The sequence below is a fragment of the Myotis daubentonii genome, chromosome 7 (assembly GCF_963259705.1).
Source record: "Myotis daubentonii chromosome 7, mMyoDau2.1, whole genome shotgun sequence".
Taxonomy (NCBI): domain Eukaryota; kingdom Metazoa; phylum Chordata; class Mammalia; order Chiroptera; family Vespertilionidae; genus Myotis; species Myotis daubentonii.
Window position 1 is genome coordinate 94830561 of NC_081846.1, and position 287583 is coordinate 95118143.

The following is a 287583-nucleotide window of genomic DNA, read 5'->3' on the forward strand; positions in this document are numbered from 1 at the left end:
GAATTACCCACTTCTTAAGAATCAACATATATTAGTGATAATTTGCATGTACTCTCATAGGTAAAGGCATTCCCATGTCAAAGGGCTACAGCTGCAGCAGTTACTCAAATACTTCTAGAAGGGCCACAGTAACTGGGAAGTCCACATTACCTATACATTTTATGAGAGTTTTGTGAAATTTGGCCAGTACTGCAGCATTACCATTGCAATTATCATCTCTAGCCCTCTGGTATTGTGGACAAACTGATGAGGTAATAAGAATCAAATTGTCAAAATTTGTTGATTCTTTTTTTGTGTGTGTGTACTGACTTTAGAGCGAGAGCAAGGGAGTGGGGGAGAAACATCAATGTAAGAGAGAAATGTCGGTCGGCTGCCTCCCATACCCATATCGACTGGGGATTGGACTCACAGCATGGGTATGTGCCCCAACCAGGAATCACACTGGCGACCTTCTGTGCACAGGATGACCCTATGAGCCATATGAGCCAGAGTGCTGGGAGCCGGACTTATTGATTCTTATTTTTTATTATTTTAAACAACAGAAATTAATTTTCTCACAGTTCTGGAGGCTGGAAGTTCAAGAACAAGGTGTTAGCAGAGTGGGTTTCTCTGAGATCTCTACCCATGACTCGCTGACTGCTGCCTTCCCCTGCCTCCTCACCACGGCCTGTGTGTGTGCACTCCTGGTATCTTTTCCTCTTCTTACAAAACAAAACAAAACAAACACTTTTATTGATTTCAGACAGGAAGAGAGAGAGAGAGAGAGAGAGAGAGAGAGAGAGAGAGAGAGAGAGAGAGAAACATCAATGATGAGAGAGAATCATTAATCAGCTGCCTCCTGCACACCCCCTATTGGGAATTGAGCCCAAAACCCGGGTATGTTCCCTGACCAGGAACTGAACTGTGACCTCCTGGTTCATAGGTCAATGCTCTATGCTGAGCCACACCAGCCGGGCTTTTTCTCTTTCCTTTCTCCCTCCCTCCCTCCCTCCCTCCTTCCTTCCTTCCTTCCCTCCCTCCCGCCTTCCCTCCTTTCCTTCCTTCCTTCTTTCCTTCCTTCCTTCCTTCCTTCCTTCCTTCCTTCCTTCCTTCCTTGTAGAAGAATTATCTTTATTGTTGAAAGTATTACAGATTGTCCCACCTCTCCGCCCCCACTGACCCCCTTATTGAATCTGCCTTTGTTTAAAGCCCTTCCCTTGATATTACTTAATCAAAGACCCACTCCCTTTGGTAAACATTGATTGTCCCCTATAAAAAGTCATTACTAGAAGACCTTTTTAAAAAATATATATATATATATTATTGATTTTTTACAGAGAAGAAGGGAGAGGGATAGAGAGTTAGAAACATTGATGAGAGAGATGGATCAGCTGCCTCCTGCACGCCCCCTACTGGGGATGTGCCCGCAACCAAGGTACATGGCCTTGACCGGAATCGAACCTGGGACCCTTCAGCCCGCAGGCTGACGCTCTATCCACTGAGCAAAACCAGTTTGGCACTAGAAGACCTTTGAGTTCAGATCAGGAATGTATTAACCTGTCTTATTAAGCAGACCGTTTGGCTTATTGTAAAGAATTTATAGAAACTCTTGAAATTAAGACAAGCTTGCAGAGTAATCTTTTCACAGTATGCTCCTGGGACACAAAGACATTGAACATCATAACCGATAACCTGGAGATGTGGTCTGTTGAAAAAGACACCTCTTCAAGGACTCCCTCCAGCCTTGCTGCAGGGACCACACAGGGTAGTTAACTAAGCCTTGCACCACAAAGTTAAAAGGTATTAACTCAGGGATTTATGATTCTCATTTAAATAGCTCCTGCACTTGCAACCCATTTACCTGATTAGACATAACAGCCTATAGGAAAATTCAAATAAAACTATCCCTTTGCCTGAGACAACGACTCAGACAAAAAGGAGATAGAACTAGAAGCACACTGACTTCCCCACCATCGGGGGCCAGCCAGTAGTCAGCTTCTGCGACGCATAATCCTTATGTGTATTTCATTATTGTCGTAATGTTTTTATTCCTGGGCAAATTAATGACCTCAAATCTCCTGTGACAAGCTGGTCACCTCTCCTATGTTTGTGTGTTCTAGTTATTTCATGCCTTGGCTATATAGTACTTACTGATTTTTTCTGTTTCAAACCTTGTAAATGGGAAACCTTGACATTCAAATAATATGATAAAACTAGAGGCCCGGTGCACAAATTTGTGGTGTCCCTCTGGGTGGCCTGCAGGGATCGGGCCAAAACCCGAAGTCCAATGCCGCCTGCAACTCCTACCTGCCTCTCCTGCTCATCCCAGCCCCACTATGCCTGCCTTGGGCTTGCTAGCCCTGTGTCTGGTGCCCTCCCAAGGGGAGTGGCCTGTGGGATTAGGCTGAAACTGGCTCTCTGACATCCCCTGAGGGGTCCCGGATTGCAAGAGGGTGCAGAACAGGCTGAGGGACACCACTGGTGCACGGTCTGGCCGGGGAGGGACCACGGGAGGGCTCCAGGGTGTGTCTGGCCCATCTTGCTAAGCCCTGATCGGCTGGACCCCAGCAGCAAGATAACCTACTGGTCGGAGCTTCTGCCCTCTGGTGGTCAGTGCATGTCATAGCGAGCGGTTGAGCAGCCTTAGCATATCATTAGCATACTAGAGGCCCGGTGCACAAAATTCATGCACGGGGTCAGGGGAATCCCTCAGCCCAGCCTGCACCCTCTCCAATCTGGGATCCCTCTTGCAATCCAGAACCACTGGCTCCTAACTGCTCACTTACCTGCCTTCTTGATGGCCCAAACTGCTCTGCCCTGGTGGCCTATCCCTCTAACTTATCTCCCCTCCTGGCCTGATCACTCTAACTGCCTAACTGCTCCCCTCTGCTGGCCTGATCCCCCTAACTGCCCTCCCCTCCTGGCCTGATCCCCCTAACTGCCTCTCTGCTCTCCCTTCCTCTCCGTGCCCTTTAGACCCCCGGCGCAGGCGTTCTGAGACCTCTCCGCCACGGCTCTGCCCCCGTTCTGATTGGTCGTTATGTAACGGCGTCCTGGACAATTTGCATATTCCTCTATAATTAGTATAGATTACACTTTGGTTGTTCGGTTGTTCTGCCATTTGGTCTATTTGCATATTACCCTTTTGTTATATAGGATGCTTTCAAACCTAAGCCTTCACAGGGAACCTGTCTGAGTGCTTGATTGCCATCTTATGTGTGCCTCTACCGCTGGTAAAACCAATAATTCCATAGTTATTCCTAATAGCAATTTCTTAATCATCCCCAACTTTACTGTTTCACAAAACTTCCTTTTTAAAGCTCCTATGGCAGGATACAGCACTATTCAGCATGCTCCTGACTCTATGCAATAAAAATTAACATTCCAATAATTTTACACACTATTAAGGGGGAAATAATTAGTTATTAAGAAAGAATTGTTGAGAAATCAGTTGACAGTCTTGTAGGAGCTTTTTGTAGGTAACTGTGTTTCTTTTGATGCTTTTAAGACTCTCCCTTTGTCTTTAACTTTACTTGTGGTGTGGGCTACTCTGGGTTCATCTTGTTTGAGATTCTCTGTTCTGTATGGACTTTTGTGTATTTTTTTCCCCACCATATTAGGAACACTTTCAGTCATTATTTTTGTTCTTTTTTCCTTCTGGTACTTATATGATGCAGATGTTATACTTGACTAGAGGCCCAGTACATTAAATTCGTGCATGGGTGGGGTCCCTAGGCCTGACCAGCAATCAGGGCTGATATGTGGGGCAACCAGCAGGGCGGCTGGGGGGCCCCTGCTGGCACCTGCTTTGGCTGACCTGACACCGCCCACTCGCTGGCCCCACCCCCTGCCACCACCACCACCTCCCTCTGCAGGGTGACCAGCAGGGCAAATGGAGGGACCTCCCACTGGCACCGGCCTGGGGCTTGTGGGCAGCTCCTGTGTTGAGTGTCTGCCCCCTGGTGGTCAGTTCGTGTCATAGCAACTGGTTGTTCCACCAGTCGTTCTGCTGTTCAGTCAATTTGCATATTAGGTTTTTATTATATAGGATGTTGTCTCAGAGGCCAGAGATCCCCTAAACTATTCTCATAGTTTATTTTTAAAAAAAATATTTTTATTGATTTCAGAGAGAAAGCGGGAGAGAGAGAGAGGGAGATAGAAACATCAATGCTCAGAGAGAACCATTGATCGGACGCCTTCTGCACACTCCCCACTGGGGGTTAAGCCCGCAACCCAAGCACATGCCCTTGACTGGAATCAAACCTGGGACCCTTCAGCCTGCAGGCCGAGGCTCTATCCACTGAGCCAAATCAGCTAGGGCTATTCTTATAGTTTAAGATTTCTTTTTTTTTTATTGCTCTGCTTTGGTGTTTTCTGCTACATTGTCTTCTACATCATTGATTTAATCCTTTGTTTTATTCAGCCTTCCTCTCTGAAATCAATAAAAACATTGATTTCTTCTAGAGCAGCGGTTCTCAACCTGTGGGTCGCGGCCCCTTTGGCGGTCGAACGACCCTTTCACAGGGGTCGCCTAAGACCATCCTGCATATCAGATATTTACATTACGATTCATAACAGTAGCAACATTACAGTTATGAAGTAGCAACGAAAATAATGTTATGGTTGGGTCACAACATGAGGAACTGTATTTAAAGGGCCAGAAGGTTGAGAACCACTGTTCTAGAGTATTCTTCATTTCAGACTAGTGTATTTTATTTGACTGGTCCTTTTCCGTTTTTGTTTTTTTTTTTAAATATATTTCTTTATTGATTTCAGAGAGGAAGGAAGAGGGAGAGAGAGATAGACACATCAATGATAAGAGAGAATCATCGATTGGCTGCCTCCTGCACGTCCCCTACTGGGGATCGAGCCCGCAACTCAGGCATGTGCCCATGGCCGGAATCGAACCTGGGACTCTTCAGTCCGTAGGCCGACGCTCTATCCACTGAGCCAAACTGGCTAGGGCCCTTTTCTGTTCTGTTTTTATTTTATTTTATTTTTTTCAATTCTTGCTATCTTTCTATTGAAGTACTCACTAAGCTCACTGAACATTTTAATAATCATTTTGAACTCTGTATCTGGTCGATTGCTTGCTCCTATTTAGATTGTTATTTTTAGGGAGGGGGGTTTTCTCATGTTCTTTCATTTGGGGCATTAAATCTTTGTCTCCCCATTTGGTTGCCTCTCAGTATTTATTTCTGTTTATCAGGTAGATCTGCTATGTCTCCCAGTCTTGGTATGGTGGCTTTATATAGTACATGTTCAGTGGGCTCAATGGTGTAGCTTCCCTGTTCATCCAAGCTAGGTGCTCCAGGAATGTTTCTTCCGTGGATTATGCTCTCTCTCCTGTTATAGTTCAGTCTTGAATTCTGTTGGCCCAGCAATGGCTGGGGTTGACCCATAGGTTGACTAAGCACTGACTTTGGCCACAGTGTATAAGCTGCTGTGTGTGGGCTGACCCCAGCTACTGGAATTCACTCCAGCAGGGTCTGGTGCCTGCTGTTCTCTTTTTGGGCATGCTGCTTGTGGAGCTAATTGGGTCATGCTATGATGTGGTTTGAAGCCAGACAATGGGTGTGTTCATGCTGGAGCATGTTGAAAGGGACTCCAATGCATCTCAATCTGACACTGCCAGTGATTGGCCCTTGGCTACCTATTAGATGCTACAAGGCAATCCACATTTTTTGGCTTCCTTTACTGAACCTGTGTACTGAGGCTGGCTTTCACCAGTACTGAGCTTGGGAAAGGCCAGCAAGAAGCCCAAGGCACCTCAAGAGCCACCTCCACCTGCCTGCTGCTTCTTAGGCTCGGCCATGGAAAGATCCTCTGGTGGTAGGAGAGTTGCATGAGACAGTTTCTGAGTCACAAGGTAAGTGTAAGTGTTGTTTACCGGGTTGGTACAGATTTAAACTCTGCACCAGTGCTGGGTCTGAGGCCACTCAATGAAAGCCTCAGGCTACACCAAGGCCAGCCACTACCAGCCATGGGTCTGTAGATTCTTTTTCATTGGGGTGGGGTCTCAGGGAGTCATCAGGAGCCAGTTGAGTTCATCAGTTGCCGGAAGCCAATTCCAGCATGTCATAATTTCAAGAGTTTCATCAAAAGGTTGAATTAAAAAAAAAAAAAGGTTGATGAACTTGGGGACTCAACAGGGTTGAGTCACACATGTAGTCACCTGTTGGAATGGCTAAAGGCATTTCCCCAAACCTGAATAGGATACATTAAATTGATTCTTGGCTGCCAGACAGCTAAAGGGCATCTTAATCTACATGTTATTGCCTCCTACTGGCCAAACACCTGAACAGCCATAGGCTAATTCCCCCATTCTGACAATGGACTCTGCATGAAACCCTGACCTTTGAAGTGTGTATCTCCACCTCGCCTCAGGACAAATTGTGTTAGTAAAAAGCATGGTGTCCTGAGACGAGGAGACCTGAGACCTTAGAACAGGGGTCCTCAAACTTTTTAAACAGGGGGCCAGTTCACTGTCCCTCAGACCATTGGAGGGCCGGACTATAGTTTAAAAAAAACTATGAACAAATTCCTATGCACACTGCACATATCCTATTTTGAAGTAAAAAAACAAAATGGGAACAAATACAATATTTGTATTTGCATGTGGCCTGCGGGCCATAGTTTGAGGACCCCTGCCTTGGAACTTAGATCTTAGTTTCCTTCAAACTAGGCTCCTCTGACCTCCAAATGCCTTTCAAAATTATGCTTCATCTCTGGATTCTTATTTAATCTATGCACAGCCTTCTCCAGATTGCTGAATCCTTCTAGATGCTGGGACAAGAACCCCGGCAATCAGGCTAAAGCATATTAAAGTTTGGCCATTTGGATAAAGGCCATGTAGTGCCCACAGGGAGGCAATTTTATTTTTAATGTTGGCAATTCGAGAATGAGTTATTAACAGTGAAATTTTTTGCATTTCTTATGATTCTAGGGGCCTCATATACAGTAAATAAATATATAGTGACATATTTATGCATTTCAGTTCTCTATTATGTTTTGAAACTTTATTTGCTATATTTCCATATCACTTCATATTATTTTTTAAAACAATTTCTTAGTGATTTCTTCCTCAGTACTTCAACTGTCCTTTCATTCTTATTTTTCTCATTCCTGGATGCCATGTTCTTTGGAAGCTTGTTTAGTCCAAGTGAATGGCCTTTCAGGCTTCCTCCCCGAGAATAGGAGCTCACTTTCTGAATAATAAGAACTGTGTGTCACAGGGGGCATCAGGAGTTCAGAGCGGCTCAGGCGGGGCGAGGCCAATAGAAGGCTGGGAACCACGCTGTAGGGGTGACATCAGCCAGGAGCACAGGGACGGTGGCTCGCCCTGAAGCCCCTTCACTCAGTCTGCCCTTGTCTTTGAAACCTCCTGAGTCTGCCCGATCTCCTCGAGACCCTGCCACGGTCTGCAAGCTACAGCCAGCTAATTCCTCCACAGGGCAAGAGCTTGACAGGGTGGGACCACAGAAGTCAGGAAATATGTCTAGTGTATCTCCCCAAGTTAATGCCCTATAACGGGTATGCTTGACTCAGGAAAGATGGTGCCTGTGGGTGGTGTGGGAGAGGGACTCGGCACAGGAACCTTGACAGCTGTTTCTTCAACTCTTTCCCTGAAGCCAAATAACCCAATCTCTCCCTGTATGACTCCACTGTGCTCTGAGGTGCCATTTTCTACTGGAATTGAGAGTGAGTGGCACAAAGAAAATTTTGTGTGTTGTCTCTTTCAGAGGGTGCCAGGGTTTTTAGCAGTCTTCCATCCATGTCACCCTGGCAGACTGAATCCTCACTGATGTTCATAGCCAGATGTTACGTGGGTGCCTCTTCCTGGCACTGGTGCTCTGGGCTGGAAAGCCAAGCATGGTATTGAGACCCTTTCTTTTTAGGGGTATCGCTCCAGCTGAGATAGTTGAGATGGATTCTCAACGGAAGCACATGGGTTCAGGGCCATCTCCTTTCACATTTCTGCCTTTCCTACCAGTCTTGGTGTGACTTCTGTGCATCCTTAGTTATAAGATCTGTTAAACTAGTCTTCAGATGGTTGACCTGGTTGATTGTTGTATAATCCTCACCCAAGGATATTTTTCTTGGCTTTTAGAGAGAATGGAAGGGAGGGGGAGAGACAGAGAGAAACATCCATGTGAGAGAGACACATCGATTGGCTGCCTCTCACATGTGCCCGACCAGAGCCAGGATGCACCCGAGGCGCGTGCCCTTGACTGGAATGGAACCCAGGATCTTTCATTCCACAAGCCAACGCTTTATCCACTGGAGCCAACCTGGCTAGGGTGATTGTTGTATAATTTCGTTGTGATTTTTATTTAGTCCTGAAAGGAGGTAAATACAACATAATTTTAAAAGTTGGTGATTTTGTAAATTGTATTATTAGAATTGAAGTGCCATGTGATGGATGTGTTTCCTCTGAGCCAGATTATCACCCACTAAATGGTACTTATGCCCACAAATCTTCAGTAGGTGCTATAGAGGATACAGGAAAAGAATAAGACCTACTCAAAAAAAAAAAAAAGAAAAAGAATAAGACCAACTCTTATTCACTAATATTATTTTAATTTAATATAGAATATCAAACTGCTATCTGACAATTAGGGGAAAAATCTGTCTTTATTGGCGGTTGGTCTTAACCCCTCAATTACTGATCCAGGAATACAGTTGTACCACAGACATGCTTTTTGTGGTGCATAAGGGAGGCAACCAATTGATTTCTCTCTCTCTCTGTCTCTCTCTCTCTCTCTCTCCCTTCATTGCTCTCAAAAAAATCAATAGAAAAACTTTATTTTTTTATTTTTTTAAAAAATATATTTTATTGAGTTTTTACAGAGAGGAAAGGAGAGAGATAGAGAGCTAGAAACATCGATGAGAGAGAAACATCGACCAGCTGCCTCCTGCACACTCCCCACTGGGGATGTGCCCGCAACCAAGGTACATGCCCTTGACCGGAATTGAACCTGGGACCTTTCAGTCCGCAGGCCGACGCTCTAGCCACTGAGCCAAACCGGTTTCGGCAAAAAAATCAATAGAAAAACTTTAAATAATAAAAAAGAACTCTTATGATATGAGAGGACATAAAATGGAATTATATTAAATGCTCAATCCACAAAAGAGATGGCAGCCCTGGCCTGGGTGGCTCAGTTGGTTGGAGGATCACCCTATACAAAAAGGTATCAGATTTGATTCCTGGTTAAGGTACACATCTAGGTTGCATGTTTAATCCCTGGTCAGAGGCGCACGGGAGGCAACCAAGTAATGTTTCTTTCTTGCATAAATGTTACTCTCTCTCTCTCTTCCCCCCTTCTTCTCTTTCTAAAATCAATAAATATATCCTTGGATGAGGATTTAAAAAAAAGAGATGGCAGAAAAGAGGGAATGATTATAAAAAAACAAAACAGAGAGCAAACATAGTGAACAAGGAATCATACAAACATGAAAGAATAAACAAGGATAAACTGTGGTAGATCCATACAATAAAATATTCAGAAATAAAGATAAATGAGTATTCACACTGCAAAAGAAACGAAGAAAACTTAAATGAATATGCTAAATGAAACAGGCCAATCTGAAGGCTACATACTGTTTAATTTCAACTATGTGACATTTTGGAAAATGCAAAACTATACAGATTTCTTAGTCCTTTCTGGCTGCTCGAAAGAATAGCAGAATCTGGGTAGTTCATAGACAAAATAAACTTATTTGTCAGAGTTCTGGAGGCTGGAAAGTCTAAGATCAAGTCCCTGACAGATTTGGTGTCTGCTGAGGGCCCACTTCCTGCTTTATAGTCAGTCGGCTATCTTCTCCCTATGTCCTCGTATGGTAGAAGGGCTAGGGAACTCTCTGGAGTTTTTAAAATACGGACACTTAATCCCACTCACAAGGGCTTTACTCTCATGGCCTAAGGTGCCTCCCAAAGATCCTGCCTCCAAATATCACCACTTTGGGGATTAGGTTTCACATATGAATTTTGGGGAGGGACACAAACATTCAGTCTCTACAGATGGCGAAAAGGCCAGTGGTTGCCAGGGATTTGGGGGGAGGCAAATTGGTGAAGCACAGAGTTTTTAAGAGTGGTGAAACTATTCTGTATAAATCTGTATGGTGGATGCATGTTTTTATACATTTGTGAAAATCCATAAAACTGCAATGCTAAGAGTATACATTGATGTAAACTACAAAGTTAAATTAATAGTGAAAACATTATTTCTATAATATTGAATTTTGAGGGTCCTTTATATATTTTATTTTATTATTATTATTTTTAAAATATATTTTATTGATCTTTTACAGAGAGGAAGGGAGAGGGATAGAGAGCCAGAAACATCGATGAGAGAGAAACATCGATCAGCTGCCTCCTGCACACTTCCTACTGGGGATGTGCCCACAACCAAGGTACATGCCCTTGACTGGAATTGAACCTGGGACCCTTGAATCTGCAGGCTGACGCTCTATCCACTGAGCCAAACCAGTTAGGGCTATTTATTATTTTTTAAATAAATTTTTATTGTTCATATTATTACAGTTGTTCCTCTTTTTCCCCCCATAGCTCCCCTCCACCTGGTTCCCACCCACCCCACCCCATGCCCTTACCCCTCCCCACACTGTCCTCGTCCATAGGTGTATCATTTTTGTCCAGTCTCTTCCCACACCCCCACACCCTCTTCCCCCTGAAAATTGTCAGTCCACTCCCTTTCTATGCCCCTGATTCTATTCTATTCACCAGTTTATTCAGTTCATCAGATTTTTTTATTCAATTTTTAGATTCACTTGTTGATAGATATGTATTTGTTGTCACTTTGTTGTTCATAATTTTTATCTTTACCTTTTTCTTCTTCTTCTTCCTCTTCCTAAAGAATACCTTTCAGCATTTCATATAATGCTGGTTTGGTGGTGATGAACTCCTTTAGCTTTTTCTTATCTGTGAAGCTCTTTCTCTGACCTTCAATTCTAAATGATAGCTTTGCTGGGTAGAGTAATCTTGGTTGTAGGTTCTTGGCATTCATCACTTTGAATATTTCTTGCCACTCCCTTCTGGCCTGCAAAGTTTCTGTTGAGAAATCAGCTGACAGTCGTATGGGTATTCCCTTGTAGGTAACTGAGTTTCTTTCTCTTGCTGCTTTTAAGATTCTCTCTTTGTCTTTTGCTCTTGGCATTTTAATGATGATGTGTCTTGGTGTGGTCCTCTTTGGATTCCTTTTGTTTGGGGTTCTCTGCACTTCCTGAACTTGTAAGTCTATTTCTTTCACCAGGTAGGGGAAGTTTTCTGTCATTGTTTCTTCAAATAGGTTTTCAATATCTTGCTGTCTCTCTTCTTCTGGCACCTCCATAATTTGGATGTTGGTACGCTTGAAGTTGTCCCAGAGGCTCCTTACACTATCTTCATATTTTTGGATTCTTTTTTCCTTTTGCTTCGATGGTTTGGTGTTTTTCACTTCTTCGTATTTCAAATCTTTGACTTGATTCCTGGGATCCTCTAGTCTGCTGTTGGATCTCTGTATATTATTCTTTATTTCAGCCAGTGTATGCTTAATTTCTAATTGGTCCTTTTTTATGTCCTTGAGGTTCTCACTAAATTTCTCGGAGGTTTCTAGAAGATTCTTCAGTAACCTTATAACCGTAGTTTTGAACTCTATATCCATTACTTTGCTTTCCTCCATTTCTTTAATTTGTGACCTGTTTGTTTGTCTCCACATTTTGGCTACCTCCCTATGTTGATAGAGTGGCTTTGTGTGCTAGGTGACCTACACTGAGTGGCCATATTATTATGACCGGCCTGATTATTATGATCGCCCCATCAGTACTTCGTTGGGCCACCTTTTGCCTTCAATATTGCAGTGATTCTTTTTGGCATTGACTCCACGAGATGTTGAAAGGTGATGCAAGGAATCTGACACCATGCCTGATGAATAGCACTGTCCAGTTCTGTGAGATTTGATGGTTGTGGAACCAGCTGCCTGATGGCTCTTTTAACTTTGTCCCACAAATGATCAATTGGATTGAGATCTGGTGATTGTGGGGGCCACCTAAGCAAAGTCTCCCTCATGTTCTTGAAACCACTCCTGCACAATAAGAGCACCTTGGCATGGCACATTATGTTGTTGGAAGAAGCCATCTTCATTGGGATACGCCATCAACATGATAGGATGAACTTGATCAGCAACAATACTTAGGTATGTTGTGCTATTCAGACGTTTATAATGGTCTGGCCCTCTAGCAACTTCAGCGCGAAATTATAGCTAATTTGCCTACAAACGTCAGGTGGTCATAATAATCTGGCCACTGTATAGGGCCCAGAGACTCAGCCTCCCTAATTACCTGAGGTGGACTCTCTTGGTGCACTCCTTTGTGGGCTGGGTGCACAGTCTTGTTGTAGTTAAGCCTTGATTGCTGTTGGTATCACTGGGAGGAATTGACCTCCAGGCCAATTGGCTGTGAGGATCAGTTGTGTCTACACTGGAAGAACTGCTGTGCTGGAAACACCCTTAGGGGGCAGGACTTGCTTCAGTGGGGCTTTGTCGCTCACTGAGTCTGCCCCCTGAGTGTGTCTCTTATGGATGTGAAGAGTTGTAATCTGGTATGGTCTCACTCTGATCACTGGGTATTCTGGCTCTTGTATCTCCAAGAAGTTGCAAAGTCAGCCATTGCCTGAGGCCACCCAGCAGGAGCTACAGAGAGATATACAGATTCCTCCTCTTTGAGGTTTGGAGGTGCCCAGATGAGGTGCAGCTGTGAAGCAATGCAGGCTGCTGATGAGCCTTAGGCCTTCTTTTGGAAGCTCTGGGGTTCTCTGACCCAGTTGCAGTTTGACAGGTTTTTAGGTGGAGAAAGGCCAGGCCATTCATATGCAAAAGCCTCTGAGTGCAGCTTGGGTGGGGTTGTAAATTGGGTGGGGTGTGGTCTCAGGGAATCACCAGGGTGGAGCAAACAGCAATGGTTGCCCTTTGGCCCTGCCCTGGATAGGTCCCTGGGTCTCTGTGTCCTGAGGCCCCGTACAGGAACAATGACCGCTGCAAGCACCTCTGTGAGAAAGCCGCGCTCATGTTCCGGGGCCGGATGCCAGACCATCCAGTTTCTCTCCATATGGATCTGAGTCCCCAGATTCTCGCCCGGAACTGAAGTTCAGAGCAATCGGGAGATTGTATCTCCCTCCTGATTGAAAAAGACCACAGTGGACCCAGTTGCCAGCCCCGTTCTCATGCCTCTGTACCTCCACACTTCCACACCTCTGCACCTCCTACTGGACTCAATGTGCTTTTCTCTTTCCTTCTAGTTGTAGAATTTCCACTCAGCCAGCCTTCCCGTGGTTCTGGATGATATTCATTTTATCTTTTAGTTGTAGTTTTAATGTAGTTGTGCACGGCAGCAAGTTCAGGTGTTTACCTATGGTGCCATCTTGGTTGTCTCTCTCAGATTTGTCCTTTATTTATTTATTTTTTCTTTTTTCTTAAATCTTTATTGTTCAGATTATTACATTTGTTCCTCTTTTTTCCTGCTATAACTCCCCTCCTCCCAGTTCCCGCCCCACCCTCTGCCCTCACTCCCCACCCACTGTCCTCATCCATAGGTGCAAGATTTTTGTCCAGTCTCTTCCCGAATCTCCCACACCCTTTTCCCCCCCAAGAATAGTCAGTCCATTCCCTTTCTATGTCCCTGATTCTATTATAATCACCAGTTCATTCTGTTCATCAGATTATTTATTCACTTGATTCTTAGATTCACTTGTTGATAGATGCATATTTGTTGTTCATAATTTGTATCTTTAGCTTTTTCTTCCTCTTCCTCTTCTTAAAAGATACCTTTCAGCATTTCATATAATCCTGGTTGGTGGTGATGAACTCCTTTAGCTTTTCCTTATCTGTGAAGCTCTTTATCTGACCTTCAATTCTGAATGATAGCTTTGCTGGATAAAGTAATCTTGGTTGTAGGTTCTTGGTATTCATCACTTTGAATATTTCTTGCCATTCCCTTCTGGCCTGCAAAGTTTCTGTTGAGAAATCAGCTGACAATCGTATGGGTATTCCCTTGTAGGTAACTCTGTTTCTTTCTCTTGCTGCTTTTAAGATTCTCTCTTTGTCTTTTGCTCTTGGCATTTTAATTATGATGTGTCTTGGTGTGGTCCTCTTTGGATTCCTTTTGTTTGGGGTTCTCCGCGCTTCTTGGACCTGTAAGTCCATTTCTTTCACCAGGTGGGGGAAGTTTTCTGTCATTATTTCTTCAAATAGGTTTTCAATATCTTGCTCTCTCTCATCTTCTGGAACCCCTATAATTCTGATGTTGGTACGCTTGAAGCTGTCCCAGAGGCTCCTTACACTATCCTCGCATTTTTGGATTCTTTTTTCATTTTGCTTTTCCAGTTGGGTGTTTTTTGCTTCCTCGCATTTCAAATCATTGACTTGATTCTTGCGCTCCTCTGGTCTGCTGTCGGGCGTCTGTATAATATTCGTTATTTCAGTCCGTGTATGCTTAATTTCTAGTTGGTTCCCCAATATAAGATCGAGGGTCTTATTAGTTTTCGTGTAGATCTCATTAAGTTTATCGGCAGCTTCTAAACAGTTCTTGAGAGACCTTAAAAGTGTGGTTCTGAACTCTATATCTTCCTTTGACAATTTTGTCCTGTTTCTTTGTCTCCGCATTTTGTTATGCTTCCTTGGTGCTCCCCCTAGTGGTCTTTGTTCGCAGTCTTATAGTTAAATCTTGATTGTTGTAGCTAATTCCAGGGAGGGTTTGACCTCCAGGCCAAGTGGCTATGAGAATCAGCTGTGTCAGCAGTGAGAGAACTTCTGTCCTCTAGGGAGGTGCTAATCTAGCCTTTGCCTGAGGCTATCCGGCAAATGCCTCTGTGCAGGGCTTGGGCGGGGCGGGTCGCACAGGATCAACAGGGTGGGCCAGAGAGAGCAGTTATGGCGGCTCTCAGTCCTGTCCCCAGGGGCTCTGCCTCTCTGAGTCCCAGCACCCGCTGCAAAGCTGGGAGAGAAAGCTGCACTCGCTCTGACTGAAGCCAGACAGTCCCGCTTCTCCTGTTTGAGTCTGGGTCCCTAAAGACTCGCCCGGATCTGGTGCTCAGAGTCTGCGACTCCCTCCCGATTGAAAACAACAACCGCGCCCTCCGCCGTCAGCCCGCTCCGTGCACTCCGCACCTCAGAATTTGACTTCAGCACTGCGCCTCCTCTGAGTGTCCGTGTGCGTTTCTCTTTCCTCCTAGTTGTAGGACTTCCACTCAGCCAGCGTTCCTGTGGTTCTGGGTGATGTCCCTTCCGTTTTTTGGTTTCACTTTTGAAGTAGTTGTTCAAAGCAGCAAACTCCGGCGTTAACCTATGCCGCCATCTTGGTTCTCCCTCTTTCTTCTTAAAAGAAATATTTCTCAGATTTGTCCTTTATATACTTTAGATATGTGGTTTGGAAATTATTCCACTTGAAAATAATTTCCAATACTCCATCATATTTATGTAATTCGAATGTGCCACAATGATGCAAGATGGTAAAAATATCAGAAACTCTGGACTGGGTGTTGGGGTGGGTGGGCATATGGAACCATATGAATTATTTGTTCAATTCTGTAAAATTAAAACTGTACTAAAAATAAAGCATATTACTTATTTTTAAAGTCTGGGTCTCCTTCATCCTCATTTTACAATGAGCACAAGGAGTTAGGTTATCTTTTTATATATTTTCCATGTTTAAAATTTATGATTTCTCTATTTTAAATGTACTGTACTGCTCACTTTTACCGTACACTAAAAATTGGAATGCTGCAGAGATTAGTATGTTCTCTGAGCAAAATGACACAAATTCATGAAGTATTCCATTTCAAAAATATATCTATACTTTACTTTTTAGAGCAGTTTTAGATTCATAGTAAAATGAGCAAAAGTGCAGAGTTCTTCTACATCCTGCTTTGCATGGCTTCCCCCACTAACAACCTGCAACAGAGTGGTAGATTTGTTACAACTGATGAACCTACATTGACACATCATCACCCAAAGTCCATAGTTTACATTAGGGTTCACTTCTGGACCCTATGGTTCTATAGGTTCAACAAATGTATAATGTATGCAGTACTAGAATATCATAGAATAGTTTCACTACCCTAAAATTCCTCTGTGCTCCCCTTACTTGTCTCTTTTCCCCCTGACCAATCAGAGATCTTTGTGGTGCTGAAACAGTTCTGCATCTGGATTTTGGTGGTGGCTACACAAATCTATACATGTGATAAAATGACAGAACTATACACACACATTATACTAATTTCAATTTTCAGATTTTGATGTACAATTTAGATATAATCATTAGGGGAAACCACTGAAGGTACTCTCTGGCCTTTGTTTACAACTTCTTGTAATTTGATTATCCTATCTTATATAATAAAAGGCTACTATGCAAATCGACCGAATGGCGGAATGATGTGCACTGACCACCACAGGGCAGATGCTCAATGCAGGAGTTGCCCCCTGGTGGTCAGTGCACTCCCACAGTGGGAGCGCCGCTCAGCCAGAAGCCCTGAGCCGGGCTCATGGTGAGCACAGTGGCAGTGGCAGGAACCTCTCTTGCCTCTGTGGCAGCACCAAGGATGTCTGTCAGACATCCCCCGAGGGCTCCTGGACTGTGAGAGGGCGCAGCTTGGGCTGAGGAGCCTCCTCCCCTGAGTGCACAAATTTTGTGCACTGGGCCTCTAGTTTCAAAATAAAAAGTTTAAAAAAATAAATGTCTTCATGCAAAGAAAATAGCACTGAATTGTCTGAGGTTTAGAAAAAAGGAAACCCAACTTTCTTCAGAGCTCCCACTTACTAGTAGTTGTATCTAATAACTAAGCAAACATTGGTGATGTCAACTAACAGTCTCTGCCACCTATTCAATGCAATCAGGAGTTCCCATTGTGGGGTTTAGTGAAGTGGGAGACTTTAAGCAGCTCAAATGCTGCAGCTAGTGTTGCTGCTCTGATGATACAGCAGAAACTGGGGCAACTCAGCAGAACATGTGCTCTACTGATACAAAGGGGAGGCTGGCTTATTTAGAGAGAAGTTACTGGCCCCAGGTCCTGATTGGTCTATTTCTATGCAAAGGACTCCAAAGGCACACAGATTGATCCAAATAGCACTGCCTTGATTGGCCAGCTCCACGTATTCTGATTGGTCGTTGTGGAGCTGTTCTGATTGGTCAGTAAAGGTGCAAATGAGGCCAAAGCTCTACAGCTCCAATTGGAGGAGGCGGCGCCACTCAGCCCCATTGGTCAAAATAGTATCCCAGGAACTCCTTTATAAGGATCAGCTCAGTGCAGGAGGTGGCCGCCCAGCCTGGGGGCTTTCCCTGAAATGCAGTCCCTCATAAACAGTGGCTGCTAGGCTCTGGTTATGGTTTTGGGCCCGGTCAACCACAACCAGGTACATTCTTTCTTGGGGTCAACAGTGGTGTTCCTGAATCATAGAGAAGACAAACTCAAATAAAAAAAATAAGTAAAAAAATCAGCTCTGTAATGTGAATTAAAAAACTGTTGTTTTTTGTTTTGTTTTTTATTGGAAGCATCACCTCAAGTAATTTAAAGAGCGGCAAAAACACCCAGCAGAAAGCTACTAACAATAAGTTTCACTCAAGAATTTTACAACACTCATTTTCATTCCTTAAAATCATTTTTACCTCCTTTGTCCTAGCAAGGCACAGAAAAACCAATAGCCAGCCCTTAGGTTCTGAAACAGTCCAGACACACACCTGTCAGGTGAAGCAAGTGCTTCTGCTCATCCGGCATTCTCAGGGGAAGGGTTGTCTCACCTTTTGGTACTTTTCTTTGTTAATCGCACAGGGGGATTTTGAGAGAGTGGGAGGGTGGGGAGGAGGGGGGAGAGACAGATGTTGGTGTGAGAGATGGAGGACCAGGCCCCCTTGCCCCCCAACCATGAACCTGCAACCCAGGCTGGTGTCCAGACCAGGAACCCAACCTGGGACCCTGCGTGTGCGGGCGAAGCTCTAACCACTGAGCCGCCGGCCAGGCACCTTTTAAGTACTTTAAACCTAATTTTGGTTTTTAGTTCACTTTGACTTAATAGTTAAAAATATATCTTCTAAAGACATAGTCATTATTGGGTGGGTAAAATAATCTGCCCAGTTTCACATATTCGAAAACAACTTTACATAGTGATTTATACTATCAAATAAATAAATAATTCAACGGACAAAGTAATCCCTGTGGATGAAGTTGCTACTGCCAGTATACAATTAAATTTTATAAAATTCTCCATAAAACTTAAGAAGTCTTCCTTTCCCTGAAACGGGAGCTACCAAAATCTGTGGTTTCAAATAATGTCGAAGATAGTCTGAAATATTATCATTGTTTCCTTTATTGTGATTTTAAAAAATTTGTTTTTAATCCTCACTAGAGGATATGTCTTTAGAGAAACCCTGCGCGACTGCTTCCCGCAGGGCTGGGATGGAACCCTCCCTAGGTCTGTGCCAAGGCCGGGCATTCGGCCAAAGCGCTGCAGGCGACCACCACCCCGAACCCAGGGCGGGCAGAGGTGCTTCTCACAGACTGTCTCTCTCACACAGACGGTCGCTCTCTCATACAGACGGTCTCCCTCTCTACACAGACGGTCTATCTCTCACACACACACGGTCTCTCTCTCACACACACACACGATCTCTCTCTCTCTCTCTCACAGACGGTCTCTCTCTCACACAGACGGTCTCTCTCTCACACAGACCGTCTCTCTCTCACACAGACCGTCTCTCTCTCACACAGACCGTCTCTCTCTCACACAGACCGACTCTCTCTCACACAGACGGTCTCTCTCTCACACAGACCGTCTCTCTCTCACACAGACGGTCTCTCTCACACAGACCGTCTCTCTCTCACAGACGGTCTCCCTCTCACACAGACGGTCTCTCTCTCACACAGACGGTCTCTCTCTCACACAGACGGTCTCTCTCACACAGACCGTCTCTCTCACACACAGACGGTCTCTCTCACACAGACCGTCTCTCTCTCACACAGACGGTCTCTCTCTCACACAGACCGTCTCTCTCTCACACAGACGGTCTCTCTCACACAGACCGTCTCTCTCTCACAGACGGTCTCCCTCTCACACAGACGGTCTCTCTCTCACACAGACCGTCTCTCTCTCACACAGACGGTCTCTCTCTCACACAGACCGTCTCTCTCTCACACAGACGGTCTCTCTCACACAGACCGTCTCTCTCTCACAGACGGTCTCCCTCTCACACAGACGGTCTCCCTCTCACACAGACGGTCTCTCTCTCACACAGACGGTCTCTCTCTCACACAGACCGTCTCTCTCTCACACAGACGGTCTCTCTCACACAGACCGTCTCTCTCTCACAGACGGTCTCCCTCTCACACAGACGGTCTCTCTCTCACACAGACGGTCTCTCTCTCACACAGACGGTCTCTCTCTCACACAGACCGTCTCTCTCACACACAGACGATCTCTCTCTCACACAGACCGTCTCTCTCTCACACAGACCGACTCTCTCTCACACAGACGGTCTCTCACACAGACGGTCTCTCACACAGACGGTCTCTCTCTCACACAGACCGTCTCTCTCTCACACAGACGGTCTCTCTCACACAGACCGTCTCTCTCTCACAGACGGTCTCCCTCTCACACAGACGGTCTCTCTCTCACACAGACGGTCTCTCTCTCACACAGACCGTCTCTCTCACACACAGACGATCTCTCTCTCACACAGACCGTCTCTCTCTCACACAGACCGTCTCTCTCTCACACAGACCGACTCTCTCTCACACAGACGGTCTCTCTCTCACACAGACCGTCTCTCTCTCACACAGACGGTCTCTCTCACACAGACCGTCTCTCTCTCACAGACGGTCTCCCTCTCACACAGACGGTCTCTCTCTCACACAGACGGTCTCTCTCTCACACAGACGGTCTCTCTCACACAGACCGTCTCTCTCTCACACAGACGGTCTCTCTCTCACACAGACCATCTCTCTCTCACACAGACGGTCTCTCTCTCACACAGACGGTCTCTCTCTCACACAGGCGGTCTCTCTCTCACACAGACCGTCTCTCTCTCACACAGACCGTCTCCCTCTCACACAGACGGTCTCCCTCTCACACAGACCGTCTCTCTCTCACACAGACCGTCTCTCTCTCACACAGACGGTCTCTCTCTCACACAGACCGTCTCTCTCTCACACAGACCGTCTCTCTCTCACACAGACGGTCTCTCTCTCACACAGACCGTCTCTCTCTCACACAGACGGTCTCCCTCTCACACAGACGGTCTCTCACACAGACGGTCTCTCTCTCACACAGACCGTCTCCCTCTCACACAGACGGTCTCTCACACAGACCGTCTCCCTCTCACACAGACCGTCTCTCTCTCACACAGACCGTCTCTCTCTCACACAGACCGTCTCTCTCTCACACAGACCGTCTCTCACACACAGACCGTCTCTCTCTCACACAGACGGTCTCTCTCTCACACAGACGGTCTCTCTCTCACACAGACCGTCTCTCTCTCACACAGACGGTCTCTCTCTCACACAGACGGTCTCTCTCTCACACAGACCGTCTCCCTCTCACACAGACGGTCTCTCTCTCACACAGACCGTCTCCCTCTCACACAGACGGTCTCTCACACAGACCGTCTCTCTCTCACACAGACGGTCTCTCTCTCACACAGACCGTCTCTCTCTCACACAGACCGTCTCTCTCTCACACAGACCGTCTCTCACACACAGACCGTCTCCCTCTCACACAGACGGTCTCTCACACAGACGGTCTCTCTCTCACACAGACGGTCTCTCTCTCACACAGACCGTCTCTCTCTCTCACACAGACCGTCTCTCTCTCACACAGACGGTCTCTCTCTCACACAGACCGTCTCTCTCTCACACAGACGGTCTCTCTCTCACACAGACCGTCTCTCTCTCTCACACAGACCGTCTCTCTCTCACACAGACCGACTCTCTCTCACACAGACGGTCTCTCTCTCACACAGACCGTCTCCCTCTCACACAGACGGTCTCTCTCACACAGACCGTCTCTCTCTCACAGACGGTCTCCCTCTCACACAGACGGTCTCTCTCACACAGACCGTCTCTCTCTCACACAGACGGTCTCTCTCTCACACAGACGGTCTCTCTCACACAGACCGTCTCTCTCTCACACAGACGGTCTCTCTCTCACACAGACGGTCTCTCTCTCACACAGACGGTCTCTCTCTCACACAGACGGTCTCCCTCTCACACAGACCGTCTCTCTCTCACACAGACGGTCTCTCTCTCACACAGACCGTCTCTCTCTCACACAGACGGTCTCTCTCTCACACAGACCGTCTCTCTCTCACACAGACGGTCTCTCTCTACACAGAAGGTCTGCGGAGGGGATCGGCACCGCCCCGGAGTCCATGAGGAAAGAGCGCTGAACTCATTTCTATGGGCCTCACCGGCCGAGTCTCGGGTCTCCGCGCCCACCCCTTCCCTTCGCGGAGCCCGGAGGAAGGCGGGGCCGCCTCGGGACAAGATGGCGGCCACGGGACGCTCTGGGCCTCCCCGCCACGTCTCGGTAGCCGGAAGTCCTGTGCGTCTCGCCAATCGGAAGCGGAAGTAAAGGGCAGTCGGCTGTCGGGCTCGGGCTCAGCGAGGCCGGCCGGTGAGCGGAACCGCGGGAAGGCGCGTGTCGGCCGCTCACTGGCGCCGGCGCCGTCCCCGCCCCCAGCCCCGCCCCGGCGCCGTCCCCTGCCGCCGCGGACGGAGCGCGGTCCCCGCCTGGCCGGAAGGGCACGCGAGCTGTGTGGTGTCGCGGCTGCGCGGCAGTGACAGGTACCCGGGCTGGCGCGGGCGGTCTCGCGGACGGGAGGCGTGTGGGGCGAGGGGTCCCCTCTGCCCTGTCAGCCGAGCTTCCGCCTCTCCCTCTCCCCCGACTCAGTTTCCCCTCGGTGTCCCAGCGCTCACCCTTTGCGGGTGCCCCACCGTCGCGGGCTTCTGTGCCGTCCGTCCTGCGCGCGCGGCCGCGGCCCCGAGACCCACGTGCCCGGCAGAAGCGCCCCGCGCCCGCCCGGCCGAGCGGAGGGCGCCTGGTCGGCCGCCGCTGCTGGCGGGTGATGCGCGTCGGCGGCTGTCGCGGCTGGAGACTGGGTGGTCGGTTCCGCTGCTAGTGCGTGAGCCGCGGGGACACCAGGCCTGTGCTAGGGCCGCAGGTGGAGGATGTGACCTGTTCTTGGTCCTGGGCCAGACTCTAGATTGCTTTGCATTTCGTGCCAGATTGGAGAACTAGCATATTTTGTGCTACACTATTTTGGCAACATCCGTCATGCACTTGCTGGCTAGTTTTAGTGCGGGGTTTGAAGGCATTTTAAAAAGCGATTTAGCAACATTACAAAATTTGGGATGATTGTAACCTTTCTTTTTAGCTTGCTTTTGATAAACTTAGCTGAAACTCATTTTTTATTAAAGGAAATGAACATTGCGTTGTGCAGTAGCATGTCACCTTTACAATGCACATTTAACATCAGGGGAATAAATGGAACGAGAAAATTCTATTAGGCTTTTTTTCTGCAGCTACCTGTGATCATTTTCATATCAGATGGATAGATTTATATGGTTCACAATAAATGGTTTGTAGTAGGTACACACGTATATTAAGTTTAATTATTTGAGAAGTCAAGTCATTTTTAGGGAAAGGTACGCCCTAATATTTTTCTTATTAGGATATATGTTGAAACACAGATGGCCATCTCTACACTTGCAGGGTGTGAGTTGTTTAAGAGTTTATTAGCTATTATTTCCGTTTAACAATGGAAGAAGAAAAAGTTGGCAATGACTTATAATTTTATGCCTTTTTTGTTTTCCAAAAAGTGAAAAGCATTCTCATATTATAAATCTTAATGTTTCCAATATCTTACTGTATATCCAGAGATAGTGTCTTTAATTTAAACTGAGAAAAACAGGCCACAGAGTAGATTTTACAGATGATACATTTGGACCTAGAAGTTTAAAAAAATATATTTTCTTTATTGATTTCAGAGAGGAAGGGAGAGGGGGAGAGAGAGAGAAACATCAATGATGAGAGAGAATCATTGTTCGGCTGCCCCCTGCATGCCCCCTACTGGGGATCAAGCCCACAACCCAGGCATGTGCCCTTGACCAGAATTGAACCTGGGACCCTTCAGTCCACAGGCCAAGGCTCTATCCACTGAGCCAAATCAGGTAGGGCGGACCTAGAACTTTTTCTTTTAATCCTCACCTGATATTTCTATTGATGAGAGAGAATCGGGGGGAGAGAGAGAATCAGTTGTCCCCTGAACACACCCCAAATGGGGATGGAACCTGTAACCTCTGGTGTACAGAACAGCGCTCCAGCCGACTGAGCACCGGCCAGGGCTGGGCCTAGGACTTTCTAAAGAGTGTTTTTTATTTACCCATCATGCCACATTGCAGCTGCTGACAGCTGTTGTTTCTCAGACTATTCATCTTTATAAACAACATTTAAAGACCAGTAAGGTCAGAGTGATAAGGGATCTTGTAAAATGAAGGCATCCTCAAACAAAAGTCCACTTCAGTGAGGTTCTTACCTTTGCTTCTCTAGACCAGCGGTCGCCAACCGGTGATCCGCGGACCACTGGCCCACAAGGTCCGAAAGGTTGGTGACTGCTGCTAGACAGCCATTTCCTCTGGTATTCTGTGGAACCAAGGAAGTGGGGCCAAAGTTGGAAGGCTCTTTAATGAGTACCTTTCCTCCCTTTCTCATCTATAAGGGTGTATATGTTGCCCAAGAACTTCTGCTGCTCTTTTTTATTAAAAAAAATTTTTTTGTCTTTGCTCTTGGTGCCACTCTTCTTTCTTTCCAGTTTCTTTCATTTAACCGTTAATAATGAAGCCTGCATTTATTTATTTTGTTTTGATAGTTCCCCGTGTTCTGAGCAGTCAGCTGGGCATATGACAGTGATAGGCAATGCTGCCAGCTGTCGAGGGGCCCAGCCTCAGGACGGGTCTGTTAGGCTGGTTGGATGGTTTACTTTGGTCCCAACTTCAGACCCACGCCCTTGGTTTCAGTTAAAACTGCTCCTCTCTCAGCCTCCTGTGTCCCACGGCCTCTTTCCCTAGAAAATCCTTGTGCTTGCCCTTGGTCTCACAAGAAAGCACCTTGCTCAGTCTGGCTTTGCACAGTTTGAATTCTTACCCCTTGTAAAACAGAGAACCAGGAGAGATAGCATGGTAGAGAACTTGTAAAAGCTGGCAGATGTGGGTTCAAAGCATTGCTGTAGATTACTCAGCCTCTCTGAGCTTCCATTTTCTTATTTTTAAGCAGGAATGGTAGTGCGGATGCAGCATATTCATGGCGTATCTACTGTTTGCCAGGCGCTGTTGCTGTGGTGAACAGGGTAGACATGGCTGCTCCCACCCTCAAGGAACTGCAGTGTTTGCAAAGCACCTGCCCTGCTCCACCCTGAGTGATCGCTCATTAAAGGCTAATGCTTCCTCAGTTCCTGTAACGGCCACTGTGCAGTGTTGTCCAGTTTCTCATCTGGAATCACCTGCCTTTGGGGGATGACACATCTGGACCCCTTCCGGAAAAGCCATACATACGGGCATCATGTGCTATTGTTCAGTAGTTCAGATGCTCTTGCCAGTTTATAAATTTAGTGACTTTGGGGAGGATTTATTTTTATTTTTTCCCTAGCCACAGAGTTTAGGTTTTCAAGGCATATTTTTGAGGCCATGTAATAATGGTGATATATTATTCTGTAATTAAAAGGTAGTTTTTCGTTTTTTTCCATGATGATGTATTTTATTAGAACAGTCTGGCATAGTATTTGGCACTTTATGCAGTGATGTTCATATTGCCTTTTCATTTTCACAGGGACCTGGTGTGGCAGATACTGTTACTCCTGTTTTAGAGACTGGGAGACTAAGGGCCAAAGAAGTTATTAGGTAACATGCTTGTGGTTAAACTGCTAGTAAGTAGCAAACTCAGGAATTGATCTAAAATGTTTTCTCTTTTCCATGATGTTGTTTTTTTCTATCAGGCAGGCTTGTGGGGGAGGGTGTCTATTAATACCCTGAGTTGGGGTGGCCTGAAATTGTGAAAGTTGGTGTCCTCCTTTGCACTTCTGTGGGAACTGTTGGTAGCTTCTGCCAGATTCAGAAAGGGCCCTACGTTATCCTCTCTGCAACCTCCCTCCAGCAGCTCCCTCCCCCACTGCTAGTAGGTTTCATTGTCAAAAGTCTAGTTTGGTTAGCTCTAGTCTGAAAATACTGATTGCTTAAAAATACTGATTTATAAATGGGATGTTCGTATTTTTTGTTTCCAAAGAAGCTGGCAGAGCCTGAACTTAAAACCCACGTAAAAGCAACTTTTCTATTTGGTAGAATTTATTTTGCTTTTGACCTTTACCCTTTAGCCCCTTTAGCGATATTGTGTGTTATATGAACAGAATGATGTCATAAGTGATAATGCTTTTTCTAAAAGAAAGATACTAAATGGTGGCCTGCAATATGGACTGTCTTCCCCAACAATAGACTTTATTGTTGTTTTGTTTCTTGTTAATCCTCACCCGAGGATACTTTCCCATTGATCTTTTAGAGAGAGGAAAAGACAGAGAGAGAAACATTGATGTGAGAGAAACACATCATTGGTTGCCTCCTGCTTGTAGCCTGGGCCAGGCGGGGAGGAGCCTGCAACCAAGATACGTGCCCTCGACCAGAATCGAACCTGCGGACCCACACTTTGGTCCACAGGCCGATGTTCTAGCTCTTTCCACTGAGCCAAGCAGGTCAGGATACAGGTGGAACTTGGATGTTGACTTAGAGAGAGCTCAGACGGAAGTCTGATTAGGAATGAAAAATCAGATCAAAGAAGTCTGAAGCTGGAGACCTTTCTCTGAGGCTCTGGGTGTGCTGGAGGAGGCTGCTGCTGAGAGTCCAAGTGGCCTGCATTTTATGGCTGAGCCAATTTACCAGTGACCTCAGCTTCCTTATTTTGTGTTTGAGTTCTTACATTTCCTTGTTTCAGAACCTACCTTTGAGTTTACTTTGAGACCCATCACATTAGCTTCCTAGGGCTCCCATACCAAAATACCACAACCAGGTAGCTTAGAACAACAACAATTTATTGTCTTACAGTTTTGGAGGCTAGAAGTTATAATTGTGGAAGAAAAGGGGCCATATACTACACCTGACAAGCTCAGGGAAGGTCTGCATGGCAGCTTTACAAACTCAAGTGACCTAAAATAACCACAAAGGATAGTCTGAAATTAAAACTCTTTTAGCTGAAAGCAGTTTATGGTGGGTAGTCATGTTGTGTCCATTACTCAGCAAATATCTGTTGAACTATGTACATCAAGCATGTCAGACTTGCGGCTGACAGGCCACACACCTCACGAGTTTGACATGCTTGATGTAGATAGTAGGGCCATTATATTTAGGAAGCATTTCTATTTCTGTAATATTCATGTTATTTTATGTCTCTAAGTATTAAGATTGAGGTTTAAACAGTTCCTTGTAGCAAAACATTTTTTTTCTCTTTTAGGGGTTTGCTGTAAAATGGGACTTCTGATTGTATTCACTGGACTGTGGCTGTTTTCCTTAGTAAAGGCAGATTCAAAAGCCATTACAACCTCTCTTACGACAAAATGGTTTTCTGCTCCATTGCTGTTAGAAGCCAGGTAAGAAGACATTTTTCCCTTTCACATGTTTGAGCAAAGTACAGACTCTACTAGTGAATTCTCATGAGCTTTTTAGGAAGTGAGTGAGAAAGCCTCTTTCCCTGTGCACTGTGCTGTTAGAACACAGAATCTGTCCTTTACAGGGGTGGGCAAACTTTTTGACTCGAGGGCCACAATGCGTTCTTAAACTGGACTGGAGGGCCGGAACAAAAGCATGGATGGAGTGTTTGTGTGAACTAATATAAATTCAAAGTAAACATCATTACATAAAAGGGTACGGTCTTTTTTTTTTTTTAGTTTTATTCATTTCAAACGGGCCAGATCCGGCCCGCGGGCTGTAGTTTGCCCACGGCTACTTAGAGACTTCTTTAGACAAATATGTTGAGTTGGTTAGATTATTATGCTATCTTCCAGGAAGAGTGTATGTGGTAATAAGGGAAGAGAGAATCATACTTAAAGGAAATTTTCTATTTATTTATTTAAAAGGAAGAGAAGAGAGCTTGGCAAGATTGGGAAAATAATACATGCTCCTCTAAGAACTTGGAGAAGACAGAATAAGACAGTGCAGGGGGAAGCTGAGGAAATGGCCACGCTTTATCTGTTCTAAGATATGCTTGTTCGACATTTGAACATTGCCCCCAAAATCATCAGTGGCAGGGAGAGGGGACAGAATCTACACACATACAGGCTCTCTACATCTGGCCTTAGGGACAAAAGCTATTCCCAGGTATATATTAAGATTGGGCCTGATGCTTTGTAGTTATCCGTGAAGTGGTATGTATTTAACTGAAGTCAAACACTGGATATGTTTTCAACAGCTATAGTTACTAACAAATATTATGTAAATGAAGTGCTGTTGAAAATGAAAACATAATCATTTATTGAATGCTAGATAGTATAATGGTCAAGAATACAGCATGATGGAGATATAAATCAAGGGTATTGGAACTTACATTCCAGATTTTCCATTTACTAACTCTGTGCCTTTAAGCAATTCAGTAACCTTTCTGAATTGTAGGGTTGCTGTTAGGATTTGGAGATGTGGATAAATATGCTGAGCATAGTGTCTGTCACACAGTAGAACCACTTAAATACTCATTTCCCTTTCCTTTCTAGCTCTGTATCAAAGAGAGTCCTACTCTGATCTCCTACAATAACTTTAGAAATCGAAGAAAACAAGTTTATTGCCAGACTTAGGCTGATTGGTAGACATTTGGTTTTTTCTAGTTTTTTGTTTTCTTTTGCCAAAGATTAAAATCATCTTATTAATGGCATTCCGAAAACTATTAAAATAGGAGAGAATGGTATAATGTGCCCTTCCTCTACTTTTTTTTTCCTGTTTATTTTTTAATTTTTATTTTTGCTTAAAATATTACAAAGAGTAGTACATTTGTCTCGTTCCCTCCCCGCCCCCCCCCCATCGACCTTCCCCCAGCCTCCCCTACCACCCAATGTCTTGTGTCCATTGGTTATGCTTATATGCATGCATACAAGTCCTTTGGTTGATCTCTTACCACGCCCTCCCCTCCACCCCCCAATCCTCCTCAGCCTTCCTACTGTAGTTTAACAGTCTGTTTAATGCTGCTCTGCCTCTGTATCTATTTTTGTTCATCAGTTTATAATGGTCTTTATTATCCATATATGAGTGAGATCATGTGGTATTTTTCTTTCACTGACTGGCTTATTTCACTTAGCATAATGCTCTCCAGTTCCATCCATGCTGTTGCAAATGGTAAGAATTCCTTCTTTTTTACAGCAGCATAGTATTCCATTGTGTAGATGTACCACAATTTTCTAATCCATTCATCTGCTGATGGGCACTTAGGCTGTTTCCAGATCTTAGCTATGGTAAGTTGTGCTGCTATGAACATAGGGATGCATATATCCTTCTGATTGGTGTTTCTGGTTTCTTGGGATATATTCCTAGCAGTGGGATCAATGGGTCAAATGGGAGTTCCATTTTTAATTTTTTGAGGAAACTCCATACTGTTTTCCACAGTGGCTGCACCAGTCTGCATTCCCATCAGCAGTGCACGAGTGTTCCTTTTTCTCTGCATCCTCTCTAGCACTTGTCATTTTTTTGATTTGTTGATGATAGCCATTCTGACAGGTGTGAGGTGGTACCTCGTTGTTTTGATTTGCATCTCTCGGATGATTAGTGACTTTGAGCATGTTTTCATGTATCTCTTGGCCTTCTTTATGTCCTCTTTTGAAAAGTGTCTATTTAGGTCCTTTGCCCATTTTTTGATTGGATTGTTTATCTTCCTTTTGTTAAGTTGTATGAGTTCCCTATAAATGTTGGAGATTAAACCCTTATTGGTGATAACATTGGCAAATATGTTCTCCCATGCAGTGGGCTTTCTTGTTGTTTTGTTTTGCTGTGCAGACGCTTTTTATTTTGATGTAGTCCCATTTGTTTATTTTCTCTTTAGTTTCCAATGCCCTCGAGATGTATCGGTGCTTCGGCATATGTCGGAGATTTTGTTGCCTTTGGATTCCTCTAGTATTTTTATGGTTTCCTGTCTTACATTTAAGTCCTTTATCCATTTTGAGTTTATTTTTGTGTATGGTGTAAGTTGGTGGTCTAGCTTCATTTTTTTGCATGTATCTGTCCTATTTTCCCAGCACCATTTATTGAAGAGACTGTCTTGGCTCCATTGTATGTTCTTGCCTCCTTTGTCCAATTGAGTATATTGGTTCGGGTCGATTTCTGGGCTCTCTATTCTATACCATTGATCTATATGTCTGTGCTTGTGCCAGTACCAGGCTGTTTTGAGAACAGTGGCTTTGTAATACAGCTTGATATCTGGTATTGAGATCCCACCTACTTAGTTCTTTCTTAGGATCCCTGGAGCTATTTGGGGTCTTTTTTTATTCCAGACGAATTTTTGGAGAGTTTGTTCTAGGCCTGTGAAATATGCTGTTGGTATTTTAATGGGAAGTGCGTTGAATTTATAGATTGCTTTGGGTAGTATGGACATTTGAATGATGTTGATTCTACCAATCCAAGAACATGGTATGTCCTTCCATCTGTTTATGTCTTCCTCTATCTCTTTTTTCAACGTCCTGTAGTTTTCTGAGTAGAGGTCTTTTACCTCTTTAGTTAAGTTTATTCCTAGGGATCTTAATTTTTTTGGTGTGATGGTAAATGGGATTGCTTTTTTAGTCTCTCTTTCTGTAAGTTCAGTTTGGTGTATAGAAATGCCATAGATTTCTTGGCATTAATTTTGTATCCTGCTATATTGCCAAATTCATTTATTAATAGTTTTTTGATGGAGTCTTTAGGGTTTTTCATGTACAATATCATGTCATCTGAGAATAAGGACAGTTTTGCTCCTTCGTTTCCAATTTGGATGCCTTTTATTTCTTCTTCTTGTCTAATCGCAATGGCTAATACTTCCAGTACTATGTCGAACAGAAGTGGTGAGAGTGGGCATCCCTGTCTTGTTCCTGTTCTTAGGGGAAATGGTTTTAGTTTTTGCCCATTGCGGATGAATGATGTTGGCTGTGGGTTTGTCATATATGGCTTTTATTATGTTGAGGTACGATCCTTCTATTCCCACTTTGCTGAGAGTTTTTATCAAAAATGGGTGTTGGATTTTGTCATGCTTTTTCTGCATCAATTGATATGACTGTGGTTTTTATCTCTCAATTTGTTTATGTGATGTATTACGTTTATTGATTTGCGGATACTGTACCATCCTTGCATCCCTGGGATAAATCCTACTTGGTCATGGTGTATGATCTTTCTGATGTACTGCTGGATCCGATTTGCTAGGATTTTGTTGAGGATTTTGGCATCTATGTTTATGAGGGATATTGGCCTGTAATTCTCTTTCATTGTGTTGTCTTTATCTGGTTTTGGTATTAGGGTGATGCTGGCTTCATGGAATGAACTTGGAAGTGTGCCTTCCTCTTGAATTTTTTGGAATAGTCTGAGGAGGATAGGTTTTAGTTCTTCCTTGAATGTTTGGTAAAACTCCCCTGTGAAGCTGTCTGGCCCCAGGCTTTTGTTTGCTGGAAGCTTTTTGATGACTGCTTCAATTTCTTCCATAGTTATTGGCCTATTGAGATTTTTAGATTCTTCCTGATTGAGTTTTGGAAGGTTGTATTTTTCTAGGAATTTGTCCATTTCCTCCAGGTTGTCTAGATTGTTGGAGCAGAGTTGTTCATAGTATTTTTTTTAACAATCCTTTGTATTTCTGTGGGGTCTGTTGTTATTTCTCCTCTTTCATTTCTGATTTTGTTGATTTGGGTCCTCTCTCTTTGCTTCTTGGTGAACCTGGCTAGAGGTTCATCAATCTTGTTTATCCTTTCAAAGAACCAGCTCTTGGTTTTGTTGTTCTTTTGTATTGTTTTTTTGGTCTCTATGTCATTTATCTCCGCTCTGATCTTTATTATTTCCTTCCTTCTGCTTACACTGGGCTTTTCTTGTTGCTCTCTTTCTAACTCTTTGAGTTGTAGGGTTAGGTCATTTATTATCATTGTTTCTTGTTTTTTGCATTTGGCTTGTAGAGCTATGAACTTCCCTCTCAAAACTGCTTTCGCTGTGTCCCATAGGTTTTGGATTGTTGTGTTTTTATTGTCGCTTGTTGCCATGATGTTTTTTATTTCTTCTTTGATCTCTCTGGTAACCCAGTCATTGTCTAATAGCATGCTATTTAGTCTCCATGTGTTTGATTTTTTTGGATGGTTTTTATTGTAGTTGATTTCCATTTTTATGCCATTGTGATCTGAGGAGATGCTTGATATGATTTCTATCTTCTTGAATTTGAAGATACTTTGCCTGTGACCCAATATATGGTCTATCTTTGAAAATGACCTTTGTGCACTTGAGAAGAATGTATATTCTGTGACTTTGGGGTGAAATGTTCTGAAGATGTCAATTAATTCCACCTGATCTAGTCAGTCATTTAGGATTGATGTTTCTTTGCTGATTTTTGTTTAGAGGATTTGTCCAATGGTGATAGTGGGGTATTAAAGTCACCTACTATGATTGTATTGCTGTGAATCTCTCCCGTGATCTCCTCCAGAAGTTTGTTTATGTATTTGGGTGCTCCTATCTTGGGTGCGTATATGTTTACCAGAGTTATTTCTTCTTGTTGGATTGTTCCCTTTAGTATTATGTAGTGGCCTTCCTTACCTCTTTTTATGTCCTTCACTTTGAGATCTTATTTGTCAGATATAAGTATTGCTACCCCAGCTTTTTTTTTCATTTCCATTCACCTGAAAAATCTTTTTCCATCCCTTTACCATTAGTCTGTGTGCGTCTTTTTTTCTTTCTTTCTTTTTTTTTTTTAATTAAATCTTTATTGTTCAGATTATTACATTTGTTCCTCTTTTTTCCCCCCCATAACTCCCCTCCTCCCAGTTCCCGCCCCACCCTCCGCCCTCACTCCCCACCCACTGTCCTCATCCATAGGTGCACGATTTTTGTCCAGTCTCTTCCCACATCTCCCACACCCCTTTCCCCCCCAAGAATAGTCAGTCCATTCCCTTTCTATGTCCCTGATTCTATTATAATCAACAGTTCATTCTGTTCATCAGATTATTTATTCACTTGATTCTTAGATTCACTTGTTGATAGATGCATATTTGTTGTTCATAATTTGTATCTTTATCTTTTTCTTCCTCTTCCTCTTCTTAAAGGATACCTTTCAGCATTTCATATAATCCTGGTTTGGTGGTGATGAACTCCTTTAGCTTTTCCTTATCTGTGAAGCTCTTTATCTGACCTTCAATTCTGAATGATAGCTTTGCTGGATAAAGTAATCTTGGTTGTAGGTTCTTGGTATTCATCACTTTGAATATTTCTTGCCACTCCCTTCTGGCCTGCAAAGTTTCTGTTGAGAAATCAGCTGACAATCGTATGGGTATTCCCTTGTAGGTAACTGAGTTTCTTTCTCTTGCTGTTTTTAAGATTCTCTATCTTTTGCTCTTGGCATTTTAATTATGATGTGTCTTGGTGTGGTCCTCTTTGGATTCCTTTTGTTTGGGGTTCTCCGCGCTTCTTGGACCTGTAAGTCCATTTCTTTCACCAGGTGGGGGAAGTTTTCTGTCATTATTTCTTCAAATAGGTTTTCAATATCTTGCTCTCTCTCATCTTCTGGCACCCCTATAATTCTGATGTTGGTACGCTTGAAGCTGTCCCAGAGGCTCCTTACACTATCCTCGCATTTTTGGATTCTTTTTAAATTTTTCTTTTCCGGTTGGATGTTTTTTGCTTCCTCGCATTTCAAATCATTGACTTGATTCTTGTGCTCCTCTGGTCTGCTGTCGGGCGTCTGTATAATATTCGTTATTTCAGTCCGTGTATGCTTAATTTCTAGTTGGTTCCCCAATATAAGATCGAGGGTCTTATTAGTTTTCGTGTAGATCTCATTAAGTTTATCGGCAGCTTCTAAACAGTTCTTGAGAGACCTTAAAAGTGTGGTTCTGAACTCTATATCTTCCATTGACAATTTTGTCCTGTTTCTTTGTCTCCGCATTTTGTTATGCTTCCTTGGTGCACCCCCTAGTGGTCTTTGTTCGCAGTCTTATAGTTAAATCTTGATTGTTGTAGCTAATTCCAGGGAGGGTTTGACCTCCAGGCCAAGTGGCTATGAGAATCAGCTGTGTCAGCAGTGAGAGAACTTCTGTCCTCTAGGGAGGTGCTAATCTAGCCTTTGCCTGAGGCTATCCGGCAAATGCCTCTGTGCAGGGCTTGGGCGGGGCGGGTCGCACAGGATCAACAGGGTGGGCCGGAGAGAGCAGTTATGGCGGCTCTCAGTCCTGTCCCCAGGGGCTCTGCCTCTCTGAGTCCCAGCACCCGCTGCAAAGCTGGGAGAGAAAGCTGCACTCGCTCTGACCGAAGCCAGACAGTCCCGCTTCTCCCGTTTGAGTCTGGGTCCCTAAAGACTTGCCGGTATCTGGAGCTCAGAGTCTGCGACTCCCTCCCGATTGAAAACGCCAACCGCGCCCTCCGCCGCCAGCCCGCTCCGCGCACTCCGCACACTCCGCACCTCAGAATTTGACTTCAGCACTGCGCCTCCTCTGAGTGTCCGTGTGCGTTTCTCTTTCCTCCTAGTTGTAGGACTTCCACTCAGCCAGCGTTCCTGTGGTTCTGGGTGATGTCCGTTCCGTGTTTTAGTTTCACTTTTGAAGTAGTTGTTCAAAGCAGCAAACTCCGGAGTTAACCTATGCCGCCATCTTGGTTCTCCGTCTTTTTTTCTGAGGTGGGTTTCCTGTAGACAGCAGATATATGGGTCTTCTTATCCACTCAGTTACCCTATGTCAGTGGTTGGCAAACTCATTAGTCAACAGAGTCAAATATCAACAGTACAACAATTGAAATTTCTTTTGAGAGCCAAATTTTTTAAACTTTAACTATATAGGTAGGTACATTGTTATTAACTTAATTAGGGTGCTCCTAAGCTGGCCTTTGCTAAAAACATCCTCAGCCTGAGCTGGTTCCTTGATTGTACTGCCCGCTTTGATTCCCAGGTTCCACAAAAACAACTTTCCCCTGCAGTCTCTGTGAGTGACCCCAATTGGGCGATCCTATGTATTGTGTTTAATAATCAAGCAAAGATTTAAGGAGAAAAAAAAGAAAAGCCAGAGTAAGAGCGCGAGCTTGCAACCCTCCACCGTCCAGCTCTGTGCGCAATTCTCCCAAAGTCTCTTCCACATGTCCTCTCTCCCCTGGCACTAAGCAGCCGGCACACTGGCAAAATCCGAAGCTGCCTTTTTGCACCCAGTCCAGCTATGGGCTGATTTTAGAGTTCCCTTTTGCCAGCAGCCCTGCGGGACCCCTTCCACACTCACGGATTACGCTGGACCCAACGGCCGCGTACTTTGTGGGGCGCAGACTTCCCCCACACGCGTTGCTCTCTCCAACCTGAATTACAAACCACACCTTTATCTAGGCAAAATCTGGCCTTTCCGTGAGGAGGAGCAGGGTTCGTCTGAGTCCACGTATTCGTGCTGCTTGAGATCCGGTGTTTTTGGGTTTGTAGCTGGTCCCTGGGTGCCGTGGTTGCAGGGTCTCTGGATGTGTACGCTTCCGATATCAGCCATTCACGATGGCGCTGTCTCTGTGGATGAGCCGGTTGCTCCGGGAGGGATTTCAGCAGCAGTGGAGGCTGCCCGGTTAGGGGAGCCAGATCCAGCAGTCTCCAGTAGTCCCCTGGAGTATAGCTATCGCTCACCCACAAATTTACACTCTCGGTACGTCCACATACTGTCCTTTCGCTCTCTCACTCTCACACTGTCTTTAAGTCTGCCTTCCCGTCAGCAGCCATCCTCCAGCCCCTCCCTTCCTCTGCTTATCATCAGGTTTTTACAATTATCAACTCAAGTCCAATAACCATCACTAGCACCATTCTCCTCCCTTCCCCTGATGCAATTTTATTTTTATTTTTTTATGTTTCTGTTGATTTTTAGAGAGAAAGGAAGAGAGACAGAGAGATAGAAACATTGATGAGACAGAAACATCATCGATCGGCTGCCTCCTGCACACCCCCTGCTGGGGATTGAGCCCACAACCCGGGCATGTGCTCTGACCAGGAATCGAACCAAGACCTCTTGGTTGCTAGGTCGACACTCAACCACTGAGCCCCGCTATAATGTTTTAAAGCAAATCCCAAATAGCATATAATTTCATCTGTAAAACTATAGATTTTTTTCTTTTTACTCAGTGGAATAGATATAAGAAGCTAACAAACGATTTAAAACAAAAAGCATACAAACTTAAGTGTACCGTAAACAAATGTCAGCATGCCTTTGAATAGTATCTTGTGTTCTTATTTTTCTTGAGTTATTTCAGTGGATCTAGTAATTTTTCTTAAGACAAATTTAGATGCAATGGGATGAAAAAGAATATATGGTTTAAGAAGTTTTCCTGTAATTACCTGAAAAGCATATATTTACTTACAGTAACCCTTTATAGGGGGGCCTTAGCCTCACTGAATCCTTGTTCTCATCATACAGTTGATCAGTGTATTCCCTCCCCCTTCTGCTCACTCATTTGTGAGTGAAGCTTTAATTTAGGAATTTGGTGTTTGTCTGCATATCATAATCTATCTGTCTTAGTGTCTGCCTTCTTCACTGTAAGCCACTGTCAGGTTGGTATGAAGTCTTTGTCAGTTATTAGAAAGCCTAGAAAAATGCCACACTTAGGGAGGCACCAAATACTTCCATACATAATGATCATGCTATTTTCAGAAACCTGTTTTTAGAGCAACTGTGCATTACCAGGAAATGTTTCCTATTTCCCCCATATACCTGTATTGAACTGTGAAGTAGGGTGAGAGTTGTACACCTGAGTGTGACAAGTAATGGGAAAGTCTTCCTTTGGCTAGGTAAGCTGAGATCCACTGTCGCTCACTTACAGACAGTGAAAGATCACCCCTGGAGGAGAAGAGAACCAGTTTATGTGAATCTTTCACTTAATACATGCATTTTCTTTTAGGGACAACTGACTGTTGAATGAATGAAAATTTAATGTAGTCATTGTTTTAGATCAATAGTGTTAAGTAAAAAAAAAAAGAAAAGAAAATTAAAATGGCATTGAGTTCTAAGACCTGATTTCATTAGGTCAGTGTTATCTTTAAACTAAAGTTTGGTGATTTTGAGAATGTGGATTTGTGGCTATTAAAAGACTAGAGGCCTGATGCACAAAAATTTGTGCCCTTGGGGGGGGGCAGTCCCTCAGCTTGGCCTGTGCCCTCTCGCAGTCTGGGACCCCTCAGGAGATGTCCACCTGCTGGCTTAGGCCCACTCCCCGGGGGGGATCAGGCCTAAGCTGGCAGTCAGACATCCCTCTGGCAGCCCGGGAGCCCTCGAGGGATGGCCACTTCCCAGCAGGGAGCAGGCCTAAGTTGCAGTTGGACATCCTTAGTGCTGCTAAGGAGGTGGAAGAGGCTCCCGCCACCACCGCTGTGCTGGCAGCCATCAGCCTGGCTTGTGGCTGAGCAGAGCTTCCCCTGTAGGAGCGCACTGACCACCAGGGGGCAGCTCCTGCATTGAGCGTCTGTCCCCTGGTGGTCCGTGTGTGTCATAGTGACCAGTCATTCCCAGTCATTCTGCTGTTAGGGTCAATTTGCATATTACCCTTTTATTATATAGGATAGAGGCCTGGTGCACGGGTGGGTGCCGGCTGGTTTGCCCTGAAGGGTGTCCCAGATCAGGGTGGGGGTCCTGCTGGTGTGCCTGGCTAGCCTGAGTGAGGGGCTGAGGGCCGTTTTCAGGCTGCCCACAGCCCCTTCAGGGTGGGGGAGTCCTGCTGGGATGCCTGGCCAGCCTGAGTGAGGGGCTGATGGCTGTTTTCAGGCTGGCCATGCCCCCCGGCAACCCAAGCTCCCAGCCTCTCCTTTTTTTCCTGGGATTTATTTATCTTCTATAATTGAAACTTTGTAGCCTTGGTAGGAGCTGAGGGCCGGCCCCGGGCAGGCGGGCAGGAGGGAAGCTTGGCTTTATCACCGGGGGCAACCGAAGCCTCCTGCTCTTTCCAGCTCTGTTGCCGCCATCTTATTTGGGTTAATTTGCATATTTGCTCCTGATTGGCTGGTGGGTGTGGCTTGTGGGCATGGCTTGAATGTAGCGGATGGACGGTTAATTCGTATGTTTCTCTTTTATTATATAGGACTAGAGGCCCGCTGCATAAAAATTTGTGCATTCGGGGCAGAGAGGGGTTCCCTCAGCCTGGCCTGTGCCCTCTCAAAGTCTGGGACCCCTCGGGAGATAATGACCTGCTGGCTCTGGCCTGCTCCCGGGTGGCAGAAGGCAGGCCCAATCCCTGGGTGCAGCCCCTGGTCGGGCTCAGAGCAGGGCCCATTGGGGAGTTGGGGTGCTGCCCCCTGTCATGCACAGAGCAGGGCGGATCGGGAGGTTGTGATGCCACCCTCAGTCACACTCAGGGTAGGGCCGATTGGGGGGGTTGGGGCACCGCCCCCTGTCACACTCAAGGCAGGGTCGATAGGGAGGTTGCGGCACCACCCCCTGTCACGCACAGAGCAGGGTCTATCAGGGGGTTGGGGCGCTGCCCCCTGTCACTCGCAGAGCAGGGCCCATCAGGGGGGTTGGGGCTCCGTACCCTGTCACACACAGAGCAGAGCCGATCAGGGGGTTGAGGAGCTCCCCTGTCACTCACAGAGTAGGGCCGATAGGAAAGTTGGGGCACCGCCCCCTGTCACACACAGAACAGGGTGGATCAGGGGGTTGGGGCGCCGCCACTGTCGTACTCAGGGCACGGCCGATGGGGAGGTTATGGCTCTACCCCGTCACACACAGAGCAGGGCCCTTGGGGGAGGGGGGGTTGGGGTGCCGCACCCTGTCACACACAGAGCCGCAGGGCGATCAGGGGGTTGGGGCGCCTTCCCCGGTCACGAACAGAGCAGGGCGAATAGGGAGGTTGTGGTCCCGCCCCCTGTCACACACAGAGCCGCAGGGTGATCAGGGGGTTTGGGCGCTGCCCCCTGTCACGCTGATCCCGGCACCGGGAGGCCTCGCGGCTCTGCTGATCCCGGTGCTGGGAGGCATATTACCCTTTTACTATATAGGATAGAAGCCTGGTGCACGTGTGGGGGCCGGCTGGTTTGCCCTGAAGGGTCTCCTGGATCAGGGTGGGGGTCCTGCTTGAGTGCCTGGCCAGTCTGGATGAGGGGATGATGGCTGTTTGCAGCTGGTCACACCCCCTTCAGGTTGGGAGTCCCCACTGGGGTGCCTGGCCAGTCTGGGTGAGGGGCTGAGGGCTGTTTTCAGGCTGGCGGGTGACTGAAGCTCCCAACTGCTCCTTTTTTCCTTTTTTTTTTATTCTGGGCCAGCTTTAGCTCTGAGGCTCGGCTCCAGCTCTTAGGCCTCGGCTGTTGAAAGCAGGTATCTGGTTTGTTTGGGTTCTATAATCGATACACCGTTTCAACTCCAGCTCTGAGATCCCAGCTGTCTGAAAGCAGGTTTCTGGGGTTTTGTTTAGCTTCTATATTTGTAACAATGTTTCAAACTGCAAGCTCAGAGGCCGGCAAGGCAGGCGGGGAACATTGGAGTCCTCCGTCACTGAAACAAGCAAGCCTCATGTTCGCTTCAAGCTGCCTGGCTTCTGGCTGCCATCTTTGCTGGCAGTTGATTTGCATATTGCCTTGATTAGCCAATGGGAAGGGTAGCGGAGGTACGGCTAATTACCATGTTTCTCTTTTATTGGATAGGATTATAAAATGCTGCCTTTAGTTCTAGAAAAATTTCTGAGGTTTTTGTTTTTCTTGGGAGATCCTTAGATAAAACATATTTTTTTTGTTCTTTGTAAGGTCTTCGAGAAAATAAGTGAGCAGAACTAGTGCTAGAAAAATAAATTTATTTCTTTAAAATTTTTTAAAATTGATTTTAGAGAGAGGAAGTGAGAGAGAGAAAGAGAGAAACATCAGTTGGTTGCCTCTGGCTCTTTCCCAGATCTGGGGTCAAACCCGCCTCATGAGTGTGTGCCATGATTGGGAATAGAAGGCTTTGGTGCACAAGAAGATGTGCCAGTCAAGCCACCCGGCCAGGATGAATTACCAGCTTCTAACTCTGTTTCTACCGCTGATAGCATGTTCACAATTAGCCTTCTTTATTGTTTCTCTGTTGTTTCTTTTTATTCTAGTTTTTTTCTAAGGAATATCCATTAAACTATTAAATTATTAATAGCTAGTTAGCTAGTAAGATTTGCTTATCATTAAATATATATATATATTATGCATGTTTACATAATCCTATATAATCAAAGGATAATATGCAAATCGACGAACGGCAAAATGACCAGTCACTATGACGTGCACTGACCACCAGGGGACAGACGCTCAATGCAGGACCTGCCCCCAGCCGGCCAATCTCTTGGTCCCTCCCCCAATCCAGTAGGCTCAGATCCCCCAATGGCGAACAAGGAACTGGGGGTGGGTGGCGGCAGGGAGTGGGGCCGGCTGCTGGTAGCCAGGGAATATGGCTCTGCTTGCGGCCAGGCCTAGGGACCGTACCCATGCACGAATTTCGTGCTCCGAGCTTCTAGTCTGTATTATAAATTAAAAGATAAACTGAACATTTGGAAACTCATAAAAACTTAATTTCCTTTCTTTAGTATTAGAGCTTATATTCAAAGATTTTTATTTTAAAGTTATTTTATTTTATTTTTCTTGCAGTGAGTTTTTAGCAGAAGACAGTCAAGAGAAGTTTTGGAATTTTGTAGAAGCCAGTGAAAATATTGGATCATCAGATCATCACGGTAAATTGAAGCTAATGCTGCTTTGACTTCGTTGTCTGGGAAAATATTGGAAAAACGCTCTTTCAGAGCACGTGTGGCATGGCAGTTAATAGGACCCACTTTCAACTTAATGACGAGTTATGATGGCAGCCAGCAGAGCCAACACAGACTAATAATTACTTTTGAAGTTTATAACTTTGGTTTTAAGCACTATCCTTGACTTTCACCTTCTTGTTTTTGTGTTGTTTTATTAAAAATGTGTGACTATTTTGTGGAAGTCAAAATCATTTAGTATTAAGTTAATACCCATCAGATTTGACTCACTTTGTTTGTTATGAACCAATTACATAACCAATCTATTATCTGTTAAGTCTAACTTGTTTATTTATTTGTTTGTTTATTTATTGGTTAATCCTCAGGATACTTTTTCCATTAATTGTTAGAGAGAGTGGAAGGGAGAGAGGGAGGGGGACACAGAGAAAAATGTCAGTGTGAGAGGGACACATCAATTGGTTGCCTCCCACATGTACCCCAGCTTGGGCTTGGGATCCAATCTGCAACCCAGATATAAGCCCTTGACTGGGAATTGAACCCGAGACCCTTCAGTGCGTGGGCCGATGCTCTAACCTCTGCACAACACTGGCCAGGGCAAGTTTGTTATTACTAAGTTAGTGCCACCAAAAATGTTTTCTATTATGTCTGCCAACATCCACAGCTTGAGTGTCAAGGTATCAAGTAATTGCAGTGTAAATTTTCTCATTTGTTTACAGATTATGATGTGCTTTTATATACATTTTCTAATTCAATATAAGTTATATAGAGTATAAACATTAATAGTTAAAGACATATGAGTAGCTAAAACCTTGGTATTACATTGACAGGCACATACGCCTTTTTTGAAGAGAAAATATGTAAAAATTTTGTGACTGCTGCCGCTGCTAACAGTAAACTAAATTGATTTTAACTTCGATTTTTATTCAAACAATATGTATTAAAAAAGTTATGTCTGATTGTTCTGTGGTATAAATGCAGAACAATTTTGAACAAGCATCTGTAAGTTTTAGTTATGTAATTCAGAGTCAACTAGAATTGAGTTATCAGAAAAATCATTTTACATTTAGTTTATAATTTCATGAAACAAATTATAAAGTGGGCTTTATAATGAATTTGATCTCTGACATATAAATGACATGTCTTCAATATAAATGGTAGTGTTCTTGGTTAGAATTATGTGAGTATGAATTCTTGGAAGTGATCATAAAAGTATGTTAAACATTTTATTTGAATTATTATCTGTAGTCTGCCACCCAAAGATATTCATCATTAACATTCTGACACAACTTTGAGATAGTCCTTTGTGATCTGTTTTTCTACTTAGATGCTAATGCAGAATGACCTTTTATATTTTGATTTTTAAAATGTTAATATTTTCTAAAGAAAAGCTATGAGAAAGGTTATACTTACACAGAAAAATCTTGTTGCCTCCCTCTTTTTGTTTCTCTTCCATTTTTAAAAAATATATATTTTATTGATTTTTTTACAGAGAGGACGGGAGAGGGATAGGGAGTTAGAAATATTGATGAGAGAGAAACATCGATCAGCTGCCTCCTGCACACCCCCTACTGGGGATGTGCCCGCAGCCAAGGTACGTGCCCGTGATCGGAATCGAACCTGGGACCCTTCAGTCCGCAGGCTGACACTCTATCCACTAAGCCAAACCAGTTAGGGCTCTCTTCCATTTTTTATAACCATTTAATTTAATTTGTTTAGCCTTTAATTTTTTTTTGCAACAAATACATATGTATTCTTATTTCTCATTCTTTCTTAGAAAAATGATAGCTTATGGTATATATTGTTTTATATGTTGCGCTTTTCATTTAGCAACATATCCTTGGGATTTTTTCATATTGGTTCATGTACTTTTTTCTTCCTAGATAATTTGTTCCAATTGTTTGTTTAAATGCTTTATCTCAAACTGTAGTTTTAGCAGTATCCTTTAATACCTTGTACTTCCTCATCACCTGGCTCAGGAGTGTTGGGTTATTTGAGTAGATTACATATAGTAGGCACTAGGGATACAAAGACAAATAAGTTATAGTTTCTGCCTGTGGGGACTCAGACTATATGGGGAGGGGTAGATAGTGAATAATTTAGTAAATAATGTGAATGAAAGTGGTAAGCAAAGAAATATGAGAGTAAAGAAAAGATGTATGTGATCCAGTGAAGCATGGGTGGTATTGGGGGTGTCTTCTTGGAGTAGGTAACTAGCAATCCCATGGGGAAGGAAGACTGAACAAAAGGTAGGAGGGAGGAAAAGTCCACTTGCGTTGTGTACTCCAGGGAATTCGACGCATCTGACAATAGTTCAAGACAGTATATTGGTAAAATGCTGCTTTCATATGTCTTTGTATCCCATACCTCTATACCTTACAAACTATCTTACTTGGATATCTCTAGTCATATGATTATTTTCGTTCATATTTTTCCTTGGCAGGCACTGATTACTCCTATTATCATGCAATATTGGGAGCTGCATTTCCATTTCTGTCACCTCTGCAGCAGAATTTGCTGAAATTTTCTCTGTCTCTCCATTCCTACTCTGCTACAATTCAAGCCTTCCAACAGGTGAGTTCAGTGCTTACACATAACAGTATTTGTTAAGGGTTGCATAGCATGATAATCGGATATATTGTAGTTGCATTGCAAAGCTGTAACTTTTCTGCCTAAAATTTTCTAGGATTTGTTTGTAAATAAGCAAAGTTGTTAAATCTTCAAACCACATATTATAAGAAATATAATTGCACTTATTTTCATTTAAGAATGAAAAAAAGAATATGTACACAAAAAAGAGACTACGAGACTTCATTTGTACAACAGAGCCTGGGAGGTAGTCTTTGTTTTGTTAATCATCACATAAGGATATTTTTTTTTTATTGCTTTTTCAGAGAGTGGAAGGAAGGGAAAGGGGGAAGAGAAAGAGAGAGAGAAACATTGATGTGAAAGAGACACATCGACTGGTTGCCTCCTGCATGAACCTTGATCGACCAGGGTTGGGGAGCGAACCCAGAACCCAGGTGCATGCCCTTTGACTGGGAATTGAACCTGAGACCCTTCTGTGTGTGGGCTGATGCTCTAACCACTTAGAACACTCGCCAGGGCAGGAGGTAGGGTCTTGCTAATCCAGTGGACCTTGACTTTGATCACAGCCTATAGATCTCAAAGCAGTTCACAGGAAATACGGAAATAGGAAATGTGAGGCAGTATCACAGGGTGGTGCAGCCAGGAAAATGGAGCATGCGGGAGACTTTAGGGTAACATGATTTGATATCTTCAACAAATAATTTAAATGGAAAGGGAAAGTGGGAAGGAGACACTTCAAAAGAGACTAAACATGTGTCAACTTAATGCAATTTGCAGATCTTGTTCGATTTTTCTAAAAATATATTTTTATTATTGACTAGTGGCCTGGTGCAGGGATTTGTGCACATTGAAAGGAAATTAATTAGAAGAAATATTTTAATATCACTATTTGCTCTTTCTCTATAATAGAAGTGTCAGATGAAAGAAAATTAGTAAAATGTATATAAAAATAACATATAAATTGATTAGTAAATAAACAACATGACAACAAAGATATATAAAAACAAAAACATGATATAAAAACAACAAAAACATGTTATAAAAACATTGATAAAAACAATGACTGATGAATTGATTAAATTCATTCTAATATCTCCTTGTATACCACATTAAGAGTAAAAACACTTTCAGGGTGCTTGACTTATGTCAACAAAAACAATCAAATTCATGATCGACAATGACAGATTGAAACATGCATGTGATTGGTGCCAGCGAGAGTTTTATATGTATCGCACATATGCGAGTCAACATTTATTTTTAAATTGCCAGTGTGCGTCATATGTACTGGCCCTGGTCAGTCATTCGGACGAACGGATGGACGGTCTGTCGGTCGGTTACTTAGCCATTTATATATATAGATAGTATTACAGATATCTCCCATTTCTCCTCTTTTACTCCGCTCCTCTGAGCCCAGGTCTTCACTACCCTACTGCCTGTGTCCATGTGCTATGCCTATAAGTATATAAGTTCTTGGTTTATTTCTTCTCAAACCCCACCCCCACATTGAGGTATATCAGATTCATTTTTGTTCATTAGATCCCACAAATAAGTGAAATCATGTGATATTTATCTTTCTCAGATTGGCTTATTTCACATAGCATAATAGTCTTCAGATTCATCCATGCTGTCACAAATGGTAAAAGACCCTACTTTCTTACAGTTGCATGTGCTCCATGGTGTAAATGTTTGACAGCTTTTTTATCCACTCATCTACTGGTGGGCACTTGGGCTGTTTCCAAATCTTAGCTATTGTAAGCACTGCTATGAACATAGGGGTGCATATACTCTTTCTGATTGGTGATTCAGGTTTTTAGGATATATTCCTAGAAGTGGAATAACTGGATAAAACAGGAGTTCCATTTTTAAATTTTTAAGGAAATCCATACTGTTTTTCATAATAGTTGTACTAATCTGCATTCCCACCAGCAGTGAACTAGTATTCTCTTTTCTCTACATCCTTGCCAGCACTTCTTGTTTGTTGAGTTTTTTATGTTAGCCATTCTGACAGGTGTGAGGTGATACCTCATTGTGGTTTTATTCATTTTTTAATATTTTAAAATAGTTCTTTATTTTTAAAACTATTACATATGTCCCCTTCCCCCCCCATTGCGCCCCTCCAGCCTGCCCCCGCCCACCGCCCCAGGCCTTCACTACCCTATTGTCTGTGTCCATGGGTTATTCATATATTCATACAAAGTCTTTGACTGATCACCTCCCACCCACCCTCCCCCACCTTCCCTCTGAGATTCTGCACTCTGTTCCATGCTTCCATGTATCTGGATCTATTTGGTTCATCAGTTTATTTTGTTCATTAAATTCCACCTATGAGTGAGATTATGTGATGTTTGTCTTTCTTGCTTAGGATAATACTCTCCAGGTCCCTCCATGCTGTCACAAAGCGTAAGGGATACTTCTTTTTTTACTGCTGCATAGTAAAGACAGTTTCTTCAATAAATGGTGTTGGGAGACTTGGATAGATACATGCAAAAAAGTGAAACTAGACCACCAACTTACACCATACACAAGAGTAAACTCAAAATGTGTAAAAAGACTTAAATGTAAGTTGTGAAACCATAAAAATCCTAGAAGAAACCACAGGCAGCAAAATCTCAGAGTGATATGTTTACAGATACATCGCCTAGGGCAAAGGAAACTTAAGAAAATATATAAAGCTATGTAAAGATGAAATCATGAGTTCATACTGATATTTTCAATTTAAATTAAGGATTACTTTGTTACATGTATGTTTCTTTTCTTCCACATTGAGAATCTTAGTTCTGAAAGATATAAGGGATGATAGAATTAGACTGTCTCAATATTCCTTGTTTGTCTATGTTACATACACAGTAGCATTAACAATAAGAGTCATAGTATTGCCACAATTACATTTACTGAATACAATAAAATAATTTTCTTTTGGCTTAGTGATCCCTATTCTCCATCCCCCCATTCTACAAAATGAGTATATTCTACCTAGAACATAGATGTTTCATTTCATATACTATCTCCCTTTAATCCTCATTTAGTTGTGCTTATGTAAATAATAATATCTTTAATGTTCACCACCAGTCCTTTTGCCAACTGTCTCTAGTCAGTTGGCTTTCCGGATGCTGCTTGTTGGAAGGGCTCACAGAAATGGTATTTGAGTTTTTGCATGTTTATATAACAGTCTGTATATAAAATAGTTGGTTTATATTTTTCTTTCTTGACTATCTTAAGTGTATTTATTTACTTTTAGTGTATGTCTTTCTTGTAGAAAAATGATAGTATAATTTTTTTCCCTTAAGAGTCTCTTGGTTTTTTGTCTAGAAGCCCAATGGATTTCTTTCTTTAAAGTCATAGTTTACTAGAATATAATATAACAGTGATTGTTCTGGGCCAGTTTTTTTAGGTATATAGTATGTTCTTTTAATGTAGAGTTTCTAATCATTTTTTATTTCCAGAAAGTTTCCTTAAAAACTTAAATTTGTTCTGTACCGTGTTTTGAAATTGGTTATTATCTATATGTTGAATTTTCTTTACCGGCACATGCCCAGGTTGCAGGCTCAATCCCCAGTGTGGTGCATGCAGAAGGCAGCCCGATTAATGATTCTCTCATCATTGGTGTTTCTGGCTCTTTTCCTTTCTCCCTTCCTCTCTGAAATCAATAAAAATATATATTTTTTAAAATTGTAGCTCTTCAGCTGCATATCAGGCAGTGCTAGTGTAGAAGATGTCTGTCACCCTAGAACTTTCCCTTGTGTAACGCTCATCTGTAAGTGCAGAGTGATAGGTTCCCTCTGGGCGGGAGCTGGCGGCAGTGGTATCCCCACCCTAATGCACCACTCCCTGTGTCCAACCCATGCCCTGCCTGGGAACTGCAAGGACCCCTCACAAACTGCGGCCTGGTAAAAAGAAACTCGACTGAGCTACAGTTATCAGGTTCCCCTTGGCCCATTCTGGACCCGCCCTCCTCTGCAGCCTTGCCCTGGGACCAGCCAGGGGCCTCCGTCCTCCTCTCAGAGGTGTGGTTGCGTGGCCCCAGTCTCTCTCTTCATCCAGCGGCTCCAAGGCAAAATTCATGTTGGAGGGAAATATAAACTGTACGAAAATTGGGTCTGGCTCCTTCGGGGACATTTATCTGGTTATCGACATCACCAATGGTGAGGAAGTGGCATCCCTGTGCTGCAGGAGAGCAAACTCTATAAGATTCTTCAAGGTGTGGTTGGCATGCCCTACATAAGGAGGTACGGTCAGTAAAAAGACTTCAGTGTGCTAGTCATGGATTGTGCTGGGCCCAGCCTGGAAGACATGGATCGTATGGGCCCAGCCTGGACACCTTCCCAGTGTCTGTTCAAGGAGGTCCGTAATGAAAACTGTACTGATGTTAGTTGACCTGATGATCAGTAGAATTGAATATGTGCACATAAAGAATGTTATATACAGAGACATTATATCAGATAACTTCCTAATGGGTATTGGGCATCACTGTAATAAGTTATTCCTTATTCATTTTGGTTTGGCCATAAGTACAGAGTCAACAGGATGAGGCAACACATACCATGGATCGTGTTGGCAACACGATTTTCATACCATGGATAAAAATCTTACTAGCACTGCTGATACGCTAGCATCAATGCACATCTTTGTATTGAACAGAGGTGCTCAGATGACATGGAATCAATAGTATCTGTTTTGATGTATTTTAATGGAATCAGTCTGCCATGGCAAGGACTAAAGGCTGCAACAAAGATATTAAAAAAACATGTGAAAAGATTAGTGAAAAGAAGTTTAATGTAAGGGGTTTCCTGCAGAATTTGCCATGCTTAAACTATTGTCGGGGCTGTGTTTGAGGATGCTCTGCATCACGTGTATCTGAGGCAGCCACTTTCAGGACCCTGAGCCACCAATAGGACTGCACGTTTGGACAATGTTAAAGCAGAAAGCAGCACACGAGGCAGCTTCAGGTGGGCAGGATCAGCAGGCCCACCCCCCACAGGTTTCTGAGCATGAATCGATGAACAGAAGCAGCTGTGTTGTGATTGGAGAAGTATTTGTTTCTCCCCAAATGTAGAAGTTTTAGTTCTTATGTACACTAGCCAGTGGTTATGAGGAACCATTTACTTGGTGTAAAGAACTTAATTTCAGTATAAACTGAGTCAGGGCAGCACTGGTAATGCTCTGTCCTGGGTTGTAGACACTCTAATTGTGAATCTTAACACAAAGTGAAGCGTTTTTTTCAAGTGGAAAAGTTACCTAAATGGTTGCTTCACACAAATTGGTGAAGAAGTTGTGCTTATGCCATTTTTTTTGTTGTTAAAATCTTTCACTATACTTTAAGTATACTTTGAACTAAACTGCTTTGAGATCTCATTTCAGAAGAACAGCATGAACAACCTTCAGCCATACCTGTTTTGGTTGTAAATGTGCACAATTGTGCGTTCTTAGAGTTTATCCATGCTGGGGGATTTGCAAGTTGTTCACCTAAAACAGTCTTAAAGTGTTGGCTTCTTGTTGCAAGCCAGCTGATTTGGTAGCAGCCAAAGATTCTGTGTTTGAGCATATGAAAGACTGTCTGCTTACCTGTGCTAGACACAATAGCATTCAAAGCAAGGACTCAACAGTTTAGTGAACACTAGATTATCCTTAGGATTCTGCATTAACTCTATAATGTTATTGGTATCTATATATATAAAAAGGCAGCTACCTAACAGCTGGTCGCTATGACGTCCACTGTGGCCAGCAAACTGGCCCAATCAGGGGGTGGGGCCGACGGCCAACCTTGAGGCCCCTCCCCACTGCTGGCCTGCCTCTGATCCCACTCTCCCACACCGATCAAGAGTGGGACCTCCTGGCCAAACATCCCCAACTTTCTCCCCGCACCCACCTGCCAGCCACGCTCCAGATCAGCCTGCCCCACCACAATAGGTCCACAGCCCCTTCCCCTAGCCAGCCCCACCCCTGACCGCCCCCCCATCCCAATAGGGGGCAGAGCCAGCTGGCCAACCACCCATGGCCCTTCCCCCAGGCTGCTGGCCCTCTATTGGAACCCCCCACCTACCCCGTTTGGGGGTGGGGCCTTCTGGCCCACTGCCCACAGCCCCTCCGCATGGCTGGCCCTGCCCCCAATCGGCCCCCCAACCCCAGTTGGGGTTGGGGCCCAACAGCCAATAGCCCGCAGCCGCTTTCCCCAGCCGGCCGGCCCTGATCCGGGGCCCTGATCAGGCCCCAGTCCGGGTGGGCGGGCTGGCCGGCCAACCTCCTACCATCTCCTCCTGACAGGCCCAGCCCCGATCCACCCCGATTGGGGCCAGGCCAGCTGGACCCCATCCATGCACGAATTTGTGCACTGGGCCTCTGGTTAATAATAAAAAAAGCAGTCCTGGCCTGGTAGCTCAGTTGGTTAGAGTGATGTCCCTATACGCCAAGGTTTTGGTTCCATCCTGGGTCAGGGCACATACGCGAATTAACCAGTGAATGCATAAATAAGTGGAACAACAAATCAATATTTCTTTCTCTCTCTTTTTGTCTTTCTCATTTTCTCTCACTCTCTCTGAAATCAATAAATTAAAAGCATGTTTGTCACAGAAATTTAGTTAACATCTTAAAACTGAAAACGTATGTATGTTGTTTAGATAAACACTGTAAGCCCTTATATAGTCTGGAATTTTATTTTTATTTTGAAATGGAGCTTATTGATTTACAAGTTCATTAAAAACTAAAAAATGTTTCTGTAAAAATAAAAGAAAGGTGTATTTCTGTTATCTCTCCACCCCTTTTCTTACAGTAGCTTTGTATGGGATTTGACATTGAGGCTTTTCTACTCATTTTGATGTGAAATTGGTTTTACTTAACTTTTAGAAATGACATGGCTCCCCTTTCTGTTGATTTTATGTAAGTTTTAAAAAATAATGGTGGTTTAAAAAAAATAGTGGCTTGCTTTTTGAAGTTTTCTGACTTTGTTCCTCACCTGCGCTTTTACTTGGACTTTCTCTCTCATTGCCTCTATCTCTCTGTCCAACTGAAGTTTTATTTCACCCTCAGCAGTTTTTCCTTAGAATGGGGCCCTAGAAGGGAGTCCTACTTGTGAGTTTGAGAGTTCTGAGTGGCTTACCTGCCTTAACCTCTTTAAACTTTACCATGAGCCCCTTGGGCACCCTGATACTAGATTGAACAAAACCTGTTGACCTACCACTTTCCAGTGAAATCTCTTGGCCATTGTGGGTTTTCTTGTTCTCAGGGTCATCTGAATATCTTGTTTACCTCTGTGTCCTTTTCCATGGCCTCCTGATAAGTTGGATCTTGTTTGGGTTTTGTATCATGGGGATTTCTTTTCCATCTAGTTTTTTCATAAACGTGTCCATTGGTTTTTGCTTTTTGTTATTTAGTTGCTTTGTTTTTTGGGGGAACTTGGGAAAATTGAAAAATTATGCTGTCAGTTGCCATTTGTGCACAATTTTATTACTTTTTAAAAAATATATTTTTTTATTGATTTCAGAGAGGAAGGGAGAGGGGAGAGAGAAATAGAAACAGCAATGATGAGACAGAGTCATTGATCGGCTGCCTCCTGCATATCCCCTACTGGAGATCGACCTGGGCATGTGCCTGTGACTAGAATCGAACCCGGGATCCTTCAATCCACAGACTGATAATCTATCCACTGAGCCAAACCAGCTAGGGCCAGAATTTTATTACTTTTTAATGATAATGGTAGTATGTTATTTTAAAAAACTCTTATTGTGACATACTAAAACAGTACAAATGAAATGAAATGTTATTTAGAATTTATGTTGTAATGATTCAGTGATGTGTCCTAGAAAGGTAAATGCAATAGATTGGCCATGAGTTGATAATTATTGAATACTAGTGGCCTGGTGCACGAATTCATGCACATCAAAAGGAAATTATTTAGAAGAAATACTTTAATATTGCGATTTGCCCTTTCTATATAATAGAAGTGTCAACCAAATTCATGATCGACAATGATAGATCGAAACACAGGTGTGTGATTGGCGCCAGCAAGAGCTTTATATGTATCGCACACGGGCAAGTCAGCTTACCTTTTAAATATGTAGATTAAACATGCTTAATTAGACTTGCTTTCTGATTTCGCTAAACTTTTCCACCCCAGTGTAGCACCCCAACTTCTCTTTCAGGTAATTGTCAGCAACACAGCAGTAAATATCAACACGGAGCAGATTATTATTGTAGATCACGCAGGGAGAACAAAGGGTGAAATATTTAACTGCAGCAGTGTTTCACTATATTCTGCACAGTGAGAAAACCTGAAGTCATTTTCAAGGTCCACCATTTCTTCTTTTCAGTTGGTCAAGTTTCTAAGCTTTCTAAATCTCTGTTTTCCAGCGAATGAAAAGAAAATATGATTCCACTGAATCTCCTATCTACCTACTCCAGGAATTCTGTGAGGGCCAAATGAAATGAGGCATGGGAAAAAGCTTCACAGACATTTGGTTACCGTGTAAAATGTTTCCACCTGGCTATAAAGCAAGTCAGGTTCCTGGGCTGAAGAAACTGCAAGGGGGCTAGTTGCTAGGGAGAGTAAGCCGGACGTTGCTATGTGACGTCATTGCCCGGTGCCCACAGCTACCGTTTCTGGGCTGGGCTGTGGGCCGCATTTTGCGCCATGGGGTCTTGGCAGCGTCAGCTGTGATTTTGTGGGGCGTCACTCCAGGGTGGTGGTGGGGCCTGTGTCCCACTTGGGGGAAGCCGACTGTTGCTTTGTGGGCACCAGGTGTGCAGTGCCATTTCTCTGTAAATGGCCAGTGTGTGTCACGGCAGCTCCTGTGTTGAGTGTCTGCACCCTGGTGGTCAGTATACATCATAGCGATCGATTGGACGGTTGGACACTTAGCATATTAGCTTTTTCTATATAGAGATGGGTCACAAATACATGGGGGCTTATTATACTATTTGTTCTTGTGTTTCTAAGTTTTATAGTAATTTGCAGAAAAAGAATAATGAAAAAAAAGAATAATGAAAAAGTTTTAATATCAGTTTTTTATAGCAAGCTTTACAATTCCTCCCTTCTTTTCTTAATTCTTTTATCTATAGAAGAAGGTGTCTTAATATGTTACATTAGTGGGATCAGTGCGTACGCCAGTGCTTGTCATTTTATCCTTTCCTTTTCTCTTATTATCATACTCACTCTTCTCAGTGTGCCTCTCAGGAAAGTTGCAGATTGACTGGTCTCATTCTGCACTGGCATTAATGCATTTCACTCTAAGCATAATCACCTAGTGTTCAGCCTTTCTCTTGATTATCTTACTTTTTATCTTTCATTTTATCTTTCTACATCTACAATTTTTTTAAGCTCTGTTTTTCTGGATCTGGGTTATTCCTCTTATTTTGGTGAGGGGCTTCATGTTAATTTGCATATTATACTTAATTAAGACTGCATCCTTATATTTTGGCACTTAAAGTAGACATTTGTAAGCTTAGTTTTCTACAAACTACATACTGCCTTCCCTGGATACCTTTTTATATCTTCTGAGATAGATTTTTAAAGTTCTGTTTTGGGGGTAATAATAACAGCTTTCTCATGGGGCGATATTGGGAGGAACTAGAGGAAATTATACAAAGAAAGCAGCTACGGCCTTGGCGTGCGTGTTGGCCCCATGGACTGTGGACCAGCTTGGCTGCATGCTCTCCCCGAGCAGTTCACTGCATGGTAGAGCGTGGTGCGCCCCCAGCCCTGCTGCTGCCTCCACCTCCACCTCAGGACCGGCTGTAGATTAGGCTACAGTCTTTAAGGAGTAGACATATTCTTCAATTCTGTGGTGTCCTTGGTCACACATTTATGGAGTTTCTGAAGAATAATGGAGATTATTGCCAGGCACAGCACGACCTCTGTGCAGACGAGTGGACTGTAGAAATTCATTACTGCTCCACCAAGAAGCCCCCATGTGAGTGGTTAACCTGGACACAGAAGTGTTGAAAGCTGCAGAGCATTTTGTAAGAGTTCTAACCTGGATGGGGTCACCCTTAGTGCACTTCCTTGCTATCGCCTCAGTATGACTGGGTTGAAGAATTGCTGCTTCATTTCCCATTACTCCCGACGTCACTCGCAGCACTGAGAGTGTCCAGTGGAGTACACTGAAGTAGACTCAGTTTCTTTGCATCATTTCTGCATTCAATTTTTAAATTCTTTCATCACCCTATTGAGTGTTTTTTAACTAAATTATCATAGCTCGCATGAATCGCCTGCTCCTGTGGAAGTCACATACAAGAACATGAGATTTCTTATTACACAGTCCAACCAATGCGACCTTAAGCAAACTCATAGAGGAACTTAGAAGTATGGTGTTACCACAGTCGTGAGCATGTGTGGAGCAACTTCTGGCACTCCTGTTGGGGAAAGAAGACTCCGTGTTCTTGATTGGCCTTCAATGATGGTGCACCACCATCCAACCAGATTGTTGATGACTGGTTAAATCTTGTAACAAAAAAGTTTCATTAAGAGCTGAGCGTTACACCTGTCAGACTGGCTATCATCAACAAATCAACAAACGACAAGTGCTGGAGAGGATGTGGAGAAAAAGGAACACTTGTGCACTGCTGGTGGGAATGCAGACTGGTCCAGCCACTATGGAAGACAGTATGGAGTTTCCTTAAAAAACTGAAAATGGAACTCCCATTTGACCCTGTGATCCCACTTCTAGGAATATATCCCAAGAAACCAGAAACACCAATCAGAAAGGATGTATGCACCCCTATGTTCATAGCAGCACAATTCACCATAGCTAAGATCTGGAAACAGCCTAAGTGCCCATCAGTAGATGAATGGATTAGAAAACAGTGGTACATCTACACGATGGAATACTATGCTGCTATAAAAAGGAAGGAACTCTTACCATTTGCAACGTCATGGATGGAACTGGAGAGCATTATGCTAAGTGAAATAAGCCAGTCAATAAAGGAAAAATACCACATGATCTCACTCATTCGTGGACAATAGAGACCATTATAAACTTTTGAACAATAATAGATACAGAGGCAGAGCTGCCTCAAACAGATTGTCGAGCTGCAGCAGGAAGGCCGGGGAGGGTTGGGGGGCAGGAGGTAGTGGGGTAAGAGATCAACTAAAGGACTTGTATGCATGCATATAAGCATAACCAATGGACATAAGACACTGGGTGATAGGGGAGGCTAGGGGACTGTCTAGGGCGGGGGGATAAAATGGATACATATGTAATACCCTTTGTAATACTTTAAGCAATAAAAAAAAAAAAAAAAAAAGAGCTGAGTGTTGTCCGTCGGCCTGGGGACTGAGAGGTCCCAGGTTCGATTCCGGTCAAGGGCATGTACCTGGGTTGCGGGCATATCCCCAGTAGGAGATGTGCAGGAGGCAGCTGATTGATGATTCTCTCTCATCGATGTTTTTAACTCTCTATCTCTCTCCCTTCCTCTCTGTAAAAAATCAATAAAATATATTAAAAATAAAAAAAAAAAGAGCTGAGTGTTGTATTGCTGCTCATTGTGTTGCAGGCCTTGGAGGAGCTCCGGTGTTTGCTGCCTTAGCATTAGTCGAAGGTGGAGTGAGATAGGAAGAGGCAGTGCAGTTCCTAAGACAAAGCGGTGTGGAGCTTGTAGCCGCAAACAACTTCTGTATTTGGAGAAGTTCCATCCTAAAATGCGGCTGTGCTTCAAAGACTCCGATGGTCATAGAAACCACTGTTGCATTCAGTAAAATGGGGCCTGATGCCATTGTCTTGGAAGTGGAACTTGAGATGGGACCTAATTTGTCTTACATCTGAGCCGACATGTTGACATGGTGCATAAGTCTAATGAGGCTTTCATAGGAGTGTTGAAAAGCAGTTTTACCAGGCCATAAGCTTAACAGAATTGCAATGTCTGTGTTTGGGTTCTGATCAACCTATTTTGACACTTAGCAAAAGATTCTTACTGTTCAGCATTTAAAATGTGCTTATCATTTGCACCAATTTACTTTTCCTGAAATTATGCAGTATTGAGTTATGTCTTTAAATCTATTCCCATGCCAGAATCTTATCGATATACTAGAGGCCCAGTGCACGAATTTGTGCACAGGTGGTGTCCCTCCGCCTGGCTTGTTGGCTGGCAGGGGGAGGGGCCAAAGGAGGTTCTGATCAGTGCCATCAAGGCTGGCTGGCTGGGGGAAGGGGCCATGGGAGGTTGGCCTGCCACCCCATCAGAGGAGATGGGGCCTTCTCGCCGGGGGGAGGGACTTTGGGAGATTGGCTGTGGGAGCGCATTGACCATCAGAGGGCAGCTCCTGCATTGAGCTTCTGCCCCCTGGTGGTCAGTGCGCCTCATAACGACCAGTCGACTGGTTGTTCGATCATTCAGTTGCTTAGGCTTTTATATATATAGTTTGATAAAATGGTGGTGTGTATTGATGTTAGTTCAACCATATATTTATACTGTTTGGGAATGTGTGGTTATTTCTGCGGGAAAAATAATTTGTCAGTGTTTATCAGCTTGTAAAATTTAGTGCGAGAGCTTAAACATCTAAATGAATGAGAAGCATTTATCATCATTGTTTTTGCTTAAAGTTAACTTTAGAACATGTTAAGACTGAATTGCGTTTCACTTAGTACCTAGTACCATTTGAAGTAAAGTGTGTGTGTGTTTTAACGAATGATTAAAGGAAGTTGTCATTTTAGTAAACTCCTTATAGACACAGTTTGTTAGGGTCATGAAAACTATTTGCAGTAGGTCCTTGGGTTGCGTCTGATCCGTTCCTACCATGCGACGTAATGTGATTTTCGCCGTAAGTCGGAACCTACCTACATAAGCACCTACGTCACTCACATGGAGCACATACACAGCAGTAATGAAGTGAAACAGAAAAAAAATTTAAAAGATAGCAATTCCTGACCTTTACTTGTGGTAAATAAATAATAAAAAACAAAAAGCACATATGTACATACGTCGAAATGACGGAACTTTTTTTTTTTTTTTATAAATAAATGGGAGATGGCAGTGTAACCATAAAACAACATATGTCAAGTCCAACGTCACCCGAGGACTACCTGTATCCATTATAAACTGCTTTTTAGAGATTTAGATAATTTTGAACCATTATGTACTATTCTGTACTGAGAAGAAACAGTATATATAGTAGGGGAAGTCTTTGATTTTAATTTCAATTCTACCAAATAATAACTGGTTCTGAGCTTCAGTTTTCTCATTTATAAATTAACTAGAAGCCCGGTGCACAAAAATTTGTGCACTGGCGGGGGAGGGGGGTGTCCCTCAGCCCGGCCTGTGCCCTCTCACAGTCTGGGACCCCTTGGGAGATAACGACCTGCTGGCTTAGGCCCACTCCCGGGTGGCAGAGGGCAGGCCCAATCCCTAGGTGCCGGCCCCGCAGCCCCTGTTCAGGCTCAGAGCAGGGCCGATTGGGGAGTTGGGGTGCCTTCCCCTGTCATGCACAGAGCAGGGCGGATCAGGAGGTTGTGATGCCACCCTCAGTCACGCTCAGGGTAGGGCTGATTGGGGGGTTGGGGCACCGCCCCCTGTCACACTAAAGGCAGGGTCGATGGGGAGGTTGCAGCACCACCCCCTGTCGCGCACAGAGCAGGGTGGATCAGGGGGTTATGGTGCCACCCCTGTCACATACAGAGCCGGCCGATCAGGGGGTTGGGGCGCTGCCCCCTGTCACACACAGAGCAGGGCCCATCAGTGGGGTTGGGGCTCCGTACCCTGTCACACACAGAGCAGGGCCTATCAGGGGGTTGGGGAGCTCTCCCCTGTCACACACAGGGGGTTGGGGCGCCTTCCCCTGTCACGAACAGAGCAGGGCAGATAGGGAGGTTGTGGCCCCGCCCCCTGTCACACACAGAGCCACAGGGCGATCAGGAGTCACGCTGATCCCTGTGCCGGGAGGCCTCGCGGCTCCGCTGATCCCGGTGTTGGGAGGCATATTACCCTTTTACTATATAGGATAGAGGCCTGGTGCACGGGTGGGGGCCGACTGGTTTGCCCTGAAGGGTGTCCTGGATCAGGGTGGGGGTCCCCACTGGGGTGCCTGGCCAGTCTGGGTGAGGGGCTGAGGGCTTGTTTTCAGGCTGGCGGGTGACTGAAGCTCCCAACTGCTTCTTTTTTTCTTTTTTTCTTTTTTTTAATTCTGGGCCAGCTTTAGCTTTGAGGCTTGGCTCCAGCTCTTAGGCCTCCACTGCTGAATGCAGGCTTCTGGCCTTTGTTTACCTTCTGTATTTGAAACAATGTTGTGATCCTGCTGGCTGAATCCTGGCGGACCAAAGTAGGTTTCTGGGGTTTTGTTTAGCTTCTATATTTGTAACATAGTTGCTTAGAGTTGCAGCTCAGAGGCCGGCAGCGGAAGGCGGGGAACGTTGGAGTCCTCTGTCACAGAAGCAAGCAAGCCTTATGTTAGTTTCAAGTTGCCTGGTTGCCGGCCGCCATCTTGGTTGGAAGTTAATTTGCATATCGCCCTGATTAGCCAATGGGAAGGGTAGCGGTTGTACGCTAGTTACCATGTTTCTCTTATTAGATAGGATTATATAACTTTATAGGTTTTTAATTAATTTAAACGTAAGTATTTGGCACAAGAGGGCTTGATAAATGTTAAGTTTCTTTCAGTAATCTGAAATATGCATACATAGCTCATGCTAATCTAAAAGGTCCTTGTCTGTTTCTTTTTTTAAATTACAGTTACATCCAAGTAAAAGACTCAGATTTGAGTGAAAAAAAAAAGAAAGCAGCTACATGTAAAGCTCTTCCCGTCACATAACGGGTCTTCAATGGATGATAATTTTTGCTTTTGCTGATGTTTTGTTATTTTATTATCTATTTAGATTGTGCATGTCTTTAGCTTGTCTTTGGTTAGAAGTTATTTTTAAAAAGACTTGTCTTAAAATGCCAGATAGCGGCAGATGAGCCCCCACCGGAAGGGTGCCGTTCATTTTTCTCAGTGCACGGACGGAAGGCCTGTGATGTCGATGCCCTGGAGACTCTTCTGCTGACCGCACCTGGAAGGTAGCGTGTGTTTCTCTCTGTAAATGCCATGCGTTCATTGTGCTCCTTTTTCGCAAACATCAAGATGACTTCTAGTTTTTCATGAGCTTTGTAGTCTCGAGTATGGAATCTGGAACCAGGCTGATTAGATTTGGCTTCCCGCTCTGTGGCTTAAAATGTTTTGTGAACGCAGGCAGATTACTTAAGCTTTAATTCTCATCTCATTTTAAAATGGAGATAATAAGAGTACTTGCCGTAACTGGTTTGGCTCAGTGGATAGAGCGTCGGCCTGCGGACTGAAAGGTCCCAGGTTCGACTCCGGTCAAGGGCATGTACCTTGGTTGCGGGCACATCCCCAGTGGGAGGTGTGCAGGAGGCAGCTGATTGATGTTTCTCTCTCATTGTGTTTCTAACTCTCTATCCCTCTCCCTTCCTCTCTGTAAAAAATCAGTAAATATATTTAAAAAGCAAAAAGAGTACTTAATATTACTGTTATTATTTAGTAGTGACTGTATCTGAGAAATTACATGTGCTTTGTCATCAGCTCAGTGAGGAATGCTCTGTGCACTAGAGCCAGAGCCTGAAATAACTATAGTCATGATAATGAACTCTCAGGGTCGGATTAGTTTCAGACAAAGAAAACTATTTAATTTGAATATTAAATTGGTATTCAATGGGCTAGCTTCTGCTTAAAGGTTGATTTCCTGTGGTGGACAAACGTAATAATACCTCTTGCTATTGGGCTAGGGCGGTGGTCGGCAAACTCATTAGTCAACAGAGCCAAATATCAACAGTACAACGATTGAAATTTCTTTTGAGAGCCAAATTTTTTAAACTTAAACTATATAGGTAGGTACATTGTTATTAACTTAATTAGGGTACTCCTAAGGCTTAGGAAGAGCCACACTCAAGGGACCAAAGAGCCACATATGGCTCGCGAGCCACAGTTTGCTGACCTCGGGGCTAGGGCAGTAGTTGTGCACCCCTCCACTGGCCTGATGAACTGGATAGCAATGCCCATTTTTTGTGGTGTTGCTCTGCTGGATCAGAAGTGCTGGGGGTGTTGTCAGTGGGGGTAGTTCTTTCCTGAGGTTATCTGCCCAGCACTTGCTCTCTGCCCAGCAGATGACATGAGTGCTTCTCACTCAGGTAACAACTAAAGCCCAGCGGGCCAAGGTGGCTATGTGGTAAAGTGGTGCTCCTTTGGGGAAAACAAAACAGATTAACTTTTTTTTAATTTGTTATAACAATACTGCATACTTTGTAAGGAAAAGAGTGACAGTGTATCCTCTTTTGAGAGGTGGTAACTATTTTTAATGGTTTGGCTTGTATCCTTTTAGACTTTTTTCTGTGGTTATGCATTTGTACAGGAGGTAGGTTTGTTTTTACTGGAGTCATCTTTCTTTAGTACACGTAAGTGTATCTCATTAAGAGAAATTGGTAGGTCATAAAGTCTATGCAGTAATATCTATTGGTGTCCTGATGTTATTTTTAAACAAGTGTTTTTGGAGGGTAAGTTTTAAAATTTAAGGAAAACATAAGTTAGGAAGATCATAGTGAAGATGATAGAGGAAGGAGATGCTCTAATTGGCAAGTTATATGCTTGAAGCTTTCCTCTGCTTTTTTGCCTTATTTGTACTTACGTTTTCAGATAAAAGGATAACTATATTCTATTTATGGTAGAGTCATTTATTTATTTATTATTTTAAAAATATATTTTACTGATTTTTTTTTTTTTTTTTATAGAGAGGAAGGGAGAGGGATAGAGAGTTAGAAACATCGATGAGAGAGAAACATCGATCAGCTGCCTCCTGCACACCCCCTACTGGGGATGTGCCCGCAACCAAGGTACATGCCCTTGACCGGAATCGAACCTGGGACCCTTGAGTCCGCAGGCCGATGCTCTCTCCACTGAGCCAAACCGGTCAGGTCTAGAGTCATTTATTAAAGTTTTAGTACTATGAGATCTAGATATATATATCTTCTGGCTTTCCCCCCTTTTCTAGGAATTGGTAACAATTACTAATCAAAGTCTGCATTTTATAGCTAATATTTTATGTAATGTACTATTATTATTTTTAATGATGATGAAGTAAGACTCGTGTCTGACAGTATTCTTCCTGAAAACTATTTAACATTTTGATACTTTTATATTAAGATGCTCACAATCTTTACTTAAATTATTGTTGCAGCTATATTTTCTTTCAAAACTTTTTAAAGTTTATAATTTTAATCTTTTGCTATTTATTTTCAGACCCAAGCCCTTATTGTTCAAAGGTGATCACAGATACCCCTCATCCAGTCCTGAGAGTCCAGTGGTGATTTTCTACTCTGAGATTGGTGATGAGGCGTTTTATAATTTCCACCGCCAACTTGTATCAAAAAGCAATGCAGGAAAAATCAATTACATATTCAGACATTATGTATCTGTAAGTATTGACTTACTTTACAACTCTTTTAAATATTAATTTGCCCCGCATGATTTTATCACATAAGCTAATAATTTTTCCGTTTATAAAATTTTACTTTTTTGAAAAATTAAGTCCTTTCATAAAATGCTTTTTGCACATAAGAGATTTGCTTACTTTTCTAAAGTTTAAAACAGTTATGCTTAAAAATAGCGTAATAAATTTCATATTCTATTTCAAAATGAACCACATAAATTATATTTAATTTGGCCCAGATTTAATATGCTCGCATAGTATGGAACTAATTTTTTAATTAATTTCCTTTCTAAACTCCTTTTTTAAAAAATCTTTTCATAAGATGGAAAAGGAAGGATTTCTGGAGGTAAAAACCAGGCAGAATCGATTGAAAATGAAGGTTTCGAATCCTTGTATAGCATTTAGCTTTAAATTATTTATGCGTACAGATTGGTAGCCTTAAAGTTTCTATGTTCTAATAAACTCAATAAATATTGGATGCTAAGTCCATGCAAGTAAAATAAAAATTTTAAGTGAAAATTTGTATGAGCAGAAACATTCAAATTAATATTTAATTTTTGACAACTGCCCTCCTTCCCTCTGCCCCCATACTCTGTTGCTGGTCTTAAAGATTAAAATGTCTAAAGGCCCATCCTTATTCAGGGTGGTGGTAAGCCTGTGACACTGGGTCAGCCCAAACCCTGACTGAAGACATTTGAATTCCATCAATGTAAACGTGCCTCCATGTACACACGGCCCCAACACTGCACTGCTGGGCGGAAGTCTCCCTCACTGTTCCCAGCCCTGCTGCCCAGGTTGTGAAACTCCTCCCCTTTCTCCATTTCTTCACATGGCTTGGGTCCTTTTCCTTGCCTTTTCGACTGTTCCCTTCCCTGGTTTGGCTTCCTCCTTGGAGTCCCCATTTTCATACCTGTGGCAGGATATGATCCTGAAGGAGGCTAGGATTTCCTTTGCAGTTTCAGTGTATTCTGAGTGCATAACCCGAGGTGTTAGCTACACGGCATGGACACAGTCACGTTCTGTACATTGTGACATGTGAAGAGCTCAGTGGTGATGGTGGAATTCTTGCTCTACTTGCAGCGCCCCAGGAGAGAGCCTGTGTATCTCTCCGGCTACGGCGTGGAGCTGGCCATTAAGAGCACCGAGTACAAGGCCAAGGATGATACCCAGGTGAAAGGTGAATTTGTAAATTAGACCAATGTGTTTTCTTTTTTAAAAATAGTGAGTTAAAGGAGAACCTTTTTTCCTAATGATAAAGAATAGATTTAGGAATATGATGAACCTGAGTCTTCTGTCCCATGTGAGTTGGGTGATATTAAGCAAATTCCTATCTCCTAATTTTTTCCTGTGTATAGATAATGATATATGCTTCTTAAAGTATTTGTGTGGAGAAAATAAGATGTATAAGTAAGAAATTAACACAGTTCTTTGCACAAAAATATTCAATAAGTACTAGCTATTGTTATTGATGATACGCAGTTCACAAATAGCCATTAATTTGTGGCCCAATGTGAAATCTTAAATTCTCCTATAATTAACAAACGTTTTAATGGTTTATATTATTTTCGGTACTTGGAACAGTTTACTATGGATACTTCTTGTCATACTCTAGAGTTTTTAATTTATTATTTCAACCACAAGTTTTATTTTTATTTTTTCAAATATGTTTCTATTTATTTCAGAGAGGAAGGGAGAAGGAGAGTTGGAAACATCAATGATGAGAGAATCATTGCTTGGCTGCCTCTTGTATGCCCCCTACTGGGGATTGAGCCCACAACCTGGGCGTTTGTCCTGACCAGGATTCGAACTGTGACCTCCTGGTTTATAGGTCAATGCTCAGCCATACTGGCTGGACTCAACCACAAGTTTTATGTACAGTCTTCTTTATTTCTTTTGTTTTAACCTTTAAACTTTTTTTTTAAATGTTTAGTTATTAAGTTGATTGTGGTTCTCTATTTCTTTTGAGCTCATTTTAAAGATAAAAAGGATTGGCTTGGTACATGGAAGATAGCCTAGTAACTCATCATTCTGTTCTCAATAATCTATTTAGGGTTAAGTTGCTGGTTGCATATTCTTTAGAATTTTGATATTGAAAATTCCATTGTTTGTAATTTTAAAGGTATTAATTTAGAAAATTTTAATATGTAATTTTCCAAATTTTAAGGAAAAAAATATATTCGTACTTTATCCAGGAGCATAGGCCATATTAAAAACACATTAATTTTCTCTGTTTGTTTGTTACCATTGCAAAATTAGGTATGAACATTTTAAATGGTATCATAATATTGGGTGTTCTGATTTTTTTTTATATTACTCAGACGTATGAGGTTATAGTATTTTTATTTCTAATCTGAGTGATTAGACATGACTTTGCTGTGCCTTTACAGGAACTGAAGTAAACACCACAGTGATTGGTGAAAATGATCCTATTGATGAAGTTCAAGGATTTCTCTTTGGAAAATTAAGGTATGTATATTCTTTTGGGAAATGGTCTTACTCTATTTAAACCTCCAGGCTTCCTCACACTTTACACCATCTTCCATATTGCTGTCTGAGTTACAGATCTCCCAACAGTATTTTATATGTGTCATCTCATAGGAAGAGATGACCATAATTATAGGACAGTTTATGATCTCTAGTCCTTCTGAGCACATATGACTTACATTGAGTTCCTTTTCTGGGCTTTGTAATCGATGGCATAAAATTGCGTGTCATTTTTTTATTCACATAGTAGGAGAAATATAATTGTTTCAGTCAATATTTTCCCAAGAAATTAAAATGTATTTTAAGTTAGCGAGGTAATAGCTATTTACTCATGCTAAATGTAGTCTACAAAAAATGCAAAAGAGGTGTAGCAGGATGTGTAGTAGATTTTATACATGTTCAGTCAAAATACATTAGTATTTGCTCTATGTGAAAGAGAATAGAATATGGTTTTCTTTTGAAGAAAATTTCATAGCCATCCTATGAAGTATCAAAGGATTTTATAGCTGAAAACAGTCTTCTTAGCTCTTTTTTTATTCATTTTACTAGAGGCCCGGTGCCCAAAAATTTGTGCACTTGGTGGGGGGAGGGAGGGTTCCTCAGCCCAGCCTGTGCCCTCTCGCAGTCTGGGACCCCTCGGGAGATAACGACCTGCTGGCTTAGGCCTGCTCCCGGGTGGCAGAGGGCAGGCCCAGTCCCTAGGTGCAGCCCCTGGTCGGGCTCAGAGCAGGGCCAATTGGGGAGTTGGGGCACCTTCCCCTGTCATGCACAGAGCAGGGCAGATTGGGAGGTTGTGATGCCACCCTCAGTTACACTCAGGGTAGGGCCGATTGGGGGGGTTGGGGCACCGCCCCCTGTCACACTCAAGGCAGGGTCGATGGGGAGGTTGTGGCGCCACCCCCTTTCACACACAGAGCAGGGCCAATCAGGGGGTTGGAGCGCTGCCCCCTGTCACTCACAGAGCAGGGCCCATCAGGGGGGTTGGGGCTCCATACCCTGTCAAGCACAGAGCAGGGTCAATCAGGGGTTTGGGGAGCTCCCCCCTGTCATGCACAGAGCAGGGCCGATCAGGGGATTGAGGAGCTCCCCCCTGTCACTCACAGAGTAGGGCCGATAGGGGAGTTGGGGCACTGCCCCCTGTCACACTCAGGGCAGGGCAGATCAGGGGGTTGGGGCGCCTCCCTCTATCACCTACAGAGCAGGGCCGATCAGGGGGTTGGGGCGCCGCCACTCTCACACTCAGGGCAGGGCCGATGGGGAGGTTATGGCTCTACCCCGTCACACACAGAGCAGGGCCCGTGGCGGTGGGGGATGTTGGAGTGCCGCACACTGTCACACACAGAGCAGGGCCGATCAGGGGGTTGAGGCGCCACACCCTCTCACACACAGAGCCACAGGGCGATCAGGGGGTTGGGGAGCTCCCCCCATCAGGCACAGAGCAGGGCTGATCAGGGGGTTGGGCGCCTTCCCCTGTCACAAACAGAGCAGGGCAGATAGGGAGGTTGTGGCCCTGCCCCCTGTCACACACAGAGCCACAGGGTGATCAGGGAATTTGGGCACTGTCCCCTATCACGCTGATCCCGGTGCCGGGAGGCCTCTTGGCTCCGCTGATCCCGGTGCTGGGAGGCATATAACCCTTTTACTATATAGGATAGAGTCCTGGTGCATGGGTGGGGCTGGCTGGTTTGCCCTGAAGGGTGTCCTGGATCAGGGTGGGGGTCCCCACTGGGGTGCCTGGCCAGCCTGGGTGAGGGGATGATGGCTGTTTGCAGCTGGTCACACACCCTTCAGGGTGGGGGTCCCCACTGGGGTGCCTGGCCAGTCTGGGTGAGGGGCTGGCGGCTGTTTTCAGGCTGGCGGGTGACTGAAGCTCCCAACTGCTCCTTTTTTTCTTTTTTTTTTAAATTCTGGGCCAGCTTTAGCTCTGGCTCCAGCTGTGAGGCCTCTGCTGCTGAAAGCAGGTATCTGGTTTGTTTGGGTTCTATAATCGAAACAATGTATAACTCCAGCTCTGAGATCTTGGCTGGCTGAAAGCAGGTTTCTGGGGTTTTGTTTAGCTTCTATATTTGTTACAATGTTTTTTAAACTGCAAGCTCAGAGGCCGGCAAGGCAGGCGGGAAATGTTGGAGTCCTCCATCACTGAAGCAAGCAAGCCTCATGTTCGCTTCCAGCTGCCTGGCTGCCGGCCGCCATCTTGGCTGGCAGTTAATTTGCATATTGCCCTGATTAGCCAATGGGAAGTGTAGCGGTTGTACGCTAATTACCATGTTTCTCTTTTATTAGATAGGATTATTTTTTTTTTGCTGATAAATTGTTAAAAAAATAATTCTTCGTCGTTGAAAGTCTTACATATGTCCCCCTTTCACCTGCGTCAACTCCCTCCAGCTCGCCCCACCCCCTGCCCCAGGCCCTCACCACCTCACTGTCTGCAGCCATGGATTATGCATATGTGCATACAAGGTCTTTGGTGGATTACCCCTCACCAACCTACCCTCCCCCGCCTTCCCTCCAAGATTCCACACTGTGTTCCATGCTTCCACGTCCCTGGATCCACTCTGTTCATCAGTTTATTTTGTTACTTAGATTCCACATATAAGTGAGATCGTGTGATACTTGTCTTTCTCAGACTGACTTATTTTACTTAGCATGATACTCTCTAGGGTTGCTCCGTGCTGTCTCGAAGGGTAAGAGATTCTTCTTTTTTACCATAGTACTCCATGGTGTAAATGTACCACAGCTTTTTTATCCACTCATATACTGATGGGCACTTGGGCTGTTTCCAGATCTTAGCTATTATAAATTGTGCTGCTATGAGCATAGAAATGTATACGTTCTTTCTGATTGTTATTTTGGGTTTCTTAGGTTATTTTCCTTCAAGTGGGATCACTGGGTCAAATGGCAGTTCTATTTTTAATATTTTGAGGAAACTTCGTACTATTTTCCATAATGGCTGCACCAGTCTGCATTCCTACTGGCAGTGTACTAGGGTTCCCTTTTCTCCACATCCTCACCAGCTCTTGTCATTTGTTGATTTGTTGATGGTAGCCATTCTGACAGGTGTGAGGTGATACCTCAATGTCATTTTGATTTGCATCTCTCAGATGATCAGTGACTTTGAACTTTTTTTTTTAAAATATATTTTATTGATTTTTTACAGAGAGGAAGGGAGAAGGATAGAGAGCCAGAAACATCAGTGAGAGAGAAACATTGATCAGCTGCCTCCTGCACGCCCCCCACTGGGGATGTGCCCGCAACCAAGGTACATGCCCTTGATCAGAATCTAACCCGGGACCCCTGAGTCCGCAGGCCGACGCTCTATCCACTGAGCCAAACTGGTTCTGGCTGAACATTTTTTTATCTGTCTCTTGGCCATCTGTATGTCCTTTTTGAAGAAATGTCAATTTACGTCCTTTGCCCATTTTTAAATTGGATTGTCTGTCTTCCTTTTGTTAAGTTATATGAGTTGCTTATATAGTTTGGATATTAACCCTTTATCAGATGTATCATTGCCAAATATGTTCTCCCATGCAGTGGGCTCCGTTTTCGATTTGTTGATGATTTCTTTTGCTGTAAAGAAGCTTTTTATGTCGCATTTGTTTATTTTCTACTTAGTTTTCTTTGTCCTAGGAGATGTATCCATAAACATATTGCTATGAGAGCTGTCTGAGATTTTGATGTCTAAGGTTTTTTCTAGGATTTTTATGGTTTCCCAACTTGCATTTAGGTCTTTTATCCATTTTGAGTTTATTCTTGTGTATGGTGTAAGTTGGTGGTCTAGTTTCATTTTATTGCATATATCTATCCAATTTTCCCAGCATCATTTATTGAAGAGACTGCCTCGACTCCATCATATGTTCTTGCCTCCTTTGTCCAATATTAATTGAGCATAATTGCCTGGATTGATTTCTGGGGTCTCTGCTATGCTCCATTGATCTATATGCATGTTCTTATGCCAGTACCATGCTGTTTTGATTACAGTGGCTCTGTAGTATATCTTGTAAGCTGATATTGAAAATCCCTCCTACTTTGTTCTTCTTTCTCAAGATTGCTGCAGGTATTCAGGTTCTTTTTTGTTTCCTATAAATTACTGGAGCATTTGTTTCAGATCTGTGAAATATGCTGTTGGTATTTTATCTTTTTTAATTTAAAAAAATATATATTTTATTTATTTTAGAAAGGAAGGTAGAAAGAAAGAGAGACAGAAACATCAATGATGAGAGAGAATCATTGATTGGCTGCCTCCTATACACCCCACACTGGGGTTGGAGCCCGCAACCTGGGCATGTGTCCTCACTGGGAATCGAACTGTAACTTCTTGGTTCTTAGGTTGATGCTCAATCACTGAGCCACACCAGCCGGATGCTGTTGGTATTTTAATAGGGATTGCATTAAATCTGTAGATTGCCTTGGGTAGTATGGACATTTTAATGATGCTGATCCTACCAGTCCATGAACACAATATATTCTTTCACTTGTTCATATCTTCTTCTGTCTCTTTTTTCAACGTCCTGTAGTTTTCTAAATAAAAGTCTTACCTCCTTGGTTAAGTTTATTCCAAAGTATCTTAATTATTTTTGTTGCAATGGTAAATGGGTTTTTTGTTTCGTTTATTTTTCTGAGAATTCATTACTGGCCTCATCGATTTTTGGGTGTTGATTTTGTAGCCTGCTACATTGCCAAATTCATTTATTAAGTCTAGTAGTTTTTTGTTGGAGTCTTTAAGGCTTGCTATGTATAATATCATGTCATCTGCCAATAATGAGAGTTTTATTTCCTCCTTTCCAATTTGGATGCCTTTTATTTCTTCTTGTCCGATTGCTGCGGCTAGGACTTCCAATGCTATCTATAATAGTAAAAGCATAATATGCAAATCGACTGAAAAGCGGAACGACCGTCTGGACAACCTTCCGAACTAAGCCGGGGCTGTGAGGGCCAAGGCAGCCAGGGCTGCGAGGGCCGAGCCAGCTTGGGCTGCTCTTGCACAAATTTCATGCATCGGGCCTCTAATGTTGAATAAGAGTGGTGAAAACCGACATCCTTGTCTTGTTCCTGTTCTTAGGGGAAATGTTTTAGTTTTTGCCCATTGAGTGATGTTGGCTATAGGTTTGTCATATATGGCCTTTATCATTTTGAGATATGCTCCCTCTATTCCCATTTTGCTGAGAGTTTTAATAAAAAATGGGTGCTGGATTTTGTCGAATGCTTTTTCTGTGTCTGTTGATATGATCGTGTTGTTTTATTATTATTTTTTTAAAATTTATTTTATTGATTTTTTACAGAGAGGAGGGAGAAGGATAGAGAGTTAGAAATATCAATGAGAGAGAAACATCGATCAGCTACCTCCTGCACACCCCCTACTGGGGATGTGCCTGCAACCAAGGTATATGCCCTTGGCCAGAATCAAACCTGGGACCCTTCAGTACGCAGGCCGACACTCTATCCACTGAGCCAAAACGGTTAGGGCTGATCGTGTTACTTTTGTCTTTTAATTTGTTTATGTGATGTATCACGTTTATTATTTGCTAATATTGTACTAGCCTTCCATCCCTGGAATAAATCCCACTTGGTCATGGGTGTAATCTTTTTAATATATTGCTGGATGTGATTTGCTAATATTCTGTTGAGGATTTTAGCATCTATGTTCATCAGGGATACTGGCCTGTAAATCTGTCTGTTTTCCTTCCTTCCTTCCTTCCTTCCCTCCCTCCCTCCCTCCCTCCCTCCTTCCCTTATTGATTTCAGAGAGGGAAGGAAAGGGAGACAGAGATAGAAACATCAATGATGAGGGAGAATCATTGACCAGCTGTTTGCTGCATGCTCCCTACTGGGGATCGAGCCAGCAACCCAGGCATGTACCCTTGACCGGAATCCAATCTAGGACCCTTCAGTCTGCAGGCCAACGCTCCATTGACTCAGCCAAACCCGCTAGGGTGCTCAATTGTTTTTTTTTTTGTTTTTTTTTAATTAAATCTTTATTGTTCAGGTTATTACAGTTGTTCCTCTTTTTCCCCCCCATAGCTCCCCTCCACCCAGTTCCCACCCCACCCTCCTCCCTTCCCCCCCCCCCCACTGTCCTCATCCATAGGTGTACGATTTTTGTCCAGTCTCTTCCCGCACCCCCCACACCACTTTCCTCCCCGAGAATAGTCAGTCCACGCCCTTTCTATGTCCCTGATTCTATTATATTCACCAGTTTATTCTGTTCATCAGATTATTTATTCACTTGATTTTTAGATTTACTTGTTGTTAGATGTGTATTTGTTGTTCATAATTTGTATCTTGACCTTTTTCTTCTTCTTCCTCTTCTTAGGGATACCTTTCAGCATTTCATATAATACTGTTTTGGTGGTGATGAACTCCTTTAGCTTTTCCTTATCTGTGAAGCTCTTTATCTGACCTTCAATTCTGAATGGTAGCTTTGCTGGATAGACTAATCTTGGTTGTAGGTTCTTGGTTATTCATTATTTTGAATATTTCTTGCCACTCCCTTCTGGCCTGCAAAGTTTCTTTTGAGAAATCAGCTGACAGTCGTATGGGTACTCCCTTGTAGGTAACTGACTGTTTTTCTCTTGCTGCTTTTAAGATTCTCTCTCTGTCTTTTGCCCTTGAATTTTAATTATGATGTGTCTTGGTGTGGTCCTCTTTGGATTCCTTTTGTTTGGGGTTCTCTGCTCTTCCTGGACTTGTAAGTCTTATTTCTTTCACCAGGTAGGGGAAGTATTCTGTCATTGTTTCTTCAAATAGGTTTTCAATATCTTGCTGTCTCTCTTCTTCTGGCACCCCTATAATTCGGATGTTGGTACGCTTGAAGTTGTCCCAGAGGCTCCTTACACTATCTTCATATTTTTGGATTCTTTTTTCTTTTTGCTTTTCCTGTTGGGTGTTTTTTGCTTCTTTGTATTTCAAATCTCTGACTTGATTCTTGCAATCCTCTAGTCTGCTGTTGGAACTCTGTATAATATCCTTTATTTTAGTCAGTGTATGCTTAATTTCTGATTGGTCCTTTTTCATATCCTCGAGTGTCTCACTAGATTTCTTGAGGGCCTCACTAAATTTATCGGCAGTTTCTAGAAAATTCTTGAAAAACCTTATAACAGTGCTTTTGAACTCTATATCCAGTAGTTTGCTTTCCTCCATTTCTGTCATTTGTGAGCTGTTTCTTTGTCTCCGCATTTTTTATGCTTCCCTGTGTTGGTAGAGTGGCTTTGTGTGCTAGGTGTCCTATAGGGTCCAGTGACTCAGCCTCCCCAATTACCTGAGGTGGACACACTTTTGCACCCCTTTGTGGGCTTTGTGCATAGTCTTGTTGTAGTTAAGCCTTGATTGTTGTAGGTATCACTGGGAGGAATTGATCTCCAGGCCAATTGGCTGTGAGAATGAGCTGTGTCTGCAGTGGGAGAACTTCTGTGCTGGAGACACCCCTCCGGGGCAAGACTTGCTTCAGTGGGGCTTTGGTGCTCACTGAGTGTGTCCCTTATGCATCTGAGGAGTTGTAATCTGGATGCTCCCACTCTGAGCATTGCATGCACTGGCTCTTGGATCTCTACGGAGGTGCTAATTTACCTTCTGCCTGAGGCTACCCAGCAGGAGCCCAGCTGTGAAGCAGTGCAAGCTGCTGTGGGGCCTTGGACCTTCTTTTGGAAGTTCTGGGTCTCTCTGATCCAGCTGCAGTGTGTCAGGTAATTTTCAGATTGCAAAGGGCCAGGCCTTTCATATGCAAAACCCTCTGGGCACAGCTTGGGTGGGGCGGGGTCTCAGGGGATCAACAGGGCAGAGCTCTGTCTGCTCCTTAGTCCTGCCCTAAGAGGCCCCGCTTCTTAGCGTTCCGGTAATCGCTGCAAGCACCTTTGAGAGAAAACCTCCCTCGAGTTCTGACCGATGCCAGAGAATCCAGTGTCTCCCCGTGTGAGTCTGGGTCTCCAGAGCCTCTCCCGGAACTGGAGTTCAGAGCAGTCGGGAGCTTGAGACCCCCTCCCGATTGAAAAAGACAGTCGCGTCCTCAGCTGCCAGACCTTTCCACGTGCGCCTCCGTACCTCTGCACTTTACTTCCACACCTCCTTCGAGTCTCAGTGTGCTTTTGTCTTTCCTTCTAGTTGTAGAATTTCCACTCAGCCAGCCTTCCTGTGGTTCTGGATGATGTCCGTTTTGTCTTTTTCAAATCTCTTTCTTTATAGTGTCTTTATCTGATTTTGGAATTAGGCTAATACTGGCCTCATAAAAAGAGTTTGGAAGTGTCCTTCCTCTTCAATTTTCTGAAATAGTTTGAGGAGTATAGGTGTTAGTTCTTTGAATGTTTGGTAAAACTCCCCTATGAAGCCACCTGGAGCCAGGCTTTTGTTTGCTGGCAGTTTTTTTTTATTTTTTTATTACTGCTTCTATTTCATCTGTCGTTACTGGCCTATTCAGGTTTTCTGATTCTTTTTGATTCAGTTTTGGGAGGTTGTATTTTTCTAGGAATTTGTCCATTTCATACACATTGTTCATGTTGGTGTCATACAGTTGTTCGTAGTATTTTCTGTGGTGTCAATGGTTACTTCTCAATTTTTGTTTCTGATTTTATTTGATTCCTCTCTGTTTTTTCCTGATAAGTCTTGCTAACAGTTCATCAATATTGTTTATCCTTTCAAAGAACCAGCTCTTGGTTTCATTCAACAGCTTTTTGTGTTGTCTTTTTAGTCTCTGTGTCATTTGTTTCTGCTTTAACACGTTAAGCGCCAATCCTGGTTTGTCTTCCTTTCCGCTTAGCCCGCTATCCGATTTCACTGATATGCTGGCAGCACCAGTGACTGACCGGTCCAGACAGAAAGTATAGTATCAGTCACCGGTGACTGACATGGCACTTAATGCACTGAGTCATACCAGGCACACTATGTTTGTTTTTGAATAGCATTATGATTTCATGTATTTACAGCACAATGTATTTTTTTGAGTATTGAATACATTTTTTCTTTTTGGACATTCAGAATAGTTATTTAGCTATCTACAACAATTAGACCATTTTTTGATATTTTTATCATGAAAAAGTTTATAATGACTGATTAGAAGTGGATTCTTTGGAAGGTAAAAGGTGTGAGTAAATATTTAACTTTATGCATGTTGTATTTAAAAAATGTTTATGCTCTACATCTGAAACTGGTGTAGAATAATATTGAATGTAAACTGGTTGAAAAAAGTTAAAAATTACAAACAAGAAATTTTGAGTTTCTAGCATTTAAAAGAGCAGAAGGACTCTATCAGCCATTTGTCTGTCTGTCTAAATGATATATCTCTGCTTCTATCTTTTGTTGTACTAGCTTTAAAAGAATGTACTATCATTCAAGAGAAAACTAAACAGAACCCAATAATCTTTGTTAGCTTGCATTGTATTCATGTGACCAAAGGATTTATGAGCATTTGTGGAAAGAAACTCATTTGGGGATTAGTAGCAATATAGATTCAGTTTTATTTTGAGAAATTATAGACTCACAAAAGTATGGGAAATAGTATAACATACCCATGTATTGTACTTACCGCCTAAAATTGATTGTTGCTATCATACTTGCTTTTCTGTACCAAAGAATTATTTATCAAGTCCCCCACCTCCAACATACATGTGCTTTCACTTAAGCAAAGAGAAACAAGGTGAAAATCAATGAAATAAAAGTGGAGCCTGCCGGGGTCCAACCCCAGCAGATCCAGGGGTCCCCAAAGGTGTGGACGGAGTCGGCGAAGAAGGAATGACACGGAGACAGCGTTCAGTTGATCAGCAGCCTAGCCAGGATCTCTAGCCAGGATCTCCAGCCAAGTTCTGTTCAGGATCTCCAGCGAAGTTCTGTTTAGGATCTCCAGCGAAGTTCTGGTTAGGATCTCCAGCCAGGTTCTGTGTCCATGTTCTCTTGCTAGGTTCTCCAGCCAGGTTCTCCAGCCAGGTTCTGTAGCCAGGTTCTGTCTCTAGGTTCTTCAGCCAGGTTCTCTCGCTAGGTTTTGTCTCTAGGTTCTGTGGCCAGTTTCTGTCCAGGATCTTTTGCCATGTTCTCTCGCTAGGTTCTGTCTCTAGGTTCTGTGGCCAGTTTCTGTCCAGGATCTTTTGCCATGTTCTGTCTCTAGGTTCTGTCTCTAGGTTCTGTCTCCAGTATCTGTCCAGGATCTTTTGCCATGTTCTCTCCAGCGAAGTTCTTCTGTCTCTAGGTTCTGTGTAGGTTCTGTGTCTAGGTTCTGTGCCCTGTTGTCTTGTTACATCTGTATTCCGATCCTATCAATCTCTATTCCAAAGGTTAGGGCGTTTCTTATCTCCATTCCAGGGAGTAAAGATTATGTAGCTTAAGCATGATTGTTCGTACTTAAAGTGATTAATTACCCGCCTGGCACTTAGTTAAGGGGTTTTATTCCCTCCCTAACTTCAGGGGAAAATCCCTACCTGGGGAAACAACCTTTCTCAAAGAGGTGACCTTGGTTAAAACACATAGTGCCAAGAAGGTGAGCAAACATATTAAGAATAGTATGCCATATATGCCAGGTCCCTTGAAACAGCAAGGATGGACCGGCTCCCGGCAAATTCCCCCTTTTTTATTTTTTAGAAGCAGGCATTAAAAAGAAAAACCCCAAATGCTCTCTTGTATCCATTTTAAGAGTAGGATTGGCGCTTTCCGCTATTACCTGAGTCCTGATCTATCACCCAAGGGAGAGCTTGCCAATCCTGCACTTTCCCGGGGTGGAAAGGCTGCAGTGGGGTTAAGGATAAGGCTCCTTGGGCCTACCTCCTCCCATGCCTTTACATTTACCTTTCCTTCCTCAGAAAAGCATGGACATACTTCTTGTATAAAACGTTCTGTCTGACTGGGAGTAACCTTAATTCCTCTGCTAGCAAGCATATGTGTTAAAAGATCAATACAGAGTCTTATTTCTTTAGACTCAGTATGGCACATCTTCTTAATCTAAAGACCAATACAGAGTCTTCTTTCTTTGGACTCAGTATGGCACATCTTCTCAATCTAAGAATCAATACAGAGTCTTCTTTCTTTGGACTCAGTATGGCACATCTTCTCAATCTAAGTTCTGTACTATCCGCCTTCTTACCCTACTTATCCTCTATAGGGGGGTCTGTAGTACCCTGGTGGAGTCCTATCCGTCCCAAGTGTGGGGGTTCTCAATGGGGGGGGGCTTACCCAGGGGAATCCTGTTCCAGGGGTTCCCAAAGGTGTGGACGGAGTCGGCGAAGACTATCCACCCTCTTCCTAAGGTGGAGTCCTATCCATCCCGAGAGTGGGGCTTACCTAGGGGTCCCTGTTTGGGCGCCAGATGCTGGGGTCCAACCCCAGCAAGTCCAGGGTTTCCCAAAGGTGTGGATGGAGTCGGCGAAGAAGGAATGACACAGAGGCAGCATTCAGTTGATCAGCATGATTGGGTTCTCTTGCCTGGTTCTATTGCCAGGTTCTGTAGGTTCTCCATCCACTGCCAACCTTTGAGTGTGCTTTGAGAAAGAGAAGACACATGACAAGGACTGATTTTATGTTTCTTTCAGAGACCTGCACCCTGACCTGAAGGGACAGTTGAAAGAACTTAGAAAGCATCTTGTGGAGAGCACCAATGAAATGGCACCTTTAAAAGTTTGGCAATTGCAAGGTAATAAAAACATACACAATCACTGGCCTACTTTTTTTTTTTTTAAATATATTTTATTGATTTTTTACCGAGAGGAAGGGAGTGAGATAGAGAGTTAGAAACATTGATGGGAGAGAAACATCGATCAGCCGCCTCCTGCACATCTCCTACTGGGGATGTGACTGCAGCCCAGGTACATGCCCTTGACCGGAATCGAACCTGCGACCTTTCAGTCCGCAGGCCAACGCTCTATCCACTGAGCCAAACCGGTTTCGGCAGGCCTACTTTTTGACTCTATTTTGTGATACTACAAAAAGGCAGAATTTGAATGCAATTGTATTGATTCATATGATTGTAAAGGTACCACTTATTTTAAAGATAGTCATTAATTATGATTAATCAGACAAGACAGTCCTTTTGTAGACAGATAACGTTATTCAGAAGTAATGTATGTAAATGAGTGCCAGATCTTTCGTTGTGTGACCAGATGCATAGTTTGTAGTATCCTATATAATAAAGAATTATATGGAAATTGACCCTCACTCCATCATGCCATTACAAGATGGCTGCACCCATAGCGGAGGCAAGGTTCCTGTAACACAAGATGGCTGCGCCCACAGCGGAGGCAGGAACCTGAGGCTGCGTAGTGCCGGGCCAGGGTGGGGGACCTGAAGCTGCACCCCCAACCTGGTAGGGCTTGACAGGGTACTTAAGACCACGCCCCCCACCTGGCAGTTATTGATAGGGTACCTCAGGCCTCACCCCCCCCTGCTCTGCAGGGTTTGATGAGGGACCTGTGGCTGTGCCCCCTGCCTGGTCGGGCTTGATGGAGGTGGGTCTGGCCGGGTCTGGATCTCGCCCAATGGGGTTGGGGCCAACTGGGTCTGGGTCTCGCGTGATTTTTAGGTGCACGCAGGTGGGCGGGGACTTGACTCTGGGTCCCGTGGCGTGTCCCAGACTCCGACAGGAGGAAGATTTTCATATACATTTTACTAATTTTCTTTCATCTCTGACACTTCTATTATAGAGAAAGGCAAATAGCAATATTAAAATATTTCCTCTAATTAATTACCTTTTAATGTCCACAAATTTTGTGAACCAGGCCACTAGTCTATACTAATAAAAGAGTAATATGCTAATTAGACCATATTGACCAGACATTTCCCAGATGTCCAACTTCCTTCCAAACAAAGCCATGGTGCCAAGGACTGAGGCAGAGGCAGTTAGGGGCGATCAGGCTGGTAGGGGAGCAAGCAATTAGGGGCCCGATCAGGCCGGCACAGGGAAGCAAACAGTTAGGGGGCGATCAGGCCGGCAGGGCATGGCAGTTGCAGGTGATCAGGCTGGCACAGGGAGGGCAGTTGGGAATGATCAGGCCAGCAGGGGAGGGCAGTTGGGGGCAATCAGACCGGCAGGGGAGTGGTTAATGGGCTATGAGGCTGGCAAGCAGAGGGGGTTAGGGGCGATCAGGCAGGGAGGCAGGTGAATGGTTAGGAGCCAGCTATCCTTGATTGCGAGAGGGATGTCTGACTGCCAGTTTAGGCCCACAGAGATCAGGCCTAAACTGGCAGTCAGATATCCCCTAAGGGGTTTCAGATTGGAGAGGGTGCAGGCCGGGTTGAAGGACCCCCCTCACCCCCCCGTGCATGAATTTTGTGCACCAGACCTATAGTCTATAATAATAAAAGTATAATATGCTAATTATTCAGGACAAAGCTGGGGTTGTGAGGGAAGCCCTGGTCCCGGTTGCCTGCTGGTGGCCAGAGGGAAGCCTGGGTTCTGGATGCCAGAGGGAAGCCATTGCCAGCAGCCGGGGGAAGGAAGTTCTACTCTTGCATGAATTTCGTGCATCAGGCCTCTAGTAGAAACATATCTGCCTTGGTCTCTGTGTATACATTTATTAAATAGTATATCTATCAAATGTCAGAGGTATGTCAGTATGGGAGAGTGTATGTATACTTTTCTGGTCCAAAAAACTATTCATTAATTTTTCTCCAACATAATTTACTGAAGTCTTATGTTATATCTAGGGGCCCGGTGCACGAAATTCGTGCACTGGGTGTGTGTGTGTGGGTGGGGGAGTGTCCCTTAGCCCAGCCTGCCCCCTCTCACATACTGGGAGCCCTCAGGCATTGACCCCCATCACCCTCCAATCACAGGATCGGCCCCTTGCCCAGGCCTGACGCCTCTGATAGAGGTGTCAGGCCTGGGCAGGGGACCCTCATTTTCCCCCATCACTGGTTCTGCCCCCAGCCCAGGCCTGATGCCTCTGGCCCAGGCGTCAGGCCTGGGCAGGGGACCCCCAGACCCCTCCGATTGCTGGCTCTGCCCCTTGCCCAGGCCTGATGCCTCGGCCAGAGGCGTAGACCCCCATCACCCTCCGATCGCCTGATCGGCCCCTTGCCCAGGCCTGACGCCTCCGCCAGAGGTGTCAGGCTTGGACAGGGGACCCCCATCTCCCCCCGATCACTGGCTCTGACCCCCGCCCAGGCCTGAGGCCTCTGGCCCAGGAATCATACCTGGGCAGGGGACCCCCATCTCCCTCTGATCGCTTGCTCCACCCCCCGCCCAAGCCTGATGCCTCTGACCCAGGCTTCAGGCCTGGGCAAGGGGACCATCATATCCCCCCAATCCCCGGCTCCGCCCCCCAGCCCCCCGCCCAGGCCTGATGCCTCGGCCAGAGGAGTTGACCCTCATCACCCTCCAATCAGCAATCACTGGATCGGCCCCTTGACCAGGCCTGAGGCCTCCGGCAGAGGTGTGAGGCCTGGGCAGGGGACCCCCAGCTCCCCGCGGTTGCAGGCTCCGCCCCTGCTCCCCGCGATCTCCCGCTCTGCCCCTGCCCAGCCCTAACACCTCTGGCCGAGGCATTAGGCCTGGGCAGGGGACCCCCAGCTCCCCGTGGTTGCAGGCTCCGCCCCTGCCCAGGCCTAACGCCTCTGGCCTAGGCGTCCGGCCCGGGCAGCGGGGACCCGCAGTGGCAGCGGGGGGCGCCGCGATTGTGCGGGCTCCGCCCCTGCCCCTGCAGGACGCCTCTGGCTGAGGCGTCCGGCTCGGGCAGCGGGGACCCGCAGCTGCAGCGGCCCCGTGATCGTGGGCTCCGCTTTAGGCCCAGGCAAGGGACCCCTAGCTCCCGGGACTGCCAGCTTCGACCGTGCCCAGCTCCCATCACTGGCTCCACCCCTACTTCCTGCTATCACTGGCCAGGGCGGCAAAGGCGCCTGATTCTCCGATCATGGTTGGGGGGCAGGGCAAAGGCGGCCCTAGGGCCGCCTTTGCCCTGCCCCCCACCTCTTAGCTCTCCCCCCTGGGTTTCCGATCACTGTCAGTGGCAGGGGGCTTGTTCCTGCTTTCCCTTTTGCCTCCCTGCATTGTGCCTACATATGCAAATTAGCCGCCATCTTTGTTGGCAGTTAACTGCCATCTTAGTTGGCAGTTAATTTGCATATAACCCTGATTAGCCAATGAAAAGGGTAGCGCCGTACGCCAATTACCATTTTTCTCTTTTATTAGTGTAGATTTGAGATTTGTTGTAAATTCAGAAGAAGGAAATGTGTTTGGGATGGATTTATCTTCTGCTTAGTGAATTAGTATATGCCCTATTGTTTCATGCAGATAGATAAAGAAACATTTATAATAGAGTAGAGGCCCGGTGCACAAAAATTTGTGCACGGGGGGGGGGGGTCCCTCAGCCAGCCCGGCCTGTGCCCTCTCGCAGTCTGGGACCCCTTGGGAGATAACGATCTGCTGGCTTAGGCCTGCTCCAGGGTGGCAGAGGGCAGGCCCAATCCCTAGGTGCAGCCCCTGGTCGGGCTCAGAGCAGGGCCGATTGGGGAGTTGGGGCGCCGCCCGCTGTCATGCACAGAGCAGGGCGGATCGGGAGGTTGTGATGCCACCCTCAGTCACGCTTAGGGTAGGGCTGATTGGGGGATTGGGGCACCGTCCCCTGTCACGCACAGAGCAGGGCACATCATGGGTTTAGGGAGCTCCTCCCTGTCACTCAGAGAGCAGGGCCCATCAGGGGGATTTGGGCTCTGTACCTTGTCATGCACAGAGCAGGGCCAATCGGGGTTGGGGCGCTGCCCCCTGTCACTCACAGAGCAGGGCCCATCAGGGGGTTGGGGCGCCGCCCTCTATCACCCACAGAGCAGGGCTGATCAGGGGGTTGGGGCGCCGCCACTCTCACACTCAGGGCAGGGCCAATGGGGAGGTTATGGCTCTACCCCGTCACACACACAGTAGGGCCCGTGGGGGTGGGGAGGTTGGGGCGCTGCACCCTGTCACACACAGAGAAGGGCCAATCAGGGGGTTGGGGCGCCGCACCCTGTCACACACAGATCAGGGCCGATCAGGGGGTTGGGGCACCGCACGCTGTCACACACAGAGCCACAGGGCGATCGGGGTTGGCGAGCTCCCCACCCTATCAGGCACAGAGCAGGGCTGATCAGGGGGTTGGCGCGCCTTCCCCTGTCACGAACAGAGCAGGGCGGATAGGGAGGTTGTGGCCCCGCCCCCTGTCACACACAGAGCCGCAGGGCGATCAGGGGGTTTGGGTGCTGCCCCCTGTCACGCTGATCCTGGTGCCGGGAGGCCTCGCGGCTCCGCAGATCCCGGTGCTGGGAGGCATATTACCCTTTCACTATATATGGTAGAGGCCTGGTGCACGGGTGGGTGCCGGCTGGTTTGCCCTGAAGCGTGTCCTGGATCAGGGTGGGGGTCCCCACTGGGGTGCCTGGCCAGCCTGGGTGTTGGGATGATGGCTGTTTGCATCTGGTCACACATCCTTCAGGGTGGGGGTTCCCACTGGGGTGCCTGGCCAACCTGGGTGAGGGGATGATGACTGTTTGCAGCTGGTCACACACCCTTCAGGGTGGGGGTCCCCACTGGGGTGCCTGGCCAGTCTGGGTGAGGGGCTGAGGGCTGTTTTCAGGCTGGGGGTGACTGAAGCTCCCAACCGCTCCTTTTTTTCTTTTTCATTCTGGGTCAGCTTTAGCTTTGAGGCTTGGCTCCAGCTCTTAGGCCTCCGCTGCTGAATGTAGGTTTCTGGCCTTTTCTTACAATGTTGCAATCCTGCTGGCTGAAGCCCAGCGGACTAAAGCAGATTTCTGGCGTTTTGTTTAGCTTCTATATTTGTTACATAGTTGCTTAGAGTTGCAGCTCAGAGGCCTGCAGCGTCAGGCGGGAAAGGTTGGAGTCCTCCATCACTGAAGCAAGCAAGCCTCTTGTTAGTTTCAAGCTGCCTGGCTGTCGGCCGCCATCTTGGCTGGCAGTTAATTTGCATATCGCCCTGATTAGCCAATGGGAAGGGTAGCGGTTGTACACCAATTACCATGTTTCTCTTTTATTAGATAGGATACCGTAGGGATCTAGGAAGTCAATAAAATCTGAAGTTAAATGGCAGGCACTCTCATGGATGTTTGTATTCCAAGGCATTCTTAATTACCAAGAAAATAGTGGGAAATAAATGTGTTTTCTTTCCTATTTTTCATTGCATTAGATTAATACACTTTATATTATATTTTACATTGTTGCAGATCTAAGTTTCCAGACTGCTGCCCGAATCTTGGCTGCTCCTGTTGAATTAGCTTTGGTTGTTATGAAGGATCTTAGTCAAAATTTTCCTACGAAAGCCAGGTAATATAGGGGATTCAGGCTTTGAGGCATTCATCTCCTGAACATATACCTAATTATCTTCACATTTATATGTAATTTGAAGCAATTAAAATACGTAAATGCTTAGAAAATGAAAGTTCTCTTGCTAGCAACACCATTCAGCTAGTGGTGCTCTCTTTCTGAGCAGAGGCAAGACTGCATTGTTTGGTTGAAGAAACCCATATTGGTTGTATTCCTGGCACTGCACTTCCTGGCTGTATGAACTTTGTAAATAAAACTTTCTTCAGCAGTGAAATAGCTGCCTTTCAGGATTGGATGAATTAACAATCTAACCTAAGCAAACATAACCAATCAAGGGTCTCACACGGATGATAGTATTTTTCTTTCTGAAGAGTTTCATATATACCATCTTATTTAATCTTGATGAAGAAAATGAGTTATAGAGGCTGACTGTTCCTAGTGACAGAGTAAGATTCTGAATGCAGCTTTTCCAGTGTCGGGTCCAAGCCCCTTTGCCAGGGGCTGGACCTCCTGGGACCCTGGGTATTTGATGAAGAAGCCATGAGAAATCATGGGTAGATAAGGGAGTCTTCATTGTAGAAGACAGTGGCTATGTGCCACAGCTAACAAAGCCACTAGATAAAACTGTTCTTTAAGCAAAGATCCGCATAGCAGGTAGCCACACGCCAGCTAGATAACAATACATCGTTCCACATAGCAGCAGCAGCCTCACATAGTAGCCACATCTGAACTCACAGCCCCAGTAGCTTCAGTAACATACTTTAATACTACTTAGATAAAAGAGGCTTTCTGCCAAAGAGTGACATCAGTCAGTTGGGTTATAGAAGGTCATGCTTATGCAGTCTAGATTGCTGTATCCTTGCACCTGGGTATAGCATCTTAGCCTTAAACATTCTTTTTAAGATTCCCACCCTCAGAGTGGCCTTGGGCATCTGGCATACTGTGGCATGGTTCCCACATCCGGTATTGCTTTCAATTGTATAGTAGCCCTCCACATCTCATAAATGCATGGCAAAATTGTTTTAAAAGCCAAATTGTTATAAACTAATGACTTAAGTGTCAGTTTTTCTTAAGTCACTGAATGAGGTATTTGAATTCTGATATGAGATGTTTTATTAGTCTTGAAAATATTTCTTAGGACTTATAAATCATATAGTATGTTCTCCTTTAGTCAAGCATACTATTGAAGATGTACATGTAGGATTCCATCTTCACCCACAAGTGCTTAAATAGGATGAGTAGTCTGTCGCCTTAATTTATTTAACATTATCCTTAGCCTGTTAACTATAGAGATCATATACAGGAATGGAGTTACATATAGTTAACTAAGATCTTGGAAATAATTGTACTTGCATTAAAATGCTGTCATTACTGCTACTTTTCCATGATATTGTATCTTTTAATAATGAAAAAAATATGTACACATCTGAGAGGAGAAATATGTTTATCAATTGTAAAGGTTTAAGATTTTTTCCATTAGGTTTTTGTATTTTATCAAGCAATTTGTTGTTTCATATGTAAATATAGGGAAGTTGAAGGCATTTATATAAATATTAAACCAAGTACTGTTAATGTTTTATTTCCTTAGAGCAATAACAAAAACTGCTGTGAGTTCAGAACTTAGAACTGAAGTGGAAGAGAATCAGAAGGTAATAACCAATGGAAAATAGTGGCCTTTCTGTTTTTTATTATAGTTATAAAGTTGAGGAAATCTGAGTTAAATCCGTGACATTAATAGTTTTAATCTTGTTTGATCAAAGATAGTGGCGTTTTAATACATTTCTGTAATCTTTTATATTTTTAGTTTTTAATCAAAGTTGAATATAATTTAAAGCACCAAATGATTCCACCTGTTTATTAACGAAAATAGGACCCCCTCAACATGTCTCACTCCCTGTGGGTCCCTTTTCCCAGAAACATCTGCTTCCAACTCTTAGCTGATTATTTTGATATCTGTCTCCAGACTTGTAACAAGCTTAAATTGGTACTTTATTTTTGAGTTTCAGACCTTATTTATTGACCTCTTATTACAAGGATGAGGTGTAACTTTCTTTCACTATCCCCTCCCACCCTTGTCTACCATGACTCCATATTGGCACTTTCCCCATCTCTTCACTTTCCCTGTATTTTTCTGTCATGATTTTATCCATTTTTGATCTCCACTATGGACAGGTTGTTTTTCATGTCTAGTGCATAGCACTTGTCCTGGGGACCTTCCTTTAACCTCTTTTGTTGGATGTGCTGTTCCTTGAATTCCAGGTCTTTGTTTTTGGTTATTCTCTTATTTTAGTGCAGCAAATCATTCTTCATGAGAAAAGTTGCATGCAAGGTAAATTTCAGACTCTGAGAAATCAATTTTCTATTTTTGTTTTTTATTGATAGTTTGGCTGGGTATAGAATTTTAGATTGGAAATCATTTAGAAGTTTGAAGGCATTACTGCTTTTAATTTTGATTTCCATTGTGGCTATTGAAAAGTCTGAAGTCTTTGAGATCTGGCTTTTCTTTCTAGAATCATCTAGGATCTTTTCTTTGACCCTAAAAATCTGATATTTCACAATGACATGTCATTTAGAAAAATCTGTACTGTTGGGTGATTGATAGGCCTTTTAATTCTGAAAATTATTTTCTCTAGTTTGGGGAAAGTTTTTGAATTATTTATTTGCATCTCCTCCATTGGCTTGATTTTCTGTTTTCCTAGAACTACATATTTTAAGATTTTGCACGTCCTTGGCCTAATTTAAAACAACCACCGCCTTTTCTATTTTTCAATTATTTTGTCTTTTAAACTTTCTGGGAAGGATTTTCCACTCCTTGGTTAAGGTTTATTTGTCGTGGTCTCTTGTCTTTAATGTTAGAGGCTTTCCAGGATGGCTGGCATCTGTGATAAGGAAGAATGAGGCAGTCAGAAGCTGATGGGAAGCCCTAAGGGTGAGGCTTTTTGAGTGTCTAGGGAACCCCAGTGACAGTGTCTTTCAACCTCTCCCCTTGAGCTGTTGAGTCTCAAGAAAAGGATGTTCTATAGTCTTCTGCCTGGAGGGTGAAGTTGGCTGCCCACGTGGAAGAGGCCCAGTAGAGAAGAACAGTCAGGAACTTCCACTCAGTACTGTTTTCAGTGAGGGCTCTCCACCCTCAATTGTGCTTCATTTCCCGTAGTTCCAGATTCTCTGTCTTATTCTTTCCAAGGATGAGCCTCCAGTTTTTTGGAGTGAATCATGACAACGCTCACCTGCTGTGTTAAATTAGGGGAGCCTGGGGCTATCTTCAAAAGGCTTTCAATCAGAACTCATTTTTAGCCTAATAATTGCCCCTCACACATGTATTCTTTGTGCGCTCACTTCCTGGTGTAACTGTTGCCTCTTCCACTGTTAGCCTAGCATTCAGCTTTCTCAGGATGACTAGACACTACTGCTCACACCTCTCTCTAGCTTCCCAAATTAGTTTCTTTTCTGTTCTCTTTTTTGTTGTGGATTTATAACTTTAAGAGAGTCCCTTTTTTAAAAACTGACATTTCCAGAATGTTTCAAAAAAGGGAAAAAATGCTTGTGTTCAATCTACTACCTATACACCAGATTTTTCTAAATCTTTATGTAGATTAGTTACTTGAATAGACCTGAGGAATAAGTAAACCAAATATATCAAATATTTGCTAATTTGAAGAAACTTGACAGTTTTTATTTACTTAATTTTTAATTTCCAGGATAACAGCATCAAATATTACCTTAATTTTAGGTTTCCCCCAGGAAAATAAAGGTTATACATCCTGAATTTTTCATTTTTTTGAGTAAAATATTTTATTAAAGTATAAAAAGCAAAAATATAAAACACATACAAAAACATGCATGGAATGTTAGTGTGATGGATTTTCAGTCAGCAAAGCCAACTGTGTTATCAGCATCCAGATCTGCAAATAGATGTGAGCTGTGTCTTCTTATAGTCAGAGGGCGCTGTGCTTGCTGCCTGGGAGGGAGTGGACGTGCGTTTTTCTCTCCTGCGTAAGAAAATTTAATTTTCATCGATACAACATCTTTCACTGATACAACCCTTAATCTTACTTGCCATTTAATCCTGGAAGAGTATAGAAGCAAAGCCTTGGCTTCCTCATTGTTTTGTTTGTGTTTTTCCCATGCAGCGCTAGATCTTAAAGATTATTTCTCTTAGTCAACTGGCTACAGGAGAAGGCAGGAGCTCCAAGTCCCTGTCCTTCCCCAGCAGTGGGAGCATCTGGGTGGCCACAGCCGCAGGGAGCAGCAGCTGAAGGCGCCCCCTTTCCCCAGGGACGCCAGAGAGCTAGGTTGCATGTAGGTGCAGTCCTTAGCACAGAAATTCAGAGTTTCTTTGTGTGCCTTAGTTTGGAAGTTGAAGGGAGGTATGAGGTTTTGAAACCCTTCTAGATTAATTCCCTGGACTCTATCAAGAAGGCCCAGCTGTTATTGACTGCTGTCACCATCTTGGTTGGCATCACCAACAGGGAAAAGTAACAGAAGTCCTCTTTTATGAAAAGTGGCCCTCAGCACTTGGCTAATTTGACCCCTCCCCCCCCCCTCCATTATAGGCAATAGTGGGAAGGAGCGGGGGAGGGGGTGGGAGGAGAGGAGTAGGCCTCATAAGCCAGCAGTTTGACCAGATAGGGTAGTAAACGCCAGATGGACGTCCGTAAACGGAAATCTTCCCCCAGCCTTGGGGTCTCCTGTGGGACTTTAGAGGATGGCAGCATTAGTACACATAATAAAGCTAGAAACGTGGACGTTTCTGTTGAACATTCTCTTCTTGCTCAATAATTTTTTTTAAATATTTCAGTATTTCAAAGGAACTTTAGGGTTACAGCCCGGAGACTCGGCACTGTTCATCAATGGACTTCATATAGATTTAGATACGCAGGATATATTCAGGTATGGATAATATTTCCCATGCTCTGAAAGTCTTGATCATGTGCAGTTCCTTGCTGTGCATTCACATTGTTCTCCATGGTGGTGGCATGTTAGCAAGCCTGATGGCTCACCAGGCCCAGGGAGAGCACTCGGGAGGGTCTGTGTTCTGACTGGGAGGGTACGATGACATTTTGCCTTTTTTCCTTAATCATAATGTCCATTTAAGGCCTTGGACACGTAAGGCCCAGGTGTCTTTTGAGAATGCCCTTTTAGAAGCTAAGTGTTCCTATTAACTAGGAAAGCAGAAAAGAGCGGCTTTTGCTCTGGGAATAGAGTGAAGGAGGTTATTCAATGTGCTGCTCCTGGTGTCCAGAACACCTCCCTTTCTGTTCTGAAAAATGGGATTTAGGACTAAATTGTTGTAAATTGCCCTCATGAATTTTTGGAGCAGGTTGGTGGACAGTCAGGTGGACTTCCCATTTTATCCTTTGAATTAAAATTGACAGGCGAAACCATGGCTTCTAGCAGCAGAAACAAAAGCTGTTGCTAATGCTTCAGAAGAAGCACTTTCCCCAGTGTGGTGTTTCAACACTGACTGAGCTGTATGTTCACATGCTACTCTACAGAGCTAGTGAAAGTTAATAAGGCACTACAAGATTGCCCATATTTGTCTTTTTAATTAAAAATATATGTCTTTAATTTTCATAGTATTACAGACTGGGTACTTGCTCATAGTAAATTTTAAGTAATTCATCTATATCAGAGAACTAAAGAGTAAAGTCTTCATCCTGTCCTCTTATTTCCTCTCCCCTAGCAAACCTCTCCAGCTGTGGTCATATGTTGTGTGCCTGTGTAAATTGCTACTGATAGTAAAACATGTTAAACACATGTAATCTAGTATTTCTTTTTTTGGTGTTTTTTTAATAAACTCTTTGTTTTGAGATAATAGATTCATGTGCAGTTGTAAGAAATAACACAGAGAGATTACTGTAGCATTTTTTAAGGTGTGCAATGTAAATTCCAGATTTAGGATTATTTTGCTCTGAAATTGTATGTTTATATTAGATCATTCCTATATGCAATGTATATGTTGATAAGTATAAGTAAGCATGAACCAAGAAGTAAGTCCTACTTGCTTTTTTCTACATACTTGACCAGAGGAAACAAAGGGAAGATCACCCTTTTTTGATTTCTCAACTAATTCGATAGGGAATTGAGTTTGAACTGATACATTTTTTTATGGCAAGGGTATTTTTAAAAGCTTTTTCTTCTAAATACCTATTTTTTTTCAGTTTGTTTGATGTATTGAGGAATGAAGCTCTGGTCATGGAGGGTCTACATAGACTGGGAATCGAAGGTCTTTCTCTGCACAATGTTTTAAAACTGAACACCCAGCCCTCCGAGGCTGACTATGCCGTGGACATCAGGAGCCCTGCGATTGCGGTAGGTGTTCTATCAGAGGCCCAGGGACACCTGGCAGGTATTTTGTTACATTTTTTTTTTTTATGGAGGTAAGTTACTTCTGCCGGCTCTTTTGTTGGCGTCAAACAAAGATTTACCACAGCCGCTTATGTGGGATTCTGTGCATGTAACATCAGCACGTAAATGCTCCAGAAAGTTGAGTTATACTTAATATGGTTCAGACAGTTATTTTCCCACTTTTGTATCACCGTGTGATTCAGCGGAGCATGTCTTAGGAAAGAGTGTTTAGTTTGTATTTGCTCTGTTGCATATTTGTCCTTTTTATATGTGAAGGATTCATGTAGATTAATATCTGCTGTAGGATGCCTCTGGGCCTTTGTCTTCACATCCGTAAGAGAGAGTGGAGGGAGTTGAGCTATCTTGAGCAGTCAAGGTGAAGTGAGATCAGTGTTGGAGATATGGCTAGCTCACCCTTGGCACTCTAGTCCTTTATTTCTTGATTTTGTACTGCATTTATTTTAGGGAATATGTTTTTATTGATTTTTAGAGAGAGGGCAGGGAAGAAGAAAGGGGTGGGGGGGCGGGGGAAAGAGAGAAATTGAAATTGATCGGTTGCCTCCCATATGCGTCCCAACCAGGGATCAAACCCAAAACCTAGGTATGTGCCCTGACCCGGAAATTGAATCCGAAACCTTTTGGTGTATAGGACATGGGACAATGCTCCAACCTACTGATCCACACTGGCCAGGGCTTTAGGGACAGTTTTTAAAAAGAAAATAATATAGAACTTAGATGGTCATTATTTGAATTGTTACTTGGTGCTATTTTGGTGAATACTGCTGTTATTTACTTTTCTATTAAAAATGTTTTTAATTACAAAGAGTAAAGAGAGTACCATAATTAACAACTGTGTGACCCACCACTATACTTAGTAAATGTCAGCATTACTTTTGTGTCAGATCTATTATCTCTCGCTGTTCCCTCCTGTATGTACTTCCTCTTCTGCATTTGGTGTGCATCATTTCTGTCCCTGTTTTATCATATTACTCCATACTGTATGTTTTAAAAGTTTGATAAATGCTCTATCAGTGTCCTTCACGAGTTTCCTTCTTATTCAACAATTTTTTCTAGACTTATATAGGTTGGCATGTACCAGTTTTTGCATATGAGGTTTTATCTTTTACTGATTTAAAATTTTTTTTACACAAAGTTTAACATTTAAGACATACAAAAGAGTTTATGTTGAAGTCTCATCTCTCAACTCTTCAGTTGTTCTTCCCAGAAACAACAGGTATTAGCAATTATTTGTGTATCCTTTCAGAAATACTCTATTTAAAGTGACTGTTCCAGATACCAACATACATGAGAATTCTCAGTGCTCTGTGTCCTTGCCCACTTTTAGATCTTGATAAACTTTTACATTTTTTTCAGTTTAATAAGTTTGAAATTTTATTGTGCTTTCAGTTTATATTTCTCAGATGACCAGTGTCAATGTACCTCTTTCCTTATGTTAATTGCTCACATGAGTTTTTAATATAAATTTCTCATTCATGTATTTCACTAATTTCTGTTTCTCATATATTGTTTGCCTTTTATTGATATGTTAGATTTTAATACATATTCATTCTTTAATTGAATTTATTCAGGTAACATTGGTTAATAAAATTATAGTTTTCAGGTATAGAATTCTACAGTACATCATCTGAATATATATATATATATATATATAGTGTGTTTACCACCCCAACTCAAGTCTCCATCTATCACCATTTATCCCCTCTTCATCTTCTACTATACATATTCTCAACACTAGTCCTTTATTGCTTTTGTAGGTTGCAGGTATCTTCTATTCTTGGCTTATGTTTTAGCCACTCATTTTTTACTTGATCTTTATATTTTTGAAAATGGTGTTTTCCTGTGTAATTCTTAAAACAATTTAAAGTCTTACTATTTTGTCTGCAAATTTCATTAATGTTGACTAAAGTGTATGTACCATGTTGCATTTTTTTTTCTAGTGGATCAACAACCTGGAGGTCGATGCCAGATATAATTCATGGCCTTCTAGTCTACAAGAGTTACTTCGACCCACCTTTCCTGGTGTTATCCGGCAGATCAGGAAAAACTTACATAACATGGTAGGTAAAAAAGTTTTGTTAATTAAATCTTTATTGTTCAGATTATTACAGTTGTTCCTGTTTTTTCCCCCCATAGTTCCCCTCCACCTGGTTCCCACCCCATCCTCTGTCCTTACCCCCCCCCCCCCCCGCAATGTCATCATCCATAGGTGTACGATTTTTGTCCAGTCTCTTCCCACACCCCCCACACCCCTTTCCCCCCCCCGAGAATAGTCAGTCCACTCCCTTTCTATACCCCTGATTCTATTATATTCACCAGTTTATTCTGTTCATCAGATTATTTATTCACTTGATTTTTAGATTCACTTGTTGATAAATGTGTATTTGATGTTCATAATTTGTATCTTTGCCTTTTTCTTCTTCTTCCTCTTCTTAAAGGATACCTTTCAGCATTTCATATAATACTGGTTTGGTGGTGATGAACTCCTTTAGCTTTTTCTTATCAGTGAAGCTCTTTCTCTGACCTTCAATTCTGGATAAAGTAATCTTGGTTGTAGGTTCTTGCTGTTCATCACTTTGAATATTTCTTGCCACTCCCTTCTGGCCTGCAAAGTTTCTGTTGAGAAATCAGCTGACAGTCGTATGGGTACTCCCTTGTAGGTAACTGACTGTTTTTCTCTTGCTGCTTTTAAGATTCTCTCTTTGTCTTTTGCCCTTGGCATTTTAATTATGAAGTGTCTTGTTGTGGTCCTCTTTGGATTCCTCTTGTTTGGGGTTCTCTGCGCTTCCTGGAGTTGTAAGTCTATTTCTTTCACCAGGAAGGGGAAGTTTTCTGTCATTATTTCTTCAAATAGGTTTTCAATATCTTGCTCTCTCTCTTCTTCTGGCACCCCCATAATTTGGATGTTGGTACACTTGAAGTTGTCCCAGAGGCTCCTTACAGTATCTTCATATTTTTGGATTCTTTTTTCTTTTCGTTTTTCCAGTTGGGTGTTTTTTTGCTTCTTCGTATTTCAGATCTTTGACTTGATTCTTGCGATCCTCTAGTCTGCTGTTGGAACTCTGCATAATATCCTTTATTTCAGTCAGTGTATGTTTAATTTCTAGTTGGTCCTTTTTCATATCATTAAGGGTCTCACTAAATTTATCGGTGGTTTCTAGAAAATTCTTGAAAAACCTTAGAAGTGTGGTTTTGAACTCTATATCCAGTAGTTTGCTTTCCTCCATTTCTGTCATTTGTGTCCTGTTTCTTTGTCTCCGCATTTTTTATGCTTCCCTGTGTTGGTAGAGTGGCTTTGTGTGCTAGGTGTCCTATAGGGCCCAGTGGCTCAGCCTCCCCAATTACCTGAGGTGGACACTCTTGGTGCACCCCTTTGTGGGCTGTGTGCGCAGTCTTGTTGTAGTTAAGCCTTGATTGTTGTAGGTATCACTGGGAGGAATTGACGTCCAGGCCAATTGGCTGTGAGAATGAGCTGTGTCTGCAGTGGGAGAACTTCTGTGCTGGAGACACCCTTCTGGGGCAAGACTTGCTTCAGTGGGGCTTTGGTGGTCACTGAGTCTGCCCCCTGAGTGTGTCCCTTATGGACCTGAGGAGTTACAATATGGATGTTCCCACTCTGACCACTGGGTCCACTGGCTCTTGGATCTCTCAGGAGGTGCTAATTTAGCCTCTTCCTGAGGCTATCCAGTAGGAGCTATGGAGAATCTGCAGATTTCTCTTCTTTGTTTGGGGTTTGGAGGTGCCCAGACGAGGTCCAGCTGTGAAGCAGTGCAAGCTGCTGTTTGGCCTTGGGCCTTCTTTTGGAAGTTCTGCGTCTCTGTGACCCAGCTGCAGTTTTTTAGGTAATTTTCAGATTGCAAAGGGCTAGGCCTTTCATATGCAAAAGCCTCTGGGCACAGCTTGGGTGGGGCGGGGTCTCAGGGGATCAACAGGGTGGAGCAAGCAGCTGCGGCTGCTCCTCAGTCCTACCCTAAGATGCCCTGCGTCTCAGTGTCCCAGTAATCGCTGCAAGCACCTCTGAGAGAAAGCCACCCTCGAGTTCTGACCGATGCCAGACAGTCCAGTTTCTCCCCGAATGAGTCTGGGTCCCCAGAGACTCGCCTGGAACTGGAGTTCAGAGCCATCGGGAGCTTGAGAATCCCTCCCGATTGAAAAAGACAACTGTGTCCTCAGTTGCTAGCCCTTTCCACATGCACCTCTGTACCTTTGCACTTTACTTCCGTACCTCCTCTGAGTCTCGGTATGCTTTTTTCTTTCCTTCTAGTTGTAGAATTTCCACTCTGCCAGCCTTCCTGTGATTCTGGATGATGTCCGTTTTGTCTTTTAGTTGTATTTTTGAAGTGGTTGTGCGAGGCAGTAATTTCCGGTGTTTACCTATGCCGCCATCTTGGTTTCTCCCAAAATTTTTATTGTCTGATGTGAACTCTGTTTCTGCCTTGCCTGTTCTCCTACCTTTTGTCACATCTAGAATGTCACTTCTCTCCTTACTAGCTGCTGTTGCCCAACACTGCACTGCCAATGTACTCTTGGTCCAGCTCCATATTCACACGAAAAGTGTTTTGAAATGTATTGGTCATTTGTAGGGCTGTGAGATGTCAGTGTATTAGGAAATGATTCTCAATAACCTGAAGATTAGACTATGTTATTTTATTTTTAAGACAGGTCTTTTTTACTACGAAGATGTGTATGTTGCTACTTGTTTTTCTTAAATATCTTAATCCCTAAACTTTAATAGATCAGTTTATTTCCTTAACTAAGTCTTCTGTTCTATTGGCTATTCCATATTTCAGTGCTTCAGGTAGATAGTGGAAGAGGGTTCTTAATTCACCCTCTTTTCCCTCCCATTTTCTTCTCTGCCCTTATTGTCTCCTAAAGAGGTCAGAGGCAGGTGAGTGCCAAAGCTGGCTCCCTCAGCACTTCAAGGAGCACTGTCCTCTGTACTTCCCTCATTCTCGAAAACCAGTTATTTCCTTTCCTGTCAAAATGTCAATGTTTCTTCTTAACCATATGTCTGACTTATTAAGTGAAATATTTTTAAAGCATGTGAAAACTAAATAATGATAGCTTTTATTGCTATCAAAGTTGAATGCTGAATTTTGAAATACTTAGAAATTTAATCTGAATTTTCTAAGGTGGGATAGTTAATAAAACTAGGGTTTTTAAGGTGTAGTAAAAGAGAAGGTTTTAGCAATCTGTACTGTACCCCATGTTAGCATACAAAAGAGTTTATATTGAAGTCTCATCTCTCAACTGAGAAATTGACCCTGAGAAATCCCCGTATCCTTTCAGTGCCATGTTTTTGAACATAAAGGGAGGGTAATTGCTATTTGTGTGACTCCTGTCTTATGTGGTTCGTGAGTAGTTGGAAAAAGATGGCCTTTAGGTAAAAAGCCTGTGGGCATTTTTATAGGCCCAGGGACATCTTAGTGAATGTCATTTCCTGCATTCCTTTCCCTCTGCCCACAGGTTTTCATGGTTGATCCTGCACATGAGACCACAGCAGAGCTGATGAGCATAGCTGAGATGTTCCTCAGTAACCATATACCACTGAGGTAACACTGGTGTTGGTTTGAGGATTCTATCTAATTAAACTGAGATTTTGTTTGTCATTCTTAAGTGGAAGTCTGGTGCTATTGAATTGCAGGATAATTAATAGTGGGGATCATTAATAGCAACATGAAGCCAGCATCTTTTGGGATAAAGAATTTGATTCTCAAGGAATAGAAGCTTACCACCACTGAATTATTAATCAGTGGTTTGTACGCAAGGAATTTGTGGTCTGAGTTTGCTTGCCAGGGAAAGAGTTTTCTTGAGTGTGTGTCTATGTCACAAGCCTCTTCCCTTTCAGTGCAGACAGTCTTGCCAGCAGCTTTTGTTAGACTGTCGGGGACTGCATGTATAGGACAATCATTGTTTAGGTGCACACAGACCCACTTAATTCACTTATGTTGCCTAATATACCAACAGGGTAGTTGAATGGCTAGCTTTCCACTGTGCCTTTAAAGAACAATTTTTTTTTCTTTTTTACAATATACTTTAATTGATTTCAGAAAGGAAGGGAGAGGGAGAGAGAGAGATAGGAACATGAATGATGAGAGAATCATTGATTGGCTGCCTCCTGCATGACCCACACTGGGGATCGAGCCTGCAACCTGGGCATGTGCCCTGACCAGGAATTGAACCGGTGACCTCTTGGTTCCAGGGTTAATGCTCAACCACTGAGCCACACCAGCCAGGTGGAAACAGTTTGCTTTGACAGTTGAAAGTCTCAGCCTCCTTTGGGAACCTGCTTTTGTATTCTGTAAGTGATGAATGCCTTTGCCAACGATATTAGAGTAGGATGTGAACTGTGTTTTTCAATAACGAATAGTTTTCTTCTATTAGCTATAGTGTTTATGTGGGGTACATTCCTTTTAACCACTTGCTTTTTTTTTTCAATCACAGTTTACATTCAGTATTATTTTGTACTAGGGGCCCGGTGCACGAAATTCGTGCACTGGGTGTGTGTGTGGGGGGGAGTGTCCCTCAGCCCAGCCTGCCCCCTCTCACATACTGGGAGCTCTCAGGCGTTGACCCCCATCACCCTCCAATCGCAGGATCGGCCCCTTGCCCAGGCCTGACGCCTCCACCAGAGGTGTCAGGCTTGGACAGGGGACCTCCATCTCCCCCTGATCACTGGCTCTGGCCCCCGCCCAGGCCTGAGGCCTCTGGCCCAGGAATCATGCCTGGGCAGGGGACCCCCATCTCCCTCTGATCGCTTGCTCCACCCCCCGCCCAAGCCTGATGCCTCTGAACCAGGCTTCAGGCCTGGGCAAGGGGACCATCATATCCCCCCAACCCCCGGCTCCGCCCCTCACCCAGGCCTGATGCCTCCGCCAGAGGAGTTGACCCTCATCACCCTCCGATCACCAATCACCGGATCGGCCCCTTGACCAGGCCTGAGGCCTCCGGCAGAGGTGTCAGGCCTGGGCAAGGGACCCCCAGCTCCCCGCGGTTGCAGGCTCCGCCCCTGCCCAGGCCTAACGCCTCTGGCCTAGGCGTCCGGCCCGGGCAGCGGGAACCCGCAGCTGCAGCGGCCCCGCGATCGTGGGCTTCGCTTTAGGCCCAGGCAAGGGACCCCTAGCTCCTGGGACTGCCAGCTTCGACCGTGCCCAGCTCCCATCGCTGGCTCCACCCCTACTTCCTGCTATCACTGGCCAGGGCAGCAAAGGCGCCTGATTCTCCGATCATGGCTGGGGGGCAGGGCAAAGGCGGCCCCAGGGCCACCTTTGCCCTGCCCCCCAGCTCTTAGCTCCCCCCTGGGTTTCCAATCACTGTCAGTGGCAGGGGGCTTCTTCCTGCTTTCCCTTTCGCCTCCCTGCATTGTGCCTACATATGCAAATTAACCGCCATCTTGTTGGCAGTTAACTGCCAATCTTAGTTGGCATTTAATTTGCATATAGCCCTGATTAGCCAATGAAAAGGGTATCGTCGTACGCCAATTACCATTTTTCTCTTTTATTAGATAGGATTAGTTTCAGGTGTACAGCACAGTGGGTAGAAAATCATATACTTTACAAAGTGTTCCCCTTCATATTTCCAGTACCCACCTGGCACCATACATAGTTATTACAATATTATTGACAATATTCCCTATGCTGTACTTTATATTCCCACTAGAGGCCTGGTGCATGAAATTCGTGCTCAGGAGGGGTTGGTTCCTCAGCCTGGCCTGCACCCTCTCCAATCTGGGACCCCTCGGGGGATGTCTTATTGCCTAAACCAGCAGTAAGACATCCCTCTCGCAATCCAGGACCACTGGCTCCTAACCACTCACCTGCCTGCCTGTCTAATGCCCGCAACTGCCCTCCCCTGCCAGCCTGGTCGCCCCAACTGCCCTCCCCTGCCGGCCTGGTCACCTCCAATGGCCCTCCCCTGCTGGCCTAGTCGCCCCCAACTAACCTCCTCTGCCGGCCTGATCTTGCCCCTAACCGCTCTCCCCTGCTGGCCTGATCTTGCCCCTAAGTTCTCTCCCCTGCTGGCCTGATCACCCCTAACTGCCTCTGCCTTGGCCCCCACTACCATGGCTTTGTCTGGAAGGAAGTGGGAAGTCTGGAAGATGGCTGGTTGACCGGTCTAATTAGCACATTACCCTTTTATTAGTATAGATGACTATTCTGTAACTACCAACTTGTACTTATTAATTCCTTCACCTTTTTCACCTCAACCATATTCCTCTCTGGCAACCATTAGTCTGTTCTTTCTATCTATGAGTCTGTTTCAGTGTTGTTTATTCATTTATTTTGTTCTTTAGATTCCACATGTAAATGAAATCCCATGGTATTTGTCTTATTTCACTTAGCTTAATACCCTCTACGTCCAAATGATAATTCATTTTTGTGTGTTTGTCTATTGATGGGCACTTGGGTTGTTCCATATCTTGGCTGTTGTAAATAATGCTGCATTAAATATAGGGGTTCATTAGCCAGTTGTAGTCTTTACGATAAGTCCCCCCGCCCCTTCTTTCTTGCACTCAGACTTGGTTTAATCTTCGTGGTTAATGATTCTGAAGATGTGGATGGGATGCAAGATGCTGGAGTGGCTATTATGAGAGCATATAATTATGCTGCCCAAGAAGTGGATCATTATCACGCCTTCCAAACCCTGACACAGGTATGTTTTCATTCAAAATATTGAATTTTTAAATCTAACTTACTCTAAGAAACAGTATGTGGTAAGAGAATTTGTTATATCTGTAAAGAGAAAAGGTCAGAAATCACTAGTTAGTGTCTTTTGGTAAATGTGATGTTTTCTACTTGTTTTTAAAAAATGTTTGCTTTTCCCCCTCTTTAAGACCATCATGATATTTTCATTAGGACTCAGTTTATTATTCAAGTCACAAAATTCTTAATGTCTGCTTTCTTCATATTAACTGGAAACTTTTAAATGCCCTAATTTTACATATACTTAAAATTCTTGCTCAAGTTCAAATATAAAAAACTTCATATTCAATAAATTTAAAAAATTATTATATTCAGAAGAAGTTCCAATTACTCTGTTTACAGATTAGTGGTAATCATTGAAAACCATCTGAAGCAATTGATTCTCACCACTTTTATTTTACTTGGAAACATGGAGTCAGTCTGCTGTCTATTATGCTTATTATTTGGAGACTAAAGGCCCGGTGCACGGGATTCGTGCACTGGTGGGGGGGGCGTGGCCTGGGGATTGGCCTACTGTGGGAGCGCCACTAGTCCTGGTCAGCAGAGTGGCTGTGGACCCGCCCTCTGAAGGAGCGCACTGACCACCAGGGGGCAGCTCCTGTGTTGAGCATCTGCCCCCTGGTGGTCAGTGCCTGTCATAGCAACTGATCGTTCTGCCATTCAATCGATTTGTATATTAGGCTTTTATTATATAGGATTCAGTCAGGGGTGCTTTTAATTAGTTAAAATTCATGTTTATTTGGCTAACAGTTACCAAAGGCCCTTTTACCAGACCTTGTATTAGCTGTGAGGGATAAAGAAAGGGGGTAGGAAGTCACCTGTGTCCTCAGAGAACTTAGAGTCTAGTGGAGACACCTCCAGACTGTGGGAAGCATAGCTGACTATGGCTACACTAGGGCCTCAGACCACACAGAGTGGAGGTGGGCACTGTTAGGGAGGGGACACTGTCCCAGCTGAGTATAGGAAGAACAACCAGAGTAGTTTGAACAGTGGCTGCAAATCGGAGGTAGTGATTCTAAGTTGTTAATAGGAGTTGAGTATTGTGAGAGCCAAGTGGAGAGGAGAACCTGGTTATTGAAGCCAGGGAGTGCACAGGCGTCCAGATCCCAGAGTTAAGCTGCTATTAAAAACGCCATTCTGATCACATGTGGAGATGGATCTGATGAAGGTCAGGAGAGTGGCAGGGATGCCGGGCGAGCTGTTGCTGTTTCTCAGCGCAGTGAGGGTGGCGGGAGTTAGCAGGGCTGGGAGAACAAGGAAATCCAGAGGATGGTGTGTGAAGTCTGCTTTTTAAAGACTCCCCCCCCATAGCGATGTGAAGGAAAGGGTAATAGGAGTTTTCATTTGTTTTTGTTTATTCTTAATTGCAAAAGTAAAAAAAATTTCATTGTAAATGTTTTCCCCAAATTGTATTAAAGTGTTAATTTAAAATTTAGCTGTCTCCGCCCTCTAATCCTGCTCCTTAAAGTTAACCACCATTAAAAGGTTGCCTTGTATCCTTCTAGATGTTTCACGCACATGTATAGACATCTGTTTTATGTCTGCTTTATAAAAACAGGGATTTTTGCCATATATATTTTGCAATTTATTTCCTGTAAGCATCATGGACATGAGTTCTTATTTCCAGGATCTATGCTAATAAAAGCCTAGGTGGTCCTCCGCACAATGTCATCACAAGATGGCCGCCACAAGATGGCTGATGCACAGTGGAGGCGGGGCCTCTTGGAGGAGGTGGGTCACAGCAGGGGAGGGCAGTTGTGGGTGGTCAGGCCAGCAGGGGAACGGCTAGGGGGCGATCGGGCTGGCAGGCAGAAGCAGTTAGGGACCAATGGTCCCAGATTGTGAGAGGGATGGCCCAGATTGGAGAGGGTGCAGGCCACTAGTTACTTATAAATGTTCAGATTTTGAAAAATTTAACATAGTTTTACATTTGGGGTTTAATGTAAGTACGAACAGATTGGGTCATTTTAGCAATATATAGTTTCTAAGAAGGCATCTTGAAAATACTAGCAAATCGAATACAACAATACATTAAAAAAATAATATATCATGATAGAGTGGGGTTCATTCCAGGGCCACAGGATGGTTTAACACACACAAATCAATCAATACAATACACCACATTATCAAAACAAAGGATAAAAATCGTATGATTTTATTAATAGATGCAGAAAGAGCATTTGATAAGATACAACTTCAGAAAAGAAATGGAGCCCTAACTGGTTTGGCTCAGTGGATAGAGTGTCGGCCTGCAGACTGAAGGGTTCCAGGTTCGATTCTGGTCAAGGGCATGTACCTTGGTTGCTGGCACATTCCCAGTAGGGGTGTGCAGGAGGCAGCTGATCGATGTTTCTCTCTCATTGATGTTTCTAACTCTCTATCCCTCTCCCTTCCTCTCTATAAAAAAAATCAATAAAAATTAAAAAAAGAAAAGAAATGGGAAAAAAAAAATTCGTTTTGCAGTTGTCACCAGAAGAATAAGATACCTAGGAATAAACTTAACAAAGGATGTAAAGGACCTATATACCAAAAACTAGAAAGCATAATTAAGAGATGAAAAATTTTTTAATGAAATAGAGGGAAAAAATAATCAGATTTGTATAGAATCACAAAAGACCCCAAATAGCCAAAGCAGTCCTGAGAAAAAAATCAAAGCCAGAGGTATCACACTACCTGACTTCCAATTATGCCGGGAGCTGGTCCATCCTTGCTGTTTCAAGGGACCTGGCATATATGGCATACGGTTCTTAATATGTTTGCTCACCTTCTTGGCACTGTGTTTTAACCAAGGTCACCTCTCCGAGAAAGGTTGAATCCCCAAGTAGGGATTTTCCCCTGAAGTTAGGGAGGGAATAAAACCCCTCAACTAAGTGCCAGGCGGGTAATTAATCACTTTAACTACGAACAATCATGCTTAAGCTACATAATCTTTACTCCCTGGAATGGAGATAAGAAACGCCCTAACCTTTGTAATAGAGATTGATAGGATTGAATCAACTGGTATAAATACAGATGTAACTAGACAGCAAGACACAGAACTCAGAACACAGAACTTAGAAGAGAACCAAGAAGACAGAACCTACAGACAGAAGAACTTCGCTGGAGAGAACATGGCAAAAGATCCTGGACTGAACCTGACTACAGAAATTGGCGATAGAACCTGACTAGAACCTGGTGACTGAACCTGGCTGGAGAACCTAGCGAGGGAACATGGCCACAGAACCTGGCTGGAGATCCGAAGCAGAACCTCTCTGGAGATCCAGACCAGAACTTGGCTGGAGATCCTGGCTGGAGATCCTGGCTAGGCTGCTGATCGACTGAACGCTGTCTCCGTGTCCTTCCTTCTTCGCCGACTCCGTCCACACCTTTGGGGACCCCTGGACCTGCTGGGGCTGGACCCCGGCACAATTATACTACAGAGGTATGATAATCAGAACAGCATGGTACTGGCAGAAAAACACAGATCAATGGAACAGAATTGAGAGCCCAGAAATAAAACCACATGTAAATGGGCATATAATTCTTGACAAAAGGAAACAAAAACACACCATGTAGAAAAGAAAGCTTCTCCAATAAATGGTGCTGGGAGAATTGGAAAGCCACATGCAAATGAATGAAACTAGATTGCATTTTGTCCCTATGTACAAAAATTAATTCAGAATGCATAAAAAACCTAAATATAAGATCTGAAACAATAAAGTACATAGGAGAAAACATAGGAACTGAACTTAATGGACTGGACCTTGATCTTAGCAAACATTTTATGAATTTGACCCCAAAGGCAAGGGAAGTAAAGGCAAAAATAAATGAATGGACTTTATCAAACTAAAAGGCTTCTGTGCAGCAAAAGAAACTGCCAATAAAACAAAAAGGCAGCTGACCAGATGGGAGATGATATTTGCAAACGACAGCTCCCAAAGGTTTAATATCCAAAATCTCTAAAAAACTCATAAAATTCACCACCAAGCTAACAATCCAATAAAAAATGTGCATTTCTCCAAAAAGACAAGTGCCCAATGGATATATATGAAAATATGCCCAACCTTCGTAGGTAATAGGAAAATGCAAATCAAAACTACAGTGAGATACCACCTCACACCTGTTAGAATGGCTGTTACCAACAAGACAAGTAGTAACATGTTGGAGAGGTTGTGTAGAGAAGGAAACCCTCATTCACTGTTGGTGGGAATGTGGATTGTACAACCACTGTGGAAAACAGTCTGGCAGTTCCTCAAAAAATTAAGAATAGGGTTACCATATGACCCAGCAATCCCTCTCCTGGGTATCTACCTGAAATAAACACAAAAACGTTTATTTGCAAAGATATATGCGCATCTGTGTTCATTGAAGCATTATTCATTTTGGCCAAGACATGGAGACAACTGAAGTGTCCTTCGATTGAGGATGGGATAAAGAAGATATAGTATATACAGTATATATTATGGAATACTACTCAGCCATAAGAAAGGATGAAATACTACCATTTGCGACAACATGGATGAACCTTGAGAATATTATGCTAAGTGAAATAAGTCAGTCAGAAGAAGCTAAGAACCCTATGCTATCGCTAATGTGGATTATAAACTGAAACTTAGATACAGAGAACAGGATGATGATTACCAGAGGGAACGGGTGGGAGGGTGGGAACTAACGGGGCCTAGTGTTTGGTGACTGAAGATGATTTGACTGGATGGTGGCACACTGGAAACCTGTTAATACATTTAATTTTTGAAAAGAAGGCATATTGAGGTATATGGAAAAGAGAGTTGCTATTCCCTATTGACCCCATTTGACCTTTTAAGAAAAATAGTCATGTTTTCCTCCACATTCATTAATCTTTTGTAATAAACACTCTGAAATTTAAAAGTGTAGTTGGTTAACCAGTTATTTTTTTTCCAGATATATAACAAAGTAAGGACTGGAGAAAAGGTGAAAGTTGAACATGTGGTCAGTGTCCTGGAGAAGAAATACCCGTATGTAGAAGTGAACAGCATTGTGGGGATAGATTCTGCTTATGATCAGAATCGGAAGGTAAGGATTCTTCGGCATTTCTCATTTGACTACAACACGGCACTTTTCTTACCTCCCTCTTTTGAGGTTGTTGTTTGTAGTGGTGCTGGTTAACGTATTAGGTACTAGCATTTAAAAATTTAGAAACCAGATGACATCTCTGAGCTTGCAAATGTAGTTTATATTTCAGTTTTGTGAAGATAATGATTTTTTAGCTGGCATGTTAAATTGAAAAGCCTTTTCATTTTCACAATGCAATGATAGTACTTGTATGATATATATTCTGTATAAAATCTATTGTAAGTATGACGTATGACTGATAGCCAGGATATGAGGTATGACAGTGTGTATCATTTATAGTTATTCAGGCTAAAGATGGAAATGCCTTAAGAAATGTAATAAACAGTATGGCAAAATGTGGTAATAAAAATATAGAGAAATATTTGAAAATTTTATTTGAAGCTCGTATGTTCTTTAGGGCAATATTAAGTACAGTAAAGCTCTTACCTATTGCAAGCAGGAATGAGGTGGTCAGTTTTTTGAAAACAAATGTTGTGGCAATGAATCAAAATACATTGCCAGAACATTTTCATTTAAAACTATAAAAGGATATTTGTTTACAAACTGTTTTCTTTTTCTAAAATGAAGAACAAGGCCTTTGGTTCTTCTGTTTGGAAATCTGAGCTAGCATTCCTTTAGAAGTCATACTCATGATTGTTTATTTCTCTTTCATCTGAGTACGGAATCCTTTGATATTTTTATAATCTTCCTCTCCCCTTTTTTAGTTTTCTTACCCACATCTAATTCAGCATCAGCTGTTTTTAGTTTTTCACCTTTTTGAATTTTGCTACTTATTCATTTTCTTTTTCCTTGGGGAGACCAACTTTTTCTTTTGGCAGTCATATTTTATTTGCTGTATAATATTAAATTATGTTTTTTTCATTCACTAAGGAAAATAGTTGGTTTGGAAACAGACACAACTGATTTTTGGTAAACAAACAGCTCAGATAAGGGGAGCAAATATGTGTGCCTCCTAGAGAGTGGCTCACCAGTGTGAGGCTGAACATGGTCTACATCAGGTCATTGTTGTACTACCTTATATTGGTTCAGAGGTCTGCTACTATAAATGTTCCTCGTGCCCTAACCGGTTTGGCTCAGTGGATAGAGCCTGCGGACTGAAGGGTCCCAGGTTCGATTCCAGTCAAGGGCATGTACCTTGGTTGTGGGCACATCCCCAGTAGGGAGTGTGCAGGAGGCAGCTGATCGATGTTTCTCTCTCATCGATGTTTCTAACTCTTTCTGTCTCCCTTCCTCACTGTAAAAAATCAATAAAATATTTTTAAAAAATGTTCCACGTTTTAGAGATTCAACAAAATACTGTTCGGTAAGAACAAAACGTATCAACTAGAGACGTTTCTGAAATACTTTGAAATAAGGAATAATGTTTGACTTTTAAACATGCCTGGTAGTACTGTGTCAGCCCTTATATCATAGAAAGTGGAACAAGAGGTGGTGCCTATTGTGGGGGCGTCACACAGCCTGTTGGGGAGTGACACACAGGAAGAGCATTCAGTTTGGTGGTTGTGATGTTAGTGTTTGCATGTTGTAGGTGGGTGGCCTACAGTGGGCAGCTCTGCCAGTTTGGGGCAGTGATTGATGAAAGCTTCCTAGAGAGGTGGTGACACTTGTCTACCCTGGGAATGAAAGTTTTTAGAGGGATAAGTGAAAACAAAACAAAACACAAACCCACAGGTTTATTGATATTGAGTACAAAACTAATGAAAATACTAGCTCTGTACAAATTCGTTTGAAAAGGTAAATTCATATCAGGAGTTAGAGGGTCTATGAGGATGACAGCTTGTTTTTCCTCTTTACTATTTCTCCTCGTTACTATTTGTATTATGTGCTTTAGTATTGTTGGGCTTACAGCCAATGAAAAATATTTTTTTAATTAAATCTTTATTGTTCAGATTATTACAGTTGTTCCTCTTTTTCCCCCCATAACTCCCCTCCACCCGTTTCTCACGCCACCCTCCGCCGTGACTCCCCTCCCCCCCACTGTCCTCATCCATAGGTGCACGGTTTTTGTTCAGTCTCTTCCTGCATCCCCCACACCCCTTTCCCCCCCAAGAATAGTCAGTCCACTCCATTTCTATGCCCCTGATTCTATTATATTCACCAGTTTATTCTGTTCATCAGATTATTTATTCACTTGATTTTTAGATTTACTTGTTGATAGATGTGTATTTGTTGTTCATAGTTTGTATCTTTAACCATTTTCTACTTCTTCCTCTTCTTAAAGGATACCTTTCAGCATTTCATATATTACTGTTTTGGTGGTGATGAACTCCTTTAGCTTTTCCTTATCTGTGAAGCTCTTTCTCTGACCTTCAGTTCTGAATGATAGCTTTGCTGGATAAAGTAATCTTGGTTATAGGTTCTTGCTGTTCATCACTTTGAATATTACTTGCCACTCCCTTCTGGCCTGCAAAGTTTCTGTTGAGAAATCAGCTAACAGTCATATGGGTACTCCCTTGTAGGTAACTGACTGTTTTTCTCTTGCTGCTTTTAAGATTCTCTCTTTGTCTTTTGCCTTTGGCATTTTAATTATGATGTGTCTTGATGTAGTCCTCTTTGGATTCCTTTTGTTTGGGGTTCTCTGCGCTTCCTGGAGTTGTAAGTCTATTTCTTTCACCAGGTAGGGGAAGTTTTCTGTCATTATTTCTTCAAATAGGTTTTCAATATCTTGCTGTCTCTCTTCTTCTGGCACCCCTATAATTTGGATGTTGGTACGCTTGAAGCTGTCCCAGAGGTTCCTTACACTATCTTCATATTTTTGGATTCTTTTTTCATTTTGCTTTTCCAGTTGGGTGTTTTTTGCTTCTTTGTATTTCAAATCTTTGACTTGATTCTTGGGATCCTCTTGTCTGCTGTTGGGTGTCTGTATAATATTCTTTATTTCAGTCAGTGTATGCTTAATTTCTAGTTGGTCTTTTATCACAACCTCGAGGGTCTCATTAGATTTCTTGAGGGTCTCATTAAGTTTATTGGCGATTCCTAGAAAATTCTTGAAAAACCTCAAAAGTGTGGTTTTGAACTCTATATCCAGTAGTTTGCTTTCCTCCATTTCTGTCATTTGTGTCCTGTTTCTTTGTCTCCGCATTTTTTTATGCTTCACTGTGTCGATAGAGTGGCTTTCTGTGCTAGGTGTCCTATAGGGCCCAGTGGCTCAGCCTCCCCAATTACCTGAGGTAGACACTCTTGGTGCACCCCCTTGTGGGCTTTGTGCACAGTCTTGTTGTAGTTAAGCCTTGATTGTTGTAGGTAACTCTGGGAGGGATTGACGTCCAGGCCAATTGGCTGTGAGAATCAGCTGTGTCTGCAGTGGGAGAACTTCTGTGCTGGAGACACCCCTCCGGGGCATGACTTGCTTCAGTGGGGCTTTGGTGGTCACTGAGTCTGCCCCCTGAGTGTGTCCTTTATGAATCCGAGGAGCTGCAATCTGAATGGTCCACTCTGACCACCGGGCACACTGGCTCCTGGATCTCAAAGGAGGTGCTAATTTAGCTTCTGCCTGTGGTTATCCAGCTGGAGCCTGCTGTGACGCAATGCAAGTTGCCCTGGGGCCTTGGGACAGCTGCAGTTTGTTAGGTAATTATCAGATTGCAAAGGGCCAGGCCTTTCATATGCAAAAGCCTTGTGGCTTGGGCGGGGTGGGGTCCCAGGGGATCAACAGGGCGGAGCGAGCAGTTATGTCTGCTCTCAGTCCTGCCCTCAGAGGCCCTGCTTCTCAGTGTCCCGGCAATTGCTACAAGCACCCCCAAGAGAAAGCTGCCCTCGAGTTCCGACCGATGCCAGAGAGCCCAGTTTCTCCCGTATGAGTCAGGGTCCCCATAGACTCGCCCGGAACTGGAGCTCAGAGCTTGAGACTCCCTCCCGATTGAAAAAGACAACCGTATCCTAAGCCGCCAATCCTCTCCACATGCGCCTCTGTACCTCTGTATTTTACTTCCGCACCTCCTCTGAGTCTCGGTATGCTTTTCTCTTTCCTTCTAGTTGTAGAATTTCCACTCAGCCAGCCTTCCTGTGGTTTTGTATGATGTCCGTTCCGTCTTTTAGGTGTATTTTTGAAGTGGTTGTGTGAGGCAGCAATCTCCGGTGTTTACCTATGCCGCCATCTTGGTTTCTCCTGAAAAATATTTTCTTGCAGCTTTATTGAGGTACTTGGGGCCCAGTGCGTGAATTCGTGTACCTTGAAAGGAACTGTGGGCCGTGAGGCTGCCATGGGCACAGGTGCGGGTCTCAGCCTATCCTCTGCACCCCCACCCAACCTCCCCCTCACCCCCGCTGTGGGCCCTGGCCCCCTCTCTTCCGGCAGCCCTGCTTCTGCCACCGCCGCTCTCATGCGCTGATGGCGCTGAGTCTGCTCGCACACGCCAAGGGTGCGGAGAGATTGGGGCTGGCTCCAGCATCGGGTGGAGGGGATTGTGGAGAAGCCCTCAGGGGTGATTGGGGCTGGCAACCACTGCTCGCACTTGCTGACGGCGCCGAGTGATCGGGACTGGTACCGGGTGCCAGCAGCGGTTGCAAGCGGTGGCCCTGGTGCTGGCAGCAGGTGAGAGCGCTGGGTGGGACTGCGGCACAGAGGAGAAAAGAATTTTCAGTAACCACCAGAGGCTCGCCCTGATGACAGCGACTGGCGTTCTGCCTTGGTCTGGTGCCCCTGCTCAACTGCTCCGCCATCCTGCTGTGGCCAACACCCACCATGTTCCGCACTCTGCTGCCTGCTGCTGACGCCCGCCATGTTCCACACGTGCCCCCTGGTGGTGAGCGCACGTCATAGCAACTGGTTGTTCAGTTGTTCTGCCATTCGGTCTATTTGCATATTAGGGTTTTATGTATATATAGATAATTGGCTTATAATATTGTGTAAGTTTGAGGTGTACAGTTTGTTGATTTGATACATGATTATTCAGTAATGTTAACACCTCTATCACCTCACATAATTACCATTTCTTTTTTGTGGTGAGACTAAGATCTATTCTCTTAGCAATTTTCAAGTTTATAATACAGTATTGTTAAGTGTAATCATCATGCTGTACACTAGATACCCAGAACTTATAACTGGAAGTTTATATATTTTGAACAATATCTTCCCATGTACACCATACCCAGCTCCTGAAAACCACCATTCTAATGTTTCTATGAGTTCAGCTCTTTTAGATTCCACATATAAGTACTTGTCTGTCTCTTTCTGATTTGTTTAGATCCATGTTATTGCAAATGGCAGGACTTATTTATTTCTCATGGCTGAATAATATCTTCTATCCTATCCTATCCTATATAATAAGAGAGAAACATGCAAATTAACCATCCCTCTGCTAGGCTCAAGCCACACCCACAAGCCAATGAGGAGCAAGTATGCAAATTAACCCAACTAAGATGGCCACGGAGCTGGAGCGAGCAGGAGACTTGGGTTGCCCCTGGCAATGGAGGAAGCCAAGCTTCCCACCTGCCCTGGCTGGTCTTGGGCTCCGCTCAAGGCTACAAGTTTCAATTATAGAAGATAAATAATCCCAGAAAGAAAAGAGAAAAAGGAGATGCTGGGAGCTTGGGTCGCCGGGGAGCATGGCCAGCCTGAAAACAGCCATCAGCCCCTCACCCAGGCTGGCCAGGCGCCCCAGCAGGACTCCCTCACCCTGAAGGGGCTGTGGGCAGCCTGAAAACGGTCCTCAGCCCCTCACCCAGGCTGGCCACACCCCATGGGGTGAGGGTCCCCGCTGAGGGCTTGGCCAGTCTTCAAACAACCATCAGCTCCTCACCCAGGCTGGCCAGGCACCTCAGTGGGGACCCCCACCCTGAAGGGTATGTTGCCAGCCTGAAAATGGCCCTCAGCCCCTCATCCAGGCTGGCCAGGCACCCCTGCGGGACCCGCACCCTGATCCGGGACACTCTTCAGGGCAAACCAGCCAGCCCCAACCCATGCCCCAGGCCTCTATCCTATATAATGAGGGTAATATGCAAATTGACCCTAACTGCAGAATGACTGGGAATGACTGGTCACTATGACACACACTGACCACAAGGGGGCAGGCGCTCAATCCAGGAGCTTCCCCCTGGTGGTCAGTGCACTCCCACAGGGGGGCCTCTGCTCAGCTACAAGCCAGGCTGACGGCTGCCAGCACAGTAGTGGTGACAGGAGCCTCTTCCGCCTCCTCAGCAGCGCTAAGTATGTCCGATTGCAGCTTAGGCTTGCTCCCTGCTGGCAAGTGGACATCCCCTGAGGGCTCCTGGGCTGCCAGAGGGATGTCTGACTCCCAGCTTAGGTCTGATCCCCCCCGGGGAGCTGGCCTAAGCCAGCAGGTGGACATCCCCCAAGGGGTCCCAGACTGCAGGAGGGCACAGGCCGGGCTGAGGGACCCCTTCGAGTGCACAAATTTTTGTGCACCAGCCAGAAGGAAGGCCCCGGCCGGCAACCAAAAGGCCCTGATCGGCCCTGATCATCGGCCAGGCCTAGGGATCCTACCCGTGCACAAATTTTGTGCACCAGGCCTCTAGTTTCATCATATATATGTACACACACACACACACACACACACACACACACACACATTCACGCACTAGTGGCCCTGTGCTCGAATCCATGTGTTAGTAGCTCGCTACTGCTTGCCTCCGCTGGCCGCCCCACCCACCACCACTCATAGCTCTCCGCCGCTCTGTAGCTCACTTCCCCACCCTCCTGTAGCTCTCCGCTACTTGTAGCTTGCTGCCCTGCCCTCCTGTAGTCTCCGCCACTTGTAGCTCGCTGCCCCGCCCTCCTGGTGATTGGTCATTACCGTCACAGAGTAACAACCATTTGCATATTACCTCTTTATTATATAGGCTATCTTACATATCCATTCAACTGCTGACAGACACTTAGGTTGATTCCATATCTTGGGTCTTGTAAGTCATGCTGCAGTGGATAACATGGGAATGCAGATATCTGAGAGCCTGTCTCCATTCCCTTTAGCTCTATCTCCAGAAGTGAGATTGCTGGATCATATCATAGTTTATAATTTCTGAGGAACCTTCATACATTTTTCTATGGTGGCTGCACCAACTTATATTCCCATCAACTGCATGAGGGTTCCCTTTTCTTCATACCTTCATGTATATTTGTTATCTCTTGACTTTTTGATGATGGCCTTTAACAGGTATACGATAATAACTCATCTTAGTTTTTATTCACATTTCTGTGATGATTAGCGACATTTGACACTTTTTCATGTACTTGTCAGTCATCTCTATGACTTTAGCAAAATATCTTTCAGTTCTTCTACCCCTTATTAGTCAGACATTTTTTTCTTACATATTTTGGATATTAACCCCTTATCATATATATATGATTTGTATATATTCAATAGATAGTTTCTTTATATTGTTGTTTGCTTCTTTTTCTATATAGAAGCTTTTAATTTTCCTGTAGTCCCATTAGTTTATTTTTGCTTATGCTTTTGTTCTTTTATCTAAAAAAAGTCATTGCCATGACTGATGTCAAGGAGCTTTTTCCATCTGTTTTCTCCTAGGGGTTTTATGTTTTCAGGCCTGTGTTTTAGTCTTTCATCCATTTCTAGTTAATTTTTGTGAGTAGTGTAAGATATGGTCCAATTTCATTCTTCTGCATGTGTTTATCCAGTTTTCTCAGCACCATTTATCAAAGAAACTATCCTTTCCCCATTGAGTATTCTTGGCTTCCTTGTCTAACATTAGTTGACTATATATGCATAGATTTATTTCTGAGTTCTTGATTCTCTGGTTGTGTGTTTATTTTTATGTAGTACCATGCTGTTTTAATTACATATTATTATAATACTAGAGGCCCGGTGCACGAAAATTCATGCACTCTGGGGGTCCCTCAGCCTGGCCTGCGCCCTTTCGCAGTCCGGGACCCTTCGGGGTATGTCCACCTACCGACTTAGGCCCACTTCCCGGGTGATCGGGTCTAAGCTGGCAGCCTGGGAGCCCTGGGAGGTGATATCTGACTGTGGCTTAGTCTGCTGAGGAGGCAGGAGAGGCTCCGCTGCCACCACTACGCTCACAGCCATCGCTCAGCTTGTTGCTTTGCGGAGCTCCCCCTGTGGGAGCCCACTGACCACCAGGGAACAGCTCCTGCATTGAGCGTCTGCCCCCTGGTGGTCAGTGCGCATCATAGCAACCAGTCGTTCTGCTGTTAGTGTCACTTTGCATATTACCCTTTTATTTTATAGGACTAGAGGCCCGGTGCACAAATTCGTGCACCAGTGGAGTCTCTTGGCCTTGCTTGCGGGATTGGGCTGAAACCGGCTCTTTGACATCCTCCGAGGGATCCCGGATTGTGAGAGGGCACAGGCCAGGCCAAGGGACCCCACTGGTGCATGATCAGGACCGGGGAGGGATGTGGGAGGTTGGCCAGCCGGGGAGGGACCGCGGGAGGGCTCCAGGGTGTGTCTGGCTCGTCTTGCTCAGTCCAATTGGCCAGACCCCAGCAGCAAGCTAACCTACCAGATGGAGTGTCTGCCTCCTAGTGGTCAGTGCATGTCATAGTGACTGATCAGCCAGTTGACTGTCTGCCTCCTGGTGGTCAGTGCACATCATAGCAAGTAGTTGAGCAGCCTTAGCATATTATTAGCATATTACTCTTTGATTGGTTGAATGGCAGACCAGATGACCGGACACTTAGCATATTAGGGTTTTATTATATAGGACTAGAGGCCCAGTGCACAAAAATTTGTGCACTCGGGGGGTGAGGTCCCTCAGACCAGCCTGCGCCCATTCACAGTCCAGGACACCTTGGGGATGTCCACCTGTTGACTTAGGCCCACTCCCCAGGGGATCAGGCCTAAGCTTGCAGTCAGGCATCCTTCTAGCAGCCAGGGAGCCCTTGGGGATGTCCAACTAAAGGCTTAGACCCCCAAGGGATCAGGTCTAAACTGTTAGTTGGACATTCTTAGTGCTGCCGTGGAGGTGGGAGAGGCTCCTGGCACCACCACTGCACTGGCCAGCCATGAACCAGCTTCTGGCTGAGTGGCACTCCCCATATGGAAGTGCACTGACCACCAGGGGTCAGCTCCTGCATTGAACATCTGCCCCTTGGTGGCCAGTGCGCATAATAGCAACCGGTCATTCTGCCATTCAGTCAATGTGCATATTAGCCTTTTATTATTATTACTAGTGGCCCGGTGCACAAAATTTGTGCGGGGTGGGGGGGGGGGCGGGAGGGTGCGTCCCTCAGCCCGGCCTGCGCCCATTTGCAGTCCAGGACCCCTTGGGGGATGTCCACCTGTTGACTTAGGCCCACTTCCCGTGGGGATCAGGCTTAAGCTTGCAGTCAGACATCCTTCTGGCAGCCAGGGAGCCCTCAGGGGATGTCCGACTAAAGGCTTAGGCCCCAAGGGATCGGGCCTAAACTGTTAGTTGGGCATTCTTGGTGCTGCCACGGAGGTGGGAGAAGCTCCTGCCACCATCACTGCACTGGCCAGCCATGAGCCAGCTTCTGGCTGCGTGGCACTACTCCTCGATCTGACCTAAACCCTAGAGATTAGTACTTCATTTTACAACTTTTTCTCAGTTTATAGGCAGCAGCAAACTCAGACCACACAGTCGGGTGTGCGAGAAATGTTGCTTTCTTTATTGTTTTGTAACCAAACCTAACTTCAGCCTCAGCCCCAATTCTGCCAAGTGAATAAACAAAAACAAAATATTATTTAACTTAGGTTCCCCACCCCCTTCTCTGGAGTTGTACTTCCATGTCAGATAGTTTATATCTCAGGCAGAGGTGCCAAAGAACCGAGCAGGTCAAGAACATCTGGACCTCAGTGTTCTGTCTGGGCTGGCCCCCACCTAGCTGCCCTTGACCCTCACCTCAGAGCTCAAGTCCTTGCTGATCCCTGGTATATTCTCCTCATCTGGGCCTTGAGGCCTCTTGAGTCCAATTTGCTCTCTCCCTCCCTCCCTGCCACCTTCTCTCTCTCACACAAAGAGCTATTGGGTTTTCTGGGGTGAGGTCCTCTGACTCCTCCTCAGCCCCGTTGCATGGACACCATCTTGGTGCCTTGGTCACGGCCACAAAGCTGTGTGGCTGCTCTCAGACCCTCAGTCTCCTGTGACTCAGCGGGAGGGGAGGGTCACAGTCCTTTTTACATGGCCGCCAACAAACACTCAGTGTTCCTTCCCTCTAGTTCTCCTTCTCCTCCTCACCCCAGTCCAGGCATGTCTATGTGCAGGGCAGGGGAGGGTGGGAGGCAGGCGTGTCTCTGACCCAGCACACAGGCTTCCAGATCCACTGCTCCCCCAGGAGGTCCTCCATGCTCTGGACCGCGACACCCAGAACCTGCCCGCTCTCAGCTGCAGGTCTTTGCCCGCAGTGGTCAAGTCTGTTTAGAGCAGTGGTTCTCAACCTTGGCTGCACATTAGAATCACCTGGGAATCTTTTCAAAATCCTGATTTCTGGGCCTCATCCTCCGGAAATTCTGTTTCTTTGTTACTAATGTTGTGGCTCTACCCCAGGGGTGGGCAAACTTTTTGACTCGAGGGCCACAATGGGTTCTTAAACTGGACCGGAGGGCCGGAACAAAAGCATGGATGGAGTGTTTGTGTGAACTAATATAAATTCAAAGTAAACATCCTATCTAATAAAAGAGAAACATGGTAATTGGCGTACAACCGCTACCCTTCCCATTGGCTAATCAGGGAGATATGCAAATTAACTGCCAGCCAAGATGGCGGCCGACAGCCAGGCAGCTTGAAACTAACATGAGGCTTGCTTGCTTCAGTGATGGAGGACTCCAACATTCCCCGCCTGCCTTGCCAGCCTCTGAGCTGCAACTCTAAGCAACTATGTAACAAATATAGAAGCTAAACAAAACCCCAGAAACCAGCTTTAGTCCGCTGGGCTTCAGCCAGCAGGATCGCAACATTGTAAGCAAAGGCCAGAAACCTACATTCAGCAGCGGAGGCCTAAGAGCTGGAGCCAAGCCTCAAAGCTAAAGCTGGCCCAGAATAAAAAAAAGAAAAGAAAAAAAGGAGCGGTTGGGAGCTTCAGTCACCACCAGCCTGAAAACAGCTCTCAGCCCCTCACCCAGACTGGCCAGGCACCCCAGTGGGGACCCCCATCCTGAAGGGTGTGTGACCAGCTGCAAACAGCCATCATACCCTCACCCAGGCTGGCCAGGCACCCCAGTGGGGACCCCCACTCTGAAGGATGTGTGACCAGCTGCAAAGAGCCATCAGCCCCTCACCCAGGCTGGCCAGGCACCCCAGTGGGGACCCCCACCCTGATTCAGGACACCCTTAGGGCAAACCATCCGGCCTCCACCCATGCACCAGGCCTCTACCCTATATAGTAAAAGGGTAATATGCCTCCCAGCACCGGGATCAGAGCCTGGCACCGGGATCAGCGTGACAGGGCAGCGCCCAAACCCCCTGATTGCCCTGTGGCTCTGTGTGTGACAGGGGGCGGGGCCACAACCTCCCTATCTGCCCTGCTCTGTTCGTGACAGGGGAAGGCACCCTAACCCCGTGATCAGCCCTGCTCTGTGCCTGATGGGGGGAGCTCCCCAACCCCCTGATTGCCCTGCGGCTCTGTGTGTGACAGCGTGCGGCACCCCAACCCCCTGATCGGCCCTGCTCTGTGCATGACCAGGGGCGGCGCCCCAACTCCCCAATCCGCCCTGCTCTGTGCATGACGGGGCGGCACCCCAACTCCGCAATCGGCCCTGCTCTGAGCCCGACCAGGGGCTGCACCTAGGGATTGGGCCTGCCCTCTGCCACCTGGGAGCAGGCCTAAGCCAGCAGGTCGTTATCTCCCGAGGGGTCCCAGACTGCGAGAGGGCACAGGCCGGGCTGAGGGACTCCCCTCCCCCCCGAGTGCACAAATTTTTGTGCACCGGGCTTCTAGTCATTACATAAAAGGGTACGGTCTTTTTTTTCAATAGTTTTCTTCATTTCAAACGGGCCGGATTCGGCCCGCGGGCCGTAGTTTGCCCACGGATGCTCTACCCCATAACCAAGAAACAGAATTTCCAGAGGATGAGGCCCAGGAATCAGGATTTTAAAAAGATTCCCAGGTGATTCTAATGTGCAGCCAAGGTTGAGAACCACTGGTTTAGAGGCTTGAAGTCAAGAAGTGCCTCTTTGTTCTCTGCTTTCTGGAGGCGGTCAGCGTGGAACATTCCTGCCTGGACTGGGGAGGGGTCTCTGGGTGTTAAGAATACCAGGAGGGAGAGCACAGACTCCTCCTAGAGCTCTGAGATGGGAAAGGCAGCACCCCCTCACCTCTAACCCCAGGACGTTTCTTTAGAAGCAGAAGTCTCATCCTGTGCAGGGGCCTGTGCTGGCTGCCTCAGTTTCTCAGAGACATCGAATTTGATGAGCGTCTTTTCCCCACTGCAGTAGCTGCTTCATTTGTTCATTCTCGCATTTTTCATTAGCTGCTAAATCGCCCCTGTGGCTGCAAACCTGTTGTGCCTGACTCAGCCAGTGGGGAGCTATGGGAGCTGTGCAGAGACAGGGGAAGGGGGAGGGGAACCCGGCCTGCAGAGAGGGTCAGTGGTGCCTGCCAGGCTGTCTCAGAGGATGTGGCTTAGGTTAGGTCCTGTCCTTTGGCGACTTTAGGAGGGGAGGCCGTGTCCTCCGCTCCCCACTTTGACTCAGGGGTGGAAGTTATCCTTGCTCTCTGGCCTCATAACTCAGTGGATCATAGTGGGATGCGGCAGGCAGGCGGCTTCTGTGGCTGCACACAGGCACGGGCTGGTGGCTTCTACAGCCGTACACAGGCGCAGGCCTGCAACCCGGGACGGGATCAGGTCACAGGAGGCGGCAGGCGGCTTCTGTGGCTGCACATGCTGTGGGCAGGCGGCTTCAGAGGCTGCACACGGGCTCGGAGTGTCAGCTTCTGCTGCCGCACACGGGTGCGGGCAGGCGGCTTCTGGGGGGTCGGGGTTGCCGCCTGGCCTGCTTCCGGGCCCTCCCGCCCTCCAATCACGATGGCGATCTCGGGGCCGCAGGCCAGTGGCCTGTCCCGGGAGTCCGGGGTTGCCCCCTGGCCTGCGCCCCGGCCCTCCCGCCCTCCAATCGCAGGGCGCAGGCCCTCCCACCCTCGGATGCCATGGCGATCGCTGGGCGCAGGCCAGCCGGCAACCCTGGCCCCCGGGGCGTCAGGGGTTGGGGCCTGGCCTGTGCCTCGGTCCTCCAGCACTCTAATCGCCATGGCAATCGCTGGGCATAGGCCAGTCGGCAACCCCGCCCCGGGGGTACCGGGGTTGCGGCCTGACCTGTGCCCCGGCCCTCCCGCACTCCGATCACCATGGCGATCTTGGGGCCGCAGGCCAGCCACCAGCCCCGGGAGTCCGGGGTTGCCACCTGGCCTGCGCCCAGACCTCCCGCTCTCGGATCGCAGGCGCAGGCCCTCCCGCCCTTCAATCACCGTGGCAATCGCTCCACGCAGGCCAGCCGGCAACCCCAACTGTCTTTCCAATGGCGATCACCGGCTGAAGGCAGCCTTTGCCCACCCCCCAGCTCTCGCCTGCCGCCTGGGTTGCCAATCACCATTCTTCAGTCCTTCCCCTTTCGCCTCCCAGCATTGTGGCAACATATGCAAATTAACTGCCATCTTTGTTGGTGGTTAACTGCCATCTTGGCTGGCAGTTAATTTGCATATTGCCCTGATTAGCCAATGGGAAGGGTAGCGGATGTACAGCTAATTACCATGTTTCTCTTTTATTAGATAGGATATAGGATGTCCCTATTTTCCCCCCTTTTGCCCCTCTACTCAGCTCTTTTCCCCCACTTCTCTCTGGCCATCACCATATTGTTGTCTGTGTCCATGGGTTGTGCATATATTTTCTTTGGCTAATCCCTTCTTTAAATTCACTTTTTTAAATTTGTATTTTCAGATAAGTGCTTATAACTGCACTATTATATATTTTCTATTATATCATTTAGAATTAAGGTTTTTTTAATTGAACCCTTGTAAATTTAAGCGCAATTTAATAAATTATGCTGGAAGCAATTAGGAGATTTTTCATGTAATGCAGATACATTTCAATTAATATTTTATTAATTTTTAATTTTTTTAATATTTTAATTTGAAATAATATCATACATCTAAATAAACTATAAAATACTACAGCATATTATATATACCCTTCACCCAATTTCTTAGGTGTTAATAATTTAAACACAACCATTATACAACTAACAGAATTTGGAATATATTTTTCTTATAATCTCTTTAATGTTACTTAATCCATTCATTTTGTTTTTGTTAATCTTCACCCAAGGATATTTTTCCATTGAATTTTAGAGAGAGTGAAGGGAAAGGGAGACACATTGATTGGTTGCCTCCTACACATGCTCTGATAGGGACTGGGGATCAAGCCACCAACTGAGGTACAAGCCCTTGACTGGAATCGAACCTGGGACCCTTCAGTCCATGGGCTAATGCTCTATCCACTGAGCAAAACAGGCTGCAGCTTAGTTCATTTACTTTTAATCTATATGTGTCTTTATATTTCAAGTGGGTTTTGTTTTTGATTCACCCTCATAATCTATCCTTTAATTGGTGCATTTATGCCACTGACTTTCAGAGTGCTTACTGATAGAGCTACTACCATATCAGGCAGCTTCTGGGTCTTCTGGGTCCCGTCCTGCCTTGCCTTTTTTTCTTTTCTTTTTTTCTAAGACATTTCACTTTATTTAAAAGAAGCCAATATACAGGATATAAAGGGTATGATATTTACAACAGTATAATAAATAGGTTGGTTTCCCGGTAGGATCAGTAGTCTTTCAGTAAGTATAAAACCCCCTTCCCCTTGATGCTCAACCCAGCTGGCAGACAAACAGCAACAGTGGGTGGGATGGGACTGCAGGATAGAAAGTCTCCCTGAAGGGATTAAAAATCACGTAGAGGCTAAAATGTCCACGAAGGGGTCTTGGGGGTGAGGGGTGCCTCTGCCTCATTCCTTCGAGGGCTTGGCAGCAGGAATGCTGAGGGATTTGCCCCAAACTAACACACGGCCCACCCTCAGCCTGTAAATCTTCCACCCATGGAATATTCCCTTCCCGAGAGAATCAGCCCTAATCCCTCAGCCAGTGCCTGGAGGAGCAGCCCAGGCCGTGGGCACAGCCAGGACTGTGGACATTTCATGGCCTTTCCACTCCCACTCCAGCTGCCTAACAACTCTGCACTGCTCCCCTCGCCCACCTCCCCCGTCACTCCGTCAAGGCGCCGTGCACAGGAGGGGACACTGGTTTTCCCATGCCCATTGGGAACTGGCTGTTTCTGTTTTCTGGAGTAGAAAGGTTCCTGTGGGTTGAGTAAATGCTCTGCTTGGCAAGAAGTTCTGAAACAGAGCCCCTGACCACACCCACCTCCTCTGGGCATGGAGCAGCTCCGGCCCTCAGAGCTCATCTCTCCGGCAGAACTGAAGGGAAGGCCATGTATACCCTTCTGTCCCTCACCCTTCACATGCCCAGAACCATCAGTGTCACACTTCCTAATTCCTATCACTGTATTTAATTAGTTCCATACTGTTTTACTAATCCTGAATCTAAACAGATTGGTTCAAAAGGAGAGCCTTCTATTTTTAAAGTAGCTGGGGCTTCTAGGGGAAGGCCTTGACTTGTAGCCTGGACCGCTGATGGGCGGTTCCCAGGCCCCAAGGCAAGACCGGCTGCTGGGGCGGGCCTTCCCTTGCAGCCCGGACCGCTGATTTGCGGTTCCCAGGGCTCAAGGCAAGACCGGCTGCTGGGGCTTCTGGGGGTGGTCCCCACTGGGGTGCCTGGCCAGTCTGGGTGAGGGGCTGAGGGCTGTTTTCAGGCTGGCGGGTGACTGAAGCTCCCAACCCCTCCTTTTTTCTTTTTTTTTTATTCTGGGATTTATTTACCTTCTATGGCTGTCACTGGAGCTGAGAGCCGGCTTTAGCTCTGAGGCCGGCTCCAGCTTGAGGCCTTGGCTGCTGAAAGCAGTTTATCTAGGCTTTGTTTAGCTTCTATAATTGAAACTCTGTTGCCATCACTGGCGCTCGAAGTTCTGAGCCCGCTGCCAGCTGAAAGCAGGAATCGGGTTTCTTTAGCTTCTGTAATTGCAACATTGTTGCAAACAGAGCTCAGAGGTGGGCTGCCGCAGGCCGGGAACATAGGCTTCCTCCGTCACTGGAGCAATCAAGCTGCCTGGCTGCCGGCTGCCATCTTGGTTGGCAGTTAATTTGCATATCCTGCTGATTAGCCAATGGGAAGTGTTCAGGGGTTAGCCAATGGGAAGGGTGTCGGGGTTATGGTCAGTTTGCATGTTTCTCTTTTATTAGATAGGATAGTTTGAAATCAGGAAGTGTGATATCTCCAGCTTTGTTCTTTCTCAGGATTGCCCTGGCTATTTGGGATCTTTTTTAGTTCCATACCAATTTAAGGAATGTTTTTTCTTTATTTCTGTGAAATATGCCATTGGAATTTTTACAGAGATTGCATTGAATCTATAGATGGCTTCGGGTAAGGTGGACATGGGATCATGTACATGGGATGGGATATCTGTGTGTGTGTGTTTGTGTATGTGTGTGTGAGAGAGAGATTTTCGTTTTTCTTCATCAAAGTCTTATAGTTTTCAGTGAACAAATTTTTACCCTCTTGGTCAAATTTGTTCCTAAGTATCTTATTGTTTTTCATGCTATTGTGAGTGGGTTCCTCCCTGCCCCCAGATAGTTTGTTGTTGGTGTGTGAACACCATCACGTCCGTGATGCTGACGTCAGGAAAATGATTTCTGAATTTTGATTTGTTTGCTGCAAGTTTATTGAATTTGGTGATTATTCTAATAGTTTTTTGGTGGAGTCTTTAGGATATTCTACATATAAGATCATATCACCTGCAAACAAAAGTAGTTTTACTTCTTTCTTTCCAGTATGGATGCCTTTTCTTTCTTTTTCTTACCTGATTGCTTTTGCTAGGACTTCTAGCACTTCGTTGAATAGGAATGGTGAGAGTAGGAGTTTTGAGTTCTTCTTGATCTTAGAGGAAAAGCTTTTAGTCTTTTACCTGTGAGAATGATGTTAGCTGTGGGCCTATTACATATAGCCTTTATTATGTTGGATAGGTTCCTTCTGTGCTCAGTTTTTCTTTTTTTTCTTTTTTTTGTCAAATGCTTTTTTCTGTATCTATTGAGATGATCATATGATTTTTATTTTTCATTCTATTAATGTGGTATATCACATTTATTGATTTGCACACGTTGAATCATCCTTGCATCCTAGGAATAAATTCCACTTGAGCATAATGTGTGATCCTTTTAATGTGCTGTCGAGTATGGTTTGCTAATATTTTGTTGAGAATGTTTGCATCTATGTTCATCAACTTGTCATTTTCTTTAGTGTCCTTATCTGTCTTTGGTACCTGGTAATGCTGGTCTAGTAAATTGTTTTTGGGAATGTTTATTCTTCAGTTCTTAGGATGAGTTTGAGAAAGATTAGTTCTAATTCTTCTTTATATATTTGGTAGAGTTCTCCAGGGAAACCATGTAGTCCTTTCCTTTGTTGGGAGGTCTTTGATTACTGATTCAGACTCCTTACTCATTGGTCTATTCAGATTTTCTATTTCTTCATGATTCAGTCTTGGTAGGTTGTATGTTTCTAGGAATTTCTCCATGTCTTCTAGGTTTTCCAATTTGTTGATCTATAAATTTTTTATAGTAGTCTCTTACGATCTTTTGTATTTCTGTGGTATTAGTTGTATGTCTTTTCTTTCATTTTTTATGTTATTATTTGAGGGTTTTTTTGTTAGTTAAATCTAGGTAAAGGTTTGTCAATTTTGTTTATCTTTTCAAAAAACCAGTTCCTAGTTTTGTTACTCTTTTTTGTTGTTTTTCTGGTCTCTGTGTCTTTTATTTTTTTCTGTGATCTTTATTTCCTGATGATTTTCTGATCTTTATTTCTGCCAACTTTGGGCTTTGTTGTTGTTCTTTTTTAATCCTTCTTGTCATTCTTTGCCTTTTGTTTGGAGTATTTAACACAGTTACATTTAGAGTAATTATTGTTAGGTAAGGGATGTATTAATGCCATCTTATTAGTTATTTTATGGCTGTTGTAGTTCCTTTGTCCCTTTCTTTCTGTCTTCTTTGGTGAAGTGATGATTATCTGTGGTGTGCTTTGGTTCCTTTACCTTTTGTGAATCTGTAGATTCTGGCTTTGCGCTTACTGTGAGGATTACGTATAACATCTTTTATAGTCTGCTTTACATTGGTAAAAACTTTTATCACATACAGAACTCTACCCTTTTACTCCATGTTTTTGATGTCACAACTTACCTCTTTTCATAGTGTGTATTCATGAACAAATTACAGGTATGGTTATTTTTAATAGTCTTGTCCCTAAAATCTAGTGTTAAGTGGTCAACAAACCACCACATTACAATATTAGAATATTCTGAATTTGACTGTATACTTACCCTTACCAGTGTGTTGTATGTTTTTATATTAATGATTAGAATCCTTTCACTTCAGCTTAAAGAACTCCTTTTGGCATTTTTTGTGGGGCAGGTTTAGTAGTGATGAACTCTTAACTTTTGTTTGTCTGGGAAAGTCTTTACTTCATTTCCAGAGGCTACCTTTGCCCAGGAGAGTATTTTCGGTGGGCAGTTTTTTCTTTCAGCACTTTGAACACACCAGGTCGTTCTCCTTGCCTACGAGTTTCTGCTGAGAAAGCTGCTGACAGCCTTCCTTTAAAGCAGCGAGATTCTTCTCTCTTCTGCTTTGAATATTCTCTCTCTGACTGACTTTCGACAGTGTCATGGTCATGTCTGTAGCTCAGGATCTCCTTTGGTTTGACGACTTCATGAGGTTGGACACCAGAATCTCTCCCCAGATTGGAACGTTCTCGGCCATTTCTTAAAATAAGCTTTCTGCCTCTTCTCCGTCTCGTCTCCTTCTGGGACTCCAGTGATTTAACCAGATACCATTTCTTTCTTTCACGCGTTTTTCTTTGTTCTCCTCTGGCTGTATCATTTCAAAGTTCCTCTCTTCTAACTCAAGGATTTATTTCTTCTGATTGATTGATTTGATGTTAAGGCTGTTTTCATTTCATTCATTGATTTCTTAGCTCTAGAATTTCTGCTTGGTTCTTTTATTATGATTTCTCTGTTTTTGTTAAACTTTTCATTTTGTTTAGATATTGTTTTCCTGATTTTGTTGAATTCTTTTTCCTTTTTTTTTTTTTGTAGCTTATTGCATTTCCCTAAAATAGCTATTTTATATTTCTTCATTGGGTAAATCACAGGTCTCCGTGTCTTTGGGATCAGCTAGCTGAAGATGATTGTGATTCTTTGGTGATGTTATACTTTCTTTATTTTTCATGTTTCTTGCAGTTTTGCATTGCTTTCTTTGCATTTGAAGTAGCAGTCACTTCCTCTAGTCTTTTGTAACTGCCTTTGGGTGAGAAATACCTTTCTTCGGGCTGCTAGGAATTCTGAGGCATTCTGACTGTCTGTGGATACACCTGCTCCATGCTCTTTGTTCTCTGTGGGACAGAATTCAGAAGCTTGTATAGATTCTCTTGATTCTACAATGCCCAATATTGGACACTGACCAGCCTCCCTTTTGTTTTCCCCAAGATGGCCCTAAAGCTCAAGTTTTTTGGCTCTTTCTGGCCCACAGATTTGGGCTGACTTTCTGTACGTGTTCACTGGTCATCTGGCAAAACTGTCTGCCGCCACTGTCAGGACTGTACACAGGGAGCCGCCACAGGGTGGGAGTGTGTCGGGTGAGCACTGGTACCCGTGAGCCCTTTGGGGAAATCCGTGGAGGAGGTGTCTGGGTGGCTCATGGCTGTACATCTTGATGAAGGCAGTATGATCTGCCTCCATTAGACGCCTCTGAGAGCAGCGTCTGTGTTCCCAGCCTCTCCCACTCCCAGGCATGCAGCTCCCACGTCAGTGCTTTAGGATGGATGAGAGAGAAATGAGCCTGTGGCAGCATCCTAGATAGTGGGGAAGCCAGGGGCATGCTCACTTGCTCTCACTTTCCCCTGCAGAAGTCATAGGCACTGAAGATACCTCTAGGCCATGAGCTTGCACTGCCTTTGGGAGGGGTGGTAGTGTAAAGACAGGCTTGCTCTTTCCCTGTTTACTATGTCCAAACTTGTAGTTATTTTCTCCAGTGGTGTCCTGGAGCTTCTCTGCTAGAAGCCTGGACTTCCACAAAGGCTCTCTTGTCCATGGATGATTTTGTAAGACATTTTTTCCAGGGGTTCCCAGGCTGTGTCCAGGAGGCTCTAGAGCCAGTTCATGGACCAAGCAGGTCCATAGGCAGGGCTGGAGTCTCTGTGCCCATCCCCTGATGCACCAGGGGGCGGGGCTGGAGTCTCTGTGCCCATCCCCTGATGCACCAGGGGGCGGACTCTGCCTGGGCCACGGGGCAGATGGTGCCAGATAACCAGCCCCTCACAAGGGCACTTGAGTCCGCAGTGGACGCCATATTGTGGTGGGAGGGACGTCTCCTTCAGCTGTGATGCTGACGTCATCCTGCCCTAGTGTGAGGTCTCCTTGTGCTGTGATAGATCAAGGTGGGTATGGAGCTGAAACTGGGCATGAGATCTCTTCAGTTTACACTGGAGATGGATCCATTATGATATTGCAGCATTCTGCTCAGTCACTTACCTTTTATGATTTTTTTGAATAAGGTAATATTGATATGGACACCCAGTGATTTTTTAATTAAAATTTTAATATGTTTTTATCAAAAATTTTTAGAGGAAGGGAGGAGAGAGAGAGAGAGAAACGTCAAAGAGAGAGCAGCATCAATTGGCTGCCTCCTGCACCCCCCGCTACTGGGGATCAAGCCTGTAACCCAGGCATGTACCCTGACCAGGAATTGAACCAGCAACCTATTTTAAATATACGTATACATATTATACATATACATATACATATACTATTTTTAGAGAATGGGAGAGGGAGAAGAAGAGGGGGGAGAGAGAGAGAGAGATCGAAAGGGAAACATAAACATTGATGTGAGAGAGAAACATCGATTGGTTGCCTCCCATATGTGACCTGACCCAGGAATCGAACCTGAAACCCGGTAGGTGCCCTGACAGAATCAGTGCAGCAGCCTTGGTGCACAGGATTGAACCAACGAAGCCACACTGCCTGGGCCTCGTGCTTTTTTTTCATGTTTTCACAAACAGCAAGAATAGCAGGCTGTAGAAAAAGAACAGGTGAAATACAAGAAAGACCACTTTGGGAATACCAAAGATTTGAGGGAGTGAATGGAATTTTATCTATTTCATGTTTAGAAAATGTTTAATTCTAATTTATTCTATTGAAGAAAAAATTCATGTTGCCTTTTTATTGTGGGTGATTATTATATCAAAAGTATTTGCTTGAAAAGTATGCAGTAGGCAAGTTTGGGGAAAGGGTATTTTTACATATTGTCTTTTATGTGTTTAAATCTTTGTTTTGCTAAAGAATCAAATGGGTGTATCAGACCTAGCTCCTCAGGAATTTCCAGACTTGACCATTTTCCTCATCTGTACTGATTAGCAGCTCTTCCCATATATAAGAGATCATATTACTTGTATATACTACTTCATTCTCTAACTATTTGAGTCACTTACCTTTTATGGTTTTTGAATAAAGTAATATTGATATGGATGTCCAGTGAGAGTCTCACTAACCCAGAGCACTAAATCGTGAGCTGCATGCCTGGGAGTGGGAGGAGGCTGGGTATACTCTTAAGAGAAGGATGTTGTGAGATTCCTATAGGTTCTAAGAATCTAATGATTTTAGTAAGGTTTTAAACTTGTGGGAGCTGTACCCTCACACAAAAAAAGCCCAAGAAAATAGATTCTTTTGAAAAGGAGGAATGAGTGTATTCAGCAAATGTTTTTATACTTATAAATATCTGTGACTTTTGTTACAAATCTGAAGCTGTGGAATATTCTATCTCTGATACTGGAAGGAAGCAATTATTTCTAAAACTGGGCAGTATAATTAAAGTAGAACTTTTAAACTGAAGAGACTATCATCTGATGGGTGTGTATCTTTCAAAGCCAGTAAGATAATGGTAGATAAAAAAGTTCTAACTTGCACATGCAAACATTTTGCATTTGGCATATTAATTCTGGGTCTTTATTAATCGTAGTTGTCACTTGTGAGTGGCTCATTCATAAGACTTTTCCAGTGATTAATGTTTTAACATTATTTATAATTAACATTTTTGGTGATCAGTTGATAGAAATTCTCACATGTAATTTTTAAACGTGGCTCTTTGGTAATTGGGCTGCATTTTGTTATTTGGTGTGGTAAACCCTTTACAAGTTGTAAAGATGGAAGCTATATAGTTAAAACGTCTTCTTCCCACTCCTGCCTTTCACTTTGTCGTCATTCCCAAAGACCACCGACATTACTTAACTTACTTTTCATTGTCACTTAGATTTAAAATGTGGGTTTTGTTTTGTTAGGGAAATCATTTTCAAAGCTCAAAGTATATTAAAAATGAGTTTTTATAAACATCTTTGAAAAAGCTGAGATATCACAGAACAGAATTTACATGCTTACAGTTTTGAAAGGGTAAATTTTAAAAGTCTGAACATTGCTATGGAGAAAGGGCCTTTTGTCCTGAGCCGTCTCCAGTCCTCAGAGAGGCCTCGCAGTCAGGTACTACCTTGGCCAGATCTGGGTGGAAACTAAGCAGTCCCTGGCTGATGCTTGTGCTAGTTACCCAATCTCTGTGCTCGCTAACCAGCAGTTGCCACCCAGTGGTCCACGGACCACTGGTGGTCCACGAGTTCCGAAAGGTTGGCAACCACTGCAATGGTTTGCAGGTGAAAAAGTTCTGTTTTCAGAAAAATAATCAGTTATAAGATATTTCACAAGGAAGTTTTAATTCTGGGGTCTGTGGTTGTTATCTGGGGAATGTACCTATTTTGACAGGGAAAAATGGCAGTCAGGAAAAAATATATTTATCTGCCGTTTATAGTTGCCAGTTTGTCAGCCTGACATTTCCCCGCCAAGAAAACTCTTTTGTCCTGGAGAGGACAAAGCTTGAGCTCAGTACAGTGTCGAGCGGCGGTTCTCAGCCTGTGGGTGCGGCCCCTGTGGCGGCCGAACGACCCTTTCACAGGGGTCGCCTCAGACCATCCTGCATCTCAGATATTTACATGACGATACATAACAATAGCAACATTACAGTTATGAAGTAGCAACGAAAATAATGTCATGGTTGGGTCACAACATGAGGAACTGTATTTAAAGGGCCAGAAGGTTGTAGAGCAATTTTTGAACACTGTTTTCACATCAACTTTGTTTTGTTTTCTGCATGTGTAATTTCGTTTTTAGTGACATGGACCCTTCTTCACTTAGAATTGGGTGTAAATACTTCTTCTTAGACTATATGTCCAAGAACACTAATAATTTATGTCAGTCTGTTGTTGTGTTGCCCATTATAGTAGCCTCTAGCTTTCGAGTGGTGTGGTTAGTGGCTGCTGCATTGGAGAGCAAAAATAGAATATCTCCATCATTGCCAAAAGATCTGTTGTGTAGTTTTGGTAGCTTGATCTCCTTAAAATTACCCCTGGCCCCATAGTACTTCCTAATTTACAAGGTTGTGTGTTTTTATAAAGTATCCGTAATTTAATCTCAGATTTACCCAGTAGGATATTAACTATGATATCACCTGTGATTTTTTTTTAAATAAAATTTCTTTAGTTACTTCTTGGTGACAATATTTCTGTTGAGTTTTTTTGGTAGAATTTGCATGTATGAAAAATAGTCTTTGTTCCATTTGTCTTATGAAGGACAAACTATGCTGTTTGTGGTCCCTTGTGTTTTAGGAAGCAAGAGGCTACTACGAGCAGACTGGGGTTGGTCTGCTGCCTGTCGTTCTGTTCAATGGGATGCCCTTGGAAAAGGCCCAGCTGGACCCTGATGAGCTGGAAACCATCACCATGCACAAGATCCTGGAGACCACCAGCTTCTTCCAGCGCGCAGTGTACTTGGTGAGCTGACCTGCAGGCTGGTTTTGAAAGAGAATGGTTGCTTTCATTTTTGTCGTAGGCAGTAAACTTCTTTAAGTATCACTATTTTCTATACACTACTGTAAGTGATTTGCAGATTTCTAGCAAGTTCTGCAATAATGAAAATATTTTTTAAAAATATGTTTTTATTGATTTCAGAGAGAGTGGAGGGGGTGGGGAGAGAGAGATAGAAATATTAATGAGAATCATTGATCTGCTGCCTCCTGCACGCCTCCTCCGTGTGATCAAGCTGGCAGCCCAGGCCTGTGCCCCGACCAAGAACTGAACCTGCAGCCTTTTGGTGTGTGGGTTGACGCTCAACCATTTAGCCACACTGGCCAAGCTGTAATGAAATATTCATGAGACTTTCCATACATTGTTTTTGTAATAGCTGATTTTATTCGTTTCAGGATTAAATTTTATTTTAAAAATTCTTAAGATAGTCATTCTGGGAGATATTTGTTCTACTTGTAAGGAATTTTGACTTAAAAAAAGTTAAAATATTTCACATGTATAGTTATTGTTGAAATATAACTCATATGCCATAAAACTCAACCTTTTAAAGTGGACTGTTCATTGGTTTTTAGAGTAAACACAGTTACGAAACTATTACCTCTGTCTAGTTTCAGAACATTATCATCACCCCTAACATATAGCAACACCCAGTAGCAGTTACTCTCCATTTCCCTTATCCGGCCCCTGCCAACCATGAATCTGTTTCTCTGTGGATTTGCCTCTTTCGGACATTGGATTTAAATGGATTCATACAATATGTGGTCTTTTGTGCCTGATTTCTTTCACTTAGCATAATGCTTTCAGGTTTATCCTTGTTAGAGTCTGTGTTAGTGTCTCATTCTCTTCCGTGGACAAATGTAGTTCCGTAGGTGGATGCAGCGCATTTATCTCCTCTGCAGCTGATGGTGCTTGGGCTGTTTCCACTTTGGCTGCTATGGATAGTGCTGCTGTGAACAGCTGTATACACGCTGTCCTGGGCATAGATCTAGTAGTGGGATTGCCTGCTATTTTAACAGATTATGTTCCAAAGCAGCTGCATGAACATTCGTGTCAGCTGTGTATCCAGGTTTGACTTTCTCCACATTGTAGCCAACACTTGGTATTATCCGTCTCTTTAAGTGTAGCCTATATTTTCTTTGCAGAAATGTCTATTCAGATTATTTGCCCATGTTTAATTGGGTTGTTTTGTTATTTTTGAGTTGTAAGAATTTTTTTATGTATTCTGGATACTAATCACTTATATGTATTATTTTCACACATTTTCTCCATTTTATGATTTGCCTTTTCTTTTATTGTTTTGTTTGTTAATCTTCACCCAAGGATATTTTTCTTTCCCATTGATTTTTAGAGAGTAGCAGGGACTGAGAGAGACACACAGAGAGAAATGTCAATGTGAGAGAGACATATTGATTGGTTGCCTCCCAAACGTGTCACAACCGAGGCTGGGAATTGAGCCTGTAACCGAGGTACGTGTCCTTGTCTAAAATCGAACCCACAGCCCTTCAGTCTGTGGGCTGGCGCTCTCACCACTGAGAGAATTGTCCAGTGCTGATTAGCCTTTTCACTGTTTTGGGTTGTATCCTTTAAAGCTCAAATGTTTTTAATTTTGATTAAGTCCAATTTACTATTTTTTCTTTTGTTGCTCATGCTATTTGAATCATATATAATAAACTATTGTTTAATTCTAGGTCACAAAGATTTATACCTATGTTTCTTTCCTCCTGAGCATTTTATAGTTTTTCTCTTAACATTTATTTTTTGGATCCATTTTCAGTCAGGTCTCCCAGTGAAAAATCCTCTTTGTTTTTCTTTATCTGGGAATGTGTTTATTTGCCCTTCATTTAAAAGTGATAATTTACTTGAATATGGAATTCTTGGTTGACTGCCTTTCCTTTTCAGCACTTTGAATATGTAATTCCATTGCCTTTTGATCTCTGATTTCTCTTGAGAAATCAGCCGTGAGTCAGACTCAGGACTGGGTCTATGTGATGAGTCGTTCTCTCCCTGTTTTCAGGATCCTCTGGTTGGTTTTAGGACCTTTCAGGACCCCCTTCCACCTGAGACATTTCATCATTAGGTGTAGGTGTGGGACTCGGAGTTTTTCCTATTTGAAGTACATTACATTTCTTTCTCAACTTTCATTTGTTTGTTTTTTAACAATAAACTACAGTTAATCCTTGAACAATTTAGGGGTTGGGGTGCCAACGCCCCTGCAGTTAAAAATTTGCATATAACTTTTGATTCCCTAAAACTTACCTACTAAGCCTATTGTTGGTGACTGGAAGCCTTACTGTTAACATAAAAAGTTGATAAACACACATTTTGTATGTCATATATTATATACTGTATTCTTATAATAAAGTAAACTAGAGAAAAAATGTTAAGAAAATCATAAGGAAGAGAAAATACATTTACAACATTTATTGAAAAAAAAATCTGTGTATCAGTGGACCCTTGCAGACCCGTGCACTTCAAATAGTATTTTTCAAGGATCAGCTGTACAGGTATTTCTATAACATGAGAAGCGTAAAAGGAAAGAATAATAAATTATTTTTCTTCTCCCCACTGTAATTGTGATTCTGGAAATATGTGGTTACTTGGATGCCTGAAAGTGAAAAGGCTTGGGGCAGTTTTTATTACAAAGTATATTAACTGCTTGAGAGAATTTATATGGCTTTCTTCTTTAAGAGAAACTAACAATGAGCAGATCTCAGAATGTTTCTCTGCTTGTGTTAACTTTTGTTGTTGATCCTCACCCGAGGATATTTTTTTCATTGATTTTTAGAGAGAGTAGAAGGGAAAGGGAGAGACAGAGAAAAACACCCATGTGAGAGAGACACACAACATTGTTTGTGGTTACCTCCTGCACACGCCCTGAGCAGGGACAGGGATCGAACCCACGATCAGGTACTTGCCCTTGACTGGGAATCAAACCCATGACTCTTTGGTGTGTAGGCCAATGCTCTAACCACTGAATAACTGGCCAGGGCATGCTTGTATGAACGCTTTCTTTTATTTTATTTATATTTTAAAGTATGGCAACATTTTATTATTTTTGGTGCATCATCTCACACATTTCTTCAAGGGCTGCTTCTTTCTCTCTCGGCATCCGCTTAAGTCTCCTTATTTTTTCATCTCTAATAGTTTCTTCTAACTCTGGTGGTGTCATAGGAAAAGTGTCTTCGGTATAATTTTTGGTCAAGGACTGACTTTGTCCAAGACCTGCGTTTGAAAGCAATGCCACTTTCTCCTGGTTCCATGGGTACGCTTTCTACCTCAGCTCTCCTTTCTCCTTTGGTTTTGTTGCAGCTTGTGACCATGTTGTGGTGTGACACATGTGAAGTTGTAAAACACAGCTTATGAGTTGGGAACTGGTGACATTAACTCTTAACTAACTTGAGGCACTTGCTTATTTCTGGGGAAGCACAGTGGTATGTGGAGAGATAAAATAAACCTGGATTTGCATTTTATATTCACTTCTCATTAGCTCTGTGATCATGAGTTAGCTATTAAACCTTCTGTGCCATAGGTGCCTCATCTTTTAAAGGGACATCAGTAATATCTGCCTCACATTGTTGAAGGAGTTAACATTATACTGTGCATAATACACCAAGCTATGCTCGGCAATAACAGGGACCTATGATGTGATAGCGCCTGTTTTTAGCAATTACTGGTACATAAGAAGATAATATAAAGTTAATGATTTATTAGTTTCTAATAAATTATTTCGATCAGATGTGTTTTAACGCTCATCCCACCCATACCCTGTTTTTCTGTTTTTCTTTAGGGTGAACTGTCTCATGATCAGGATGTGGTAGAGTATATTATGAATCAGCCGAATGTTGTTCCACGAATCAATGCTAGGATTTTGACAGCTGAGCGAGAATACCTGGATTTAACAGCAACCAGTAAGAAGCATTTCAGGAACTACTTTCGGGCTGTTTTTGATTAGTTTTTCAGAATCTTTGCATTTATGAGATGTCAGTGTTCAGAAGATGACCCAAGATTGTGACACAATTTTATGTTTAAATTCATTGCACCTTGAATTTATAATACAAGCTTCTAAATTCACAAAAGTATCTTCCAAAAGGAGAGAAATTCTTCCTGGATAAATCCTTGTAAACTTTGGAAAATATTCAGTGCCTTTTACCAACTAAACAAGCTTAGCTGATAAAAGGGACTTGTATCATTCACTTTCTTAGTTATAAAACTCTCAAGCACTATCTTTTCTTCATCATTATTCTAGAATCAGCAATAATGTCAACAGATATTTTAGGTAGCTTTTCTTTGAGAACATAATGCCTTCCTAAAAATAATGCTTCATTGAGAAATAGTGTCATGCCATAAAACTAAATCCTTGAAAGTGCACAATTTCAAATTGTACAAATTTTAGTATATTTTCAAAGTTGTGTGATCATTACCACTATCTAATTTTAGAACATTATCACTCCCAAAAGAATTGATGTGCCCATTAATAGTCACTTTCCATTTTTTTCTTTTATCCTCCAGCAACCACTAATCTAGTTTCTGTTTCTATTCTGGATATTTCATATAATGTGAAGTTTTTGTGACTGACTTCCAATGTTTTTCAGGTTCATCCATGTGGTAGCATATGTCAGTAGTACTTCATTCCTTTTTATGGCTGATTAATATCCATAGTATAAGTAGCTCACGTGTTGCTTATTATTCCTCAGTTGATGAGTGTTTGGGTTGTTTCCACAAGAATACCTTCCACGAGGCAGATGTACTGCGCCCAGGTGTAGTTTGCTCCTTAGGCCTTCCTGTGAGATCTGAAGGCCACGTTAGCAACCAGCTGGGAAGAAGGGAAGTGTCATCCCTGCCCGAGAAGTCTCACTGCGGGGAAAGACCGGGACTGGCGAAGTCAGAGCCAAGTGTGTCTGTTGTCATGGCGAATGATGAATGTGTAGATCTACTTATGGCTGTTACTTTATGGCGACCATCTCCTAATCTAACTTGAGCTGAATATCTTTTCAGTAGAGGAAAATGCACATAAATGCTTATATTTGAAAAGAAAATAGTCAGAATGTGAACTGCATTGTTTCTTTACATTAGGTTTTTGCTTTTCACCAGAAATTTTTTTTCTTTTTGTTAATCCTCACCAAGGATTTTTTTCCCCCATTGAATTTTAGAGAGTGGAAGGGGGGCGGGGGTTGAAAGAGAGAGAAAAAGCCATGTGAGAGAGACAACATCCATTGGTTGCCTCCCACATGTGTCCCAGGCCTGGGGATAGAACCTGTAACCCAGGTACATGCCCTTGACCAGGAATTGAACCTGTGATCCTTCAGTGCAACCACTGAGCCACACCAGCCAGGGCGCCGGAAGTTTTAATAGAGCAAGGTGAACAGTGTTGTGAATCTTTATCCTGAGCTTTTGTTGTTTTCATCATTTTAACTGTCAGTAGTTACCTTTGGGGTGTGCATGAATGAAGAGGTCCTTTCTCTGTGGGCGCTGTGGTAACGAGCTGAGAAACGGTGCTGGTCCCGGGAGCAGTGCAGTCTGCGGGGCGAGCTGTGGGCCTGTCAGGGAAGGCACAGCCGGCCGCCTTCTGCCCCGGCCCCGGCTCTGCCACTGTCGCTGCCCTCTTTCAGTCGTGGCGGCACTGCTTTCTGTCTAGCTTACCAGCTTTCCTGCCTGGAGTCCTGATGGAAAGGGTTAGTGTGTTTTGTGGAATGAAAGTACAGGTGGGTGAGTGGGTGAGCAGACAGGTAGATGGGAAGATGTGCAAGACGTGCTTGGAGGACAGTGAGAGAAGAGTGGCACCTGTGTTGGGGTGAGAGAATGCATAAGCTTGGGGAGGTTGCTAGAGATAGAGCGTTTATGATACCAGGCTGGGGACCATTTTGTAGGTATGAAGAAATTACTGGGTAGATTAGAGCAAGGGAATGACGTGCTGAAACTGGAATTTTGGCAAGAGTAATCTGAGGGGGAAATGATTTTTAAAAAAATATATTTTATTGATTTTTTACGAGAGGAAGGGAGAGGGAGAGTTAGAAACATCGATGAGAGAGAAACATCGATCAGCTGCCTCCTGCACACCCCTTACTGGGAATGTGCCTGCAACCAAGGTACATGCCCTTGACCGGAATTGAACCCGGGACCCTTTTATCCACTGAGCCAAACTGGTCATGGCGGGAAACGATTATTGAGAGCATGCCCATGGGCACTAATCAGAGAAGCTATGTATCAGAAATTGACCTTTTATTTCTGTTAGGGCTAAGGATATACTATTTTCTGATCCATGAAAACATTAAAATGAGAATTTTTGTATTTTCTCTCCTATTTTTGCACACAAACACACACACACACACACACAAATAAGGATGAGGAGGAGCTTATTATGGTGGATGGACAGTGGAAGGGAGAGATGATGCTAAGGGGGATCTTTAGGAAATATTCTCAGGCTGTGAAGTGATAGAAGTGGGACTAGAATAAATTCAAACCATTGAAATGACACATACATACATGAGAGTCATGTGAGATGTGTTCATTTTTATTAACTTTGTGTATTAAAATGTTATTACTGGAATAGGGGTCTGGGATTATAAAGTTGTTTAATAAATATGAAGCAATATATCTCATGCATTCTTATAAAACTTATGGTCATGTCAGATTATCAGTTGAAATTAACATTAGATGGAATTTAGTCATATTAATTATGAATCTATTTCAATTTTTTTTCAGATAACTTTTTTGTGGATGATTATGCTAGATTTACTGCCTTAGATTCTCAAGGCAAGACTGCTGCTATAGCCAACAGTATGAACTATCTGACAAAGAAAGGTAATATTCTAGGCTTATCTTGGATTCAACATTCGTTTTAGTATCTGCAAAAAAAATTAATCATTAGTATCTGTTGGGAGAGAGATGTCATAATTTATTAATTATTCTGATTTGAGCATAGAAAATATCTATTTAAAATGTAATTATATAGTTCTGAAAATTTAAATGTTGTCCTTGTAATTTTTAAATTAGATATTAAAGTCAAAAGGGAAAAAAATTCATGGCTCAGAATGGAAAAACATTTATGATGTTTTAGAGGGTTAATGGATTGGAAATTGTTTTGTCTTGCCTCTTCAGTGACAGTATTGGGTTGATTTTTTAAAGGTAAACTTGGTTCTAGAAATACTGTGTAAGTTTTAAAACTGATTTTATGTAGTTATTTATCTAGGTTAAGACTGTGAAATGATATCCTTTTGATGGCAGACAGAGGCACTTCCCCTTGGTCACACTGACTGTCCTTTAAGGCAGCTGTTTGCATCCCACTGTAATCTCTAGAGAACAGGTCTAGTGCCTAGGCCTATGTAAGTGCAGTCATTGCTCCATTTGATTCTTCAGGAAACTGGTTCTGAGGAGCACTGGACAGTGCTCAGCACCAGTGGGACTAAGGAACAGAACGAAGCATAGGTCGTGTTAGGCGTTATTTAAAATTTGACTCTGATAATAGGCTATAACCCTAGAAATGACTTTTTTTTCCCTTTACCTTTGCCCAGGGATGTCCTCCAAGGAAATCTATGGTAACTTTTAAACTTTAGAATGTTCTGTTTCTTTTCTTAATTATCATATTTCAGGTACTGTTATATTTCAGAATTTATTGACCTTTTATTGGGATGTTTATGGAACCTGTGGGTAACAGTAGATAATTTATCCATTCAGATAAAGTTTGTATAAATGTTTGCAAAGAAGTATATTTCAGAAAGTTACAAATTAATATGATTAAAGACTATATGTTACCCACACGTTCAAAGGTCTTTTTTCATTTTATGTGCTAACAGATGCCCAAACCTTAGTAGAATTAATAATTGCATGTCCCTAGTTTATAATTAAGCCCTATGGAAGGTACCCTGCTTTCATTCTACTATCAGTTTCACTACTTTTGCTTTGTATCTTTATTAAACTTGTAATCTTCTTATTTTTTTTGCATGATTTTCAGAAATTATTTTACTTAATAACCATATTGAAACAGAATGTCCTTTCTTCTCTCCAACTCAGTCTATTGTTTTGTTTTTCTACAGATGATTCTTTTATCAGGCCAGTCACTTTTTGGATTGTTGGAGATTTTGATAGCCCGTCTGGAAGGCAGTTGTTGTATGATGCTATAAAACATCAGGCAAGTGTCTACAACTTAATTTTGTCCTCATGAGCATCTGTGTGCTGATACTGCTATTCTGGTGGGAAGGTCAGAGTTTGAGGGAGCAGAGCGCTGCTGCTTCACGGGTCCGCCAGCCAGTAGGAGAACAGAGAAGATGGCGTATTCCACTTAGTGAAGGGGTAGGCTCTTTTAGAGGAGAAAGAATGAGATCATCGTGGACAAGCTTTTATTGTGTGGCTGCGCACCGTCTTGTTGCCAGGAAGCTGCAGAGATTGTGGGGTGCATTGTGCGGGTGGGCGGGTTCCTACGCTGAGAGCCTGGGGGTGAGTGAGTGATACAGAAGCAGGCCCGGCGAGCAGAGTGCCCAAGCGTCGTAGGCCTGAGTGAATGGCAGTGGGCTCACGGAGAAGAAACCGACTTCTGGAGAGTGTCATTGTCTGAGGTGTTACATCTCCTTTTCTTGGGCAGCTTCAGACTGAGTCTTCAGTCCAGTGTCACACCCCCTGGGTCCCCTGGCACCTGTGTCTCGGAGGCTCACTAACACACACCCACACATCTAGGCGGCTGCAGCCTCACTGAGGGGCGGACTTCCCTTCTGCTCTGAGAGGAAACAGATGAGTTGCTGTGGTTAATTCAGAGTTGAATCAGGAGCAGTCCTAGTGAAGAACGATCAATACATGTGTGAGGTGCCTAACTCAGACTGATACATGTGTGAGGTGCCTAACTCAGACTGATACATGTGTGAGGTGCCTAACTCAGACTGATACATGTGTGAGGTGCCTAACTCAGACTGATACATGTGTGAGGTGCCTAACTCAGACTGATACATGTGTGAGGTGCCTAACTCAGACTGATACATGTGTGAGGTGCCTAACTCAGACCGATACATGTGTGAGGTGCACTAACTCAGACCGATACATGTGTGAGGTGCACTAACTCAGACCGATACATGTGTGAGGTGCGCTAACTCAGACCGATACATGTGTGAGGTGCGCTAACTCAGACCGATACATGTGTGAGGTGCCTAACTCAGACCGATACATGTGTGAGGTGCCTAACTCAGACCGATACATGTGTGAGGTGCCTAACTCAGACCGATACATGTGTGAGGTGCCTAACTCAGACCGATACATGTGTGAGGTGCCTAACTCAGACCGATACATGTGTGAGGTGCCTAACTCAGACCGATACATGTGTGAGGTGCCTAACTCAGACCGATACATGTGTGAGGTGCCTAACTCAGACCGATACATGTGTGAGGTGCCTAACTCAGACCGATACATGTGTGAGGTGCCTAACTCAGACCGATACATGTGTGAGGTGCCTAACTCAGACCGATACATGTGTGAGGTGCACTAACTCAGACCGATACATGTGTGAGGTGCACTAACTCAGACCGATACATGTGTGAGGTGCACTAACTCAGACTGATACATGTGTGAGGTGCACTAACTCAGACTGATACATGTGTGAGGTGCCCTAACTCAGACTGACGTGTGTGAGGTGCCCTAACTCAGACTGACACGTATGTAAGATGCCCTAACTCAGACTGACGTGTGTAAGGTGCCCTAACTCAGACTGACACGCGTGTAAGGTGCCCTAACTCAGACTGACATGCGTGTAAGGTGCCCTAACTCTGAGTGATAGACGTGCAAGTGGTGGTAGAATGGGAGCAGGAAGGCAGAGTTGAATACCTTTTTTTAATAAATCTTTATTGTTCGGATTATTACAGTTGTTCCTCTTTTTTCCCCCCATAGCTCCCCTCCACCTGGTTCCCACCCCACCCCATGCCCTTAACCCCCCCCCCGCCACTGTCCTCGTCCATAGGTGTAAGATTTTTGTCCAATATCTTCCTGCACCCCCACACCCCTTTCCCTCCGAAAATTGTCAGTCCACTCCCTTTCTATGCCCTGATTCTATTATAATCACCAGTTTATTCTGTTTATCAGATTTTTTTTCACTTGATTTTTAGATTCACTTGTTGATAGATGTGTATTTGTTATCACTTTGTTGTTCATAATTTTTATCTTTACCTTTTTCTTCTTCTTCCTCTTCTTAAAGAATACCCTTCAGTATTTCATATAATACTGGTTTGGTGGTGATGAACTCCTTTAGCTTTTCCTTATCTGTGAAGCTCTTTCTCTGACCTTCAATTCTAAATGATAGCTTTGCTGGGTAGAGTAATCTTGGTTGTAGGTTCTTGCTATTCATCACTTTGAATATTTCTTGCCACTCCCTTCTGGCCTGCAAAGTTTCTGTTGAGAAATCAGCTGACAGTCGTATGGGTACTCCCTTGTAGGTAACTGACTATCTTTCTCTTGCTGCTTTTAAGATTCGCTCTTTGTCTTTTGCTCTTGGCATTTTAATTATGATGTGTCTTGGTGTGGTCCTCTTTGGATTCCTTTTGTTTGGGGTTCTCTACGCTTCCTGGACTTGTAAGTCTATTTCTTTCACCAGGTAGGGGAAGTTTTCTGTCATTATTTCTTCAAATAGGTTTTCAATATCTTGCTCTTTCCCTTCTTCTGGCACCCCTATAATTCGGATGTTGGTACACTTGAAGTTATCTCAGAGGCTCCTTACGCTCTCTTTGTATTTTTGGATTCTTTTTTCCTTTTGCTTTTCCGGTTGGGTGATTTTTGCTTCTTCGTATTTCAAATCTTTGACTTGATTCTTGCAATCCTCTAGTCTACTGTTGGATCTCTGTATAATATTCTTTATTTCAGTCAGTGTATGCTTAATTTCTGATTGGTCCTTTTTTATATTCTTGAGGTTCTCACTAAATTTCTTGGAGGTTTCTAGAAGATTCTTGAGTAACCTTATAACCATGGTTTTGAACTCTATATCCATTAGTTTGTTTTCCTCCATTTCTTTCATTTGTGACCTGTTTCTTTGTCTCCACATTTTGGCTGCTTCCCTGTATTGATAGAGTGGCTTTGTGTGCTAGGTGTCCTATAGGGCCGTGTGGTTCAGCCTCCCCAGTTACCTGAAGTGGACACTCTTGGTGCACCCCTTTGTGTGCTGTGTGCACAGTCTTGTTGTAGTTAAGCCTTGATTGCTGTTGTAATCACTGGGGGGAATTGACCTCCAGGCCAATTGGCTGTGAGGACCAGTTATGTCTACAATGGGAGAACTGCTGTGCTGGAGACACCCTTATGGGGCAGGACTTGCTTCAGTGGGGCTTTGATGCTCACTGAGTCTGACCCTTGAGTGTGTCTCTTATGGATGTGAAGAGTTGTAATCTGGCGTGGTCTCACTCTGACCATTGGGTACACTGGCTCTTGGATCTCCAAGAATGTGCAAAGTCATCCACTGCCTGAGGCCACCCAGCAGGAGCTACAGAGAGATCTGCAGATTCTTCCTCTTTGTTTGGGGTTTGGAGGTGCCCAGACGAGGCCCAGCTGTGAAGCAATGCAGGCTGCTGATGAGCCTTAGGCCTTCTTTTGGAAGCTCTGGAGCTTCTGACCCAGCTGCAGTTTGTTAGGTTTTAGGTTGCAAAAGGACAGGTCATTCATATGCAAAAGCTGCAGCAAACAGCTTGGGTGGGGCGGGGTCTCAGGGAGTCACCAGGGCGGAGCAAACAGCAATGGCTGCCAGTCAGCCCTGCCCCAGAGAGGTCCCCGGGTCTCTGTGCCCCGTGGTCCTGTGCAGGAACAATGAACGCTGCGAGTACCTCTGACAGAAAGCCGCCCTCGTGTTCCAGCCCGATGCCAGATAGTCCAGATTCTCCCCATATGAGTCTGGGTCCCCAGAGTCTTGCCCGGAACTGGAGTTCAGAGCAATCGGGCGCTTGTATCTCCCTCCCAATTAAAAAAAACAACATCGCACTCAGTTGCCAACCCATTTTGTGTGCACCTCCGCACCTCCTGCCAGTCTCAATGTACTTTTTTCTTTCCTTCTAGTTCTAGAACTTCCACTCAGCCAGCTTTCCTGTGGTTCTGGATATTTGTTTTGTCTTTTAGTTGTAGTTTTGATGTGGTTGTGAGAGGCAGCAAGTATAGGTGTTTACCTATGTCGCCATCTTGGTTCTGAGAGTTGAATATTTTAAATGAAGTAAAAATATAGCTTCAAAAGAAGTGCACAAATCATAGGCTATACAGTGTCTCAAAGTGAGCACACGCATGTGACCATTCCTGGGAAAGAGAAGTGTCACATTCCTGAGAGCCCTCCCTGCTGTGGCCACACCAGGGCCCCAGCCTTTCCCTCTTCTCTCATCATAGAATAAGTTTACCTATTACTTTATTTTAATGGAATCTTATAATACATATTTGTGTTTTCTTTCCTCAGTATTTTTGAGATTCATGAAATTATGAGTAATGTTAGTTCTTTTTCCTTGTGTCATTTTGTATCATGTAATATATCGGAGTTTTGTTTATTTCGTATATTTGGTAGACATTTGGGTTGTTTCTAGGTTGGGGTATTCTGAAGAATGCTGCCATGGATATTCTTATACATGTCTTTTGATATTCAGAACTATGAATTTCTGTTGCTTATGTTCTTGATACGAGCCCTTTTTTTGGTTTTAAGGGTCCCAGATATCTTCTCTCACATGGATTCTTGTCTCTCTACTCAGGGATAGGTAAATCTACTAGAAATCTGAAAAGGCCATGTGAACTAAGGAGGGTGGAGCAGAGCCCTGAAGAATGCTTGGGACTTGAGGAAGCAAAGATGGGTGTACTTGGGGTTCCCATGCCAATGTGAAGCATGATGTGTATTAGAAGAATACAAAATGTGTGTTGAGGAGGGGGGGCAATATAGGACTCTGATGGTTTGTACTGTATGCTGTCTTTTCAGGGTGGTAAAAATGAAGGTGGAAAGGTAGGGTAGAGGCCAGTTCATACAAGGGATCACATGCCTGGTTTTAGCATTTTAACCTTGTTCTGTATACAGAGAGGGACTATCCACAACTTTTAAGAGAGATATTACTTCCTTTTTATAGAATATGGCTGATAATGCCACTTTTTAAGTTGCAAACATCTACCATTTAATCCTTATTTCCTGTTTTGTAAATAGAAATCTAGTAACAATGTGAGAATAAGCATGATCAATAATCCTAAGGAAGATATCAATTATGAGAACACTCGGATCTCCCGAGCAATCTGGGCAGCTCTCCAAACACAAACCTCCAGCACTGCCAAGAACTTCATCACAAAAATGGCCAAGGAGGGGACTGCGGAGGCCCTGGCTGCGGGGGCTGACGTTGGGGAGTTCGCCGTTGGGGTGAGTATCTGCACTGCTGAGACCACCTCTCTGTTATTTACCACAGAAGTCTGCTCCCCGGGGCTGCAGTGTCTGAGCAGGATGGTGATTTTAGTTTTTGAGTCTCAGGATTTCTCTTTTTGTTGTTGGAGGAATCTTTTAAGAAATAACCATTCTGCCACATTCCCTTTATTGCTTTTAAACTTGCTAGGTTTTAAGATGTATGTTTTAAGCACAGGCCATTTGTTTTTATAGTTTTTAAAAGATAGACAATATTTTGTCAGAGCAAAAGAACTGAGATTTAAGCTACTTAATGAGCTAGAAGCTAATGTGTTTGATGTGTTTCCAATGTAAGCCCATGTTTATTCAGTTATATGTAAAACGCCTTTTACTGTTTTTCAGTCTAAAAACTTATTATAAAATGATAAGTATACCTCATTTTTCAATTAAAAGAAAGTCCCTCACTTGAAATTAGATTTTACAATGCAGAATAAAGGTATCATGAACACTAGTTTGCCACTTGAACAATTACATAAAAGAAATGAGCAATACTTGATAGGTAGGAGGGTGGGGAAAATGGGAGGGAGAGTGGAAACATCATAATGCTAATTATTGAAATTAGTTGTTACTTCACTAATAGAGCGTTTTTATGATGTATTCATTATGCTATTCATTTTTATGGTTTAATAACTATTACTTTTCCTTAATAACAATTACTTTCCTAGGGCATGGATTTCAGTCTTTTTAAAGAGGTCTTTGAGTCTTCCAAAATGGATTTCATTTTGTCGCATGCCATGTACTGCAGGGATGTCCTGAAGCTGAAGAAGGGACAGAGGGCAGTGATCAGCAACGGAAGGGTGAGGACAAGCTTGACTTCACAGTAGATCAGTGATCAGTCTTGGCCGCATTCTCCTTGGAAGATAGAAGCTCTTCAGACAGAGCCGCTCTTTTCCAAAGGGGAGGAGGCTGACGCAGTGCTGGTGATGGTTTCTGCTCATTTTGACATGTGTCCTGTGTTGACTTTTGTCCTGCCATGGTCAAGGCCGTGAGATGCGGTGGCTCTCAGAACACAAGTCCATGAGACCTGACCCAGGAACCACTCAGCCCGTGGGGACGTGCCTCAGCTTGGCAGCCTGTGTGCATGCAGCTGGGTTGGGCTGACACTCGTTCATTCAGCCTCGCAACACTGAGATGAGAATGTAGGCCATGGTGGACAAACCACACTTTAAAGTCTTAGCATGTAGGGCAAACCTTCTATATCAACTGCTACATCTCTGTTGTGGCTTTATTATTTATATTTGGTGAGAATTAATGAAAACTGTATTCTTTTACCTCAGAGTTTGCTTACTATAAAAATATTGCAAAGTATACAAGTCTACACTCTGTGCAATTGAGGTATTGATAAGTAAATAACACTGTGAGTTCATGGGGATGTTGCTTTTACATTTTCATTGACTTTATTCTGACGTAAGCATGTCTTGGGTCTCTAACGTGGTTTGGTTCGTTAGGCACCCTGAGGACAACCAAGCCCTGCTTTACAGCTTGCAGGTTTCCACACTGGCCACTCTGTTCTCCTTCACAGATCATTGGGCCACTGGAGGATAATGAACTCTTTAATCAGGATGATTTCCACCTCCTAGAAAACATCATCTTAAAAACTTCAGGACAGAAAATTAAATCTCACATTCAACAGCTTCGGGTAGAAGAAGATGTGTAAGTTCTACATAGAAGAACTTTATTATGTCGTAGGGGCTATATATGTTTTTCATCTATTTTTAAAATTTAATTTTTGTGTGTGTGTGTTTTCTTTATTGATTAAAGTATTACATATGTGTTCTTTTCCCGCCATTCCCCCCCCCCACCTCCCCACTCATACCTCCACCCCCCTGTTGTCTGTGTCCATTGGTTAAGCTTATATGTATGCATACAAGTCCTTTGGTTGAACTCTCCCCCTTACCCCCACCCTCCCCTACCTTCCCTCTGAGTTTTGACGGTCTGATTGATGCTTCTCTCTGGATCTGTTTTTGTTCATCAGTTTATGTTGTTCATTTTATTCCATAAATGAGTGAGATCATGAGATATTTACCTTTCTCTGACTGGCTTATTTCACTTAGCATAATGCTCTCCAATTCCATCCATGCTGTTGCAAATGGTAAGAATTCCTTCATTTTTACCGCAGCATAGTATTCCATTGTGTAGATGTACCACAGTTTTAATGAGTTTTAATCCACTCATCTGCTGATGGTTACTTAGGCTGTTTCCAAATCTTAGCTATAGTGAATTGTGCTGCTATGAACATAGGGGTGCGTATATTCTTTCTGATTGGTATTTCTGGTTTCTTGGGATATATTCCTGGGAGTGGGATCACTGGGTCAAATGGGAGTTCCATTTTTAGTTTTTTGAGGAAACTCCGTACTGTTCTCCACAGTGGCTGCACCAGTCTGCATTCCCACCAGCAGTGTATGAGTGTTCCTTTTTCTCCACATCCTCTCCAGCACTTGTCGTTTGTTGATTTGTTGATGATAGCCAGACTGACAGGTGTGAGATGGTACCGCATTGTTGTTTTTATTTGCATCTCTTGAATGATTAGTGCCTTTGCGCATGTTTTCATATGTCTCTTTGCCTTATGTCTTCTTTTGAAAAATATCTATTTAGGTCCTTTGCCCATTTTTTGATTGGGTTGTTTATCTTCCTTTTGTTAAGTTGTGTGAGTTCCCTGTAAATGTTGGAGATTATACCCTTATCAGTGATAACACTGGCAAATATGTTCTCCCATGCAGTGGGCTTTCTTGTTGTTTTGTTGATGGTTTCTTTTGCTGTGCAGAAGCTTTTTATTTTGATGTAGTCCCATTTGTTTATTTCCTCCTTAGTTTCCATTGCTCTAGGAGCGGTATCGGTGAAGAAATTGCTTCGGCATATGTCTGAGATTTTGGTGCCTTTGGATTCCTCTAGTATTTTTATGGTTTCCCATCTTAGTTTAAGTTCTTTATCCATTTTGAGTTTATTTTTGTGTATGGTGTAAGTTGGTGGTCTAGTTTCTTTTTTTGCATGTATCTGTCCAGTTTTCCCAACACCATTTATTGAAGAGACTGTCCTGACTCCATTGTATGTTCATGCCTCCTTTGTCAAATGGTAATTGAGCATAGTGGTTTGGGTCGATTTCTGGGTTCTCTGTTCTGTTCCATTGATCTATATGTCTGTTCTTGTGCCAGTACCAGGCAGTTTTGAGAACAGTGGCTTTGTAATACAGCTTGATATCTGGTATTGAGATCCCACCTACTTCGTTCTTCTTTCTCAGGATTGCTGCAGCTATTTGGGGTCTTTTTTTATTCCAGATGAATTTTTGGAGAGTTTGTTCTAGGTCTGTGAAATATGCCGTTAGTAATTTAATGGGGAGTGCATTGAATCTATAGAATGCTTTGTGTAGTATGGACATTTTAATGATGTTGGTTTTACCAATCCATGAACATGGTATATTCTTCCATCTGTGTATGTCTTCCTCTCTTTCTTTTTTCAGTGTCCTGCAGTTTCCCGAGTACAGGTCTTTTACCTCCTTAGTTAAGTTTATTCCTGCTCACAGCAGTGGTGGCTCCTCTGGCTGGTGGGGTCAGGCTGCTCACCCGGCTGCTGCTCCTCAGGTGGGGTCGGGTTGCTCACGTAGCTACTGCTCCTCAGACGGGGGCAGGCTGCTTGCGCCTCCTATAATACTCTTGAAAAAAGCAAGAGTAACTGTGTCTCCAGGATTGCTGAAGAATTTTGCCAATTGGCTTCTCGATCAGAGGGCTTATAAAGCAGACTGAAGTTATGCCTATGTACATCGAAGTTTTCCATTGGTGTTCCTTTTTGCATTCAGATAAGGACTTCTCACTGCTCAATGTGCTGAAAATGGTGGTCTTTGGGAAAGGTGTCAGACATATTCATGTCCAGAAGAACTGGAGACTACAGCATGGCTTGTGACCTTTTGCTTCGTGCTTGATTTCAGGCCATCTCGGGAGTGACTCTTGGACTCAAACATGGGAGAGGTGCCCTTGCTCGGCAACGTGCAGCCCAGGAGCTTCCAAGAAATTTTGCCACATACGAGTAGTGAGGCAGGTCCCTCTGAAGCGCTGGGTCCGTCCTTTCCCCTGGTAGGAGCCTGAGGGGCGAGTTCTTGCCCGCAGGCTGGGGGCTGCCCCGCAGTGGTCGGGACGGGGCCCAGGACTGAGCGCATCAGCTAGCTGCCTGTCCACTGCACTCTGGGGTGCAAGGTGCGCGCAGTCCCGCCGCCTACCCGCAGGATTGGGCGCCGCGGTCCGCTAGCCTTTCCCGCTGAATGTTGCTATTACCACCATGCGGAAGGCCCGCGGAGGGGTGGCGGGAGGTCCAATGCACTGCAGGGCGACGCCGCACGGGCAAGGGCAAGCAGCGAGCGGAGCGCCGCGGCAGCGCAGGCACCGGACGGCCCAGCCCTGGGCACGGACACTCTAGCAACACCGCTCGGCCGGAGCTGAGGCCTGATGCTCGGCGGGAGAGTGGGAGGCGAAGGCGGGGAAAGGTCTGCCCTTGTGAGCCCTTGGGCTTTCCCATGTCCCCAGTTTTCCCTCCTCTGTGCTAAGGAAGGTAGGAAGGCGCTGCTCTGGCTGCTCTGTCCCATAGTTTTTGAGTAGTTGTGTTTTTATTTTCATTTGTCTCAAGATAGCTTTTGATTTCTTCTTTGATCTCATTGTTGGCCCATTCATTGTTAAGTAGCATGTTATTTAAGCTCCATGTGTTTGTGCTTTTAGTTTTTTTTCTTTTAGTTGATTTCTAATTTCATACCATTTTCATCAGAGATGCTTGATATAATTTCAGTCTCTTTAAAATTTTTTTGAGACTTATATTGTGGTCTAATATGTGATTCATCCTAGAAAATGTGCCATGTGTACTTGAAAAGAATGTGCATTCTGCTGCTTTGGTGTGAAATGCTTTATAAACATCTATTAAATCCATTTAGGCTAATATGTCATACTAGTGCAGCCGTGGGCAAACTAGGGCCCGCGGGCCGGATCCGGCCCGTTTGAAATGAATAAAACTAAAAAAAAAAAAAGACCGTACCCTTTTATGTAATGATGTTTACTTTGAATTTATATTAGTTCACACAAACACTCCATCCATGCTTTTGTTCCGGCCCTCCGGTCCAGTTTAAGAACCCATTGTGGCCCTCGAGTCAAAAAGTTTGCCCACCCCTGTACTAGTGGCTTGGTGCATGGATTCGTGCACATTGAAAGGAAATTAATTAGAAGAAATATTTTTATTAAATATATTTTTTTATTGATTTTTTACAGAGAGGAAGGGAGAGGGATAGAGAGTTAGAAACATCGATCAGCCGCCTCCTGCACACTCCCCACTGGGGATGTGCCCGCAACCAAGGTACATGCCCTTGACTGGAATCAAACTTGGGACCCTTGAGTCCGCAGGCCGACGCTCTATCCACTGAGCCAAACCTGCCAGGGCTAGAAGAAATATTTTAATATCGCTATTTGCCCTTTCTCTATAATAGAAGTGCCAACCAAATTCATAATCAACAATGACAGATCAAAACACACATGTGCGACTGGTGACTATGAGAGCTTTATATGTATTGCGCATGCGCGCGTCAACGTTTATTTTTAAATTGCCAGTGCACATCATATGTACCAGCTAGTTGGGCAGTCGGGCAGTTGGACGGACGGTCACTTAGCCTTTTATATATATAGACTAGAGGCCAGGTGCATGAATCCACGCACCGATGGGGGTCCCTTGGCCTGGCCTGTGCCCTTTTGCAATCCGGGACCCCTTGGGGGATGTCGGAGGTCCGGTGCAGGGATATGACCCAATCCCCGCAGGCCAGGCCAAGGGACCCTGGGCCTCTAGTATGCATATAAGATCTTTGGTTAATCCCTTCCTGCCCTCTCCCCTCCCCCTTCCCTCTGAGATTCATCAGTCTGTTCCATGTTTCCCTGCCTGTGTGTTGAGCGTCTGCCCCCTGGTGGTCAGTGCACATCATAGGTGCTGGTCAAATGGTCACTTAGGCTTTTATATATATAGATAAGCCTGTTTATTTGTTGATGTTCTGTCTGGAAGATCTATCCATTGATGTCAATGGGGTGTAAATCCCCTATAGTGACAGTACTACTGTCATTCTCTCTCTATGTCCAACTAGTAGCCCGGTGCACGAAATTCGTGCACATTGAAAGGGAATTAATTAGAGGAACGTAATTTGGACTCACTATATAATATCAATAATATGTGAGCATGAGGCAGTCCACGTTTCTGAAATTCAATGACAAGAATTTTAGCTATTACTTTGCCAAATAAATGGAATTTACAGGTATTTAAAAGAGCATTCAGCTTAATATTAAAAACTTGGCTACCAAGTCAGGCCTGTTTGCAACTTTTTGTCAGCGTTGTAAATTGTTTGCAGTATCTGCCCATTTGGGGTTGCATGTCATGGTTATGAATAAATCGGGCTTGCTATACCTCATTACAATTGCCATAGCATCCTGATATCACATATTTCTGAGACTACCCTCAAAAGATGATGGAAGTATTATCATTTTACCAGTCGGCGCATTGTCATTTTCAGATCTAGATGTGAGATAATCCATCAAACCACTATATTTTTCAACTCTCAACTTAGATTGGTTTGCTTTGATGAAGTTTATCCGATTGGCTTCCACTTTTGAATACGAATCCACAATAAACTGTTGAGTTGATTTTCCTGCATTTGAAATAGGATTGATACCCTAACCGGTTTGGCTCAGTGGATAGAGCGTCGGCCTGCGGACTGAAAGGTCCCAGGTTCGATTCTGGTCAAGGGCATGTACCTTGGTTGCGGGCACATCCCTAGTAGGAGGTGTGCAGGAGGCAGCTGATCGATGTTTCTCTCTCATCAATGGATCTAACTCTCTATCCCTCTCCCTTCCTCTCTGTAAAAAATCAATAAAATATATATTTAAAAAAAGAAAAGGAAAACTAAGGAGACACTTTAAAAAAATAAAATAAAATAAAAAATAAATAAAATAGGATTGAACGTGTCCCACACAGAGAGATGAAATCCATAATACTGCATTTGTATGACTCCTGTCCTTACATTTTTTCCAGTATTATTGTCTATTACACTGTTGTCTCTGAGTCTTAATGCAAAATCCATTCCCAGCCTTGTTCACCATGTGGAAAAAGAATAGGATATGTCATTGCATCTAATGTAGGAAACAGGATATTGATTTTTTTCATTTTAGTGGCATTTGGATTATTGGGATCTGGTTTACAATGAATGAGCAAGTCCCTTTCAAAAGGAGGCTCTCCATCTTCGTTTCTGAATATGACAGCAACCTCGGTTACACAGGAAGAATTATATCAACCCAGATCACTGTTACGATTGTATTTAATCACCATTGTTACTTCTGTGGGAGCAATACCTTTTGCTGCTGCTTCAGATTGGGCTTCCTTTTCTACCTCATGTAGCATCTTGTACGATTTTGTTAATCATTTATTTCATGCATGAGGTTGTTGATATTGATCATGAGTCTTTCTGAGCAGCCCTGGTTTTCTGGCATTGCTAATCTTTTACTTTTGTCTTTGGCTGTATCCAAAATATAGAGTTGAGCAAACTTCCGAGAAACACCATCCAAAGGATTTAAAGTTCCAGTATGGTGATAAACTTGTCCGTGTATTCTAAAACAGTATGGTCCATATCCTGATGGTGATGCAATATTTGCACCCATGGAAGCAAAAGCAAAAGAACTATTTATGGAATGAATATTTTCCATGAAATTTTTACTGTCAGAATCTTTGTTTGTCATTAATCTTTTTAAATATGCCGGGTAATCTGGAAAATGTATATCATTTGGACAGACTTTCCCTTTGCTACAACATCCAGTAAATTTCCCATCGGATGGTTTTTCATCCAAGAAATTTAGTAATAGGCAAAATTCACATCGAACAGTCATTCCACCACAACTATGTTTGAGGATTGCATCCTCATGTACTCCATTTTCGCTGAGAAGGCAGTTCCTACCGGTATTGGTCGTACTTGTTGATGACTGTTCTCTAGACATATTCTGTCGCCGCCACCGCCTTCTTTCAGCTTCAAAGGCACGTTGGTCTTACATTTTCTGTCGATGACACCAGTGTTTTTTGGCATCAGAGCGACGTTTTTCCAGTAGCTGGTGTTCAGATACATCCTGTCGCAGGTGCCGCCTTCTTTCAAGATCAGACGCACGCTGCTCTGCAGACACTTTCTGTCTATAACGCCGGCATCTTTTGGCTGCAGAGCTACGTTGTGTCAACAGGTGTTCTTTAGACATAGTCCCACCTCTCTACTGTCACGGTCTGAGATGCAGGTGAATGAGAGTCCTGGCTATCAGGCCGCTGAGAGCTATCTGACCAATGGCTGATTCTGGCTCATTCTGTGGGGGTGGGACTTCCTCCTCCCTGCTGTCAGTTTCCACAGCTGTGATGAGGAAGCTGGGGTGACAGGGAGCCGCGCTCTCTCTTGCTCTGCTCTATGTCCAGAGGCCTCCTGCTCTGCCAAGTCCTCCAAACCTCCCGCTCTCCGCCAGCAAGGTCCCGGGAGCCTGTGGGCGTGGCTAGGTGTGGGCGGCCATGCCTCCCCAACCGGCGAAAGTCCCGGGAGCCCGTGGCCACAGCTGCCGTCGCCTTCTGGGGCGCCTGACACCTGGGTATGCAAATTAACTGCCATCTTTGTTGGATAATTTGCATAGTTATTCAGATTGGCTTGTGGGTGTGGCTTTAGCGTAGCAGAGGGGCGGCGAATTTGCATGTTTCTCTTTTATTATATAGGATAAGATATGCTTTATATATTTAGGTGCTCCTCTGTTGGGTGCATAAATGTTTACAAGAGTTATATCCTCTTGTTGAGTTACTCCCTTTATCATTATGTAGTGTATTTGTTTGCCTTTTACTATAGCTTTTGTGTTAAAGTCTATTTTGTCTGATACACATATTGCTGCCCCAGCTTTTTAAAATTTCCATTTACATGAACTATATTTTATTATCACTTCACTTTCAGTATCTTTTAATCTGAGGTGGGTCTCTTATATACAGCATATATATATGGGTCTTGTTTTCTAATCCATTCAGTCACCCTCTGTCTTTTGATTGGAACATTTATTTCATTTATATTAAAGTGATTATTGATAGGTATATAGTTATTTTCATTTTATTATATTTATGTGTTCTTTATTTCCTCTTAAATAAGTCATTTTAATATTTCTTATAATACTGGTGATCAGTGTTGTCATAGAGACTCCTTTAGCTTTTTCTTGGCTGGGAAGCTCTTTAACTGTCCTTTGATTAGAAATGATAGTTTTGCTGGGTAGAGTAGTCTTGTTTGTAGGTCCCTGCTTTTCATAACTTTAAATATTTTGTGCCAGTCCTTTAGACCTGCAAAGTTTCTGTTGAGAAATGAGCTGATAGTCTCATGGAAGCTTATGCTTTTCTCTTGCTGCTTTTAAGATTATCTCTTTGTCTTTAACTTTTGGCATTTTAATCATGATGTGTGTTGGTGTGGCCTCTTTGGGTTCATCTTGTTTGGGAGTCTGTGCTTCCTGGACTTGCGTGTCTTTTTCCTTCAGGTTAGGGAAGTTTTCTGTCATTATTTCTTCAACTAGGTTTTCATTTCCTTGCTTCCTCTTTTTTCCTTCTGGTACCCCTATGATGTGAATGTTGTCATGCTACCCAGAGGTCCCTTAAACTATCACCTTTTTTAAATTCTTTTTTTCCATTCAGATTGGGTGTTTTCTGCTTCCTTTTCTAATTGCTAATTTGACCCTCTGCTTTATCTACTCTGCTGTTGATTCCCTGTAGTGTATTTCTCATTTCAGTTCTTTTAGTCTTCATTTCTGATTGGTTATTTTTTTATGATTCCTACCTCCATTTTTATGTTTCCTATCTTTTTGTTGAAGTTCTCACTGAGCATGCTTATAACCTGTGCTTTGAACTCTGCATCTGGTAGATTGCTTCTCTCCATTTTTTTAGTTCTTTTTCTGGAGTATTGTTCTGTTGTTTCATTTGGGACATGTTTCTTTGTCTCATCATTTTGGATGCATTGATGTGTTTTGCTTCTTTGTATTCGGTAGAGCTGCTGTATATCCTGGTCTTGGTAGAGTGGCCTATTGTATTAGTAATCCTGGAGGGCCCAGTAGAGGAAAGAGCCTCCTTGATCACCGCACTGGTGTGCCCCATGTGGGTTGTGTGCCCCCTCTTGTTATGATGGAACCTTGATTGCTTTGGACAGGTCAGTGGAAGGAATTTATCCCCAGGCTGATTGGCTGCGAGGATTAGTTGCAACCACAATGGGGAGCTGTTGTGCAGGGGCTGACCTGATGGAGCAATACTCATCACTTCACCAGAGCCCTGATGCCCGAAGAGTTCACCCCTTGAATGTGTCACTTGTGGTAGTATTTGGGTGGTGAACTTGCATGGTCTGAAGCTGACCACCAGTTGTGCTGGCTCTGGGGCCTACCTGGAGGGGCAGGCCAAAATCAGCTGCCACCTGTACCCTGCGGAGGGCTACCCAGCATGACCTACAAAACAATCTGCAGATGGCTGCTACTTGTGGTGGGCTTGGAGGAGCCTAAGAAAGATCAGACTATGTACTGTGACCAGTTGCTGCTAGTGCCCAGCTTGGAGCCACTTAGCAAAAAGTATATGGCATGCCTTGACCAGATGCCGCTTGTGTGGGGTTTGTGAACTTTTAACAGATTTTAGGATGGAAATGGCTTAGGTGGGTGTGTAAGTTGGATGGGGCAGGGTCTCAGGGAGTCATCAAGATGGGGCAAACAGTGTTGGCCAGGTTGACAGAGACTCAGATCGGGCTCCCGCCTGCTGGCTCTATGGTGTAGTGGTGGCTCAGCAGAGGAGCAGTGGCCTCTGCCAGCACTTCTTTCTGGGAGAAGGCTAGCTCTTCAGCTCCCACTCTGATGCCAGACACTTCAGTTCCTCCCTGAATGTCCCTGATGTGCCTTTTGAGCCACTGCCCCAGCACTGGAGCTCAGAATGAGTGAGTTTGAGTAAGTTCATGTGCTGGCCCTTTAAGAGGAACACCTGGGACTCCAGCAGCCTCTGTGTCACTCAGCCACAATCCCTGCTGGTTTTACACCCAGAACTTATGGGGACTTCTCTTTCTGGCACTGGAACCCTGGCAGGGGGCTTGGTGTGGGGCTGGGACCCCTGGCACCTCAGGGGCACTTCTGAAGACGAGGTATCCCTTTCTTTCTTTCTTTTTAATCCTCACCCAAGGATATTTTTCCATTGATTTTTAGAGCGAGTAGAAGAGAGAGGGAAAGACAGAGAGAAATATCACTGTGATATTTTGATTGGTTGCCTCCTGCACGCTCCCTGAGCAGGGCAGGGAGGAACCTGCAACTGAGGTACGTGCCCTTGGCCAGTATTGAACCCAGGACCCTTCAGTCTGCAGGCTGACGCTCTATCCACTGAGTCAAACCAGCTAGGGCCCAAGGTAACCTATTTAATTCTTAAGTGGTATACATGGATGTGGGGCCAGTCTTTTCCATGTTCCCAGCCCTCCTATCAGTGCTGTCATAGAGGCTGTACCATTTGACTTCAGTAGTTGCCAAATAGTCTCTTTGCCAAGTCTTGGGTGATATGGCAAGGGATCTTTTTTTCCTTACAGATCAAGAGGTACCCTTTTACCTCCGTGGCTCTGAAGTGACGCCCTGAGCAGTTCCCTAATGCAGGCCAGGAGGTGCCCATGACTTGAGGCACCCTGTCATGGGCATAGGAAGGGGCTTGGTATGGTGTGTGCTCGTGGGTCCCTCCCTCTTTCTGCAGGGGTTTAGGGAGTAGCCCCTTGGAGCCTTTGTGGAGTAGTGTAGAATTGCCCAGAAGCCTTGCCTTTCATTAACCAGAGATGGCGCTGAGCCTGTCCTGGGTGAATTTAGGGAGATAAGGTAGTTACGGGGCTGCCAAATGATGGGTTCTAACACTGTTAACATTACCGTGCCCGCCTAGGTCTTTTCACTGATGCCCATGCTGCTCCACCTTGGAGCGCACCCTTCCCTCATCACAGGCACAGCTTTCGTGTGTGACCAGGCCTGCAGGCACGAGACTGTTCTCAGCTTTTGGAAGCTCAGCTGCGGCTGTTTGATCGTGGTGCCCTCTGAGCCTTTATGAAGTTTCCTTTTTTTTTTTTTTTTAGTATATTTTTATTGATTTCAGAGAGAGGAAGAGAGAGATAGAAACATCAATGATCAGAGAAAATCATGGATCAGCTGCCTCCTGCATGCCCCACACTGGGGATCGAGCTCACAAGCCAGGCATGTGCCCTGGCTGGGAATCGAACCGTGACCTCCTGGTTCATAGATCGACGTACAACCACTTGCAAAATATCATCTCCATTCACATAAGGAAAAATCAGTACCTTCCCCAGAGTTATAAAACTAACCATTCTCAAAATCAGTACTTTTCTCATGCCTGTTGGTACAAAGTTCATACTTTCTTCAAGCCATCTTGTTGGGTTCACTACTCTGGCTGATTATACTATGTTCAGCAATAATTGGAAAAACTTTCAGCTTAAAGAGATGTTGAATCTTTACCAACCACATCTTTCAGGGCAAGTGACTTGGTCATGAAGGTGGATGCTCTCCTGTCCGCTCAACCAAAAGGAGACACGAGAATCGAGTACCAGTTTTTTGAAGACAGACACAGGTATGGGACTAACATTGAATTTGTGTGTATCCTTGAATATTAAACTCTTTTTTTAATGAACTTGAATGTTTTATTACTAAACTGTTCCTTGTTTTCCTACAGGGCTGTTGCTTTTCTGTATAAAAATAGCACCAGCAAGTACAGTATATTGTAAAATTAACATAGTTTTGTTTGTCATCAGACACTGTACAACTAACAAAACTTTTCTCCACTGCTGGTTATATCCAATAGAAAGATCAGTACATATTTTGAAAGTTACAGTGTTATATAAGGCTTAAGATTACAATGTTATCCTTGAATTACATGATTTTTATAACTGGATTTTACCACAGATAATTTCAGGAATTCTGAGTGTTATAACTGTAGCCTCACCTGAAAATCATAGGGCGTTGAGAGATGCATGTTGTCGTATCTGCAGTCATTAGAAAGTCCAGGGCATTTTCTCCCAGGAGCATTGCTGTAAGTAGTTTCTTTTCCCATTGGTGTTACTAAATGGGCTACGTCCTGTCCTCCACGAACTTAAGATGCTAGTTACGGTGTCGCATCTGCTCTATTCGGGGGCTCCATTTTCCTTGCCAGTAGACTGTCTGTTTCTCCTGCTTCTTCACTCACTGGTTCCCTCTTCACAAGATCTGCTGACAATCCTGGATCCTTGCAGGAGCTTCATTGCTTTCAGTTGCTTCCCGACAGGGCGAGTCAAGTTCATGGGCAGCTTTCACTCTTTCTAAACCACCACACTCGTGTTCGCTTTGCTCCAACGTCAGGCTAACGAGAGTAAACAGTGTCTCCCAAAGCTTCCTGAGCAAATGCTGACGCCCACTGTTGCAGAACCATTTCTGTCACTTGGGCCCATTTCTCTGTGAGTTCATGCCTGAGAGCAGCTAGGCCCGAGGCAGTGCGCGGCCGCAGCCGCGGGCGGCACCTCGCGAGCACGAAAGTCTTAGGTTGCCTTTCCCTCAGACCAGTGGTCGGCAAACTGGGCTCGCGAGCCACATGCGGCTCTTTGGCCCCTTGAGTGTGGCTCTTCCACAAAATACCACGTGCGGGCGCGCATGTACAGTGCGATTAAAACTTCGTGGCCCATGCGCAGGAGTCGGTATTTTGTGGAAGAGCCACACTCAAGGGGCCAAAGAGCCACATGTGACTCACGAGCCGCAGTTTGCTGACCACTGCTTCAGACCCATCTATTTTTCATATAAAGTCTGTGTAGAAGTTCTTACATGACTGGAAAATTTGTCTGGCATATGGTTTTCATATGTACTCATATTCATATGTAAAACTTATATATAGATCTCAGTTGTCTAAAAGTTGACATTTATTTCTAAATCCATCTGAAATAGTTCTGACTGCACCCTTTCAGAAAACAGAAAGCATTTAATTACATGGATCAATTGTAATTTTCTGATATTCAAAAAGAAACAGAGTTTGTTAGAACACTTTCCTTGTTCATCTTTTGTTGAAAACTGTTTTGTTTTCAATAAAATAAAAATGCGTTTAGCATTATGAGGATGTCCTTTCCTTTTCCCCCCAGTTTTTTATTTGGAAAAGTTTCAAACCAAGAGAATAGTTGAAAGACTATTACAGTGAACACCCAAATATATTTAACCTAGATTTACCTTTTTTTTTCCCTACACCAAAGAAAAATGTTATTGAAGTATTTAAAAATATACGGGGGGAAAATACATGGGAAAAGACAGACAAAGGCATTGTCATACAGCTGATTTCTAAAGTCAATACTTTTGCAATATAAAAGGATCGTTTTCCCCAAAAGTCAGTTTATTGAAAAAAATTGATTTTAAGTTGGTCTATAATTTTTAATTCAATTTTGTTTACAAATATTACTAGGTTTCTCAATTTCATCCCATATCAGAACTTTGTTTTTTGGAAATATTTACTTCTCAAAGTTGTATATAGTTACTTCTTGCAATTAATGTCAGCAACTATAGGGAGCTTCTCTAGTCACAAGAATTCCGTATGGCTGCTGCTTTGGAAACAGTTACCATATTGGGTTACCTATGTGAAGACTCATGTACTCAAAGTCCAAATATTGGGGGCAGTATGAGGACTGAGAGCAGGAGGACGAAGGAAAGATGGTATTATCTTTACTACAGACCTGCTGGAAAAGACTCCCCTAATAACTTTGGTACTAGTGCTAGAGAAGCAGTTGCTGCCAGTCCACAAGTTGGCTGTATCACTGTCTGCCGGGAGCCGGTCCATCCTTGCTGTTTCAAAGGACCTGGCATATATGGCATACTGTTCTTAAAATGTTTGCTCACCTTCTTGGCACTATGTGTTTTAACCAAGGTCTCCTCTCTGAGAAAGGTTGTTTCCCCAAGTAGGGATTTTCCCCTGAAGTTAGGGAGGGAATAAAACCCCTCAACTAAGTGCCAGGCGGGTAATTAATCACTTTAACTACGAACAATCATGCTTAAGCTACATAATCTTTACTCCCTGGAATGGAGATAAGAAACGCCCTAACCTTTGTAATAGAGATTGATAGGATTGAATGAACTGGTATAAATACAGATGTAACAAGACAACAAGACACAGAGCTTAGAAGACAGAACCAAGAGAGACAGAACCTAGGCACAGAACCTACACAGAACGTTCTCTAGAGACAGAAGAACTTCGCTGGAGAGAACATGGCAAAAGATCCTGGACTGAACCTGACTACAGAAATTGGCAAGAGAACCTGACTAGAACCTGGCTACTGAACCTGGCTGGAGAACCTGCAGAACCTGGCTGGAGATCCTAACCAGAACTTGGCTGGAGATCCTGGCTAGAGATCCTGGCTAGGCTGCTGATCAACTGAACGCTGTCTCCGTGTCATTCCTTCTTTGCCGACTCCGTCCACACCTTTGGGAACCCCTGGACCTGCTGGGGTTGGACCCCGGCAACTGTCCATTTTGTATTTCCTTCCCTAAAGAATGGCAGACCTAAATAATTAGGCTGCTCAATCAAATGAGCAGAGACTTTTGAGTTACAATATACTTGAACTGTGAAATAAATTATTTTCTTAATTGGTTTAGCAGCCTTGGGTCTGCAAAGGCAGAAAACCCAATTTTGTTTCAAAATTAGAAGGCTGACTCGGAGGCTGTTTGTAAGATGCCTAACTATCTTCTATCGCCAGTCAGTCTTGAACATGGACCTTCGTGAACTCAGTAACTTAATGTGAAAATGATCTCATCCCTCAACACACAGTGTTGAGCCAGCAAAATGAGAGAAAAAAAAGTACACTCACAAAGTAGGAATTGGCTTATATAAAACAAGAGAGCATATATCCTCTTATACAGCACAAGAGGAATATATATCGCAATAAAAACAATCTACATTAGACTTGTAAGAGATGATTTTGGTTTACATGTAAGTTGGCTTAAACTGACCATGACGGAATGATTGGAAAGTTTCTTCTCCTGACATAATGCCCATTCATTATAAACTGAGCTGGTCTTAGTTTCTTATAAATCTTATTTCCTTGGATTTATCTGCTACACCCTCATTTTATAGCCATTTAACTTACAAGCTGGGCCTGCCCAGCCTCCCTCTGAAGCCTCTCTTGAGAAAGGTACCAGATGCATTAAGCACAGGCAGCCTCCCGTTAAGAATCCGCACTTCACACAGCACATGAGAACCAGCACTAGGCTCTCCAACGCAAAAACCTCTCATTTCACACTATCATGGGAGCAGTGCAGTTCACTGCCCACTCCTTCCTTATAGGTGACTCAGCAGCTGTAAACGCTTTCCTTCAGTTCCAAAGCCTTTCAATACTTGTTAATTCCAAAGTCCGAACACATGTAGCTGTGGCACTTTGGGAGCTGGCACACTCAGGAGAGCTGTGTTCAGCATGAAGTGAGCTAGAGCATACTTCGTATAGCAACTTCCAGAAAATACAGAATTGAAGCAGGGGATCCCTCGGGGGTGAGGACGACGGGGCCCCAACCCACTAGGGCGTCTGCATGCATGACCCCGGGGACCAGGTTCATTGACGCAGATCCGTTTAATTGAGGAACTACAGGGGTATATATAGCATGAGGGGACCAATCAGAGGGAGACATGTTGCTATAGGCGACCAATCAGAGGGAGACACGTTGCTATAGGCGACCAATGGCTGAAAGGCTGGGGTACTATGCATGTGGTTCTAGGAGTTAGTTCAGGTGGGCATTGCTACTTCCTGGTGTGCCGAGGACGCATGTCATGGTGGAGTGTGCTCACACCATTGCAACAGCCGCAGCGCTGAGACATACTTCCTGAGCTCTACTACACAGAATTATTGGAGAAACTGTGAAAAACTTGCGTGAACATGTAAACTGTACTCCATAGTCTAGTTGTTCCCACGGAGTTAGGAGCCTTGCTTTACCCTGGCCAGGAGTTTCAAAAGGTGTTCCTTTCACAGCGTGCAGAAACACATACCCCCAGCTTACACGTAACGTGTTCAGGCCATGCCGCAGAACACTGAAGAAGGGAGTACTGCGTAAGACAATGTGAAGCAAGCCGACGCCTCATGCATGTGTCCGCCACATCCCTGGCTGTCTGTTGCCCCTCCGCCACAGGCCCAGCGGGCGGTTCGGAGAAGGACCGGCTCCGCAGGACGGTGTCTCCTTGCAGCCGAACGCCAGCGGTCGGCCCCAGAGCACTAGATTCACCGATGGTTAACAAATGCCACATTTATCTCTCATCTGTGCGTGTGTATAGTACATCTAAACTATATTTGTATGTTTGCATACAAACATGTGCGCTCACGTATTTTCTGAATTACTTGAAACCATGTTTCAGACATCCTTACACATCATGCCTAAATTCTTCAGCATGTCTCACCCAAGTACCAGTCTTTCCACAGGCCTTCTTAGCATGCCCCAGCAACTTAATCCTGATACAGTCACATTAAATAATGCACAGCTCAAATCTCTCCATCGCCCTAGTAATGACATTTGCAGCTATTTCATTACTTCGTATTGATCAGTCTCCTTTAATCTAAAATAGTTACCTGCTCCTTCTTTTTTTCTTTGTTTTCTTTTTGTCTTTTATGACTGACTTTTTAAAGAGTGCAGACCAGTGGTCGTGTGGAATGTTTCACAGTCTGGTTTGTTTCCTCCTCGTGAGATTTAATAGTAACGTGTCTTTAGGAGGATCCCCTAAATTGGTGTGTGTGGCCTTTGCCTGAGTGGGCGTGTGTACATCCTCATCGCCCCTTAGAGGCAGCAGGGAAGCTTCAGGTAGAGAGCCCGCCCTGCCCTCCGGGGTCTGACACACCCGCCTGAGCAGAGTGGTGTGGCTGACCTGTGCTGGCTCACCCAGCCCTGGGGAGATCAGGTGTGAGCAGACTGACGATTCCAGGCTAGAATGAGGCCCTCTCCTTCCTCACTTGTGTGCCTTCTGAACTCTTACGTTGCCAGTGGGTGAAACTTCTGTCTCCTTGCTCAGACCCTGGTTGGATTTTCCCATTGGCATCCATCTTCTTATCACTCCGTACTTTGAGGAAATAACTCTGACCTAGTCACTGCCACAGAAAGCATGTTTCCTGGCTGACCCTTCCATGGCCAAGATGGGGAATCCGGAGCAAGAACTCTTCTCTCTAGAACAGTAGTCGCCAACCTTTTGGACCTCATGGACGACCGGTTGGCGACCGCTGATCTAGAACACCCCTTTCTCCATGAGTCTTATACAATTAAAATGCCCTAATTGCAGATTTTGTTACGATACAGATTATAATTAGAGAAATTCTTTTTATTGGGTTTGTATTAGTATTTGCTTTATATCAGAAGCTATTTTTCAAGAACGGAGGTGTGAATTGTGGGTATGTGCATCCTTGCCCTAAAGCGTGTCCCTGGACCAGTGGCGCGCACTGTTGGGGAGAGGGTGGGCAATGCGTTCTCTGGCCCCAGCCCCGACTTCTGGCAGCATATCCACTGAAATGAGGCCCCCAGGTGACTCCCGTGTACATCAAGATCGGTGAACCCCTGCATTCTTTGACGTTTGCTCTACTCGCCACCAGCTGGCCTTGTTCTAGAGCTAAGGTTTTTTTGAAATGCTAAGAGGACTGATAAATTATATTGGACTCTGCCCTACCCCATGCCCCTCCAAACCCCTGTGGCAAAAACAAATTAACTTTGTTTCTTGTTTTCCTCCAGATTAATGCTTTCTCTTTTGATCTCTGTAGTGCAGTTAAACTGAGGCCAAAAGAAGGAGTGACGTACTTTGATGTCGTGGCCATCCTTGACCCTGTCACCAGAGAGGCCCAGAGACTGGCCCCGCTGCTCTTGGTACGGACAGCGCAGAGGCCGTCAGTGTCCCTTAGTTATCCTCAGAGGGCATTGGAAACCCCGTCAGGCCTCTTGGGGGAGCTAACGTCTTCATGCAGAGTGGCAACGGCTCTGCAAACAGCTTCGTAACCTTAGCTGGTACAGGTTTGATTGGTTGGCTCCTGTAATGAAGAAAAAAATTATCCTTACTTAGAGCAAAATGCCTTTGAATTAAATTGATTATGCCGTACTGTAATTTGTGGTGAAGAGCTAAAAAGGTTTGCTTTATCATTCTCCCTTTTACAACTAGCATGTCTTTTAGATATGTATAAGGTGTGACCGTTTTGAGAACATTTAAAAGAGCTCTGCCTAGAAGACAGTTGCTTCAACTTGTTTTATGTTGTGGTTTTCTTCTTTAAGTATAAGGTTTTAATGAAGTGTAATGAACTGACCTTCTGTGTGGGTGTTTGTGTGCGTGTGGTTTCATACCATAGTATCTAAGCCGCACTGAGGAGTCTTGAAACATGCTGCTGCCTCATGCCTGCGTGGGGCGGTGGCTGGCAGTGGCCACGGCATGTGTGTGTGTGTGATTTAGATTGTGCGCCAGAGTGTGTCTCTTTTCTTGTGATATTAAGAAATGTTCTGTCTTTTAGTATCAAGAGATAAATTTATGTTTTGTCATCTGGTTTGCTCTTTTAGGTGTTAACTCAGCTGATCAACATGAATCTAAGAGTGTTTATGAACTGCCAATCTAAACTTTCTGACATGCCTTTAAAAAGGTAAAGCAAGCTCTTTAAGAAATCAACAATTGACAAACATCTAAAAGCTGGATTTATAGATGGATTGTCATATTTGAAAAGATCACTTACTGAATGCTTAGGTTTGCTAACTCCCCGCTCTAATCAGCAGTTGTAGGAACTCTCTGGGTGTGGGTGTGGGAGCACTTCTGTGGCACTAGCCACACTCCCTGCACTGTGCTCCTCTCTCTCTCTCTCTCTCTCTCTCTCTATCTCTATCTCTATCTCTGTCTCTCTCATTGGTCAGAATTATACAGTTCTCTAATTTTAGAACATGTGATCAGTGTAGCTATTAAATTTACCTCTCTGTGCCGTGTTGAGAAAAGACTGGTCCGGGCTTTTTTATCTTAAAACTAGAGGCCCGGTGCACAAAAATTTGTGCACTCAGGGGGGAGAGGGGGTCCCTCAGCCCGGCCTGTGCCCTCTCACAGTGTGGGACCCCTCGGGAGATTACGACCTGCTGGCTTAGGCCTGCTCCCGGGTGGCAGAGTGCAGGCCCAATCCCTAGGTGCAGCCCCTGGTCCGGCTCAGAGCAGGGCCAATTGGGGAGTTGGGGCGCCGCCCCCTGTCATGCACAGAGCAGGGTGGATCTGGAGGTTGCGATGCCACCCCTAGTCACGCTCAGGGTACGGCCGATTGGGGGGTTGGGGCACCGCCCCCTGTCACACTCAAGGCAGGGTCGATAGGAAAGTTGCGGTGCCACCCCCTGTCACGCACAGAGCAGGGCGGATCAGGGGGTTGGGGAGCTCCCCCTGTCATGCACAGAGCAGGGCTGATCAGGGGGTTGAGGAGCTCACCCCTGTCACGCACAGAGTAGGGCCAATAGGGGAGTTGGGGCACCGCCACCTGTCACACACAGAGCAGGGTGGATCAGGGGGTTGGGGCTCCGTACCCTGTCACACACAGAGCAGGGTGGATCAGGGGGTTGGGGCGCCGCCCTCTATCACCCACAGAGCAGGGCCGATCAGGGGGTTGGGGCGCCACCACTGTCACACTCGGGGCAGGGCCGATGGGGAGATTATGGCTCTACCCCGTCACACACAGAGCAGGGCCTGTGAGGTGGGGGGGGTGGGGCGCTGCACCCTGTCACACACAGAGCCGCAAGGAGATCAGGGGGTTTGGGCGCTGCCCCCTGTCACGCTGATCCCAGTGCTGGGAGGCCTCGTGGCTCCGCTGATCCCGGTGCCGGGAGGCATATTACCCTTTTACTATATAGAATAGAGGCCTGGTACACGGGTTGGGGCTGGCTGGTTTGCCCTGAAGGGTGTCCTGGATCAGGGTGGGAGTCCCCACTGGGGTGCCTGGCCAGTCTGGCTGAGTGGCTGAGGGCCGTTTTCAGGCTGATGGGTGACTGAAGCTCCCAACCGCTCCTTTTTTCCTTTTTTCTTTTTTATTCTGGGCCAGCTTTAGCTCTGAGGCCTCGGCTGCTGAAAACAGGTTTCTGGCCTTTGTTTACCATCTGTATTTGATACAATGTTGCGGTCCGGCTGGCTTGAGCCCCGCTGAGTAAAGCAGGTTTCTGGGGTTTTTTTAGCTTCTATATTTGCAACATAGTTACTTAGAGTTGCAGCTGAGAGGCCGGCAAGTCAGGCAGGGAATCCTCTGTCACTGAAGCAAGCAAGCCTCCCTGTTCACATCAGCTGCCTGGCTGCCGGCCGCCATCTTGACTGGCAGTTAATTTGCATATCTCCCTGATTAGCCAATGGGAAGGGTAGCAGTCATACGCCAATTACCATCTTTCTCTTTTATTAGATAGGATAAGAGCAGTTATCTCACGTTGGAGTGTGTGTGTCCGAGGGACTTACGGAGGCTCCTTTGTGCATCTTCAGAAGGAGGGCATGCTTCCTCTGAGCTTTGAAATGGTCCTTAGGAAAAAAGAGACAAAAAGCAGTTAATAGTAATAGTGTGACACATGTTGGGGCTGTGGGAAATTTCCAATTTACAAATATGCTGTGTTCTATAGGTTAGATTCTAAGTGAGTTTGTTTATTTACCAGTGCATGGTGGGGGCCGGCCAGCCCGCCCCGATCACGGGCTGGCTGGGGGGAGGGGATGCAGGAGGTTGGCTGGTCGGTCTCCCAGTCGAGAAACACATTGATTGCTTGCCTCCTGCATGAGCCCGGACCAGGGCCTGGGCCAGGGAGGAGCCTGCAACTGGGGTAACATGCCCTTGACCAGAGTCCAACACAGGACCCTTCGGTCCACAGGCTGACACGCTATCCACTGAGCCAAACTGGCTAGGACTGATTCTAAGTGAATTTAAACAGTATTTGAAAGAGACAAATGAGTTCCCAGCTCCCACCATTGCCCTTGTTCAGGAGAAATGTTTAAATTATTACATACAGTGTCTTCAGGATGCATCTGACAACCCAGTCACCATTTAGGACTTTGTAAGATAAAAATGAGTTTTTCTCACTGAAGAGAGGAAACACTCAGGAAATGCCTGCAACCCCACGAGCAGCCCCCACAGCAGTACAGGAAGGGGTGGCCTCCCTCTCGGTCCTATTCCTCTGGCTCTTCTTTGCATCTTCAACAACCACAGGTGGCTAGTTAGGTCAAGAAACAGTTTTGGAAACACTTTCCCAATCTGGAAGGAAACCTTCCAAATCTGTTTGTTATAAGCCAGTTTACCTTTATGGAGACCTGTAATCTCAAGGGCTGTGGTTGTATTTTTTTAAAAAACTAACACTTTTCTTTTTAATTTCAGCTTTTACCGTTATGTCTTAGAACCAGAGATTTCTTTCACTTCAGACAATAGTTTTGCTAAGGGTCCAATAGCCAAATTTTTGGATATGCCACAGTCTCCTCTGTTCACTCTGAATTTGAACACACCTGAGAGCTGGATGGTAGAGTCTGTCAGAACGCCATATGACCTGGATAACATTTACTTAGAAGAGGTAAGGGTGTTACTGCGTCCAAGCGTTAATCATGTGTAGTGGTGATAGTCCCTGACTGGATAGACTGGACCACCGTCTCGGCAGGCCTTTGAGATGTCAATATTCAGGCACAATTATATTCTTTAAAATAATAACTTCATCCAGATCTGATTCCCGTACCATAAAATTCACACTTTTAAAATGTACAGTTGAGTAGTTTTCATATACTCAAACAGCCCTGTAACCAGCATCACTGCCTGATTACAGGATGTTTCCGTCCCCCTTAAGGACACTCCATAACCGTTCGCAGTCACTCTCATTCCTTCTGGCCACCACCACTGTGTCTCTGTGGATTTGCCTGTTCTGACATTTCATCTAAATGGAATCATATTTTTAGGACTGCCTTCTCTCACTTAACTTATTTTCAAAATTCATCCTTGTTGTAGCATATATTAGCACATTGCCAGATAATTTATTGCCAGATTATATTCCATAGTATGGAGAGACCATATGTCAATTATTCACTCATTGATAGACATTTGGGTTGCTTCTACTTTTTGGCTATTATGATTAATGCTTCTATGAACATTCGTGCACAAATTTTTATAGATATGCTTTTATTTCCCTTGGGTATATACTTACAAGTGGAATTGCTAGATTGTATGATAATTCTATGTTTGACCTTTTGAAGGATGGCTGAGCTGTTTTCCGAAGTGACTATACCATTTTCCATTCCTGACCCAATGACAAATGATGATAGGCATTTTTTAATGTGTTTGTTGGTCATCTGTATACCATCTTTGAAGCAATCTGTATTCAAATATTTTGCCAATTTTTAAAAATTGCTTGTCTTTGTCAGATTGTAAGAGTTCTTTATATAGCCTGGATACTGTTCCTTATCAAATATATTATTGGCAAATAAGTTTTTTTCATTCCATGGGTTGTATTTTCACTTTCTGGATAATGTCCTGTGAAGCACAGATGTTTTAAATTTGATAAAGTCTGATTTACCTACTTATTTCTTTTGTTGTATTTGCTTTTGGTGGGTGTTCTACTTGAGAAACCATTGTTTAATACCAGGTCGCAAAGGTTTGCTCCTATGTTTTCTTCTAAGACTTCCAAAATTTTAAACTCTTATATTTAGGTCTTTGATTCATTTTGAGTTATTTTTGTGTATAGTATGAGGGTGTCAGCTTTATTCTCTCAGTGGATTTTCAGTTGCATCATTTATTGAAAAGACTGTTCTTTCCCCAGCTGAATGGTCTTGGCACCTTTGTTGAAGATGAATTAATCCTAAATGTGAAGATTTAATTCTAGACTCTCAGTTCCATTCCATTGATCTGTGTCTACCCTTAGGCCAGTACCACATGTTAATACCACATGGCTTTGTAATGAGTTTTGAAATGGGTATGTGTGAGTTTTCTCATTTTGTTTCTTTTTCAAGTTTATTTTGTCTTTTTTGCCTTTTGGAATCAGCTTGTTAATATCTGCAGAAAAGGCTGTGGGATTTTGATAGGTATTACATTAAATCCCTAGATTTGGAGATTTGCCATTTAACAATACTGTGTTCTGATCCATGAATATGGCTGTTTTTCCATTTATTTAAGTCTCTAATTTCTTTCAATAACGTTTTGTAGTTTTAGTATATACAAGCCTGTGCAAGATCATGTCACCTTCAAATAGGGGTAATTTTACTTCTTTCTTTCCAAACTGGATTTCTTTAATTTTCTTGCCTAATTGGGAAATTTAAAAATTACTAACTCAATCTCTTGTTATGGGCCTATTTAGATTTTCTGTTTCAGCTTGTCAGTTTTCAGAGTTTTTATATCTTAGGAATTTCTCTTTCTACCAGGTTATCTAATTTGTTGGCATACAGTTATTCATAACATTTTCATATAGCCTTTTCTTTTCCCTTTTTATTTTTTATTTTATTATTTTATTTTTATTCTTTTGATTGTCTACAGTTTTACATATGTCTCCTTTTTCCCAATTGATACTCCCCCCACCCCCCCAGTCATTCCCACCCCGGGCAAATACAGCCTTTTAGTTTTAGTAGCAATGTCTCCTGTTTCCTTGCTAATTTCAGTAAATTGGCTCTTCTCTCTTTCTTTGTCCTGGTCATTCTAGCTAAAAGTTTGTCAATTTGTTGATATTTTTGAAGAACCAGCTTTTGGCTTCACTGATTTTTCTCTGTTTTCTGTTTTCTTGGGAATTGGAAGATCAGTAACTTAAAAATAGCCACCAAAGGATTTCGGTCTTTTTTTCATGAGGTTAAATAAGTCTAGTTTCTTTAAGAAGGGTCCTGTAGGTACTGAGTTAGGGAGGAGTGTTTGTGTGTAAACACTTACCTTATTCCCCACCCCAATCCTGTCCACCATATTTTTTTAAAATACATTTTATTGATTTTTTTTTTACAGAGAGGAAGGGAGAGGGATAGAGAGTTAGAAACATCGATCAGCTGCCGAAACCGGTTTGGCTCAGTGGATGGAGCGTCGGCCTGTGGACTGAAGGGTCCCGGGTTCAGTTCCGGTCAAGGGCATGTACCTGGGTTGCGGGCACATCCCCAGTGGGAGATGTGCAGGAGGCAGCTGATCAATGTTTCTCTCTCATCGATGTTTCTAACTTTCTATCTCTCTCCCTTCCTCTCTGTGAAAAATCAATAAAATATATTAAAAAAATAAATAAATAAAAGTTCTTTTAAAAAAAAAAAGAAAAAGAAACATCGATCAGCTGCCTCCTGCACACCTCCTACTGGGAATGTGCCCGCAATCAAGGTACATGCCCTTGACCGGAACCGAACCTGGGACCCTTCAGTCCGCAGGCCAACGCTCTATCCACTGAGCCAAACCAGTTAGGACCTATCCACTATATTTTTAAGAAATAGGAAATATAGTCTTGCTCCCGAGGAACCAGCTTTTGTTGAAGAGGCTATGAAATAGCCACAAGAACTACTAAAGAGCAGTACAAGGAGGTAGAGAATGAGATGCAAAACAAGGTTTCTTCCATATCTTCAGAGCTTTTGTGCTCTTTTCTATTATTACTAGAGGCCTGGTGCACAAATTCATGCGCTGGCGGGGTCCCCCGGCCTGGACTGCACCCTCTCACAATCGGGGACCCTTCAGGGGATGTCAAACGGCTGGTTTCGGCTCTAGTACGCATATAAGATCTTTGGTTAATCTCTTCCCGCCCTTCCCCATTCCCCCTTCCCTCTGAAATTCAACCATCTGTTCCATGTTTCCATGTCTTTGTGTTGAGCGTCTGCCCCCTGGTGGTCAGTGCGCATTATAGGTAACGGTCGAATGGTCACTTAGGCTTTTTTATATATATATATAGACTAGAGGCCTGATGCACGAAATTTGTGCAAAGGGCTTGGCCCTCACAGCCCTGGCTTCGTCCAGGAGGTCATCCGGAAGGACATCTGAAGGTCATTTGGCTGTCTGGTCTAATTAGCATATTACACTTTTTTTATTATAGATTATTTTTTAAATTTATCTTTATTGTTGAAAGTATTACAGATGTCCCCCTCCTTTTCCCCATTAACCTGCTCCATCCCATACATGTCGCCCCGACCCAGGCCTTCACTACACTACTGTCTGTGTCCATGGATTATGCATATATGCATATAAGTTCTTTGGTTGATCTCTCCCACACACACCCCCCCAAGGCTTTCTCTTGTTTCTCTGCATTGCACTGCACATTCAGGGCCTAGACTTGGTGAGCAGGTGGAGGCTTACCTCTTTTTCTTTTTTTAATATATTTTTTTAATAAATTTTTATTCAGATTATTACAGTTATTCCTCTTTTCCCCCCCATAGCTCCCCTCCACCCGGTTCCCACTCCGCCCTCACGCCCCCCCCCCCACTGTCCTCATCCATAGGTGCACAATTTTTGTTCAGTCTCTTCCCACACCCCCCACACCCCTTTCCCCCCCAAGAATAGTCAGTCCACTCCCTTTCTATGCCCGATTCTACTATATTCACCAGTTTATTCTGTTCATCAGATTATTTATCCACTTGATTTTTAGATTCACTTGTTGATAGATGTGTATTTGTTGTTCATAATTTGTATCTTTGCCTTTTTCTTCTTCTTCTTCTTAAAGGATACCTTTCAGCATTTCATATAATCCTGGTTTGGTGGTGATGAACTCCTTTAGCTTTTCCTTATCTGTGAAGCTCTTTATCTGACCTTCAATTCTGAATGATAGCTTTGCTGGGTAAAGTAATCTTGGTTGTAGGTTCTTGGCATTCATCACTTTGAATATTTCTTGCCACTCCCTTCTGGCCTGCAAAGTTTCTGTTGAGAAATCAGCTGACATTCGTATGGGTACTCCCTTGTAGGTAACTGACTGTCTTTCTCTTGCTGCTTTTCAGCTTCTCTCTTTGTCTTTTGCTCTTGGCATTTTAATTCTGATGTGTCTTGGTGTGGTCCTGGAGGCTTACCTCTTAGCTCTTGTTACTGCACTTCTGGAATTTAGGTTAGCATTGCAGTGTTAACACATAGTAGCTCCAAGAGTGTATCAGCAGCATTGGCTCGGGTTACAAAGCCAAGCCTGGGACAGAAACTCTTTAATAAGCGAAATCCAAGCTGCCCCAAGACACTGCAGCTATGTTTTCTGCAAGGAATCAGTGATAACTTTGCCAGTTGGTGTAGAACACGGATGATTCTATGCCATTATGGAGCTATTAGAACATTTGGACATTTGCATTTAGAATAGCAGTATTTTCAGCTGTATTCTGAAGGTCAAGATGAATTTGCATTTCTGATGTTTCTTGGATTTTTCTCATTGTTTCCATGTTATCTTATGTAAACGAATCCTTGTAGGATTGTCTTTTCTATCTTCTCCATTAGTTAGCTTTTAGACCTGTAGATTTGTTTGGCAGTTTATGTTCAGTGCTTGCCCTGTGCTACCTTTCTAGTTAGAATCTTCCCATCCTGCTTGTGGAGTAATCTCCTTACTGTTTTTTATGTATTTTTTTTTTTATCTCTTTTCAACCCACCTTAGTTTTTAAAAGTGTATACTGTCTGCAGCCACAAGCCAATGAAGTTACAGAGAAGTCATTCCCCCTGAAAGCTTCCCTGTGCCCCTTGCAGGCAGTGCCCTTCTCACTCTTGGCCCAGGCAACTGCTGATGTGCTTTCTGTCACTGAAGTTGTACTTTCTTTGAATTTCTTATAAATGTGTCATACGATATGTCACCCTTAAACATAAAGGCTTCGTTCACTTTGCATCACGCATTTTAGTTTCATCCATGTAGTTACATGTAGTTTGTTTCTCTTGATTGCCAAGTAGTCTTTAAGTGATGGCATTGTGGTGTTGCAGGTGGACAGCGTAGTGGCTGCTGAGTACGAGCTGGAGTACCTCCTCCTAGAAGGTCACTGCTATGACATCACCACCGGGCAGCCTCCGCGAGGCCTGCAGTTCACGTTGGGAACTTCAGCCAGCCCCGTCGTCATGGACACCATTGTGATGGCCAACCTGGTAATGATCAGTGCATCGAGGCGGGGGTACCAAGTCATGTGCCCTTCGGCACTACAATTTATGATGGAGCCGTTAGCATTCTGAACATGAGTGAGATTAAAATTCATGATTAACTACATTTGGTCAAAATAAAAATCCTGTTTAAATTATAGGTTGTAATTATATGTCGCTTTAGAAGAAAACATGCTGGAATTGTCTATTCTAAACCAAATTGGAGCCTGAAAATACATTGCTTCTGACCTGATAGCGTTTCCTTTTCGTTGGAGGCGTGCATCTTCCTCCATTACACATTGATTCTTCACTGAAGGGCGGCTCAAGGGCAGGCTTCTTGGCTTGACTGGCCTGTATTTTTCTAGTGTTTCTAATATGTAGATTTTTTTTGAGTTGCACTGATTTGTTTATAGCTATCTTATTTTAAATATAGGTGACTATTATTTCAAAAAAGAAATAACTGTTCCTCAGAAACAGGATATTGATGTTTGAAAGAGAACTAAAATTTGTCTTTTTTTTCAAAGATAAAGAGAAGCTATTTATTTTCATGACACCAGCAATACATGTATACAACCTCCTTGTGATCATTTATTCAAATACAGATAAAGCAAACATTCTCCATTATTAAGCCACCAGTTCCTCTTCCTAAAATTAACCACAATTCTTCTAGAATTTTCTATGTATTTGCATGCATATATCTAAGTATGAAATATTTAAATTTGTTTTGTGTGTTCGCGTTTGTCTGTTCCGTTGTTCTGCATCTTGTTATATGACAGTGCATACAGATCCGCCTCATTGTTTTAAAAGCTGCAGAATACGCCACAGAACACACATTACCCTAGGTTAGCAGTTCTCAAAGTGTGGTTGGGAACCCTTAGCAGTGCTTTCAATGGGTCTCTGAGGTCAAAATTACTTTCATAATAATAGTTAAGACATTACTTGCTTTGCACCCTCGCTCTCACAAACGTACGGTGGAGTTTTTCAGAGGCTCCATGTGCGACGATGTCATTGCTCTGACAGCTAATGAAATGTGTGTGCGTATTTCTTATGTTTTCCAAAATGTTCTAAAGAAGCAGATTTAGGGTATAAATATGTGCATTTTCAAGAGATTTACTCTGTTCTTGGACTCCTACTAAAATTTGTCTTTTCTTCTTATCCTAGGGTTACTTCCAGTTAAAAGCCAACCCAGGAGCTTGGATTCTCAGACTGAGGAAGGGCCGTTCCGAAGATATTTACAGGATCTACAGGTAGGATTAAGTGGTGCTAGTACATCTTTTCAGAGCATTTTGCTCTGAAAATCAGCTCAAATTGAATACTGCATTGGCAGTTAGCCAGGGTATCAGAGTTTAATTTATAATCGTACTGTGATGAACAGTGCTTTCCCAGGAAATTAAACATGGAAGAACTGTCAGTGTGGAATTGGATGGTAATACTTCCCAGTACTAATAAGTATGGTCAAGTTGTCACGTTTTTAGATCCGTGTCAGTTTTACAAACATTTTTACAGTTTTATTTTTAAATCGTTGGGACCATGGTTGTTAAAAAAAAAAAAAAAAAGTTTCTGACCATTAGCTACTAAAGACGAGGCAAGAGGCTCAGCAGCCGTTTCTGGGGGTCAGCGTAGCACCCCACGCAGGAGACCATGGAGCAGAGGCTGGGATGCTCCCTCCTTGCAGTCTCTCCACCTTGCAGAGATCCTCAGGGGGTAGGTGTTCATCGCCCCCCGAAACGCGCAGGAAACACAGGAGAGGCCTCAGGTAGCACTCACTCCCTCTGCTGGGGACCTGGAGAGGCGCCGTGCTGAACCAGCTTCCAAAGAGCTGGCTTGCTCCTCCTCACCGGTCTTTCCCAGAGGAGGGGCTCAGCATGTCCTTCCCTGCTCTCTCCTCCCAGTAGAGGCCACAGGGCAGCACCCGTGCTCGGAGCCCACCTGGCCCTTCTAGGCTAAGTCCACAGATGAGCCTTCCTTCTCCCCCCAATACTTGTAGCAGGTGACCCCAGCAGCGCTCGAGGATCCGCAGGGAGTGGTGCCAGCATCACTCACGCAGCCTGGTACCCAGGGAAGCTGAGTGACAGCCAGGAGAGGCCCAAGAATAACAGACCTCGGAGCACCTGCCACAACTCAGCCCGCTCCTGACACATCCCACCTGATGTGGTCATCGCAGAGGCCACCGCAGAAGGCCCCCGACTCCCAGTGAGGGGGAGGAACAGACCTCGCAGACGTGGTCTGAGGTCCTATGAGACGAGGGCCTATGAGAAACGGCAGCTGGTGCCCACAGGCACCCATGCCTCTGGGCTTGCCCAGAAAGCAGCAGCAGTGAAGGGCATGGTGGGCAGATCTGTAGTTGGATGTGCAGCCCTTGAATTACCAAGGGACTCAGAGACAGCGTGGCGGGAAGGTAGGCACCCACCTGGCGTCCAGGCTGCTCCTGGAGGCCATGACGCTTATGGTCATCAGCCCACCCTTAGTCGGCCCGTACAGGAGAGGGAATCATAGCCCGAGTGGATCCCCTCTAAGTGGACACTCACAGGGCAGCCCATCCCACTGTCACTGGGGCAGGCCGAACATAGCTAAGAGGGTAGCAGATCCCGGGCATCAGCAACCCTATAGGCATCACTCTGGCCTAACGTAGACAGTGCCACCCACAGGGTGCCCCAGATGTCCTCGGGCCTGGCACCCCTCCCCCTGAAGGCCTTTCCTTTGCATGTCCAAGCCCTCCAGAAAGTTCCACAGCCTCCCGGCGAGCCCAAGGTTGGTGCCGCTGATGCCCAGGCTGTGTAGCGGGACCGTGTAGAACAGGCTGTGGCTGCAGGCCTGTGGGCAGCGGCTCCTTCGCTCTGGTTTTCTTGGGTCAGGGTAGCCCTCATTCATCCCACACTGATAGTCCTTGGAGGGACGCTGCAGGCAGCTGTGAAACAGCCACCACCTTGCCTTCCTCCCCACTCTGGCTGCACAGTAGGGTCAGTGGGTGCAGGGTCCAGGCACACTGCTGCCGGCAAGAGCCTTTCACTTCAGGAGACAGGGAGTCAGCCCACAGAGATCCCAGGATCCTCTTGCTGGGCCCGCCCTGCGCCTCTGGCCCCTTCCTCCCCAGGCACGGCTGCTGTACAGGGAGCCCTGAGGGAGCCCATCGCAGGGTTTCACAGCCCCGCTCGGCGTGGGCAGCGCCCTGGCAGCAGCGCCCTTCTGCAGTGCACTGAGGGCACTAGTTCTTGTGCGTTCTCTGCCTGGGTGGTACCCAGATTCTACCAGGCTTCCATGTGCTTGGGGTCATTCTGCACAGCTGCCTCAGAAAGAAGCCCAGCATTCGGCAGGTCCCCCTCCTGAAGTCACCGCACCCCCCCATTCGGCCCCTGCCAGCTCCCACATTGCCACAGTGACTGCCAGCTCTCACAGCGCCACTCCACACGACCCTCCGGGGCACCTGGTGCGCACTGGGCGGGGGAGGAAGAGATGGGCCTTTAGGTCCCATTTTCTTTCTGCTACCAGCACCCCACAGTCAGTCATCTCACTGTGATGGAACCACGGGCTGTGAGAAATGCAGTCATTTCAAGAAGGGAGAAAGGAAATGTAGAACAGATAACCTGTTTCCTGACCCTGAGTTACAGGTGAGCAGTCCCTGTGAGCTTCAGCGTGGGTCCTGGTGCTCACGTGGCCCTGGCCTGGGCAAGGCCTCAGGGCGTTTCGTCAGCAGCAGGGATTTGGCTTTAAGGTTTGCAACAAATGACTATTCGTCTTAAAAATTACACTGCCTCTAAAAAGGTGTGATCTGAATTCTGCTAACGCAGTTGAAGTTGGTATTAAACTGTGCGAAAAGGCGTCCTCTCAGTTTATCTATACGAAATGGCTTCCGTCAGCATTTGTTTGCACGGCCTCTTGCTGTGTCCGCACCTGTGCTCCCTGGGACGGACCGGACCTGACTGTGCATTTCTTACCCAAGACATGAAGGCTCTTGTATTAGAACAACATCTTCATTATCAACAGCAGTTTTCTCCAAATGATGTTTTCCCCAAATAGGATTTTACAGAATTGTAATCTGTCGTAAGACATTTATCTGTTTTTCTAAACCACGGTTCCTCCACGTGTCCTTTCTCTGGCTACTCCCCTAACCCCGCCCCCTGCCTTCCTCTTTCTGCCTCCGAGCCTCCCAGTGGGCATTCCCTATTCCCAGCCTCCGGAGCATCTCGGGCGCCCCTTTGCCTGAGAACTCTCTGCGTGACAGTGAGCCCAGTGGGTTCATAGTCACCTGGCTCTCCGCACTCCCTATGGAAGGGGCTGGGCGGGGCTCAGGCCTTGGGAGCGCAGATGGTGGTGGGTGTCTGGCACACAGTGGGCGGCCCTGGCAGCTCTCACGCTGAAAGGTCATTTCAGCGACTCGGGAAGGAAGTTTGGGCTGTGACTGACGGGGATGCATGGGGTTTAAAGGTAGAGATTTTGGCAAGTGCTTCTGTGGACCTTGAAGGGGCTTCCCGCAGGTCGTGAAAAATAAATTTGTTCTGAAAAACTCCATTATGATAAAGTGATGGACAGATAAGGTGATTGCTGTCAGCATTTCCTGCGTGTGAGAGCTGTATTTGTAGCGTCCGTCTCACTGCTCCTTCTCTCTCAGCCATGACGGCACAGACTCTCCGCCCGATGCTGGTGAGGTTGTCGTCGTCCTCAACAACTTCAAGAGCAGAATCATTAAAGTGAAGGTGAGTCTGGTGCATGCAGGCAGCCGCTCTTTCGTCGTCGTTAAAAGGGGCAGGGCCCCGGCATTGGGTAGGTGTTATCTAAAACATGTATCGCGCCAGCTGGTGTGTCTCGGTGGTTGAAAATCAACCCGTGAACCAGGAGGTGCTGGTTCGATTCCTGGTCAGGGCACAGCCTGGGTTGCAGGCTCCATCCCCAGTGTGGGGCATACAGGAGGCAGCCAATTGATGATTCTCTCTCATCATTGATGTTTCTATTTCTCCCTCTCCCTTCCTCTCTGAAATCTGTTTATTAATAAAACATGTTAAATAAAAATATGTATCAGTCTTAGAATCTCAGAAGGAAGGTGGGGGTGGGGAGAAATTAACCAAAGAATTTATAAGCATAACCCATGGACACGGGTGAAGGTCTGGGGGAGGGGGTGAAGCAGGGGGAAAGAAAGGAGGCATCTGTAATACTTTCAACAATAAAGATATAAAATTTAAAATAAAACATTTTTACACTGAAAAATAAAAATATATATCTTGAAACCAGCACCAAACTTTGTGAGTTAATGGATATGTTAACTCTAATAATAATGCTATTATTGTGGTAATCATTTCACAGTATGTATGTATACAAAATTATCACATTGTATACCTTAAGTTTATACAGTGTTATTTGTCAATTATATCTCAGTAAAGCTGAGGGGGGAAAGAAAAGAAACCCAAGACTAATTTTTCATTGGAATTTCACTGTAGTGTTTATAGGAATGCAGCTTTAATTACAAAATGTCTTCAAAATATGCATTTGTGGCTTGCTTCAGCTGAGGGCTTGCTTCAGCTGAGAGGGCACCTTTTGGGTAATCTCAATGAGCAATATAAGTGTCATTTCAGATAAAATGTTTTCATAGACATTGTGGTGCAGATACCGCCATAATTTACATGATTATTCATAACTGTATTCTCAGAAAATTGGCGATAATGCCAATGAAAATTTCAACAATTATAAATGGTAGCTCATTTAAGTTCTTTTCACGTCTTTCTACTGAGAATGTTAAAGTTCTTAGTGCCTTAAACTCAGAGGTCCTTATGGAGTAAATACAGGCAGGCCTCGTTTTATTGTACTTTTGTTTGCTTCGTTGTGCTTCACAGATTTTGTGTTTTTTACAAATTGAAGGCAAGACCCTCCACCAGCAAAAAGATTACGACTCACTTTGTTGAGCAGCTACTCACTTTACTGTGCTGGTCAGGAACTGAGCCCAGTTCTCACACCCGGGAAAGCCTATCGCAGCCGCACATCGTGGCGGGAGGCAGCCCTCCCTGTGCTGTCCAGGAGCCCTGCTGGCTCGGCCAGTGAATCCGGACAGAGGCTACGCACACAGTGCCTCCTGCCAGGACGCACGCAGCTGCGCCTCCCCTGAGACCTGGCTCTCGGGTGGTGAATTACACTTGCAATTTCACTCAGACTATGTTTCCCACACAATTGTTTGAGGATTTTTTTTGCCCATTTTTCAAACTGAAAACAGCTATTGTCTAATGAAAAGAGGTTGCTGTCTTTTCACTTCAGGTTTTGTGTGACGTGATTAAGATACTTCTGTTGAGGACGTCTAGCCTCTGAGTGGGCTGTACTGCTTATGGGAGAATTAATTCCCTGTGGTTGGCAGTACCCACAGTGAACGTCAGTTTAATGCCTGTTAAAACATAGGAGGACTGCCGAAACCGGTTTGGTTCAGTGGATAGAGCGTCGACCTGCGGACTGAAGGGTCCTGGGTTTGATTCCGGTCAAGGGCATGTACCTGGGTTGCGGGCACATCCCCAGTAGGAGATGTGCAGGAGGCAGCTGATCGATGTTTCTCTCTCATCGATGTTTCTAACTCTCTATCTCTCTCCCTTCCTCTCTGTAAAAAATCAATAAAATATATTTTAAAAAAAAAATAGGAGGACTAAGTCCATCACCTGTGATTGCAGGTTCAGAAGAAGGCAGACATGGTGAATGAAGACTTGCTGAGTGATGGAACTAATGAGAATGAATCTGGATTCTGGGATTCCTTCAAATGGTAAATTGGCATAACAAAAAGAGTGCTTTTTTAGGAAAAACAGACATAAGCATCCTCCCTCTCTTCTTTGGAGTGTATTCGTTCTGTCTTGGACCTTCCACATGCTGTCCTGTGCAGCCAGAAACGGCCCTTCCCTTCCGTGGGCAGGAGTGTCTCCACGGTAACGAAACGCCCTGTCCCTGGGGAGGGGCTCCTCTCTCCCGCTCTTGACTCTGCGGGCTGTGCTGCTCTTTGCAGGGCTGGCCGAGCATCGCTCAGGTTCCTTCCACTGAGCCTGCTGCTGCCTGTGTTCTGTCTTTTCCTGCAGCTGCGAGGCCTGTTAGCTGCCCTCTCCTTACCTGCGGGTGGTGTCCTGGCCCTGAGTGCCCGGCGGAGGGGCCCTGCTCCTGGTCCCGCTGCACCACTTGCTAGGGAAGGAGCAGGACTGGGCAGGACCATCTCTCCCGCTCCCTTCACGGCCGGTGTCTGTCTGAGCATTTCCCCTTTTGTGCTTACTCTCACCTTTATTATTATAGGGGCTTCACGGGAGGACAGAAGACCGAAGAAGTGAAACAAGAAAAAGACGACATAATTAATATTTTCTCTGTTGCATCTGGTCATCTCTATGAAAGATTTCTTCGGTTAGTCCTGTTGGTTGTTTCTGTATATATGAATGAATTTGTCACCGTGTTCTTATATAGAAAGGAAGTGTTCTGTGCGCTCCTGCCCATCACACCTCTGCGTATCTGAAGCACTCTGAGGGTTGTGAAAGATGTCCATATAATTGTGCTTGTTTTGATCTGGCTAGCAGCATGGACTCAAGCTCTATAGTAAAAGCATCGGTGTGGCTGTTACAAGGCTATAAACCTTTAATATCATTGTGCACATATTATAGATAGTGTTTAACTGGCCACCAAGCATTGCTTAAACCATCAGTTAAGAGGTTAACATAGAGAACAGAAGTGGGATAGAACCATGGGCCTGCCTTCTATAGATTCGTAGGGTTTGAGAGCTGCAGTGAGACCGGTTTAGACAGCTGGAGACTCGGGGTGAAGGGGCCTGCCTGAGGTCACAGCCAGAGCCAAGGAGAGGCCCTGGCTTGGGCTGCTTGCCCCAGCGTTGCCAGGGGGAAGTCCTCGGGAGTGCCCTGCCCGAGAGGAACTTTCTGAATGCCAGGTTCTTGTTGCTTTAATGTTCCACTACAGATCTAGTGTAGCAAGTAATCAAAATGTCATTTTATGCCGGAACCGGTTTGGCTCAGTGGATAGAGCGTCGGCCTGCGGACTGAAAGGTCCCAGGTTCGATTCCGGTCAGGGGCATGTACCTGGGTTGCGGGCACATCCCCAGTAGGAGATGTGCAGGAGGCAGCTGGTCGATGTTTCTCTCCCATCAATGTTTCTAACTCTCTATCTCTCTCCCTTCCTCTCTGTAAAAAATCAATAAAATATATTTTAAAAAATGTTCAAAATGTCATTTTACTCATGTCTTAGACCTCCAGTTTCCAAGAAATAATATTAGACCAAAACAGTAAGGCTAGATGTTAGTAACAGCTAAATTTAATTAAATTCCTTGACTCAAAGTGTATTTTTTTAAAATATATTTTTATTGATTTCAGAGAGGAAGGGAGAGGGAGAGATAGATAGAAGCATTAGTGATGAGAGAGAATCATTGTTTGGCTGTCTCCTGCATGCCCCCTGATGGAGTCCAAACCAGGGCATGTGCCCTTGACCGGAATTGAACCCGGGACCTTCAGTCTGCAGGCCGATGCTCTATCCCAGGGGTCCTCAAACTACAGCCCACGGGCCACATGCAAATACAAATATTGTATTTGTTCCGTTTTGTTTTTTTACTTCAAAATAAGATATGTGCATGTGCATAGGAATTTGTTCATAGTTTTTTTTTAAACTATAGTCCGGCCCTCCAACGGTCTGAGGGACAGTGAACTGGCCCCCTGTTTAAAATGTTTGAGGACCCCTGTTCTATCCACTGAGCTAACCAGCCAGGGCTCAAAATGTACTTTTGTTTGTTTTCAAAGTAGGGAATCCTGGGACTGTCACCGTCTGCCATTCCTTCTCCTCGCGGCCCCACAGGCTTGGAGGCAGCCAGGGCTTTGGGGGGCGCAGTCAGTCAGCGCGGCCCCGCTTTCAGTTGTGTCATCACTGACAGAGCAGGCTCTTTAGGAGGCAGCAGGACCAACGCCTTTGCCTTTATTGTTGGCGTATGTTTGTGGGTGAGAGACGCGCCTCCTCACTCGGTGATGGTTTCCGCCGAGGAACAAGTGCCGTTCTCCGTTGCGAGGCTCCCTCTGAGCCTCACGGGCCATCAGCGAGCTCTGCTGTGAAGAGCACTTAGTGGTCGCGTCATTACCTACGTGATTTTGCTGAGATTAAAAAGCATGAAAGATCATTAGTATTGTTTCTTTTCTTTGGCAGCATAATGATGTTATCAGTGCTGAAGAACACCAAGACTCCTGTGAAATTTTGGTTTTTGAAGAATTATTTGTCCCCTACATTTAAGGTTTGTTCCTTAGAAAAAAGGAAAAACATTCTCATTAAGGAGATATGTATAGTATAATATACTTTTTACTACTTGTTATCTGCATGATTTAAAATTTTTCCTTTTAATGACTTACCCTGATTCAGTTGCCTATTTCTATGGTGATTACTCTTCCAGACTGATCTGTTTTGGGGGGAAGAGTTGTTATAAAACTGAACACAAAGTTATGTCTTGTTGGAAGCTTGGATAACCTAGGAAGAGAGCCCATGTCATCTGTTTGATGAAGTAAGGTTCTCTTCTGCCGAGGGTGCAGACCCTGGTCTGATGACAGAACACGGCTGGTTTCCAGTCGGAATGATGGCTCTCTCCTGAGCAGCTCCCCAGCGTCCACACAGTGGTGCCTCATTGGCGTCCGGCAAAAACACGCCGGGAAGACTTCATGCTTGGTTTATGTCAGTTAGCATTTGCCCTCTAAATGGACTTATTTGCACCTTTTTTGTTGCTATTCTGTGGAATTTACTAAATAACTTTTAAGGCATTCAGTAATTTCTCTTTTAGATGAGTATTCATTTCGGGTCCCCTGAAGGTTCTTGTGTTTAGAATATGAAAGATTTAATGGCAACCCATTTGTCCAGAGTGTTTGGTGGCCACATCATTGCCTGGGTTAGACCTAGCGGAGATGAAACAAGCCCCTCAGAGACAAATGCCACATGACCTCACTGACATGTGGGCTCTAGTGAACACAATACACTGACAAACAGAACAGGTCCAGAGCCTGGGTGCACGGAACAGGCTGACAGACTGGGGAGACTGGAAGAGATGAGCTAAAGAGCTTGTATAGCCCATGGACACAGACAATAGGGGGTGCAGGCCTGGGTGGTGGCAGGGAAATGGGGGGCATCTGTAGCAGTGCCAACAATAAAAAAGGCCAGCTCAAAAAAACGCTTTACTGATCGAGTTTAGACAAATGAAGTTCATTTCTCTTCAACACACCCACACAAATGTGAGTGAGTTGTCTGAAAGCCTTTACTTACAGATGTCTGTCATTTCATGTAGTGCTCGGAAGTCATAAAGAAATGGGGATTGGCAGACGTTTCTATGTGTTCTTTTATGTCCTCCCCAGGGGTCAGGGCAGAGTTTTTCTTAGACCGTGGTTACTTGTTACTAAATGTGTTTTACTTGTGCCGCCACTGTGACGGCTGTCTTACATCATGAAGTCAGCTTTCTTACAGTAAATGATGGTTGTTCCTGTGTCTGAAAACAGGAATTTATACCTTACATGGCAGACAAGTACAATTTCCACTACGAGCTTGTGCAGTACAAGTGGCCCCGGTGGCTCCACCAGCAAACTGAGAAGCAGCGCACCATCTGGGGCTACAAGATCCTTTTCCTGGACGTGCTCTTCCCCCTGGTTGTGGACAAGGTCCTCTTTGTGGACGCTGATCAGGTGAGCGCCTGAGGCCGCGTCAACAGTCTGTCTACAGGCGCTAGACTTCCTTTTCCTTTTTGAATTATTTTATTTTTCCAGTTAAGAAAAATACATGTTTATTTTATATTATTTAGAATCTATGGAAAAGTATCGCCTAGATGTGATCACTTTTAACATTTGCATTTGATGTGTCCTTTTTATATTTTCTTCTATGTCTTTGTTACATAGTTTTCATTGCATCATTATTTTTATCTTAATTCATTTTACATACAAACTAAAAATAGGCATTGTTTCACATTTGTTTGCATATTAATTCACATAAACCTCCCAGCAGTCTTGTGAGTTTCCCATTTTACAGATGAGGCAACTGAGTCACAGAGAGTCTAAGCAATATAAATTTGTTTATTTCTCCTCTCTGTGTGCCAAGCAGTACACGGTGAGGGAGGTGGTCAGCCGGTCAGTGGGAGAGGCAGAGGTGGCCGGCACTCCCGCTGCAGCGGGAGCCTGCGGTGCGGCTCCGGGTCCAGGACGTGCTGTCCGCACGGTTGTCTAACGAACGGCTGTGGCCTTTCCCCAGATCGTGCGGGCGGACCTGAAAGAGCTGAGAGATTTCAGCTTGGACGGCGCCCCTTACGGCTACACTCCTTTCTGTGACAGCCGGAAAGAGATGGATGGCTACCGGTTCTGGAAATCAGGGTACTGGGCCAGTCACTTAGCTGGGCGCAAGTATCACATCAGGTACTGAAAATGGGCCATTCCTAACACTGTGTTCTTTTATTTTCTTTAAATTAATTTTGTATATTTAATACTGAACAGCTAATACACTAATATGGTTCATGAATAAGAATTATAAAAAGTATACAGTGAAAAACATCTTCTCAATCCTGTCTCTATTCCACCTGATTTTCATTCCACAGCAGATAACCTCCTGTTAATTTACTATATGTCCAATGGAATTTCGTAATTCCTTTTTTAAATTTATTTTTACTTTTTTTATTGATTTCAGAGAGGAAAGGAGAGGGAGAGAGAAATAGAACATCAATGATGAGAGAGAATCACTGATTGGCTGCCTCCTGCACGCCCACACTGGGGATCAAGCCTGCAACTGGGGCATGTGCCCTGACCGGGAATCGAACTGTGACCTCCTTGTCTGCACTCAACCGCTGAGCCACCCGGCCAGGCGGAATTTCTTAATTCTTACATGAACAACTCTGTCTTCTTTTTGCACAAAATATGAATTTTCTTTTACACAAAATATACCATCCCCGCCCTGGCTGGTTTGGCTCAGTGGATAGAGCGTCGGCCTGGGGACTGAAGGGTCCCGGGTTCGGTTCCGGTCATGGGCACGTGCCCAGGTTGTGGGTTCGGTCCCCAGTGGGGGACGTGCAGAAGGCAGCCGATCAGTGTTTCTCTCTCATCATTGATGTTTCTATCTCTCTCCCTCTTCCTTCCTGTCTGAAATCAATAAAAATATATCATATTTTTACAGGGAGCAGCACAGGGATGAGGGGGGAGGGCTGCAGGGAGCAGCACAGGGATGAGGGGGGAGGGCTGCAGGGAGCAGCACAGGGATGGGGGGAGGGTTACAGGGAGCAGCACAGGGATGGGGGGAGGGCTACAGGGAGCAGCACAGGGATGGGGGGAGGGTTACAGGGAGCAGCACAGGGATGGGGGGAGGGTTACAGGGAGCAGCACAGGGATGGGGGGAGGGCTACAGGGAGCAGCACAGGGATGGGGGGAGGGTTACAGGGAGCAGCACAGGGATGGGGGGAGGGTTACAGGGAGCAGCACAGGGATGGGGGGAGGGCTACAGGGAGCAGCACAGGGATGGGGGGAGGGTTACAGGGAGCAGCACAGGGATGGGGGGAGGGCTACAGGGAGCAGCACAGGGATGGGGGGAGGGTTACAGGGAGCAGCACAGGGATGGGGGGAGGGTTACAGGGAGCAGCACAGGGATGGGGGGAGGGCTACAGGGAGCAGCACAGGGATGGGGGGAGGGCTACAGGGAGCAGCACAGGGATGGGGGGAGGGTTACAGGGAGCAGCACAGGGATGGGGGGAGGGTTACAGGGAGCAGCACAGGGATGGGGGGAGGGTTACAGGGAGCAGCACAGGGATGGGGGGAGGGTTGCAGGGAGCAGCACAGGGATGGGGGGAGGGCTGCAGGGAGCAGCACAGGGATGAGGGGGGGTTACAGGGAGCAGCACAGGGATGGGGGTGAGGGTTACAGGGAGCAGCACAGGGATGAGGGGAGGGCTGCAGGGAGCAGCACAGGGATGGGGGGAGGGTTACAGGGAGCAGCACAGGGATGGGGGGAGGGTTACAGGGAGCAGCACAGGGATGGGGGGAGGGTTACAGGGAGCAGCGCAGGGATGGGGAGGGTTACAGGGAGCAGCACAGGGATGGGGGGAGGGCTACAGGGAGCAGCACAGGGATGGGGGGAGGGCTGCAGGGAGCAGCACAGGGATGGGGGGAGGGTTACAGGGAGCAGCACAGGGATGAGGGGGGGTTACAGGGAGCAGCACAGAGATGAGTGGGGTGGGCTGCAGGGAGCATCAAGGGGGATGATGATTTTAGTGCTCAACTTTGTTTTTGGTCCAGAACAATGGTAACACTTGTTTTTTTCCACCTGCAACATTTAAAACATCAGCAAGACATCTTGGACTAATGGTTATTTAGTAGTTACTATAGCTTTTATTACCTAATCTGCTGACATTTGCTAGAAATCTCTTGTCAGAGATTAAAATATTTCTTTTGGAAGGCAATTAAATAAGAACAATGACAAACTGTACTTGTGGTGGCAGAATGTGGGTTTTGTCATCATTTTCTTCGCCATCTTCGGGCCTCAGCTTGCCTTTCCAAGAGAAGCCAGAACGTTTGCCTAGTGACCCGTCCCATTGTTCGGTAGAGGCACATCCCTGCCACAATCCATGGTTGGAACAAATGGGTCTTCTCTCTCCAGTGCACTGTATGTCGTGGACCTGAAGAAGTTTAGGAAAATAGCGGCTGGTGACAGACTCAGGGGACAGTACCAAGGTCTGAGTCAGGACCCTAACAGTCTTTCCAATCTTGACCAGGTAAGTGTATTGTTTTGGGGAACACTTCCAGTGCTGGGTATACAATGTTGTGTCAGAAAAAGAAGTATTTGCTTCTCAGTTCTCTCCTCTGTTGGGGCAGTGCTTTGTTTCTTCACGGGGAGGAATTATGTGTGTGCGCGTGGCATTTTCATCTGTTCTCCCCAGAAGACACACACAAGGAAAATGCCGTGGGCTCAGTGTTGCTTGGAAGGGGATGGGAGGAGGCGCTGCCCCCCGAACGTAACTATCTTTTCAGTTTGTACCCAAGCTTCTTGGATACATTTGTTTCTCTGCCTGCTAGGGTCAGTGTATTCCTTTTCTTTAGGAACTAACTAGCTCAGTCACAGTGTAGAATACAGTATCACAATACTCCTTTTTCTATGTCAGGAACCATGGTGTTTTTTAAGAAGTTTCACGGAGCTAAATACTGTTCATTAGTGCTAAACAATTTTCAGAGGTGAAATTATAGTTTAGATGTTGTATATAGTTTCACATAATTTGTTTTACTTAAAAGTCTGCCTTAAGCCTTTTTGTGATGTATAGCACCCATAAAGAAAAGTGTACAAAACAAAAAATATTCACGTGCATTAATAAATCACCACAAAGCCAATGCTATGTACCACCCCCTAGTTTAAGAAATAGAACATTCCTAGCATCCCAGAAGCCACCCTTCTCTAACAAAAGTATCCAGCATCCTGACTTCTGTGGTAATTATCTCGCTGCTTTTCTATAGAATTACTATACAGAAGCATATATTAAACATGTTTTCTAATAAACTAAACTTTAGCTTCACCTGGTTTTTTCCCTTTCTATCTCTATGGCATCATACAAGATGAACTCTTCTGTTCAGCATTATGTCTGTGAGATTCATCCATGTTGTGTGTATGTAGTGCATTATGTTTTGTTTATCTATTCTACATTTGGGTTGTTTGCCATTTCTATCTTCCATGGGTAATGCTGCTGTGATCACTCGTGCACGTGTCTTGGTGCATATGTATACAGTTTTCAGGTGCATGTACAAATAGAATTGCTTGGTCATCAGACTTGTGTATTTTTATCTTTACTAGATAATTCCAAGCAGTTTTCCAAAGTAGTTTTAATGTATACTCTCATCAGCTATATAAGAATTCCTGTCAATTCATGTTTTGACCAATATTTGTTATCAGTATATTAATTTGGTAGGTGTGAGCTGACATCCCATGTGGCTTTCAATTGAAGAGTTTAATGCTTCTACACTTAATGTAATTATCAGTGAAATGGGATTTACATCTGCCATTTCCTATTTTATCCTATATGTCCTCTGTTTTTTGTGTTCCTGAAGTCCTACATCATTGCCTTTTAGGTTAGATATTTTAATTCCTTTGTTTTTTTTGCTATATACTTTTGAGTTATTTTCTTAGTGGTGTCTTGATGATTATCATTAACAGTTTAATTTATGACAATCTAGTATGGATTAATAAAGCTAAACTTTAGTAGTATACAAAAGCTTTGTACCCCCATACTGTTACTGTCATATAGTTTAGATGTTTACACATTATATGTGCATCAATACAGATATATAATTATGGCTTTTTGTAGTTGTTTAGTTATTTGTTTTCTAAATATATTTTATTTTTTCAAATTTTTAAATTCTTTATTGTTTAAAGTATTACATACAGTATTACATATGTCTCCTTTTTCCCCCATTGAGCTCTCCCCGGCCAACCCACACTCCCCAACACATCCCCTCACTCCTCTAGTGTCTGTATCCATTGGTTATGCTTATATGCATGCATATAAGTCCTTTGGTTGTTCGCTTACCCCCCACCTCACCACCACCAGCACCCACCCTCCTCTGACTTCCCTTTGAAGTTTGACGGTCTGTTTGCTGCTTCTCTATCTCTGGATTTTTTGTTGTTGTTGTTTATCATTTACCTTGTTCATTATATTCCACAAAGGAGTGAGATCATGTGATATTTATCTTTCTCCGACTGGCTTATTTCACTTAGCATAATGCTCTTCAGGTCCATCCATGCTATTGCAAATGGTAAGAGTTCCTTCTTTTTTACAATAGCATAGTATTCCATTGTGTAGGTGTACCACAGTTTTCTAATCCACTCACCCGCTGAGAGATATTTAGGCTGTTTCCAGATCTTAGCTATGGTGAATTGTGCTGCTATGAACATAGGGGTGCATATATCCTTTCTGATTGGTGTTTCTGAGCCCTAGAAGTGGGATCACTGGGTCAAATGGCAGTTCAATATTTAATTTTTTGAGGAAACTCCATACTGTTCTCCACAGTGGCTGCACCAGTCTGCATTCCCACCAGCAGTGCAGGAAGGTTCCTTTTTCTCCACATCCTCACCAGCATTTGTAGTTTGTTGATTTGTTGATGATAGCCATTTTGATTTGCTTCTCTTGGATGATTAGTGACTTTGAGCATGTTTTCATATGAAGTCTCTTGGCTTTCTGTATATCCTCTTTCAAAAAGTGTCGATTTAAGTCCTTTGCCTATTTTTTTATTGGATTGTTTATCTTCCTTTTGTTAAGATGTATGAGTTCCCTATAAATTTTGGAGATTAGGCCCTAATCAGATATAACATTGGCAAATATGTTCTCCCATGCAGTGGGCTTTCTTGTTGTTTTGTGGATGGTTTCTTTTGCTGTGCAGAAGCTTTTTATTTTGATGTAGTCCCATTTATTTATTTTCTCCTTAGTTTCCATTGCCCTAGGAGCTGTATCATTGCTGTGAGATATGTCTGATATTTTGCTGCCTATGGATTCTTCTAAGATTTTTATGGTTTCCCATCTTATGTTTAAGTCCTTTAGCCATTTTGAGTTATTTTTGTGTATGGTGTAAGTTGGTGATCTAGTTTCATTTTTTGCATGTATCTGTCCAATTTTCCCAGCACTATTTATTGAAGAGACTGTCTTGACTCCATTATTTGCTCTTGCCTCCTTTGTCAAATATTAATTGAACATAATGGCTTGGGTTGATTTCTGGGTTCTCTGTTCTATTTCATTGGTCTATATGTCTGTTTTTGTGCCAGGACCAGGCAGTTTTGAGAACAGTGGCTTTGTAGTAAAACTTGATATCTGGTATTGTGATCCCTCCAACTTTGTTCTTTCTCAAGATTGCTATGGCTATTCAGGGTCTTTTTTTTTTTAATTCCAGATGAATTTTTGTAGAGTTTGGATCTTGGTCTGTGAAATATGCCATTGGTATCTTAATGGGAATTGCATTGAATCTATAGATTGCTTTGGGTAGTATGGACATTTTAATGATGTTGATTCTACCAGTCCATGAACACAGTATATTCTTCCATTTGTTTATGTCTTCCTCTCTTTTTTCAATGTATACATTTTCCAAGTATAGGTCTTTTACCTCCATAGTTAAGTTTATTCCTAGGTATCTTAATTTTTTTAGTGCAATGTAAATGGGATTGTTTTGTTCTTTTTTTGTTTCTCTTCCTGTGTGTTCATTATTGGTGTATAAAAAAGCAATAGATTCCTGGGTGTTAATTTTGTATCCTGCTACATTGCCGAATTATTTATTAAATCTAGTAGTTTTTTGATGGAGTCTTTAGGGTTTTCTATGTACAATATCATGTCATCTGCCAATAATGACAGTTTTTACTTCTTCTTTTCCAATTTGGATGCCTTTTATTTCTTCTTCTTGTCTGATCGCTATGGCTAACACTTCCATTACTATGTTGAACAGGAGTGGAAAGAGTGGGCATCCCTGTCTTGTTCCTGTTCTTAGGGGAAATAGTTTTAGTTTTTGCCCATTGAGTCTGATGTTGGCTGTAGGTATGTCATCTAAGACTTTATTATGTTGAGGTATGATCCTTCTATTCTCACCTTTTTTTTTCTTTTCTTTTTTTTTCAATTAAATCTTTATTGTTCATATTATTGCATTAGTTACTCTTTTTTCCCCACCATAACTCTCCTCCACCCAGTTCCCACCCCACCCTCCGCCCTCACTCCCCACCCACTGTCCTCATCCATAGGTCCACGATTATTGTCCAATCTCTTCCCTCACCCCCACACCCCTTTCCCCCTCCCGAGAATAGTCAGTCCATTCCCTTTCTATGTCCTTGATTCTATTACAATCACCAGTTCATACTGTTCGTCAGATTATTTATTCACTTGATTTTTAGATTCACTTGTTGATAGATGTGTATTTGTTGTTCATAATTTGTATCTTTACCTTTTTCTTCTTCTTCCTCTTCTTAAAGGATACCTTTCAGCATTTCATATAATACTGGTTTGGTGGTGATGAACTCCTTTAGCTTTTTCTTATCTGTGAAGCTCTTTCTCTGACCTTCAATTCTGAATGATAGCTTTGCTGGATAAAGTAATCTTGGTTTTAGGTTCTTGGCATTCATCACTTTGAATATTTCTTGCCACTCCCTTCTGGCCTGCAAAGTTTCTGTTGAGAAATCAGCTGACAGTCGTATGGGTACTCCCTTATAGGTAACTGATTTTCTTTCTCTTGCTGCTTTTAGGATTCTCTCTTTGTCTTTTGCTCTTGGCATTTTAATTATGATGTGTCTTGGTGGGGTCCTCTTTGGATTCCTTTTGTTTGGGGTTCTCTGCGCTTCCTGGACTTGTAAGTCTATTTCTTTGACCAGGTAGGGGAACTTTTCTGTCATTATTTCTTCAAATAGGTTTTCAATATCTTGCTTTCTCATCTTCTGGCACCCCTATAATTCGGATGTTGGTACGCTTGAAGCTGTCCCAGAGGCTCCTTACACTATCCTCGCATTTTTGGATTCTTTTTTCAATTTGCTTTTCCGGTTGGATGTTTTTTGCTTCCTCGCATTTCAAATCATTGACTTGATTCTTGCGCTCCTCTGGTCTGCTGTCGGGCGTCTGTATAATATTCGTTATTTCAGTCCGTGTATGCTTAATTTCTAGTTGGTTCCCCAATATAAGATCGAGGGTCTTATTAGTTTTCGTGTAGATCTCATTAAGTTTATCGGCAGCTTCTAAACAGTTCTTGAGAGACCTTAAAAGTGTGGTTCTGAACTCTATTTCTTCCATTGACAATTTTGTCCTGTTTCTTTGTCTCCGCATTTTGTTATGCTTCCTTGGTGCACCCCCTAGTGGTCTTTGTTCGCAGTCTTATAGATAAATCTTGATTGTTGTAGCTAATTCCAGGGAGGGTTTGACCTCCAGGCCAAGTGGCTATGAGAATCAGCTGTGTCAGCAGTGAGAGAACTTCTGTCCTCTAGGGAGGTGCTAATCTAGCCTTTGCCTGAGGCTATCCGGCAAATGCCTCTGTGCAGGGCTTGGGCGGGGCGGGTCGCACAGGATCAACAGGGTGGGCCGGAGAGAGCAGTGATGGCGGCTCTCAGTCCTGTCCCAAGGGACTCTGCCTCTCTGAGTCCCAGCACCCGCTGCAAAGCTCGGAGAGAAAGCTGCCCTCGCTCTGACCGAAGCCAGACAGTCCCGCTTCTCCCGTTTGAGTCTGGGTCCCTAAAGACTCGCCTGGATCTGGTGCTCAGAGTCTGCGACTCCCTCCCGATTGAAAACAACAACCGCGCCCTCCGCCGCCAGCCCGCTCCGCGCACTCCGCACCTCAGAATTTGACTTCAGCACTGCGCCTCCTCTGAGTGTCCGTATGCGTTTCTCTTTCCTCCTAGTTGTAGGACTTCCACTCAGCCAGCGTTCCTGTGGTTCTGGGTGATGTCCCTTCCGTTTTTTGGTTTCACTTTTGAAGTAGTTGTTCAAAGCAGCAAACTCCGGCGTTAACCTATGCCGCCATCTTGGTTCTCCTCTCACTAGATTTCTTGAGGGTCTCACTACATTTATCGGCGGTCTCACCAGTCTTTTTGAAGATCTCACTACATTTATCGGCGGTCTCACCAGTCTTTTCAAGGGCCTTATTAAGTTTATCGGCGGCTTCTAGACAGTTCTTTAAAGACCTTAAAAGTGTGGTTTTGAACTCTATATCCAACAGTTTGCTTTCCTCCAATTCTGTTGTTTGTGTCCTGTTTCTTTGTCTCAGCATTTTTTATGCTTCGCTGTGTCAATAGAGTGCCTTTCTGTGCTAAGTGTCCCAATTACCTGAGGTAGACACTCTTGGTGCACCCCCTTGTGGGCTTTGTGCACAGTCTTGTTGTAGTTAAGCCTTGATTGTTGTAGTTATCACTGTGAGGAATTGACCTCCAGGCCAATTGGCTGTGAGAATCAGCTGTTTCTGCAGTGGGAGAACTTCTGTGCTGGAGACACCCCTCTGGGGCTAGACTTGCTTCAATGGGGCTTTGGTGCTCACTGAGTCTGCCCCCTGAGTGTATCTTTTATGGTTCCACAGAGCTGCAAACTGGATGGTCCCACTCTGACCTCTGGGCTTCCTGGCTCCTGGATCTCTAGGGAGGTGCTAATCTAGCCTTTGCCTGAGGCTGTCCAGCAAAAGTCTCCCTGCAGGGCTTGGGTGGGGCGGGTCCCACGGGATCTACAGGGCAGGGTTAGCAATTGTGGCTGCTCTCAGTCTTGCCCTCAGAGGCTCTGCTTCTCAGTGTCCCAGTAATCACAGCAAGCCCCACGGAGAGAAAGCTGCCCTAGGGTTCTGAGTGATGCCAGACAGTCCCGCTTCTCCCGTATGAGTCTGGGTCCCTAGAGACTCACCCGGAACTGGAGCTCAGAGCCTGAGACTCCCTTCTGATTGAAAACGACAACCACACCCTCAGCCGCCAGACCACTCCGCATGCACTCCGCACCTTAGTATTTTACTTCAGCACTGCGCCTCCTCTGAGTCTCGGTATGCTTTTCTCTTTCCTCCTAGTTGTAGAACTTCCACTCAGCCAGCCTTCCTGTGGTTATGGATGATGTCCGTTCCATCTTTTAGTTGTATTTTTGAAGTGGTTGTTAGAGGCAGCAAACTCTGGTGTTTACCTATGCCGCCATCTTGGTTTCTAGGACATGAGAATTTTTAAAGAACATATTCAATTTACTTTAGAAGCCGAACCTTTCTTACCATGTGACTTGTTTTGTATGTTTGTTAAACTATATGATCACATAAGCATTGCTGCTATTGGAACAGTGACAGTTGATTCGGGTCATTTGAATGTCCACTGCTGTTTTAATTTGTATGTTCGTTTTGACTCTCTCATATGCTCAAACTTCAGTGGAAGTCATGACAAGCTATTATTTTTGCCTGCTCCCTCCTTTAGTTTGGAAATATTCTTTTTTACTCATAGGGACCTTAACTTTGATGTAAGGGATTGTTTCCGTTGCCAGCTGTTTTCTTCCTTTTCAAGTAAGAGAGTTGTTGTGAACTCTTCAGTGATGCCTTCCCCAGGATATTTGCTGATGTGGTTGGGAAGTCATTTCATCCCCGACCTTTGCATCTCAGGTGCTGAGGTGCTGGGGGTGCCATGGCCATCACGGGGAAGCAGGCCAGCCGGCACCGCAGCTCTCTCTGCCCCCGATCGCCATGGCAATCAAGGGGAAGCAGGCCAGCTGGCACCCCTGGCCCTGGGGTGCCGGCTGGCCTGCGCCACGGCGCTCTCTGCCTCCAATCCACAATGCAATCACCGGCCGCCTTTGCCTGCCCCCCACCTCTTGCCTGCTGCCTGGGTTTCTGATCCCTTTTGCCTCCCAGCATTGCGGCTACGTATGCAAATTAACCGCCATCTTTGTTGGCGGTTAACCGCCATCTTGGCTGGCAGTTAATTTGCATATCGCCCTAATTAGCCGATGGGAAGGGTAGCGAAGTTACGGTTAATTATCATGTTTCTCTATTATTTGATGGGATAGATAGATAGTATGCTAGAAGCCCAATCGGGCCGGGTCAGCTGTGGGGGTGGCTGCAGGCAGTTGGCTGGCTGGCCCCAACCCCTGGTCGAACTCCTGGTTGAACTCCCAGTCGAGGGGACAATTTGCATATTAGCCTTTTACCTTTTATTATAAGGATTCTTTGTTAACTATGTTGCAAAATTTCCTTCTTTGACTCTCTTAAAGGGATCTTTTGTAGTACCACTGGTCAGTATTTTCCTTTATGGTTAATGCTTTTTAACTCTTGTTAAGGTCATGTAGGTTATATATATATTATTGATTTCAAAGAGGAAGGGAAAGGGAGAGAGAGATAAAAACATCAGTGATGAGAGAGAATCATTGATTGACTGCTTCATGGACACCTTCTACTAGGGATCGAGCCTGCAACCCTGGTATGTGCCCTGATTGGGAATCAAACCAGTGACTTCCTGGTTCACAGGTCGACATACAATCACTGAGCCACACCAGGCAGGCCATGTAGATGTTTTTTATGTGTGCCTTATTTTTCTTTTATCTTTAGATCTTTATTCCAGTAGAAATTTGTTTTTTGTGTGGTGTGAGATAAGAGTTCAGCTCTCATTCTTCATGTGCGCACAGCATGATTTTCTTCTTTAATGAAACATGCTGTTCAGCAGTGCCACCTTTGTCAGGTAGAAGTACTCATGGATTTGGTTCTTGGCTCTCTACTTTATTCCATTGGTCTGTTTGTCTATCTCATACCGATACTAAAAATATTCCAATTCCTATAGCTTTATAATGAGCCCTGATTTCTAGTAATTCAGATACTCCTGCCTCATTCTTTTTCAAGAAAGTCTTACAGTATTCTTTGTCTTTTGTTTTCCTATATATATTTGAGAATTAAATTGTCAGGTTCAGGAGGGAAAAAAACATTTACTAGGATTTTATATTTGGGTTGTGTTTAATTTCACTCAGTGAGTTTTCTTCATAGAGACCTTGTACATCTTGTTAGAGTTATTTTTTAAAACTTATTTTTTTGTTTGTTGCTAGTATCTTTGATTTTTGTTCATTGGTGTAGTCAGTTACCTTGCCCATCTGTATATACTTTTGTGTGTTTTATTTACATAATATTATCTACAAATGATAATTTTACCCTTTTTTTCAATCTTACATTTAAAGTTTTTTTTCATGCTTTTTCTATTTGCTAGGACGTTAATATTGTTGAATAGAAATGTTGATAATGGACATTCTTGACTCAAAAGGAAAGTTTCAGCATTGTGTTTGCTGTACTTGTTCTGTAGGTACCTCTCATTCAGATTAAGAAAGTTCCTTGTATTCCTAGTTTGCTGCTCTTTTTAAAAAAATCTCTTACGCTAAATTTTGCATGTCTTTAATTATATTTTTCTTTTATCCTGTAATGTAGTTATTTACTCAATATAATTTCTGAAATATATTACAATGTGGTCATGATTTACTACTCTTTTGTATATGTTCCTGAACTCTTTGTGCTGGTGTTAGTTTAAGAAATTTGCATTTATGTTTTTGTGTGACATTGGCTTGTAACATCCCTGTCAGGTTTTGATAACAAGCCTATCTATGTTGGCTTAATAAAATGAGTATGTTTTGTTCTTTTTCATTTAATTGATTGGATTATTTATTTCTTAAATGTTTGGTGGAATTCACTAGTGTAAGTTGTATCTAAATGTCCTAGCATATTGTCACTGAGTTGTTTGTACTAAATTTTCATCTTTCTTATTGAGATATAATTTATATACAATGACATGGTTAAGTATACTGTTTAATAAGTATTGAAATATGCATATCAACAGCCAGAATGTTTTCATCACACCAGTTATCTTTTTTAAAGTCTGTAGGATCTGTACATATTTCTTCTCTCTCTCACTCTCTCTCTCTCTCCCTCCCTCCCTCTCTCTCCCCCCCTCCCCCCCCTCTTCCCCCCTCTCTCCCCCCCCTCTTTAATTCTTGGCATTGTTTATTTGTGCTTTCTCTGTATTGCAGCTTAAAATTGATCAGTTTTACTAGTCTTTTCAGAGATCTAGCTTTTAATGTTTTTCATCTTGTCTATAGTGTTTTTCTGTTTCACTAATTTCTGTTTGTAAAAGGCCATGGCCAGCGTGGCTTTTGCGTTCAAAGGCTTGGAGAAAGAGCTGACGCACAAATTGACACACAAGACGAAATATTAATTTTGAAATTATGGGGGGAAGCCAGGGAAGACTCAACCCTAGCAGTCAAGTTCCGCTGAGTCTCCCTTCCGTCTGCTTTTATTTACTAGAATACACAGTTGCCTTTTAGGATTGCAAACAGACATATCAATGGTAATGTTTAGTAAACAGTAAGATTGTCAGGTTTTGGGGGAGTTTGCTTTAGGCCATTGGGTCATCAGTAGGTAATAAAATGTAAATATTCACCCTGTGAATATCAAAAGGAGTACCAGCCAGCCTTCTGCTGGACTCCTCACATTTATATTAATTACTGTTGATCTTGGTTTCCAGCATCTGTTTATTATTTACCTTTTATTTAATTTCATTTTTTCTAATTTATTGAGATAGGTGTTTAGTTCATTATTTTTAGTCTTTTCTAATACATGCATGAAAATTTCAAATTTTGCCTCAGCAAGACTTTGGCTGCATTCCATACGGTTTCTATGTGGTAATCCCGTATCATTTGATTCAGTATGTTTCTAGTTTCCATTGTGATTTCTTCTTTGACTCATGAGTTGGAGAAGTGACCTCAAATACACGGGGATTTTCCCGTTATATGTATAGTTTTTATTGCAATGCTCGCTTTACTCAGGGGTCTGGAAGGGAACCTGCAGTGTCTCTGAGTGCGCCTGCGCTGTGCTGGGGCCGTGAGTTCAGAGTGAAAACCGACCGCGCGCTCCACTCTCTCCAAAGACAGCGGGAGTGGGCGTCGCGGAGGAAAGGGGCTCTGCGCCCACAGACCAGCCTCTGAGCGCCAAGCGCTCCCCGTTTAGGTCATTTAGGTCGCCTCCGATGATGCCTTCGCCCTCAGCCGCCGCTTGCTGTGCGCAGCCTGGGCTCCGCCATTTCCAAAGAGGGCTCCCCTGAGCCTCGGCGCCGCCCGCTCAGGGTGCAGAGGCACCGTCTCCCGGGCCCCTTGGCATACTCACACCTGGCCCTTGGTTGGCCCAGGTGGGACTGCTGTGCCCACCGGCAACTTTGCAGCGGCCGCCACATGGCTGCCCGCCCTGCAGCTGTGGGGGTGCGGGCGCTGAGCCTCCCTCCCCCTGTGCACAAGGCCATCCTTGTTAATGATGCCACCTTCCAGCTCCTTCCATCCTCTCGCAAGCGGGGCCCTGCCCTGGGCGGGGCGGGCTTCCTGGGGGCGGCCCCCCCACCACGGGCGCCGCCCCGCACCGACTCGCTCTGACAAAACATTGAAATGGTGGCGGCCTTCCGCCGTGGTTTTGTTCCTCATTCCTGGCTCATTTGCTCTCTGATCTGAGCATGTATTCCGGTGACTTCGGGCACTGAAGTTGACTGAGATTTGCTTTTTGACTCAGATATGGTCAGTCTGGATAAACACTTCATCTGGCTTTATCTGTAGTCGTTAGGTGTAATGATTTTCCATACGTGCTCAGGGCCAGTTTAGCAGTATATTATGTGCTTTATGTCTCTTTTTTTTCTATTAGTTACTGAGAAATTGTTTTAAGATCTTTTTCTGTACTGTGAAATCTTTCTCGTTCTTGGTTTTGTCAAGTTTTGCTTTATGTATTTTGAGACTGTTATTGAGTGGCTAGAAACTTAGAAGTCTTTTATGTATTTTTGACAAATTAACTTTTATGATCTCTGGTAATACCTTTTTAATTTTTCTTTTTTGGGCCTTAAAGTGTGTTTATTCTAATATTAGTCTTCCTTTCAGTTAGGGTTACATTGTATTTTTTTAAAATCCTTTATTTTCAATCTTTCTCTACCCTTATATTTTAGTTCTGTTTTTTTTCACAAATAGTTTGTATCTGTTTGTTCTTTCATTTGGTGTGACACTCATTTAGTTGGAGCATTTAGCCCATTTATGTAAGTGCCCATAAGCCTGTCTTTTCTGTATTACTCCTACTTACCACATGTGTCCTACGTTTCCTTTTTCTCCTTAGTCCGTTTCTTTCAGATTGAGTGAGAGTTTTAATTTCATTTTCCCTCGATTAAACTATACACTTTTTTACAATTCTTTTAATGACTATTCTACCAATTATAGTATTATGTCTGATTTTCCAAATATTAATTATTTGGTATATTTTACCCACCTACCACACAGTGCAAAACAATTGGGAAGTTTGATGTCAGATTTTAGCATGAACAAAAGAATCACCTGGAGAACTTCCTAGAGCCTGACTCCTGGGTCCCGTTGGCACAGGGGGCTCATAAATGAGTGGCTGGGCCTGCGTGTCGCCTTCCTCTCCAGCTCCCCTGCTGCGAGCCTGCCTGCTCCCAGCTCATCCCAGCCTGACCGCCTTGCTGCCTCGCGTTGACACCTCTCTGACTTGAATCCTCAGAAGAAGTCCTGGATCAGCACAGTCAGTGTCAGCAGTGGGCAAACTACGGCCCGCGGGCCATCCGGCCCGTTTGAAATGAATAAAACTAAAAAAAAAAAAAAAAAAAGACCGTACCCTTTTATGTAATGATGTTTACTTTGAATTTATATTAGTTCACACAAACACTCCATCCATGCTTTTGTTCCGGCCCTCCGGTCCAGTTTAAGAACCCATTGTGGCCCTCGAGTCAAAAAGTTTGCCCACCCCTGGTCTAGATTCAGCTTTATTATAAAGTTGCCCTCTGGTTACTCTTCATTCTTCCCTGTATTTCTGGGCTTCTATAAAGGGTCATTTTTCATCTGCCTGAAGAATATTCTTTAATTCCCCTTACAGTGAGTTCACTAGTAAAAAAAAAAAATAAATAAATAACTGTGGTAAAATATCCATAGCATAAAATTTACCATTTTAGTCATTTTTAAGTGTACAACTCAGTGGCATTAAGCACCTTCCTAGTATTGTGTAACTGTCCATCTCCAGAACTTTTTTATCCTCCCAAACAGAAACTGTGCACCAAAGAGTAATCCCCCGCCCTCGCCAGTTTGGTTCCGTGGACAGAGCGTCAGCCTGTGGACTGAAGGGTCCCAGGCACATGCCCGGTTGCGGGCTCGATCCCCAGTAGGGAGCGTGCAGGAGGCAGCCGATCAGTGATTTTCTCTCATCATTGATGTTTCTCACTCTCTTTCTCCCTCTCCCACCCTCTCTGAAATCAATAAAACTCTATTTTTAAAAAAAGAGTAATCCTCCTTTTCTCCTTGTAACCACTAGTCTATTTTCTGTCTCTATGAATTTGCCTATTCACGTACTTTTGAAATCATAAAATATTTTTCCTTATGTATCTGGCTTATTTCATTTGGCATATGTTCAAGGTTCATTCACGTGACAGCACGTATCAGAGTTTTCTTCCTGTCCAGATCGAATGACATTTCATTGCTTGCATGCACCATGTTGTGTTTATCCATCTGTTGATGGACATGTGGCTTATTTCTATCTTTTAACTATTGTGGGTAATGCTTCTGTGAACATTGACAGACAAGCATCTGTTGGAGTCCCTGCTTTCCGTTCTTTTGTGTACATACCTGGAGTGGAATTGCTGGCTCATAATGGAACTTTTTTTGTGTCAAACTCAAAAGGTTTCCTGAGGAAAAAAGCTTCAAAGCATAGGTACAGTTGGCTAGAAAACATGTGGGCTCCATCCATATGGGATTAGGCCTCAGGAGGACAAGATGAATTCAGAGTTTACATTAAGCAAAACTGAATAGTGAGAGCCTTACTCTATTTTCAGTTGACCCTCAAAAGGCAGTAGTACTTTTCCTTAGAACTGCCCTCGTGGTGGAAGGTCTAGGTGCAGGCTATGAGATGTTTTATGGATTCTCTAAACTTTGTGGTTTTAGAAAACACCATAAATAAGTATTTTAGCTTCTCTAAGGTTTTTGGTAAGCACCCTTTCAGTTCTGAAAATTTGTGACTGGCATGTATTATGTAATGAGCAACTAACATCACTAATTTGTTATGCATTTATTTAAATCTCCCCCAGAACTTTACATTGTTGTATTGTTTTTTTTACCAAATAGGATTTGCCCAATAACATGATCCATCAGGTGCCAATTAAATCGCTCCCTCAAGAATGGCTGTGGTGCGAGACGTGGTGTGATGACACCTCTAAGAAAAGGGCCAAAACCATTGACTTGGTAAGCTGGCCGCCGCTCCTGCCTGTCCCAGGGTGTGTGACAGACAGTTCCTGGGGCACAGTCTCACTTAGTCTGTCTCTGCAGCGTAGGTTGAGGGAGCGCAGGGCACAGCCCTCCTGTGTGTGCGGCTGTCCCAGCAGCCAGGCCCTGCCCTGCTCTGCTCTGCTGACAGGCCTTGGGTCCAGCGAGGGCCTGGAGCAGAAACACCTTTGAGCTCCAATGATGCTCCCTTTCTCCAGCTCCACTGAAGCATGTGTGTCATTTTTCTGGTTTTCACAGTGTAATAACCCAATGACCAAAGAGCCCAAGCTGGAGGCGGCTGTTCGCATTGTCCCCGAGTGGCAGGACTACGACCAGGAGGTCAAGCAGCTGCAGATCCGCTTCCAGGAGGAGAAAGCGGCGGCAGCCCGGGGGAAGGAGCCGCGCGCAGACGGTAGGCCGGCTTGGCTCCGGGAAGGACTGCGTCGCCGTGCTGCTTTCTGGTGGCTGCAGACGACAGAAGAGCGGCCTCTGTTTTGATGCTGTCCAGTGTGTCGCTCGCTCCCTCAGTCTCAGCTCCAAACAGGAGTTGCCACCCACGCAGTCGCTGCCTTTTCTTCCCTTTTTTTTGAGAAAGGGTGCTTTCCTTGTATTGTTGTTATTTAGGTTCAGGAGTTTTGTGATACAGAAGCCAAACCTGACATTAGATTGAAATCTGTTGCCAGATCCCTTGGTTTTTCATGACACCATCCAGGCACTAGTGAGTGAGCACATTCAGGACCAGCAAATGTGCTTGTCTGTGACTCAGGCCACAAGTGGAGAGCCGTCTGCGTGCCGGCCTCGCTCTGATGTGTCTCTGTGAACCCTGGCCATTACGAAAAGTTGTTAGAACACTGTGTGGCCTTCTGTGAACTGCTAAGCTGAGTTCTGGACTTAACACTTACACAGCTCAAAATTAATTTTAAAAAAGCAATTAGAGAACATGGATCTTGAGCGATTCATCCAAACATCCTGAAGATTATATCATGATATTGAATATCACAGCTTAAAAGGTTGGATATTTAAGATAAGAATAATTCAAATTCATTGGTAAAACTTTAAGGATTTCCATAGATGGGCAAAGAATGTAGACATCCTGTTCAAGTAAGAGGGAAGCACATAATGAGTGAATTTGAAGAAACAGTAGGGAGGTGACAGGAACCTTATGAAGATATTCTAACCAGGGAAGCTGTTCATTCCGACACAGCCAGTGGGCCTGGCCCGCATGCTCTCGCTGTCCTTGCCACAAAGCAGCAAGGCTGTCCTCAGGTGGCTCCCAGGGTCTGCCTCAGTAATTCCTCTCTCTCGGAGTCACCTCCAAGAATCATTCAACAGAAGAAAAAGTTATGGAGAAATTACTTTACAAACATTGATAAGCCAAAGGTATTGAAAACAGCTTAAACATCCAAGCATACCAGTAGAGATGGTGAACGAGCTACATGGGAAGATGTTTATTAAATGAAGAGGGAAGGCTCCTGACTGAAATAGTGCCTTTTACTGGAAATAAATACTGTACTTGGAAAACAGTTCCTATGTGTAGGGATATGCAGGTAGTTTCCTTGTAAAAATATAAATGTCTTTTTTTATTTTGTTTTTGCTTTCAAGCACATCAAACCAAAGTTTCTAAAAATTTAAAAAGAGATAAAATGGAGGTGTGGGCACAAATAATAGGTCATAGCACTAGAACATGCCCAGTCTGTATTTTATAACTTTCTTTGCAATTATTGTCTTTTCCTATAGGACCTCAGACTCATGAAGAATTATAATCTGCAGAGAAGGATAGGAAATCGCACCATTTGAAAAACACTTTTTATACTAAACGCTCGTTTTTTCTGACCTGTCTATACAACTGCTGATGACTTGGCTGGGCAGGTGCCCAGCACCTTTTGATTCGGAGCATTTGCCTTGGGCGTGGCGGCTCTGGGTCTCTGGAGTGAAGACTCTCGTGGGTTTGTGCCCAGAGGAAGACCAGTGGCTGAGCTTCGGGGACTCTGCAAAGAGCAGCCTTCTAACCCGAAGGGGAAACGGCCAAGGCACCGGGGGGGGGGGGGGGGCAGGGGGGGCGGGGGGGGAACACAAGCCCTGTGCGCCCCACCCTGGGCACCAGCAGCCGGGCCCCTCAGCCTCCTCGCCTGCCTCACTGATGGCAGCCAAGCCCGCCCTGCAGCCTGGGTCGTGCCCACGCCCTGCACCTCGAGGTTTGCGCCTGAGCCCTGCCCTGCTGTCTCCCAGCATGGAGTGAGACCCAGCCAGCAAGTGTGTCGTCAGGGTGGGCTGGGGACCAGCTAATTGCTACAGGATGGGGTGGGTTAGGGCCAGAGGAAACAAGGAGTAGAAGGCTCGGGGTGTGGCGGGGAAGTGAGAAGAGGGAATGGGCTGTTCTCTTGTAAACCATCAGAACCATTGTGACTAATTTGAAATGAAAACCTTCTGTTCCCACCCAGCTTCACTGAATACTTTAGGTAATTATTTTGTAAACAGTTTTTGTATTTGTGAAAGTATTTGCTTTTTCCCCATTTTCTAAACATTGACTGGAAACAGCCATAGTGAGCCCCAGGGACCTGGGCTGCCCCGGGAGACAGTCATCTCCCTCACGGCCTCTGAGGACTTCCCCCTCAGACGCAGGGAAGTTGGCTTTGATTTTCTGTACTAAAGACTCTGACATCTGAGACCAGGAGAGGTTTGGACTGTGACTTCATGTTCTTTAGACACTGTCCCTATTCCTGCTAGCTCCGCGCTGGGGCAGCCTTTGGCTCTCCCCGCCCTGACTTCACATGGTGGCATCTTGAAGCCACATGAAACCTTTAGTCATTGAGTGGCCCGTGCTGGGAGGCCTGGGGCAGCCTGAGCTGGGAGGCCTGAGCTGAGAGGCCTGGGCAGCCTGTGCTGGGAGGCCTGGGGCAGCCTGAGCTGGGAGGCCTGGGCAGCCTGAGCTGGGAGGCCTGTGCTGGGAGGCCTGGGGCAGCCTGAGCTGGGAGGCCTGGGGCAGCCTGAGCTGGGAGCCGGCGGAGCTGGCAGGCTCCCACGCAGAGGCTGATGGTGTGCTGGTGGTCTGTGGTGCACGGTTCCAGGTCTCCCTCAGCTTCCCAGCAGCAGTAGCACAGCCACGGGCTCCTATTTGCCTGCTCGTGAAAAATAAGAGGAGGGGTGCACATGGATAGCTAAGCCAGGTAGTATTAATTTGTAATCTTTTTTTATTTTATTTTTTTTTTTGGTGCCGAAACCCGGGAACAAACCAGTGTAATCTTTTTAAAAAAATCTAAGTCTTATGACAAATATCAAGTAATTTGTCATTTCCATATTCACATGCAAAAGGTAGCTTAGGAGTCTCTCAAGCTCTGACGGAGTTTGCTCTGACGGAGCTTTGGAGTTTGCTCTGTAATCCTAGTAAGCATGGGGGCGGGGGGGGGGGGGGGGGCCGGGACAGGCCCCGCCCAGCTCCTCAAGGCCGCGCTCACGGAGAGAACAAGAAACGCTTCTTCAGCTTCATCTTAGATTCCTTTAAGCTGCTCAAGGCTTCCGCTGCTGCCTCTTCTGTCTACGGCCCTGGGCAGAACCTCATTTCCCCAGCTCATTTTCTGGGAGATGGAGCAGAAATACTAACGTCACTGGGATGTGCTTTTTGCTGCTGGTTCCCGTGGGCCCTGAGCCAGACCAGCTTTCTCCGGGCCTTTCTACCCCGTCTCGTGTGTAGCCTGTGAGGGCACAGTGTGAAATCTGTTCCTGTGTGGCCTCAGTGCCCTTCTGCCACACCCTGCACGAGGTCCTGTTAACATTTGAATTTAAATATGAAGACGCAACTGGGCTTTCCTTCTGCCAGTAATTCCTGACTCGTGGCATAAGCGTCTTTCAAAAAGAGCCTCTGACTCTAGGAAAGGATGTCGCCACTGACAGCTGGTCATGGTCAGCTGCGTCTGCTGACACTGCTGTGTGACAGGTGAGCGCCTTGTGATTGGGAGGCGTGCGAGGGCTCCAAGCACAGGGGTGACTGATGGGGGCAGGGGAGCTCTGGAAACAGCGCCCTGTTTCTAACCACCTGACCGTGACGGAGTTTCCCTCTCATGATGCCGTGATGGGAATGTCCTTTCTGAACGAGTGCCAGAGGATATGAAATCCTGTGACTCTTCTGTTCCATGGACAGTGGCACTGGGCCGAGCTCAGCCCAGGCACACAGCCTGCTGCGGGCAGGCCTCTGTTTCGTGTTGAGCTTACATTCAGTGCTCACACTGAATATAAGATTGACAAAGTGTTGGATCTGTCAAAATGGCATTTCACAGGGGAACAGACACGTCTGCCTGCCCACCACGTGTGCACTCAGCTCTTGGGAGACCAAAGCTTTCACATGTACTAAGAAGTGGTTTCCAAGAATGGAGCTTAATGTGTGCTGCTGCCCATAATTCCTCACATCAGGGCCGCCTTGCCTGAGTGGACACTGTAGTCTGGTTGCAGGCTAAGCCCCTGGATGAGGCTGCACGCTGAGGGTGGCAGCAGTTTCCCTCCGAGACTGGCCTGTGCTGGGGAGGAAGGAACCCCGTGGCCTGGAGCTGGGAGTTGGCTTTATGGACACCACCTCATAGCCACGGGGGTACCGATTCCATCCCCGCCCCTCCCCGCCCCGCCCCGCCCCTCCCCGCCCCGCCCCAGACTTGAAAGCAGTCCTTTCTAAAATTGCCATGAATGAGGAAAAGAAAGAATTCAACGCAAGAGTTACAGGGGACAGTACCTAGTGCATTTTTCTGAGTAAAATATTACTATATCGGATTTTGTGGAAATGGAAATGTTTTGGTCAAGGCACCTAAGGTTACCACTTTTCCTTGGTAACACAGTGGGGGGTGCATTGTGTGCAAAGTTATTTAAATACATAGACCATTGCTGTGTGATTTTATGATTAGTTTTTTTAAATACTTGATTTTATGGGGAAATGTGTGGGATAATTAGAGTTATCAACTTAAATATAGCTGCCATGTGTCTAGTTTGGTTGGATAACATTTTGAATTTGAATTCGTGTTTTCCCTGCTTCATGCAGGAAGGAAAGGGCTCAGTCAGGACTCTGGTCATCATGTGGTCGAGCTCACACCCATGAGACTCGCTCACTCGTGTCGTCATTGATCTTCCAAAGCGTCCGCAGGACACCAGGTTCTCTTTTGTCATTTGGTCTTTGGTCTCTGCTCTACCACAGAAGGGACACTGGTGGCCTGAGTCCACACTCGGCCCCTCCCCTGGGACTGTGCCGACTGAAAACCACCACAGGATCAGCCGCGCTGCATGCTCTCCAGAGCCGAGCCCTGAGTGGACCCTCCATGGTGATGACACCAGCAAGAAGCCATCTCCTGAGTCTCCCAGTTACTTAGCAACACCCGGGCCGGGTCTGGAAGCTTTAATTGCATAGGATACAAGTTAGGGTCAGAGTGAAGGCCTTCATCCCATCTGTAATCTATGCAATGCCTTACTTATGATTTAGATTTCCAGAGAAATAGGCACAATTTCTCTTCAAAATGAAAGTATGAGAATATGTCAAAGTCAACAATTTGAGAAAAAGATGATCAAGTACTATGTTTTCCAACCAGTTATCATTGGTATAACAATGTAAACATAGAAAAAACTGAGAAAAATGTTATAATTTTTTTAAAAACTATGTACTTAAAAAACACACCCTTTTTATAAAAACTATTCTATTTTACTGTAATTCTGTTCCACTAAATGCAATGTAGGTCCCAGTGCTGCCCTTGCGTGGCACACGCCCTGGGCCCGAGGTGAACTGTGGATGAACCTGCTGCTGTCAGGACAGTAAGGTCTGCTCACACAATAAACGCCTCTTCTTTAGAACCGTGGTGGTCATCCAGCTCCTAACTCAGGAAGGCAGAGCGTCCGAGCTCGAAGCCCGTGCCTCCGCCCGGCAGAAGCAGCAGAGCCCCCAGGAGAGCTTTGCCGGCCCTCGAGGCTGGTGGCCGAGCTGGGTCCGGCGGCAGCAGTTTTCTCGAGTCATGATGGCGCCCAGCCCTCTGCTAGGTGCCCAGCCTTGCAGGCTGCCCGGGCAGGGTCTGGCAGGCGAGCTGCCCAGCAGCACTAACCGTGAGGGAAAGGACCGCAGGTTTGGAGTTTGAAGATGTGGTCCCTTGTGGCAGGTTCTCCTTGGACAGTGCAAGCGAGGGTAGTGAGTGCCTTGCTGAGCTGGCGGTCGTGGGTGGGGACCTTGTGGCTGTGCAAACGCAGAGGGCACCTAAGGTGTCGGCAAAGGGGCTTCGTGGTCAGGAATCGCGCCTGCAAGATGATGTTTAAGTTGAAACCTGCAGAATAAGGAGGAGTTATCCATGGAGGGGGAGGGAGATGAGGATGGAGGGGAACAAGAGCTACTGTATCTAATTTAGGGAGTCATGTGAACTTCTGTGGCCAGAGCCATGGCAAGGAGAGAAGTTCCAGAGAGGGGCCTGACTTTGATCCCAGGCCACAAGAGGACCCCTGAGGGGTTTTAAACTGGGTGCCAACATGAATTTTTTTTCTTAATTTTTTTAATAATTTTTTAATTGACTTATAGCAGATGTAGACACGAGTACATAAACATGCACCTTGATAGGTTTTCAAAGTGAGCACATTTGTGTACCCATCACCCAGAAGCCAGGGTTGGGGGCTATGGGGTTGGAGCTCAGAGGGCAGCCCCCCAGTTTCCTGTGCTGAGTCATTTCCTCACGCTGCAGAGGACATCTTTCTCCAATGAACCTTTGCAATCCAGACGGTTTGGGCCTGGGAGAAAGGCAGTCACCATGCCCTGTTGGAAGACCTCTTTCCCTGTCTTGTGGTACATAGCCTAAGGCCAATCAAGGCTGATGACAATCAGACAGCAGGCAGAGGTGGCTCTGTGGAGGCTTTGAGTCTGCCTGATCTTCCGGGCCTGGGGCTAGGAAAAGCAGACCCTGATGCATATCTTGGTCCTTTCAAAAGGCACCCAGCCCCAGCAGAGGGAGCCACAAACTGGATTGCTGACAGCTCGAAACAGGGTACTCAGGGCCAGTCACAAACAGCGTCTGATATTGTCCCACACTAGAGACGGAGTTGTAACAGATCCACCTAACACACAGACACAAACCCAAACAGGCAGCCAAAATGCAGAGGCAAAAAAACAACAACCTGTAAATGAGAAAGAGATAAATGAAATGTAGATATGAAATTTATGTAATACAGAGATATAGAGTTCAGAATAATGATGGTAAAGATGCTCAACAGCATGAGAAAAGATATAGTAACTATGAAAAAAAACAACACGGAAGTAAAGAATGGCATAGCACTGATAAAGAACACCCAGGAAGGAATACACAGCGGATTAGGGGAATCTGAGAGTCAGATTAGTGTATTAGGAGACGGTAGAAAAAAAGCACTCTTTCAGAGAATCAAAAAGGAAAAAAACAATGAAAAAACAGGAGGGCAGCTTAAGGGAACTGTGGGACAACATGAAATGTAACAATATTCACGTAGTAGGCATGCCAGAAGGGGAAGAAAGTGATCAAGGGATAGAGAACGTGTTTGAAGAAATAATGGCAGACAATCTACCTAACCTGGTGAAGGAAAAAGTCACACAATGTCAGGAGGCACAGAGTTCCCCAAGCAAGAGGAACACAAATAGGCCCACACCCAGACACATCACCAAATGACTAAAAATAAAAACAGAGAATCTGAAAGGCAGTAAGAGAAAAGTAAACTGTTACCTACAAAGGAGCTCCCGTAAGGCTGACACCTGATTGCTCATAAGAAACTACAGGCCAGAAGGGAATGGCATGAAGTACTCGAGGTGATGGAAAGCAAGGATCTGAAACCAAGATTACTATATCCAGCAAGGCTATCATTCAAAATATATGGTGAAATTAAGAGCTTCCCAGACAAAGGCTAAAGGTGTTTGTTACCACCAAGTCAACACTACAAGAAATGCTAAAGAGACTGCGATAATGAGAAGAGATATATACATACATTTATATAGAGAGAGAAACATAGGCATACAGAATTAAAAGGCAAATAAGTACTTCAATAATAACCTAAAGTGTAAATGTATTAAATGCTCCAATCAAAAGGCATGGATGCGAGTGAAGGGATGTATGGGGGTACTCCAGCCACGACTAGCACGGCTAGAGAGCAAATGAATCCTGAATAGGGGCGACTGGGGATTGAGAAAAAGAGACAGACGCAGAGACAGTGGGTAAAGCTGGGATCAGGTGGGACACTGTTCTCGGATGGAGAGACAGTGACCCAGAGGTACTGCAGCACATTTATTATGTACAGCATGATACCAGGAAGTTTTACTAGAGTTTAAGACAAAGGAAATTATGCAAAATCATGCTTAAAGATCAAGCTGCAATTCTTCATCCGTTTTTTTTCAGATTTAGTTTTTTATTAGGTGCATGTATTTCAAACACAGATCATGATTACAGATGTTCATCTGGGTAAGGTGCTTAAGCACTGGTTGTGAAACAATTCTGTATTTAACAGGTCAATATCCAGTAATTTAAATATTATTTCTCAGAATCTGAACTACTGTCAAGAAATACTCAAATGAGATGAACATGGTGCTTTTTACTTCAATCTTAACACAATTGTCAATTAATCCTCCTGGCGGAGAGAGTAAGGCTTGTGTCGACAGACAAGCATTCCTGCTGGGCCTAAAATTCTCCGATTACTGGGACAGATTTTATGTCAGGTCCCAGGTAGGAATTAATTTCCATGAACTACAGCACTTCCTCAAGACAGTTCTAGGACAACCAGCTTCCTGAGGCAGAAACAACTGATTTCACAGCCACCGTTAGCAGGTTAAAAAAATTAAAATCAAGTGATGTGTTGTTTTACATTGATTTTAAGAATAAAATTCATTTAAGAGATACATGTTTACCCTTTACACATAGAATGATTGTGTAAATTAGATTTCAGTTGAAAGAACAATTTAGCAGTTCAGATAAAACTCCTAGAAACATACTGAAAATAAAACCAGATGTACAGTAAGAAACAGATTCTATGCAACTTCCATTTGTCCTTCAGCCATAGTTCCAATGGTTATATTTTCTGATCCAAAATCAGAACACATGGTTCGCGAAGGGCTTTTCCTGTGCTACCAGGGGCGTAAGAGGCAGCCTGAGTGATGCTTTTACTTGTGTCGTGCTGGGTGCTGGAACCTCCAAGCATGTTCATGGTTTAGCCAAAATGACAGCACATATGAAATTTGGATTGTTCCAGGCTTTCCAGTGAATATGGCCACCAAGTCACAGTAACCGTGACCGAGAGCTCTCCCTACACTTACTCCACCAGGAAGGAACGGTGACGCTCTCCTTTCTTCAGCACCACCTTCAGGAAGTTAGGGGAAGAGGGCGGGAGATCAAACACCAATGATTGAAGTCCCATCACTGCCAAAGGTCCTATGAGATAACTTCACTACCTACCTCTTCCCAAGATGTTGGGGACAAAGGGAGTTGCAGCGCTACTCCAGTGACAATTTAGCGATCCTGCAAATGGAAGATTCGTTCCCAATTGCACCGGACCATGACCTCGCAGTGGGCCTGTGCCGAAGAAATATTTGTGTTGGACAAATGCTACTATGAACAATTAGAAAGTACGTCCGCAATCAAGGGCAAGCAGACAGAAAATGTGTCAAGCCAGACTCACACCGAATTTCCTGATTAGTTTATTTCTCCCATCCGTTTTCTTCAGAACTGCTTTTAAGCCAGGGCCCATGGTGGGAGGGGTAGGGCATTCAGGAGGAAAGCTCAGAAGGGTGCTACCCCACTTCAAAAATACGTTTGCTTAAAAACACTATTACCCAGTGATTAGCAATTAAGAGTGAAAAATTAACTACTTAGTAGTTAAACTCTGAATTATCAAAAGTTATGGCCTGGGATCAGCAGCGTTACAAAGATAAATCGTACTGCATTTCTTAAAGATTTTTCTGAATGCTTAGCGGGTCTCTTTCAATGTTAATTGCACTTAAAACATTTGTTTTTTCATTTAATCTCTGAAAGCTGGTCATTGTTTTCATTTATAACGAGGAAAGGGTCAGTTTATCATGTGCTCCAAAGCTCTCTGCGTTGGATCAAGACTCCGTGCAGGTTTGTGCGGCAGGTGCAGGGGCCTGGAGGACTGAGGTGACCTTCAGAGCTTGGACTGCAGTGGCTTCAGGTGCTTGTAGAAAGATTCATGGACCTCGGCTTTGTTAAGCGGGGAGGTCTTGGCCCACTCGAACAGTTCTCATACACGTTGCCATCGTAGCGGCCCAGCACGGAGCCCAGCGACATCCTGGAAATCAAACGCATCGATGAGCGTAACAGCGTCCGTGCGGATCACGGTCAGCAGCTCCTTGATGCGCTGGTGCACCTGGGTGACCTGAGAGTCTGTCAGGATGTTCTCCTGAAGAAAATCCCCCGCCTTCTGACTGATCCCGCACAGAGAGTACAAGAGGCACAGATTCCTCAGGACGGAACGGACTTACCTTGAATTTTGAGGAGCTGCTCTGAAAAGAGCTTCACTGTCACATAGTGGCCGTGCGCCTCACTAGCTCGCACGAGGTCCACGGAAGTCAGGTTCCACACGACCTCCTTGCTTTTTCTGTGACTCACTTCAGTTTGAAGGTTTTTGGCAGCGATTTCTACTAATCTGGCCGCCCGGAGCCACACGGTGGGCCACACGGCCACTGACTGGGCAGGTCCTTCAAGTAGGACACCAGGCCACACACCAGCTTTCCCGAGTGCACCTGGTCGTAACTTCATCAGAAACCGGGCGGTCTGCAGCATCGTGACGGCGTGTTCTCCCTCGAAGGTGCAGGTCGGGGTGAAGGTGACGTAGATGTTTGGGAGGCCGCTGCAGTGACAGTAGCCGTGCGCGCCACCGGCCGTCCGACAGGCTCCGATGGCGGCGTTAGTCACCAGGAGGTGGAAGCCTTCAGCCCGGCGGTGAGGGCATGAAGCTCGGGCAGCTCACTCAGGCCCCCTTGGCCAATGTCTTCATTAATGCGATGATAGGTCTCCTTCATGTAGACGCCTACAAAATGGAAGGCATAGGAGTGGCCAGCAGTGGGAAGAGTTTCTATTGCTGGGTTTGAAAATCCAAAATCTGTGGTTCTGGTTCACCTGGCTTGATTTCCGACGGGTGCCTCACGGCGCTGTATCGGACGGCAATGGCGCACGCCTTCGCCAGGCTCCGAGCAGCTTCTCCCGCGAGGAAGGACCTGATGGACACCATGGTCCCGTAGGTCAGCTTGTTACTCACGGGTTTCACATGGGTGCCACCAGGCTTCCCCTGGGCGTACTTCATCAGCATGTTTTCTCTGGGGATACGATAATGGTCCATCTTCAGGTAGCCATTATCCATCTCATCATAGCCGACTTTGGGGCCAATGTCGCCAACGGTGATCCCTGGCAAAGGCTTGTGGGTTCCAATTTCACGAATAGGTACAATGAAGGCATGTAATCCAGAGCATTTCCCCTGGGTGTAGAGCTGGGCTAGTACTATCGCATGATTTGAAGTCTTTCCAAGTTCACCAGGCCACCACTTGATGGAGGTCACAGTAGGACTATTGAGAACAAACTCCTGGGTTTCAGGGTCATATGTGGCTGTGGTTTCCCAGCCTCACAGATGAGTCCCATGGCCCATCTCTGCCCGGGCATAAGTGCGATGACCTCCAGGTTCCAGGCGGGCATGAGAAGCGCTCCTGCTGCTCCGCAGGCGCCTGGTGAAGCAAGGTGGGCAGGAACGTGCCCAAGTGGAGATCCAGAGGCGAAGGCCCCGGGTGCACAAAGTTTTTAAACCACATCATTTCATCAGGGTCTGAGATGCCAAACTCCCGCATCTTCTTCACCAAGGTGGCACTCTTCCTAACAGCCACCTCGTACCCACTGGCTGCAAGTGAGGAAGTTCAAGTCCTCATGCTTGAAGTCTGGGTCGTTCAGAATCAGGTTCTCGATCTCGGCGTCACCAGGTGTTCTCCGGGCTGCCGTCCGGGATGTGTGTGAGCAGCTCGGAGTGGAAGCTGGTGGAGGCCGCTCCCAGAGCAGGTCCTGATTCATGGACAACCACTGGGAGCAGCAGAGGCCAAGGCGGCGTCGAGCTGTCAGACTCTCCGGCCGGCAATTCTTCATCCTGTGGCTTTTTGTAATCATCAGGTCTAACTGGACTCTGATAATCGCATCTGCCCCTGGTGCCTGGCTGAACTTAGATAATGACACCCACCCCCGGCACCTGAGCTATAGGTTCGGACCGACAGCATCTTGCCTTTTGAGAAGGTCTGTTTTCCAGGAGATGGCTTTGCCGATGCCGCTGGACTCAGCCAACGGCCCTCGCTCAGGTGCTCTTCCAGGCACTCTCTACATCATGGAAAAAAAGTTTACAGGAAAATGGAAATGAAAAACAAAGCTGGAGTAGCAATACTCATATCTAACAAAATAGATTTTAAAATGAAGGCCATCACAAGAGACAACAAAGGTCACTACATAATATTAAAGGGATCCAACAAGAGGATATAACCCTGGTAAATATGTGCGTCCAACACAGGAGCGCATATATATATATATATATATATATATATATATATATATATACTTCTAGAGGACTTAAGGGAGAGAGGGAGAACTCAACAACAATACAGTCATAGTAGGAGACTTTAACACCCCACTGACTTCACTGGATAGATCTTCCAGACAAAAAAAATTAACAAAACTGTCATTTTTCTCAGATAACAGGATATTGTACATAGAAAACCCTATAAATTCCACCAAAAAACTACAAGATTTAATAAATGAATTCAGCACTGTAGCAGGATACAAAATCAATGGCATTTTTATACACCAATAATGAATTCTCAGAAAGAGAAACTAAGCAAACAATCTCATTTACCATTGCAACAACAACAACAACAAAAATACAAACTTAACCAAGGAGGTAGAAGACTTATATCAGAAAACTACAGGGCATTGAAAAAAAAGAGATAGAGGAAGATATAAACAAATGGAAGAATATAGCGTGTTCATGGATTGGCAGAATTAACATCATTAAAATATCCATACTACCCAAAGCAATGTAAAGATTTAATGCGATACCTATTAAAATACCTACAGTACATTTCACAGATCTAGGAGAAATACTCCAAAAATGTATATAGAACTAAAAAAGACCCCAAATAGCCACAGCAATCTTGAGAAAGTAGAACAAAGTTGAAGGTATCACAATAACAGATATGAAGTTATACTACAAAGCCACCATAATCAAAACAGCCTGGTATTGGCACAAAAACAGGCATATAGATCAATGGAACAGAACAGAAACCCCAGAAATCGACCCAAGCCATTATGCTCAATAATATGTGACAAAGGAGGCAAGAGTATGCAGTCTCTTTAATAAATGGTGTTGGGAAAATTGTACAGACACGTGCAAAAAAATGAAACTAGACCACCAACTTACACCATAACAAGAATAAACTCAAAATGGATAAAAGACATAAAAGTCGGGAAACCATAAAAATCCTAGAAGAAACCACAGGCAACAAAATCTCAGTCATTTCTCATAACAATATGTTTATAGATACATCTCTTAAGGCAAAGGAAACTTGGGAGAAAATAAACAAATGGGACTACATCAAAATAAAAAGCTTCTGCACAGCAAAAGAAACCAACAAAATGAAAAGGGAGCCCACTTCATGAGAACATATTTGGCAATGATACATCTGATAAATGATTAATACCCAAAATAAATAAGGAACTCATAGAACTTATCAAAATGAAGACAAAAAAATCTAATTTAAAAAATGGGCAAAGGACGTAGACACTTCTCCAAAGAGGACATACAGATGTCCAAGAGACATAGGAAAAATGCTCAAAGTCACTGATAATGAGAGAGATGCAAATTAAAACGACAAGGAGGCATCAGCTCACACCTGTCAGGATGGCTACCATCAACAAATCAACAAATGACAAGTGCTGGGGAGGATGTGGAGAAAAGGGAGCCCTAGTGCACTGCTGGTGGGAATGCAGACTGGTGCAGACATTATGGAAAACAGTATGGAGTTTTCTCAGAAAATTAAATATGGAACAGCCATTTAACCCAGTGATTTCACTTCTAGGAATATATCCTAAGAAACCTGAAACATCAATCAGAAAGAATATATGCACCCCTATATTCATAGCAGCATTATTTATAATAGCTAAGATCTGGAAACAGTCCAAGTGTCCATCAGTACATGAATGGATAAAAAAGCTGTGTAACATATACACAATGGAATACTATGCAGCAATAAAAAAGGGATCTCTTATTCTTTGAGACAGCATGGAGAGACCTGGAGAGGATTATAAGTGAAATCAGTCAGAGAAAGACAAGTATCACATGATCTCACTCATTGTGAAATCTAAAGAACAAAATAAAGTTACAAACAAAATAGAAGCAGAGACAATGAAGCATGCCACAGAATAATATATTTCAGAGGGAAGGGGTGGGCGTGGGAAGAGATTAACCAAATAATTTACATGCATATATGCATAACCCATGGACACAGACAATAGGGTAGTGAAAGCCTGCGGTGGGTGGTGGCAGTGGGCTCAAAGGGGTCAAGGGGGAATAGGAGGACATACGTAATGCTTTCAATAATAAAGATTTAATTTAAGAAAAAAAAAAAGACATCAGGGAACACACATCAAGGAAGGCATACTTTGTAAAATTAGTTTGGGAAAGTCACAGATCCTCAACAAGCCAAAATTGCCAATCCCGGAGAAGTGGGAGGATCAGATTTCCAGAGTTAACAATATAATACCCAGAATGTCCATTTGTCAACAAAGAGTTAAACACACACACACACACACACACACACACACACACACACATACAGTCACAGGGAAAAACATAATTTGGAAGAAACTATATCTGAGGCAGCCCAGATATTGGAATTATTGGACAAAGACATTGAATCAGCTGATTTAATATGCTCAATGAGCTAAAGGAGGTCATGGACAGAGAACTAAAGTAAATCAAGGAAATAGCATATGAGCAAAATAAAAATATTTAAAAAACAAGAAACAGAAATTATAGGTAGGAGCAAAACAAATTCTGGAGCTGAAAAGTACACTATTATGAGCATTTACTAGAAGGGTTCAACAGCAGATTTGAGTAGGCAGAAAAAAGAATCAGAGAAATGAAAATTAAGACAGTTGAAATTATCCACTCTGAGGTCCAGAGTCTATGGAACCTTGGGGCACTATCAATGTACCAACATATGCATCATAGATGTCCTAGAAGAAGAAAATTGAAGGAAAAGAATTTGAGAGAATAATGGTGAAAAACTTCCCAAATCTGTTGAAGGACATGAATCTGCATATCCAAAAAGTTTAATGAACTCAAAACAAGATAAATTCAAAGAAATTCACACCAAAACAGTTGAATTGTTGAAACCCAAAGACAGAATTTTAAAAGCAGCAGTAGAGAAGCAATTTATCACATAAGGGATCCTCCTAAGATTAACAGCCAAATTCTCATCAGAAGCCAGAAGATAGTGAAATGACATATTTATGTGCTTAACACAAACAATTCTATATCTACAAACTCTCTTTGAACAATGAAGGAGAAATTAAGATATTCCTAGATAAAAACTGAAGGGGTTCACTACCAGTAGACCTGCCCTACAAAAAAATGCTAAATAGTTCAGGCTGAAAGGAAAAACACTAGACAGTAACTCAAAGCCATAAGAAGAAACATTGTTCAAGGTAACAACATCAGTAAATATAAAAGCCAAGTATTAACTTTCTTTAACCTCTTTTTTACCTATATGATTTAAAGGGAAATACTGAAAATAATAATTAAAATTTTATGCTAATGAGCACAAAATAGGAGGAATCGACAATAGTATAGTGACACCAGCCCTCTTTTGGTTACTATTTGCATGGAATATCTTATTCTGTCCTTCCACTTTCAACCTCTTTGTGTCTTTGAATCTGAAGTGAGTCTCTTGTTGACAACATATAGATTGATCAGGTTTATTTTTTCCCCCCAATCTGTCAATCTCTGCATTTTAACAGGAGAGTTTAACCCATTCTATATAATAAAAGCCTAATATACCAAGTGTCAGACCCTTTGACCAGTTGCTATGATGCACACTGACCACCAGGGGGCAGACACTCTGACCGGTAGGTTAGCTGGGGTCTGGCTGATCGGGACTGGGTGAGATGGGCCGGACATGCCCTGAAGCCCTCCTGCAGTCCCTCCCCGCCCCGATTGTGCACTGGTGGGGGTCCCTAGGCCTGGCCTGTGCCCTCTTACAATCCAGGACCCCTTGGGGCATTTTGGAGAGCAGGTTTCAGCCCGATCCCCGCAGGTCAGTGTACCTGGCCTCCAGTTTACATATAAAGTAAATACTGCTAAAAAATGATTTGCTTCTGCCCTGGCCGGTTTGGCTCAGTGGATAGAGCATCAGCCTGTGGACTGAAGGGTCCCAGGCTCGATTCCGGTGAAGGGCACAAGCCTGGGTTGCGGGCACATCCCCAGTGTGGGGCGTGTAGGAGGCAGCCAATCAATGATTCTCTCTCATCATTGATGTTTCTCTCTCTCTTTCTCTCTCCCTTCCTCTTTGAAATCAATAAATATATATTTTAAAAAGAATTATAAAAAAATGATTTGCTTCTGCCATTTGGCTATTTGTTTTGTCATACAGTTTGTTCAGTTCTTCCATTGAGTTAAATTTTTAAAGTGTTCTTGATCTTAGCCAGAAAGCTTTGCCGCTCCTCTGCCTCTGAGTCCAGGAGACACACGTGCGGGCGGCCGACTCCCGTGCCATGGCAGCCTGTTCCCTGGGCTTCTTCACCGTACTTTCCTTCAGGGGAGATTTATTAAGAAAATCTACCTTTTAAAACCAGAGAAGAGGTGTCGGCCTCAAAACTGGGCCTTCCAAGGAAGATGAGCAAGTGCTGGGGGGCGGCGGGGGAGCGAGCAGCTGGGTCTGGGCCTGGCAGTGCGGGGGGGCGCTCTGCGGGGGGCGCTCTGCGGGGGGCCTGCTCTGCGGGGGGCGCTCTGCGGGGAGGCAGGAGGCCTGGGGTCTCCCCGAGCGCCTCGCCGCGTCCTCCCCTCCCCCGCTCTCCTGTGTGTGCTTCTCTGAAGGCTCTTCCTCTCCTTACGGGGACCCCAGTCACTGAAGGCCCCACCTTTACTACCCATTTACCTTAGTTACCCCCTTAAAGGCCGCGGGTCCAAATACAGTCACGCGGGGGTGGGGGGTCGGCACAGGTGAGGGGGCGCACGCCATCCTGTGGAAGGGGAGGGTCGGGCGCAGGCTGCCGGGAGGACGGCGCGCTCCCCGGTTTCTCTCTGCCACCCTCTGGCCAGCAGGCTGTCCCGGGCGCGCGTGGCTGCTGGCTGCGGTCCGAGCGGAGGACACAGAGCCCTCTCTTGGTCCCGGTGGGCTTCCTGGCGGCGGGGCCCTGGGTTGCGCAGAGCCGTGTCCGCGCCTGTTCTTTTCCCAGCGAGGAGGTCGGCAGCTTCCACTTGGCTTCTCGCGGCGTCCAGGTCCGAAAGACGCGGCGACGGCGGCTCCGGGGCAGGGACGGCTGGGCCTTGGCGTGGGGCCCCGTGCCAACCTCCAGGGCCGACGCAGGACACCTGCCGGGACCTGCGAAATCCACGATCGCGTCCGCTCCTCAGTCACCGGGCCGGGCAGGCGCCAGGGCTCGCAGACTCGGAGCCCAGAGGAGCGAGGCTCACAGTTCTGGTCCCGGATCGTGTTCCTCGGGGTCCCCGAGCCCTGTGCGTGCACCTCCCGCGGGGCGCACCCCGATGAACCAGGCTGGCGGCTGGTACCCACGTGATTACAGCCCGGAGTTCAATGCTATTGTCTCCCTCCTGAGTCTGTTCTAGCTGCTCCTCTCACGGGGCAGAGCCCCGCCCGCACCCCAAGCACCGGGTCTCCGCCTGGACGCCAGGAGGCCCGGGAGCCTGGGAGCCAGGGGCCCTGGCCCGCCCAGCCCGGTCCCGGCGCATCAGCTCAGCGCGACCGGTGACCCAGGGGCAGGGAGAGCTGAGAGCCGGCAGGGCCGTTCCGGGAGCGCGTCCGCCGCCTGCTCCTTCCTTACCTGTCGGTTGTGACTGGGTTCCGCTGTGAGGAACCGAGTACTGAGAAAGAGGAAGTTATTTGTCTCACAGAAGTCTGGGAGGACACAGTCCGAGGGCGAGCCCGTGCCTGCGGCTCCTTCCATCTGCGGCTTCCGTTCCCACCATCGCCCAGTGCCTCCGCCGGCCGGGCAGGAAGACGCTCTGCCCTTGCAGGCTTCAGTAACGTTTCCGCTTTCGTTTATTTGTCCAGAAAAACACTGTGAACTACAAAACGAAACACTGGTGACTTAGCCTTTATTAACACTGAGGACTTGCCTTCATCGAAAGAGCTCACCAGGAAGGTCACTGAGCCCGGCTGGCGTGGCGCCGGGGTTCAGAGTCGACTGGGACCCCGGAGTCATGGGTTGGATTCCGGTCAGGGCACAGCCCGGGTTGCGGGCTCGATCTCCAGAGTGGGGTGTGCAGGAGGCGGCGGGTCGATGCTTCTCTCTCATCGTTGATGTTTCTCTCTCCCTCTCCCTTCCTCTCTGACATCCATAAAAACATATATTTTAAAAACAGAGGGTCAAGCCGAAGGTTGGCAGGAGGAATTCGGACACAGGGCGAGTTCCTGCCGGGTGATAAGGACACACGGCCCACTTCTCAAAAGTCGGCAGAAGACACCTTTCCCAGAAGATAGGCAACTGCTCAGCAGCACCCGAAAGGCACTCACCATTAGTCTCAACCACGGGACAGACAGTAAGACCTCACTTAACGTTGCTGGTAGATTCTTGGAAACTGTGACTTTAAACTAAATGAAGTCTAGACTAAGTGATACAGATTAAGTTCTTGGGGCATATTTCCGGTCACAAAAACCAAGCTTCTAATTAAGGCCCCAAAGCCTGCTCATCTTAAACATAAACTCAACGTGCGCTATATACACACTGAAGAAAAAGTAATAAAACAAGTAAGATGATGATGTTCAGGGTTGAGGGTGACTGGTCAGAGATGGGGCACCTCCCATGCGGGACCCCCTCCCGCCCCCACACTCACTCAGCGGGGACAGGGCAGGGACCGGTCCCGTCACAGGCATCTCTGGGAGGTGGGAGGAACCCGGCAGACATGGTGGCCCCGGCCAAGCACCGTTTTCCGCTCACCAAGATGATGATGACTGATGGCCTGCTGGAATGCGAGAACTGAAAAGATGGACATTCACAATGGTTGGCAAGAATGTGGAGCAATGGTGACTGTCATCCATTGCCCATAGATTAGTTCAAACACTTTGAAAAACTGGAAGTTTGTTATAAAGTTAAAATGTACCTTTAAAAAAATAATTCTTTTTTATTTTTATTTTATTGATTTTTTTACAGGGAGGAAGGGAGAGGGATAGAGTTACAAACATCGATGAGAGAGAAACATCGGTCAGCTGCCTCTTGCACACCTCCTACTGGGGATGTGCCCATAACCAAGGTACATGCCCTTGACCAGAACCAAACCTGGGACCTTTCAGTCTGTAGGCCGACGCTCTATATCCACTGAGCCAAACCGGTCAGCCCAGTGGTCTGCAAACTCATTAGTCAACAGAGCCAAATATCAACAGTACAACGATTGAAATTTCTTTTCAGAGCCAAATTTTTTGAACTTAAAACTATATAGGTAGGTACATTGTTATTAACTTAATTAGGGTACTCCTAAGCTGGCCTTTGCTAAAAATGTCCTCATTTTATAATAATAAAGCCACCAACACAAAATAATTACAATTCTTAAATTGATGACAAAAACACCTGTAGGATTTGCAGCTTGTTGGAAAAATACAGGTAACTTTATGCTTCGAGTAGGTACTTTTGTCACCCGCGTGCAATTTGTGGACGCGACTAGCACTAACCACTGCACATGAGAGAGACTGCTGACTGACTGGCTCACTCAACTCGCGCATGAGTCACGCGTGCCTCCTCGGCGCTGCGTCTCCCGTTGCCTGACCGACCGACACCCCCCACTTCTTCTAACGCCACTTCTTCAAAATAGGCTCGCCCAGGCCGAAAACCGACTTCTGCGCATGGGCCACGAAGTTTCAATCGCACTGGACGTGCGCGCCCGCACGTGGTATTTTGCGGAAGAGCCACACTCAAGGGGCCAAAGGGCCGCATGTGGCTCGTGAGCCGCGGTTTGCCGACCACTGGGTTAGGGCAAATGTACTTTTCTATGGCCCAGAAGTTCTACATTTTGGTATTTACCCAAGAGAAATAAAAATATGCCGTAGCTGGTTTGGCTCAGTGGATAGAGCATTGGCCTATGGACTAAAGCAGTGGTTCTCAACCTTCCTGATGCCGCGACCCTTTCATACAGTTCCTCATGTTGTGGTGACCCCCAACCATAACATTATTTTCGTTGCTACGTCATAACTGTATTTTTGCTACTGTTATGAATCGTCATGTAAATATCTGATATGCAGGATGTATTTGCATTGTGACAAATTGAACATCATTAAAGCACAGTGATTAATTACTAAAACAATATGTAATTATATATGTTTTCCGATGGTCTTAGGCGACCCCTGTGAAAGGGCCGTTCGGCCCCAAAGGGGTCGCGACCCACAGGCTGAGAACCGCTGGACTAAAGGGCCCTGGATTCAATTCCGGTCAAGGGCACATGACCGGATTGGGGCTCAACCCCCGCAGGGGGCGCGCAGGAGGCGGCTGATCAGTGATTCTCTCATCGATGTTTCTTTCTTTCTCTCCCTCTCCCTTCTTTTCTGAAAACTATATTAAATATATCTATCCACCTCCAGGCTGGAGGACCCGCCCCAGGCTGGCGGGCGCCCGTCACCCTCAGGGCCTGTGGGCGGCTCCTTCCTGGCGCAGGTGGTTGCTCGGCCTGCAGCCACCACCTCCCCGTCCCAGCCACGCGGGGAGGGAGCCGCGGGCCACGGCTTTCCCCTCAGGACCTTCCGGGGCGGCAGGCTCCGTCCTCAGGTCCTCCAGCCCCGGGTGGGCGTGGGGGGCCGCCGGCCTGAGGGGCGAGCGGTGCAGTCCTTCCTGGCGCCGGGGCCCACTGAGATGGGAGGAAGGGAGACAATAGCAGGGCACAGTCAGCGGGCGCCTCTCACGCCCGGGCTTTAAACCCCGTGAAGAGAGGAAATTGCCTCCGGGAGGCGTGGGAGCGCGGAGCGCGGCCTCGCCCTGCAGGGCGCCCGCCGACCCGCCCGTCCTGTCCCGTCCCGTCGGGCAGGGCCGAGCCGTGAGCTTTCCCGCCGGACGCCCAGGTCCCCGCCAGCCCGTCCCGCAGAGCCGGCCCCTCCAGCCGCGGCGCCCGCCCCGCCCCGGCCCCTCCCGGGCTCCGGGCCAGCTGCCTGCGGCTCCAGGGCCCTGGGCACGAGGCTGCCGGCTCCCAGGACCTTGGCGAGGCCTCCGTGGGAGAACAGTGACCCACAGCCCCGGGTTCCTTCGGAGAAACCCCGGTTCCAGGAGCCACAGGGCGGGGCGGGGGAGCCCATTAGCGGGGCGGTGAGAGCTGCGGGGTGTTGTGTGGGGGAGCCCTCGGCAGAGGGGAGGCACCATGGCCTTGGGCAGGGTCAGGCCTGGACCGGCATGGATGGGCTCAGAGAGGAACAGTGTGTGACCCAGCCGTGGGCAAACTACGGCCCGCGGGCCGGATCCGCCCGTTCGAAATGAATAAAACTAAAAAAAAGACCGTACCCTTTTATGTCATGATGTTTACTTTGGATTTATATTAGTTCACACAAACACTCCACCATGCTTTTGTTCCGGCCTCCGGTCCGGTTTAAGAACCCATTGTGGCCCTCGAGTCAGAAAGTTTGCCGGCCCCTGGTCCGACCAGTCACAGTGGCACGGAAATGGCCCTGCGGGCGATCAGAGCCGGCCTCCATGGCTGGTGGCGGGGGGCCTGTCTGGGGAGCAGCGGGTGGGGGAGAGGGACCTCTGGAAGGGGGAGGGGCGGGCGGGAGGGGCAGCTCAGCGCGTGGAGGGACAGAGGGACAGACTGCCCCGGGGACGTGTCTCACCCGAGCCAGGAGCTGACGCCACTGCCCGGTGTGACTGTCGCTGGACGGTCGCGCTGAGGACGGGCCGCGGTCCGGCCAGGCCCGGGGCTTTACTGACGAGGTGGCGGGGACGAGGGGGCCGTCACGGGACAGGCGTGCCCCTGGGCCGGCCCCACCGGCGTGCGGGGACCCTGGCCCACCGGCTCCAGCTAGGAGACTATGACATCGAACAGATCAAGGAAAATCAATCCCACTTCAGAGGAAATGGGACCAGTCAGGGTGTGAGCAGCTTCTTCAGAAAGGGCGTGTCTGGGGGAGGCGCTGGGCAGGGCCGTGTGAGGTCAGCCCCCCTGGCCTGCGGGGGCTGGGTCCCCCGAAGCCCCAGGCTGGTGCGAGCACCCAGGCCAGGGGTGGACGGAGCCCAGCCACCGAGGCTCCTGCACTGACTGACGGGAGCAGGGCCGTGCGACCCGCCGGCAGCCGGGCTGGTGGGCAGGAGGCGGGTGGGACCGGGTGGGCGCTGGAGCAGGAATGAGGAGGGGAGCTGGGGGCCGGGACAGCGCTGAGCAGAGGGCCCACATCCTGCTGCATCCAGCACCCGCCCCCCCCCCGCCCCCGCGTCCTGAGGCCTGGTTCCTGCCCAGGGGCCCTAAGTGCCCTGGGATGCGAGCATGGGGGCTGTTGCTGAGCGGGGTGGGCAACCCCCTAGGTCAGTGGTCGGCAAACCGCGGCTCGCGAGCCACATGCGGCTCTTTGGCCCCTTGAGTGTGGCTCTTCCACAAAATACCACGTGCGGGTGCACGTACAGTGCGATCGAAACTTCGTGGCCCGTGCCCAGAAGTCGGTTTCCGGAAAGGAGGTATGTAGACGAAACAGTGCACGAGACGAGTGTGGATGGGAGAGTTGGAAGGGGTCGACCTCAGCGAACGCACCTCCATCAGGTGGAGGACGTTTTTAGCCAAGGCCGGCTTAGGAGTGCCCCAATTCAGTTAATAACAACGTACCTACCGATATAGTTTAAGTTTAAAACATTCGGCTCCCAAAAGAAATTTCAACGGCTGTACTGTTGACATTTGGCTCTGCTGACTAGTGGGTTTGCCGGCCACCGGGCTGGGCAGAGGGGAGATGTGGCCCAGAGCAGCCCACAAGGACAAGCGCCTGCTGGACGGTCTGAGGCGAGGACACGGGAGGACGCAGGGAGGCCACCCAGGAAGTTGCCGCTGCTCGTCACAGCCGAGTGCTGGGTGTGACCAGGGCACGGAGAGGGAGGCGGGGCTGGGGGGCGGCAGCCGCGAGGGAGCGGCCCAGCGGGGGGGCCTGGGCCCCTCCGCCCCCCTGGTCCTGGGCCCGGCCCGAGGGGCATCTGAAAACCAGCCGAGGCCCCAGGCCGCCACCACAGACACACACACCGGCTCCTTCTCAGGGTTTATTTCATCAGGAACATTCGCTCTTGTCCTCGACAAAAACAACTGGATTATGACTTGTCTCCCATCAACTCAGTTTTTGTATGAACAACCAGATTTCCTCTCAACACTTCGTTTTTAAACAAGAAGCTATAAATAAATAAAGCTTTAAATGCTCCTTGGTCCAAGTTAAACACTTCCAGTTCTCAGAGTTCAGGCTCGGGCGCACGGGCCTGGCCGCCCAGGAGGGGTCTGGGCGGGGCCCCGTGCCCTCGAGGAGCCCTGCCCCGGGCACAGCGGCAGTTGGTAGGCCCGGGACCCTCGTACAGCAGGCGGCCTGTGTGGGACGTGCGAGGGGCTGCGGGGAGCGGCCTGCCCGCACCTCCTCCGGGGCCTCTTCTGGGCGCTGGCCGAGACAGCACTGCTTTCCATGTTTCCGTGGGAACGGGCGCAGGCCGTGGTTGAAACGTTCCCCCGCGGGCGGCCAGGTCCTGGCTCAGGTCACCCGGGAACCGGCCGCTCCCGAGCTCCTGCGCCCTGCAGCTGTGCTGAGCGTCGGTGCAGACCCCGCCTCTGCCACGTTGTCCTGCTTCCCTTTCAAGGCCACGAAGTCAGTCACCCGGGTGCTGGGCCCGGGCTGGACTGTCGGCGCCCACTGGCCCGCTGGCTGCTCTGCCTTGGACACAAGACGGAGTGGCCAGGGCAGGAAGCTCACAGGACCAAGCCCTTCCCTGTGGACAGCCGCCTCACGGACCCCAACTGGCGTCCTGTGACCAGAGGCTCCTGCTCGCACCCTCCCTCCTGGGGCAGCGGGGCCGGCGGGACCTGGGTGGGACCTGCCTGGGAGGCTGCTGGCCTCGGAGCGGCCTGTGCCCCGCCCGCTGCCCCTCCTGGAACGGGCGTGGGTCCGCAGTGTGGGGCTCACTCAGCTCCCGGGGCCCAGGTGTGGGGCCTCATTTGGAGGGTGTGCCTCAGAGCATGGCGTTCCAGTTTGCAGGGCCTGCCAGCCTTGGGTGAGGGGGGCGGGGCAATGCTGGGGGCCCAAGGGTGGGTGCCAGGGAGCCTGGAGCCTGGAGCCGTTTCTCCTGACCAGGCAGGAACCCGAGAGCCCGCACTCCTGTCCTGCTGTCCAGAACCACCCTGGCCCGAGCCGGACGGGTATACATGGGCCGGAGGGGGGATTGGGGGCGGAGAGCAGTGGGGTGGGGCTCTGGGCCAGGCAGTCCTCACAAGTACCAGGAGCCAGAGGACAGGGCAGGGGCCCTCAGCTCGGCCCCGGACTGAGCTGGGCTGATGGGGGCACCCAACGGCGGGCTCAGGGGCAGCCTTCCCGCTCCCACTCCTGCCTGCACTCTCCACGCCTCCTGTCGGTGAGGACAGAAAAGGGGTGGGGCAGGAGGTGGGGGTGGGGGTGGGGGTAGAGGTGGGGGGGGCTCCCAGGCTGGACCAGAGTCCTCCTGGCTTCAGAGGGGAGGCCCGTGCTGAACACAGGGGAGGGTAGCGCCCCCTCCTGACACCTCAAGGGCTCCCAGGCCCGAGGCGGGGCTGGAGGCCCAGGACTGTGGGATGGCTCAAGCCGGATGAGCCCCACAGCCCCAGAGAGGGGCGTGCGCAGCGGGCAGGGCCCCTCCCCCTGGTCCGCAGGGCCCCTCCCCACTCTCGGCTCCATGGTCTGTCCCTTATCTTCAAACCTCCAGCGGCTCTGAAGTGAGGGGCCAGCGGGCTGCTGCCTCCCGGCCCGTGCAGGCCCCTGGCCTCCGCTCGCCCTCCTGAGCCTGTGGGCGGCACAGATGGGTTCCTCAGACCCAGGCCTGGGAACCGGGAGCACCAGCCCCACCGGGCCACTGCCCGTCCCGTCTGAGTTCCGGACGCACCTGCCCTCGGGGAGCGGACCCGGGACCCTCACCCGAGTGCCGACAGCCGCGAGCCGTCCCTCCGACGTCCCCTGCCCCCAGGGGCCTCCAGCTGCGCTACCACTTCTCGATGATGTGGCTCATGTAGTCCTCGGTGGGCACGCGGCCCGGCTCCTCCGCCTCCTCCCGCGGCGCCTCCTGGGCGCGGTGCAGCAGGCGCTCCTCGCGGCTGCGGAGCCGCTGCTCCCTGCGCTCCAGCTGCCGCTTGTACTGGTAGCGCTGCTGGAACAGGTCGCGGGCGTAGTCGTAGAGCTGCACGTCCAGGTCGTTGAGCTCCTCGATGCGCCGCACGGTGGCCGCGTCCACCTCCACGCCGCCCGCCCGCGTGCTGTTGTACTGCAGGAAGGGCCGGATGAACCTGAGGCTGAACGTCCGCTCGAACAGGTACTGCGTCTTGCGCTGGAACTCCGTCAGGCCGAAGAAGGCCATGCCCCGCAGGTTCCTCTTGGCGCTCTCCAGCAGCAGCTGGGCCCGCCGGCCCTCGGGCACGAAGGACAGGTTGTAGCAGCCCACCAGGCTCAGGTCGGCCAGCATGCGCACCTGGCGGTTGTTGGCCAGGTTGTAGGGGCAGTCCATGAACTCCTGCAGCGTGCAGCCCGACCAGTCCGTGCCCTCGTAGCAGGGCGGCAGCTCCTCGGGCGTGGGCGTGCGCCCGTCGCACATGTGCAGGGAGGTCTTCCAGGTGGCCCCGCGCTGCACGTGCCGCCACTCGCTCAGGTAGCGGGACACGGGGTCGCGCAGCAGCGTGATGTAGTAGAACTTCCTGCAACGAGACGGGCAGTGAGGTGCGGGGCACACAGGGCCGGGGGGGGGGGGGAGGGGGGGCTGGATCTGTCTGATGCTGGGTCTCACTGTGGGCCCCAGACTTCACCTCTGAGGTGAACCCTCAGGCCGAGACCTCAAAACGGCCAGAAACGAGAGCCCCAGCCACCGTCCTGGCCGCGTGTGGCCACGCGGTGCTCGCCTTGGTGCCCTGCACTGGCCACGGCTCCCGGCACAGCCTGGTCTCACCTGCTGGGCCGGAGCGCCGAGTCCCCGAGCCCATGCGCTTAGAACCAGTGGCTTAAAGAGCTGTTCACAGCACAGGCTCAGCGCCACCCAGGCCCACGCAGCAGGGCACTCAGCGGGGCCCCTCACGGGCACACCCGCGCCCAGGCTCCCAAAGGCCGGGGGGGCGGCCCCAGCAGAGCCCAGCCCAGGCCCCGGCATGAACGACAATCCGTAATCTGTGCGGTTTCACAAGAACTGTGCCAGCCCCGCAGAGCCGGGACCCCTGTCCACAGGCGTGTCCGCGACGGGAGAAATGACTCCAGGGAGGCTCTGCACCCACCTCGCCAGGGCAGGTGCCGATCGTGACCATGTCCCTGGAGAACAGGAATGGCTGGCCCCAGGTGCAGGACACCCCGAGCTGGGGCCCAGGTGTTCCCAGGACACCCCGAGCTGGGGCCCAGGTGTTCCCAGGACACCCCGAGCTGGGGCCCAGGTGTTCCCAGGACAGGCCTGGGTGTGGGCTTTGCCCGCTGCTGTCAGAGGCCCCAGGGTGGGCAGAGCTGACGTCCTCGGTGGGGTGGGTAGCAGGGGCCAACTCGGCCCCACACACCACTCCCGCTGGACGGCACCCACACTGCCCTCCTCACTGAGGCCCAACAAGAGCACCCACCTCATCCGCCACCCCTCACGCTGCCGTCTGGAAGAGCCTTGGGGGTTCTGCTGGCATTGCCCTGGTCTGACCACGGGTCAGAGGCCCCAGGGGGTAGGCACGGTAGTGGCAAGGACAAGGTGGGGTGCCAAGGGAGCCACTCCAGCCGCAGGAGGGCACCCCCAGGACACTGCAGGGCAGCAGTTCTTGAGCACCTTCCTGGGGGGGCTGGGCACCCCTTCCCCTCCCAGCAGGGCCCGCGCTGGAGGGGCAGCTCGCGGAGGCTCCGGGCAGAAGGAAGACGGGTCCCGCGGTGTGCAGCCAGGGCAGCGGGCCGCCTCCAGCCGGTCCCCGGCCGCCACAGGCTGGTGCTGCGCGCTGAGGCCTCCACACAGTGTGGGCAGGGCCCTGGGCAACTCCTGCTCCAGACCCTCCGGAGGGAGTAGCTTGTGGCCCAAACCTGAACCCCCAGCTCCTGTGGAACCTGCTTCAGGGCTCTTACTGCCTTGGGAGAAGAGCGCAGGCCACCTGCACCGAGTCCCTCCCTGCCCCTGGGACCGCCCCTTGGCCTCTCCCCTCATCGCTGGCCCCGGCCCCTCCTCGAGGCCTCAGCCAGACCCCCAGCAGCCTTGCTCTGCAGACACGGCTTCCCCTGGGGCCTGTCACAGCCGTGACTGCACCCTGACCTCTGAGCTCACCCTGGGCAGGGAGTGGATGGGCAGGAGCCGGCTCCCGGGTGTGCGCTGAGCCAGGCCATGGTGCCTCCCGGGACCAGACTGAGAAGGGTGAGGGGCCCCAGACAGAAGGGGGCTCAGGGCAGGGGCCTCACACCGTCAGCCCAGGAGAGGACACTCGCCCGAGAGGCGAGGCAGCGGCCTGGTTCCCGAGGCCCCAGCACTGGGGCGGCCTGTGGCCGGCTCCTCCCTGCAGACCCCGGTTTGGTGCGAAAGCCCTCAGATGGGGCCACCGGGGCGGTCAGTCCGCCGAAGGCCAGCATCCCAGAGACCAGGTGTGAGACTGGGATGAATCCTGACCCCACAGCCGCTTCTCAAGAGGCCAAGCAGGACACGCCCAGACACACGTGCGTTCACGCAGCACACACGCGTGCACGTTCCCGGGAGGTTCTGTGTCTGTGCCACGTCCGGCCCTGCCCACCCAGGCCCCACAGGGAGGCCGCCACACAGAACCCCACCCACAGGAAACAGACGAGTGTGGGGTTCTTCCTGGACCCACAAAACCAGGACGTGCATGTCACCTGGCAGACGTGCGTCCCCAGCTAAGGCCACGTGGGCTCCGCCTGGCTCCCCAGGTGACCTCTAGGGCAGGGCCCGGCACGCACGCGGAGCTCCTGTGTCCACTGGCAGCCGCAGCCCTGCAGCCACCTCACCCAAGGTCTCGCCACGAGGGGGCGTGGTGGCCCCGCTGCCCCGACGCCCCGCGGACCCAGGCGTCGCTGCTACCCGCGTCCTGAGGCCTGCAGAGCCAGGACAGGGGAGCCTCCCTGCCCGAGGGAGGCCCCTGCTCCCAGGTCCCTCTAGTCGCAGCCACAGGCGGCAGAGGACGTGCCTGCCACACACCGAGCGTGAGGCGGCGGGTCCTGCTGCCGGAGGACCGGCTCTGCGGGAGGTCTGGGGCCGAGGGCCCGTGGGGCGCCGTCTGCACTGGGTACCGACAGGCGGCAGGAGCGGCACATGGGCCTCGGGTCCCTGTGTGCCCTCCCTGGTGGAGCGAGGGGTGAGCAGCCCCAGAGCCTCTCACTGACCCCACAGCTCCCCCTCTGCCACTTGAGCGCTGAGGTGGGTGGCCCCTCCTTGCTGCGCCCCTGGTGGCTGCCTGTCTGGGGAGCAGGGCTGGCTCACGAGGAAGGGTGTGGGATGGGGCGTGCCACACCTTCTCTGCTCAGGAGACCGCCACGCCCTGGGGCCCGCCGGCCAGACAGGCCTGTGGGAGAGGCCAGATGGGCTCTGGAACCTGCCGGTGGGCCAGCCCCTCCCGCCTGCTGCTGCGGGAGGGGCTCAGGAGCCCTCCTCGGCACCCACACCTCTCCGCCCATGGCCTCCTCGGGGACTCGGGCACCTGCCCACCTCCACTCGCCTCGCCTGCCCGCCCGCCCTCGCTCACTTGCTGCCACCGCACAGCAGCCACTGTGGCCACAGCCTGGGCCGGCCGCCCCCCGCCCAGAGGCCCCTAGTCCAGTGGTCGGCAAATTGCGGCTCGTGAGCCACATGCGGCTCTTTGGCCCCTTGAGTGTGGCTCTTCCACAGAATACTACGTGCGGGTGCACGTACAGTGCGATTGAAACTTCGTGGCCGCATGTGGCTCGCGAGCCGCAATTTGCCGACCACTGCCCTAGTCCATCCCCCTCGCTTGGCTTTTTGGCCCATTAGCTACGTCCCCAGACACACTGGCTGTCTGTTCTGGCTAATCGCCTGCCACCAGGGGGTGCAGGGCACTGACCAGAAGTGAGGGGAGTGTGATGTGCGACAGACCCCATGGACGGACCACACCCGGCGGCTCTGGCCGGGATGAGACCTGCTCGGCATCTGTGGGGTGCTCACAGCTCAGACAGAGGACCTGGGCAGGGCCAACAGCTGTGCGCGTGCGAAGGTGGCCCTGGCCCTGCTCCTGCCCAACCGCGCCCCCCCCCCCCCCCCCCCCCCCGCTACACGGCTTCCCTGGGCCGTGACACGCCACCCGGGAGCCCGGCTGAGCGCTGGGCGGCGTGGACAGGCTGCCCGTGCGCAGTGACGATGCGGGTTCCACCTGAACGTCGCTCAGCAATAAACACCAACAAACCACAGCCACTCACACCACTTGGGTAAACTTGATGACGAGGAGGGTGCAGGAAAAAAGCAAATTGAGAAAATTTAACAGAGTACAATGACACCGTTTATCAAGTTTCCAAAAATAAAGAGTAAAGGAAACCCTCCTTGGAGGGCATACACACACGCTGAGACGGTTTCTGAAAAGGAGTGCTCGCGCCATCGCCGACCCCGCCCTGGTCCCTCGGGCGGCGGGAGGGCGGTGTTCCGCGCTGTGCCTTATGCGCGTTACACAAGTCCTGTCACATGCTCCAAGCACTTCTTGATAAGGAAAAGTTTTAAAATTTTTATAAACAAAACCAAGATTCTTCAGGGCAGCATGAGGGCCCCAGCCAGCCTTCGTACCAAACCAGGAGTCAGGGTTCCCCAAATCGCAAGGGTCCCTGAATTCTGCCCCGTGCTCACTCTGCCTGCAGTGCCGCCCTCCCCTCTGGTGCCTGCCAGCTCCCGCCTTCAGCCCTTCCTCCGGCCCCTCCACCTTCCCGCCCGCCTGGCTGAGGGGGAGGGTGCCCGCAGGGTGAGGACCGTGGAGGTCATTTGGGGAACCGGGAGGGCGGCCAGCTTGCTGGGCCTGCAGGGGCCCCCGTGGCCCCCGTGGCTGTGAGCTGACCATGCGCTCACCAGCTGGCTCTCAGTGCCTCTCCAAGCAGCGACCACGGCTCTTCCCTCCCACCCTGGAGGGCCGCCTCCCCGGGGCTCCCCCCACTGCTGCCACCTGGCGCTCGGGGCTGAGAGGGCGCTCAGCGACTTGGCCGGCAAAGTGTACTTTCAGGGTGAAGAGCTTCTGCCACTTTCTGTGAGCGCAGCCTGAGTGGGAGCCATGGTGCCGACCTCCAGGGCAGTCTGTGCAGCAGCAGGACTGGCACGAGCCCGCCCAGCCTCACGCCCATCCGCCGCCACGTGCCACCCCCAGGGTCTTTGTTTGCCCTCCCCCAACAGACTGGCTGCTCTGGAAGGCGGGCCTGGGCACCCGGCCCAGTGCCCTGAGGGTGGACAGCCGCGTCCCCACGGCCCGCACCGGCAGGGAGGCTGCAGAGGTGGCTCCTCTGCTGCCCTTGGCGCCCGGCAGGGGGAGGGCAGGCGTCCGCAGGGTGGCGAGCGCTGGCCCAGGGCGCATGGGCTCTGCAGCCACCTGGGACCCGCCCCGGGCACAGGGAGGGCGCCGCGCTGTCCCTCTGCCTCCAGGAAGCGGGGCCCACAGCGGTCCCATGGCCGGGAGGGCGTGGGCTGGGGAAGGAGAAGTCCTGGCACTCGGCGGCCCAGGGCACGCTGTCAGTGGTCAGCAAAGGCCACCCACGGCATTGCCCTCGGGCTCTCGCCCCGGCAACAAGGCACAAGCCGGGCTCCCCGGTGGGCACGGCTCCGTGAGCGGTTCCCCAGGGCCCTGGGCAGGAGGGGGTGGAGCGAGGGCTGGGGGCGGATGGAGAAGGGCCTTGTTCGTTTCACGGAGAGACAAGGGTGGCTGGGTCAGGACGGTGCGGTGCGCCGTGACCAAGGGCCTCGAAGATAAAGCCCGGGGCGTAGAGCCCGCATGCGGTGAGCAAGCCTCTGCGGCCCAGCGGTTCTGCATCCTGGGCCCTGGCTGCGCGCAGCCCACAACCAGGTCCTCGTGGACAAGGATGTGCTTTGTTCGTGGGTCCAAACACCGCTGCTGGGCCGTGGCTACCCGATGTCGGGGAGCCCGAGGTCCAGGGGGGCATCCGGAGCGTGGCCCGGAGCCCTGCCCGCTCCAGGCCCAGCTCTAGGAGGGGCCTGCCAGGCCCAGCAGAGCTCTGCCTCCCTCCTGGGGAGGTGGGCACCTGGGCAACAGGGAAGAGGCGGCTGAGCAATGGGGCCAGCAGCGGCCAGGGCCCGGGCAGTACAGAGAGAGAGCCAGCGACCTCACTCCGCGCCCTGGCTCCGCGCCCGGCCCTGCCTCCTGCGGCACCGGGGAGGGCAGGGGTGCGACCAGGCAGCCAGGCGAGGGAGAGCCCTGCCGGAGGGAAGGCCAGGCAGGCCGAGGTGTGGCAGTTGAGCGCAGGTCGAAGGAGAGGGAGAGGCAGGCAGAGAGCAGAGGAGGGCATCCCGACCCGGATGAAGGCCGGCGCCAGAACAGACTGCGCGTCGTCTAAGGGGGAGGCAGGCGCGTTCGCCCCGTGAGCGAGGACAGTGCTGTAAATGGGGACACACAGCGTTCCCGTCCTTGTCCCAAAATTCCAATCACCGCCCTGGTCGGTGGGGCTCATTGGCTGAGTGTCCACGTGCACCCCAGGGTTGCTGGCTGGGTTCCCGGTCTGGGCACATGCCGGGTGGGCTCGATGCCCAGTAGGGGGCGTGCCGGAGCCAGCAGATATCTCTCTCTCTCTCTCTCTCTCTCTCTCTCTCTCTCTCTCTCTCTTACACACACACACACACAGACACACACACAGACACACACACACAGACACACACACACACACGGAGATTTCTTCTTTCTTGCTCCCTTCCCCTCTCACTAAAAAAAAAGCAGAACTAAAACAAAAAATCTTTAAAAAAACTTCACGTTTTTGAAAAAACACACAAATAACAAGTGTTCCTAGTTGAGGCTTAGCAGCACCTCGCCAGCCCTTCTCTCCAGTGTCTGTGGGTCTGCGGCGGGGGGTGGGGGGGGGGGTGGGGGGGGGGTGGGGGGAACCGCCCCAACCGACGGGTCCACCCGACGGCTCCTGGGCGGCTGGTGTGGCAGAAGGGTGCCCTGGGAGGATATGCCAGGGCCCGGAGCCCCCTTTCCTCCCGAGGGCACGCTTCCAGGAAGTGGGCTCCATGCCTGTGAGAAGCCCGAGGCCGCCCACCCCCCCGAGACCACGGGGCAGTCACTTCTCCATCTGTCCACGGGCACTGCTTCCTGAGGCCTGTGCTGGTCGACGGGCCAAGCCCTGCCCCCAGAGCCCAGGTGGGAACCGCAATGACACAGCAGCACACGCATGTGTGCACATGAGCAAAAGCACCATGTCACCTCGCGTTCACACGGGCCCAGCGCTGAAGCCGAGCCATGCCCGCGACTTCAGAGGGCTTGTCTCTGGAGCCCTGCTTTTACCTGTTTTGCATTTCTCCCATTTTGTAAAACCCAGTAAGCATGACAAAACAGACAGACAAGAGGATTAAAAGCCCCTGACGGCCGTGATCACATCTGCTTTTCTCACGGGGGTGTGGGGCTGGCGCTGGGAGGCTGCTAGGCCAGAGGCCACCAGTGACCGGCTCTCCTAGGGGTCCCCGCAGCTCCCAACACCCCTCCTCCCGGGATCCCAGCTCTCCCACGCGGCTCTCCCACGTGGACACGGACACGGGGCCTTTGAACAGGGGAGGGGCCCGCCCTGCCCCTTCCCAGGCGCAGGCCTCAGGGTGGGCCAGGGAGCGGTGGCCCGCAGACAGAAACCCAGGGACCCCGAAGCACGTCACAGAAGCCGCCTGATGCCCAGCCAACTGCAGCGTCTGCCCGCTCTCTCCTGACGAGCCGGGAGCGCCCACTGGTCCTGGGAGAGTCTGCGGCCCTCCTGCCAGGCCTCCTGTGGTCCGGACGGGAGGAGGGAGGCTCAGGTGTGACGTGGTGTGGGGCCCAGCAGGCACTCACTCGCTTTATTCCTAACACCGCTGAGGTGGGGTGCCGTGGCCGAACCCCCCAGCTCTCGGGCATCCATGCTGGTGTCTGCCCACCACTGGCAGCCCCAGACAAGGGGTCTGTGCGGGGGGGGGGGGGGGCAGGTGCCCCCAGGGCCTCCCCCCTGCCCAGCGTCTCTGGCTTCCCCGGCCTCACCGCACTGTGCCGTCTGCCTCCCAGCCACGAGGGGCGGAGAGGCCACCTGAGAAGGGAACGGCCAGAATGGACTCCCCAGCTCTTGGCACCGGGAGAGGGAGAGGAAGAGGGAAAAGCTGCCAAACGCGCAGCCCCATAACCTAAGGAAAAGTCAGGGGTAAGCAGTTAACGATCTTCCTACAAGTATTGTGGAGTGCCCGCAGCCTCACTCCAAACAGTTCTGCAAAAAAGGCAAAAAGGCACAAGGCCACGTGCCCAGACATACAGATGTGCAGAGCAACAGCCAGCGCGCAGGCACGCGCCAACACGGCACAAGGTGAGCCTCAGTGCGTCCGGGGAGAGGGCCGAGGGTGTTTAAGTAAGGTTTTCGGGGTGACCCTGGTTAATAGGTTTCGGGTGTACATTTCCATGACACGTGATCTGGGTGCCGCACGGAAAGTGAAACCACCTCCCGTCACCTAAGGTCTTACTATTTCAACTTGTCGGTTTGACGTTTTACTAAGTGTGTGCGGGGACATCCCTACAAAGGAAACGCAGGCTACTTCTATCGAGCTGTAAAAGGACAAATGATCGCTTGGCACACTCTTCTAGATCACAGGAAAGAATATCCACCTCCGCCCCAATGCCCAGGTCAGGCAGACACACGGGCAGCCAGGCTGCCCCAGGACACGCACCCGGGCTCCGTGTCGCAGGCCCAGGTGCCCGGCGCACAAGGGGCACTCGCTGAGCTCCCGTGTCCGGTCAGTAGAGCAGCCCCAGAAGAGCGTTCCCTGGGCCTGACACACGTGTCCCGATAACCCAGGACCACGCCGCACGGGAGGCCAGGCCCGCCTGGAGGGAGAGAGGGCAGGGGGCCGGGGCGGGGAGGGAAGCGCGGGCCCTTGTGCTGCCACAGGCCCAGCTCAGGGCCCGTCCTGGGAGCCAGTGCCGGGGGGACCCTGGCGCGCGCAGGCTGCTGAGACGGTCGCGGGGGCAGAGGCCCCGGCCACCTTCCGCCACGTCCTCAGGCGCCCACGCGTGCAGATGAGGAAGCCGTGGGCCCAGCGCCACGTCAGCCTGGACTAGAGGGAAATTAAAGGGACCTGCCTCCTGGAGCAGCAGGCCGAGAGTCCTCAGCAGGTGTGCCAGGCGGTGGGGGAGGCAAGGGGAGGGCGAGGCGGGCCCGGGCCCACGGGACCCGCCGAGCGGAGGCGGGGACACCCGAGTGGATGGGCAGCATGGCTCAGCGGGGTCAGAGCTCCCCGGCGGTGGCACAGCGGAGGGCAGTGACTCACTGGGCACATGGGAGGCGGTGCCATCAGCTGACAGGCTCCGGATGGAAAGAGGCTGGATCACGGGGGCAGGAGACGCAGGGGCGTCTAAGAGGCAGCTTGAGGGAAGGGGGCTCGGCCAGGTCCTGGACTCCACACCATGCGCCAGCCCAGCTGCCCGCGGGTCCGACCGGGGAGCCCCAGACACCTCAGGGCGTCCATAGGCGGGACAGCCACTCGGTCCGTCGAGGTTCCCCCTGGACATGTGTGTCTGTCCAGGCGCCTGTGGGCAAAGCCCAAGCTGAGGCTGCCTCAGGCTCCTGGGAGCTCAGGTGGGTCCCCACTTCGCTGCCTCTTCCACCCGGCACCACACTTCCGAGGGCTCCTGGGGGCCGGCGTTACCTGAAGACGCGGCCCCTTTCAGGACCAAGGCCCCAGGCGGGGCCAGCGGCGTCGGCGCAGCCCACGTCACTGCCCGAGGAGCCAGGCTCGCCGACGGGGAGCCGCACAGCCGCTGCCCAGGCGGGCTCCTGTCTGGCCCAGTCCTCTCCACTCCCCCCACCGGGCCCCCACTCCTGACGCACAGGGTCCTGGGGCGGCCTGGCGCTCAGCGGGGCACAGCTGGGCTTCCTGTCCCCATGGGTCCTGGGGTCCTGGCAGAGCTGCTCCCTCCGGTGGCCGAGCCCTGCTGTGCACTGACAGGCAGCCAGGGCCCCCCGCCCCCCCCCGCCCCCCCCCCCCCAGTCCTGTCTCAGGTAACCTCCTCCCATCGCTCTCCTCCCGGCCCCACGCCCGGCCCACGCCAGCACGGCACACACACCGGTGCTTCTCCCCTTCCCTGGCCGGCCTCCCAGAGCCTGGTCCGCCTGCCCACATCCCAGGGCCAGGGGCGGGCTTGGCACAGCTGAGGTTTTGGGGTTGGAACGCAACTGACCAAATCAGTGGTGGCGACTTCGGGGGCCACCTCCCGGGCCGTGTCCTCGATCGGAGCCAGGGAGGCTTCCCGGCAGCCACGCTCCTCCCCGGCCACAGAAGGCCCGTGCAGGGATCGGAGGGCGCAAGGGCTTGGCCGTCAGCCCAGCCTCCTCCAGCCCCGCTGCCTGGCTGCAGGGAGGCCAGGCCCTTGTGCAGAGCCTCAGGCCGCCAGGGAAGGAAAGCAAGTCACACACCTGCGCACAGACACAGCTGCTTCCCGACGGCCCAGGGGCAGGAATTACCACCCAGCCCGGGGGGTGGCAAGCTTCAGGAGGCAGTGCCCTATGGGCAGGGGCCGGTGGCCACCGAGGGCCCAGTTAGCCCACAGTTGCCTCAGAGCATGCTGAGCCAGGCAGAAGCGGCAGTGGCCACGAGGGAAATCCCAGGGTGGGACCTGGCCCGTTGGGGGTCCGCGTTGAGACCACTGCAGGGACAGGCGCACTTGAAGGTGCCACACCTCAGCCGGCAGACCTCCTAGACCTTCTGCTGGACACCTGCCTCCCGCGTGGGGGCCTGCGGAGCCCGGCACCCGTATGCAATGCCCTTGGGCCCGAGCCAGGAAGTAAGAAACGCTATGAAGACGTGGAGAAGCTGAAGCCCGAAGCATTCCTGGGGGCAACATAAAATAGGGTGCTGGTGCCCCAAAAAACTAAACATGGTTATCACACGACCCAGCAAGTGCACTTTCATACACACACACACACACACACACACACTCACACGCACACTCACACACGCACACTCTCACACACACACATGCACACTCACACACGTACACACACACTCTCACACACGCACTCACACACACACACTCACACACACGCGCGCGCGCACGCACACGCACTCACACACACACACACACTCACACACACATGCACACTCACACACGTACACACACACTCTCACACACGCACTCACACACACACACTCACACACACGCGCGCGCGCACGCACACGCACTCACACACACACACACACTCACACACACACACACACTCTCACACACACATGCACACTCACACACGTACACACACACTCTCACACACGCACTCACACACACACACTCACACACACGCGCGCGCGCACGCACACGCACTCACACACACACACACACACTCACACACACACGCACACTCACACACACACACTCACACACACACACACACACCCGCACGAGAACTGAAAGCAGGGCCACACCGTGTGCGCTGTTCACAGCTGCACATTCACAACAGCGAGGGGCAGCCAGCCGGTGTCCACCCAAGTCCTGACGCAGTACGTGAACCCTGAAGCCACCAGGCTCCGTGAAAGAAGCCAGTCACACAACACAAGCGCTGCCTGCCTCCAGCCGCCGGCAGCGCCATGGAGGGCCGGGAGGAGGGGACTCAGTGTTTGAGAAGATGGGGTTTCGCGCCCCAACCACGTGCACGCACCGAATGCCACTGACCTGTGCGCTACGAACGGTCACGCTAGGTTTGATGCTGTTCACATGTGACCACGCTTTTCAGAAAAGGGCTTCTCCCCGGAGCGCGGCGGGCAGACCTGGCTGGCGGCGTGCGCTCAGGAAAGAGGTCCTTGGGCACAGCCACCCGACGCCCGCGGCAGGGTGGCGTGGAGCCTGGGCTGACCGGCCCCACACGCGTGCTCTGGGGCGATGGAACCAGAGGCGGCCCTGGGCGGGGCAGAAGGCGCTCAGACGTGGCCCAGGCCTCGGGGGACCTGTGGGAGCCCCGTTTGTTCTTCTGGACAGAGCAGGGCTCCGCAGCAGCCCCCTCCGGGCCCTGCACCACGCCTCGCCCCACCTGGACTTGGCGAGCCCGGCCCCATGGAGTCCTCACCCCCCACAGCCCAGGGTCACCGGTGGAGACAGCCTGGGCCCGGGCTGCCCTTCCCACTGCTCTCAACAAGCTTCAGGAGGTGAGGACAAACCGTGAGCCGGACCTAGCGATGGGAATGGCCGCCGCCCTTGGGCTCCGCGAGTCCAGACTTAGGACAGGAGGGCGGACGGGACAGACAGGTGAGCGGAGACCAACACCAGCCCCACGGAGCAGCTGAGAAACAGGCCCACAGTCATACGGACACACAGACAGAGTTAATCCTCACCTAAGGACGTTTTCCCCACTGGGTTTGAGAGGGAGGGGGAGAGGGGGAAACATCACTGTGAGAAAGACAGTGATGGGCTGCCTCCCGCACGAGGCCTATCAGGCAGGGACTGAGCCTGCAGCCCAGGGACCGGCCTTGACCAGGAATCCAACCTGCGATCCTTCGGTTCGGGGCCGACGCTACCACTTGGCACCACTGCCGGGGCAGGGGGCTCCTACGTGCCCAAGGCACACCGGTGAGGAGTGCACAGGACCCACAGGGGAGCCAGGATGGCCCCAGCTGCTGGGGGCAGAGGCCGACAAGCAGGCTGTGCAGAAAAACTCACGGCCTCACCCTCGCGGCCCTGCACTCGCTGCCACCTGCGGGGGATGGGGGTGGAGGAAGGTCTGCAGCAGCAGAAACACCAGCCCTGCCTACCCTCACCAGGCCCTGCCTACCCTCACCAGGCCCTGCCTACCCTCACCAGCCCTGCCTACCCTCACCAGCCCTGCCTACCCTCACGCGACACCCAGCCTGGTCTCTGCCTGTGAGGGCTGGGCCAGTCTGCCAACATCACCAGGCAAAGGGCTGCCTTCCTCCATACCTTCTGCAAAATTTCACACACACACACACACACACACTCTGACCCGAGGTTCCCACAGCCGGTATCACAGCCCGTCTCTAGCCCCAGCATGGGCTGAGGGCAGGACTGGTACAGGCCAAGTGGCATCGAGTCTCCTGGGCTGGGAGGCAGGGGCCCCGTTACTGAACAGCCTTGACGGTTCTTCAAGCTGCTCAACTCCAAGTGCAGCTGGGTGTACACCACGCCCACAGCCAGCCCGCCCGCCCGCCCGCACTGGTGGGTAGACAGGAGGGGGACACAGGACGGCTGTGCTGGACAAAGGGCCATCACCCCGTCAGCCTCCTGTAGTGCCTTTCCCGTCAGGAGCAGCCACTCCGGGGAGGGGGGGGCCCACAGGGTGCCTGGCACCTTAGGCCTGAGGGGGCTCCTGTTGGTGGTGTAATTGTGGGCAACAACCTTTGGTTGACAGTGTGTCAACTTGGGTGTGTCTATCTGGGGGGCGTCTGTGGGGTGGTGTGTCTACCTGGGGGGTGTCTGTGGGGTGTGTCGGGGGGTGCCATGCTCGTGGGGGTGGTCTCAGCTGCTGAGCTGCTCCTGTGGCAGGCTTTCGTCCCCAAGACCCTTCCCTCCATGGGAAAGGGGCCTCCTGACCCCAGCATCTGTCAGTGGCCCATTTGTAATCCATCTCTTCGAGGGGCACGGTGCACAAGCCTCGGAGCCTCACAATAGCCCCGGCATCGCCAGGCCGTGTGAGGCATCCCGAGGGCACGCCCACCGCATAGCTAGCTCTGCCCCGAGCAGCACCGCCTGTTGGAGACCCACCTCCAGGCCTGGGTGTGCTGAGGGTAGAGGTGACGCAGACACAGGGAGCGCCCCACAACCCATAAGGCCTGCCAGGAGTGCGGGCGATTCACTGTCCTCGCCATTAGCCAGGCCCCTTCTCCTGGAAGGCAGGAGGAGGGAGCCCGAGGTGCCTGACCCACACAGCCTCCCAGCATCAGCGCCCCCACCTGGGTGTGGATGGGGACACGGGGGGCCACAGGCAGACTCCAGCCACCCCCCCCGCCTCACCCCCCCCCCCCCCAATTCTGCAGCAACAGAAACTCTCCCTTGAAGACACATTCTCTCATGACCTGGCTGGCCCTGAGGGCAGGGCCAGGGGCGGCCCCGCATGGGGTGCAGACTTGCTCGGTGCCTAAAGGGGGATAGTGGGGAGGAACCTCAAACAGGAGGGCAGGCCCCAAGTGCCAGCCACTGGTAAGGAGGAAAGGCGGCTCGCCACTGGGGCCTCTGCGGCCTGGCCAGCCGTGCAGCCCGCAGCCCCGCCCCGGCGATGTCTCCGCTTCGCGGTCACAGGGAGCACAGGCCGCACACTGGACCAGGCCTGGCCACATGGCCAGCCCAGGAGAGGCCGCGACCACGCCCCAGCAGCAGCGGCCTGCTCCCGCTGTCCAGGTGCGCACAGCTGTGTGGGTGGGAGGGGCCGGGAGCCATGGAGCCCCGAGGGGGCAAGCCACACAGGATAGAGGCGGAGGTGCTTGTCCCAATCTTGGGGACGTTGTGTGCAAGTTTGAGGCCTGTGGCTCTACCCACCAGAGCGTGGGGCCGGCAACTGTGGAAACCATGGCTGAGCTCAGCCTCAGGGTTGGCCTGTTCCTCCACCAGCCACATGGATGGAGCCACGAGCAGCTGGAGGCAGCACGCTGCCCTGGGCCCCCGCCGGGACCACGCAGAGGGCAGCTTCCGTGGTGCCCACCAGGTCCACTCCACGAATACTCAAGTCCCATAGAAGCATTCCCGCCTGAGCCGCCAGCCTGCCCCTCAGGAACCTGCAGCCCCTGGAAATCCGCTGGGCCCAGCCCGCCTGACCCCTCAGGCGCAGTGGCCACCGTGAGAAGGCTTCCAGCCGCCTCAGAGGGGCAGCAGGGGAGGTGCTGGGCCCAGGCCAGGATTCCCTCTGTTCCTGAGCTACCACAGGTGCTACTGTTATGGGAAGAACTTAAGGCAAACATTTAAAACTAGTGGCCAGGTGCACGAATTTGTGCACATTGAAAGGAAATTAGAAGAAATATTTTAATATCGCCATTCGCCCTTTCTCTATAATCGAAGTGTCAGCCAAATTCACGGTCAACAATGACAGATGGAAACACACGCCTGTGACTGGCGCCAGCGAGAGCTTTATATGTATCGTGCATGCGCGCGTCAACTTAGCCTTTCATATATGTAGAATGAACTTGCTTAATTAGACCTGCTTCCCGATGTAGCTAAACTTCTTCCAGCCCAGTGAAGCACCCCAACTTCTCTTTCAGGTAATTGTCAGCAGCACAGCAGTAAATATCAACATGAAGCAGTTTATTATTGTAGATCACGCAGGGAGAACAAAGGGTGAAATATTTAACTGCAGCCGTGTCTGACTATATTCTGTGCAGTGAGAAAACCTGAAGTCATTTTCAAGGTCCACCATTTCTTCTTTTCAGTCAGGTCAAGTTTCTAAGCTTTCTAAATCTCCGTTTTCTGGCGAATGAGAAGAAAATAGGATTCCACCGAGTCTCCTATCTACCTACTCCAGGACTTCTGTGAGGGCCAAATGAGATGAGGCACAGGAAAACGCCTCACAGGCATTTGGTTAAAGTATAAAGTGTTTCCACCTGGCTACAAAGCAAGTCGTGTTCCTGGGCTGAGGAAACTGCAAGGAGGCTAGTCCAGCCGTGGGCAAACTACGGCCCGTTTGAAATGAATAAAACTAAAAAAAAAAAAAAGACCGTACCCTTTTATGTAATGACTAGGGGCCCGGTGCACGAAATTCATGCACTGGGTGTGTGTGTGTGGGGGGGGAGTGTCCCTCAGCCCAGCCTGCCCCCTCTCACATACTGGGAGCCCTTAGGCATTGACCCCCATCACCCTCCAATCACAGGATTGGCCCCTTGCCCAGGCCTGACGCCTCTGGCCTAGGCGTCCAGCCTGGGCAGCGGGGACCCGCAACTGCAGCGGCCCCACGATCGTGGGCTTCGCTTTAGGCCCAGGCAAGGGACCCCTAGCTCCTGGGACTGCCAGCTTCGACCGTGCCCAGCTCCCATCGCTGGCTCCACCCCTACTTCCTGCTATCACTGGCCAGGGCGGCAAAGGCGCCTGATTCTCAGATCATGGCTGGGGGGCAGGGCAAAGGTGGCCCCAGGGCAACCCTGCCCCCCAGCTCTTAGCTACCCCCTGGGTTTCCGATCACTGCCAGTGGCAGGGGGCTTCTTCCTGCTTTCCCTTTTGCCTCCCTGCATTGTGCCTACATATGCAAATTAACCGCCATCTTGTTGGCAGTTAATTTGCATATAGCCCTAATTAGCCAATGAAAAGGGTAGCTCGTACGCCAATTACCATTTTTCTCTTTTATTAGTGTTGATGTTTACTTTGAATTTATATTAGTTCACACAAACACTCCATCCATGCTTTTGTTCTGGCCTCCGGTCCGGTTTAAGAACCCATTGTGGCCCTCGAGTCAAAAAGTTTGCCCACACCTGGGCTAGTCGCTAGAGAGAAGCCGGCGTTGCTACGTGGCATCATTACCCGGACTGTCCGACACTTGGCATAGTCAAGTCCTGAATGTCCATGGCCCTGAGCACCCCCTCTGGCTGGCTCTGGCAACAGACTGGGCCCGGGATGCGGCCGCTGTGCTGCTCCCTGGGGCGGGGGGCCTGGTTCCAGGAAGATAGCTGCCAGGCGGCCCCGCCAGGGGGGCAGCGCAGCCAGGGCTGCAGACCTCCCTGAGGCAGGAGAGTGTGGGTGTGCCTGTGCCAGGCCCACGTGGGCCAGGGCTGAGTGGCCGCGGGAGGCCAGAGCAGGTGCGCGCAGGGACTCTGACCCACATCCCTTGAAGAACACCCGCGCCCGGCCTGGCACACGGACAGCAGGAATGCCGCCAGAGGGCATCGGGGCCGCCTACTGCTCCCGTGAACTCAGTGGGGCCACCAGCTAACCCAAGGGAGGTGCCAGGACCCCCCGGGCTTCCCCACCCTGAGCTGCCCCTCAGACACAGCGGGGCGCCCTGCTGGGGGTGGGGCTGGGCCTATGTCGGTGTCCCTCTCAAGACTGCATGGAGTGAGGGCTCAGTGAAACCTGTTACATGAAAGACGTGAAAGGGTCTGTGACAGAACCAGGCTGGGGTTCCTGAGCTACCTCAACAGCCACAGCCATGGAAGGGCCCCCAGGGTGAGGCTCCTGTGCCAGCTGCCTGGCCACAGCTCAAAGCTGGGGGCTGGGGGAGGCCGGTGACCAGAGCCCACGTGCAGCGCAGGCCAGCACCCCCAGGCACACCTGAAGGAGCATTCCTCCGGCAATGACCTGGGACGGCTCCTGGGAGGGGCAGGAGCGCCCCCACCCTGCCCCCAGCCGGGGTGCTCTGAGACCTGCGCTACCACCCCACTGGCACTATCGCCACCCCCAGGCTGGGCATCACCTCAGGCCACCCCTGGCCTGGCCAGCAGAGGGACAGTAACCAGACGTAGGGCTCAGGCTGGGGGTGCAGGATGGGCAAGAGGGGCTGGAAGGGCCGCTCAGCCTTGATGTGCCAAGCAAGGACCACCTCCCCAGCCGGGTGCCTTGGTCCACAGGGACCCCTGCCAACTCAAAGCTGCTGTGTGGCCCAGAGGGACCTCCGGGAAAGTGCTGGTCCCCGGCAGCCACAGACGGGTGAGGGGGCCCCGCCGCAGACGGGCGAGGGCGGACAGGTGAGGGGGCCCCACCGCAGACGGGCGAGGGCGGACAGGTGAGGGGGCCGCCACAGACAGGTGAGGGCGGACAGGTGAGGGGCCGCCGCAGACAGGTGAGGGCGGACAGGTGGGGGGCCCCGCCGCAGACGGGTGAGGGCGGACAGGTGAGGGGCGGACAGGTGAGGGGCCGCCGCAGACAAGGGTGAGGGCGGACAGGTGAGGGGCCGCCGCAGACACGGGTGAGGGCGGACAGGTGAGGGGCCGCCGCAGACGGGTGAGGGCGGACAGGTGAGGGGCCGCCGCAGACGGGTGAGGGCGGACAGGTGAGGGGGCCGCCGCAGACGGGCAGACGGGCGAGGGCGGGCCGTGCGGTGGAACAGCCAGAAGAAAGACGCCTTGGGCCGCCGAGGCCCTTACAGGCTGGGACTCTGCGGGCTGCTGTGCGTCCCGGGACCCCCGCCTGGCCCCGCGGGCCGGCCCTGCTCCCCCACCGCCCGCCTTCCACCCACTCGGCTGAAACCTGACCCCTTTCACTTGATAAAAAGGGTGTTTTCTTCAGGAACGTTGCCAGCCCAGCTTCCAGAGAAACAGAACAAGCCTCCCCTCGCAGCACTGGGCCGCCCCCGGGCCCGCCCGACCGGACAGAGAGGAGGGCCCGCGGGGGGGGGGGGGGCCCTCCGGGAGCAGGACTGTGCCCGCTCAGTGGCGCCCTCCTTGCCTGGTGCCCCTGGCGGGGCCTCTCCTCACAGGGGACACCGGAAGCCTCCAAATTGCCCGGAGGCCCGTGCCCTGCCGCCCCCGCCCCCGCCCCCACCTCTGGGGGGGCAGCCCTGCGGTCTGGCTCAGCTGGTCAGCGGTGACCGCGGTGCGGCCGGCTCAGGGGGGCGGGCCGCTGGGCCCTGGGGCCTCCCTCCAGGCCCTGGACCATGTGAGCTCCCGGGAAAGCGCGTCGTTCAAGCTGCCCTGCTGGCCTCCACGGGCAGGAGTGACCACCGCCTGGCCCCCTCCTCGCTGGACCTGCCTGCGCCCGCCCCTGGAGGGGTAAGAGGGGCCTGGGACACCGGCCTGGGGCCTCCTGCTCGGCGACACGTGCCCGTGGGCGACAAGGCGTGGAGGCTCTGGGCCTGTGTCCTCTGTCCTGTGGGGCCCCCACGGCGAGTCAGGAGCAGGACGGCCTGGCACTTGGTGGGGGGTCTTTCCAGCTACTGGGCTCCGACTGCCCTTGGCAAGGGGCCTGCCCCAGCCCAGCGGGCGCTGGCAACAGCACCCAGGACTCCAGAGAAAAGGCCAGGCTACACCCCAAGCCTGGCCCAGCTCAGGATGGCACCCCACGGGCGCCTCGAGGCGGTGACATCACTGCAGAGCCTCAGTGCCGCCGGTCTTCCTCCCGGGGCGAGGGCACCGATGCCTCAGAGGCACGGACACGCAGGCTTGTGGCGCTCAGGACTCGGGCGAGGCTCATCCCCACCGCAGGCTCGGAAGAAACTGCCCGTGCGGCCCGGGCCCGGGCGAGGTGCCCCCGAGGCTGCTGGGACGGTAAGGGGGCCCTGCCTCGTGCTTCTCTTCAGTGGGGGCAGGGAGCTCCGCCCACAGGGCAGCCCGGGTCGTGGCTGTGGAGATGGGGTGCGGCTGGGCCCCCGCTGGGAGCAGGCCGCACCGAGGAAAGGCCCCCTGACTTCAGAGCAGCGGGCTGGTTCTGGCTACGGGACCCTGTCTTCCAGCCAGCCTCACAGGGACCCACCCCAGGGCTGATGGGTGTCAGACGCCAGGCAGGAGGTCCCCCACGTGCCCAGCCTCTGGGCTCGGCGTCAGCAGGCCCTGGGGACAGCCATCCGTCTCCCAGTCAGCTGTCTAGGCCTCTGGCTGAGCCCCACTATAAGGGGCTCCCAGAAAGGTCAGAGGTCAGCAGGGCCACTCCCCCCCAGTGCTGCAGTGCACTCTGGTGCCAGTGGCGGAGGGCGGGGTGCGCCGCCCCCTCCCTATGGTGCGAACGCTGACCACACACAGTGTGGAAGGGCAGATGGGGGTGTCGCCGCCGTAGAACTTTGTACCAGAACACGTCGGGGGACAAACCAGCCCTCTGGGCCCAGAGACACTAACAGCAGCCAGTTAACCACACAGGACGCCTGCCTCACCCGGTCATGGGAACAGCGCGCCAAGACCATGGCTACTGGCCTGGCAAAAGGGCGACGTCTGCCGGTCCAAATGGTGGGGAGCCCGGGCACGGCAGGGGGGCAGTTTGGAGCAGCCAGGCTGGACCTCGAGCAGCGCTGAGGACTGACCGCCCTCTGCTGGGGAGGAGCAGGCTGGCCAGGCGCCGGGCCTGTGACAAAACACAGGGGAAAAGAGACGGCCAGACGAACTCGGTGCCAACCAGCAGTCAATGCATTAAACATGCCTGTCGTGGGCCAACGTGGGTAAATCTCAACAACAAGGCTGAGTGGGGAAAGCAGGGTACAGAGGGTCAAGCACCATCTGATGCAGGTTCCAGAAGGTTCTTAACTGCGGTGCTGTTTCAGGGGTACAGTGTCTGCAGTGTGTGAGCACACAGCGCACTGGGGTGCGGGAGTCTCAGTGGGTGGAAGCGCTGGGACTGAGGCCGCGGCAGCATCAGCCGTCACGTGGTGGGCGCGTGGCCACAGCCCGGGCCCAGCCAGTCACCACCCTGTCCCCTCCCCTCGCCGCGAGGGTCCCACAAATTCTCAGAGACAGGTGGGCACGCTGCTGCTGCTCCGGCCAGACACCCGGCTGTTCACCTGGGCTGCCCCCCAGCTGGCGGGGTTTTCTGGAGATCTGGGGAGCAAACATGGCAAAGGGGTGAGCAGGAGACCCCACAGCGGAAGCACAGCGCGACCCAGGCCGCCACGTGGAGGCCAGTGATGCTGGACGCCAGCTGCTGGGGGGGAGCTGCGGGCCTCGCACCGACGACCCCGAGGGGGTCAGGAGCCCATGCCGTGTGCTCTCAGAGGGAACTGCAGCCTCTTGTCCAACAGTCCTCACGCCAGGCACAATCCCCGCACCTCCTGTGAGCAGGCACCAACAGTGCGCCCGTCCCACAGAGGGGAAACCGAGGCACGTGTGTCACAGAGCTGGCGAGTGGCAGAGCTGGGACCCCGCCCCCATCCTCCCTGGTGGGCTTCTGGCTCTGAGGAAGGGCCTTGCTCTCCCACCTGCTGGGGCTGTTTGCTGGCTGCCAGGCCGCCCTGGACCGCCAGTCCTCACTCAGGTGGAGGCGGACGGAAGTTCCAGGGGCTGACCGCGTGCACACCAAGTCCTCCCACAGCCGCTACACCGCTACACGTGGCCTGGGGCAGGCTGAGCAGAGCCACCTGAGCGTTGCCCACCTCACACCGAGGCCTCCGTGCTCAGGGCTGGGCCAGGGCTGCAGGACAGCTCCGACTCAAGAGCTGAGGTTCAAATGTCAGCCCTGGGGCATGAGGCCCCTTGCAGGGGTGCTGGTCTGACCCCCTCCAATTCTACAGGCTTATAAACAGTCAACTCCAGAGTCTTAATCTCTCTAGTCATCGTCATGCCAGACAGTTACGGATCTGCTGGTCCCTGCGTTGGGCTGATGCGTGCTCCCCATACAAACTGGGGCGGTTGCACCTGCTCAGACATCAGAGCTCCCACCTCTTCCCAGGGCCCCATGCTGTGCTCCCCAGGGCGCCCCCCCCCCACCTCCTGAAGGGTGTGGGAGCCCCAGAGGACCCACCACACAGGCAAGGCCCAGGGCTCCACACCTGGCAGCAGGCCTGTGAGCTGCCGACTGCAGAACAAGACATGGACGGACATGGGGCCGGAGAGGCCACGAGGCCACAGTGCCTCCGGCAAACGAGAAGCTGTGCGTCCCCTGCAGAGATGGGGCCTGGGCTCAGAGACGGTTTCCACTGCTGCCCACGGACCTCGGCCTCCAGCACAGGGAGAGGCCGCCCGGGCTCCCCTCTCCTCCTCTGGTGCCCGCCCGGCCGGCTGGGGCCCAGAGTGGCTGCCCGGGCTGCCCAGGTGGAACTCTGGGGCCGCATCCCACGCCCGCTGCCCGCTTGGTGCCTCAGAGCCGTCCATGCCGAGAGCGCAGGCCCTGCAGTGGTTTTTGGGAAACTCGGGGCACGTCTGTCCTGACAGCAGCCCTTGGTGAGCCGGGGCCCCAGACCCAGGGTGCTTGGCTGAGTGAACACACCCCCCCCAGTGGGAGGTTGAGGGGAGGGGGTTTGAAGCAGCTCCCCCAGGCTACCCACGGGCCGGGGAAGGCCACCCACCCTCACACTGGGCAGGCGCAGCTGGCGGCCATGGAAAGGCTGCCATCAAGGAAACAGGCCCCAGGCCCCAGCGAGGTTGGCAGGGTGTGTGGGCTCCACAGCTAGCGGCGTCCTTGCGGCTGCCCCTGGTGTCAGTTAACTGTCCACCGCAGCCGGCGGTCTGGAGCCAGTTCTCTAACTGGCCTGCGGATATGTGCACCCCACACTGTTCCCAAAGACCTGGCCCTGTAAGCTGGGGTCTGGGACAATGTCACACCAGAAGGGGCACTGTCAGGCCACCAGTCCCACAGCCAGGCAGGCCTGCGTTCGGGGCCTCTGCCCGCCCCTCTGGGAGAGCCCTTCTCTACTCACTGCCCCACCCCACTGCCTCTTGGGCCCTGCCTGTCCCTGCAAGTGGCTGTGTGTGTCAGAGGGTGTGTCTAGAAACCTAACTGGTTCCAGAGCACCACTTCCTGTGTACTCCTATTCATCCTGCAAAACCCTCAGATGCTCCAGGGCACATCTCCTGCCATCACCACTCACTTGCTGGCCCATTTTTGTGGCTGGGGCAGCATCTCATCCCCTGTGGCCCCAGCCAAGCTTGGTACTTTTTTCCTGAATAACACCCCCCATGGCCCCCAGTCCCCAAGAAAGAAAGACACAGACAGCAAAAACGTCACAGGAAGACAGAGCCAACTGAGTTCTGGAAGCGGCAAGAACAACAGTCTTGAAAGAGAAAAACCTTCTCACAAACATGCCTTCTCACCTGTGAGCGCTGGCAGCGAGGCCGCGTGCAGCGAGAGGCCGCGTGCGGTTTTGTCCTGTGAGGAGAAATGCTCAGAAAATGTCAGGCGAGAGCCCAGCCCCTGGCGGCTTCGTGTGCTCTCCAGGTGAGTCACGTCCTGCCCGAATGGCACAACTTCCCACGCCCCGTCCACGGAGAGGCACTGCCCTGCAGCACACAGTCTAAGCTGCCGCCAGCGGGCCTCACAGGCGCGGCCAGAGCCGCGGGTGTGGCCCGATCAGGCTCCAGCGAGGCTGCAGATGGTCCCCGTAAACTGAACCCTCCCCCGGAGCCTTCCCAGGGCTGCCCAGCGGGAGCCCCCATGCTGGGCCTAGCTGGCCGGCCCCCGGGCTGGCCACTGTTCTCACCCACCAGCAGCCTCCCAGCTGCAGCTGAACGCTGGCCGGCACACGGGCTGGGGACAGACAGACACCGGGCCAGCTGTGGGCTTGCCAGGCCGGGGACTCTGCAAGTTCCCCGGCTTTCCTGGGCCCTGCCTGGCTTTCTGGTGGAAAATGGGGCCAACGCCACACGCCTGCCTTGTGGGGCGGGGCCAAATGAAAATGGTCTCCATTTCCTAACAGAACTGCAGCTCTCAACCTGACAGCCCTTCCCGTGGATACAACCCACAACAACAAGCCTCTCCCAGGCCACAAACCCAGGAGAAGTCGCCTTCACTCCTAAACCTGGTTTATTCCTAATGGAGTCCTTAGCATCTCAGGAAAGCATGCATATTTTTGTGTCTATTTTTGCTTTTGTTGCTGGTGCAATGAACAATCAGCGCAATTTTAAAACATAAAGAGGCCATCAAGAGTGCTCATGTTGCCCTAGCTGGTGTGGCTTAGTGGATAGACCCTACAGACTGAAGGGTCCCGAGTTCGATTCCGGTCAAGGGCACATGCCCAGGTTGTGGGCTTGGTCCCCAATAGGAGGCGTGCAGGAGGCAGCCGATCAATGATTCTCTCTCATCACTGATGTTTCTCTCTCTCCCTCTCCCTTCCTCTCTGAAATCAATACAAATATATTTTTAAAAAAAAGTGTTCATGTGGCTAAGGGTGTGAAAGTGCTCACAAAACAAAGTTCACAGGCAAATGGAAGAGGTAGGAAAACTTGTTGATTTGGATAAAGGAATAGCAGTTAGCCAGTGACTGCATTTGGGAGGCAGCGATATGTGGGCAAGCTAAGATGCTGCACCCCTGGACTGAGGGCTGAAAGGGATCTGATTAAGGCTAGTAGGGGGTGGTTCCATAAATTTATAGATTAAACAGCACATTAGACATGCACTGTATATGAGAAAGGGTAAAACAGGAAATCATTTGGCGATCTGGAATGGATTAATTCAATTTACATTTTTTCTAATGGGAAAAAAGATTCGGTTTTCAAACAAATCTCTCCTTTGAACCGCCTTCTGGGACGATTTAGGTTTGAGCAGCGAGGTTCCTCTGCACTCCCGAGTGTGAGGGAGCCAGAGCCAGGCTCCCACGCACGCTTCAGTCCCACGGGGTGCTGCCGAGACAGGCACCCAGCCACCAGAGGCAACACACAGGCACAGACTTGCTGAAGAGCCTCTAGCCACCCCGACCATCCCCTCAGAGGTTCCACTCCCAGGAATTTAAAAGGAAACCGGATGGAGCTACGGAGCCATGTGGAACATTCACACCGGCGCTCACCGCAGCCGCGGCGGAGCCTGGCGGAGGACGCACGGGGCCAGCGGGCCAGCGGCCTGCACGGTTATGCTCAGCGACACGGACATTCAGAGACATTCTATTACGGGTTCAATAGTAGAGAACGGGGATGTTGGAGAAGAGGAGGCTTTTCTTTTACACCCGACTCCCAGTGATCTACCACCAGCCGCCCTTACGACAGAGGAGGAGGGATGTGAAAGGAAGACCAGGGCCCTCCAGGACAACCAACGCCCTCACCAGCCGCCACGCTTCTCAGGCCTCCCGCCAAGAAAGAAACGCCTGCTGGCTCCCCCGGTCCGGGCCCCCAGGGCAGGCTGAGCCAGGGGTGGACAAGGCCGGACCAGAGCCGGGCCACACGCGCGTCCGGCACTGCACGGCCCGGCTTCAGAGGAGCGCCGCGAGGACACAGGTCCTGGTCCCCGGCGCTGTAGGACACACGAGGTTAGCGCGTGACTTCACAAGCCAGAGCCCATGGAGAAGCACCGTCCACCAACCGTTTGAAAGGTTGCTTCGAAAGGAAGTTCTCATGCAGCTGCTGAAAAACATGTTTTTTCCCTTTTCTTAAAAAATGAAAATGTAATTCTGAACATTTTGACCTCAGGTTCTTTTTGTCTCAACCCAAGTGCTCTCTCGGTGCTTCAGGCCACTGTGACACCCACCCAGGTCCCTCAGGCGGGCCCTGTTCACTGCCCAGCCCAGTGCGTCGGGTGGCGCCTCCCTGCGGCAGGCAAAGGCGGGCTTGGCCCCCTTGAGCACAGAGCAGTGACCGGGAAGGCCAGGCGGGAGCTGCTGTTTCTCTGGGGCTGGCACTGCACGCGAGGCCGAACCCGACCTGTCCGGGTGAAGCCTGCGGAGCACAGCGCCCAGGGAGGCTGTGGGTCCTGGGGAGAGTATTCTTCTGGTGCCAGCGTTCTCTGGACATGACAGGATGCAGGGCACCACCAGTGCTGCCAGGGCAGGCTTCCTGGCGCGCGGGGAGCGGAGCTGGGCCGCGGGAGAGGGGTAGCCTGCCGAGCAGTGGGAAGAGACGAGGGCAAGCCGGGCGGAGGGCAGCACAGGCCTATTTCTGGAACCTGAGGACCTCAGGATGGTGGAGGGCGGGCGTGGGGCCGGAGCCGAGGCACAGAGCCGAGGGCACACTCTACTGACGCAGGAGCTTCTGGGCGCGGCGCCTCCTGCAAGGACGCTGTCTCCGCAGGCGGCACCGCAGCCGGGACACTCCAGGGGCCAAGCCAGGGGCCCAGGAAGGTGGCCCAGAAGCCACACTCAGGTCCCAAATGAAGCCTACGTGACTCCAGGGCCACCCAGGCAAGACCTGGCATTGGCTCCTGCCCCAGCAGGCCGACGGAAGGAGGAAGGAGGGCTCGGGCCCCGAGAGCACCGCCCGATCCCACAAGGCGACACAGGCGTGTGGGGTGCGGAGACACTCACCAAAGTAGCTCCTGGCAACAGCCAGCCGCCCGCCTGCGGCCCAGGGGCAGCCGCACCTCTCCAAGGCCAGTCCTGCCCTGACAAGCCCTCCCGGCGGAGGCCAGCAAGTGCAGCAGCTCCCCCTCCCTCCCCCCTACGGACGCAGGACACACGGGACCCGCCGAGGCCTCACTCGCACACCTGTTACTCTCTTCTAGGCCGGGGAGCACATCCCAGGGAGGGGGACACCTGCCACTCCACGCGTCTCCTCGGCACAGGCCTCAGAACGCCCGGCTGACCCAGGAGATCAGGGCGAGGAGCACCTCATTTCCTGCACAAGGCCCACCTCCCCGGCCGAGAAGACCTGGCCTCAGGAGCTGGGAGAGAAATTCTCCAAGTGCCCAGGCCCTGCAGTGTGCCGGCCTGAGAGAAGGCAAGGGCCCTCACCGGGGCCCAGACCCCCAAGGGCCGTGTCAGGACAGCTCTAGAGCCAGGGCCACCCCTCCTCAGACCCCAGCTGGGGGCTGCCACGTCCACGGGAGGGTGGGACCTGGCCCTACTGGAAGGAGGTGAGGGTGACATCCGAGACTCATGAAACCAGGCACCACCAACCCCTGGCTCGCAGGAGGACAGGAGCACGGAGGGCAGGCCCGCCCCTTCCTGAGAGGTGCCGGGCCACTGAACAGGGGAGAGCGGCAGCCCAGCCCCCCACCAGGGCGGCGCGAGGCGGCTTCGGGGCAGGCCCACGGACACGCACAGGCCCGGCTACTCGGCCTCTCAGGAAGCTCGTTAAAATGCAATGCAATCTGTCTAGTCCAGTGCCTGGAACAGCGTGGCAGGAGGGAGAGCAAAGGCAAAGCTGTCACCTGCTTGGTGGCACCGACAGCTCCGAGTGGACAACAGAGCGGGGCCTTCAGCACCCCTAGCACCCCTCCACAGGCTGCTGCCGCTGAGCCCAGCGATTTGGGGGGCGGGGGAGGTGCTGGCAGCCCACCCCAGCAACAGGCATCTGGCTGACCAGGCCGGGCATTTATTTCCCATTGTTGTTACATACCCACCCTGGGTGGGCCCTGTGGCACAGGGGTGGGGTGGGGTGGGGAGCAATCAGCTCCACCTGACCCTCCCCCGTCTGTGTGTGAGGATCCTGATCTCCTGCTCATCAGGACAAATTCCAGAACACAGAGGCCAGGAACCCTCACCCTGTGACCCCAGGGCTACAGGAAGAACAACCTGGTTGCAAACTAGGGCCAAGGCCACTGGCTGGATTCAGGCCCTAGCCAGCGGCCGGCCAGCTCTGCACATGCTCCCTAAGGGGCTCTCGGGGCAGCTCCCTTTGGCAGACAGGATGGTGTCTGTCCCCATCCCCCTCCTACCGACAGGGACGTGCCTGCCTAGGCCTACCTGGGTTGGGCAGTGCCCAGTTCCAGGGGCCTACAGCCCTGGTGGGCAGAGAGCTGCAAGCCCCCGGGCCAAGCTCAGCCTAGTACAGCGAGGATCAACCAGGGATGTGTGTGGGGGGGAGGCTGGGGGAAAGGGCTGGGGGAAGGCTGGGAGGAATTATGCCAGGAGAGCGCATCTGTGCGGAGCTGGCCAAGTGTGGGCAGAAAGCAAGGCTCAGGGGCCCTGGAGGCAGGTCCGTCAGCACCTGCCTACTGGAGACCAGGAATGTTCTGTCTCAGGCTGAGAGAGGCTTTTTTGTGGGGCAGGGAGCAACACAGCCAAGGGAAAGGGGGGAGCTATCCTCCCCCAACTCCCACCAGCTTTAGGGCCCCAATTCCCAACAGCCTGGGAAAGACCCGGAAAAGGACTGCAGGGTTGAGCAGGGGGAGCAGTGCATGGACAGATGGCGGCGTTCACCCCAGATCCCCGAGACCCGCGCCTTCCTGAGCGCCGACAAGCAAGACAACAGCAGCCAGATCCCCACGCAGCCGGCTCGCACAGTCCTGAGGCACCCGGGAGGCAGACCCACAGCAGCAGCGCCTGCACCCCGGGCCTCCCGGCTGCCTTCTGGGGAGAAGGCCCCAGACCACCCCAAACGGGAGGAAGATTCCCAGCCTGAACCTCCCACAACCCAGCACCGTCCTGCGGGGGCCCCCACCTCCACAGGATAGGGGTCCCCAGGAAAGGTGTCTGGCTGCACCTGCCCTGACCAGCTCAGCTCCCCCCACCTGGCTTTTGTTCCTCCTTCAGGGCAAGCTCACACTTGGTTGGGGCCCAACTCCGGGAGCCAGCAGCCCAGGCCACACTCGGCCTTTGTTCCAGGGGCGCACACAAGCGGGCAGGGCCTTCCCAGCCCCCGAGGCAGGCGGGGGGCCCACAGGGTAGGGAGAGCACCCTCCATTCCTCCTTGAGCTTTGGGTGGGAGCGCCTCAGGAGAGCGACTGGGGCAGGAGGGGAGAGCGAGGGGAGGTGGCTGCGGCCTGTGGCGCTCGCGGCGGGCGGGCGGGCCGCGTGGCCGCGGGGGTGGGCTCACCTGGGCGCGCGCAGCGCGGCGGGGTCGCGGCGGTCCAGCACGCCGGGCACGCAGCTGGTGAGCTCGGTCCAGTCGGCGTGCAGCCCGCAGCTCCAGCCGGTGGAGAAGCGGGAGAAGAGCCAGGTCTCGCGGCGGTTGGGCCGGTAGCAGGTGCACTTCTTCTGGCCGGGCCGGCAGTCGCAGGGCACCTCGAGGCGCACGTTCTGCACGAGGTGGCGGCCGAAGGTGGTGCCGCCCGTCTTCTGGATGTGCAGGAAGACGATCACGTCGTCGCCCTTCATGTCGAAGCGCAGCGAGCGCTCCAGCTCGCGCGTCGGGAAGTAGTACTTCCGCTCGTAGTGCGGGTCGGGCGTGGGGAAGAGGTCCAGGTCGTCGGGCGGCGCGCGGCCCGGGGCGCCGCGGCCCAGCCCGGGGCCCGCGTACTGGTAGAGGATGAGCATGAAGCACGCCGAGCCCGCCACCACCAGCACGAACCGGCTGGCGCGCTCAACCATGGTCCCGCCGCGCCGCCGCCGCATGTGTCACCATCGCCGGCCGGGCGGCCTGCGGGCGGGCGCGGGCGCTGCTCCCACCGCCGCCGCGCGTCGGCCCCGCCCGGCTACTCGGCGCCCGGGTCGCGCGCGGAGGCTCGGGCCCCGGCCCCGCGCGGCGCCATGACGGCTCTCCGCCAGCCCGTCCGGCCCCGGCCTCCCCGGCTCGGCTCCCGCCGCCTCCGCCCGCCCGCGGCCCTCACCGCCCCGCGCGCCGAGAAGACTGCGCAGCCCCGCGCGCCGCCGCGTCCGCAGGCGCCCGCCCGCCCCGCCCTCCGCCCGCGCGGGGCCTCTTGCCGTCGCCGCCCGCGCCGATCCCCGGCCCCGCCTCCCGAGCTCGCGGGGCTCGGCCCAGGCTGTGCGCGGGACCTGCTCTGGCCGCCGGGCCTCGCCGAGGCGGGAGGCCGCCCACCGGGAGCCCTTCCCGCGCGCAGGGTCGTGGGGGGCGCCTGGAGGACGTGACGCGGGAGCGACGGCTCCTCGAGCGGGAGGGCGGCGGCGGCCTCGCCCTCCTCCCGTCTCGCGGCGGAGCCGCCTCCCCCTCTGGGCGGGGCGTGGAGCTCGCGCGGGGAGGGGGCGGGGGAGGGGGCGTGGAGCTCGCGCGGGGAGGGGGTGGGGAGGGGGCGTGGAGCTCGCGGAGGGAGGGGTCGGGGGAGGGGGCGTGGAGCTCGCGCGGGGAGGGGGTGGGGGAGGGGGCGTGGAGCTCGCGCGGGGAGGGGGCGGGGGAGGGGGCGTGGAGCTCGCGCGGGGAGGGGGCGGGGGAGGGGGCGTGGAGCTCGCGCGGGGAGGGGGCGGGGGAGGGGGCGTGGAGCTCGCGCGGGGAGGGGGTGGGGGAGGGGGCGTGGAGCTCGCGCGGGGAGGGGGCGGGGGAGGGGGCGTGGAGCTCGCGCGGGGAGGGGGCGGGGGAGGGGGCGTGGAGCTCTCGCGGGGAGGGGGTGGGGGAGGGGGCGTGGAGCTCGCGGAGGGAGGGGGCGGGGGAGGGGGCGTGGAGCTCGCGCGGGGAGGGGGTGGGGGAGGGGGCGTGGAGCTCTCGCGGGGTGGGGGAGGGGGCGTGGAGCTCGCGGAGGGAGGGGGTGGGGGAGGGGGCGTGGAGCTCGCGGAGGGAGGGGGCGGGGGAGGGGGCGTGGAGCTCGCGCGGGGAGGGGGCGGGGGAGGGGGCGTGGAGCTCGCGCGGGGAGGGGGTGGGGGAGGGGGCGTGGAGCTCGCGGAGGGAGGGGGTGGGGGAGGGGGCGTGGAGCTCGCGGAGGGAGAGGGCGGGGGAGGGGGCGTGGAGCTCGCGCGGGGAGGGGGCGGGGGAGGGGGCGTGGAGCTCGCGCGGGGAGGGGGTGGGGGAGGGGGCGTGGAGCTCTCGCGGGGAGGGGGTAGGGGAGGGGGCGTGGAGCTCGCGGAGGGAGGGGGTGGGGGAGGGGGCGTGGAGCTCGCGGAGGGAGGGGGCGGGGGAGGGGGCGTGGAGCTCGCGCGGGGAGGGGGCGGGGGAGGGGGCGTGGAGCTCGCGCGGGGAGGGGGTGGGGGAGGGGGCGCCCCGCCCGCCCCTCGTGGGGAGACCTGCAGTGTCTGCGAGGCCTTTCGGCCGCTCCACGCACTTCCTCCGTGGTGTGCGTCTGTCCTCCATGATTATAACCCTAATGAAAAAGTTGTAAAAAGTTGAGCCAATATTTACAAATTGCGAGAGTCCCCAGAAGCCCAGCTGGGCCTGCGCAGGGCTCCCAGGTGCCCTGCCCGGAGGAGGGCGGGCGGGCCGGCCGCGGCGTGGCCCCGCGGGTCAGCAGCGATGGGCCTAGTCACAGTGTTTCGACTCCAGCCGAGTGGCCTCTGGGAGGGAGTCCAGCCGCCAGGCCTGGTGGCCAGTGCCCACACCACCCCCTGCCAGGGGTCCTCGGTTTCCTTCTGTTGGGGTCCCTGAAAGCATGGGAGGAGGTTTGAAATGGCTTATTGTGTCAATTATACCTCAGTGACACTGTTAAAACATACTAAAGCGCACCACAACTCCTGGAAGCAAACCCAGAGAACTGGAACAATCACCCTGACACCCCAAAACCCATTAAGAGGGAGCATCTGATTGAACAGCCGCTGGGGACAGAGGGTGCAGTGTCCTGAACACAATGAGAATGCCTTAGAGCTGGGCGGTGGGGGGTGCACAGGCGGCTGGCACCGGCTGCCAGGAGATGCCCACCTCCACCTGCAGCCACTTGGCCCTCTTTGGGCTGAGTCCTGGGGAGTCTCCCTTCATGGCCGGAGGCAGAGGGGCCTTGGCCAGCCCCTGGATGACGGTTCTCTGCCAAATGTGAGTCAGAGTGGAGGCCGCTCTTCATCGGGACCTGCTGTAGACGGTCCTTCCTGACCGCCAGCACGCCCCCGGAGGACACCGTGGTACCCATTTTGCAGAAAAGGGGAACAAGCTCCGATGGGGTGAAGGCCCTGGTGAAGGTCACATGGCTGGTGGTCTCCCTCCGCCCAGGAGAGCAGGTGGGTAAACCCCAGCAAACACTTCCCCGTGGGCACCACTGCCCCAAGCCCTGGGGTCTGGGCCCAGCAGGGAGCCCACAGGTGTCCGCCAGGGCACCAAGCTCCTCTCTTGTGAGAGAGTCACAGAGCTGAGACTCTGATCTGGGTTGTCTGGCTCCAGAGCCGACCCTCACCCCCCGCACGCTCCCCTCTCCCCATGCAGGGCCGAGGCTGTGAGGGGCTGTAGAGGGGCCAGCCTCAGCTCCTGACAACCACCTCTGCTGTCAGAGGACCGTGGGCCAGAGGGCTCATGAGGCGGCCCGAGCGCTGTCCAAAGGCCACCCAGTGCTCGGCCCCTGGCCCCACCTTGTGACAATCCCACTGTCCCAGTGGGGAGAAGGCTGGCACAGGCCCCAGTGGGCGGCTGCCCCGCGGGAGCCCAGCAGCGGGGCCCAGATAAGCAGCTCCCGGGAGCGGCTAGCCCGACGCCGTGCCTGGGGAGTGGCTCTCCGGAGTTCTCTTAGGAGGGAGCAAGTCTTCCCACGTGGCGTGGAATTTTATCCGTTTCCCCTTCGATCGAGCGCTGCCCAGCACTGTGGCCCAGGCTGCAGGCAGCTTCCTCATCTCAGAGTCAGATCAGACGCATCACGAATCCTACCCCAAGTTGCTTCAAGGAGTAGAGGCAGAGGGCAGCGGGCGACACCCTGGGGGTGGGGAGGGAGCGCTCCCCCGGTTCTCTCCCACGGAGCCTCAGCGTCGCCCTGGAAAGCGGGCGGGAACACACATTACAGTCCGGGCCGGTGTGATCCGAGGTGAGCGGACAGGGTCCCCTTGGTCCCAGATTGTGACTATAAGGAGGCCGCCTTGCCGGCTGCAGCGCCCAGCCTGAGCCGTTCTGAGTTCAGGCGAAAGCAGTGGCAGCTCTTCTGCTCTGTGACTATCTTTGTCTCCTAAACACTCACTTGATAAATTCTTTAATGTCTAGTCTTTCACTTAATGCCGGAGAAAAAGGAACGCACTCGGCTAGTGGTAGGAAGGCTTGATCAGACACAAACTAGTCCCTGCACTTCTGGGCGGAAAGGAGGAAAAGCGCGATAAAATTTCGGCTCTAGGAGTGAAAGGTAATTTGCTTTAAACCTAAAACAGCCTCAGAACCCAGACGCAGGCTTTCTCTCCCTCCCCACATGCTTGTCAGCATATGGAACTGAAGATCAACCGCGGCCTCCGGCTGTGGCTGCCCCCAGCCTCCCCCGCCACCCTGCTGCCCACGCGGGCGCCAGAGGGCTGGTTTGGGGACCGGCTTTCCACTGGAGTCGCAGACCCACCCCGGGTGACCTGCAGGACCCGGGTGGGGAGCGGGCGGGCGGGCGGCTCGTGGCCACTCTGGTCTCCCTGTGAGGCCCGCCCGCCTGGCCCAGGGTCCCGCGTTTGCCCCCAGTTCTCCGGCGGGCGTTTCCAGGAGAGGCCCCCTCCTCCAGGGCGCCCTCCCTGCTCCCTCTGCCTGGCGCGCAGCCGGCCCTCCCGCCACCGGGGCTGGCAGGGTGGCCCCCGGGCAGCCGTTCGGTGGGTGGTCGATCCCAGCGCCCAGAGGCCACCAGGGCGCCTGCCGCCTGCCCGGCCCCAACGTTGAGGGGCCCAGACCTGGGGGAGGGGTGCTCAGCTCTCGAGTTCTAGGCCTGACCGCGCCCTGGGCCGTGGGCAGAGGGCAGAGGGCAGTGGGCCGTGGGCAGAGGGCAGTGGGCAGTGGGCCGTAGGCAGAGGGCAGTGGGCAGAGGGCAGTGGGCAGAGGGCAGTGAGCCATGGGCAGAGGGCAGTGGGCAGAGGGCTGTGGGCAGAGGGCTGTGGGCCGTGGGCAGAGGGCAGTGGGCAGTGGGGGGTGGGGGGGTGGCACCTGTGGGTGTGGGTGCCTGGCTCCCTGCAGGGCCTCCTCTCAGCTTCATCACCTTTTTTCTTCCTAGAGAGGCCCAGCCCAGCTGGGTGGGAGGAGCCACCAGAGGCGGGGGGGGGGGGGGGGGGGCACTTTGGGACTATTCCCAGGCGGCACGGGGACCCTTTTAAGGATTAAATGGAGCAGACTGAGATGAGTCCCCAGGACCGGGCGCTGCCACTGCCTGCCCAGCTCCATGAAACTGCTGGCCCAGGGGTGAGGCGTGAAGAAGGGACTGTCCAGGGACCCTGATGCCTTTGCAGAGATGGGGGCGGGTTAACTGCCCTCCTGTTAGCGTCAACTCTTTTTTTAATTAATCGAATTTGTAGAGATGACATTGGTTTGCAATGCATACGGGCTTCAAGTGTACAGTTCAATTAGACATCATCTGCACAGTGCGCCATGCACAGACCACTCTCAAGCAGTTTCTTTCTTCCCCATTGCCCCCTGGCCCACCTCCACCTGCCCACCCCTTTCCCTCCAGCTATCACACACTGTTGTCTGTGTCTCCTGTTATGTGTATATGATTTTCAGCGAATCCCTACACCTTCTTTCATCCAATCTCTCCTCCCCTCTGACAGCCTGTTCCATGTATTCATGCTTCTGGACCCACCTTGTTCATCAGTTAATTTTGTTCATTAGATTCCACATATAAGTGAGATCATGTGTTATTTGTCTTTCTCTGACTGGTTTGTTTCACTTAGCATAATACCCCCCAGGTTCCTCCATGCTGTTGCAAACAGCATAAGAACGGTATAAGTTCGTTCTTTTTTTACAGATGCATAGTATTCCATCGTGTAAATGTACCACCGATTTTTTATCCATTCATCTACTGATGGACACTTGGGCCGTTTCCAGATCTTAGCTATTGTAAAAACGCTGCTATGAACACATGGGTGCATACATTCTTTCTGATTGGTGATTCAGGATTCTTAGCATATATTCCCCGAAGTGGGATGAATGAATCAAGAGGCAGTTCCATTTTTAATTTTTTGAGGAAACTCCATACCGTTTTCCATAATGGCTGCACCAGTCTGCACTCCCACCAGCAGTGCAGGAGGGCTCCCTTTCCTCCACATCCTCGCCAGCACTTGCTATTTGTTGATTTGTTGATGGTAGCCATTCTGACAGGTGTGAGGTGATCCCTCATTTAGTTTTAATTTGTACCTCTCTGATCTTAATTATTTCCTTTCTTCTACTTTGGGCTTTTTTTTTTTTTTTTTGGTTTGGTTTCTCTTTCTAATTCGTTAAGCTGTAGTGTTAAATAGTTTATTAGAGCTTTTTCTTGTGTTTTTTTTTTTTTTTTTTTTTTTTGAGGTAGGCCTGTAGTGCTATGAACTTCCCCCTCAGGACTGTTTTTGTAGTGCCCCATAGATTTTGGGTTTTTGTATGTTCATTTTCATTTGTTTCCAGGATGTTTTTTTTTAATTTCTTCCTTGATCTCTTTGGAACCCATTAATTGTTTAATAATGTGCTATTTTGCCTCCATGTGTTTGAATGTTTTTCAGTGTTTTTATTGTAGTTTTCTAATTTCATGCCATTTTAATCCGAAAGATTCTTGATATAATTTCAATCTTCTTGAACTTGTAGAGACTTAGTTTGTGTCCTAACATGTAATCTATGTTTGAAAATGCCCCAAGTGCACTTGAGAAGAATGTATATTCTGTAACTTTGGGAATAAAATGTTCTGAAAATGCCAATTAATTCCATCTGATCTAGTGAGTCATTTAGGATTGCTGTTTCCTTGTTAATTTTTTTTTCCCTAGAAGATCTATCCAGTGATGTCAGTGGGGTGTTAAAGTCCCCTACTGTGATGGCATTGCTGTTGATCTCTCCCTTAAAATCTTCCAGAAGTCTTTTTTTTTCTTTTCTTTTTTTTTAATGTATTTGGGTGCACATATGTTTACCAGAGTTATATCCTCTTGTATCAATCCTTTAATATTATGGAATGGCCTTCATTATCTCTTGCTATAGTCTTCACTTTGAAGTCTATTTTGTCAGATATGAGTATTGCTACCCCAGCTTTTTTTTTTTTTTTTTTTCATTTACATTTGCCTGGGACATTTTTTTCCATCCCTTCACTTTCAGTCTGTGTGAGTCCTTTGTTCTAAGGTGGGTCTTTTGTAGACAACATATATATGGGTCATTTTTTTTTTTTTATCCATTCAGCTACCCATGTCTTTTTATTAGAGCATTTAAGCCATTTACCTTTAAGATTATTATTGATAGCTACTTATTTATTGCCATTCTTATTCTTTATGCCTGTGTTCTTCTCTTCATCTCTATTTCTTCTTACAACAGTCCCTTTAGCATTTCTTGCAGTGCTGGCTCAGTGGTAATAAACTCTTTCAGCGTTTTTTTGTTTTTTTTTTTTGTTGTTGTTGTTGTTTCTTTTGTCTGCGAAGCTCTTTATTTCACCTTCAATTTTGAAAGATAGCCTTGCTGCATAGAGTAGTCCTGGGTTAGTCCCTTGTTTTTAATTACTTTGTATACTTCATGCCATTCCATTCTGGCCTGAAGTCAGCTGACAGTTTAATGGGAGATCCCTTGTAGGTGACTTTCTGTCTCTCTCTTGCAGTCTTTAAGATTCTTTCTTTGTCTTTAATGTTTGCCATTTTAATTATGATGTGTCTTGGTGTGGGTTTTTTTGGGGGGGGGGCATTTATTTATTTATTGAAGTTCATTTCCCTCAGAAAGAAGGCTATATTGGCAAATTACCTGTCACTTACTTTATGGAAAAGACAAATGAGTTGTAGCCCTGCCTTCTACCAGGAGTCTGAGATTCTGACTCTGAAGAAAGAACACTTGGTGGACCACAGTCCCCCAGTGTTTGAGGTAACCAGCGGACACTTAGGTCCCAGAGCACAGTCTACCAAAGCAGTCACTGAGCTGCTGGCTTCTCCCCAGGGTGTGCACCCATCACACGCAGGGAGGCCAGGCCTGGGCCACTAAGAACCAAGAAGGCACAAGCTGCCCCTCCAGACACACCCGACACCTGGGGCCCTGGGTGAGGCTGCTGGGGTGTGGCAGCTTCAAAATAGGAAAGAGATCTTTGTAGCTCCTGAGACAAGGCAACAGCAGAGGTCCAGTTGACCCACACCCCACCCAGCCCCGCCCTGCAGGGTCAATGTACTTCTCGAGTGTCCTGGCCATGTGAACAGCAAACACAGTTGGAGCCACTGACAGTGACATGCCGGCTGCGCCTGGTCAGGCCTGGTGCACGAGGGCAGTGCGGCAGCACTGTAGGGAGCTAGCTTTCTTTCTCCTGTCCCCACCCCCGAGGCCCAAGAGCCCACTGGCCAGCAGGAGCTGCCAGGGTTGTTGAGGAGAGAAGAGTGAAGTCCATGCACTGGGAGTGTGTTAGTGAAATGAAAAACACCACTGGTGCAGGCATGCAGCCTTTTGATGGTTTATTTTGATTGAGACTCTCTGTGTTTCCTGATCTTGAGTTACTTTTTCCTTCACCAGGTTAGAGAGATTTTTTGCCATTTTTTCTTCAAACAAGTTTTCTGTTCCTTTCTCAGATTCTGCTCCTTCTGGTACATCTATAATGTGAATGTTGTTTCATTTCATGTTGCCCCAAAGCTCCCTTAGACTCTCTTCCTGCCTTTTTTTTTTTTCATTTGCTGATCTGAATGGGTGTTTTTCTACCTTGTCTTCTAATTCATTGATTCAGTCCTCAGCTTCCTCTAGTCTACTGTTGAGTCCTTCCAGGGTATTCTTTATTTCAACTCTATGTTCCTCATTTCCAATCGACTATTATTTAATGTTTCAGCCTCTCTTTTCAAGTTGGTGTAGCTCTCATTAAGGAGCTTAATTCTTATTGCAATTCTCATTAGGTTGCTTGTAGTCTCACTGAATTGTTAGAGTACCCTTATTACCATTACTCCAAATTTTTTATCTGACAAATTGCTTGCCTCCATTTCATTTAGTTCCTTTTCTGGTAATTCCCTCTTCTCTTGCATTTGGGGGTTGTGTCTTTGTCTTCCCATTTTTCTGTCCCTTTGTTTTTGTTTCTATGTATTAGATCTAACTTCTATGCCTCCCACACTTTGTGGGGTGGTCTTATTTAGTAGGTGTTTTGTGAGACCCAGTGGTGCAGTCTCTTAGATCTCCTGAACTGGGTGATCTAGGGAAGCCTCTTAACTGAGTTATTTGGGTGCTCCTGTTGTAGTTGGGTCTTAAATGTTATTTTTCCATTCGTGGATGGAGTCTCCTCTCTGGCTGACTATGTGGCTCACCTCCAAGCATGTCATGAAAGCTGTTGTGGAGGTGCTGACTAAACAGAACAAAATACAACACAACAAAACATGAAACAAAAGAAGCAAAACAAAAACCTACAAAAGACCCCTACAGCACCAACAAAAGCAACCAGAGAGCGAGCATTAGGAAAGAGAAGAGAGAGAAAGAATGATAGAAAAAAAACAAACAAAAAGTGAGGATAAAATAAAACAACAACAAAAAACATACAAAAAGAAAGCACAAACAAAGAATAACAAAATGGGGGGAGGAATATGTAAATGCAGAGCTGAAATAAAGAACATAAAAATAAAGAATTAGGGCATTAAGGGAAGGAAAACAGTTTAAAATGAAGGAGGATGAAAAGAAAAGAAAAGGAAGGAAGGAAGAAAAATGTTGAAAAGGATAATAGAGGACAAAGAAGATAAACCTAAAATAAGAAAAGGAAAAATGTTGGGAAAGCAGAAGAAAAAGAAGGGAGAAAGGAAGCAAAAAAATTGAGTAGTGAAAAAAGGAAAAAAATTTGAGTAGGAAAGGGAAGAGGAAAATTAGATATATGAATGAAAGAACAGTGACTAGAATAATAAGAAATTTAATAAAGTAGATACATAAAGGAGATAAATTTAAAACAAACAAACAAACAAAAGAAATGAAAGAGTAAAAAGGAAGAAGAAAAAAGTGAAGAGGCATTTGTTTCAGCCGAGTTTAGTGCCCCATCGGAGCTGGCTTTGGATCCCACTCTTCTGTTTGATGATTCTGAGCTTCCTGCGAGGTACTTAGGTGCTAACCACTGTCAGGCACTGTTTTTTAGCGTTGGGCAACCTGCTTGAAGCTCCCAGAGATCCACTGATCCACCATTTGTGTCTGTCTTCACAGGCCTTGGCTGCAAGCAGGAGGGGCCAATATGCCCTGTAACATAGGTTTGTTAGCAGCATGGGGCCCAGCGCTGCTCAGCAAACTTCCCCTGGTTCCCTGAGCTCTGCCTATGCCCTCCTAGCCAGCTGTCAATCTTAATCACCAAAAGTCTGTTTCTGAAAGGGCCTTAGGCGGGGGAGGTGCTGTTTAGCTTTCAGGGAACCTGGTGGGTGTGTTTCCTGTCCCAGAGCCACTCCTCTGCAGGTGGCCCAAATATCACTCTCCCTGGGCTGGGCAGATCCTGTATGGGGACCAGTGGGGTGGCTGGTGACCTGGAGTTTCTATCAGCTCCACCCTGTGGGGAAAGACCAGCCTGGTTCCCAGGACAGTGGGGCCGACAGCCCCTCCCCCAGTCCAGGCCCTGGTGCTCCTCAGACTGTTCAAACCCTCAGGCTTGGCCTCTGTTTTTGTTTCCTCTGGAAAGGTCACCCTGCAGGGTGTGGCATGCAGGGCTCCTGAGGGTGGGGCGGGCTGTATCACCCAGGGCGAGTTTTCTCCTTTCCCTGTCCTGTGGCTACTGGGAGTGGCCAGTTCCTCTCAGCAAAAATGTGTTTCGGTTTGGGGACCTTTGACCTAATACTGCTGGCTGCTGCTGTTCCACGTCTCCCCTCAATACTTCACTCCAGTCTCTCCTTAGGCACCTCTAGTCTGCGTCTCCCTCCTTGCAAATGTAGCTGCAAATGAAAACTCTTGTGCTCTGGGTTTTGAACACACACAAAAAATGAAACAAAACAAAACAAGGAAACTGGCTTTCTCTCTGACCAGCTCCTGTCTACCAGCACCCGACTCAGCCGTAGCCAGCAGCCCTGCCGCCTTTCATGGCTGGATCTTACATGGGCTGTGGATCTCGGCTCTGGTGCTCCAGGCTGTGCAGCCAGCCAGGCTCTAGGCCTCAATCTCAGAAAGCAGACCCTCTGCAGCAGGCGTCCCGCCCCTCTCGGCCTGCCGCCTGCGGGCTGCCTCCCTGGGAGCTGGGTCAGCTTCTCTCCCAGCCTCGTTCTTCCCACTGGTCTCCAGGTGGTTTCTGTCCTTCCTTGGTATAAGTCTCCTCCTCAGCTGGACCTCAGTGGGTAATTCCAGGTGCATGTTCTCCAATTTAGTTGTATTTCCACTAAGTTCATTGTAATTCTCACTGAGTTCCTTGAACATCCTTATAACTATTACTCTGAATTCTCATAAATTACTTGTCTTCCTTTCACTTAGCTCTTTATCCTGAGATTCCTCCTGTTCTTTCTTTTTGGGCCTGTTTCTTTGTTCCCGCATTTTTGCTGTTTCTTGGTGTTTGTTTCTGTGAATTGGATAGGACTGCTATGACTCCCAGTCTTGGTGGGGTGGCCTTCTGTAGTGGGTGTCGTGTGGGACCCAGTGGTGTAGTCTCCTCAATATCCCAAGCTGTGAGCTCTAGGAATGTCCCTTGTGTGGATTGTGGGCTCTCCCTTTGTAATTTGGTTTTGATTGCTCTTGTCCCATTCGCAGGAGTGCTCAGCCCATGGAGGGCTGACGGATGCTATTGAGAATGCTAAAAGGCTAATTCCAATGTAACCCTGATGTTTTTTTTTGGGGGGGAGGGGCGGCTAGCAATCTGGATCTGTGCAGTGACCTAATGTACATTCTTGATAACCTGTAATTAAGTCACTGACCCTTTCCTCCACAATCTGGTCTTGCAAGACCCAAATGCTCACATTTTACAGAGGCCACAACCCAGTGGTCGGCAGACTGCAGCTCGCGAGCCACATGCGGCTCTTTGGCCCACGTGCGGGCGCGCATGCACAGTGATTGAAACTTCGTGGCCCATGCGCAGAAGTTGGTATTTTGTGGAAGAGCCATGCTCAAGGGGCCGAAGAGCTGCACGTGGCTTGCGAGCTGCAGTTTGCCGACCACTGCTATAAACCATGAACAACACATAACCCCCAGAGGGGTTATCAGCACTGGCACCCGGCCAGGCCCTTAGATATGATCTCAAGACCCCCATCCCAACCCATGGGGCTTTTTGCAAACCCGGGAAAGGTCCAGAAGTCCCCACCCATATTTGGGGACAAAGAAACCAAAAGGGGATAAAAGAAGGGCTTCCATTATATTGATTTGCTCAGGTTCTGGAGACGACTCCTCTGAGACTGCCAGCGTAATAAAGTTGTGTAACTCCATTTCTCTAAGTGTCGCATGGGTTTCTTCCGTCTTCTACAACACTATGTCATGCCAACATTTTTATAAGTGCTGCCAGAACCAAACAAGACAAAACAAGACCACACTGAAAACAATACTAAAAACAACAACAAAACAACAAAAAGAATTAAATAAAGAATACTGAAAGGCAAGAGACCAAATGAATTAGAAAAAAAAAATGACAAAAGAATATGAAAGAAAAGAAGGAAGAGAAAGAAAAATATTAAGAATAAAAAAATGAAAGAAAAAATCATTTAAAAAAGTAATCATAATGAATAAAGTAGAATAGAAAAGGAAAAATGGAAACAATAAAAATAGACAGAATAAAAAGAATAAGAAAAGAGAAGAATAAGAGATATGAAAGATAAAAGATAAAAGAAGAAATTAGAAAGTTTAAATGAAATATAAAATAATAAAGAAATGTTTTTTTAAAAATCTTTATTATTTCCTTCTTTATGCTTACTCTGGGCTTTTCTTATTGTTCTCTTTCTATTTCTGCCTCTGCCTATAGACTGATAGGATTCCATCTTGAATTGCCATCAGGAAATACTCCACAGGTGTGGTGCATGTTTTTTGTGTTTTTTTTTTCAATAGGGTGGGGCTATTGTTTCTGTCTGGAGGCTAATTGTTATTCTCAGTCTCTTAATAGGCCTCAGAAACTCCGCACTGTGGAACAAGTGTTTTCTAATAGGGTGGGTCAACTGTCTTCCCCCAGGAAAGCCACCTCTATAGCAAATGTCTGCATGAAAATGGTGACCTCTGCAGTGTGTAGGATTGACTCAGCACAGGAAACAGGGGTCTCTGTCTTCTGAGCTATATACCAGAGACCCTGATCCTGGCTTCTGCTCACACAGCTTCAGTCCACTCAGCCCTCCCTCTGCTGGAGCATAAGGTAAGTGGCTCCACATCAAAGTTTGTGTGTTGGCACTTTAGGAGGGTGCCTGCATTTCCAGCCATCTCTCCCTGGCAGACAGGAACCCTGCTGCTTTTCACAGCCAGATGTTATGTGGGTACCCTTCTCAGTTCTGGTGCTCTCTGCTGGTGGGCCCAGCTTACAGATTAGACCCGAGTTCTCAGTGACATGCCCCCCCCCCCCCCCGGCACAGCTGAGATATCTCTCTGAACTTCAGCTGCTGTTTGTGAGAGCCCAGCCAGCCATTTCATGCCTCTGTCTTTCCTACCAGTCTCTATGTGGTTTCCACTTTCCATCTTTGATTATTAGTATTCTCCCCAGTGAGTCTTCAGTTGATTATTCAGGAAGTTTTTCTGTATTTTAGTTGTAGTTCCAATGTAGTCCTGGGAGCGTGTCTGTGCAGCATCCACTTCCCTTGCAACTTCTTTGTTTTGTTTTGTTTTGTTTTCAATTAAATCTTTATTGTTCAGATTATTACATTTGTTCCTCTTTTTTTCCCCCGTAACTCCCCTCCTCCCAGTTCCCGCCCCACCCTCTGCCCTCACTCCCCAGCCACTGTACTCATCCATAGGTGCACGATTTTTGTCCAGTCTCTTCCCGCATCTCCCACACCCCTTTCCCCCCCAAAAATAGTCAGTCCATTCACTTTCTATGTCCCTGATTCTATTATGCTCACCAGATTATTTATTCACTTGATTCTTAGATTCACTTTTGATAGATGCATGTTTGCTGTTCATAATTTGTATCTTTACCTTTTTCTTCTTCTTCCTCTTCTTAAAGGATACCTTTCAGCATTTCATATAATACTGGTTTGGTGGTGATGAACTCCTTTAGCTTTTCCTTATCTGTGAAGCTCTTTATCTGACCTTCAGTTCTGAATGATAGCTTTGCTGGGTAAAGTAATCTTGGTTGTAGGTTCTTGGTATTCATCACTTTGAATATTTCTTGCCACTCCCTCCTGGCCTGCAAAGTTTCTGTTGAGAAATCAGCTGACAGTTGTATGGGTATTCCCTTGTAGGTAACTGAGTTTCTTTCTCTTGCTGCTTTTAAGATTCTCTCTTTGTCTTTTGCTCTTGGCATTTTAATTATGATGTGTCTTGGTGTGGTCCTCTTTGGATTCCTTTTGTTTGGGGTTCTCTGCGCTTCCTGGACCTGTAAGTCTATTTCTTTCACCAGGTAGGGGAAGTTTTCTGTCATTATTCCTTCAAATAGGTTTTCAATATCTTACTCTCTCTCATCTACTGGCACCCCTATAATTCTGATGTTGGTACGCTTGAAGCTGTCCCAGAGGCTCCTTACACTATCTTCGTATTTTCGGATTCTTTTTTCATTTTGCTTTTCCAGTTGGGTGTTTTTTGCTTCTTCGCATTTTGAATCTTTGACTTGATTCTTGCGCTCCTCTGGTCTGCTGTTGGGTGTCTGTATAATATTCTTTATTTCAGTCAGTGTATGCTTAATTTCTAGTTGGTTCTTTATCACAACATCGAGGGTCTCATTAGATTTCTTGAGGATCTCACTACATTTATCGGCGGCTTCTAGACAGTTCTTGAGAGACCTTAAAATTGTGGTTCTGAACTCTATATCCTCCATGGACAATTTTGTCCTGTTTCTTTGTCTCCCCATTTTTTATGCTTTCTTGGTGCACCCCCTAGTGGTCTTTGTACGCAGTCTTGTCGTTGTTAAGCCTTGATTGTTGTCGGCAATAGTGGGGGTGATTTGACCTCCAGGCTAACTGGCTATGAGAGTCTGCTGTGTCTGCAGTGGGAGAGCTTCTGTGCTGGATCTCTAGAGCGGTGCTAATCTAGCATTTGCCTGAGGCTATTCGGCAAATGGCTCAGCGCAGGGCTTGGGCAAGGTGGGTCCCTGGGGATCTACAGGGCGGGCGGAGCAAGCAGTTATGGCTGCTCTCAGTTCCGTCCCTAGGGGCTCTGCCTCACAGAGTCCCAGCAACCGCTGCAAACCTCGGAGAGAAAGCTGCCTTCGATTTCCGACCGAAGCCAGACAGTCCCACTTCTCCGGTTTGAGTCTGGGTCCCTAGAGACTCGCCCGGATCCGGAGCTCAGAGTCTGAAACTCCCTCCCGATTGAAAACAACAGCCGCGCCCTCCGCCTCCAGCCCGCTCCGCGTGCACTCCGCACCTTAGTATTTCACTTCAGCACTGCGCCTCCTCTGAGTCTGGGTATGATATTCTCTTTCCTCCTAGTTGTAGAATTTCCACTCAGCCAGCCTTCCTGTGGTTCTGGATGATGTCCGTTCTGTCTTTAGTTGTTTTTTGAAGTGGTTGTTCAAGGCAGCAATCTCCGGCGTTAACCTATGCCGCCATCTTGGTTTCTCCTGTTTTGGTCTTAAAAAAGGCGGAGATGAACCTGACAAAGAAATACAGGCAGGTTTCCCAAGGCAATTTAAAGTAGCTTTTGAAATTTCCCGCCCTGAGGCAAGTACCACCAGGAAGTTGATAGTCAAGTTTACATGTGAATAGCTATGGTTTTGTTTCTTGACTTCCCCAGCAGGAAAATTGTGACCATTTTAGCAGCTATGCCAGGCTTATTGGCTGGAGACTTAAAACTTTTAAGTGCAAATCATCTAAAAGCATTGAAATTTATAATACTGAAATGTTGATCTAAATATGCCTAAGTTAATCTGTTAATTGAAAATGCCTTTGCTTATTAATCTGATTGAGAAGAGAGGATTGATTTTGTGACCTCAACTGAAGATTTTTAATACAAAAACCAGTTTAAACTTAATTGATATTAAGATAATTATAAAAAGTATAAACAGCTAATGAGATTTCTGTTTGTCTACAATATAATGTTGGCCATCTACCTTTTAGGGGTTTTGGTTTGCTCTGTCAGAGAACAGTGGACAGCCACAATGTTGAGCTGTGTGACTTGGCAGCTGCCATGTCAGCCACATGGCGTGCCGCACCCCTGGGGGCCGCCATCTTGGAACAACAAAGGCCCCGCCCTCTGACTTAGCCAATCACAAAAGGAGTGTCTGCTTACTAAGGGAGGATAGAATTTCAGAGGTGGAGTTTTAAGGCGGAGTTTTACTGTGGAAATGCGGATGGGGCAAAAAGTGTGCTAGCCTGGCGAATTTATTTAATACTTAATAAATTAGCAATCACGGTCTTAATATAATTTCAGTGGTATGATAGCAGTAGAACCACAGTTATACATAATATCATAAACAAATTAAGAGTAATTGATTCCATGGTCAAGACTAAATCCTATTATGTTGAGAACTGTTTTTAAGTGTTGAAAATGTTTTCCTAAGTTTTACCTAGGTTACCCAAGAAAGATTTTTCTTTTTTCTGTGTCTCTTAAAATGTATTGCTAATCACCTAAGAATTAAGGCTAAGAGTTCTAGCTACCTGAAAAGCATGGCCTTGATATAATAAAAGGAAAAAAAGAAATATTAAATAAATGGTATACCAGTGAGCTGGGACTGGTCACTAATGGTGGATGTGAGAAAGGGAGCCCTCCCCATCTGTTCCTGTCTGCTCAAGATACCAAGACTGTAAAAGTATTTGTTCACTGAAAGGATGTAAGTATGAATGTTTATTTGATGTTTGTATGTCTACTTGGGTATAATTATTTGTTCATGTAAGTGTGGAAGTATATTCTGTGCTAGGTTGGGATTTTGGAATTCTGGGGTAGATTTAAAAGGTATTTGTGGCTTTTCTAGTCTGATTGGGACATTTAAGGGTGGGGCTCACAGTTCCTCAGGGCAGAGTTTCCATGGGCCCTTCCCCCTGCCTGTGCTGAATTAAATAATACAGGCCAGTGTCATTTAGCTTGCTGGTTAAAGGAAGACAATGGGCCTTAGAATCTATAAAGATGGGCAGGAATGAAGCTGGTCAAATGTACTGAAAGTGTTTGGTACCTGTTGCTGCTAGCAAAGGAGGGGCTGATACCCACTTCTAGCGCACTCCCTTGAAAGAGGCCTGGTTGCTGCTCTGCCACAAAGGGAACTGGTAGAAAGACAAAAAAGCAGAGCGCTGTAACTGATAAACAGGGTTACCTAAAAGCCATCAGGACTTTGAAGTTCTCCAAGAGAGGAGGAATCTGACTCAGAGACTGGCGAGGAGTGGGTGGTTTTTCTTTAACAATCTCTTTCCTTGAGAGGGCTCCAGAGGGCGCACGAGGACATTTGGCCACGCCTCCGCGCCATCTATGAGACCAGCCCAACCCCAACTCCTCATCAGCACAGACCAGGAGATTGGGTCTACGTCAGAAGGCACCGCCGGGAGACCCTAGAGGCACGTTGGAAGGGTCCCTACATTGTGGTGCTGACGACCCCCACCGCTCTCAAGGTAGACGGCATTGCGACCTGGGTCCATCTGGAAAGACTTCATCACCAAATGGAGCATTGATCGATCAAGATCAACGCAACCTGCTCAAGCTCAAGCTACAGCGTGCTTGACCTGCCTGATGCCGGTAACATGACTCGCGATCGCTCCTGTCACCAGGAGCCCCCATAATACTGTGTAATACACTTAGATAATGCCTGCATCTTCATGGACATGGCTCCAAAAAGACAAGGACCATTTATAGAATCACATGTTTAGTAGAAGATTTGGCTACCTGAAGCGGCCATGATGCCAATATTATGTTTATATTAACCTTTGATTCCTTTGCAGGTTTGAATGTATGTTGGCTGTCCTGGAAGGGAGCTGTGTGGGGTGGCCCCCAAAAGTAAAGGGTGTCTAGCTGCCAAGAGGACAAGTGCCCAACTGGGCAGGGAAGGGTGCCCATCAGGTTTTGGTCTCTGTTGAGAGACAGCTAACAGTTGACAGCCTGTAATACTGTCTTGCAGGCCTGTGTGACCATGCCCATGTCAGGGGTAGTAAAGCTGGAAAAAGCCTGTTTAGAATAGAAGGTCTGAGGAATAGTTATGCATAGAAAGAAGGTTTTATACCAACAGTTACTGTTTTGTTTTAAATCCATGAAAAGGAATTAGCAAGGAAAGTCAGAAAATCTTAGAGTAGATCAGTATGTTTTTCTCCTTATGTAATTCCTCCGAAATCTGGCAATGCTAAATAAGTACGTTTCTTTGCATAGATCCAATGAGACTGGTTCCTAATAATGGTTTTATTAACAGAAAACTTTGACTGGAGTATCATGTTTTAAAGAGCCCTGTCTGAGCTCTAAAGACGTGAAGCCACTAAGAATGCCACGAAGAAAGCCTGGTATCCTGCTTGGGAGCCCTGAAGATGGCTGGCGCTGGAGCGTCAGGCCCATGCCCTACCATCACTGGCGGTTGGTAAGAGTAGAAGGGGAGCAGTCCCTGCAGAACCCCCACACACTCTGGGCCGCAACGAGTAGGAGGGCTACTGAGATGGGCCTTAAAGCCTGGAGCGTGGGCTCAGGTGGAGTTGCTACAGGTGAGGGATTCACCTAACTCAGCAGATACTGCAGGCAGGCCTGATGGCATCTGGATGGCTTGGCTTCCTGGCCCTACGGGGCACATTAAGGTTCAACCATGAAATTCCAGCAAAGGTAGTCAGTTACCATTCTTGTTGTGTTTATGCAAACATCAGGACAGTAGATAAATTAATCTTGATTTGGCTTTTTAATAGCCATGGAGGAATTGTAAGAAGAAAAATCCTATTTCAATAGAAAGCTAAAATGATTTCTTTCCCTTCCACCGGACCATTTCTGTATGCCCAGTACGGGCCTCTAGCAACGGTGGAATAGAAATGCAGTCCGTCTCATAATTGAGCCGGAAGTTCCAAGACAAGGGGGGAATGAAAGGACAGAGCAGGACTGATGGAAGCCGCAGGGTGTATAAGTTACTCAGCCTGCCCTTATCTCGGCCAATGGGAAATCGGGGGAAACTAGCCCAAGACCAAAAGTATGCTGGCCACCCCCCCTGTCTTTGTGTAACCAGACCCTAGCTGCACCCTGCCCCAACCCCCAACCCCAAGCCCTATAAATTCTTTGTTCTCTTGGGATTCGGGGCTCTCTCTTGCACCCAGTAATGGAGGCAAGGGGGGGACCAAGCGAGCTTGTATAAGAGATCCTCTGCTTTTGCATCGAACTGGCTCCCTGGCGTGGTTTCTTGGGGATCTTGAATTCTGGGCATAACAAAAATTAGGTTAAGGAATTGAATAAATAGGGGAAGGACCATGGATAGTACAGAGGAGGGAGAAAGAGAATGAGTGGACAGGAATAAAAAAAAATTTGTTTGTGTGTTTATTTGTTTATTTTGAGAAGGAGAATAGAGGAGAGAGCAGACAGTCCTGAATTTAGGAAGTGAAACTAATTTAAAAAGTTAGGAGAAGAAAAGAGCAAGAGAGGAGAGGAAAAAACTGAATAGTAAAGACTGAGAAGAGCAGGGTTTCCCTGGAGTCGAAGCAGGGACGGTGACATTAGATCCATGAGTAAGGCAACAGAGACGACAATAGTAATAACATCAGTAAAGCTGACAATGCAGATCACTTTGTAACAAGGGGTATAAAGAAAGAAAAGTAAAAAGGTAAAGTAGGGAAAGGAGAAGAAAAACAGGATGGAAAAAGGAGAAGCGAGGAAGAAAAAGGTGGAAAAAATAAAATAACAATAAATAAAATGAATATAATACTGAAAAATTTAATAAAAAAGTGAAGTGTCATTTGCTTCAGCTGCATTTTAATGCCCCATGTGGACTGCTTTAGGACCCCACTCTTCTGTTCTGTCTGCCAATTCTGTGACCACTGTCAGGCACTGAGTTTGATGTTCAGCACTATATTGTAGCTCCACGCAGCCCACTGCTCCTCTGCTTGTGTCTGTCTTCACAGGCCTTGGCTGCAAGCAGACATAATCAATCTGCCTTCTTTGCCTGTCTGCCAGCTGTCAATCTTAATCACTCAAGTGTCTGTTTCTGTCAGGTCTTTAGGTGGGGTTGGTGCTGTTTTGCTATCCTGGGATCAGATCGATCTATTTTCCCTGACCCAGAGCAACTCTTCCTGGAGTGGCCCAAAATATTACTCTAGTCTTAGTTGGTCAGAGATCCTTGTATAGAGAGACCAGTGGGGCTGGCTGGCAAACTGGAATTTTTATCAGTCTGGTTCCTAGAATAGTGGGGCAGATCCGCCCCTCTTCCAACCCAATCGCTGAAGGCTCTTTGGGGCTCTTCAGAGACTTTGTTTCCTTTGTATAGCTCAGAATTCAGGCAGGGTGTGACAGGCTGTATCACCTGCCTTGAGCCCAGCAGGGGGGGGGGGTGGGGGTGGGGGTGGGCGCTAGCTCATCTGGGGAGAAATGGCTGTTTGGTTTGGAGGGTTATGTCTGGCCACCTTGCTGTCCTGCCTCCTTCCCCAGCCTGTCCTCAGGTTCCAAAAATCTCTGCCTCTCCCTGCACCAGAGCCTCAGGTGAATTTTTGCAACTGAAAAGTCCTTTATTTAGCAAATAAAAACAAAGACAAATCAAAACCAAAACAACCGCGAAACTGCGGGTTTCTCTCCCCCTGGCATCGGGTTTCTCTCCCCCTGGCATCGTGCCGCTCAGGCTGCTTTCAGGCCATAGTTTGGGGCGCACCCCTCCTGCAGCTTTGCTTCCAGGTCTAGACTTCCCAGGCGGCAGCAGCCCTGCGGAATTTCACAACTGGACAGTAGGCCTGTTGCCAAGGTTGCGGCTTTATTGCAATGCAGCCTCCGCTTCACCGTCTGGGCCCGGAGGCCAGGCATCCCTCTCCAGCCCAGATCCCTGCTCTTACCATTCTCAAGGCATCCGCTGCCCTTCCTTATTGAAAATTGCCTCCTCAGCTGTGTCTAATTTGTTAATGCCAGGTGGATGTTCTCTGAGTTAGTTGATTTTCCAGTCTGGCCCTGGGAGGAGATGCAAAACATGTCTGCCTATTTGACCACCATTTTCTTTCCTTCTAGTAATAATATTTTAATAACTATGTATGGTGTCAGATGAGTATTGGATATATAAGGATGATCACTTAGAAAGTTATGTAATGACTAATCACCAGGGTGTACACCTGAAACTAATATAATATTGTATGTCGACTGTAATTGAAAAGTAAAAACTGATTTAAAAAAAGCAAGAAAAAATCTCAAATAAACAATCCAACCTTACAACTAAAGGAACTAGAAAAAACAAGAAGTAAAGCCCAAAAGTGAGTAAAAGGAAAGGAATTACCAGATCAGAATGGAAATAAAACAAAATATAGTCTAAAATCTCAATACGAAAGATAAATGAAACCAAGGGCTGGCTTTTGAAAAGGTAAACAATATTGAGAAACATTTAACTAGACTCATTCAGAAAGAAAACACACACACACAGAGGGAGAGAAAGAGTGAGAGAGAGGACCAAAACAAACGAAATAGAAATGAAAGATGGGAAGTAACAACACACACCACAGAAATACAAAGGATTATTAAAAATATTATGAACAACAATATGCAAATAAATTATGCAATCTGGAATAAATAGATCATTTTCTAAAACATACAATCTCCCAAGAATTAATCAAGAAGAAGGGTTAGAAAATGGCAGTGGAGTATGTGGAAACTAAACTGACACTCTTCCAAGACCAAACTGGAAATACAACTAAAATACAGAAAAACCATCCCAAATAATCAACTGAAGACCAGCTGGAGAGAACCCTGAAGATGGAAAGTGGAGATCCCATAGAGACTGGTAGGAAATGTGGTGGCGTGGAAGGGGGGGCCTGGTTCCCACAGACAGCAGCTGAAGTTCCAGAGGGATATCTCAGCTGTGGGAGTTTCCAATGAGACCTCTGAGTCTAATCCCCAAGCTGAGCCCCCCAGCAGAGAGCACCAGAACTGAGAAAGTTGCCCACATAACATTTGGCTGTGAAAAGCAGCAGGGTTACTATTTGCCGGATAGAGATGGCTGGAAATATAGGCACCCTCTTAAAAGGCCAACACACAAAATTTCATGTGCAGCCACTCACTTTGGGTTCCAGCAGAGTGAGGGAAGTGTAGACTAGAACTGTGTGAGGAGAATCCAGCATTTGTGGCTCTGGGGTTAGAGCTCGGGAGGTAACTATCCTGGTTTCCTGTGCTGAGTCATTCTCTCATACTGCAGAGGACATCTTTCACAGGCACACATTTACCATCCAGGAAGTTTTTGCCTGGGGAGGGGAAGCAATTGCCCCACCCTGTAGGAAAACTGTGGCCACACCTTGTGGAATCTATGCCTTGCTGAGGCTAATCAAGAATGAATTAAAGAGGAGAACCAAGATGGTGGCATAGGTTAACGCCGGAGTTTGCTGCTTTGAACAACTACTTCAAAAGTAAAACTAAAAGACGGAAGGGACATCACCCAGAACCACAGGAACGCTGGCTGAGTGGAAGTCCTACAACTAGGAGGAAAGAGAAACGCATACGGACACTCAGAGGAGGCGCAGTGCTGAAGTCAAATTCTGAGGTGCGGAGTGCGCGGAGCGGGCTGGCGGCGGAGGGCGCGGTTGTTGTTTTCAATCAGGAGGGAGTCACAGACTCTGAGCTCCAGATACAGGCGAGTCTTTAGGGACCCAGACTCAAACTGGAGAAGCGGGACTGTCTGGCTTCGGTCAGAGCGAGTGCAGCTTTCTCTCCGAGCTTTGCAGCGGGTGCTGGGACTCAGAGAGGCAGAGCCCCTGGGGAAAGGACTGAGAGCCGCCATAACTGCTCTCTCCGGCCCACCCTGTTGATCCTGTGCGACCCGCCCCGCCCAAGCCCTGCACAGAGGCATTTGCCGGATAGCCTCAGGCAAAGGCTAGATTAGCATCTCCCTAGAGGACAGAAGTTCTCTCACTGCTGACACAGCTGATTCTCATAGCCACTTGGCCTGGAGGTCAAACCCTCCCTGGGATTAGCTACAACAATCAAGGTTTAACTATAAGACTGCGAACAAAGACCACTAGGAGGTGCACCAAGGAAGCATAACAAAATGCGGAGACAAAGAAACAGGACAAAATTGTCAATGGAAGATATAGAGTTCAGAACCACACTTTTAAGGTCTCTCAAGAACTGTTTAGAAGCTGCCGATAAACTTAATGAGATCTACACGAAAACTAATGAGACCCTCGATGTTATATTGGGGAACCAACTAGAAATTAAGCATACATGGACTGAAATAACGAATATTATACAGACTCCCAACAGCAGACCAGAGGAGCACAAGAATCAAGTCAATGATTTGAAATGCGAGGAAGCAAAAAACACCCAACCGGAAAAGCAAAATGAAAAAAGAATCCAAAAATACGAAGATAGTGTAAGGAGCCTCTGGGACAGCTTCAAGTGTACCAACATCAGAATTATAGGGGTGCCAGAAGATGAGAGAGAGCAAGATATTGAAAACCTATTTGAAGAAATAATGACAGAAAACTTCCCCCACCTGGTGAAAGAAATGGACTTACAGGTCCAAGAAGCACGGAGAACCCCAAACCAAAGGAATCCAAAGAGGACCACACCAAGACACATCATAATTAAAATGCCAAGAGCAAAAGACAAAGAGAGAATCTTAAAAGCAGCAAGAGAAAGACAGTCAGTTACCTACAAGGGAATACCCATAGTCGTATGATTTCTCAACAGAAACTTTGCAGGCCAGAAGGGAATGGCAAGAAATATTCAAAGTGATGAATACCAAGAACCTACAACCAAGATTACTTTATCCAGCAAAGCTATCATTCAGAATTGAAGGTCAGATAAAGAGCTTCACAGATAAGGAAAAGCTAAAGGAGTTCATCACCACCAAACCAGGATTATATGAAATGCTGAAAGGTATCCTTTAAGAAGAGGAAGAGGAAGAAAAAGGTAAAGATACAAATTATGAACAACAAATATGCATCTATCAACAAGTGAATCTAAGAATCAAGTGAATAAATAATCTGATGAACAGAATGAACTGGTGATTATAATAGAATCAGGGACATAGAAAGGGAGTAGACTGACTATTCTTGGGGGGAAACGGGTGTGGGAGATGTGGGAAGAGACTGGACAAAAATCGTGCACCTATGGATGAGGACAGTGGGTGGGGAGTGAGGGCGGAGGGTGGGGCGGGAACTGGGTGGAGGGGAGTTATGGGGGGGGAAAAAAGAGGAACAAATGTAATAATCTGAACAATAAAGATTTAATTTAAAAAAAGAAAAAAAACAACAACAAAAAAAACCGAAACAAAATGAAAATGGAGCCCAGTGCATGGGAGAACATATTTGGCAATGACACATTTGATAAAAGGTTAATACCCAAAATATATAAGGAACTCATACAATTAACAAAAGGAAGACTAACAATTCAATTAAAAAATGGGAAAAGGACCTACATAGACACTTCTCCAAAGTGGACTTACAGATGGCCAAGAGACATATGAAAAAATGCTCAAAGTCACTGATCATCCGAGATGCAAATTAAAACGACAATGAGGTATCACCTCACACCTGTCAGAATGGCTATCATCAACAAATCAACAAACGACAAATGCTGGCAAGGATTTGGAGAAAAGGGAGCCCTCGTGCACTGCTGGTGGGAATGCAGACTGGTGCAGCCATTGTGGAAAACAGTATGAAGTTTCCTCAAAAAATTAAAAATGGAACTCCCATTTGACCCAGTGATCCTACAAAGGAATATATTCTAAGAAACCTGAAACAGCCAGTCAGAGAAAGACAAGTATCACATGACCTCTCTTATATGTGGAACCTATTGTACAAAATAAACTTATGAACAAAATAGATCCAGAGACAAAGTACAGATTTTCGAATCTCAGAGGGAAGCAGGGGTGGGTGGGAACAGATCAAGCAAAGAACTTCTATGCATACATGCATAACCCATGGACACAGACAAGAGTGGTGAAAGCCTAGGATGGTGGCAGGGGTGGGCTAGAAGGGGTCAATTGGGGGGAAAAAGGATGTACGTAATACTTATACAATAAAGAAGAAAGAGAAAGTCTAAGCAGACTGATTATAACCAACAAAATCAAAACAGTAATAAAAAACTTCCCAACAAACAAAACCATGGACCAAATGCTTCACAGTTGAATTATATACCAAACATTCAAAGAATTATCACCTATATTCTCAAACTATTCAAAAATTCAAGAGGTGGGGAAGACTCCTAAGTTCATTTTACAAGGCCACCCGAGATGGTTTCCTGATTCCAAAACCAGATGAAGATACTACATCTGGCTCATAACCCTGATGGACATAGATGCAAAAATCTATACTAATAAAAGAGCAATATGTTAATTAGACCAGGCATCATCCAGACGTCCTTCCAGACAAAGCCACAGTGGCGGGGGCCCAGGCAGAGATGGTTAAGGGCAATCAGGCCAGCAGTGGAGAGCAGTTTTGGTGATCAGGCCGGCCGGGGAGAGCAGTTAGGGGGCGATCAGGGTGGCAGGAGAGAGCAGTTAGGGGGCAATCAGGCTACCAGGCAGAGGTGGTTAGGGGCGATCAGGCAGGCAGGCAGAGGCAGTTAGGGGCGATCAGGCAGGCAGGCAAGTGGTTAGGAGCCAGTGGTCCCGGATTGCGAGAGGGATGTCTGACTTCCGGCAGTCGGACATTTCCCGAGGGGTCCCGAATTGGAGAGGGGCTGCAGGATGGGCTGAGGGAATGCCCCCTCTCTGTGCACGAATTTCATGCATCGGGCCTTTAGTTCTCAATAATAGATTAGCAAATTGAATCTAGCAATGCATTAAAAAGATCATACACTATGATCAAATGAAATTTATTCCTGGAATGCAAGGTTAATACAATATCTGCAAATCATTTAATATAATATATCACTTAAACAAAATGAAGAATAAAAAATCATTTGAAAAAAAAAATCATTTGAGCATATCAATAGAGGCAGAAAAAGCATTTGACAAATCCAGAGCCCATTCGTGATAAAAATTCTCAGCAAAGTGGGAATAAAGAAACAAACCCACAGCTAACATCTTACTCAATGTGAAAAAACTAAAAGTGTTTCCTTTAAGATGAGGAAAAAAACAGGGATGTCCACTTTCAGCACTTCTCATTAACATAGTACTGGAAGATGTAGCCACAGCAATCAGATAAGAAGAAATAAAAGGCATCCAAATTAGAAAGGAGGAAGTAAAACTCTCATTATTTGCAGATGACATGATATTGTACATAGAAAACCCTAAAGACTCCATTACAAAACTACTAGATTTAATAAATGAATTTGGCAATGTAGCAGGATGCAAAAATAACACCCAGAAATCAATGGCATTTCTATACACCAATAATGATTTCTCAGAAAGAGAAACTAAAAAACCAATCCAATTTATAATAGCAACAAAAAACTTAAGATACTTAGGAATAAACTTAAACAAGGAGGTAAAAGACCTGTACTCCAAAAACTACAGGACGTTGAAAAAAGAGATAGAAGATATAAACAAGTGGACGAGTATATTGTGTTCATGGATTGGTAGAACTAAAATCATTAAAATGTCCACACTACCCAAAGAAGTCTACAGATTCATGCAATCCCTATTAAAATTCCAACAGTATATTTTACAGATCTAGAAATAATACTCCAAAATTTTATATGGAACCAAAAGAGACCTCAGATAGCTGTAGCAATCTTGAGAAAGAACAAAGTTGGAGGAATCACAATACTGGATATCAAGTTATACTACCGAGTGCAGTGGAATTTTGGTTTGGCTGAACCCACGTGGTTTTAGGTGGAGGGTAGATTGGGAGAGGGCATGTCAGAATCACAGAGCGGGGAGGAGAAACCAAGATGGTGGCATAGGTAAACACCTGAAATTGCTGCCTCGCACAACCACTTCAAAAATACAACTAAAAGACGGAACGGACATCACCCAGAACCACAGGAAGGCTGGCTGAGGGGAAATTCTACAACTAGAAGGAAAGAGAAAAGCATACCGAGACTCAGAGGAGGCGCAGTGCGGAAAATACAAAGGTGCGAAGGCGCGTGCGGAGTGGGCTGGCGGCGGAGTGGGCTGGCGGCTGAGGGCACGGTTGTCTGTTTCAATCCGGAGGGAATCTCAGGCTCTGAGCTCCAGTTCTGGGCGAGTCTCTGGGGACCCAGACTCAAACGGGAGAAGCAGGACTGTCTGGTATCGGTCAGAACTTGAGGGCAGCTTTCTCTCCGAGGTTTGCAGCGGTTGCTGGGACTCTGAGAGGCAGAGCCTCTGGGGATGGGACTGAGAGCAGCCATAACTGCTCGCTCCACCCGCCCTGTTGATCCCCTGGGACCCACCCTGCCCAAGCCTTGCACAGAGGCATTTGTGGGATAGCCTTAGGCAAAGGCTAGATTAGCACCTCCCTAGAGGACAGAAGTTCTCCCACTGCAGACACAGCTGATTCTCACAGCCAGTTGGCCTGGAGGTCAAATCCCCCCCAGTATTACCTACAACAATCAAGGCTTAACTATAACAAGACTGTGCACAAAGACCACAAGGGGGTGCACCAAGAAAGCATAAAAAATGCAGAGACAAAGAAACAGGACACAAATGACAGAAATGGAGGATATAGAGTTCAAAACCACACTTTTAAGGTCTCTCAAGAACTGTCTAAAAGCCGCCGATAAACTTAGTAAGGCCCTCGAAAAGACTGATGAGACCGCTGATAAATATAGTGAGATCCTCAAGAAATCTAATGAGACCCTTGATGTTGTGATAAAGAACCAACTAGAAATTAAGCATACACTGACTGAAATAAAGAATATTGTACAGACTCCCAACAGCAGACCAGAGGAGCTCAAGTATCAAGTCAAAGATTTGAAATGCGAAGAAGCAAAAAACACCCAACCGGAAAAGCAAAATGAAAAAAGAATCTGAAAATATGAAGATAGTGTAAGGAGCCTCTGGGACAGCTTCAAGCGTACCAACATCAGAATTATAGGGGTGCCAGAAGATGAGAGAGAGCAAGATATTGAAAACCTATTTGAAGAAATAATGACAGAAAACTTCCCCTACCTGGTGAAAGAAATAGACTTACAAGTCCAGGAAGCGCAGAGAACCCCAAACAAAAGGAATCCAAAGAGGACCACACCAAGACACATCATAATTAAAATGCCAAGAGCAAAAGACAAAGAGAGAATCTTAAAAGCAGCAAGAGAAAGAAACTCAGTTTCCTACAAGGGAATACCCATACGACTGTCAGCTGATTTCTCAACAGAAACTTTGCAGGCCAGAAGGGAGTGGCAAGAAATATTCAAAGTGATGAATACCAAGAACCTACAACCAAGATTACTTTACCCAGCAAAGCTATCATTCAGAACTGAAGGTCAGATAAAGAGCTTCACAGATAAGGAAAAGCTAAAGGAGTTCATCACCACCAAACCAGTATTATATGAATTGCTGAAAGGTATCCTTTAAGAAGAGGAGGAAGAAGAAAAAGGTAAAGATACAAATTATGAACAACAAATAAGCATCTATCAACAAGTGAATCTAAGAATCAGGTGAATAAATAATCTGATGAACAGAATGAACTGGTGATTATAATAGAATCAGGGACATAGAAAGGGAGTAGACTGACTATTCTTGGGGGGAAAGGGGTGTGGGAGATCTGGGAAGAGACTGGACAAAAATCATGCACCTATGGATGAGGACAGTGGGTGGGGCGTGAGGGCGGAGGGTGGGGCGGGAACTGGGAGGAGGGGAGTTATGGGGGGGAAATAGAGGAACAAATGTAATAATCTGAACAATAAAGATTTAATTAAAAAAAAAAAAGAATCACAGAGTGGGGGTGGGGGAAACCCTGTGGCCAATACAGGCTCATGGACCCTGTGTGGTTCTGTGTTGGAGGGCTGGGCAGGGACTTCCATATTATGAGGCAGTTGGTCTGTAGACCTGCATGGCCATCCGGATGTTTCTGTCTCTGAAAGGCAAGGGTTTATTGCTAACCAGATCGAGCAGGACAGTCTAAATCTTGTCCCAAGACAAAATCTGCCTTGGTCAGGGCTGAAACACAGTGGGTGGAGAGTGGAGGGAGGCTGAGGGGGTGACCCATGCTTGCTATGCGCTGGCCAGGAGCTGGCCGGCACTTATCCCCTGCTCTCACCGGATGTCGCAAACCCTACGGAGAGGATGTTAGAATTTCTCCCCCGTTTTCTGATGAGGAATATTATTCTAGTTCTATGTTGCTGCTGAGTAAACTATTTCAAACTTAGTGGCTGAAACAAAGCTACAACAGATTTTGCTCAGGAATCTGCATTTGGGCAAGGCTCAGGTGGGGCTGGTTCATCGCTGCGCAGTGTGGCTTCATCTGAGTGGTTCCACTTAGGCCTGCTTTCAGCTCCCCCGCCCACCGGCCCCTGCCCCATTGGCTGGCTCTTGGCTGGGAGCTCGGCTTGGTTGAGGTTTGGTGGCCCTGCTCCTTGTCATGTGCCCTTTCCATGGGGGCTTGTGCTTCCTCCTGGCACGGTGGCTGGTTCCACAGGAAGGAGCTAGGAGGGCAGGCAGTGCCAGTGCTGGCACCTCAGCATGAAGCCTGGAGTCTCTCCTGCTGGGTGCGCTGGGGCCGCTCAAGGCAATCCGAAGGTCCCCGGGGCACATGGGCGGGCACTGGGGCCCACCATAGTCTGTTGCGAGGAGTGTCAAGGTCCCAGGGCAGGACGAGCATATAGGATTGGACAAGGTGTTGCAGCCATCTTTGAAAAGCACAACTGGTCCCAAATGTGAACATCCAGAGAAGTTACTGACTGTCTAAAGCCGCCAGCTTTGCCCTAGCTGGTGTGGCTAAGTGGATAGAGTGTCGGTCTACAGACTGAAGTGTCTCTGGTACGATTCTAGTCAAGGGCACATGCCCAGGTTGTGGGCTCAATCCCCAGTGTGGGGAGTGCAGGACAACCAATCAATGATTCTCTCTCATCATTGATGTTTCTCTCTCTCCCTCTCCCTTCTTCTCTGAAATCAATAAAAATATATTAAAAAAATAAAATAAAAATAAAGCCACTGGCTTTGGAAGGAAGCTTCGCCTCTGGACTCCTTGAGGGAGGACTCATCGGTCGGAATTTGGGTTTTATGATTCATTTCTGACCTACCACATGCCTACATTTCCAAAGTTCGTATTTTCATTGGGATGAAATGTTGCTAATGCCTGTTTTCTCATGTTAACTTCCTGGAGGAGCAAAGGCCTGGGGAGCGGCAGCCGGACGGCTGCTGTTCCCTCACTTGCAGCTCTTGGAATTTCCGAATCCAACCATGACTGACTTCAAGCTACCAGTGGTTTAAAATTCCCAAGTATTCAACAATTAGCATCAATAAACCACTGGTTTTATCACTAAGGTTTGCCTAAGACCGCAACCTTGCGACCCCAGTGGGAGCCATCCTGGCCGGGCTGTCCTGGGGCTCTTCCCTTCCTGTTCCCTCCTCCTGGACCCTCCCCCTGTCTGTCACCCACTCCACCCGCTCACAGCCCCCCACTGAGGACGCCTTCCTACAGCGTTGGTGCATGCCCTTCCCTTGGAGAGCTGAGGGAGGGGACCCCCCACCCCCTGCAGGCAGCATTCCCAGTGGGAAGTGTTCCTGTGGGAAGTGTGTGCTGTCAGCCTGGAACATACTGGGTTCTGGGGAGCACCTTGCCTGTTCCCTTGTGGGTGTTTATTGAGCATGTGTTGTAGGCCAGGCAGCATGGAGGTGCTGGGTGGCCAGGAGGACTATGGGAGAAAGGACAGGCCCCGGGCAGTGTAGCAGGGCACCTCATGACCCAGGAGGCCTCTGTGAGTCCTGATGGCCAGCAGCAGAGCGGGCAGCTCGTTGTGGGGGAAGATCTGGGAAGGCCCAGTGTCTGGAGCCCCAAGGACACAAAGGGGGGCGGGGGGCTGGGACACTGGAGGCCAGATGGAGGGCTTGGATGGACCGTGGGGGTGGGGTGGGGAGCGAACACCGTGTGCAGGCAGGTGCAGCTATCGGGTGAGACAGGGCTGGGGAAGGGCTGTGGGCAAGCGTGTTGCCCTGATCCTCCCCCACCCCCGGGGGCCCTGTGTACTTGGGTCCTGATGACTGGCTCAGATTCCTCCTGACCCAGGAAAGTTGCTCAGTGTCAGGGTCCCGAGAGCTGTGTGCTGGCCACTTTCCACTTTGCATGGTGGAGGCGCTCCTGGGGTGCTCCCTGGGCACAGGCCCGGCTGCTCATTCTTGCTTCCAGCTAGTGTCCCCCCTGCCAAGCTGTCCGTGCTCTATTCCCGTGTCTGCATGTGGCTCCATGCCATTTTCCGCATCTTTGCGAACAGACGTGACTCCTCTAGGGTGTGAGACGGAGAAGCCGGGGGTGCGGGCGCACATGTTGGTCTTGGGGCGGCCCCCGGGCTGGATGGCAGTTCGTAGTGACGTTCGTTTGTGAACATGAGTCTAGGTCACAGGAGGCCAAGCCCGTGGCAGAGGCCACCTCTCTGGAGCCGCCCGTTGTCCACGCACCGGAACCCCAGGCACATGGGAAGCAGGGGCCGGGGCCAGGGCAGCCTGCACACGCGGCCCCAGAGCAGGCCTGAGGCCTGGGACCTTCCGGCTCAGCTGGGCACTGCTGTGGCATTTCACAGAAGGCTTGCCTGTGCCATGCCATTCAGGCTGCCTTCCTGGTGGAAACACATTCTTTTTTCTTTTTTTTTAATATATTTTTAATATATTTTAAATATATTTATTTTTTTAAAAAATATATTTATTTTTTAATATATTTTATTGATTTTTTTACAGAGAGGAAGGGAGAGGGATAGAGAGTTAGAAACATCGATGAGAGAGAAACATCGATCAGCTGCCTCCTGCATGTACTGGAGATGTACCTGCAACCAAGATACATGCCCCCACTGGAGATGTACCTGCAACCAAGATACATGCCCTTGACTGGAATCAAACCCGACCCTTGAGTCCGCAGGCTGACACTCTATCCACTGAGCCAAACCAGTCAGGGCTGGAAACACATTCTGACTTGCGTTCCTAAATGGTAGACCAAGCGCGTAGAGGCCGCCCCAGGCTCCACGCTCAGTTCTGTTTGGGGTGTGTGTGTGTGTGTGTGTGTGTGCATGTGGTAACCATGCTGCATGCAATCTTGGGATATTATTTGGAGACCTGTGTGGTTTCTATCGTAGCTGTGTCATTAGCTAACCTCCTTTAAAAACATCTTTTCTATAATTTCTAGAGGGCGCAGCTTATGCCCTGGCCCATCCTTGTCCCCGGAGTTTATGAACCTGGGGTTAAAGCCAAACTGAAATTAAAGTGAGGAGTCTATTCTTGGCGAAAATGCATTTTCCCCTTTCTTGAGAAAAGGGCACTAAATTACTTACAACAGGTTAAAAAAAGTGCTTTGTGGGTGTTAAATCGAAATTCTTACAAAAGATGTTTTTAATGATTTGAGCATAAATTAAAAAGAAAAATATTTTCTTTCCTAGACTATGAAAATAAAAGTAAGAAGGGCCTCTGGGGAAGCCTGTGGATGGCCCCTCCTCCCGGCGGCCAGCAGCCAGGGGGCCCGCCTGGGCTCCTGCTCTCCCTGGCAGCTCTGCCAGCCCTTGGCAGGGGCTGTGGACTCACGGGAAGGCTCCCTCTCGTGGGAACGGCCCGCCCACCTGCCTCACGCAGACATTCTGCGCCTGGCTGTGCCCCTGGTTGTCGCTCGGGCGGCCACATCTGTGTCGGTGAGGAGCTCACAGGGACGCCCCTTTCCAAGGACCCAAGCGATCTCAGAGGGCCCCACACTTTAAACTGAACAGCAGGTGAGGCGGACCAGGCGGCTTTCCTGTTGGTTCCCGGGGAGATGGCTTCTCCCCACCCCCGCCCCGCCCCGCTCTTCCCGGCGGCCAGGAAGAGGGGGGCGCCCGGCGCGGCGAGGGCTCTGCGTCAGTCTCTGCCTCTTTCTTTATCCGACCTGGGCGCCCCGCGCCTGCCCGCCGAGTCCCTGCGCGTGGTCAAGGCAGCAAACCTTGGAAAGGAGGCCTGCGAGGCTCCCACCCAGGCACCCACCAGAGCAGCTATTAGCGCAAAGGGTCCACCAGAGGGATCCTTCGGGCGATCCTGCCGGTTTGCAGAGAGAACCTCCGCAGGGATGGGGCAGATGGCCTGCGGGAAGAGCGGCCCCTTCTCAACTCGCACCGGACCGGACTGGCTCTCTCTCCTCTGCGTCACAATATATCCTCCTGCAGGTTTAGTGTAAAATGAAATAACATCCTGTATGTAGCCCACCATTACGGGTTTCTTGCAATGTATTTTAATGCTATGATTATTATCTATGAGTTATGGTGCCTATAATTAGAATAAACCGGTGCTGGCTTTTTGATCTACCAGCTAGCTGCCCCTCACCTTTCCAGGCACATGCATTACTTTTTAGTAGCGGAAACCCACACTAGAGCCGACAGCAGGGTCGGGATTCGTGAGCGCGCACCTCCAGGTGTGCAGGCAGCACGCCCTGCCCGGAAGGCTGCGGAGCTGGGCGGCTGCCTCTCCATGGCTCCTGGGCAATTCTGACACCCGATGGCCCTTCATCTTACATGGTATTTTATTTTAATTATTTTTTGCTTTTAAAAATTAAAAAAAGTTGATTTCAGAGAGTGGAAGGGAGGAGAGAGAGAAACATCAGTGATGAGAGAGAATCATTGACAGGCTGCCTCCTGCACACCCCACACTGGAGATCGTCCAGCCCGCAACCCAGGCCTGTGCCCTGACCAGGACTCCAACTGTGACCTCCTGGTTCATAGGTCAACACTCAACCACTGTGCCACCCTGGCAGGGTTTACATGGTATTTTAGTTTCACATTTTTAATACTTCCAAGTCAATTTTACTCTGCAGATTGACGTAATCAGCGTATTATTTCGACAATGCTTGAATAGGTTTGCGAGCTCTTTACTTCTTTTACCATTGCTTCTTTGGGTTTCAATTTTCTTCTTAAAGTTACATCTTTAGTGTTTTTTCAGTGAGAGTGTGAGTAATAAACTCTTTCAATCGATTGTAAGTTGATAGCTATTTCTCTTGACACTTTGAAAACATCCAGTTATCCTCTGGTCCCTGTTGTTACCGGCGTGGGGTGTGGAGTCAGCTGCTTGTCTGACTTTGTAATCTGTCTTACCTCCCTGGTTTCTTTTAGTATCTTATTTTGTCTTTTGATTCTGCAATTCTACTTTATGAACCTACAGAAATTTATTTTTATTTAACCTGCTTGGGACGCTGACGGACAAATAGGTGGATTAATATAATTTTAGAAGTTTTCACTCATTAAATCTTCCAATACGGTCTTCTCCCATTTTCTCTATGTTCTGTCTCTGTAGTTCCTACAAGTTATTGAATTTTCTCCTTCATATCACGTTTCTTAACTTCTCTATTATAGTTTCTCTTTATTTCTCTTTGCTTCTTCTGGCTTAATTTCTTCAGAACTAACTCCTAGTCAATAAATTCTCCTGTCACCCTGGCCGGTTTGGCTCAGTGGATAGAGCACCGGCCTGCGGACTGAAGTGTCCTTGGCTCAACTCCAGGCAAGGCCAGGGACCTTGGTTGCAGGCTCAATCCCCAGCCCTGGTTGGGGCATGTGTGGGAGGCAACCAATGGATCTTTCTCTACCTCTCCCTTCCACTCTCTCTGAAAAAACAAAAATAAGACAAAAAAATAAGTAAATTCGCCTATCAACTGTTTTAAATCTATTGTTTAAGCCATTCATTAAGTTTTCAATTTTAGTGTTTTTGCTTCTTATTTGTAGATATTCTATTTCTTTCTTTTTTTAAAAATATATTTTATTGGTTTTTTACAGAGCGGAAGGGAGAGGGATAGAGAGTTAGAAACATCAATGGGAGAGAAACATCGATCAGCTGCCTCCTGCACGCCCCCTGCACGCCCCCTACTGGGGATGTGCCCGCAACCAAGGTACATGCCCTTGACCGGAATCGAACCTGGGACCCTTCAGTCTGCAGGCCAACGCTCTATCCACTGAGCCAAACAGGTTAGGGCTAGATATTCTATTTCTAATCTTTTTTCCTATTGATCCATTATTTTAAAAATAGTGTTTTTCTTTTTTCTTTTTTTTTGCTTGAATTGTTCCTTCTTTAATACTTTTAAATTTATTTTGCAGTCACAACCTTCTTATTCTATCATCTGCACTTCTTGGGTTAATACTCTAATCTATGGTGTTTACTGACTCTCACTTATGCTAAAGTGAACAAGTAGGTGAGAACAGAAGGCCACACTGAGTGAGTGAATCTAAATAGTGAAACATATTCCTTCTTTGGAATAATTTCCTTCTTTAAAAGGGTTTTCTTTTTCTTTTTTTTCTATTGAAAGGTTTTTATTTTTTATTTTTTTATTTCTTAAAGTATTACAAAGAGTATTACACATTTCTCCCCCCCCCCCCCCTTGACATTCCCCTGGCTTCCCCCACCCCCCAGTGTCTTGTGTCCATTGGTTATTCTCATATGCATGCAGATAAGTCCTTCGGTTGATCTCCTACCCCCACCCCCCCACCCTCCCAGGGTTCCCACTGTAGTTTGACATTCTGCTCAATGCTGCTCTGCCTCTGTATTCATTTTTGTTCATCAGTCTATAATGGTCCTTATTATCCATAAATGAGTGAGTTCATGTGGTATTTGTCTCAGCTTCCCAGGGGCTGTCTCAGTCCCACAGGGGCCATCTCAGCCTCACAGAGGCTGTCCCAGCCACACAAGGGCTGTCCCAGCCTCACAGGGGTTGTCTCAACCTCACGTGGGCCGTCTCAACTTCACCAGGGCCGTTTCAGCCTCACCGGGGCCGTTTCAGCCTCACCGGGGTCGATTCAACCTCACTGGGGCCGTCCCACCCCCACCGGGGCCGTCCCAGCCTCACCGGGGCCGTCCCACCCCCACCGGGGCCGTCCCACCCCCACCGGGGCCGTCCCACCCCCACCGGGGCCGTCCCAGCCCCACCGGGGCCGTCCCACCCCCACCGGGGCCGTCCCACCCCCACCGGGGCCGTCCCAGCCCCACCGGGGCCGTCCCACCCCCACCGGGGCCGTCCCAGCCCCACCGGGGCCGTCCCACCCCCACCGGGGCCATCCCACCCCCACCGGGGCCGTCCCACCCCCACCGGGGCCGTCCCAGCCCCACCGGGGCCGTCCCACCCCCACCGGGGCCGTCCCACCCCCACCGGGGCCGTCCCACCCCCACCGGGGCCGTCCCAGCCTCACGGGGGCCATCCCAGCCTCTCGGGAGCCATCCCAGCCCCACGGGGGCTGCTTTGGCCCTACAGGGACTGCCTCGGCCTCACGGGGGCTGTCTCAGCAACACGAAGTTTAGCATTCTGTCCTTTGTTGGGCGGCTCCTCGCTGGACAAAATCTCCAGGCGTTCCTGGTGGCTGAATATCTGGTATGCTTGCTTGGATTTCATTTTCTACCAAGTGCACAGACTGCCTGTCTGCCGTCTCCCAGCGTCCCATGTCAGACTGGATCTGGTGGACCTGCCTGTGCATTTGCTGGTACAGCGGTTCCACGTCGCCGGCCCAGCCGGGTCCGGTTCTGGCTCCCTCTGAACCTGATTCTGCTTCTTGAGTGTGTCCCTTATGTATGCGAGGAGTTGAAATCTGCATTCTGCTGGGCTGGGCTGCAAAAGCACCGGTGATTCTCTTTGTGCCACTAGCACAGCTTGGGTGGGGATGTAATTTGAGTAGGGTGGGGTCCCCAGGAATCACCAGGGCAGAGCAAGAAGCAATGGCGTCTCTGCGACTCCTTGCCTCTCCGCGACTCCGTGTCTTGTGTCCTCGAGTGCCGGTGAGCAGCTCCGCGAGAAAGCCACTCTCGCTCTTTGGCCCGTTGCAAGGCCGTCCTGCTTCTCCCCGTAGGGGTCTGGGGCCTCAGAATCCCGCCCCAAACACACTCAGTGGATTTGAAAGTCTGCATTCCCTTCTGATTGAAAAAATCTGCGCATCCAGTTGCAGCCAGCCTGGCGCGCGACTCCGTACCTCCGTTCTTGGAGCCTCTGCACAACCTACTCAGTCTCAGTGCTCTTCTCTCTTTCCTTCCACTTGTAGAGCTTCCACTGGGCCAGCCTTCCCACGGTTCCGTCTGACAGCTGTTTGTCCTATAGTTGGTAGTCTCGGTGTTGTTGTGGGAGGCAGCGCGCACAGGTCCGTACCCTATGCCACCGTCTTGGTTCTCCTTTAAAAGGATTTTCATTGTGAACTTACCTTTAGAGTAGCTCTGTCTTCGAGAATCTCTTAGGAACTTCATGGAGGTCATGTCCCGCAAAATTTATCTTTTGCTTTTCCAGGTGTCCCAAGTACCACTGGCCTATAACTTGTTAATTTCTTTATGTTAGTTTCTTATCTTGGTGGTTTATGGAGAATGAGGGTACACTAATATTTAAAATAGGAAATACATGAGTTTCAGGCTTATGTGTCAGATACTCGGGAATTTTTTTATCTGTACTCTGAGACCAGGAGGAACAGCAAGCGTGTGTCATTGCCCTGGGCCAGGGAGGGCTTCCCGTGTTCTCCTCTGGGTTGGCAGCCCTTTCTGGGTTTGATTAGAGCCACTCACTCGGTGGCCTTCTGTCCTCACCGACGTGTTCACTTGCTCCATCCTCTTCCCACTTCCTCGTGGCACAGCTTCATGTCCATATTTCGAATGCAATCCAGTTTCATTATGTCCATGTGTGTTAAGTACCTACTGTTTTGGAGGTCAAAGTTGCATACCTGTTTTGCTGGCTTCTGCAAATATGTGGATGAACCCCCAACTTTGAGAGTATCAGGCTTTCAACTTTCTCCTCCCTTTGCCTCTGAAGTAATTCCCAAGTTCATTCTCTTTTCACATCTTAACAGGGGCAACAAGACAGGGGACATTTTGGGCAGACTGTAACTAGAACAAAGGTTTGGCTGCCTGTGTCATGAAAACCAAACTCGTGAGACAGTTGCTGGTGAAAAGGAAAGAGGTTTTGAGTGCCGGCATATCGAGAAGATGGGGGACTCTTGTCCACAGCCCCTCTTAGCGTCTCGGTGCAGGCAGGGTCACAGGGAGGGAGAGGGAAAGCAGGACAAAGAGGTCACAGGAGGGTCAGTGGAGGGCAGGCCGTGCCCTTGCTGGACCTGACGTGGATGCTAAGGTCAGCACACTGGCAGCGGTCAGGGCTAGCCAAGCTCCTGCAGTTGGGCGATCCGTGTCAGCGAAGTGATGGTCAAGGCCGTTTCTTGTAAAAGCAACTGGAGCTGCTGAGGCCTGCAAGATGCTGATAAGAAACTGTCAGTGTGTGGGTTCCTTTGGTCAGCTTGTTAGTTCATTCTATTCTAATTCCACTTCATGCTGAGTCGGAGCGGCGTGCCAGTAAAGTTCTATTCCCTGTTACAAGACCGTGCGTCTCTCTCTGCTTCAAAGGTGTGACTTTCTCTGGGTCTCGCTCTCTCTCTCTCTCTCTCTCTCTTTTTTTGGTTCATAGATTTGGAAGGAACCTCAAAATTTGGTCTATCCCCTTTCTAGGTTTGCTGATGTGCCTTTCATAACATTATTCCATTGTTGGTGTTAGGACGGCCATAAAGCCATAGAGACTTGCTAATTAATCAGAAATCCACTTCAGTGAAAAGGCAGGCCATCCTATTATTGGACATGAGTCTATCCTTCGCCCTATTGAATCCAGAAGAATTCGGGAGCCTGGAACCCAACGCTAATTTAGTTTAGTTTTTATTTTTGTTCTCTCTGTGGCAGTTAGGCCTCCATTACCTGTTATAACTGAAGTGGAATGTTGGCCAGGCAGTTGCCCACTCAGAAAGCAACCTGCTGTGCTGAGGGCAGGCTGCTAAGGACCGTGCGCGACAGGCCTGTGACACATGACAGTGCCCGCCTGGAGGCGGCGGCTAGTCCTGGGCTGTGCTGAGCGGTGTGACCTTGGACCTGCCCCTGCACCTTGCAGAGCCTTGGTGCTCTCCTGCCCGGGAGGCTTCCTAGTACTTGCCTTGCAGGGTTGTTGTGGAGTCAAATAAGATAGCACACATGAAAGAGTTCTTTTTTTAAAAAGTTCTTTATTGTTTAAAGTATTACATATGTCTCCTTTCCCCCCCCAGCCACTCCCACCCCCCAGCACATGCCCTACTGCCTGTGTCCATGGGTTATGCCCTTATGCATGTATACAAGTCCTTCGGTTGCTCTCTTACCCTCCCCCACCCCCCTGCCTTCCCTCGTAGGTTTGACGGTCTGTTTGATGCTTTGATGCTTCTCTGTCTCTGGATCTATTTTTGTTCACTAGCTTCCCTTGTTCATTATATTCCACAAATGAGTGAAATCATATGATATTTATCTTTCTCTGACTGGCTTATTTCACTTAGCATAATGCTCTCCAGCTCCATCCAGGCTGTTGCAAATGGTAAGAATTCCTTCTTTTTTACAGCAGCATAGTATTCCATCGTGTAGATGTACCACAGTTTTCTAATCCATTCATCTGCTCATGGGCACTTAGGCTGTTTCCAAATCTTAGCTATTGTAAATTGTGCTGCTATGAACATAGGGGGGCATATATCCTTTCTGATTGGTGTTTCTATTTTCTTGGGATATATTCCTAGAAGTGCGATTACTGGGTCATAAGGCAGTTCCATTTTTAGTTTTTTGAGGAAACTCCATACTGTTTTCTACAGTGGCTGCGCCAGTCTGCATTCCCACCAGCGGTGTATGAGGGTGCCTTTTTCTCCACATCCTCGCCAGCACTTGCCGGTTGTTGATTTGTTGATGATAGCCATTCTGACAGGTGTGAGATGGTACCTCATTGTTGTTTTGATTTGCATCTCTCGGATGATTAGTGACTTTGAGCATGTTTTCATGTCTCTTGGCCTTCTTTATGTCCTCTTTTGAAAAGTGTCTATTTAGGTCCTTTGCCAATTTTTTGATTGGATTATCTTCCTTTTATTAAGTTGCATGAGTTCCCTGTAAATTTTGGAGATTAAACCCCTATCTGAAATAGCATTGGCAAATATGTTCTCCCATGCAGTGGGCTTTCTTGTTGTTTTGTGGATGGTTTCTTTTGCTGTGCAGAAGCTTTTTATTTTGATGTAGTCCCATTTGTTTATTTTCTCCTTAGTTTCCATTGCCCTAGGAGCTGTATCATTGCTGTGACATATGTCTGCTATTTTGCTGCCTATGGATTCTTCTAAGATTTTTATGGCTTCCCATCTTATGTTTAGTCTTTTATCCATTTTGAGTTTATTTTTGTGTATGGTGTAAGTTGGTCTAGTTTTATTTTTTTTCATGTGTCTGACCAAGTTTCCCAGCACCATTTATTGAAGGGACTGCCTTGTCTCCATTGTATGCTCTTGCCTCCTTTTTCAAATATTAATTGAATATAATGGCTTGGGTCAATTTCTGGGTAAGAGTTCTTTATTTGGAGGGGGAGGTGCTGTTTATAGTATCAACAAAATTAACATACTATAAAGGAATCTGATTTAATTTGAGAAGCTTTTGGAACGGTAACACTTTCAATGAGAGTGAGATGACAAACGGTCTTTGGTTGTGTTGGGCTTTTCTCTGGTGCCAGCGGTCCTCGCCCTGAGAGATTGTTCTTCTATGTCAGAAAGATGTTTAAGCTGCTTAATGTCCATTGTAGATGTACCCAAGGTTCACTGGGCTGTATTTCAATTAATGGAGAGAGTGAGTGATCACTTGCTCCCTCTGCCGGGAGCCCAGTGTGGGTAGCGGCTCCAGAAGATGCTCTGCCCATGGCACCTGACCTGCAGGCAACGCCAGTACAGCCTCCAGTCCCCACAGAAGTCGCCCATACGGGAGTTGGGGGGTGGAGGTGGGGACAGACATTGGTGTGGGGCCTATAACCTTGATTCACACCTTTGGAGAAGTTGGCATGAAAATAGGAATTTAGGCCTGGCTGGTGTGGTTCAGTGGTTGAGCATTGACCTATGAACCAGGAGATCACGATTAGATTCCCCGTCAGGGCACATGCCCGAGTGTGGGCTCAATCCCCAGTGGGGGGCGTGCAGGAGGCAGCCGATCAAGGATTCTCTCTCATCATGGATGTTTCTATCTCTCTCTCCCTCTCCCTTCCTCTCTGAAATCAAAAAAAATATATTATGTAAAAAAATAAGAATTTAGGACA

The 287583-nt window shown here is 47.6% G+C and overlaps 2 protein-coding genes, 1 long non-coding RNA gene and 2 pseudogenes across 6 annotated transcripts; 2 read left to right on the forward strand and 3 right to left on the reverse strand.

Moving 5' to 3' along the window:
• Nucleotides 1-21589: 21589 nt before the first annotated feature.
• On the forward strand, nucleotides 21590-195447 carry UGGT1 (UDP-glucose glycoprotein glucosyltransferase 1). 4 transcript variants are annotated; one of them, XM_059704829.1, is made up of 42 exons: nucleotides 21590-21799; nucleotides 24840-24936; nucleotides 26508-26643; nucleotides 39786-39868; nucleotides 42342-42472; nucleotides 57351-57463; nucleotides 59697-59871; nucleotides 60967-61063; nucleotides 62274-62352; nucleotides 73872-73972; nucleotides 79486-79585; nucleotides 81174-81234; nucleotides 84384-84475; nucleotides 85747-85897; nucleotides 87892-88011; nucleotides 91418-91503; nucleotides 94468-94603; nucleotides 99553-99684; nucleotides 123493-123657; nucleotides 127478-127598; nucleotides 130393-130491; nucleotides 131202-131225; nucleotides 131724-131818; nucleotides 136811-137017; nucleotides 137722-137853; nucleotides 138579-138709; nucleotides 149591-149686; nucleotides 155844-155946; nucleotides 156625-156704; nucleotides 159429-159618; nucleotides 164916-165074; nucleotides 166227-166312; nucleotides 169675-169759; nucleotides 171707-171795; nucleotides 172311-172415; nucleotides 174207-174291; nucleotides 175535-175717; nucleotides 176277-176437; nucleotides 178661-178775; nucleotides 192636-192752; nucleotides 193032-193185; nucleotides 194511-195447. In XM_059704829.1, exons 3-42 carry the CDS (start codon nucleotides 26522-26524, stop codon nucleotides 194534-194536), a joined length of 4587 nt encoding a protein of 1528 aa, XP_059560812.1. In that variant the 5' UTR covers nucleotides 21590-21799; nucleotides 24840-24936; nucleotides 26508-26521; the 3' UTR covers nucleotides 194537-195447. The 4 variants fall into 4 exon arrangements, with proteins under 4 accessions (XP_059560812.1, XP_059560814.1, XP_059560815.1 ...); XM_059704831.1 differs by having other exon boundaries at nucleotides 24840-24910; XM_059704832.1 differs by lacking the exon at nucleotides 131202-131225.
• Nucleotides 45867-48338, forward strand: LOC132238749 (casein kinase I-like; annotated as a pseudogene).
• Nucleotides 151498-152659, reverse strand: LOC132238750 (uncharacterized). Its single transcript, XR_009453873.1, has 2 exons — nucleotides 152576-152659; nucleotides 151498-151872 (listed from the first exon to the last, which is right to left on the reverse strand). It is a non-coding gene; the product is annotated as an uncharacterized LOC132238750 (long non-coding RNA).
• Nucleotides 195448-201453: 6006 nt separating the features above from the next.
• LOC132238751 (peroxisomal acyl-coenzyme A oxidase 1-like) lies at nucleotides 201454-204802 on the reverse strand (annotated as a pseudogene).
• An 11405-nt stretch (nucleotides 204803-216207) lies between these two features.
• Nucleotides 216208-247551, reverse strand: HS6ST1 (heparan sulfate 6-O-sulfotransferase 1). Its single transcript, XM_059704834.1, has 2 exons — nucleotides 246518-247551; nucleotides 216208-218873 (listed from the first exon to the last, which is right to left on the reverse strand). Exons 1-2 carry the CDS (start codon nucleotides 247033-247035, stop codon nucleotides 218168-218170), a joined length of 1224 nt encoding a protein of 407 aa, XP_059560817.1. The 5' UTR covers nucleotides 247036-247551; the 3' UTR covers nucleotides 216208-218167.
• Between the last annotated feature and the right edge of the window lie 40032 nt (nucleotides 247552-287583).

Bases quoted from the DNA above. Each gene is read 5' to 3' on its own strand.
- HS6ST1 (XM_059704834.1), bottom strand. From the start codon at position 247,035: ATGCGGCGGCGGCGCGGCGGGACCATGGTTGAGCGCGCCAGCCGGTTC. The intron at 218,874-246,517 runs GTGAGCCCACCC...GTCTCGTTGCAG, and splicing joins GCCGCGCTGCGCGCGCCCAG to GAAGTTCTACTACATCACGC.
- UGGT1 (XM_059704829.1), top strand. From the start codon at position 26,522: ATGGGACTTCTGATTGTATTCACTGGACTGTGGCTGTTTTCCTTAGTA. The intron at 171,796-172,310 runs GTAAATTGGCAT...TTATTATTATAG, and splicing joins TTCTGGGATTCCTTCAAATG to GGGCTTCACGGGAGGACAGA. The intron at 193,186-194,510 runs GTAGGCCGGCTT...CTTTTCCTATAG, and splicing joins GAAGGAGCCGCGCGCAGACG to GACCTCAGACTCATGAAGAA.